Genomic DNA, 288,358 nt, shown 5'->3' on the forward strand with positions numbered 1-288,358 from the left:
CTGACTCGATGGCCGTGAGTCTGAGTGAACTCCGGGAGTTGGTGATGGACAGGGAGGCCTGGCGTGCTGTGATTCATGGGGTCGCAAAGAGTTGGACACGACTGAGCGACTGAACTGAACTGAAAGGCAAAGGAGAAAAGGAAAGATATACCCATCTAAATGCAGAGTTCCAAAGAAGCAAGGAGAGATAAGAAAGCCTTCTTCAGTGATCAATGCAAAGAAATAGAGAAAAACAATAGAATGGGAAAGACTAGAGATCTCTTCAAGAAAATTAGAGATACCAAGGGAACATTTCATGCAAAGATGGGCACAATAAAGGAGAGAAATGATATGGACCTAACAGAAGCAGAGGATATTAAGAAGAGGAGGTGGCAAGAATACACAGAAGAACTATACAAAAAAGATCTTAATGGCCCAGATAACCATGATGGTGTGATCACTCATCTAGAGCCAGACACCCTGGAGTGTGAAGTCAACTGGGCCTTAGGGAGCATCACTATGAACAAAGGTAGTGGAGGTGATGGAATTCCAGCTGAGTTATTTAAAATCCTAAAAGATGATGCTGTTAAAGTACTGCATTCAATATGCCAGTGAATTGGGAAAACTCAGCAATGGCCACAGGACTAGAAAATGTCAGTTTTCCTTCCAATCCCAAAGAAAGGCAATGCCAAAGCATGTTCAAACTACTGCACAATTGCACTCATCTCACATGCAAGCAAAGTAATGCTCAAAATTCTCCAAGCCAGGCTTCAACAGTACGTGAACCGTGAAATTCCAGATGTTCAAGCTGGTTTTAGGAAAGGCAGAGGAACCAGAGATAAAGTTGCCAACATCTGTTGGATCATCAAAAAAGCAAAAGAGTTCCAGAAAACATCTATTTTTGCTTTATTGACTAGGCCAAAGCCTTTGACTATACGGATCACAACAAATGGTGGAAAATTCTTCAAGAGATGGAAATACCAGACCACCTGACCTACCTCCTAAGAAATCTGTATGCAGGTCAAGAAGCAACAGTTAGAACCATACATGGAACAACGGACTGGTTCCAAATTGGGCAAGGAGTATGTCAAGGCATATATTGGTATCCTGTTTATTTAACTTATATGCAGAGTTCATCATGCAAAATGCCGGGCTGGATGAAGCACAAGCCAGAATCAAGATTGCCAGCGGAAATATCAATAACCTCAGATATGCAGATGAACAACATCCTTATGGCAGAAAGTAAAGAGGAACTAAAGAGCCTCTTGATGAAAGTGAAAGAGCTGGCTTAAAACTCAATAGTCAAAAAACTAAAATCATGGCATCCAGTCCCATCATAGCAAACAGATGGGGAAACAATGGAAACAGTGAGAGACTTTATTTTCTTGGGCTCCAAAATTCCTGCAGATGGTGACTGCAGCCATGAAATTAAAAGACATTTGCTCCTTGGAAGAAATCTAAGACCAACCTAAACAGCATATTAAAAAGCAGAGACATCACTTTGCCAACAAAGGTCAATCTAGTGAAAGGTATCGCTTTTCCAGTAGTCATGTATGGATGTGAGAGTTGGACCATGAAGAAAGCTGAGCACTGAAGAACTGATGCTTTTGAATTGTGTTGGAGAAGACTCTTGAGAGTCCCTTGGACTGCAAGGAGATCCAACCAATCAATCCTAAAGGAAATCAGTCCTGAATATTCATTGGAAGGACTGATGCTGAAGCTGAAACTCCAATACTTCCACCTGATGCAAAGAACTGACTCATTTGAAAAGACCCTGATGCTGGGAAAGATTGAAGCTGAGAGGAGAAGGGGACGACAGAGCATAAGATGGTTGGAGGGCATCACCGACTTGATGGACATGAGTTTGAGCAAGCTCTAGGAGTTGGTGATGGACTGGGAAGCCTGGTGTGCTTGCAGTCCGTGAGGTTGCAAAGAGTCAGACACAACTGAACAACTGAACTGAACTTAACATGATAAATTCATTCTCTGAGATTTCAAGTCTCTTTCTGTTTTCTCTGATCAGCAGGTCATCTTCTTCTTTCTGATATCATACTCTTTGGGGCTTTTTTTCTTTTTTTCAACTTAGGAAGAATGAAGCAATGAGTTCCCATGCTTCCATCACTCAGATTCAACAATTATCAACACAAGCCCGTCTTGGATTTTCCTTTTGTGTGTGTGTGGTAAAAACTATATAACATTACATTTACATCTTAGTCATTTTTAAGTGTAAAGTTCAGTAGTATTCATATTGTTGTACAAGTCTCTGCAACTTTTTGACCTATTAATTCTGAAACACTTGTCCTATTGATTCTGAAATACTAATAATGTTGGATTATGTTCAAGGCAAATTCCAGACTTTATATCAGTTCATCAATTAACATTTCAGACGGTATCATAAAAGAATACAAGACTCCCCTGCCACAGACACTTTTTTTTATATAGCCACAAAACTCTTATCACACTTAAATCAAGGTTTCCACAGGAAACCAATGGCACACTCAAATAAGATAACTTTAGGTATGTTTATTTAAAGGTTGTGGGTACAGAGAAACCACAAGGTATATAGTGCACTAACCTAGGGTAAGTGACTATGTTGGCACCACCTCCAGACTCATAAGAACATGGGGAGGGAATGGTTACCAGAACCCAGCAGGAGAAAGAATCTATAGGGTGGAGTACTCCGAAAAAAGCAATGACCTTTGGTGAGGAGACACAACAGTAATCCTCCCTTCAGGGAGAAAGACAAGGGAGTGATACCTTGACATTTCTCCCCTCCCTCTCTCTGTTCTCTTGCAGGATTTCTCACTGGCCAAGTCCACCTAATAGATAGAGCATGGGAGCCTACTGATATGTTACGTGTGTGTGTGTGTGAGTGTGTTCCAGAGGCCAGCCTTCTGGAGAAGAGAGGAAGGTAGAGAGTGACTCTGAAGAAACAAATGGAAGATATCCAGAAAAAAATAACTCTTAATTTCACTTAATACCCAGTCAGTGATCAAAAACTGCTGAGTGTTTCACAAAAGTGTATTATTTTACAGTCTTTTTCTTTGGACCCCAAAACTATACACATTGTATTTGGGTTAGAATGTGTGATGGATAATTTTATGTGCCAGTTTGACTAAGGTCATCAGGTGCCCAGATATTTGACCAAACACTAATCTGGGTATTCCTGTGGCAGTGTTTTTGGATGAGTTTAATATTTAAATAGACTGAGAGCTTCCCTGGTGACTCAGTGGTTAAGAATCTACCTGCCAATGCAGGAGACCCGCGTTTGATCTCTGGTCTGGGAAGATGCCACATGCTGTGGAATAACTTGGACCATGCACCACAGCTCTGAGCCTGTGCTCTAGAGCCTGTGTGCCCCAGCCAAAACCACTGAGGCCCGCACACTCTAGTGCCCCTGCTCCACAACAAGAGAAGCCACCGCAATGAGAAGCCCGTGCAGCATAACTGAGGAGTAGCTTCTGCTTGCTGCAACAAGGGGCTGCAATGAAGACTGAGCGCAGCCAAAAATAAAATTATTTAAAAAATAAATAGACTGAGCACACTGTTCTCCTTAATATCCATAGGCCTCTTTCAAACTGTTGAAGGCCTGAATAGAACAAAAACACAACTTCTGCGGAATAAGAGGGATTATGGCTTTCCAGCTAGGACTTGTGTTTTTTTCTACCTTAAAATGAAATATTGTTTCTTCCTGAATCTTGAGCCTCCTACTTTTGAATTGGAATGACATCAGCCAATTCTTTCTAGCAACTCTCTTTCCCTTCTCTTCTTTTTTCTCTCTCACTCTTTCTCCAATTTGTTCTATTTCTCTGGAGAACCCTAATACTGTATTCTACTTACATCTATTTTATTCTGTGTATTACTGATAGATTTATTGAGATATCTGATGCAATAAGATATACATATATCTGGTCTTTGTCCTTGGTATCTGACACAGAGCTTCTAAAATCCTTGAAATTTCCTGAGTGATAGAGGTGTTAGGAGCATCTTTTGTTATTCGTAAGAATCTCCATTTAATTGTGTCAGTTCAGTTCAGTTCAGTCGCAGTCGAGTCCAACTCTTAGCGACCCCGTGGACTTCAGCACACCAGGCCTCCCTGTCCATCACCAACTCACGGAGTTCACTCAAACCCATGTCCATTGAGTCAGTGAAGCCATCCAACCATCTCATCCTCTGTCGTCCCCTTCTCCTCTCACCTTCAATCTTTCCCAGCATCAGGGTCTTTTCACATGAGTCAGTTCTTTGCATCAGGTGGCCAAAGAATTGGAGTTTCAGCTTCAGCATCAGTCCTTCCAATGACTATTCAAGACGGATTCCCTTTAGGATTGACTGGTTGGATCTCTTTGCAGTCCAAGGGACTCTTAAGAGTCTCTTCTCCAACACCACAGTTCAAAAGCATCAATTCTTCAGCACTCAGCTTTCTTTATAGTCCAACTCTCATATCCATACACGACTACTGGAAAAACCATAGCTTTGACTAGATGAACATTTGTTGGCAAAGCAACATCTCTACTTTTTAATATGCTGTCTAGGTTGGTCATAACTTTCTTCCAAGGAGTAAGCACCTTTTTATTTCATGGCTGCAGTCATCATCTGTAGTGATTTTGGAGCCCCCAAAAATAAAGTCTGCCACTGTTTCCACTGTTTCTCTATCTACTTGCCATGAAGTGATGGGACCAGATGCCATGATCTTTGTTTTCTGAATGTTGAGTTTCAAGCCAACTTTTTCACTCTCCTCTCTCACTTTCATCAAGAGGCTCTTTAGTTCTTCTTCACTTTCTGCCATAAGGGTGGTACATCTGCATATCTGAGGTTATTCATATTTCTCCCTGCAATCTTGATTCCAGCTTGTGCTTCAGCCCAGCATTTCTCATAATGTGCTCTGCATATAAATTAAATAAGCAGGGTGACAATATACAGCCTTGACATACTCCTTTTCCTATTTGTAACCAGTGTGTTGTTTCATGTCCAGTTCCAACTGTTGCTTCCCGACTTGCATACAGATTTTTCAATAGGCAGGTCAGGTGGTCTGGTATTCCCATCTCTTGAAGAATTTTCCACAGTTTGTTTGTGATCAACACAGTCAAAGGCTTTGGCATAGTCAGTAAAGCAGAAGTAAGATGTTTTTCTGGAACTCTCTTGCTTTTTCGATGATCCAACAGATGTTGGCTATTTGATCTCTGGTTCCTCTGCCTTTTGTAAATCCAGCTTGAAAATCTGAAAGTTCACAGTTCACGTACTGTTGAAGCCTGGCTTGGGGAATTTTGAACATTACTAGCATGTGAGATGAGTGCAATTGTGCATTTACTAGCGTGTGAGATGAGTGCAATTGTGTGGTAGTTTGAGCATTCTTTGGCATTGCTTTTCTTTGGGATTGGAAAATTGAATTGTATGGGTTTATGGTAATGAGGTGACTCCTGGTGGGTCTCTAGATTGCATTAGGATGGGAGCAGGTTGCCAGAAGAACCAACTAGGAGATTACAGGTTTGGAACTTTCATCCCTATCCGTAGATTTCTGTGGAGAAGAGGAGCTGGAGATTGAGGTCAGTTACCAGTAGCAGATGATTTAATCAGTTGTATCTACATAATAAAACCTCCATAAAAACCCTAGATGACACTGTTTGGAGAGTTTCTGAGTTGATAGACACTTTACCTGCCAAGTACACCCCAACTTGACAGGGACAGAAGGGCCTCTGCTGGGCCTCTTCTGGATCTTGCCCTAAGTACCTCTATCTGGACGTTCATTTTGTAGTGTTTATGTAAGCTGGTCATAGTAAGTACAGAATCTACTTGAGTTCTGTGAGCCATTCTAGCAAATTAGTGAAACTGGAAAGGGAACAGTGGTAACCTAGTGAACTTACAGCCGGTTGGTCTGAAGTCAAGTAGTGACCTCTGACTTGAAACTGTCATCTGAGTTGGGTGTAATCTTACAGGCTTGAGCAGGATTAACTTGTGGGGTCAATCAAACCCCAGGTAGGTAGTGTCAGAACTGAAATGAACTACAGGCACCCAACTGATGTTCAGAGAGTTGGAGAATTGGTTTGTGTGGGGGAAAAAAACTCATATTTGGTGTCAGAGTGTTGTGAATAAAGTCAGTTCAAGATATAATTCACATTTCATACAATCCATCCATTTAAAGTATAAAATTTAAGTAGATTTTAGGGGAGTAGTGGGAGGAAATGGAAGATTGGGATTGACATATGTACACTACTGATGCTATGTATAAAACAGACAAGTAATGAGAATGGGAAGGAAATACAAAAAAAGAGGGGATATATGGATACATGTAGCTGATTCACTTTGCTGTACAGTAGAAATTAACATAACCTTGTAAAGCAACTATGCTCCAATAAAAATTAATTAGAAAATAAACACACACACAAATTTATATAGATTTTAGTACTTTCACAGAGTTGTACAGCTATCACAATTAATTATAGAACATTTTAACTGCCTCCCAAAGAAACGTTACACCTATAAGGAATCATTCTCCATTCTCCCTTTGTCTCAGCCCCTGGGGAGCACTAATCTACTTTCTGTCTCTGTGGCTTTGTCTATTTCACACTTCATATAAATTGTGGCCTATTGTGTCTGGTTTCTCTCACTTAGGATGTTTTCAAGATCCATTGTAGCATGTATCAGTACTTTATTTTTATTGTCAGGTAATATTCTATTATATGGATATACAACATTTTATCCATCCATTAGTTGATTGGCATTTGGGCTGCCTCCACTTTTTGGCTATTATGAAGAATGCTGCTATAAACATTTCATGGGCAAATTTTTGTGTGGACATATATCTTCATTTCTTCCGGGTATATACCAAAGAATGGAATTTCTGGGTCACATGGTGACTCTATATATAAACATGTTGTGGACCTGCCAAACTGTTTTCCAAAAAATGGCAGGACCATTTTACATTCATATTAGTGATATAAGGGGATTCTAATTTCTTCACATCTTCATCAACACTTATTAATATCTGTCCTTTAGATTCTAGTCATTCTAATGGATGTGAAGTGATATTTCTCGGTGGTTTTGATTTGCATTTCTCTCATGGCTAATGATGTTGAACACATTATTCGTATGTGTATTGGCCATTTGCATATCTGCTTTGGAGAAACATCTATTCAAATTGTTTGCCTATTTTAAAATTAGGTTATTTCTCTTTTTACTATTGACATATAAGAATTGTTTATATATATTTGAGACATAAGCCTATTATGAAATAAAAGATTTGCAAAAATTTTCTCCCATTCTTTGGTTTGTTTTTAAACTTTCTTGATGGTGGTGTCTTTTGAAATACAAACATTGTTAATTTTGATGATGTCCAATTCACCTTTTGTTGCTTGTGCTTTTATTCTATTTTCAATCTTTTAAAAATTCCTTGCCATTTATTTCTTGAAGGAACCAGGTCATTATGTCCTGTGGTATTTGTCGTATCCTCAGTTTTGCTAATTGCAACCCTGAATGTATATGTGCTGTTGCTTCAGTCAGGTCCAACTGTTTGCAACCCCATGGGCTGTAGTCTGCCAGGCTCCTCTGTCCATGGGTTTATCCTGGCAAGAATACTGGAATGGGTTGCCTTTTCCTTCTCCAGGTGATCTTCCCCACCCAGGGATCAAACCCATGTCTCCTGCAGGTCCTTCATTGGCAGCTGTATTCTTTACCATTGAGCCACCTGGGAAGCAGATTGCAACCCTAGGATATAACTTAACATGTTTCCCCAAGCCCCTATATTTTTATAGGGTCATAATTAGATCCAGAGGCTTGATCAGATTTGGGTTTAAAGTTCTGATACAAATATTTCATAGGTGGTACTGCACACATTGTAAACATCTCATCTTTATATCATATGAGGAGGAATATAGTGTCTGAGTTTTTTTGATATTAAGATTAATCAGTGGGTTCTGTTCTTATTGGCCTGACCCAACCATTTAAAATTCCCCAACAGTCTCTTATTTAATGTTTTATCAGCTATAATGTTTGGGTCAGTACTGTCCAATAGAAATTTCTATGATGATGGAAATGTTCTATCTATAAACTGTCCTATGCCTCTAATCACATGTGGTTATTGAATACTTGAAAAATGTCTAATACTACTGAAAAGTGATTTTAAACTTTAATTAATTAAAATGTAAATGGTTACATATGGCAAGTGGTTAATGGCTAGTGCAGGTCTAGATTCACTGTTTCACCAGAGTCTGTACTACCTCTGCAGCTGTTAGCTGGAATTCTTCTAAAAGAAGAACTTTCCCTCATCAAGTATGACTACCTTTAAATACAGCTCATTCAGAAAAGACATAACATGGGGTTGTTTTTAAAGGGGGCACTGAGCCTACGCTTCAGGCCATGTTGATTGGGATAGTCTAGCCTTTCAGCCATTTCCAGCTAAAGAAACATGAAGAGCAAATATATTCTATTCTAGGAGGATTGTTACTGTAGTCTCTGTGTCACTTTCAGGATTCTGTAATATAAACTACTGGTGCTTCATACTTCTTCCCCACAGCTCATCTCTGATTTTAGTGGCAGCCCTGGTGGACAGTTATGCTCACAGATGGCTTCCCATCTGAAGCACCTACCATATCTTTTTTTTACCGTATCAACTTTTTGCAGCACAGAGTGTGGGCGTGTTAATGTCCCTAGGGTCAGCCTTCAACCAAGGGTAGCTAAATACTCAACCTCAGAGGGCTAGTTCTGAAGTGCATACTAAACAATTCTCCTGACAATGGTAGGCAGGATTGAGCTTTGATGCTCACAGAGCTACTAATGCCCTCTTTACTGACTTTCTATCCGCTGGTCCACTCTCTCTACTCCTTCTTTCCAGCTTCTTAGGATCTCTTCTCTAATAAACTGCCTGCTTCCAAGTTGTATCTCAAGCTCTGCTTTAGGGAAATGTAAATTAGGGATTTCATAATTATGATCTCAAAATACTGTAGTCCATGGCATCCATTCACTCAGAAATATTTACTCAGTGATTGTAATGGATCAGGTAGTGTTTTAGATACTGAAAATATGATAGTGAACAGGAGATTAAGTCTGATGGAGTACGTGGATAAATAGGCAACAACTGAGTAATGTATAAAGCATTATAACAGGGTAGACATGAGTGCTACTAGCTGTGAAGTGTGGTCAGGTTAGGATCCCTGAATCACATTTGCTAGGTATTAAGAGAGTGAAGGACAGAGGGCTTCCCAGGTGGCACAGTGGTAAAGAATTCGCCTGCCAATGAAGGAGTCTCAGGAGGTGCAGTTTCGATCCCTGGGTTGGGAAAATCCCCTGGAGGAGGAAATGGTAACCCAGTCCAGTATTCTTACCTGGGAAATCCACTGGACTGAGGGGATACAGTCCATGGGGTCGCACAGAGTCGGACACGACTTAGCAACTGAGCATGCACGCGCAAATGACTGAGGACAAGCCAAAGCATCTCCACCTTGGACTTTGTGTCCAACTCCCAGGCTTCGTTTGGGACTGAGGCAAGCCCAAGTGGCATGGCACAGTCCTCCCTTCCCCCCAGGCCACACCCCTTTAGCCTTCGTAGAGTCTTCAGTAGACGGAACACCATGTCACTCTTATTGCATGAATCCAGTGGTGCTTAATTAAAGCATAAGCCTGAAAAAGAGGAACCAGTCCCCACCCTCCCCCAAATCTCCAAAGAGAACATATTCTACCTGCAAAACTAAAACTTCATTTCTTGTGTGGGTGCTCAGTCGTGTCTGACTCTCTGCGACCCCATGGACTGTAGTCTGCCAGGCTCCTCTGTCCATAGGATTTTCCAGGCAAGAATACTGGAGTGGGTTGCCATTTCCTCCTCCAGAGGATTTTCCCAAACTAGGGATCAAACCTGCGTCTCCTTCATCTTTGGCATTGGCAGATGGATTCTTTACCACTCTGCCACCTGGGAAGCCCCCTTTATTCCTCATGACACAAAAACTGCTTGTTTGTACTGTGGCCTTAGAACCTTGACCTTGCCGCAACTGCTGTCCTCCTTAGTACTTTTTAATAGGGGAAACTCGAGCTTGATAAAAGTTAGAATGTGAAACCAATATGACCTTCCTTTCTTTTTTCTCTTCTTTTCCTTCTCTATCCCTAAGTCTGGCATGCTGCGATTCATGGGGTCGCAAAGAGTCAGACACGACTGAGCGACTGATCTGATCTGATCTGATCCCTAAGTCTTTCTGCTTCAAAGACTTTATAAAGCTGTTTATCTAGTGAGAAAACTGTACCGAGGCTTTCTTACCTAAAATTAATGACTTGGGGGCTATGCTGCCACATTGGTCCTGGTCCCCGATAAGTACTTCCTTTGCTAGAATCTTTCCACCAGGGAGGCACTTGGGTTTTGAACCCTAGTCAATGGCTAGACCATTGGTGCTCCCAGAGTTCCAATGAGCCTTTCCACAAAGTTTTAACTGGGTTAAACATGAAGTAAACTCCACCCAGTTTCACCACCTCATATGAAATGAACATCTTAGGACCTCACTGATACTCCTGTGGCTAGAACTCTGTGCTCCCAATGCAGGGGCCAGGTGCCATCCCTGGTCAGGGAACTAGATCCTACAGGACGCCAACTAAGAGTTTGCATGCCACAACTAAAGACCTGGTACAGCCAAATAAATATTAAAAAAAAAAAAAAAAGAAATGAATAGCTTGTCTTCACCTGATGCTGAGAACTGATACTGTTTAGAACTTATATGTACTGTCCTGAATTTTTCCTGTTGTAGTACTAATTTTTCCCATTTGCTAATGACAGAAAACACAACTCAAATTAGCTTAAGCAAAAACTAAAAAAACAAAACCAACACTTCTCCCCCCAGCACATTATTAGTTCATGTAACTGCAAAGTCCAAGGCTCAAGTAATGCATAAGGATTCTCCTTCCATCTTTTGCTTTCTTCTCCGCTGTGACTGAGTTCACTCTTAGGAAGGCCTTCTTTGAGTGGAGGCCACTGGTATAACACATGCAATTTTTAGTTCTGATTGGGCCCAACCATCTTGGCTTGACTCATTTGGTTATCCCAAAACCAGACACAGAAGCCAGGGGAATGGGCTGGTTGGCTTGGCCAGGCCTAAACCAAGGCTTATCCTTGAAACTGGGGTGGGGAATCAGCTGTATAGAAGTATGGCAATTGATGCCAGTGTGTGTGTGTGCACGCACATGCATACGTGTGCATGCTGAGGACAGCGTGGAGAGCTTGGATGCTGATCAACCAAAAATATTCCCCTCTCAGTTCTTCTGTTGAGCTCCATACATTTCCCTGAGATTGGACTCCTGTGGGACATGAATATTTGCCCACTCTGGCCACACTGGGCTTGTCTGTGATACTAGCTCTTCTCCAGAGGTAGGGACCACCATTCTCACTTGAAGTATTCCCCAGACTCTGTCTAGCCTGTTTACAGCTTGTCCTCTTCCTGCTCTAAATGTTCCCAGCAAGCTGCACAGTGCATGTAATGTCCTTTCAGACACTTTGGCAACTAGCGAGTCATGTACACAAAGAACCATTCAAAGGAGAATGTGGTTAGTTCTCTGAGAGAGTAGTGAAAAGATGTTTGGAGAGCAGAGATAAAGGCATATAACATCTGGCTGGCAGCATGAGAGCAGACAAACGATTCAGTGACTATCAAGCACCCAGGACAAGCTTAAGGCTAGGATGAATAATGATAATAAGAGTGATAATATTAACAGCAGCTAATATAGTACTTAACCATATGCCAGGCTCTGTTCTAAGAATTGTATGTGAATTAACGAATCCTCACGATACTCTCTCAAGTAGGTACCAATTTATTTATTACCCAATTTTAGAGTTGAGATCAAGTAACTTGCCCAAGGTCACATAGTAAGGAGGTGGCAGCATATGATGAGGTTCCTATCATGGGTGGAGGGTCTTAAAGGCTAAGATACAGTGTTAGTCTTGACTAATGTTTCCTTGAGAGGCTGTTTCATGTTTGCTAACAAACTCAAACTTCCTGAGAACAGCAGTTTAGACTACACTTGGACTACACTTTGGGAGAGGCTACATATGTACATTTTTGAATAGACTCTCTTTACAGGAATGAGCATTGTTATACAAATGAATGAAGTCTTCCACAGCGCTTAGAACAAGAAGATAAAGACAGGAAGTTATGGATCTGACTAACTGAGTGAGGCTTTTATCTCTGACTCAGTGTGTGACTGTACAGATGACCTAACACCATGCTGATAATTGGCCAGCTGTAAAAGAGAGGGAGGGCTTCCCAGGTTGCACAATGGTGAAGAATCCGTCTCCCAATGCAAGAGACCCAAGAGACATGGGGATGACCCTGGGGTCAGGAAGATCCCCTGGAGTAGGAACTGGCATCCCACTCCGGTATTCCGGAAAATACCATGGATTGAGGAATCTGTCCGGCTACAATCACAACTGAGCACACACACACGTGCATGAACACAAATATACATATTAAAGTCTTGCAACAGTTAAGAGAAAGCTACTAAAATTAAGGTATTTTTTTCTTAGTTTCACTGTAACATTAGTAATCAGCAAATATGCATTAGGAGCCAAATATACTAGACACTAAGGGATTACAACAGAATAATGAAACAGGATTTCTACCAGTCCCTATTTTATAGACTTGATGAGCAAGATCAGTTTGGTAAACATTCAGATTACTTAGCAGAATGTCAAAATGGCCAAGTACATCAGAACTCATCTGGTTCAAAACATACAAATGGAAAATCAGATTCAAAAGGGGAAAGAAATAGATTCAGGAAGAGTCTTATTACCGCAGAAACACTTGTCCTCAAAGAAAAGGCTTGGGCTCCGGGTTTGAGTTTGGGTTGAAGAGGTTACCATCTGTGTGACCTACGACCACTCGCTTAGTTTCTCTGAACCAAATTCCTTTTCTCTAAAATGGGGATAGTAACAACTTATTTCCAAGAGCTGTTGTGAAGATTAAGTAAAATCGTGTGTGTAAATCTCTAACCCAGGGCCTGGCTTAGGACCACAAGCAACTATTATTATTGTGACCTCTGCAGGAGAAAGCTCTTTTCTGGCTCTTTTTCTATAAGAAAACCCATCCAGTGAGACCCCATTCACAAGGTCGCAGCAGAACAGAAAGTGCTTTCAACTGCTCGGAGATGGGCGCTGCAAGAACCCGGACCAAGCCATCCCGGGAGGCAGAGCACAGCCCCCTCGGCCAAGCCTAACTTCCATTTCCTTCCCTTCCTTTTTGGGAGAGCTAGGCTCCCCCCACGCGCTCGGTTATCTTATTTTCCTGAGCCTCGCCGGGTCGCTGGCCTCTCTGCGTCCTTCTGATCATGTGGGCCCCGCGGCAGCCGTGCGGTCACGGCCGGCGGCTGGGTCCCTCCATGCCGCATTCTTCCTCTTGGCTCCCGCGGGCCGGAGCTGCGTTCTGAAGCCCGGGTTCCCGCGGGGATTGACGCGCTGGGGGAGGAGCGGTTTCTTGCTGCGCGTCTCTCAGGAGCATTACGGCTGGGCTCGTTCCCGGCTCCGGCCGCCAGCCCCAGCCTCCCGGGTCCGGAGCCGGGACTGGAGGAGGCGGCGAGGGAGGGAGCGCGAGCGAGGAGGCACGCGCCCGCCCGCCCGTCCGCGCCCAGACCGCTGCCGCCGCCTTAGCAGCCATGGCTGAGCGCCGCGCCTTCGCCCAGAAGATCAGCAGGTAAATCTGGGGCGTGTGGCGCGCCGCGGCAGCCGGAGGAAGAGCCGGAGAGTCCTCCCGGGCCCGGCCTAGGAGGCGGGTGGGTGTGGCGACCAGGGCGCCGGGATCCCGCGGCCTGGTCGGCTGCTGGGTGGAGGGGCCGAGGGGACTCGCCGGGGCTGCCGAGGCCTCGCGCGGCGCTCCTGCCTCGGCCCTCAGGCCTCGCCTACCCCGGGGGCGCAGAGAGCCCCGCGCGCCCGCCTCCGCCGGCTCCTCGGCCGCCCGGGCCTGGAGTTTGGCGGCGGCTTATTGAAAGGCAGGCGGGGTAAGCTCGGCGGCTGGCCTCTCCGCGCTTCCCGAATTCTTTGTGTCCCCACCCCCGGGCTGGCCGGGGCCCTTTCCCTCTCCCCGCCCACCCTCGGTTCTCCCCAGGAGGGTGCGGGGGGTCCGCCCTCGTCTCCACCCCAACAAAAGGTTCGGCGCGCCGCGGACTCCTGGTGGAGGAGGGAGGCCGCCGCTCCTTCACGCCCCTTCACCCTTCCCAGAAATCTGACACGAATCCTATTTGCACCCAGGGGTCTTGTTCAGAGTGGGCGCGTGCACCCAGAATGGAAAATGTACGGCCAGAATAAAAAGTTGAGAACCTGTGCTTTGCACCTTCCGTGTGCAGCTGCAGGATCTGCCAAATTGTACGCTGGAGCTTGATCCTAGTAGCGTGTGAATGTAAATTACCCTGTATTTCTCGTAGCTCCGGAGAAAGATGGATGATAGGCAGTGTTCTTTATACGCCGGCCCTTTGACTCGTTTTAAGAGTCTAGACGTAAAAAGTAAACGATCAAGGCTGAGTTTTCTTTTACCTACTTGTGGTGAGAATGTTGCCGCCTTTCTCCCCTCTAAAACTAAAAACTGAATTACGGTGGAGGATTCTAATATTTGTAGACTTTGTGAAATATACGAATGTATACGACACTAGACATTCTGTTAATCATGAATTCACAAGAAAAGAAACATTCGAAAATATTACTTTTTCGACAATTCTATTTCCTTGACTCTGGATCTTTTTAGTTTACTGTTATTTCTGAAAGATTTTTTTGCCTGCCAAGCAAGTCTTTTCTTAACTATCTGAACTTCCATAGTGTTACTCTATTTTGGTTATGTTTTTCATTTAAAACTAACATCTCTTTAAGCTTTGTGCTTATTTGTTTTTTCTTTCGAACTTTAAAACATATTTTATTTCCTCAGGAGGCAAAATAGCAAATGCTTAAGAGCATAGAGGCTCAGTCTATGACATGGGCTGAAATCCTGATTGTTACTTTCTAAGTTGACGCCTTGGCCAAATTGATTAAGTTCTCTTAAGCTTTAGTTCTAAGCTGGTCTGGATAATGGGTAAAAACAAATTAAAAAAAGTGTACCCAGCTCGTAGACTTGTTGTAAACATTGTGGCATAATTGGTGTAAAGGTTTTAGTATGGTGTATGGCTCCTGCTAGCTATCACTGAACTCTTAAGTAGTATAATCTAGGGAGCTGTGATAGACTTAATAGGAATTTATTACTTAATAGGAAATTATTACTTTTGTTCTTTTTTTGTAAAATAATTTGATCTTGTTTCTGAAGGTGGTGCCCTTTAAAAATAGATGTATTACTTGACATGCATGCTAAGTATTAATTTCTCTTAAATAGGGCCAAAAGCTTATCTCTGAGAACACTGTGCTGATCAAGAAAGTGCACATTAGGGAGTTAGGTATGAAATGTATACAATGTTTGTTCTCCAGTCATGGAATTTGTCCTCAGATAGACATGACAAAACACAAGAAAAAAAGATAACCAGTTTTGCAAAACAACAAAAAATTCAAATTAACATTGCCTTGTAAAGTTATAAAAGTACATGAGGCAGTAGAAGTGAAGATATATGAATTGATTGGAGAGATATTTAGACATAGGGGTGCAGTGACTGAATGTGGAAGGTGAGGAAGACTGAAGAGTCTGGGAGGACATCCAAGTTTCTGATTTGAGCAAATGGGTTAGAGGCAATTGTTGAGGTAAGGGAGTGCAGGAGGAGGAAGGGGCCTGAGAGTGGGAAGTGTGGTGTACTGGAGATGTTAATTCAGTTTTGGACTTGTTAGTTTCCAAGTGCTGTGGAGCACTCAAAGAGAAATGTCTATGAGGCTGTTGGTACAGGTTTAAGATGCCGAAGAGAGATTGAGTTGGAGGTCTAGATTTGGGAGTAATCAGCAAGTAGACTGTAGTTAAAGCAGAGGAGTAGGTGAGATAGTTCAGGAGGAATGCTCGGACTTAATTTGGAGGGAAGACCGAGGACAAAACAGCTTATCTGGTCGTTGTGAATGAAAGATACTTTCCTCCTAGGAAAATACGGCTGAATAAATTCCTGTTCTGCTTCTTAATTTCCTACCATGGGAAGTATAGTACAGTTTGAAAACAAACTGCCTGGTTTGACATCCTAGCACTGCCCCTCATAGAGTGAACTTGGGCAAGTTATTTCCCCACAGTTTTACTTCATTTTCCCTATCTATAAAATGGAATTAAAGGTATATGGACTCACCGTATAGGATGGTTGTCAAGAGTTGAATAAATTCATACCTGTGATGTGCTTATAAGTGCTTTTTTGATAATGAGTGCTCAGTAAGTATCACTTTTTAAAAATTATTATGGGGTTTATAAAATGGCTTAGGACCATTTCTTGGAAGTAATATTCCTTTTTATGATGTACCTGTATGAACTTTGTTGCACTGTGAAAAGCCTGTTGCTATCTGAAAACTTACTTTTCTTTTTCAAAGGTTTATGGTTTTTTAAAAACCTTTAAAAAGAATTATACTGGTCTCTTTTCTGGCTCAGTTATTTCCTAGCCCTTTGCTTTTAGTGCCGTTGTTTTTTTGAGGCTGTGATTTGATGATTTCTTGAAGCTCTTTATTCTGTATCACTGATTGCACTACTAACCTCAGCTCATCATAGAAAAGCAGACTTCATGTCAAGTACTGCCTCTTGTCTGTTCTCCCCCCTTTTGGAGAACAAGACATATGCTTTGTTAACCTTTGTAATCACTCCCTCAAATATAATGAGCTTCCCAGGTGGCTCAGTTGGAAAAAAATCCACTTGCCAGTACAAGAGATGTGGATTCAATCCCTGGTCCAGGAAGATTTCATGGAGAAAGCAATGGCAACTCAACTCCAGTACTCTTGCCTGGAGAACCCCTGGACAGAGGAGCCCGGTGGGCTACAGCTGATAGGGTTGCAAAGAGTCGGACATGACTTAGTGACTGAACAACAGCAATGTATAATGGGTGCAATTTATGGAATGTTGTTTGTAGATAAATGATTTAGCATTTTGTTTGGATTATTTTGTCCTGTCACTTGATATTCAGCTGTAATGATGAACATTTGTGTATACTTAAAACACTTTTTACATCATTCTCATCTTCATAACCCAGAAGGCAGAAGAACATAGAACAGAAGGTAGGCTCTAGGTCACATCCCTCAGGTTGCAATTCTGCTTATACAAATGATAGCTGTGTAATTCTGGGCAGTTGATCTAACTAACCTCTTTGTCTTGGTTTGCTTATCAGTAAAGTGGAGCTAGAAACCTCTATAGGGTTAATTTGAGGATTAATTGAGATAATACATGTAAAACACAAACCTGTGTCTGAAACATAGCATTCAAAAAATGTTAGCTGCTGCTATTATTCCTTACTTACCGTTCCTATAATCTAGATGCAGAACTGAGGCCTACTAAGAGAATGAGATTATTTGTCTTATTTGAGGCTCAAATCCGAGTCCTCTGATTTCAGATGTTAAACCCTTACTATTTGTATTTTCTTTCTGCAAGATATTTTCTGTGGTAGTTCTAGATTTTCTAACAGTGCTGCTATTAGTATCCCCAGAGTTACCCTCGCTTTCGTAATCTTTGTTAATTTGGTATCATTTTGCTGCCCAAGAATCAGAATTTAATGAAAGACTTCATCAGATCTTTATTTCTGAGGAAAATCTTACATGAGTGGGATTTTCTGGATATAGGCTTATTTATAACCTCAGTTGTTTTTAGTCTTGAATCTGTTCATAACCCTGGCTGGATAGGCCCAGTCTTTTAATTTACTTTGTTCAATTCATTTTCTCATTCCTGATCAAAGTAAATCATTTCCACATAGTATCAACTGTTTCAGTGCTGCCTGTGTCATCACTTTAGACACATATACCACCTCCCTGACCTTCTGTTGTGCTCATCTCCCTAACTGTTAATGCTGAATATCTAACCTATTTCTTGCTCCTGAGCTGCAGAGTAGTGTTAGGAGGAGACTAGAGTAGTCCAGAGTTGATCTTGTATTAATTAATGTCTTCTCATTTGAAATGAGGTTTATTCCAAATAATTTCTCTCATTTACTATCTCTGTTTACCTACTCCATCTTTTACTGAAAACTTTGGGACCATATCACATGGTGCTGTGCTGTGCTCAGTCGCTTCAGTTGTGTTTAACTCTTTGTGACCCCATGGACTGTAGCCCGCTAGGCTCCTCTGTCCATGGAATTCTCTAGGCAAGAATACTGGAGTGGGTTGCCATGCCCTCCTTCAGGGGAACTTCCTGACCTAGGAATTGAACCTGTGTCTTTTATATCTCCTACATTGGCAGGCAGATTATTTACCATTAGCATATGGGAAGCCTCCATACCACATGAGTCCTTCATTTTAACCTTGACATATGACTGTCCCAGTATGTCATTCAGCCGTCCTTCTCTTGAACCCGAAAGATGTCTTGTCCCTAAAACTTACCTGTTTTATTGTATTTTGGACCATGTATCTTGCCACCTACTCCCAACCTTGATCTCACAATTTTCCCTTTCCTTTGTAGCATCTTCAGTCTCTTCTTTTTCATGGATGTTTCCCTTAAGCCGTAAGGCTTATCATGCCTTTCTCATCATAAAACAAAGAACTGTCGAGTCTTCTGGCATTTCTAGCTGCCAACCAGTCATTCCTTTTTCTTTTATAGTCACCTTTCTCACATGTGTGTGGTATAGTCACGACTACTTCCTACTTGCTCTCCTCGTCAATCTTGTAGCCATATGGCAGTGCTTACCATGCTACCTTATGTGTACTTGAATTGTAGACCTCTTGAGAATTAGGAATGGTTGACTTTTTTCTTTTCTTCATCACTGATTTCATGTGCTACAGTTTTTTATTTTATTTTTTAAATTTCTCATGCTTGTTTTCCTTTTTCCGTTCCCCCTCTTTTATACTGCTTTCAGAGCTCTTTGAGGACTGGTCTCGGTCTTTTTGGGATTCCCAGGTGGCACAGTGGTAAAGAATCTGCCTGGCAGTGCAGGAGACGCCAGTTTGATCCCAGGGTTGGGAAGATCCCCTGGAGTAGGAATTGGCAACCTATTCCAGTATTTTTGCCTGGAAAATCCCATGGATAGAGGAGCCTGGTGGCTCCATGGTGTCTGTACTCCTGTACAGTCCATGGGGTTGCAAAAGCGTTGGACACAACTTAGCAACTACACATCAATAATCCCTCCTTATCCTCAACTCACCCACATTGATGGATCTTCAAAAGTATAAGTGAGGAACTCCTTTCTTACTTCACCATCTAATCTTTTTTTTTTTTTTTTTTACCATCTAATCTTTATAATTCCATGGACAGAGGAACCTGGCAAGCCACAGTCCAGGGGTTTGCAAAGAGTCGGACACAACTGAGCACACACACACTAGGTCTTTTTATCTCCAGTGCTTAGCACATAATCTTGAGTAAACTGGACATCTAAAAAGTGTATGAAGGAATACCACCCTGCCACCTGAATCGTTTTTCATAACCTCACTTACAGATAACCACAATAAGTTTGTAGCTTATCTAGTCCCTCCCTCCTCTAATTCAAATGTGTTTCAAATGAATTCTCCCTAAAACACAGCTTTTATCATGGCATGCTGCTGTTGCTGCTAAGTCGCTTCAGTCGTGTCCGCTTCAGTGCGACCCCATAGACGGCAGCCCACCAGGCTCCCCCGTCCCTGGGATTCTCCAGGCAAGAGCACTGGAGTGGGTTGCCATTTCCTTCTCCTATGCATGAAAGTGAAAAGTGAAAGTGAAGTTGCTCAGTCGTATCCGACTCTTTGCAACCCCATGGACTGCAGCCTACCAAGGCTCCTCAGTCCATGGGATTTTCCAGGCAAGAGTACTGGAGTGGGGTGCCATTGCCTTCTCCTTATCATGGCATACTTATGTTCAAAAATGTATACATAGTGACTTCTTATGGGGTTAAATCCAGCCCCCTGCTTGCATTTTAAAAGTCATCTATAATCTGGTCTTTCTCTTGTGCTTATTCTTGAGTTTACATTTTGGACTAGTCAATCTGGTGTTTTCACTTGACCCCCACAATGCTCTGCTCATTTCCATCTCTGTAACAGTTCTGTTGTTTTTGATATATGCTGCCTTTTCTCTTTTAAATCTTACCCTTTGGTTCAGAGTACTCCAAGCTGCTGTCCTGACATTTGAGATAACCATTTCCTTGCTTTTCTGTATTTTTACTACTTATGAATGCATCCATAAGTAATTTAATTTAGAAAATTTTTGAATTCATTTAAATAGAATCATATTGTATGTTTGTATGCTGTTCTATCTTCTTTTGCTCAAAATTGTAACTGTGAGATTCAGCCATGATGTTACAAGCAGTTGAAGTTCATTCATTTTCATTGCTTAATATTTTTCATTGTATAAACATAACCACAATTTTCCATTCTACAATAGATGGACATTTGGATTGTTTCCAATTTTTATTTTGGGGGAGCAAATAATTTTTATTTTTTTACAAATACACCAAAGAATCATGCAATGCTGCTGGCATTGGATGCAATCCCTGGCCACAAGCCTGCACATTCCTTTGCAATTGGTCCTGTGATGGCAGAACCTTTCATCTCGCCTTTATTGTTTACTGTGACCCCTGCATTATCTTCAAAATAAAGAAACACACCATCTTCTCTCCGGTATGACTTTCGTTGTCGAATTACCACTGTTAGATGTTCCTTCTTTCTGAGCTCTGGTTTGCCTTTTTTGACTGTGGCCATCACCATGTCACCCACACCAGCAGCAGAAAGTCTATTCAATTGAACCTTGATCCCCTTCACAGAGATGATATACAGATTTTTGGCTCCTGTGTTGTCAGCACAGTTGATCACGGCTCCAACCGGAAGACCCAAGGAAATCCGGTATTTCGCACCAGAGGACCACTATGGCCTCGCTTCGATATCTTGAAGGCCGGAAAGGGACAAAAAGGACTGTTTCCAATTTTTGGCTATTAGAAACAATGCTGCTATGAGCATTCCTACACATATACTCTGGTACATGTGTTCATGAGTTTTTCTAGGGTATACTCAGGTGTGGAGTTGCTGGGTCTTGATTGCTTGTTGTAGCAATTTTATTTATTGTCAAATTTGTTAGGCAGTGCCAAACTTTTCTAAGATAGATGTACAGATTTACACTCCCACAGTGTTGCTTTACATAGTTACCATCACTTGGTTTTGCTAACTTTCTCATTTTTGCTAGTCTGATGGATGCATGGTGCTATCTTATTATAAAAGTTTTAACGCATATTTATTTGATTACTAATGAGATTGAGCCCTGTTTTTGTATGTTTATTGACCATTTGAATTTACTCTTTTGTAAATTACCTAATTAAATAGTTTGCCATTTTCTTTCTTTGTTTCTTCCCTTTGGATTCTTTTTCTTATTGATTTTTGTGAGTACCTTACATATATTCTGTAGATTAGTTATTTATTGATTTTATATTTTGCAAATATCTTCATACACTATGGTTTGTTTTTAATCCTTTTTCTGGAATCTTTTGAAAACTAAGCTTAATGCAGTATAGCAGTTTTGTAAAAAAAATTATAGTACTTTTGGGGTCTTATTTAAGAAATATTTTATTACCCTGAGGTCATTTGTATATCATATATTTATCATAAACTTTGTAATTACCGCCTTTGTATTTAGGTTTATATTCCACCTGGACTTGATATGTGTATGGAGTGAAATTTTATTTTTTTCAGAATGGATTCTCCTTTCGCTATTGATCTGTCCTGCCATCTCTATAAATATGTTTGTGTCCTTATTTGTGGGTCTTTTTTATGGGTTCTGTTTTGTTCCATTGATCTGGTTATACATCTTTTCATTAATTATAAACAGTTTTCATTATAATAAGCTTTGGAATTTGGTAGGATAACTCTTTCCACCTTAAAAAAAAAGTGTCCTAGCTGATCTTAGCTTTTTGAATTTCTGTGCATATTTTAGAATCTACCAAAAACAAACAAAAGCTCCCAAAAGTTTGGTGACCTAAATGGGAAGGAAATCCAGGGAAGAAGGGTTATATGTGTATATGTGGCTGATTCACTTTGCTATACAACAGAAATTAAGATATATTGTAAAGCAACTATACTGTATACCATCTACAAAATGGCAACCCACTTTGTATTTTCTTTTTTAAAAATTTTTTACCAAAATTTAATAATAATCCTTGATTCTTTGAAATGGGCACAGGCTTTTCAACTCTGAATGGTCCTCAGGTCCTCCAAAACACAAAATAAAACACCCACCCCAAATGAGAAACTGCCCAGTCCTTTTAGAATTTGATTGGGATTGCTTTGAATCTATGCATCAATTTGGGGGAGAAATGATATTCTTATATTATTGAGTTTCCAATTCATGATTGTGGTGTATGTCTCCATTTATTTAGGTCTTTATATCACACGATGAGGGCTTCCCTAGTGACTCAGATGGTAAAGTGTCTGCCTGCAATGCAGGAGACCAGGGTTCTATCCCTGGGTTGGGAAGATCCCCTGGAGAAGGAAATAGCAGCCCACTCCAGTATTCTTGCCTGGAAAATCCCATGGACTGCGGAGCCTGGTAGGCTACCGTCCATGGGGTTGCAAAGAGTCGGACACGACTGAGTGACTTGACTTTCACTTTTCATCACACAATGAAATTTTATAGTTTTCTCTGCAAGGTTTTGCATATCTTTTGTTAGATTTATTTTTAGGTATATATCAGTGATACATCTTGCTGGGCTTCCCAGGTGACTCAGTGGTAAAGAATCCGCCTACCAGTGCAGAAGACAGACATGGGTTCAATCCCTGGGTAGAGAAGATACCCTGGAGAAAGAAATGGCAACCCACTCCAATATTCTTGCCTAGAAAATCCCATGGACAGAGGAGCCTGGGGGGCTATAGTCCATGGGGTCACAAAAGAGTCAGACATGACTTAGTGACTAATAAATAATAATATATCTTGCTAAACTCTTGTTAAATCTAAAAATGTGTATTCCTTTTTATTTTTCTTTTATGAGACAGGGTGCTCAGGGCTGGTGCACTGGGATGATCCTGAGGGATGGGATGGGGAGGGAGGGGACAGGGAACACTTGTCCACCCATGGCTGATTCATGTGAATGTAAGGCAGAAACCACCACAATACTGTAAAGTAATTAGCCTCCAATTAAAATTTAAAAAAAAGAAAAAATATAGACCTAGGTACAGTGACGGGTAGCCTTGCCCTCCAGATTTGTTATATCAAATTAATTTTGCACAAAGAATTGGTTTTAAGGGGCAAAATGTACTGACAATTTGTAGTTTTACTTAGTTATAGACATTGGTTGCTATTTTACACTGATAATGTCTGCTCCAGTTTTTTACTTTTAGTCTATATCTTTTGTTTTGCTTCTTATTTATACTTTTTCTTTACAAGTAAAAAAATGAAAGCATATCTTGAAGAAAATAATAAAATAATAATTAATTGATTAAAATAATTATACTCTTTACCCAGGAAAAAAATTTTTTAATCGAAATTTAATAATAATCCTTGATTCTTTAAAATGGGCACAGGCTCTTCAACTCTGGATGGTCCTCAGGCTGTTATACAACAGCATCGTGGGACTGATTCAACCAGAACTGTTATATTATCTCAGGAAAACACAGGGTCAGTCTTTTTCAGGAGGCTTAATATTCCAACTTTGTACTTGATAAACCTCTGTTACAGGACGGACTAAAGCTGAACGGGAAGATTAGGCTGCAGTCAACCTACTTATTGCCCTGTGGCCTTGTTTATTCTATGTACATAGCTGTATCATATGAAAATCAAGGATTTTGTTGTATCTTTTTGAAACTTGTAGCTGGTTTATTTTTTTGTGTTGATCTGCAGATTATTACCTTGCATTACTGTATAGATTTTTAATATCATTTCTATTCAACATTGTGTTAGTACTGAGTGTCATCATTTTGCCGACAAAGATCCATATAGTCAAAGCTATGGTTTTTCCAGTTGTCACGTACAGATGTGAGAGTTGGACCATAAAGAAAGCTGAGCACTGAAGAACTGATGCTTTTGAATTGTGGTGCTAGAGAAGACTCTTGAGAGTCTCCTGTACTTCAAGGAGATCAAACTAGTCAATTGTAAAGGGAATCAGTCCTGAATATTCATTGGAAGGACTGATGCTGAAGCTGAAGCTCCAATACTTTGTCCACCTGATGCTAAGAACTGACTCATTGGAAAAGACCCTGATGTTGAAGGCAATAGGAAAAGGAGGCAGCAGAGGATAAGATGGTTAGATAACATCACCAACTCAATGGAATGAATCTGAACAAACTCTGGGAGATGGTGAAGAACAGGGGAACCTGATATGCTGCAGTCTGTGGGGTTGCAAAGAGTTGGACACAACTTAGCGACTGAACAACAACATCCTCAGTTTGTTTATAATCTCAAAGTGTTTTCACTTGGTATTAAGCCTTATGGTTACTGTAGGTTTTTGTAGATCTTTTGGTTTGTGTTCCCTAGAAAACAGATACTGAGACAAAGATAAAGAGTTAAGACTTTTTCTGGGAGGCATAATCCTAGAGCATTACAAGAGAAAAGGGAAGTGAAGCAGAGATAGATGGGAAACAATGTAAGGTAATACCTTATCTCGTTGGCCACTGCTTCACAAAGAGCTAGGAAGAGATTGTTCGGCACGTGTGCTTGCTAGGCCATACAGGATATCACTGGACAGCAGAACAGTTCCTCAGATCTGCAGATGGGATTCTGAAAGAAGAGGAAATTTATCTACCTGCTTTTCTCCTGAGTCTTCTAACTCAGAGTTACTTCCCTTTCCTTTCTGGGTTGCATCTTTTGGACCCCTTTGTCAACCACTCGAGATGTCCCCCTACTTTTTCAGTGGCCTTTTATAGAAGAGACTTCTTGGTTTCAAGTGACAGAACCTCAAATCAGTTTGCACATACAAAAAGTTGCTGACTAATGTAACTGAGTACATTCGGTCCAGTGGTTAATTCAGTCCAGTGATGTTAATATAAGCTTCTTATCTTCTTGTCTTGGCTAGATTTTCCACAGAGTTGTAATAAAAGGGTTACAGTGGGAATTGACAGTCCCAGGCTAGAATCCTGCAAGTTTAGTTGTGGCAGAAAAGGTTTAGGAACTCAGTTATTGGTCTGGCTTGGATCACATTACTATAATCCTTCCTTGAACCAATTATTAATTTAGGGATGCAGGGGACTCTGACCAGTCCCTGGGTAGTATGTCCTCTGTGGCTTGGGGGAGAGATATGATGGTGTCAGCAACACTCAACCTCAAAGAATGAGTTCCTTATCAAAAAGGAGTTTATAACCAAAAGAAGGAGGATCAGAGAGCTGGTCCCCAAAACAACTGATATTCTTTGAAATTAGTCATTTGAAGTTGGCAATGGCACCCCACTCCAGTACTCTGCGAGCCTGGAAAATCCCATGGATGGAGGAGCCTGGTGGGCTGCAGTCCATGTGGTTGCTAAGAGTCGGACACGACTGAGCGACTTCACTTTCACTTTTCACTTTCATGCATTGGAGAAGGAAATGGCAACCCACTCCAGTGCTCTTGCCTGGAGAATCCCAGGGACGAGGGAGCCTAGTGGGCTGCTGTCTATGGGGTTGCACAGAGTCGGACACGACTGAAGCGACTTAGCAGCAGCAGCAGCAGCATCACTATAATCATTTAAATATATAGCTGTATAGTCAGCTCGACTACCTGCTAAAATTTAAATGTAGCTGGTGAAGTACAAAAAGAAAACCAGGGTAACCTGATGCCAGCTGTGGATCCCGTCTCTTAACTTTAAGTTTAGCTCTCACCTTAATGCCAACTCTGGGCTTTCCTGGTGGCTCAGCTGGTAGAGAATCTGCCTGCAATACTGAAGACCTGGGTTTGATCCCTGGGTTGGGAAGATCCTCTGGAGAAGGGAACAGCTACCCACTTCAGTATTCTGGCCTTGAGAATTCCATGGATTAGTCCATGGGGTCGCAAAGAGTCAGACACGACTGAGTGACTTTCACTTAATGGCACCTCCCAAGGAGGTCTGCTTGGTTCTTGTTTTCTGGCTTTCCCATGCTTCTTTCTGTACCTGCACTCCTGCCTCATCCTTAGGTGTTCCATATTTGTCCTGTGACACCAGAAAACTGCACTCCTCTGCGCATATCAGCCTATTATTGATTTTCAGAAACTTTGCTAAAGATACAGAGATGGTGGTAAGGGGCCTCAGGGTCCAAAGCTTTCTTAGTGACTTCATCCCAACTCTTCTCTTTTTCCCATCATCAACATTCTTTTTCTCACTGTAAGCAGTTTCTTCCTCTTATCTACACAGAGTAGTTCCAATCATATCCAAACTCTTAAAAACATTTTTTTTACATTTATTTTAATTTTTATAGTTATTATTTTTATATTTTATTAATTTATTTTTGGCTGCACTGGGTCTTCGTTGCTGCACATGGGCTTTCTCTAGTTGCAGTGAGTGGGGCCCACTCTATAGTTGTGGTTCACGGGCTTCTCACTGCGGTAGCTTCTCTTGTGGTGGTGGAGTACAGATTCTGGAGCGCAGGCACAGTGGTCCTGGCGCACAGGCTTAGCTGTTCCATGGCATGTGGAATCCTCCTGGATCAAATCTGTGTCCCCTGCATTGGCAGGCAGATTCTTAACCACTGAACCACCAGGGAAGTCCTCTTTTTTTTTTTCTTTAAACAAAACAGGACAACTTTATTGAGCTATGCTTTACATACCATATACTTAGTTCATTTTAAGTGTATCATTCAGTGATTTTTAGTAAATTTACAAAGTTGTGAAACCATCACTCAGGATCCTGTTTTAGACCTTTTTCATGCCCACCTAGGATCCCTTGTGCCAGTTTACAGTCACTCCCTAGTCCCACCCCAAGCTGCGGCAACCCAATATACTTCTAAGTCTGTCACTTTCTCTCTAAATTTGCCTTTTCTGAAAGTATCACATAAGTGGAATCATATATTACATGGCCTTTTGTGTCTGGCTTCTTTCACTTAGTATAGCTTTTCAAAGCTTGTCATGTACTGGTACTGACATTGTGGTTTTGATTTGCATTTCCTTAATGATTAGTGATATTTTTCCTGTGCTTATTAACCATTTACATATCTTATTGGTGAAATATCTATTAAAATCTTTTGCTCAATTTTGAAGGGATTATTTATCTTGTTTTTGAGTTGTAAGAGTTCTTTATACATTTTAGATACAGGCCCTTTATTAGATACATGATTTGCAAATATTTTCTCCTGTCTGGTTTGTTTTTTCATTTTCTTAGTGGTGAATTTTGAAGCACAAAGACTTTAAATTTTGATGAAGTTTAATTCAGTAATTTTCTTTTTGTGGATTATGATGTTGGTGTTGTTATCTAAGACTGCATAATTCATGCTTAGGGTTTCCTTCTCTGTTTTCTTCTAGAAGTTTTAGCTTTTACTTTTGGTTTATGATCCATTTTGCATTAATTTTTGTGCATAGTGTGAGATGAGGGTCTAAATTCATCTTTTGCATGTGAATGTCCAGTTGTTGCAGTAGTCTTTGTTGGAAAGACCATCTTGTTAAGGTATGAATTGACTTCATACTTTGTCAGAAATCATGGATCTGTATATCTGTCCTTGCAATATCAAACTGTTCTGATTACTGTTATTTTACAGTAAAATTTGATAGCCGGAAGTGTAAGTCTTTCAACTTTTTTTTTCTTTTTTAAAATTGTTTTCTACATTTCTGCAAGCATTTTAGAATCAGTATCAACATGAATTTTGGCAATTCTGCAACTATTCTTTTAGGATTTTGATAAGGATTACATCGAATCTATAGATTATCTTGGAGAGAGTTGGCATCAGCAATATTAAGTCTTCAGATCCATGAAAACAGGCTGTGTCTTCATTTATTTAGAGCTTTATTGATTTCTCTTAGTAAAATTTTTCAGTGTGTAAGTCTTACACTTTTGTTAAATCTATTTTTAAGTATTTTATTGTTTTTGATGTTACCATGAATGGAATTAAAGAATTATTTTTGGTGAGTTTGTTGCTAGTATGTAGAAATGCAATTGAATTTTGAATGTTAAATTTGTATCTTCTGACCTTGCTGGACTCATTTATTTATTTATTTATTTATTTTAAATTTTATTTTATTTTTAAACTTTACATAATTTTATTAGTTTTGCCATATATCAAAATGAATCCTCCACAGGTATACATGTATTCCCCATCCTGAACCCTCCCTCCTCCCTCCCCATACCATCCCTCTGGGTCGTCCCAGTGCACTAGCCCCAAGCATCCAGTTGGACTCATTTATTAATTCTTGAAATGTTTGGTGGATTCCTTAAACTTTTCTGCTTATAGGATGTATTGTCTGTGAGTAAAGAGTTTATTTCTTCCTTTCCAATCTTAGTGCCTTTAATTTCTTCCCTTTCCTTCCCTCCTTCTCTCTCTCCCTCTTTCCCTTCCCTTCTCCCTTTCTTCCTTCTTTCCTTCCTTCCTCCTTTTCTCCTTTCCTGAATTACACTGCCTGGATCCTTCGGTATAGTGTTGAATAGAAATGGTGAGAATGCACATCCTTGCTTTCATTCCAGTCTTAGGAGGAAAGCTGTCACTATTAAGTTTAACTATTTAAGTTAACTATAAAAGTTTAAGTTAAACATTTAACTATTACCTACCTACAGATAATGTTATGTAACAGATAATGTTATAGATAATGTTCATGACCCAGATAACCATGATGGTGTGGTCACTCTCCTAGAGTCAGACATCCTGGAGTGTGAAGTCAAGTGGGCCTTAGGAAGCATCACTACAAACAAAGCTACTAGAGGTGATAGAATTCTATTTGAGCTATTTCAAATCCTGAAAGATGACTCTGTGAAAGTGTTGCTGTCAATATGTCAGCAAATTTGGAAAACTCAGCAGTGGCCACAGGGCAGGAAAAGGTTAGTTTTCATTCCAATCCCAAAGAAAGGCAATGACAAAGAATGCTCAAACTACTGCAGAATTGCACTCATCCCACATGCTAGCAAAGTAATGCTCAAAATTCTCCAAGCCAGGCTTCAGCAGTACGTGAACTGTGAACTTCCAGATGTCCAAGCTGGATTTAGAAAAGGCAGAGGAACCAGAGATCAAATTGCCAGCATTCGTTGGATCATTGAAAAAGCAATAGAGTTTTAGAAAAACATCTACTTTTGCTTTATTGACTCCAGCAAAGCCTTTGACTGTGTGGATCACAACAAACTGTGGAAAATTCTGAAAGAGATGGGAATACCAGACCACCTGACCTCATCCTGAGAAATCTGTATGCAGGTGAAGAAGCAACAGTTAGAACTGGACATGGAACAACAGACTGGTTCCAAATAGGAAAAGGAGTATGTCAAGGCTGTATATTGTCACCCTGCTTATTTTACTTACATGCAGAATACATCATGTGAAATGCCATGCTGGATGAAGCACAAGCTGGAATCAGGATTCACGGGAGAAATATCAATAACTTCAGATATGCAGAGGAACACCACCCTTATGGCAGAAAGTGAAGAAGAACTAAAGAGCCTTTTGATGAAAGTGAAAGAGGAGAGTGAAAAAGTTGGCTTAAAACTCAACATTCAGAAAGCTAAGATCATGGTATCTGGTCCCATCACTGCATGGCAAATAGATGGAGAAACAGTAGAAACAGTGAGAGACTTTATTTTCTTGGCCTCTAAAGTCACTGCACATGGTGACTGCAGCCATGAAATTAAAAGATGCTTGCTCCTTAGAAGAAAAGCTATGACCAACCTAGCCAGCATATTAAAAAGCAGAGGCATTACTTTGCCAACAAAGGTCCATCTAGTCAAAGCTGTGGTTTTTCTAGTATTCATGTATGGATGTGAGATTTGGACTATAAAGAAAGCTGAGCACCGGAGAATTGATGCTTTTGAACTGTGGTGTTGGAGAAGACTCTTGAGAGTCCCTTGCACAGCAAGGAGATCCAACCAGTCAATCCTAAAGGAAATCAACACTGACTGTTCATTGGAAGGACTGATGCTGAAGCTGAAGCTCCAGTACTTTGGCCACTTGATGTGAAGAACTGACTCATTATAAAAGAGCCTGATGCTGGGAAAGATTGAAGACAGGAGGAGAAGGGGACGACAGAGGATGAGATGGTTGGATGGCAACACCGACTCGATGGACATGAGCTTGAGTAAACTCCAGGAGTTGGTGATGGACAGGGAGGCCTGGCGTGTTGTATTCCATGGGGTTGTAAAGAGTTGGACACGACTAAACGACTGAACTGAACTGAACTGAGGCAGGTAGTGTAGGAAACTGAAGCAGGGGACAAAGATTTGAGAAGTCTTTAAGATGAACAGAGTTTAGCAACTAATTGTATACAGTTTACACCAGAATATAATTTGTATGTTATCTTATCTTGGTATACAGTGTTAGAATTTATGGGTAAGGAGATTCTGGCTTTATTTTCCTGAACTAGTGGAATTAAGGTATATTTATCTCCTTTTGGGAGGATTGACTTTTTACAGTACGGATTTTCCCCCTTCAGTTTTCTTTTTAGTTGCCAATTTAAGTTCAGTGATAATTTTTACAAATACTAAGACTTTAAATTTTTTTCTATGTTTAATATGTTCCATGAAGTAGGGAGCATTGTTACCACCATGTTTTAGGTGAGGAAATTGAGATAATAGTGAAATGCTGTAGATCAGAATGATGGAGACCTCCAAGTCTTTTTAATACAGTGCTTTCTGAATCTTAACTTAAATATTATCCCCAGATAGTGTCAGATGGGAACATGAGTCATCTTACATCCTTTTTTTTTTTTTTTTCATTCTTCCCCTAAAGGAACTCTGACTTAAATGTGAAGTGTATTATAGAGAAGGATTATTTCTGTTCTTTGGTTTCACAAATCAACCTGTATGTGTTTTTGTTTTCTTGGACTTTTAGTTGTTACTGGTCCTCTCTGGACCTAGATTCATAAAAAATTTAATGCAGGATAACTTAGGAATGACAGTGCCTCAGGTGGGAGTTTTATTTAACCATTCATGAAAGATAGGAAACAGATCGTACCAGTGGTAGTAATTATTATAGTGTTCCTATTAATATGTTAATGTGTATCAGACATTTTCGCTGGGTATCTTTAACTGACCTCATAGGCTAGATTTTGGAGAATAGAGAAATCATTAATATGAAATATTTGTTGTCATTCAGTCTCTAAGTTGTGTCTGACTCTTTTGTGACCCCAAGGATTGTAGCCTGCCAGGCTCCTCTGTCCATGGGACTGTCCCAGGCAAGAACACTGGAGTGGGCTGCCATTTTCTTCTCCAAGGGATCTTCTTGACCCCAGCATAGAACTTATGTCTCCTGCATTGGCAGGTGGATTCTTTACCACTGATCCACCAGAGAAGCCCAGTATGAACTATAATTAGAATTATTTACCTTTGGAAACTCTTCCATGGAAAGAGGCCTTCAGAGTTTTATGGATCTGAATTCAAACCCAGCATCTACCCTATAAGCTTGGGAAGGTTGCTCTATTTTTGAAATTTATCTAAAAATGTCTATTTTTTCTTGCTGTAGATTAGTATGTAGTACTGCAGGAAATTTGGAAATACAAAAGGCCCAAAAGAGAAAGTAAAAATCGCCTGTAATTCTTGATTTAGACCAAAATCTCTCAATGAAGCTTACATTCTAATGATGAACTTTGCAGACCAGAAATAGCTTAAATGTCTACCAGTAGAGAGTGGTTAAATATGTTGCAGCTTATCCATTTCATGGAGTCAATGTTAGATAAGAGGAGAACAGTGGTTAAGAGTAAGTGCTCTAAGTTCAGATCTTAGGGCTATTCCTTATTGATTAATATGACCTGAACTTCTTGAAATTTCAGTGTCCTCTTATAGTGCCCACTTCATAGAGTTTTTCTGAAGGTTAAATGAGGTATAAGAAATTTAACACTGTAAACAACATCTGGCACATTGTAAGTGCTTGGTAAACATTGATAGAATATTATTATTAATTTTATGTGCTGATATGGAAAGATTCTCAAGATATATTAAGTGTATAATGTAAGATACCAAGAAAAGGTTATGTATGATGTTGTATGTATTAAAAAGTAAGAATTTCTTATATACACACATCTTTTTCTTGAAGGATCCCTAAGAAAACATTAAGTGGGGAATGGGATTGGGGATTGGAAAGGGTAGAGAAATAGACCTTTTGTTTTTACTTCTTTGTAAAGTTTGAGATTTATTTAATTATTTTTGGCCGCACCACGTGGCATGTGGGATCTTCCTGGACCAGGGAAGATCAAACCCATGCTCCTTGTATTGGGAGCACGAAGTCTTAACCACTAGACCACCAGGGGAAGTGCAAGCTTGAGTTTTTAATACCATGTATGTGTGTGCATGCTGTGTCACTCCAGTTGTGTCCAGACTCTCCGACCCCCATGCACTGCCAGGCTTCTCCTCCAGGGGATCTTCCCCAGCCTGGGATCCAACCTGCATCTCTTACATCTCATCTCTTAAGTCTCTTGCCGTGGCAGGTGGGTTCTTTACCACTAGTGCCACCTGGGATGCCCCAGTACCATGTGAATTTTCCTTTTTTAAAAAAAGATATCTTCTTTTATCAATTTGTTTTGCCTTTTCTCCATAGTGGGAAATCTTATTTTCCCTACTTCTCATAGTAACTGTATTTATGTAATGGTAAAGAGTTTTAAGTGTAGTTCTGGAACCAGCCCTTTGCAGATTTGCTAAAGACATATTAGAGACTACTTTGAGATAAGTAAACATGTTGTCTTATTAACACATTGTTAAAAAGAAGAGATTCACATAGAATAGGAGAGCATTATGATTCAGTAGTAGTTTTTAAACTTACCACTTAACAAATGGAATCATAATGATGTTACTAGGCTCTTAAAGAAAAAGTTACATACATTTAGAACACCTCTGTTGATTCAGACTTTTTTCCTCCCCAGCAAGCACTTACCTGATTATTTGGCAGTAATAGATAAAAAGATATACTTCTTGTCTCCTTTAAATCAATTAGAAACCAACAATACTTATAGGTTAGTTTACTTCGATAAGCATTTGGAAAGTTCATATACTGGGTAGTCTCTAAGTTCATCCTTTTTTCTTACCTCCTTTCTTTCTCTCCACTCTTATACTTGTCTCTCCATTCTACTTTCTCCCCCTGCCATTGTCTCATTATCTTAGACACTGAAGATGTAAAGATTAATAAGATGTAATTCCTGCTCTCAAGAAGTTCATATCAGTTGTTCCATTCTAGCATTCTTATTGAACTACTGGGAAGAGGAATTATGAATTTTTCGCTCAGTTCAATCGCTCAGTCGTGTCTGTCTCTTTGTGACCCCCTGGACTGCAGCACACCAGGCTTCCCTGTCCATCACCACCTCCCAGAGCTTGCTCAAACTCGCGTCCATCAAGCCGGTGATGCCATCCAGCCATTTCATCCTCTGTCGTCCCCTTCTCCTCCTGTCTTCAATCTTTCCCAGCATCAGGGTCTTTTCAAATGAGTCAGTTCTTCACATCAAGTGGTGAAAGTATTGGAGCTTCAGTTTCAGCATCAGTCCTTCCAATGAATATTCAGGACTGATTTCCTTTAGGATGGACTGGTTTGATTTTCTTGCTGTCCAAGGGACTCTCAAAAGTCTTCTCCAACACCACAGTTCAAAAGCTTTGTTGCTTAGCTTTCTTTATGGTTCAACTCTCATATTCATACATGACTACTGGAAAAACCATAGCCTTGACTAGATAGACATTTGTTGGCAAAGTGATGTCTCTGCTTTTTAAATGCTGTCTAGGTTGGTCATAGCTATTCTTCCAAGGAGCAAGTGTCTTTTAATTTCATGGCTGCAGTCACCATCTGCAGTGATTTTGGAGCCCAAGAAAATAAAGTCTTTCACTGTTTCCATTGTTTCCCTATCTATTTGCCATGAAGTGCTAGAACTGGATGCCATGATCTTAGTTTTTTGAATGTTGAGTTTTAAGCCAGATTTTTAACCCTCCTCTTTCACTTTCATCAAGAGGCTCTTTAGTTCCTCTTCACTTTCTGCCATAAGGGTGGTGTCATCTGCATATCTGAGGTTATTGATATTTTTCTTGACAGTCTTGATTCCTTCTTGTGCTTCATCCAGCCCGGCATTTTGCATGATGTATTCTGCATGTAAGTTAAATAAGTAGGATGACAAAATACAGCCTTGACATAATCCTTTCCCAATTTGGAACCAGTGCATTGTTCCATGTCCAGTTCTAACTGTTGTTTCTTGACCTGGGTATAGACTTCTCAGGAGGCAGGTAAGGTGGTCTGGTATTCCCATCTCTTGAAGAATTTTTCACAGTTTGTTGGTGTAGTTAATAAAGCAGAAGTAGGTTTGTTTGGAACTCTCTTGCTTTTTTTGATGATCTAGCGGATGTTGGCAATTTGATCTCTGGTTCCTCTGCTTTTCTAAATACGGCTTAGACATCTGGAAGTTCACGGTTCACGTATTGCTGAAGCCTGGCTTGAAGAATTTTGAGCATTACTTTGCTCTCGTGTGAGATGAGTGCAATTCTGCAGTAGTTTGAACATTCTTTGGCATTGCCTTTCTTTGGGATCGGAATGAAAAGTGACGTTTTCCAGTTCTGTGGCCACTGTTGAATTTTCCGAATTTCTCTATAGTCTCATATTTTTCACTTCAGCTTTTTAAACTTTATTAAGCAACCAGAGTGTTCTAGGCACTCTTCTAGAGGGTGCTAAGCTAGGTAAAACTAATTGCTTAGTTCCTTGTAAGGAGACAGGTAAGTAGATTTCAGAACAGTTTGATACATACTATTTATCTGCTCAGTTATCACGATGAGGTAGCTTTTGATAGGAAAGTGCCGCCAGACAGTTAAAAACAGTACACATTTTCTTTAATGGCAGAAATTAACCTCTTTTGAGACATTTATATAGGAAAAGAGACATACTCCTGTCAGAATTAAAGTTTCCTTGGCTTCAGTCATTCTTCAAGGAGGTTGCAAAGGTACCTCTGAAAAGTGAATGTGCCAGGTCTGAGAAGCCAAATCTTTCATATTTCACCAGACTATTTTTTCCCCCACCATACTTTTACGTTTGTGGGTTGCATTACTACCATTTTAGAAAAACCTACATTGCAATTTATGTGCTTCTTTCAAAGATAATGTTTACAAACATTGGGTTTTCCCATTGCTGAAATCAAACTCTGTCTGCAAGGCCAGGTTCTCATTCCACCATGGAAAACAGTCTGACTAGTCCGCCACCTATCTGAACGAGCCTCCTGGAAACTCCGTTACTTTGAATGAATGAGGATAAACACAGTGCTTTGAAAGCACAGAGGATGAGTGTCTGACCTGAGTAAAAGAGGCAGATTAACCAGTCAGGAATGTACAGAGGATGTGATACACTTCTTGAAGAGTATTTGCCATACCTGTATTCCATATTTAGTTTTCTAGTTTTCTCTGTTAAGGCAGAGCAGTAATAACTGAAGAGTTTTAAGCCCTTAAGGTAAATTATAGACCTCATTTGCCTTTCTAAAATATAAGGACATTTTCTTCCATTATTATAATACTGTTCCCACATTAAAAAGACACTAATTCTTAATTATGTAATACCTTGTCCATGTTCAAATTTCTCATTATCCTTAGAAATATCTTGTTCAAACCAGGATCCAGTTAAGAACTATTCATTGTTTTTGGTTATATTTAAGTCTTTCTTTCTCTTTTTGAATAGACTTTAATTTTTAGCCTTATGTCTTTTTTGTGCTAAAGCTTAGCCCACTGTGTTTATTTATTCATCACATTGACTTGTTAAAGAGACACGACTTTTCTTTTGTTTTTTGTCTGATTGCCTTTTTTGGTATTGTTAATACTGTTCTCTGTATTTTTTGTGATCTAGATATTAGATATACAGGTTTGTTTTTGCTTGTTTTTAAACTTTTAATTTTATATTGGTGTATTTCTTTGGAAGGACTGACGCTAAAGCTGAAACTCCAGTACTTTGGCCACCTCATGCAAAGAGTTGACTCATTGGAAAAGACTCTGATGCTGGGAGGGATTGGGGGCAGGAGGAAAAAGGGACGACAGAGGATGATATGGCTGGATGGCATCACTGACTCGACGGACGTGAGTCTGAGTGAACTCCGGCAGATGGTGATGGACAGGGAGGCCTGGCGTGGTGCGATTCATGGGGTCGCAAAGAGTCGGACAGGACTGAGCGACTGAACTGAACTGAACTGAACTGATAGTTGACTAACAGTGTTATGTTAGTCATTTTAAATATAGCAGTGTATATGTCAATTCCAAACTCCCTAACTATCCCTTCCTACCGCATCCTCCCCTGATAACCGTACACACACACACACACACACACACACACACACACACACACACACAAATGAACTTATTACAAAGCAGAAATAGACTCACAGATTTAAAAAGTAAACTTATGGTTATATTGGACAAATTTGGCACAAATACTTGGAAAGTGATACAGTGTTGCATTTGTTTATTTATTTTTGCCTCTTTTTGTCTTTAATAGGAACTATACACAATGGTCCAACTATGATTCAGCCTGTTGGTTATCAGTCTTGGACTTGTATAGTCACAGCATTGGAGTATCATCTGTTCTTACCTTTTTTCTTTTGGGGCTTTTTAGCTAGCCCTTTTGCCTTGTCTTTGATATGTTCCCTTACCTGGTATATTCCATGGTATATTCCCTTACACTTCTTCCCTGAGTTCTGTCTTCAATGTAAACAGTACCAGTTCCAAGAGATAATTATTCTTATTTGACCTATTACATTGCAGACTTTTTTTTTTTTTGTAAACTTTATAGGAGTAGCTCAACTAACTTCTTTTGTTTTAGTCTAAACTCTCCTTTGGTTTCCCAGGTGGCTCAGTGGTAAAGAATCCGCCTGCCATCTTCACCTGGGCATTTCCTCTGGACCCATGAAGAATGAGTAGAGATGAGAGAGGCCCAGATTAGGCTTGAGACATTTGGAAATCATGGTTGATGGGGCATCTGAAAGTGGGATGAGGTTAGATGAAATGCTACATGCAACATAATTTTCCCTCAGAATGTGAACGCTTTGTCATTTCTAATGTCTCATGATGAATGGTCTTAGTGAGTGCATTTTTTTTTTTTTTTGTAGAAACTGTAATGTGTGTTGACATAGTAAGGGAGTTTGTGGAGCTGGTGAGAGTTGGTAAGGAGATAAATAGGTCAAATATTGGATCATGTTCTTCAGGGAGGGGAAGAAGATATTCTGCTATTATAATTTAAGAGCGTAAGTAACTGTGGGATTTTTGACCTCTTTCCACTTTGCTGTTGATGTTAATAGCTTATTAGAAGTAAAAAGACTTCTTTGTATTGCTTTACTAGATGAGCTACGTTAGAAATAGGAAAAATTATCACAAAAGTAATCTATGATAAAGGCTTTTAACTGATACCAGGAACTATATTTATTACATTACTTGTCACGCATACTTTGGACCATGGTGTAGTTAAGAGAGGCTTTTCTGTTTGGGAAAATTTCCTCAATTACCGTTGAGGAAATCTTTTCATGTAGAGGGTCTTAATATAAATACATCCTTTGCTGGGTTGCAGATATTTTATTACCATTATAGCTCAGTTTGGAAATGGTTCTTATTTTAAAAATTTTTGCTGGTTTTCTCTTTGGGGGAAATCATGTCTTGTACAAATAAGACAAATATTTGTAATGTGGAGATTAATGTCTCTGTGGAGATTGCATGTCTCTGTTATTAAGCAAAAGATTGTCTCTTTTGGAAGTAATATTTTAAGTTTTGTTTCATTTTTTACCATTTTTGTGAAATCAGAGTATGTCTTTCAGTTAATTGATGGTGTAATGGTTAATTAACGACGCTTTTCTTTCTTAGCTGTACCTGAAGTAACAGCAAGCCTTAACAATTAATAAGATCTTGACCTTGATGAAATACAGCAGTTTACAATTCAGATTACTCATGGTTTAGCCACAGAAACACTGAAAAACAGAAACACTGAAGTTGTGTTGAGGTTGGTAGACTGAGTTAAGTAGCACTGAGGAAGGTAGAGATATAATATTTGTTCTCTGCCTCTCTCTCTCTCTTTAAAGGCATTTTCATATTTTCGTTTCAGTCTTGACAACCCATCAGGAGATTGTAAGGCCTTTAAACTAAACCTGATGAGCATTCACAGTGGATAGGTGTCATTAAAAGACCTAAGGGGAGCCATAAACTGAAGTAAATGTTCCTGTCCTCTCACATCCGGTGCTTTACAGACTTTGCCCTTTGCCCTCTCCTCGATCAGTATTCTCCTTCAAAGGTTACCTTTTCTCTTTAGCTTTCATCTCTAACCTCTAATGGTTTCTTCATGCTCTTTTCTTCCTCCCTTGTCTGTTGTCAGTCTTTTTTATTCATTTGCTTTTCAAAAAAAAACCAAAAACTAAGACTTTTTGGGGAGAAGTTTTAGATTTAAAGAAAAGTGGAAAGTGAAGAGATCACCCATGTTTATACCCCAACCAAGTATCCCCTATTATTAACATCTTGGATTAATGTGAAACCTTTGTTATAATAGATAAGCCAATACTAATACATTATTATTAGTTAAAGTCCAAAAATTACATTGGGTTTACTCTTTGTGTTGTTCATTCTTTAGGTTTTGACAAATGTACAGAATATGTGTCTATTATAATAGTGTCATAGAGAATAGTTTCATTGCCCTAAAAACCTCCTGGGCATTACTTATTCCTCTCTCCCTTTTCCTTCCTCCTACAGCCCCTGGCAACCGCTGTTTTTGGTTTTTTTCTCTTCTCCATACTTTTGTTTTTTCCAGAATGTCATGTAGGTGGAATCATACAGTACCTTGTCTCTTTCGCTTAGCAATATTCTCTTAAGGTTCTTCCATGTCTCATCTCTTTGGCTTGCTAGCACATTTTTTTTTTTAGTTGCTGAATAGTATTCCATTGTGTGAATGTACTACAGTTTGTTTACCCTTTTACCTGTTGAATAAGCTTCCAACTTTTGGCAATTAAAAATAACAAATTAACTTTTTATGAAACACAAATATGATCTAAAGTACTTCAAGTAAAGAAAAAGTTGAGCTAATTCAGTACCTTGAGCCTTAAAAAATAACTCTTTTACCTTTGTATCAAAAATTTCTAATTGAGTAGTCAGCTCCTAACAGTGCTCAAGAGGTATGTGTAGAGTGGTTGAATATGAAAAAGGTAAGGAAGTATGGAAGAGAAGAGGCTAAAGACTATATCATATAATATTCAGATAATTTTTGGAAAATGAGATTGTCTAGAAATTCAGCTGGAAATTTGAATGGGCACTAAGATGTTTAGGGCTCTGAATTCAACCGTTAATTTGAGAACACTCCAGAACAAAAGTATCATCAAGCTGGCCCAGAGGTGAATAAACATTTCTCTGTTTTAAGTGCCACATGCCAAATATTTTAGGGAAAATAGCAGTAAATGAAACCATTGCCTCTGTTTATATAGGGCATACATGAATGTGGAAAAAATAACTAGGAAGGAGAAAAATGCGAGTTAGGTTATGATGAATGCTCTGAGTTTTAAAGAAGGATATTATTTTAGCTGTGGTGAGTCAAGAAGCTTTTATGGAAGTCTTGCCATTTGAGTTTTACCTTTAAAATAGTTGAGTTGAATTTGCGGATACAGGAGAGAAACAGCATTCTAGGAAGCAATTTATGTTCATTGAGAAGAATTTGAGATAGAATATAAAAGCTGAAGAGGTGATTAGGGTCGAAGTATAGAAAGCCATTAATACCAGAGTATGCAGACAGTTTTTATTAGTTAAGTAAAAATAGGGAATAATTTTATGGGCCATGAATATTGTTTATAAAGTATTTTAGAATTAATTTTATATCCTTAAAATTTATATACTTTATAATATATACTTCTTATAGCTTTCAGCTCTGTCATAAACCCAAAATATTTCCCTGAAATGTCATATACAAAAAGAAGCCTTATGTAAGTTGACTGTCAGTTTTGTACCCTGCATCAGCATTATAAAGACGTTCTACTATAATTATAAGTAGTATTTACTAAATTAGCTTATAAATTTATAACCTTACTGATATGCTGAGATTTTGTTGTTCTTTAAATGAACTTTTAATATACTTAGCTTTCTACCATTTTAAATTAAGCTGATTTCTTTTTGCAAACAATGTATTTGCTTTTTTTGTTGCAGAACTGTGGCTGCTGAAGTCAGGAAGCAGATCTCCGGACAGTATAGTGGCTCTCCCCAGCTGCTCAAAAACCTCAACATTGTTGGCAATATATCTCATCATACCACAGTAAGTAATGTGTTTAAGATATGGTATGTTACAGTTACATTCTGACTAGGCCATGAAAAACAGTGGAAAGATAAGAGCCAGGCCTTTGACTGTGTGGATCACAACAAACTGGAAAATGATGGCAATACCAGACCACCTGACCTGCATCCTGAGAAATCTGTATGCAGGTCAAGAAGCAACAGTTAGAACTGGACATGAAACAACAGACTGGTTCCAAATTGGGAAAGGAGTATGTCAAGGCTGTATATTGTCACCCTGCTTATTTAACTTATATGCAAAGTACATCATGCAAAATGCCACGCTGGATGAAGCACAAGCTGGACTCAAGATTGCCAGGAGAAATATCAATAACCTCAGATATGCAGATGACACCACCCTTATGGCAGAAAGTGAAGAGGAACTAAAGAGCTTCTTGATGAAAGTGAAAGAGCAGAGTGAAAAAGCTGGCTTAAAACTCAGCATTCAAAAAATGAAGATCATGGCATCTGGTCCCATCACTGCATGGCAAATAGATGGAGAAACAATGGAAACAGTGGCAGACTTTATTTTCTTGGGCTCCAAAGTCATGGCAGGTGGTGACTGTCACCATGAAATTAAAAGATGCTTGTTCCTTGGAAGAAAAGCTATGACCAACCTAGACTGCATATTAAAAAGCAGAGCCATTGCTTTGCCAACAAAGGTCCATCTAGTCAAAAGCTATGGTTTTTCCAGTATTCATGTATGGATATGAGAGTTGGACTATAAAGAAAGCTGAGTGCTGAAGAATTGATGCTTTTGAGCTGTGGTGTTGGAGAAGACTCTTGAGAGTCCCTTGGACTGCAAGATAAAACCAGTCCATCCTAAAGGAAATCAGTCCTGAATATTCATTGAAAGTACTGATGTTGAAGCTCCAATACTTTGGCCACCTGATGTGAAGAACTGACTCATTTGAAAAGACCCTGATGCTCTGAAAGATTGAAGGCAGGAGGATAAGGGGACAACAGAGGATGAGATGGTTGGATGGCATCACTGACTCAATGGACATGAGTTTGAGCAAGCTCCGGGAGTTGATGATGGACAGAGAAGCCTGGCGTGCTGCAGTCCATGGGGTTGCAAAGAGTTGGACACAACTGAACGACTGAACTGAAGTGCCAGGAAATTGGGTTCCATCATTAGTATCACTAACAACCTTATTGGTTGCTACCTCACTTTTTCCTGAAACTTGAAATATCACACAACAGGGGAGTGTTGGGAGGTGTTACAGAAGTGTTGATTTCCTAATCAACTCCAAAACTTTATATTCAGGATTTAATCAACTCTGGAATTGTATAAATAGAATTTCTCAGACCCAAGGCGGATTCATACATGAAAATTCAGGAATGTTTTCTAGGAATAATAGGTACTGAAGTAGTGAAAGTAAGTCATTTGGTTGTGTCTGACTCTTTGTGAGCCCATGGACTGTAGCCTGCCAGGCTTCTCTATCCATAGGGTTCTTCAGGCAAGGATACTGGAGCGGGTTGCCATTCCCTTCTCCAGGGGATCTTCCCGAGCCAGGGATCAAACGTGTGTCTCCCACATTGCGGGCAGATTCTTTACTCTCTGAGCCACCAGGGAAGCCCCAATAGATACTGAAGTAAGTGTTATATAATTGTGTAGATTCATAGTATTATCTATCTCCTTCAATAGAAAGGAATATATAGTTTTGAATTATTGCTTTTAAGCCAGGAGCTGTGTCAGAGATATAAATATATATATATTTTTTTTTTTTAATTCAAGAGGCTGGCATGAGGATAATCAATTTTAATTAAAAAAAAAACCCTGATACTTAGTTGTAGTAGGAATATGAATTAAAAACATGCTCCATTTGTCAAAAACTGAAAAAGTAGTTAAGAGTGAGTTGGGTAGAGTTATATTAACACTTTCTTTTTATCTGTGAAATAGTACCAATTATTGAACAAACATGGTATGCCAGAGCATAGTAGTTTAAATGGCTTGTGGTGACATGTTTATAATGTTTGTTATTAAATTTTAAGATATGAAGTTTACTTTTAACAACAGTAACATACTGATGGGAGCAAGTTTATAATATGTATATTTCTGGATGATTTCAGTGTGCACAGAGATGGTCCTTCTAATACCCTATTGAGTGTCTTGAACTCCTCTTTTCAACTGATTTCCTGTGTTGTGTGTTACACCTTCACTGTTCATTTCCATAGTTACCCCTGGATTTGGTCTTTATGAATGACTAAGCCTTATGTACTCTCAGTTCCACAATTCTTATTCTCTGACCACCGCTGCTTCTCTCTCTTGCGCTCTTATTCTGGTGCTCTGACTTCAACTGATCCTGCTAATGCTTTTAGGTCCTTCACTCCTTGATGTTCTTTTTTTCTTCTCCTTACCAAACTTAAATTATTTGTTGAAATTTATAATTACTCTTTTGCATATACCATTGATTTCCTTAACTTCTCATGTCATTGGCACTACCTCAGTGCTGTTTAAACCCAACCTTATGCTTACTTCATGTCAGCACTCATGCAGCTGGGCGTGGCTGGAGAAAAATACACAGGTCTCACTGACTGGTCTCACTTTACATATCTGACCACTAATGCATGAAGACTTCTACATTGCTTAAACTAAAAATATTTTATTTTCCTAGTCTGTTCATTCTCCTGCTGTTTTAGTTGACTCATTTCATGCCTCCTACTCTTCCCTTAAAATCCTAATTGCTCTTCTCTATTTTCAGTCTTAGGATGACCTGGCTTCCTGTTTCACTGAGAAAATTGAAGCAGTCAGGGGCATCCACATACTCCTACCACCACGTGTGTCCACCTTTTACCTTCTGTACCTGTATTGTCTGTCTGTTCACCAGTTACTCTAGATAAACCACTAGGGAGCTAGATCCCAACTCCTCTGTTACTAAAATGCAGTACTTTAGTAATTCTCCCTGCTCTTTTATGGCATTACTTTTACTGTTTACTGGATCATTACATTCCCATCAGTCTACAAACATGCAGATGTGCTGCTGTTTCTCCCATTTAAAAGAATTCTTTTTTTGCCCCACTTTTCCATCAGTCTCCCGTTTTCAGTATTTCTTTGCTCTTCTTTGCAACAGAATTCCTTCAAAGCGTTGTCAGAGCTTGCTGACTTCAATTTCTTTTCTTATATTCTTTCTGAGAAAGCTCTTTTCAAGTTATGGGAATCTTCAAACATACACAGAAGTAGAAGACAAGTGAAAACATTGACTTTTTTTTATTTAGCCACAATGCTGTTATCACACAACAAAACAGACAGTCTGTAATTCTTTGGTGTCATCTATTATCCAGTGCATGTTAAATTTTCTCAATTATTTCACTTGTCTTTTTGTAGTTGATTTATTCAAATCAGGATCAAACGAAATCCACAGATGGAATTTGGTCTTAGATCACTTGCATTTAAAAAAAGAGGGTAGTTTCTCCTTCCTCTTTTTTTTTTAATTGAAATAGGGCTGATTTATAATACTAAATAAGTTTCATGTGTATAACACAGTGTTTCACTATCTTTAATGGTTGTACTATTTATAGCTATTATAAAAATTGACTCTGTTCCCTTTGCTGTATAATATATTCTTACAGCTTATTTATTTTATAATAGTAATTTATTTATTTTGGGCTGTGCTGGGTCTTTGTTGCTGTGTGGGTGTTTCTCTAGTTTCTTGAGCAGGGGCTGCTCTCTAGTTACAGTGCAGGGCTTCTTGTTGCAGAACACGGGCTCTCAGCTGTGTGGGCTTCAATAGCTGGGGCACGTGAGCTCAGTGGTTGTACCTCCTGTGCTCTAGAGCAGTGGCTCAGTTGTGGTGGTGCACAGGCTTAGTTGCTTTGCAGCATGTGGGATCTTCCAGATCAGGGATTGAACACATGTCTTCTGCATGTCTTCTGCATTACCACTGGGCCACCAGGGAAGCCTTATAATAGTGATTTTACTTCTTAATCTCCTACCTCTTTCTTGGTTCTGTTTCCCCACTGGTAATACTGGTTTATTCTTTATATCTGTGAGTCTGTTTTTTTTTTTTGCTATTGTTGTTATATTCTTTAGTCTGTTTTATTTTATAGATTCTGCATATCAGTGATATTGTAAAATATTTGTCTTTTTCTGTCTGATGTATTTCACTAATCATAATATCCTCCAACATATGGTTGGAAGAATATTAGATCACCATATGAGCAGCATATGGTGATCTAATATTCTGCAAGGGTGCCAAGAGCATCCAATGGCGAAACGATAGTCTGTTTAATAAATGGTGCTGAGAAAGCTAAATAGACACATGCAGAGCAATGAAATTGGTCCCATATCTTACACCACTCACAAAAATTAACTTGAAATGGATCAAAGTCTTAAACAAAAGAGGTAATAGTATAAAACTCCTAGAAGAAAATGTAGAGAAAAAGCTCCTTGATTTTGGTCTTAGAAAAGATTTTTTTTTGGATATAATACCTAAAGCAGAAACATCAAGAGCAAAAGTCAACAAATTGTTGACTTTAAATGTCAAATTGTCAAATTTAAATGCTTTTGCACAGCTAAAGAAATAATTAACAAAAGGCATCCTATGAGAATTCCAGGAAAATATCTACTTGTGTTTCATTGATTATGCTAAAGCCTTTGACTGTGTGGATCACAACAAACTGTGGCAAATGCTTTAAGAGATGGGAATACCAGACCACCTTACCTGCCTCCTGTGAAATCTGTATGCAGGTCAAGAAGCAATAGTTAGTACTGGACATGTCAAGCCTCTATATTGTCACCCTGCTTATTGAACATATATGCAGAGTACATTGTGTGAAATGCCATGCTGGATGAAGCGCAAGCTGGAATCAAGATTGCCAGGACAAATATCAATAACCTCAGATATGCAGATGACACTACCTTAGTGAAGAGGAACTAAAGACCTTCTTGATGAAGGTGAAAAAGGAGAGAGAAAAAGCTGGCTTAAAACTCAACATTCAGAAGACAAAGATCATGGCATTCAGTCCCATCACTGCGTGGCAAATAGATGGGGAAACAATGGAAACAGTGAAAGACTTTATTTTCTTGGGCTCCAAAATCACAGCAGATGGTGATTGCAGTCATGAAATTGAAAGATGCTTGCTCCTTGGAAGAAAAGCTATGAGCAACCTAGACAGCATATTAAAAAGCAGAGACATTACTTTGCCAACAAAGGTCTGTCTAGTCAAAGTTACGGTTTTTCCAGTGGTCATGTATGGATGAGAGAGTTGGACCATAAGGAAGGCTGAGCGCCAAAGAATTGATGCTTTTGAACTGTGGTGTTGGAGAAGACTCTTGAGAGTCCCTTGAACAGCAAGGAGATCAAACCAGTCAATCCTAAAGGAAATCAACACTGACTATTCATTGAAAGGAAGCTCCAATACTTTGGCCACATGATGTGAAGAGCTGACTCATTAGAAAAGACCCTGATGCTGAGAGAGATTGAAGACAGGAGAAGGGGACCACAGAGGACAAGATGACATCACTGACTCAATGGACATGAGTTTGAGCAGGATCTGGGAAATAGTGAAAGACAGGGAAGTCTGGCGTGCTGCAGTCCATGGGGTCTCAAGGTGTCGGGCATATCTGAGTGACTGAATAACAACAACAGTGGGAACAAAATTTTGCAAAATATATTTCAGATAAGAGGGGTAATATCCAAAATATATAAAGAGCTCATGCAACTTAACAGCAAAAAGGCAATCCAATTAAAAATGGGCAGAAGAACTAAATGGACATTTTTTTCCAAAGAAGTCATCCAGATGACCAACAGATACATGAAAAGGTGCTCAACATCACTAATCGTCAAGGAAATGGAAATTAAAACCACGATGAGAGTATTTCCTCATACCTGTTAGAATGGTTATCATCAAGAAATGCACATGACTGAAGCGGCTTAGCAGCAGCATCAAAAATGATAAGGTTGATCAACCTTGATGTTGTTTATCATCAAGTGATAGTAAATGCTGGCAAGGATATGGAGAAAAGGGAACCTTTGAGCACTGTTGGTGGGAATGTAAAGTGGTATAGCCACTGGGGAAAACAGTATAGAGGTTCCTCAAAAAGCCATATGATCTAGCAGTTCCACTTCTGGGTATTTATCTGAAGAAATGAAAACACTAATTCAAGAAGGTACACCCCAGTGTTCCTGGCAACATTACTGACAGTAGCCAATATATAGAAGCAACCTGAATGCCCATTAACAGGTGAATGGATAAAGATGTAGTGTATCTATACAGTAGAATACTACTCCCTCCCCCAACTCTTAAGTTTGTTTTTGTGCCATTGACTTGTTGACGAAATTGGATTAGTTGTCTTACAGTTTCCTGCCTTTTGGATTTTATGTATACTTCCTTGTAGACTTGTTTTTCTATTTCCTGTATATCCTGTAACTGATTAGATTCTGATTCAACTTTTTTGAAATTTCTTCCTTGTATACTTGTTTTTCCTATCTTCTATATTTTCTGTGTATGATTAGATGGTTTCAATTTTTTTAATGGCTTTAAATTGAGATTTATTTCACATAACCATACAGTTCACCCATTTAATTTATGGTTCAGTGGATTTAGTATATTCACAGATATGTGCAACCATCATAACGGTCAATTTAAAACATTTTCATTACCTCAAAAATAAATCTTTGGCTATCTCCCTTTAATTAACCCCCCTTCCCTGTAGCCCGAAATAACCACTAATCAAATACAAGAATTTTGATGGTATACCTGAAGAGTTTGAAAGAGACCTTAACACTAAACACATCAGTCACAATTGCAGTACAGTGACTGTTGAAGGAAGACAGTGTCTCACATCGCCTGTGAGAGATTCTAGTGCTTCACGGTTGCTTCTTGTTGTCACCCTTTAACCCTGCTTACTGTCTAGTCACTTTCTATTATAAAATCATTTTTCAGTCTTCTGCCTTGGATCTGTAAATACAGGATCTTTCTTTGGAGTCTTGTAAAATAATATGTAGTTGTAAGCATCTTATCACTACATCTGAAAACTCGCCCAGGCAGTTGCCTCTGATGGGAGGCAGGGAGAGTGGAGACAGTGGTAGCAAACATATACTTACTTCCTTGTTCCAAGTCTAGCTAACAGTACACCTAGAAAACCAGTGACTTTCATTGTGACTTTGGTAAACAAGATCATTTATCTTCTCTGTCATTTAGTGTTGAGAGTCTCTTCAATAAGTAGTGCTAGGAAAATTGGACAGCTACATGCAAAAGAATGAAATCAGAATACTTCCTAACACCATACACAAAGATAAACTCAGAATGGATCAAAGACCTAAATATAAACCTCTGCCTACTTCTATATTCTGAAGATATTCGATTTTCTTCTAGCAGCTTTGTAGTTTTAGCATTTATGTCTGTATCTATGATCCATCTCAGTTTTTGTACATGTTGTGATATAAGAATTGAGGTTCATTCCCCAACCCCCCACCCCCATATAGTTATCCAGCTTTTCCAACAACAGTAATTGAAAAAGATTTCCCTTTCCTTGATGAATTGCTTCTTTGCTTCTAGAAAGAATGTCATGATAGTATATTTATGTACTTGATGAAATAGTGAGATAGAATGCTTATGAGAGAAAACCATGAATTTTAGACTTTGAAGACTCAGTTTGAAATTTTGCTCCATCATTTTGTGGCTGTTATTTCCAGAAGTTAACTTCTTTGACCACAATTGCCTTTATTTGTAGAACTGAAATAGTAATTATCTCTAACTTAACAAGATTTAGGGGCGGTATAAATGAGAAAACACATAAAGATAATGACAATAATTGTTACTATCTTTTGAGTGTTTATGATATTATAGTTATTCAGTATTTTACTTCATATCTTTAAAATGTTGTTTTAACAACTCTGTTTAGTTGTTCAGTCCAGAGAAGTTTAGATTAAAGCACCTTCTTTGTAGTAATGTGAACTTGCATGGTAGCAAGTCGCGGTATTTTTTACCCAATTGAATATCTTGAAAAATAACATATTCTTATTTTCATTGATCTACAGCTGCACAATTTTTATGTTAATATATGAAAATATAAGATCCTTTATAGTTTTGCTTAAATAATTTTTCTTTCTTGAATTAGACAAGAAGTAGAATACCTTATCAAAAACTATTATTTCAGCTTGGCTAAGGAATGCCACAAATACTCTGTTATCGCTAATAATACTTTTAATATGGTCTGTGTTAATTTCTTTGGGTGCTGTAACAAATTACTGCAAGCTAGGTGGCTTAAAACAACAGAAATGTACTCTCTCACAGTTCTGGAGTCCAGAAGTTTCGAATCAGTATCAATGGGTAGAAATCAGAGTATTGGCAAGGTCACATTTTCTTCAGAGGCTCCTTTTAGTATTTTTTTATTGCTTCTTCCAGATTCTGATGGCTGCTTGTGGCTATATCACTTCTATCATGAAATCGAGACTCTTCAAATCTCTCTTTTCTGTTTCTTCATATGGTTTTCCCTTTGGTGTGGGCCATATCTCCCTCTGACTTCATATAAGGATATATATGATTGCCTTTTGGACCCACTCAGATAATCCAGGATAATGTCCCTATTTTAAGATCCTTAATGGTATCTTCAAACAGTGTTTTATTTTGTATTTTATTTATCTGTTTATTTTGACATTTAAGGTTCATGGATTGGGCTGTGGCGATCTTTGTAGGGCCATTTTTCAGCCTACCGCAGTATGTTGCATGTTTTTACCAGAGTGATCAGCAGTAACAATAAAGACACCATTAAGAAACTTAGAAATGAAAATTCCAAATTATAAAAAAGAATTCCTTCAATGAGCATTTTGTCATTGTTAAGTATTATAAACCTGTTAATTATCTTACTGTTTTTATGTGGGAGTTAAGGGCAAAATCGAAGCAAGAAGATCAAAAGAGAGTTTGACCCAAGCACAAAGAACTATAGGAAGGCCAACACCTGTGATTTCTTTAGTGCATCTGGCTGAATATCTGTTGACATTTTAGAGATAACTGGAGAAAAATATATTTTTTAAAATAATAAATCTCCTTTATTTAAAGTTTTAAAATTCTTGTATCCACCTGTTCCTTTCTACCCACCTCTGTCACCTACCCCTCTTTATAAAGGTGCCGCTTACTGAAGCAGTGGACCCAGTGGATTTGGAAGATTACCTCCTTACTCATCCTTTAGCTGTGGATTCTGGACCTTTAAGGGATTTGGTTGAATTCCCTCCAGATGATATTGAAGTGGTTTATAGTCCTAGGGACTGTAGAACTCTTGTTTCAGCTGTACCTGAAGAAAGGTAAGGAGACATCTACCTATTTCTGATTTTAGTGTAACTATAAAACAACTGCCTTCCATTATTTTATTTGGATTCTGCTTCTTGTGGTGGTATTCAACAAGAATGCAGCAGCAAAATTCATAAACATCAGTGCTTTCCTGTCTAAATTATAAATATATTTTCTTTTTTAAAACAGTGAAATGGATCCACATGTTAGAGATTGTATTAGAAGTTATACAGAAGACTGGGCAATTGTGATCAGAAAGTAAGTTGTATATTCATCCTGATATTTAAAAATACTGAGCAGGATCTATAAATGGATTAAGGTAGGTTACTCCTAATTATGAGAACTGAAAATTCATTTGAAAAATAGCTGAAAAAGTAATAGAAGAACCTTTGCATATACATATTTCCTCCTTAGAAGTGCCACACTTAGCTTTCTCTTATTTTCCTTATAAAATAATACTTGATGGACATGAGTTTGAGTAAGCTCCAGAAGTTGGTGATGTACAGGGAAGCCTGGAGTTCTGCAGTCCATGGGGTCGCAAAGAGTTGGACACGACTGAGCAACTGAACTGAACTGAACTGGGGATAGTACTTCTATTATCACAGATCATTAATAATTACTAATAATATGTAATAATAATGACTTGTAGTATTCTTTTGGGAAATCATAGGTAAATATTGATGAATAATTTATATTTTTCAAATGGATCCAATTTATTGATTGATTAAGTTAAATTTAATAGCTGATGTTCTAGATCAAGCTGTTTGAAAGGTCTCGGCCATTTATTAACCTGCTGAATATTTATAGGTCCTTGACCTGTATATCCAGTCAAGTAAGTATTTGTAAAAATAAGGTATTGCCACAAAATTTGTTCCTAGTGGATGGTGTTTGAAATATCAAGTCAGATTAAGAAATAAAATAAAATTACTTTTCCTTTGCTAACTTGCATAGTGAAGAGGGTCTTTGTGCTGAATGTTCTTGGCCTCATTCTATTTTTCTAAAGGAAGAATAATTACTGCAATAGTGCAAAATTCTGTTAAGACATTACAGTTTTGAGAAATGAAGTTTTCTGTGCTAAATTGTACTAGCAACAGTGATGTGTTCATTGCTTATTGTGTTGCCCTTCTGTCTTATTTCACTGCGTTTAATATTGTGCTAAGCATCACTCTTGGGGATACTGCTGACATGCTTTTTAGTTTTAGTGTGACCTAATAAAAGCACAGTCTGCTACCCTTTATAAAGAAGAGCTGTTTTTATGAACTTAGAATTTTGATAAGTATTTCAATAGCCAGATTTTACAGATTACTGAAGAATACTGTTTCTCTGTCAGATAACTCAAAAGTCTTTACATCTGCTTGTATGTTGGAAGCTTATAATCAGAAATGTTAACAAAAAGAGATTAGTTGCAAAATAACCTCATGGAATCTGGAATCTGCTACTTAACTGTAATCATGGGGTTGCTCACCCTGATTTAAGCCAAGAGGGTATGGTAGTTAACATTATATACTGGGCATTTTATTGGGTACTTAATGCTCATTTAAGATTCCAACAGATAAGGTAACTTAGGCTTAGAGTAGTTAAGTAATTTCTTTGAGATCCCATAGCCAAAAAATGGGATCGCTAGGATTAGAACCTAGGGGCATCAGATTCTAATGCATATATTTTTTTCTGTTATAATGGCACCCCACTCCAGTACTCTTGCCTGGAAAATCCCATGGATGGAGGAGCCTGGTGGGCTGCAGTCCATGGAGTCGCTAAGAGTCGGGCACGACTGAGCGACTTCACTTTCACTTTTTCACTTTCATGCATTGGAGAAGGAAATGGCAACCCACTCCAGTGTTCTTGCCTGGAGAATCCCAGGGGCCTGAGAACCTGGTGGGCTGATGTCTATGGGGTCACACAGAGTCGGACACGACTGAAGTGACTTAGCAGCAGCAGCAGCAGCAGATATTATTTTTAGTGGTAAATGGAAGATGAAAGGGATACTTTTGGCAGTCTAAAAGTTTTAAAGTATCCCTGAAATAGAAAAGATAGGTGTCATTGGAAACAATAGAAAACCACAGGACAAAATAATCCAAGGAGAAGATACATGCCCAAGGTTCAATAGAACGTTAGGTTCAGTGAATACAGGCAGTAGAAGGGGGAGCTGGGGTAAATGTTGGACATTTGGTTATTTTAAAACCTCCTATGCCTTTATGCATAGACCTGGGAGTAGAAGTATCCCTATTTTAAGAGCACAGATAGTGGGGGCTTGAGAACCTAGTGCTTCCCTGGTGGCTCAAATGGTAAACAATCTATGATTATGCTATGATATGAACATCATATAGCTGCTGTTTCAGTACCTTTAGCAACAAGACACAATGTGACTAATTTGTATCAGGTGTGTTTATTTACTGTGTCATCAATTGACTGATACACCATAATATCCTCTGGTAATTATAATTGTTTATACTTCAATTAAAATTTCTCCCACTGTGACTGTATGAGGTATGGTACGGTAAATGCTCTTGATTGTAGTGTCTCTGATAATCTTGGATATTGGGTTGTTTGGAAAAAAGCTTGTATTAATTTAAGAGTTCTTAGCCTAACATACATATTATATAACAATATATGTTAAGTATATATATATTTATATACACACACACACACACACCCACAATGGTGTAGATCTTGCTGTTTTTCATTTTAGAAGTCTGAAGCTTTAGGTTGCTTGAGATCTTTTATACATAATGAGATATAGCAAAAATTTTTTTTGGCTGTTTGAACTTTATGGTTCAATGCTTTCTCTATATTTTGCCTTTTAAAAATTTACACTGTTATGAATGCAGTTTATATTTTCTACTCTTTCATTTTATTTTTAACCTGGCGTCCCATCATTTCCTTGTACTGACCAGTTTTCTTAATTGAAAGTACAACTTAAAATACAGTATATCCACAGGATTGTCATGAAAAGAAGGACATTATGATTTACCTCTGGAAACTCATAATCTGCTGTCTAGTTGGATTAAAGGAATTTTGGATGGATGTTTTCTTAAACCTTTGGTTAAATGTTTAATGAGACTCCCCTGGTGGCTCAGACGTTAAGGAGTCTGCCTGTAATGTGGGAGACCCCGGTTCAGTCCTTGGGTCAGGTAGATCCCCTGGAGAAGGAAATGGCAACCCTCTCCAGTATTCTTGCCTGAAAAATTCAATGGATGGAAGAGCCTGGCAGGCTACAGTCCATAGGGTTGCAAAGAGTCGGACATGATTGAGTGACTTCACTTCTTCTTCTTCTTAAATGTTTAATATACTCAAAACTGCCAGAATATATTCTTACTATGTAAAGAAATGGTATGGAGAAGAGTTAGCTTATTATATAATGATGATGAAAATGAAAAATTTTCAGAAAATTGATATTTATTTAACTATTTTATTTTGAATAGATATCATAAACTGGGAACAGGATTTAATCCTAATACATTAGATAAACAGAAAGAAAGGCAAAAAGGTTTGCCGAAGCAGGTGTTTGAATCCGATGAAGCTCCAGATGGCAACAACTACCAGGATGAACAAGTAATACTTTTATTTTTAAATGACTATAAGGCGTTCTTTTGAAATAGTTTATTTTTTATTCATTGGTTAATAAATTTAATGTTTTGCATGGCAGGATGATCTTAAAAGACGTTCAATGTCAATAGACGATACTCCAAGGGGTAGCTGGGCCTGCAGTATTTTTGACTTGAAAAATTCACTTCCTGATGCTTTGCTTCCCAACTTACTTGATCGAACTCCAAATGAAGAAATAGACCGTCAGAATGATGACCAAAGGAAATCAAATCGTCACAAGGAACTCTTTGCCTTGCATCCATCACCAGATGAGGTATAGATATTTGGATAAAGAACCAAAAGATTATAGAGATAGATGTTTTGGGAGTATGAACTGTATATATTAATAGTTTTATGATAAATGTAGGGAATAAAACAATGGAAATATAGCTATGCTTTTTGTAAATGAAATATAATTGAGCACACTTATAATCTAATGCCTTTTGTTTGAGGATAAATAGGCCATTCTTTTCTTTGCATACTTGTGAAGACTTAAAGTAGTAGGTTAATAAGATAAGTTCTTAAACAATAAATTGTCAAGGGTTGAAACATGGTAAGCATGTTCACTTGGGTGCTGCTTGTCAATTTGCAGGAAGAGCCAATAGAACGACTTAGTGTTCCTGATGTGCCCAAAGAACATTTTGGTCAAAGACTTCTTGTAAAATGTTTATCACTCAAGTGAGTATTTATTTTGTTTACTATATAACTTTTCTTTTCTGGAGTAATGTTTTGAGTGCCAGTATAAAAAAATCCTAGTGGATTTTATACTTGTGTTTGTGTCCCTTAGAAAAGTATTGTTCTATACATAATGTTAAATGCTTCCAAGCATTTAACCTTACCTGTGAAGCTGAACTTCCGAGCACTTTTGGCTCACAGGTGAAGATGACTCTTTGCCTCAGTTATATAATTATCTTAAAACTTGAAAAAAAAATTCACTGAAATCTGTAATATTTATCAGACACTGTTCTTGGCTTGAGGAATATCAATAGTATCTTTTTCCTTAGAGTTGATTTTATATTTGTTTCATGGTGTGTATTAAGTCGCTTCAGTAGTGTCCGATTCTTTGTGATGCTGTGAACGGTATCCCTTGGGCTCCTCTGTCCATGGGATTCTCCAGGCAGGAATACTGGAGTGAGTTGCCATCCTTTTCTCCAGGGGATCTTTCCCACTCAGGGATCAAATCCACGTCTCTTGTGTTACCTGCGTTGGCAGGCTGGTTCTTCACCACTAGTGACACCAGGGGGTGGACTTTTTTTTGAAGCTTTTGAAGTATGTGCTAATAGTTGATTTAGACTGTGGAAGATATTCATGGAAAAGTGTGTTCAAGGAAGATGGGTAGTATAGATGGTATAACCCAGGTAGATAGAAGTACAAGGTATAGAGGGAATTTATTTTTGGAATGAGAATTTCATTCGAACTGTGTATTTTATGTATATATTTATTTATTTATTTTTTAAATTTTATTTTATTTTATTATTTTTTTAAATTTTATTTTATTTTTAAACTTTACAATATTGTATGTATATATTTAAAACTCATCCTTCTTCTTCCTAAAGGTTTGAGATTGAAATTGAACCCATTTTTGCAAGTTTGGCTTTATATGATGTGAAAGAAAAGAAAAAGGTAAGGTTATATAATTTGAATGTAGTCTTTTGTCACAGTCCGAGGTTCTGGAACCTGTTTCTAATTTGTTTTATAAGAATGATTTTTTGAGACTATTATTAAACATGGATTTTTTTTTTAAAAAGAAAATAGAACTGTGAGACATTATTTTCCTACTGTAAAATAGTTTAGTTGACTTATTTTTGTTTCATTGAAAGAGTTCCAAAAAGAAGTAGCAGGAGCAACTTACTTTTAGTGTAAGAAATAGAAAAAAAAAACAAGAAAAGCATCTTAGGCAAATGATGTATAAAGAGTTAGATTGATGGTGACAGTGAAGTTTTGTTGATGTAATTTTTAAATTCTCACTAGCTGTTATTAAAAGATCATTTATTTATATTTTAAATATTCTTATCTAAAATATTGCTCTTGGTTTTGCTGTTATATCTTTGTTACACTTAGGAGTTTTTCAGAGGACTTATCATACATCATTTTTAGTATTCTAAGCCTACCATGTAGTAGAAAGTTGAAATGCCTTTAATGACTTCTGCTGTCAGCATATTGTGGATTTCTGTAGTGGGACTCTACTCCAGCATCTTGTATTTCCTAAATCACATCTTCTGAAATGTTATTTAAGTTTTCAAAGACTCAACTTGGGGTAATTCATCTTAATAATAGTTTCTTTATATACTTTATCAGAAGTTAAATTTCTTACTAAAAGAGTATGGGATATGGTTCTTTAGAATATGTTTTTGCATTAATTTTTTTTCTTTGATTTAGATATGTAAAGATCTTTATATATCTTGACTGATAGTGAAATGTATGGTACATTGTATGTTAGTATAATTGTTTAATATTTGTAATATTTTAAGACTGAATATTTATGATTTTTGTGAGTGTTTATAAAATGCACAGTTTTTAAATTTAACATATGAATATGTGTTTTAGATTTCAGAAAACTTCTATTTTGACCTTAATTCTGAGCAGATGAAAGGATTATTACGTCCACATGTACCACCTGCTGCCATTACCACCCTGGCAAGATCAGCTATTTTTTCTATCACTTATCCTTCCCAAGATGTTTTTCTTGTAATAAAGGTGAGAATAATGTTAAATGTATTTGTTTATTTGTGTTATGTCTGTGTACTTGTCTGCCTGTCAATATCACAAGCTTTTTAAGGTCAAAGATTTTATCTTTGCCTATTTTTTCATGTTAATATTTTTTAACATAATATTGGATGTATACTATAGCTGCTACCTAAATTTTTCTTGAGTGGGAAGCTGTATTAGAATTCTCTAAATAAGCAGATCAATAGGAGGAAGATACATATACACATCGAGGATTGCTATGTTGTAGTCTTGAGAATCCATCTTTGAGAAACCTTAGTCTTTGTTCTTGAGGTCTTCAACTAACTGAATAAGGCCCACCCACATTATGAAGGGTAATCTGCTTTATTCAGTCTACTGATTTACAAGTTAATCACCTCTAAACAAATACCTGCACAGCAACATCTTGACTGGTGTTTGATAACTTAGCTGCATTGGCATATTAAGTTAACCATCTATGGTTATTTGGATATGGAGCTATACTGTGGTTTTATCATGCAGTTCCTAAATTATATAAATACTAAAATCTAAATCATTGAAATCATGGAGCATTATGATTTGACTATCAATCGGTTAGGAATAAGGATTACAGATACTAAAATTTGAATATTACTAAGCTGTCTAGCTTAGGATAACTTAATAATTATTTACCTTAACTTGACCTTGACTTGAGAGTTGCCTAAAATATAGTCTTTAATCATTTTACCTTAAAATTATCATAAAAAGGTAATGAATTTTATAATAAGGTTGTAAAGTAGATTGTCATGAAATGAATTTTATTTACCCACAGGAATAATGTCCTAATTTGTGGATAGATTCCTATGAATTCAGGTTAAAATAAATCTTAGTTACAATGAACAATTCTCCAAGCAAAGATTTATTTATTTATTTTTTTTTTTCAAGCAAAGATTTAGCAGCAGTGGTCTTCAGAAAGTCACTTATAAGTAAAGTTCTAGATATTAAAATAATTGACAGATGTCTATACACCATTATTTTACATGGGAAAATAGTAAGTTTTCATAAAATAGAACATATTTGAGGGCATGAACTAGAAAGATAGTGATGATGATTAGAATACTGTCTGCTTAAAAATGAGATGGTTCATACCATATGGTCCCAATTGTGTAAAATAAATACACATATACCTAAACACACATAAAAATTTGTATATAAACAGAAAAAGACTTTTGTGTAATTTCAAAAATAGGAACAAGTTAAGATATATACAAATTTTAAAGAAATTATATTTAAAAGTTTTCTTTTATCATAGTCCAGCAATATAATTTTGTTTTTTGAAAGAAAAATTACCTTGGTCTATGTATTAGTTAATTATTCCTCTACAAGAACAAAAAGACAAAAATCTGAGTGGCATCCAGCAGTAAGCATTTTTTGAGTTCATGCATCTAAGTTGTCTGGTGGTCAGCTGGTCTAGGTTGTACTCTGTTGGGTGCTTGTGCTCCTTCCAGGAGTCTGTAGGTTGGTCAGTTGATTTACATACTTCATTCAGTTAAATCACCAGCATCACAGAGAAGCCCAGTGATACCGCTGAGCCACCAGGGAAGCCCAGTGATTAGTGAAGGGCTTCTCAGGTGGCTCAGTGATAAAGAATCCATCTGCCAATGCAGGTGATGTCAGTTCGATCCCTGGGTCAGGAAGATTCCCCTGGAGAAGGAATTGGTAACCCATTCTAGTATTCTTGCCTGGGAAATCCCAGGGACAGAAGAACCTGGTAGGCTACATACAGTCCATGCAGTCACAGAATAGTCAAGCATGACTTATCAACTAAACAACAACAGCAAACTGATTAGTGATGTTGAGCGTGTTCATTGTATGTTTCTTAGATATTTGTTTGGCTTCTTTGGAGAAATGTCTGTTCAAATCCTTTGCTCATTTAATAATCAGGTTATTTGCTATTCTCTTGTTGAGTTGTAGGATTTATCTGTTTTGAATATTAATTCTTTATCAGTTATATGATTTACAAATATTTTCTCTCTCATTCTGTGAGTTGCCTTTTCACCCTGTTGATTGTGTCCTATCATATAAAAAAGTTTTAAATTTTGATGTAATGCAGTTTAATGATTTTTACTTTTGTTGCCTTTGCTTTTATTGTGTAAAATCCAAGAATCTATTACTAAATCTAATCACATGAAGCTTTTCCTTTATTTTTCTTCTAGGAGTTTTATAGTTTTAGGGTTTTTTTGGGGGGGGTCTTTGATCTGTTTTGAGTTAATTTTTGTATATAATGTGAGGGTTCAACTTTATTCTTTTGCATTTAGGAATTCAGGGTTTTTTTAAACACCATTTGTTGGAAAAAGTGTTCTTTCCCCATTGAATAGTCTTGGCATTCTTGTAGAAAATTATTTAGCTCTTTACAGTTTTCAGATTACAAGTCTTTCAGCTTTTTGGTTTATACCTCAGTACTTTATTCTTTTTGATATTATAAATGGAATTATTTTATTAATTTCCTTTTTGAATTGCTTGTTAGGGTATAGAAATACAACTAATTTTTGTTCATTTTGTATCATGTAACTTTGCTGAATTTATTTATTTATTTATTAGTTGTAAAAACTAAGATCATGGCATCCGGTCCCATCACTTCATGGCAAATAGATGGGGAAACAGTGGAAACAGTGGCTGACTTTATTTTTCTGGGCTCCAAAATCACTGCAGATGGTGATTGCAGCCATGAAATTAAAAGACGCTTACTCCTTGGAAGGAAAGTTATGATCAACCTAGGCAGCATATTAAAAAGTAGAGACGTTACTTTGTCAACAAAGGTCTGTCTAGTCAAGGCTATGGCTTTTCCTGTAGTCATGTATGGATGTGAGAGTTGGACATCCTTAGCTGAGCGTGGAAGAATTGATGCTTTTGAACTGAGGTGTTGGAGAAGATTCTTGAGAGTCCCTTGGACTGCAAGAATATCCAACCAGTCCATCCTAAAGGAGATCAGTCCTGGGTGTTTATTGGAAGGACTGATGTTAAAGCTGAAACTCCAATACTTTGGCCACCTGATGCAAAGAGCTGACTTACTGGAAAAGACCCTGATGCTGGGAAAGATTGAGGGCAGGGGAGAAGGGGATGACAGAGGATGAGATGGTTGGTTGGCATCACCGACTCAATGGACATGGGTTTGGGTAGACTCTGGGAGTTGGTGATGGACAGGGAGGCCTGGCGTGCTGCGATCCATGGGGTCGCAAAGAGTTGGACACGACTGAACTGAACTGAACTGAATCATTTTTTTGTGGAATATTAGGATTTTCTGTGTAAAAGATCATGTTGTCTGTAAATAGAGATAATGTAAATTCTTCCTTTTTTAATTTGAATGTTTTTGTTTCTTTTTTGGGTTTCCTTTTTCTTGTCACATTGCTCTGGCTCAGACTTACAGTATTTTGTTCAGTAGAATTGGCAAAAGTTAACATTCTTATCCTGTTCCTGATTCTAAAGGAAAAGCTTTCAGTTTTTCAACGTTGAATAAGATGTTAGATGTGGACTTTTCATAGATGGGCTCATATTGGGGTAGTTTTCTTCTTTTCCAAGTTTGTTGAATTTTTTTTTTTTTTATCATGAAAGTGTGTTGAATTGTCCAGTTCTTTTTTCTGCAATAATTAACATGGTCATGTGGTTTTGTTCTGTTATTTTGTTAATGTGATGTATTAAGTTGATTGATTTTTATGTGTTGAACCATCCTTGCATTCCAGGCTGATTGCTTTTATTTTTAAGCTTAATTAATCTTTCCTTTTTTTGCCTTTGACAGCTAGAAAAAGTGCTGCAGCAAGGAGACATTGGAGAGTGTGCAGAACCGTATATGATTTTCAAAGAAGCAGATGCCACCAAGGTAGAATTTCTTGCCTCTTATTCCCCCCACTTTCATAGTCATTAGCAGTCACTCTCCATTCCCCACAGATCACCAAACCCAACCCTAAATAGTCTCTAATCTCCAAAATTATAATCTGAGAGGATGCCATACTGAGCATATTAAATTTTACTACTAAAATTTTCTTTTCTTTTTCTGATGGCATGCTCTTTCTTCTTTATTACCTTTGTCATCTAGTTTGAGTCATGTGCTATGCTATTCTTTGACATCTCCCCAACCCCCAAACTAGTTGACTCTTAAATTTTTTTCTTGGAGAGAAAGTAATTCAGTTTAATTCGTAAATAATGAAAATTTTCTGTATTTACAAAATAGTGATTTTTTTTTTTTTTTTGGCTATGCTTTGCAGCTTTTGGGATTCCCAGCCAAGAATGGGATCCATGCCCCCTGCAGTGGATTTATGGAATTCAAACCACTGGATCGTGATTTTTTTTTTTTTTTTTTACCAGACAGTGATTTTGATGAAACTTTTTCTAGCAAAGCAGGTGTATTTTGGATATCAGTCTAGTGGCAGATAATTAAGGAATGTTGTAAAAATAGAAAATATACTCTCCCCTTTGCCATCAGATAACAAATTTATAGAATTTGGATAAACTTATAAAGCAAAAATAGTTGGTGAATAATTGGTACCAAATTCTAGGTTCTCTGAGTTAGCTATAAGAATAAAAGGTGATTTTTGGATCTTTAAACACATGATTTAATGTCAAACAGGCAGGAGAAGTGTGCTTGAGGAGTATTGAACAAATCACCAAAATTTAGAAAATTGTTGCTTTCTGTTTTTCTGAGATTTATAACAAGAATTGAGCCTTTTTTGCTATTACGGGTACATCTGAGCACACGATGTTCTCTGATTCCTAGATCCTAGATATCTGGTTGAAAGTAGGGTTAAAGTATTCTGTCTTTCCCCAGGTTGTCATTTTACAAATTAAATTTTCTCTGTTATATGAAACTCATAGGTGTGTCATTGTGGCTTGTTTCACTCTTCCCTAACGTATTTACATAATTTCAATATGGGTCCTTAATTTTCTGTAAGTACTCCTAAAGCAAGGACCTATTTTGGAGGTATAATAGATATAGCAAAAAACATTGTTATCATTTCGGTATCCCTTCATCTTTTCTCAGTCCTGAGTCCCATGGTAGGACACTGCCATTAGAGTATGACCTCACTGACGTCCTATATGGAAAGAGCACATGAGAGATTTTGGTGTAGATTTTCACCCTTGAACTATGGATTGACTATTGCAGGCCACATTGGTGTTTGTTTCAGGGATGGCCTAAAAGTTGAGCCAGCTTCAGGTTGTCTTCCAGATAAGCATGTACTGTTTGCATTATTAGTCTTTTTCAAGGGTTTAGTCCCCTTGTACTTTTTTTGATTGCTTCTTTTATCACAATTCTGGACATATTATTGTTGGTCTGTTTGTGCACTACCTACTTCTACATCATAGTTGTCATAAGTTAGTGATTATTTCAAAGTGGCCCAAATGCTTCCATCTTTTTTTTATAGAATAAAAAAATTTAATAAGTCATAACCTAGAATATTTTGTGATTGACAGTTGATGACTGAAACATGGCTATATTTCTTTCATAAAATAGTACATGCAGTACATTAACATGCTTGACACTTGCTCTCCTTTCTTTTATCCCAAAATAAGATCATCACAAACAAATTTTACAGACTTTTAGATGCATTTGTAGAGCTGGTTAAGGTTCTTTAGTAGTTAATATAATGTTAACTGGGGCTTCCCCAGTGACTCAGCAGTAAAGAATTGGTCTGCAATGTAGGAATTGGCAGGAAACGCAAGTTCAATCCCTGGGTGGGGAGGATCCCCTGGAGGAGGGTATGGCAACCCACTCCAGTATTCTTGCCTGGAGAATCCCATGGAAGAGGAGCCTGGCAGGCTACAGTCCATAGGGTCACTAATAGACATGACTGAAGCAAATTAGCATGTACGCACACACTGTTAATTGATTGCTGAAAGGTATGGATTGTTTTTCCATTTTGCTGAGAATTGAAGATTGTTAACCTTTATATTTTCCGTTATGATATAGCCTTTAATTCATTTCTTTTGAGCATAATCATATAATGTATAAAGTTTTGTTTTACAGAATAAGGAAAAATTGGAGAAGCTGAAAAGTCAAGCTGATCAGTTTTGTCAAAGACTTGGGAAGTATCGCATGCCTTTTGCTTGGACTGCAATCCATTTAATGAATATTGTTAGCAGTGCTGGAAGTTTGGAAAGAGATTCTACAGAGGTAGAAATAAGCACTGGAGGTAAGAGTGTTTTATGTAAAATAGTTCTATAGTTTTTGCTTACATAGGCTTGTTTTTTTGGTCAACTTTGCAATGTAATGAGGCATTGAAAGGGTTTTCTTTTTCTCCTTAACATGTTTATTGAGATGTAATTCACATATAATTTACCCATCTAAGGTTTCTAATTCAGTGTTTTCTGTTATATTCATAAGGTTCTGCAACTGTCACCACAATCTAATTTTGAAACACTTTCATACTCACTGGTGGTCACTGTTCATCCTCCTCAAGTCCCCACACTCAGTGCTAACCGACCTGTAATCTGTTCAGTCTGTATGGATTTGCCTGTGCCAGACGTTTCATATTGATACAATTATACAATATGTAATCTTTTGACTACCTTCTTGCATTTAGCATAATGTTGGAAAGGTTCATCCATGTTGTAAATGTGTCAAAATTTTATTTCTTTTTATTGCTGAATAATAGTCCCTTGAATGGATATACTACATTTTATTATCCATTCATCAGTTTATGGACATTTGGATTGTTTCAACTTTTTGTTTATTATAAATAATGCTGCAAGGAAAATTCATGTACACGCTTTTGTGTGGACATATGCTTTCATTTCTCTTGGACATATAGCTAGAAATGAAATTTATGGTAATACAATTCTTTGTTTAACCTTTTGAAGAACTGCCAGACTGTTTTCCAATGTGACCACACCATTTAAAAATTACACTAGCAGTGTATGAAGGTTCCAGTTTCTCTACATCTTTGCCAGTACTTTTATTATCCGTCCTTTGAATATAGCCATCCAGGTGAAGTGGTATCTCATTGTGGTTTGGAATTGCCTTTCCCTGATAGCTAATGATGTTGAGTTTCATTTTGTTTGCATTTATTGTTTGTACATCTTCTCTGGAGAAATATATAATTATATCCTTTTCCCATTTTTTAATGACTTTTTTCTTACTATTGATGCTCATTTTTTAACTAGCTTTTTTTGTATTCTTGTCATTAAGTTATAATTAATAGTTATAATTTATAAATGACTATATAATAATCATTTATATATTCTAGATTTGTTGTTGTTCAATCATTAAGTCGTGTACAACTCTTTGTTACCCTGTGGACTGCAGCACGCCAGGCTTCCCTGTCCTTCACCATCTCCTGTGAGATTGCCCAAACTCATGTCCATTGAGTCAGTGATGCCATCCAGCCATCTCATCCTCTGTCGCCCCTTTCTCCTCCTGCCCTCAATCTTTCCCAGCATCAGTCTTTTCCAATGAGTTTATCTCTTCGCATCAGGTAGCGAAAGTATTGGAGCTTCAGCTTCAGCATCAGTCCTTCCAGTGAATATTCAGGGTTTATTTCTTTTAGGATTGATGGTTTGGTCTTGTTGTCCAAGAGACTTTCAAGAGTCTTCTTCAGTGCCACAGTTAAAAATTATCAATTCTTCAGTGCTCAGCCTTCTTTATGGTCCTACTCTCACATCCATACATGACAGCTGGAAAACCAAAACTTTGACTGTATAAACCTTTGTCAGCAAATTGATGTCTCTGCTTTTTAATATACTGTCTAGGTTTATCATAGCTTTTCTTCCAAGGGATAAATGTATTTTAATTTCATGGCTGTAGTCATCATGTGCAGTGATTTTAGAACCCAAGAAGATAAAATCTGTCACTGTTTCCACTTTTCCCCCATCTATTTGCCATAACGTGATGGGTCTGGATGCCATAATCTTCATTTTTTGAATGTTGAGTTTTAAGCCAGCTTTTTCACTCTCCTCTTTGACCCTCATCAAGAGGCTCTTTAGTTCCTCTTCAATTTCTGCCATTAGAGTGGTATCATCTGCATATCAGGGACTATTGATACTTCTCCTGGAAATCTTGATTCCAACTTGTGATTCACCCAGCTCAGCGTTTTGCATGATGTGCTCTGCATATAATTTAAATAAGCAGGGTGACCATATACAGCTTTGATGTACTTCTTTCCCAGTTTTTTTACTAGTGCGTTGTTCCATGTCCAGTTCTAACTGTTGCTTCTTGTCCTACATATTCTGGATACAAATCCCTTATCTAATAAAGGATTTGAAGATTATTTTCTTCCATCCTGTGATTGTCCTTTTACTTACTTGATGGCATTGCTTGAAGCACTGAAGTTTTATATTTTGATGTTCAATTTCTTTGATTTTTTTTCTTTTGTTGCTTGTACTTTTGCTATTATACCTAAGATAGCATTACCTAATTCAAGACTGAAAAGCAGCTACTTGTGTGTTTTTGTCTAAGAGTTTTATAATTACAACCCTTACATTTGGGTATAGTTCATTTTGAGTTAATGTTTGTACATGATAAGAATTACTTATAAGGGTTAGCTTCATCTTTTCCAAGTAGATATCTAGTTGTTCGTACACCATTTGTTGAAGAAATCATTCTTGCACTATTAAATGGTCTTGGCATAATTGTTGAAAATCAATTGACAGTAGATATGTGGGTTTATTTCTGGACTGTCATTTCTATTTCATTGATAGATATGTCTAAGCTTATGCAATTTTTATACTGTCTTTATAATTTTAGCTTTGCAGTAAGTTTTGAAATTGGGAATGTGGGTCCTCCAGTTCTTTTGACTATTTTGAGCTCTTGTATTTTCATAAGAAGTTTAGAATCTGCTATTAATTTCTGCATAAAAGCAGCTGGAATTTTGATAGAAATTACACTGATTTGGTAGATCAATTTGGGGAGAGTTTCCCTTCTAGCAATAATAAGTCTTCCAATCCATGAAATGTTTTTCCATTTATTTAGATCTTATTAAGTTTTTTTAATGGTGTTTTGTAGTTTTCAGTGTACAAGTCTTGCCCTTCTGTTGTTAAATGTATGTTCATGTGTTTTTTTGTTATTTGATGCCATTTTAAATGGAATTGTTTTCTTAATTTCATTTTTATAATGTTCATTTCTAGAGGTTGAAATACAACTGGCTTTTTAATATTGATCTTGTACTTTGAAACCTTTTTGAATCTTTTAACTATTTTTTTTTCTTCTCTGGATTCTACATACAAGATCATGTCATCTGCAAATAAAAATTGGTTTACTTTTTCCTTTTCCATTTCAATGTCTTTATTTTTCTTTTCTAAATTATCTTGACAAGAACCTAGTGTATACGTTTTAAAAAAGTGGTTTACTGTTTCCTTTTCCATTTCAATGTCTTTATTTATTTTTCTTTTCTAGCTATCTCAATAAGAACCTAGTGTATAAGTCCTCACCTTATTCCTGACTTAGAGGGAATGCATTCAGTCTTTCACTATCAAGTATGATGTTTGCTGTAGATTTTCTATAGATGTGATACAGTATTTTGAGGAAGCTTCTTTCTAGTCCTAACTTTTTGAGTGTTTTTATCAGGGAAGAATATTGGATTTTATATTAATAAAATGATTTCTCTGCTTTTATTGAGATGACTTGTCTGGGTTTTGTCCTGTAGTCTTTTTGTATGGTGTATTGCATCAATTGATTGGTTTTGGATGTTAAACTAATCTTAAATTTCTGGGAGAAGTCCCACTTGGTCATGATATGTTAATAATTTTTATAGATGTTTATTTAGAACCTGTTTCCTAGTATTTTGTATAGTGATTTTGCTTCTATTAATATGTTCCTGAGGGATATTGGTGTATAGTTTTTCTTCCTTGTAATCTGTGATTTTGGTATCAGGATAATACTGGTGACATAGAAATGAATTGTGAATTCTTATTTCTGTTTTTGGAAGAGTTTGTAAACAGCTGGTATTAGTTTTTCATTGAAAGTTTGAAAGTTTTCAGTAGTGAAGCCATTTTGGCTTGGTCATTTCTTTGTGGTAAGTATTTTCTTTACTAATTAGATCTATTATTTTAGATCTATTCATATTTTCTCTCCCTTCTTGAGTCAGTTTCAGTAATGTATATCTTTCTAGAAAAATACTCATTTCATTCAAATTATCTTATTGTTGTCTAATCTGCTGACCTACAGGTATTTGTAGTTTTTCAATATAATCCTTTTTCTAAGATTTGTAGTGCTGTTCCCTCTTTCATTCCTGATTTAAGTAATTTGAGTCCTTTTTATGTATTTGTTCTCCATCACTTCAGTTAAAGTTTTAAAAATGTTGTCTTTTTGAAGAGTCCATGTTTGGTTTCAATGATTTTTTTTTACCTGTTGTTTTCCTAGTTTATATTTCATTTATTCCCATTCAACTGTTGTCTTTTTTGATACCCTTTCTAATGTTTGCTTTGGATTTAGCTTTCTCTTCTTTTTCTGGTTTCCTAAGATGTAAATTGGAGAAAGCAATGGCACCCCACTCCAGTACTCTTGCCTGGAAAATCCCATGGGCGAAGAGCCTGGTAGGCTACAGTCCATGGGGTCGCTAAGAGTCAGACACGACTGAGCGAATTCACTTTCACTTTTCACTTTCATGCATTGGAGAAGGAAATGGCAACCCACTCCAGCGTTCTTGCCTGGAGAATCCCAGGGATGGGGGAGCCTGGTGGGCTGCCATCTGTGGGGTTGCACAGAGTCGGACACGACTGAAGTGACTTAGCAGTAGCAAGATGTAAATTAAGTTACTGATTAGAGACCTTTCTTTTTTAATATAAACATTTGCAACTATAAATTTCCATATGAGAGCTTCCTTAGTGATATATTAAATGTTTGGGGATTTTATGTTTTCATTTTCCTATATCTTAAGTGTTTTTTTTTAATTTCCCTTGTTATTTTGTCTTTGATTAATCAGTTATTCAGAAGTGCACTGTTTAATTTCCACATGCTTATGAATTTCCAAAATTTTCTTTTGTGATTGATTTATAGGTTAATTTCTGTTACTCTTGGAAAACATATCTTAGATGATTTAAGTCACTTGGAATTTATTGTGTTTTGTTCTGTGGCTTAGTGTATAGTCTTGTCTTGGAGAATTTCCTGTGTGTGCTTGAGAAGAATCTATATTATGCTTTTGCTTAGTGTAGTATAGACTGTAGATGACTTTTAGATCTAGTTTGTGTATAGCTTTGTTTGTTTTCTATTTCCTTGTTGATCTTCAGCATAGTTGCTCTATTGGTTTTGAATAGTAAGTTTATCTTACTAAGACTTTGAATACAAATTAGCTTAAATTCTGTTTCAAACTCAAGTGCTGAGACTGTGGGACCATTGTAAGGTGACTAAAATTTGCATTATGTGAACATTTTCTAGTAAATATATAGTGCCTCTCTGTGTGCTTTTCATAGCTCATCTTTGGTTATTTGCATAATCTTTACGTGGTAGTGATTTATTTTACACTGGAGAAGTTTTAAGAGAGAACCCAAAGATTTAGGTGAAATGTTTCCTTACAGATCTTCCAGAAGTTAAATTCTTCTACTGTAATCAGTATGCTGCAGGGACAGTTTTTACCTTTAGTGGATATTTTCCTGTGTTTGTAAAGCTGATACATTTTAAATATCATGGAAATGAATATCTTGCTTTTTTCCCTTGGTAGAACGAAAGGGGTCTTGGTCCGAGAGGAGGAATTCTAGTATTGTTGGGAGAAGATCACTTGAAAGGACAACAAGTGGAGATGATGCTTGTAACTTGACCAGCTTTCGACCTGCTACTCTCACAGTAACAAATTTTTTTAAGCAGGTATTGTTCTGTCATGGAGGAATTCTAGTGGGCTACTTGTACATAAATTTTTCTTGACTCCAGAAAAATCATAATTGTCCATGTAGTACATGTACATATAATAATTGATTGTGCTTTCAAGAAGTTAAAAAAGCATTAAGAATAAAAATTATAAGAAAAAACAATTAATATTATATGTGTTGTTTTATCATATTTATTTAAATGTTGATATTGACTAGTAATGCTTCATAATCAGTCATCTGTATCTGTATCCTATTTCTTAATTTTAATATTTTAACTTTTCTTAAGCGTTGATGGTTTATGAATTTTCTTGGTCAGTTAAACTTAGTGGGGTTATGTCTGTCCTCACCACCCAAGTTTTTTTTAACCTGAAATACCACATCCATAGTATATGGAATAGAAGTTTCAGGCTCTAGTAGTTTATTTTTGTGCTAAAATTTTTTTTATAGGTGAGTTTATAAGTCTAAACAGTTCTTGATCAAAGATGTTTTGTTCTTTGCAAGTATATTTTCTGTACTTCAACTTGTGAATCAGATCAGTAGTTTTCAAATGCTGGTCATGATCCATTAATGGTAATATAAATTTAGTAAATAACACTCAACTTAAAAAAATAAAAAATAAGTTGAATAAAAAATTAATAGTGCATTGCACTTCATGAAGTTAAGTATTGCTTCAGTAGGCTTTTTTTCCCTCTAAGTTTTGCGTGTGTGCATACCTGTCTGTATGTCCTTACGTGATGTATGTGCTACTGGATTTTGATGTAAAATGAATTTTATACTCTGAATTAAGATCAGAAAATTTTGGAAGTCTGTCTAAAGTAACCAAACAACCAGAACTATAATAAGAATGGGAGAAAAATTTGTATTTGTGTGATGATGAACTGTCGAAGGGTACCATGCATATATTTTGGAGCAGATTAAAGGAAAAGGCTAAGTATTGTCTCAAAATTTCTCCTTCTGAGGTGTTACTGTAAATAGGAAGAGAAAATCCTAGCTTAGTGACACCTTGTAACTTGAGAGGGCAAGGTGTTTAGGGCAGCACAACCTGTGATTTGACAGGTAGTCACCTACTTGACAGAGAAGGCAGTGGCACCCCACTCCAGTACTCTTGCCTTTAAAATCCCATGGACGGAGGAGCCTGGAAGGCTGCAGTCCATGGGGTCGCTAAGAGTCAGGCACGACTGAGCGACTTCACTTTCACTTTTCACTTTCATGCAGTGGAGAAGGAAATGGCAACCCACTCCAGTGTTCTTGCCTGGAGAATCCCAGGGAGGGGGGACCCTGGTGGGCTGCCTTCTATGGGGTCGCACAGAGTCAGACACGACTGAAGCGACTTAGCAGCAGCAGCACCTACTTGAAGACCTTCTCACAGTTATGTATCAGTAGCCTTCACAGGCAGCTGTTCTGAGACACTCAAATGGAAAACAAAGCCGGTGAGAAGTGTCTGAAGTGGTAAGGGTCTTCTTATTGTGGTAATAGTGCAAGAAAGAATCTAGAAAATGCCATAGTGTTACTTGGATGAGGTAATAGGCCAAACTTGGCTGTGGAAAGAGGGCAGTAGATGTACATTTCTCTTTTTCCTTCTTCAATTGGTGTTCCACTTCTGCCACTATTTCCTCAGTTCCTTTTTGGTTTAATTCAGCCTACTTTATTATTGAACTACTGTTATAATCTCAAATCAGCAAGTCATCCAATCACCCACCCACTTATTTCAACAGATGCTTTTTGAGCATTCACCATGTACTGAGCATCAATCCACCCACCTACCTACTTATCCAATACATATTTTTTGAGCATTCATCATCTACACAACCCTATTGAGGACTAGTAACTGGAAACTGGAACAAAGTAATTATAAAAACTTATAAAATAATGGTTTCTGGATATATGGAGAAATGGAAAGCACTTACACTTAACTTTTATGCAGTTCTATAATTTTTAACTTAACATGTATGACTTTTATAAGCATTTTTATAAATAGCTTGAATATTGTGTATCAGGCAAGTGCAAATTAAGTAAAAAAGCAGACATTACAAGTTTAATAAAGTAGAATTCAAGGTATAAGTTTCTCCTAAATAAGATACAGAAGGCAACTTTTTTTCTCATTTTGTTTTTTTAATTGATGAATGATTACTGTCCATGATTTGATATAGTTATCAGGAGTGTTTATGTACAGATTTGAAATGTGTCAGGCCAACATGATTAGAAATGCATAAAGATTTAAAAATAAAAATTAAATCCATACATTATAAGGATATTTGTTCTATTGTTGACAGGTATAGAAGTTATATGTTGCTTCAGGAGCACATAGCAGTGAACATGCAGTATGGAGGAATGAGTGTCAGCTAGGCTTATTCATGTGTTTGGAGATTGATAAGAGTCAGTTGATCTAGACTGACTTCTGCTGCGAAAACTGAAATGATTCAGACTTTTTATATGTTGCGCACTCTTAACATCTAGCAGGCCAGCTGGGTTGTGTTCTTATGGCAGTGACAAGTTCCAGAGAGGAAGCAAGCTTACTTTTGCAAGCATTTTTCAAGTCTCTATAAAATGTTTGTTTACTGGTTAGAACAAGTCACATGGCCGACCCTAGAGAAGGGAATTATGTCCCATGCAGCAAAAGGCATGGAAACGGAGTAAAAAGAATGGAAGCCATTAATATAATTGGTTTAACAAGTTAAGTAGACAGAAATAACTGAGTCTTGAGATAATCTGAATGTATTCTAAATAAGGGCCATTTAAATTTAAAGCTCTGTATTAATTTCTATACTCAAAAGGAGAGAATATACTGTTTCAGTGACTGATAGAACATTTACAATAGTTCAGTCATATATTCGGTCACTGAAAAAATCTTCATGAAGTCAAATTCTCTAACTATAACTCAGTAAAGCTAAAAACCATTTATACAAGTATTAACAAAAATCTCTAACCGCTTGAAAAGTAAAAATCACTATTTAAAATAATGGGATAAAAGAAGATCTGTTCTGTATCCTGCTTAGAATACAATAGTGAACTACTGGGATCTGGCTCAAGGTGAACTCACAGTAATAAAGGAGCCTTAAATATATTTATTACCAAATAAGATAAAAAGATACTATATGAACTATGGATTAAAAAAAATAAGATGTCAAATGCAGAAGGTTTGGATTAATAAAATCTAAAGACTGTTAAATAAAAGAAAAAAGTCAATCACTGCCTATTTTAACTGTAAGAAAAAAATTACAATAAATTGGAAATTCTTTGTTAATTAGACCTGGTCTTGTTTTTTGTGTGTGTCTTCCCATTGATTGAGGTCCTTTTGGAGTTTTCTTTTTAGTCATATTATCAGGATAGTTATGGTTTTTTTAAGGGTAGTTTTTTGTTGTTCTTTTTTTCTTTTCATTTTCAAATTTAGCCAATGCTCTGTATTTTGCTTTTATATTTTGGCAATATAAAGTTGCAAAGACAAATGAAAATGCAAGTGGAACAAATTTAAAAACTGTCATTTAGATATATATGTGTATATGTATACATATGTATGTCTTTTCTGTCTACATTCATTTCTTCATCTGCTTCTAACTTGCATTGATTTTTCTATATTTTAGAATGCCCTGTAGTACCTTATAAACATAGATAATGAGCTGTAAATAAATCTATAAAGCTAAAACATAGATAGCAATATTATAGCTTAATATAATTTAAAAGCATAGAAAGAAGAAAATAATTTAGCATATTTATTTTTAATCATAATTGTGTTAATTTAACTTTTCATTCAGACTAAGTTGAAGGAAGAGGGGCAGGATTAATTAACAGGCAATAGAAATTTATTTTCAGTGTACTATATTTTTTTGATCAAATACTTTTTCTTCTATTTTTAATATTAGGAAGGAGATCGCTTAAGTGATGAAGATCTGTACAAGTTCCTTGCTGATATGAGAAGGCCATCTTCTGTTTTACGGCGACTAAGACCTATTACAGGTATTTAAACATTTTTGTGTAGACATGATGACAGCTATTATCATCATTAAAAATTGTATTTTTTGTAATAATGTGTTAATTTTTCTCATATCTGACCCGTATGTCTTTCTGTGCTTAATCCCTGTCAGTCTTCTTCATTTTACTGTTCTGCTCTCATGTAGTCTAACAGTTTGGATACAGGATTCAGTACCTTTGATAGTTTGAGTACTGAAAGGAGAATAATGAATAATATGTGGCTTAAAATTATTTTCTAGAGGGAAAAAAAATAACATGTAATGATAGATACTCACAAATAGGTTTCTATTGTGATCAGAGCAAACTATTCCAGAGTAAAACTATTTTGAAGTCTACCAAGTTTGAGCAAACTCTGGGAGATGGTGAAGGACAGGGAAGCCTGGCGTTCTGTGGTCCATGGGGTCGCAAAGAGTCAGACATGACTGAGCGAGTGAACAGCAACCAAGTTTCGTTTAAACTGGCACTTCTCCTGTGGCCCAGTGGTAATGCAGGAGACACAGGAGATGCGGGTTTGATCCCTGCGTTGGGAAGACCCCCTGGAGGTTGGCATGGCAACCCACTCCAGTATTCTTGCTTGGAGAATCCCATGGACAGAGCTGGAGGGCTATAGTCCCTAGGGTCTCTTAAGAGTTGGACATGAGTGAGCATGAGCGCAAAAGTTTAAGCTAAATCATTTAATCTTTGAAATGTTGGCTTGTTTCCCTGTAAGATTCCTGTGTTCTTTTTCTTCTCCTTTGCCTCTTCCTTTCCATTCATTCATTCAGTAAGCATTTATTATTTTATCTTTTTATGTCTGCATTAGTAGTTTGAGATTTGATATGATGAAATAATTCAGAGTTCTGAGGTGATAGCAGTTTTGATTTCTTTCCAGGCTTCTTGAAGAAATAGGATTTAAGTCCTTCCAAAAATACTCGTGTGAGGTTGTTATTTATTATATTTTTTATTTTATTTAAAATTTTTTATTGGAGTATAATTGCTTTACAGTGTTGTGTTAGCTTCTCCTGTACAACAGTGTGAATCAGCTGTGTGTGTGTCTGTCCCCGCCCTTTTGAGCCTCCTTCCCCCTGACCGCCACCATCACAGAGCACCGGGCTGAGTTCTCGGTGTTAGTAGCAGGTTCCCACTGTGTATTTACACAAGGGAGTATATGTCAGTTCAGTTCTCTCAGTTCGTTTCACCCTCTCCTTCCCTACCGCCTCTTCCACGTCACATGTCTGTTCTCTATGACTGCATGTCTGTTCCTGCCCTGCAAACAGGCTCATCCATTATCATCTTTCTAGATTCCATACACATGCATTAATACAGGATACTTGTTTTTCTTCTTCCGAATTACTTCACTTTGTATGACATGTTTACATTGTTTTTATAATGTATTTTTTGTATGCAGCTCAGCTGAAGATAGACATTTCTCCTGCACCTGAAAATCCCCTTTACTGCCTGACCCCAGAGCTGCTTCAAGTGAAGCCTTACCCTGACAGTAGAGTTAGACCTACTAGAGAAATTTTGGAGTTTCCTGCAAGGGATGTCTATGTTCCAAACACTACTTACAGGTAACGCATTTTAATTTTGGAGAATTCCTGAAGTAAGGTACTGTATATTCTAATATTAATATAGAATGAAAGTCTTGCAAAATCCTTTGCAGCTTTGCTACTTATTTCATTTCTTACTTCATGATTTTGCTAATAGCTGTAATGCATTTAGCTCTTACTGTGTAATAGGTATGTTAATTACCTTACATACTATATCTTATTTAATCCTTATAACTTGAGGTAGGTATTACCTTCATTTTAGAAGTGAGTAAACTGAGGGATAGAGAGTTCATACCTAACTGTGTTGGAGCTAACATGTGAATTGTGGGTTGCTAGGTTAAAACATTTGAACTTGTAGTTACTGTATTTCCTCAGACGTTCTTATTAGCAGAATCTAACATTACACATGAATTAAATGTATGTACCTGTACTATGTTCTAATAATAATCAACAGTATTTGGTGTGATTCTATATTATAAGATCCCCTGGAGAAGGAAATCCACTCCAGTACTCTTGCCTGGAAAATTCCATGGACTGAGGAGCCTAGTAGGCTACAGTCCATGGGGTTGCAAAGAGTCAGACACAACTGAATAACTTCACTTTCACTTTCACTTTCTGTATTACTCAGAATACTCGACATAAGATTGTTGGATAGGATTCTAGACTGAACGCTGCATAACTCCAGGGGTACCATTTATATGTTCTCTGTATGAATGAGGCTCCCTTTGTTTGTGAATGCTGGGACCAGGACTTGACATGTCTGTTGGGATATCCAGCAGGGCACCTCCGACACAAGTTTCTGCCTCAGCTTCCTCACTTTAGTATATTTCATCACCATTTACCCAATTGCTGAGACAAAGTGTTTGGAATCAAAATGATTTCTCTTTTTTTGTATTCCTCACATTTACTCCTCCAAGAAGTTTTGTAGGCTCTGCTTCAAAATGAATCCCAAATCTAATGCTCCTTACCTCCTCCACGTTTGAAATTCTACTTGTCACCATCCAGATCAGCACTGTCAAACAGAAATATAATGGGAGCCACATTTGTAATTTTCAGTTTTATAGTTTCTACATTAAAACAATAAACAAGTGAAATTAATTGTAATCATAGGTTATTTAATCCAGTATATCTAAGATAGTATCATTATACCATATAGTAAATGTCAAAAATTCTTTTGCTTTTTTTCACTCCTTTATCTTCAAAATCTGGTGTGTATTTTACACTAAAAGCATGTTTCAGTTCAGATGCACTGCATTTCAAATGGTTGATAATCAATAGAACTAGATACTAGAATACTGGATGGCTGCTGATCTAGAATTTTGTGTACATTTTTAAATTTGATCTTCTTACTTCTACCCATGCTTCAGTCAGTTCTCAACATTGTAGTCAGAGAGATTTTTAAAAGATATAAATCAGATCATTTGGTCCTGTGTCTTAAAGTCCTCTAATGTCTTCTATTTTAAGCAGAAAAATAATGAAGACTGTAAGACTATATGATCTAGCTCTTGCCTTTCTCTAACTTCATATCCTACTAATCTCTGCCTTGCTCATTTTAGCCTCAATGGCCTTTTTGTTCATCCTTGAATAAACAAAATTCTGCCCAAGATTTTTTTATTTTTTTCTTCTCTTGGCCTGTTGTGTTTTTCTCCAAATCGTCACATGACTTGATTCCTTATTCAGTCATATATCTATCTACTTAAAGGTCATTTTCATCACCCTACCTAAAAGATCCATTGCTTCTCTCCTCCAGCTTTTACCCTTCCTTATATTTATCATTATCTGGCATTACAATATGTATTGAGTTGTTATATGAATGTAATTACTGTAAAGGGCAAGGGCTTGTCTGTTTTGTTTACCACTTTATCTCCAGCATATAGAATAGTGTGCTAGCATGTGGAGAGTACACAGTAATACTTATTAAATGTGTTAAGAAACATGACACTATATAGTGTTATGAATGGGATTTAGAGTCGCACAGGTATGGGTACGATATCTGACTCCACTGTTTACTGTTTAGTAGCTTAGAACAAATGACTTAGTTTATTGGCACTCAGTTTTATTATCAAATGTGGGGATGATAATACCTGTCTTCTTTTGTGAGGGTATAGAGCACAAACTATTGCAGGTGATTGGCATTTAATGCGAGTAGAACTCCTGGAATATAAGGTAAATGAAATATATACTACTTTTAAAAGAAACATGTGTAAAAGAAAAAAAAAAAACAGGTTTAAAAAAAAAAAGAAACAGGTGATACAAATATTCTCCTGTAAGTTTTCAGTTCAGTTCAGTTCAGTTGCTCAGTCGTGTCTGACTCTTTGTGACCCCATGGACTGCAGCACACCAGGTCTCCCTGTCCATCGCCAACTCCTGGAGTTTACTCAAATTCATGTCCGTTGAGTCAGTGATGCCATCCAACCATCTCATCCTCTGTCGTTCCCTTCTCCTCCTGCCTTCAGTCTTTCCCAGCATCAGGGTCTTTTCAAATGAGTCAGTTATTTGCATCAGGTGGCCAAAGTATTGGAGTTTCAGCTTTAGCATCAGTCCTTCCAGTGAATATTCAGGACTGATCTTCTTTAGGATGGACTGGTTGGAAATCCTTGCAGTCCAAGGGACTCTCAAAAGTCTTCTCCAACACCACAGTTCAAAAGCATCAATTCTTTGGCACTTAGCCTTCTTTATAGTCCAACCCTCACATCCATACATGACTACTGGAAAAACCATAGCTTTGACTAAACAGACCTTTGTTGGCAAAGTAATGTCTCTGCTTTTTAATATGCTGTCTAGATTTGTCATAACTTTTCTTCCAAGGAACAAGCGTCTTTTAATTTCATGGCTGCAGTCACCATCTGCAGTGATTTTGAAGCCCCCCAAAATAAAGTCTGTCACTGTTTTCACTGTTTCCCCATCTATTTGCCATGAAGTGATGGGACCAGATGCCATGATCTTAGATTTCTGAATGTTGAGTTTTAAGTCAACTTTTTCACTCTCCTCTTTCACTTTCAACAAGAGGCTCTTTAGTAGTTCTTCACTGTCTGCCATAATGGTGGTGTCGTCTGCATAGCTGAGGTTATTGATATTTCTCCCGGCAATCGTGATTCCAGCTTGTGCTTCATCCAGCCTATAAATTTTATATATATTTCATTATATATATATAGATATATGTGTATATATATATGACTACTTAAAAGAACATGGAATAAAGAAGTGAGCCATGGTTGGTATTGAACAACTTAGATGTTATCAACCCTATCTCTTATCTAGTATATGACTCTCATGCAGAACATTCCTAACTTGTGTGTATCTATCTTTCTTCTACTTGGATTATTTCAGAGACAGGGGAAATGAAAACTGGGGACTTTGAAGGATCTTTTCTTTCATTTTTCTATTTATCTTTTAAAATTTATTTACATATATAGATTTTAAACAAATGATATGAGTGTACTTAGAGTTCACTTTGTGCCATAAGGCTTAAAGTTAAAAACAGAGGTCCTTCATCTTGTTCTAACCATCCTTTCCCTACCTTGATGTCTAATCTTTATTGTCAGTCACTATAGTCAGTAGTGACTTTATGGTCTGTCCATTTTTGCTCCTTCTTTTGTTGCTTTACTCCTTGTTTTTAAATAACATGTTCATGCAGCTATTTCTTGATTCTCTTTCAATGTAAAATACCTACTGATTGCTATAGAAGGTGAAGATTTAACTCTGATATCCTCTTCCTTAAAAAAATACATACACTTGCATAAACCTTGAAAAAAAATACTTGTCATCTCTGTAAAGCTTCTTGCAATACAGTAAAACGCATCAGATTATTTCCTCTTTTGTACCTTCCTTAGTCTCTTTGCAACTAAATTATATGTTAGTATGGCAGGGGAAGTTTTCAAGGCTCACTTGGCTTACTGTAGAGTTGTTGTCTTGGAGCCTGTTGGCACCATTTTCCTAGAAATTCTGTTTGCATTTGTTTTGCAATGGAGTTCTTATTTCCGATGTATTTTTTGTTCTTGGTTTACTCATTATACTGAGAGCCTTCAGTATCTCCCTGGATTAAGGTGTTGGAAAGTACTGGCACATATTAAATGCTCGATAAAAGTTAGTCATTAGTGTTAGGCTTAGTTGCTTATTTAAAGATAAACAGAGCCTTAAATCTTTTAGGTTGTAGGTTATTGCTTTGTCAAATAAACATAATCATGTTGTTAGACATATGATTGTCCTTGGGATTACACATATGAATTTAGAAAAACAGTTTTTATGTTTGAGATGGAATCCTTGATTTTATATTTTCTAAAATGTCATTGAAACCCCATTTTGTAAAGGCTTACTGCTGCTGCTAAGTCACTTCAGTCGTGTCCGACTCTGTGTGATCCCACAGACGGCAGCCACCAGGCTCCCCCATCTCTGGGATTCTCCAGGCAAGAACACTGGAGTGCGTTGCCATTTCCTTCTCCAATGCATGAAAGTGAAAAGTGAAAGTGAAGTCGCTCAGTCATGTCCAACTCTTAGCGACCCCATGGACTGTAGCCTACCAGGCTCCTCCGCCCATGGGATTTTCCAGGCTTACTAGGGAGATTGTTAATCTTATTTTCATGACCTTGAACTGCACATTTCACACCAGTTGAGTAATTTTGCCCTGTTTGATTTGCCATGAAAACACTTTGGACTTTGATAAAAGGGCCAACATTTGGTTACTTTCTTTTCCATTTTCAGAACTATGTTGGATGATCACTTAGTAGTAAATGCATAAGTACAGTGCTTGTGGTTCTTATGGGAAAAAAAAGACATTTGATTATTCTAACAGAATGTGGAATATGTAACAATATATTTGTAACAGGCTTTATAAGGAAGTAATTAGATACACAATAAATACTGATTCATGAATGCATTTTTAATTAATGAATAAGTTAATCAATTACTGTGAGTTATGCTATTAGGAAGAAAAAGTACAAGCATGAAAACATGCTGATACTAGATTGACAATGTGTAAATAGATTATACTACAGTAAGTAACCCTGACACAAGAAATGTATATACTTGCTCTCGGTAAAATTTATACTAGTTCAGTGTAATCTCTTGATATAGACATTTTGTAGTAATTCACTAAAAGCAAGTAAATAAGCTATCTTTGGTGCTCTTGGGATTTTTGCTGCTGTTTTTCACTATTTTAGTTTTATAATTTGCCAGATTTATTTTTCTGTCTTTAATTGCTACGTGCCAGTTGAAGGGGTCCAGATAGTGATGCTGCAAGGTTTCAGAGAAAAGCCTCCATTTACTAGGATATTTGTGAAAGAAGTGAGATTATTTTTGCTTTGTTGTGGTTCAGTTGCTTAGTCATGTCTGATTCTTTGTGACTCCACGGACTGCAGCACGCCAGGCTTCCCTGTCCTTCAGTATCTCCTACAGTTTGCTCAAATTCATGTCTGTTGAGTTGGTGATGCTGTCTAACCACCTCATTCTCTGCTGTCCTCTTCTCCTTTTGCCTTCAATCTTTCCCAGCAGCGGGGTCTTTTCCAAATGAGTTATCTCCTTGCATTAGGTGGCCAAAGTATTGGAACTTCATCTTCAGCATCAGTCCTTCCAATGAAGTGTTGATTTCCTTTAGGATTGACTGGTTTGATCTCCTTGCAGTCTCCAGCACTGAATTCAGAAGCGTCACAGGAGGCAGTGACCAAAACCATCCCAAAGGAAAAGAAATGCAAGAATGCAAAGACAACAAAAAAGGTTGTCTGAGGAGGCTTTACAAATAGCTGAGGAATGAAGAGAAGTGAAAGGCCAGGGAGAAAGAGAGAGATATTAGAATCTTATTAGGATTTTATCTTAAATCTAAGAATCGTGCCTTAAAATTGCACATGAATTATGTTTTCTACTTCATAAATCCACTTCATATAAAAATAGTTAGTTCCTCCCTAAAACAAAAAAGTGATATTCCTGGGAGATGTGTCATGTTAATCCCATGGGCTTGCATTTGTCATTTAGCTGTGCCCTCATAAGAATGTGTACCCCAATTAGAGGTGCATAAGCCTACAAAGTAAGATTCAGATCTCTTCCAGGTGTTCAGGGTTTCTAAAACCTGACCCCAAAATACTTGTTTATCCATTTCCTGCCCAACACAAACCCTCGGCTCTAATCAAAATTATTTATTTCAAAACCCCACTGTATACTTTCCTAATGCCATTTCATTTTTCTAGAATGCCTCCCTAAACCTTTCTGCTTGGTAAGGTCCTGTATATACTTCAAGTAGCACAGGAAGACTGTACCACTTATATTATGACTTGAGAGCCATGTAGTTAATTTTTCTTAAACTAGGTTATCATATGATGATAGATCTTCCTTTAGAACTGGGGTTCTTAGTACCCTTTGGGAGTCTTGTGAATCCTCTGGAAGTATGGTAGTGCCATTTAAGGTATATAAAGAAATGAGGAGAATGTGAAAAAGTAAAAGGGAAGACCAGCAGAGGCAGTAAGGTTTTGATGGATTTGTTGTTTGTAAGTTGAGTTTGAAGAGGCTATAAGATATGAAAAGGAGAAATGGCAGGTGGCAGTGGAAGAAGGGGAACTGGAGAGAGAGATACGTAGATTTGGGAAATTTATTCATGGAAAATAAATGAATCCATGAGAGTAGATAGAATTTCTGAGGTCCGAATAGATGTTTGAATATTTTACATGGGTCCACAGTGCTAAATACTAGGAAGAAATAGGGCATTAAAGATGGACTCAGGGACTTGCCTGTCAGTCCAGTGGTTAAGACTGCATTTCTACTGCAGAGGAAGTGCAGAATCTGCATGCTGCGCTGGCTCAGCCAGAAACAAAAGCAAACATGGAGAGTAGTAGTACTGTGGAAGCAAACTAGCTGAAGGTCAAGTTTGAGAAGAGAATATTGTTATTAGTAAATAGTAAAGAAATCAAAGGGAATGTGGACTCAGAGGTCACTGGATTCAACAGTTGTGTTAGTGGTGCAATTAGAACCCTTTCGGCAAATTAGTGAGGACTGAGGACATAATTTTGTGAAGCATAAAGAAAAAAATCCTTTCTCTAACAGAATTCTCTCTCAATCGGAGCTTTATATGCAGGAAAAAACTCAGTATGCCTGAAAGAAACAAAATGCAGCACATTATGTGAGAATTTTTAAAAATTGGAAAACTGCGAAAAAATTGTTATATTAAATAACATTATTTTACATTTGAAAGCTTCCTACTTTTTGGGGGAAAAAAAGGCCATTTTGGCACTTTTGCTTTCAAAGGTCAATTTTGACAGCTTGAATGTGGTTCTGAAAATGAAAACTATTTCCTGCCTTTATTTCTTTGTATGTTTTGGAACAAAATATTTGTGTAGGATCCACATAAATCATAAATATTTGAATGTGTCATATACTAAAAATATATATTGAACAATTTAAAATACCTAATGGTGAATACTTATTGAGTAATGTGAGTCACTACATTACTTGGACACAACAACTCTGGAAAATTTTTAGAGATGGGAATATCAGATCACCTTACCTGCTCCTGAGAAACCTGTATGTAAGTCAAGAAGCAACTTGTTCAGAATGGGAAAGGAGTACGTCAAGGCTGTATATTGTCACACTGCTTATTTAACTTATATGCAGAGTACGTCATGCAAAATGCCAGCCTGGATGAAGCACAAGCTGGACTGAAGATTGCTGGGAGCAAATATCAATAGCGTCAGATATGCAGATGATACCACCCTTATGGCAGAAAGTGAAGAGGAACTGAAGAGCCTCTTGATGAAGGTGAAAGAGGAGAGTGAAAAGCTGGATTAAAACTCAACATTCAGAAAATGAAGATCATGGCAGCCAGTCTCATCACTTTATGGCAAATAGATGGGGAAACAATGGAAACAGTGAAAGACTATTTTCTTGGGCTCCAGAATCACAGCAGATGGTGATTGCAGCCATGAAATCAAAAGACCCTTGCTCCTTGGAAGAAAAGCTATGACTGACCTAGATGGCATATTAAAAAGCAGGGACATTACTTTGTCAACAACGGTCTGTCCTGTCAAAGTTATGGTTTTTCCCGTAGTTATGTATGCATGTGAGAGTTGGACCATAAAGAAGACTGAATGCCGAAGAATTGATGATTTTGAACTGTGGTGTTGGTGAAGACTCTCTTTTAAGAGTCCCTTGGACAGCAAGGAGATCAAACCAGTCCATCCTATAGGAAATGTGAATATTCATTGGAAGGACTAATGCTGATCCTGAAGCTTCAATCCTAATGCCACCTAATGGGAAGAGCCCACTCATTAGAAAAGACCCCGATGATGGGAAAGATTGAAGGCAGGAGGAAAAGGGGATGACAAGAGGATGAGATAGTTGGATGGCATCGCTGACTCAATGGACATGACATTGAGCAAGCTCTGGGCGATGGTGAAGGACAGGAAACCCTGGCGTGCTGCAGTCGATGGGGTTGCAAAGAGCTGGACATGACTGGGTGACTGAGTGACAATGATGACAGAACTTCGGCACTATCCTTTTTTTCTTTTTTTAAAAAAATTAGTCTTTAAAAATTGAATTTAATTCAAGATTTTATTTCTCTTTGATGGTTTCTTTAGAAACTTAAAAAAAATAAATACTGACAAAAGATATTACGGTCAGAATATCCTCTAATTATCCTTAAGTATTTAGGATTTATTTAAATTAGAAATAGTACAATCATACTCCTATTAGATGTCAATAAAAAACTACAAGAATGTAAATGTTTGTAATTTAGAGGACTGAGTCTTTAATGAATTTGGAAATGTTAACATTCCTCAGACTGTTTGTTTAATCATTCAGTAACTTTTTATGATTCTTAATTCTCTTTGAAAACCTCCAAATTAGTATTAGACTTACACTGTGTCCAAGGGAAATAAATTATTAAACTTTAATTTGATGTCACAAACACATTCTTCCTTACTGTATTTTGACAAGATCACCTTGAAATTATTTGTTTTTCACAACATTAGGAGTTATAATATGTATAGAGTCCAGACAATATGCAATGTGGGAGACCCTGGTTTGATTTCTGAGTTGGGAAGATCTGCTGGAGAAGGGATACCCACTCCAGTATTCTTGGGCTTCCCCGGTGGCTCAGCTGGTAAAGAACCCACCTGCAGTGAGGGAGGCCTGGGTTCCATCCCTGGGTTGGGAAGATCCTTTGGAGAAGGGAACAGCTACCCTCTGTAGAATTCTGGCCTGGAGAATTCCATGGACTGTGTAGTCCATAAGGTCGCAAAGAGTGGGACATGACTGAGCGACTTTCACTTTCAGGAGTTAAAATATGTATAGAGTCCAGACAAGTCAACAAATAAGGTACAATGATACTTGATATTTAAAGTCAGTATGACTTAGCAGTTATGATCTACTATATTTAACAGTGTGAGCCTATTTCAATACAGTATTTCATCCTGCTTCATTTGGCCTCATAAATAAAGCATACCAAACATTTACTCCAAATTATTTTGTTGCAAAATTAGTATCAATTTTAAAATCCATGTTACTGATTTTCACATGTAAAATCAACTTATTTAATTTTAGTTTTGAAATTAATATTACATCATTTAAGAATTGTACAATTATTAATTGTTTATATTTATTCAAGTGTAGAATTTTAGCAAGAAAAGTATTTTTTTAACTGAAGAAGTTGTGCAGTTAGCTAACAAGATGACTTTAAACATAAAAATTTTTTTTATTTTATTTAGGGCGGTGTTTTGAAATTTCATCCAGTGGTTAAACTTTAGAATCAAATTCTAAAATTTGATTCACACATCACAAAATATATGAATAAATGATTGTCATAAAATTTTGATTGAGAACGGTAAATGGTGTTCTTTGAAGTGATGTGATGATATGTTTAATATTAAGTTGGTAGTGGCTTTAATATAAAGAATTTATTTCTAAGCCTTCTATTAGGGGTTTAATACTGGATTTCTAAGCCATTATAATATGGGATGAGTTTAATGTTTAATTTATTGGCTTTTACATTTGCCTCAGTTCATTCAGAATTTTCTGAATCTGATGGATGTATCAGCATTTTGGTTGCTTTGATGGAGTACAGCCTTCCATCTTGAGACTTCCAGCATATTCCTTCTTTCCTCTCTGGCTTAGCTTTTGCTTTTGGCTTGTTGTATTTACCATTTAGGTTGTTTTCCCCACATACATCATGGTACCACCAGCCTCCTAAAAAGGATAGATACACAGTTTAATAGATACAGACTCATATATAGTTGCTATTATATTTACCCGGTGAGTGCATCTTCAGTTATATGCATAGTTTCCAATTTTAAATGATTTATATGTCTCATACATCTGATCAAAAATAAAATATCTGAGAAAGGTTAGAGGTAAAATGCATAATTGAACTAGAATCAAATTACCACATATGTTAGGAGACATTTACATACAGAGAAAATGTTTATTTTGGATTCGTATTTTAAAGAGTTGACATTGAAAGATATTAGCTATTACTCTGGAAAGGTATTTTGAAGATACTAAAATAAAGTTTTGATATTAGGAAGAGGATACCTGAATTACTTTCTGGACAGTTGAAATGTCCTTTTGCTTTGTGATCCCAAGTAGAAAACATCAAGTCTTTGTGTTCCGGAAATGCCTTGGGGCCATTGCCAGAAATCTCAGCTAGATGTAGTGTATAGTTGGTTTCGTGATCTCCCAAGTGAAAAGAGTATTCAGTATAATACTTGTCTTTCCAGTCTTCTAGCTCGATTCGTAAGATATAGTTAGATTGCATTACTATGGAGTATATCTTTTCTAAACCCAACCAAAATTCTCCTGAAAAAAAAAAGTTGTAGAAATCTGTGAATTGTTAACTGTAGATGAGGCAGTGACCATTTATTTAGAGAGTTTTTGTTTTTATTTTTTTGCTGTAAGTAGCTTAATTGTTTTCATCTTGAATCCTTTGATTATTTTAGAGTTTCTTAAAATATTTGTTTTAAAAACAGTTTTATTGAAGATAGTTATATTACAACAACTGTGAAAATATGAATGGGCTGCCTAGAGTCTGATTATCCATTATAAACTGGATAGTATCAGGCATATTTCACAGGTGAAACCTATTAGACTATTACAAGTATTTATAGGGCTGGTCATTGGTAAAATGTTATCTAACTTTTGGGTGCTTATGTATACTGGCTTTATAATCAGCTGGGTTTTTTTTAATACCCATATACTATGAAGAGATTTGTTAAGTATTTCTAGAGACTTGGATAATAATGTTATTTTCCTCTCATATAGTCTTGGCCTTTGATATTTTCTTGGTATATATGTTTTCCTTGTAGAAAAAGAAGGAAATAAATTTTTAAAATAAAAACCATTATTCTTAATAACTTTTTGCTATAGTTTAAAACATTTTATTTGGAATGAAAAACATAACATAAATACAAACAGTTCTCTTTAATCACCACAATTAATCTCTCTTTAATTATCCCTTTTATTAAAGCATTTAAGGGAAAAAAGTCAGAATTTCTTTACTGCTGTTGAATCAGTATATTTCATTTTAAGAATTGCAAACTACAAATGGCTTACGTCCTTGAAGAAATAAATGAGTATTCTGGACTGTCACTCTTAGGAAAAGACTTGATCCTACAAAGCATATCACTGATTATACCTTTTAGTTTGGGATTTAATTGGTAGTTTGAATCTAAAACTGTTTAAGTAGTCAAATAGTCCTGAATATTTAAAAACTTGCCATAATAATGGATGTTACCCATTTTATGAATGAGTACATGGCATAACTCATGGATTTTTATAATGTGCTTTTTGGATTTTAAACCTCTATCTTATTTTTATTTAGCTTATTTTATTTTTTACCTTATTTATTTTGTGATCAAAATATAATAATTTGCATTGAATTACCTAAATTTATTTTGAACCACACATTGTATAATATACATTTATAATATTTAAATAATTGAAATCTAAACATTTTGTTTAGATCTGACAGTTGACAGCTTCTTTGTACCTTCCAACTTCCAAATAGTTGATATCTAAAATGTTAATAAGAAAGCAGAATGACCACTGATAGGATGGTTTTCTTTGTAGCTCCTTCATAGCATTTACTACTTATTTGAAACATATAGTACTTTTAAATCAAAATTATCTTTTAAAATCATAATTATGATAATCAGAAGCCATCCAGTTAAATTGTGCTAAGTATATACATAGAACAGACATGTAATTATGGAAAGTATAATTCAAAAAAAGACAATGGTAATAAGTTCAGTACTTACAAATGTGTAACTATTTGCTAATAATTTCTAAGAATGCTGGGACTGTACCTCATTCATTGGATTTCTAATGCCAAATCCACAGTGGGCTTTATTAATAGATTTTTAATAAATATGCTTTAGTTAACAAGTGAATTAATGTATGAAGTCATCTTACCATCAAGTCTCCCAAAACCATACTTGTAGTTTTCCCACGTTTCATTGAAGTTTTGTGATCCATCTATTCGATGTTGAATTAATGTCCATGAACTACCTGAATATAATGAACAAAAATTGTATTTTCAGTAGACTGATGCTGATAGTTGTAACAAAATACTGTTTTTTTGTTTGGTTTTTATTGGTGGATGTATAAGGTAGTTATTAACATTGTTGTGGTAGTATTTTATTATTTATTGTGGGCCCAAGAAGTTAAATGAAGGGCAACCAATTAATTTGTCTTAATAAACTTATTGACAGCAGTCATTTTAGATTGTTTTTTAGAAAAAAAGATGGAGAACATTGAATGAACGCATAAGTAAATATATAAATAAGACAAACGTATGTACTAGATCTAGTACAAATATATGTGCTAGATACAGATATACAGATATATATCTAGATCTAGATATATATAACTACTTGTGTTATATATATTTTATTTTATGTGTATTCAGGACAAAAATAAGAGAATTAGCCTGGTAGGCTGCAGTCCATGGGGTCGCTAAGAGTCAGATACGACTGAGTGACTTCACTTTCGCGCATTGGAGAGGGAAATGGCAACCCACTCCAGTATTCTTGCCTGGAGAATCCCAGGGACAGAGGAGCCTAGTGGGCTGCCGTCTGTGGGGTCGCACAGAGTTGGATACCACTGAAGCGACTTAGCAGCAGCAGCAGCAGCAGTCTTACTAATAGGTAGTGAGTAACCTTAGCTTACTTACTATTGTCTGTTTCTCTTAGGCTGGTTTTACCTGATTTAACATCACAGTAGACATTAAAAACTTGAGAGTTGCTAGGTCTAATGGAGTAGATGCCACTTGTATGTTTGCCTTGGTTATAAATGATGGTACAATCAGCAGGAATGTCTAGAATCAACAAAATGTTATTACATAAGATACATTAGTAAAGAATGGTATCTTTAGAGCTTGAGATTTTAGTTGAAATTCTATGGAATTGTGACTTTCGTCTTTAGCCTTTTTTAGTAATGTGTTATTGAAAAACTATTTTATGCTAAAACATTTTTATTAGATGGCATGTTATATGAAGAATATCAAATAGTTATTACCAAACTGATTTTTTTTTTTGAGAAAGTGACAAAATGAGAATTTTAAGTGCTCTTTCCCCTAGACCTAGGAAAAACATAAATAAAATTCCACATATGAGATATTAGTATAGTGCTTGGTGCGTACTAGGTTGTCAACAGATTAATGTGGAAAGAGTGAACATATATAGAAGAAACTAACAAAGACCTTTTTTTCCCTGTATTAATTACATTAAAAATAAATGTGTTTTGAAAATATATCATTTTGTTGAAGCTTGGTTGAGAATGGAGACTTTGTCTCCCCATCTTTTTGCTTTTTGTATGGAAAGTAGAAATCTTGAAGAGAATGCCATAATCTTTCCATGCATATTCAACAATTGTTAACATTTTACCTTATTGCTTTATAAACAAATATGTACAAATATGAATTTTATTGTGCTATTTGAAAGCCATTTGCAAACATCATGACCCTTAATCCCTTAGATACTTTTGCATGCATCTCTTAAATGCTCTTAAACATGAGATTATTCTCTTACATAACTGTAATACCATTTTCCATCTAAGAAAAGTAATGATTATTACCTAATAGCAAGTCTATATTCATATTTCTCTGATTGTCTTAAGAATGTTTTATTGGGTTTAAAAAAATCACTAAGATCCAGTTTAGGTTGACACATATTTGTTGAATGTATCTCTTTATTCTTTTTTAGTCTAGAACAGGCTCTGAGAATAGGGATTTTTGATGGAAATGTCAAAGATAGAAGAAAAATTTGATAATAATAGCTTCAAGACAGAAACGCAGCAAATTATCTTACCATCATGTTCTACATTTTTTGTTTCATTCGAGTGAAAAGAGGGAGTAGTTCTTGGTGCTCTTGGTTTAGAAGAAAGAGAAATTTCTGTGGATTCTTTAATACCAGTTCTTCTTAACTGATAAAAGAATACAAATCTACTTTTAAAAATTTGAATATTTAATTAGGGGAAATCTGAGTTCATAATATATTATTGTTTTCAATGGTAAGAGGGATAAATAATGCTATACATATTACACAGACTTCCTGTTCTCAAAATATTTAATTAGGCACATTATTTAATGAGTTCAAAAAATAAAGATACCAAGGCAAAAAACAGAAATTGATCAAAAGACAGCAAGACCAAAGGCAGAGACTTTGCTTAAAGTATTTTAATATGTTCTGTTTATTTATATGAATGTAATATATATTCTGTTCAGTGACAGAGGCAGATTTCAAATTTCATAATTCTCAGTTGTAGGTCTTAAGATATAATAATAGTAATTTGAACAAGGTTGCTTTCTTGATAGTTTTTGACATGTAAATGTATTTGTAGAGGTAGCAGATTGGCAGGTTTATTTGTTTGCTTTTCATATATTTAATATTTCATTGTCTGTTTTGCTGGGTTTGCAATTTATTGACTGATAGTTTGTGTTATTGATGACTTGAAAAAAGCAGAGTATATAATATCTTGTGTTAATAGTGTTAGTTTTTTGATATCAGCATAAATGGCATTTCTTAGGATACAATTCACTAGGCTCTCTTGTAAAGTTCACTTATTGTATGTTTGTCTTTTCTACTAAGTGACTGTGGTCTTAGAGTAACTTAACTTTAGAGTTTGGTTTGTAAATTTAAATTTGAGTAAGTTGTGTCAGATGATCTAAGGCTTCTCCCGACTTAGAAATTTATTGTTTTAAATTCTTCATACATTTTATTACTAGACAAGATGTATACCATTTTATAATAGTGACATTTTACTTTTGTAAGTAGGTTCATTTACTCATAGTAAAATATGTAGGAAAAAAGAGAAAAATAACATACAGTAAGACAGAAATTATGGGAATTAAAACTAGTTGGAAAAAAACCCCTTTTTGGACAATTAGCAAAAATAGCCTACTAAATAATGATTGATAAATTAGCAAAAGTAAGTTACTAAAATTATGAGTCATAAAATTACTAAAACATAATGTGTTTGTTTAGTGGAAATTATAATATTTGTTTTATAGTCCTTGGCATCTATTTTTTTAACCAGTTTCTTCAAGTCTGTATTATTTTTGAAATTCCTGAATGGCTGTTTAATAGTATTAATACTAATTAATATTTTTGAACTATGGTAGTATATATTGGAATGCTTAGATTTTGGCATGGCTTTATTCCAAACAGGTATCTTCCTTCCTCACCTAGCCAGTTATTTATATTGTAGATTAAATTATACTGTTGGGTATTAAACTTTAATTATTAGGCATGTAGCTTCTAATAATTATAATAATATTAATCTCAGCAAGTTTTTATTGACTTGTTTGTACTAAATGTGACATTACCTTTATTAACTCAGCATGTATTTATTAAGTGTTTACTATGTATCAGTGTTCTACATTTTGGGGTCTACAGCAATTTAAAAAAATGAGAAACTTCTGTACATGTGGATCTTACATTCTAGTGCAGGGACAGACAGAATAAATAACCAAATATATATATATATATATATTATATTAAATAAAGGTAAGTGTTAAGAGAAAAAAGAGAGTAATGAATGAGGTAGCAAGTTTCAAGCATGGGTGTAGGGGATTGAAATGTCTGATTAAATTATCTGGAAAAGATTCTTTGAGAATTTTGTATTTGAGAAAGACCTAAAGGGAATAAGAGTGGGCCATGCCAATACCAAGATGAAGAGCATTCCAGACAGAGAGCAGCATAGGCAAAGGCCCTGAGATAGCAACTTGTTTGATGTGTTTGAGAAGCAGTAAAAAGGCTAGTATGACTGTAGAAGAGGAAATGGAGTCAGTGAGATGATTAAGAATCATCCCAGTCTTTTTGGGCCACTGTGAGTGAGATGTGAAGCCATTGTGGGGTTTCAAAGAGAGACATAGTGTAATTTAAATTTTAAATGAATCTCTTTGGCTGCTATATTGAGAATGTACTTTGCATGAATTCTTTCTTTTTTCTCACAGCCATCCTATAAGGCAGGTTCTCTTATTGTCTACCTAGAGGAAACAGAGAGAGGGGTTAAATAATTTATTCAAGGTCACACAAAAGTTTTAGAACCAGGATTCAAACCCAGGTAGTTTACTAGCTTCAGAGCCTGCAAACTTAACAGTCATGCTGATGTGATCCTTTTATTCATTATCCAGCTATAATTATTGTAAATAATTTTAGGGTCCATATTTTCATAAACCTTATTTTTATGTAAAAGATTGGACATACTATTAAGATATTGACTTACCTGATTTTCTATTTCTTTTATTTGACTTTGCTGTTGGTTTAATTGTCTGTATTGTTCTTCCACAATCTGAAGAAGGTCTTTAATGCTATTATCTTGCTGCTCTACCAAAGTCTGGATATAGATTGTAGGTTGGTTAGAGATTTCTTTCTTTCCTGTTACACTAGACTTTTTTTTTTTTTTTAACTTTCCATAATTGTATTAGTTTTGCCAAATATCAAAATGAATCCGCCACAGGTATACATGTGTTCCCCATCCTGAACCCTCCTCCCTCCTCCCTCCCCATACCATCCCTCTGGGTCGTCCCAGTGCACTAGCCCCAAGCATCCAGTATCGTGCATCGAACCTGGACTGGCATCTCGTTTCATACATGATATTTTACATGTTTCATTGCCATTCTCCCAAATCTTCCCACCCTCTCCCTCTCCCATAGAGTCCATAATACTGTTCTATACATCAGTGTCTCTTTTGCTGTCTCGTACACAGGGTTATTGTTACCATCTTTCTAAATTCCATATATATGCGTTATTATACTGTATTGGTGTTTTTCCTTCTGGCTTACTTCACTCTGTATAATAGGCTCCAGTTTCATCCACCTCATTAGAACTGATTCAAATGTATTCTTTTTAATGGCTGAGTAATACTCCATTGTGTATATGTACCATAGCTTTCTTATCCATTCATCTGCTGATGGACAATCTAGGTTGCTTCCATGTCCTGGCTATTATAAACAGTGCTGTGATGAACATTGGGGTACACGTGTCTCTTTCCCTTCTGGTTTCCTCAGTGTGTATGCCCAGCAGTGGGATTACTGGATCATAAGGCAGTTCTAAACACCATACACAAAAATAAACTCAAAATGGATTAAAGATCTCAACGTAAGACCAGAAACTATAAAACTCCTAGAGGAGAACGTAGGCAAAACACTGTCCGACATACATCACAGCAGGATCCTCTATGACCCACCTCCCAGAATATTGGAAATAAAAGCAAAGATAAACAAATGGGACCTAATTAACCTTAAAAGCTTCTGCACATCAAAGGAAACTATTAGCAAGGTGAAAAGACAGCCTTCAGAATGGGAGAAAATAATAGCAAATGAAGCAACTGACAAACAACTAATCTCAAAAATATACAAGCAACTCCTACAGCTCAACTCCAGAAAAATAAATGACCCAATCAAAAAAATGGGCCAAAGAACTAAAAAGACATTTCTCCAAAGAAGACATACAGATGGCTAACAAACACATGAAAAGATGCTCAACATCACTCATTATCAGAGAAATGCAAATCAAAACCACTATGAGGTGCCATTTCACGTCAGTCAAAATGGCTGCGATCCAAAAGTCTACAAGCAATAAATGCTGGAGAGGGTGTGGAGAAAAGGGAACCCTCTTACACTAGACTTTTTAATATCCTATAGGACTGTCACAGTCTAATTTTTTAAACTAATAGTATATTAGAAAAATGAATATCGGCAAACCTTTTCCCCTTGCATGCTTCTTTCACATAGTACATACTTCTGTTTTTGTTTTTTATTTAAACTGTACCATCTCTAAAATCTGATTTCCTGAACTTTAAACTACTTCAATTACATGGGGAAAAAAAAACCCCAGCATTTTAGTGTTTTCTATTTACTGTATTACTTTTATACATTTTAAAGATAAAATAGTTACACAAGTTATATTCCTTTAGCTTTTTACTCGCCTTCAGTAATTCACAATATTGTAATAGTTTAGTCTTCTAAATTTCATTGCTTAACTGACTTGTAATCTTCATCTGAAATGCAAAGTTCAGTTATTTTCATAAATAATGTTAGGGAAACAAAATCCAGCTTGAAATTATAATAGGAAAATTTATTTCCTGGAGGCTTTTTTTTTTTTTAATGAGAAAAATATAGTGTTTCAGCAGTTCAACTAAGTATTTCAAGTAGCATGTCTTAAAATATTTTTTTGAAAAGATCCACATTGAAAGCTTAATCATGCTCTTTAGTTTCTACTTACTTTAAGTGAAGTTACTTCCAGGTATTCCTGAATTTGAGGTTGATTTTTAATTAAATCGGTTAATTGGTCCTCCAGGTATCTCACTTTCTGTTGCAGTAGAATTTTCTCTTCAAGGAGACTTTCAAGTTTTGAGTCGAGTTCAAGTGACATGTTCTTTACTTCTTCGTTTTTGACTTGCAGTTTGGATGTCGCTCTTCTAAGTTCCTTTTCTTCTTCTTTGATTTCATTGGTTTGCAGTGATAAGTCATAAAAGGACTGATCAAATATGTTGAGTTTTTGAAATATGTCATTAATTTGGCCCTTAGTCTTATGAACAAAGTCTTTAAGACCATGTCCTAACTGAAGTAGGCCATTGGCTAAAATTTTTACATCATCTAACATAGCAAATCTTGATTTTGGCTCTGGAGATATAGAGTCAAGTGATGTATAGTCTTGGTCAGTTCTGGAAGAAATAACTAGAGGAGCAATAATAAGAAAGAGCTTGATAGTGTACATTTTTATCCTAATTATTCACTTTCAAGCGATTTGGAATTTGTTTTTTTCCTGGGAGCATACCAAGACTTCTGAACTCTCTATATAACACTATTTGCCACAGACACAGTAAGGTTGGCAGGTCAATATAGTTAATCATTAAGCTGTGTAAACTTGTATGAATGTAACCTTCCAGACTGAGTTAGATCAATGCTAAATGAAATCAAAGAAATGAGCAACAACCTTAATTGATTATTTAAAATGGTTATTGTATTTAACTTTGCTGTATTGTAAACTGCATTTTTAGTGTTAGGAGATCTACCTATTTTTAAAAGCTCATTTTAATTTGTCATGATTTTTAAAGAGATTTACAAATAAATATCAAACTCTTTTGACAGATAAATTCATCATTAAAGCTGAGGAAAAATTAATGAATCAAGTATGCATTTCCTAAATTGTATTTTAGTTTTTTTTTTAAACAGTGATGATCCCCAAAAATGTGTTCTCTGAAGCCTTCCTCCACATCTGCAGGCGATGTTAATGCTGTATTCCTATGCTACTCTATATGAGCTAATGTGTGATTATTTATTCCTTATTATTTGTCACTATAATTATTTGTTTGTATATTTTTTTGCTTCAGATGGTCTATCTAAACTGTGTTTGTATATAATCACAAAATCCCATATCTTAAAAGGTATTTCATCCTTTTTCTCTGTTATATTCTATGTCTCTGTGTTCTAGCCTCTTTCCCCTGTACCCACTGGAAGACCAGTAGATTATGTGGTTTCAGTGTCAAGAACTATTTGCCCATTATAAATTTTTCTGTAGTTTGTGAACTTGGGAACAATATTCATGATCTAAATTTAACAAAACCTTTCTTTTGATCATTTAGCATTAAGGGCTTTTGGATAGAATGATTACAGTAGATGTAGTAACCCATAGTGGTTAAGAGTTTCATTCTGGAGAGAGACTAGCTGAATTGGAATCCTGACTCTGCTGGTCTTTAGTTCTGTGAAATTACTTAGCTTTTCTGTACTCCTTTTTTCTTGTCTATCAATTGAAGATAATATCCACTTTATAGAGTTTAAAAATTAATATTTTAAAGCACTTAGAACAATACCTAGTGTTTAGTAAATACAGCATGGTATTCAGATCAGATCAGATCAGTCACTCAGTTGTGTCCGACTCTTTGCGACCCCATGAATCTCAGCACGCCAGGCCTCCCTGTCCATCACCAACTCCCAGAGTTCACTCAGACTCACGTCCATTGAGTCAGTGACGCCATCCAGCCATCTTATCCTCTGTCATCCCCTTCTCCTCCTGCCCCCAATCCCTCCCAGCATCAGAGTCTTTTCCAATGAGTCAACTCTTCACATGTGGTGGCCAAAGTACTGGAGTTTCAGCTTTAGCATCATTCCTTCCAAAGAAATCCCAGGGCTGATCCCCTTCAGAATGGACTGGTTGGATCTCCTTACAGTCCAAGGGACTCTCAAGAGTCTTCTCCAACACCACACTTCAAAAGCATCAATTCTTCGGCGCTCAGCCTTCTTCACAGCATGGTATTATGTACTAGCTATTGTTTTGTAATTAGAAAGTCAGTGCATTTATGTAGTAGTACAGTAATATTTTATTGATAAATATTATCTAATCTTATGTTAAGATGACATAAGTTTGGAAATTTTTCTAGAATCTGGTTTTTCTTACTTTGGTCTCTTGAACCTTGGTAAATACAAGGAATTATTTCTTTTGTTTAGCTTGGGTATACTTTTTCTAAGTGTCCAATATAGAATATAAGTATTTCTGTTTGTAAGAGAAATAAAGAATGCAAGTAAATAAAGTATACAAATACTTCCAGTAGTGAAGAAGAAAAGCAAAACAGTTTTCCTTCGTCTTCATCTTCATTTTACCTTTACCACTGGTGCATGTTATGAAATTATAGAAGCGTATGTTGAACTAGTGAAAAAATTTGAATTTTCTCCCCCCTTTAAAAGGGATATGTTAGTGTTGTGATCATTGGTCATGAAGAGGGTGTTTCAAAACTTGTCTTAATTGAACTGTCTCCTTTCCTTGCTTGAAACTATTGACCCTGATATTTCATTCACTTTCTAGTTGAGGGGCAATTGAGACGGCCAACTTCTTGTTTCTCTTGTACTCTAAGCTGTTTATTGGTAAGATTTGTATCTGTTTTTAATTTATATTCCATAGAGCACGTCAGTAAATTCCTTACATGTTGGAGAAACTAAATTTTTATTGAATGAATAAGATAATGATAAGTCTTAACATGGGAGTTTTTCAAACACAAAATTTGCATGTAATAGATACTCCTTTTTAGTATTGGAGGTTCTTTACAACGAAAAGAATTTGAAAAGTAGTCCCTTCCAGTGCATGAAAGTAACTGGATAATAATACCAAAGAAAGGCTATGTATAGGAATTTCTTTTTCTTTTAGTTAATGTGCTGGAATATTAATACTTTCTGTTGAAGTTGTAGTTGTAACGCTTCACATATAATGCTAAAAGAGATTAGAGGCAGTGGTTACATATTCTTGGTTTATGATATTGTCTTTGGGTAGAAATATCTGGGTAATTTTTTTCTTATAGTAGTTCGACATGTTATGAAATATAATTAAAATAAATAAATTCTCTAATTACAAGCTGTGGAAGAGTGTCAACATGGGAAATGTAATGTGTTTAAACAGAACCCTGACCAGATATAACCAGTAATGTTATAAAACCTTAAAATTTTTATGCTAAAGAAAATAAGAAACTAAGCAAAATTAAGACCCAATTTAAGGATTCCCAGTTTCTACGAACTAATACTCAAAACTTCTTAGCTGCATGGAATTTTAGGACATTTAGGACCTTTGTTTAAAAAGTGAAGCAGAGTCTTTTATCCTCTCCCAGGTTGTGCAATCTTATGGAGATTTGGCTTCCAAATAAAACACAAGGCATTTTGGATCTTGTATCCCTGTTAATTTGAATATAGTATGTTCCTACTAATTTTTTCCTTTTTAACTGTGGTCATTTGTTTTTGAATTAATATATTTGGTAGAAAGACTAAAAGTAACTGAGAAAAATATTTATAAATAGAAATATTTATATGAACTAATGAAAAAGTAATATATTAGTTTCCTTTTCTTCTAGAATAGTACTGGCCAATGGAAGTACAGTGTGAGTTATTTATGTAAAAAACTGAAAAAAGATGAGTGAAATTAATTTTAACGTATGTTTTATTTATCTGATATATCAAAAATTACCATTTTAATATACCAGTATGAAATTGTTAATTAGGTGTTTTATATTCTTTTTTCATACTGTCTTCCAAATCTGGTCTGTATTTTATACTTTCAGGATATGTCAGTTAGAACAGGTCCACGTAAAGTACTCTGTAGTCTCCAGGCAAGAATATTGGAGTGGGTAGCCAGTCCTTTCTCTAGGGGATCTTCCTGATCCCAGAATCAAACCCGGTCTGCTGTAACACAGGCAGAATTCTTTACTATCTGAGTCACCAGGGAAGCCCTGTATTCTCACTAGACTGTATTATTGGACAACAAAGGTCCAGAAGGTGAGTGACCTTCGAAGGAATCATTTTATTTATCTTAGCTTTTTTTCCTATGTCCATTAACTGGCATTAATAAATGTTTAATTTTTATACTGAAAGTACTTAATGTGGAAACCCAGATATTTGAAAATCTTTAAAATATAAAAATCCTCACTCTTCACTACAAACATTTTGGGGTCTATCATACCAGTTCCCTTGGATGACTGGCTAAATGTAATTTTTATTTAACACAAATGAGAGTATGTTATGTATAGCTCATGTTTTTTATATATGTACATTGATTTAAGACTTTAACATTTTAAAATTTATTTTTATATGAGTGCCTGTGTATTTACCATATCCTTTTAAGTGGCCGCACAGTGTTTTATTACATAGATGCACCTTAACTTAATCATCTCCCTATCAATGATACTTTAAGTTGGTTGTAATTTTCTGATTATAAACAATATGCATAGAAAATATATTTATATTTGTATATAAATATTTTCATATGATAAGTTCATAGATGTTAACTTTCAAAGTAGATTTCTCTTTGCAGATTATCCTAAAAGGATTGTGCCAGTTTACATCCCTACCAAAAAGATATGAGAGTTTCTTTTTTCTCATTAATTTTTACCAGTATTTTGAATGAGCAAGACAAAAAATATTGATAAACCTGGTAGGCAAATATATCTAGTTGATTTTGCTGTCTCTCTGTCTTGCTCTCTTTGTGAATTATCTGGGTATTATCTAAATCTCCCTCTCCCCATCAAACTCCCTGTCCCATGTTTGTTTGTCTTTCTGACCAATTTTAGGAATTATTTACATGTGATGGATATTAACTCTTTGTCATCTATGTAACATCAGTGTTCTTCCAGTTTGTCCTGTCTTCCACTTGTGTTTTTGGTATCCTCTGCTCTGTAGAGGCTTTAAAATTTGTCTTTTATGAATTTTTGTGGCTCATGCTCAGAAATGTCTTCCTTACCTATAAAATAAGATCTCTTTAATGCTTTCCTGTTAGTTTTATTTTTATTATTTAAAACTTGGGTTTAATTTAGAATTCATTTTGAAAAAGTGGTGAAATATGAAATCAGCCTTAAAAAAGGCTAGTCAGGTATCTCAACAACTCAACACTCTTTATTGATCTACCTTCTCTATGTTAACTTAAAATTCCTCTGAAGGAGTATTACAAATGCAGGGTAAAGACTTACTAGATTTATGTGGAACTTTATTAGTGGAGTTAGTTGTCAAAAGAACCTGGTCTAAATGCGTGCGTTTCACCTTCAGAGGCAAATTGAATTTAAAATTGTATTACTTATATTAGAAATTAAGCATAGCTTAACATTTAGTTAATTCCCATTTCACTTGAAAATCCAAACTCCAGAAGAGTTAAGTAAATATTTATGTGAGTTCTGTACTATTCATTCATTCAGTCAATGATTTATTCATAGGAGAAGCTATCCTAAGCATCAGAAATAGAGCAACTAACTAGATAGATAAGGTCCTTGCACTCATGGAGTTTGACCTTAAGTAAAGGAGATATATAAACAAGAAATAATATGTAAACAAGATAAGTTAGGATTATTTTAAGCAGATTATTTGAGTTGTGAATGGAATAACAAAGTGATGTCATGTTTGAGAGAGAAAGTGAGCCTTTCTAAAACTTAAAAGATGGAAAGGGACTGGTTATGTCCACATCCACAAATCTAAAACAGTAGTAATCCAATGCAGAAGTTGAGGGGTGGGAGGAAAGTATGATGTGTTTTGCTGTGCTGTGCATTTTGCCTGTCTATTTTAAACTTGCAATTTTCTCATTGAAATTTGTGGGCAGATTCTTTAGTTTTTAAGTCCCCTTGTGGGCCCCCAAAGACATTCAGTGTTCGTAACATTTATCGTTCTGCATTATAATTATTTGCCCGTTTGACTCTCCTTCCAGACGTGAGTTCTATGAAGTCAAGAACTCCCTTATTTTCAGTATCTAGTATACTGAAAATATACTCAGTAAATGTATACTCAGTAAATGTTTGTCACAGTGAGGAATTATAAGCATATTAAAGGCCAGTCTGTTGTCAAGGGCTTTGGATCCTATTTTCTCCCACCATTTCAGGAATCTTACATTCTTGTTTAGTGTGTGCAAACTCTGTCTCACCTACATTCTTTCCATTAGGATTTAATCACACTTCAACCTTTCCAGTCTTAAAAAGCTTCCCAAATCCCCATGTTTTGTCTCCAAATATCTTTCTCCCTTTCTCAACTCTACTCTTCAGAATTTTACTGGCTTCATTTTTTTAATGCCTACTACTCTTGAATCTTACTTTTGTCTGTTTTCAGCCTAAAATTATCAGTAACTTGTGCTCAGTTGCTCAGCTGTGTTCAGTTCTTTGTGACCTCATGCACTGTAGCCCTCTAGGCTCCTCTGTCCATGGAATTTTCCAGGCAACAATATTGGGGTGGATTGCTATTTCCTTCTCCAGGGAATCTTCCCAACCCAGGGATTGAACCCATGTCTCTTGTGTCTGCTGCATTGCAGGTGAATTCTTTACCACTAGCACCATCTGGATTTGATTAATTTTCCTGTAGTGCTAAAAGGGTAAGAACTTTAAGAGCATACCTATGGTGCTTTACACTTCTACCAGTTATTTCAGAGAAAAGGTTAAGAGTTGGTCTATGAAAGCCTTATTTGCAATAGCCAAGATATGGAAGCAACCTAAGTGTCCATCAACAGATGAATGGATAGAGAAGCTGTGGTGTGTTTATGTGATGTTGCTGAATTCAGTTGACATTTTTCATTTCTTTCCTCATGTGGTCCCTGAATAGCAATTGATGCTTAACTCTTTAATTCTACTTGTAATTTCTTCCTTTTATTTCCATGTCACTGTACTCTCAAGGTTTTCCTTCTGCTGCTTTGTAGGTGACTGACCAGTCTTCTTTGTAGGCTCATCCTCTTCTGGATGACCACAAGATCTTGGAGTTCCTTAAGACTCCTTTGTTTGAATAACACACAATGAGTAATTAAATGATGTTTTAGTTCTCTCATAGTTAATGTCCTTGGCAGTGATTCTCAGCATAGGAAAAATGGTATAGATGCAAGATAGAAAAGAAGAAATAAAAGCCTTGTACTCTTGAATGTGAATTGTCACTATGAATTTAGGTATATTTCATGTTAAAAGCATTCTCCCCTAACTCTTTCAAAAGAAGAAACAATGAGTAACCCACAATTAGTGGCCTGGAAAAACATTTTCCACTTTATAAACCACAGCTCCTTGGAGAAATAGCTGATTCCAGGTTTGGAAAGAAAGTGTATAAGAAGAGCCTGGAATTAGCAAGAAGCTGTGGAAGACTAGTATGACTGAATCAAAGGGATTATGAGGCAGTTTGAATTGACCTTTTCACTTGTCAAGGATGATACAATTTGAACACCAATAAAGATAGTAACTGCAAAATATTTAAACCTGTTAATATGTTTGGTCCATTAATTTATAAGTGATACTTTAAAAAAATTGATCTCTTTTAGAGGAATGTAATGTACCAACTGATTATTTTGAAAACTGGCAGATAATGGAAAAGAATGAAGCATTTATTCTTGCTTCTCAGTAGATAAGGAAAAGTGCTTTTCATAGAGATATTTCAGCTTATAAATATAGAAACAGTGATAGAATATTACCTTTTGGCAACCCCTAATGAGTTAATGGATTTAGGCATGGATCATCATTATCTACTAATTGCACAGAGAGAGAAACAACAACCAAACATTTTCCTCCTGATGGAAGGATACGGTATCATTTGTGAAGTGGTCTTGTCCCTGAAATTTGACCAAAGGTCTAGATTTAACTTTCAGTTGATAGAAAACACAGAGGAACATGTTAAATGTTACTATAGGGTGCAGTCAATAAAATCTAGCCTCTGGAAAAATGTACACAAAAATAATTCAGTTTCTTTAACAAATGCCATAGCAGTGGTAGAAGATGAAAAGACTTCATCATGATCAACTAAGTACCTGTCTCTTTCTCCCATAGCTACTGCGCACTTCTCTCACAACGCAGCATTGTTTTGAAATGTTCTTGTTTATAGGTGTTTCCCTGCCATTAGATGTGTGATGACACCTTTTACCTCTTTTTAATCTTGTCATTTTTAACTTTTGACATTTTACGTATAGTGTATCTGGATGTGGGTCTCTTTGAGTTCATCTTTGGAACTCTCTGAATGTCCTAGAACTAGATGTCTGTTCCTTTCCTCAGATTAGAGACATTTTCTGCCATTATTTCTTCACAATTTTCGGTAAGTGGGGTAATGCCACTATACATCCTGCTTTGGAACCTGCCTTTTTTTCATTCAACATGCTGGGTATCTCTTTCTGCATTAATAAATACTGCTGTACATTTTCATTTTGAGATTCTGATAGGTATTTGTCTTATTAGTATGTCTTAATTAGCCCAGTACTGATGAACATATTTCTTTATTATTGTTTATAGCTATTTCCTAATATAAACAATGTCATGAATTTCTTTGAACACACCCATTTGTACATATGTGTGGTTCTTTCCTTAGACTAGAGATGGGGTTGTTAGGTCAAAGAGTATATTCATTTAAAATTTCTGTATTACCCTACCACCTTCTGGAAAATTTAGACCTATTTTCATTGCCCCAGTGTTTAATTAGGAGGGTTTTATTATATTTGAAGTCCTGTACATCCACTGTCAGCAAGCACTAGCCTTCAGGTAAAGAAAAAATAATCTTTTTTTCTTTTTTTAAAAATTCATTTTTAATTGGAGGATAATCATTTTACAATATCGTGTTGGTTTCTGCTGTATAACAGCATGAATCAGCCATAATCTATTTTTTCTTACTTCTTTTGAAGCCCTCTATTTTGATGCTTTTTCTTGAATTATTTCTCATCTCTGTATTGGGAGCAGCAACTGCTACCAGCAGCTGTGTAAGATGCAACTGGGCTTACGTCAGTTGATTGTAGAGTAATATGTGATTTTCTCATAGTAGCTATCTAACACTGTTATGCCTACCATATTGCCATATGTGTTTTTTGAACAATAATGTAGAATATTATACCTCTTAAAACCTTGATCACATTTATACAAAAAGCCTTATTTATAAATGTCATCCTATAAGATAATATTAGAACTGTCTTTTAATTTCTTAATAATGTTTCTATCCTCACTTGTTTATTTCTCAGAAGCCTCTTTTAGAGGAAATAACTTGCATTTTGAAGTATGACTGAACTGTATTCTGATTTCAGCTTTACCACTTAGTTGTATGTGAAAAATCTCTTAACTTTTTTGGGCCTCAATTCATCTGTAAAGTGGGGGTATATTTGATTGCTCTCTGTTTGAATGATTACTCTAAGGATCAAATCTAACATTGTATGTAAAAATAGCATAGTGTCTATAGAGCAAATGCTAGTAATTTAGTATTTGTTCATTTGTTTCTTTTGTAGTGTGTAGTAGTGATACATAGTATTTTCAGATATGTTCACTATCATGTATACTATTGCCTTCACAGAAACCTTCTCTACATATACCCTCAGAGTCTTAATTTTGCCAACCGTCAAGGTTCTGCCAGAAATATAACAGTGAAAGTCCAGTTTATGTATGGGGAGGATCCTAGCAATGCCATGCCGGTAAGAAATGTTCTTTACAATTTCTATTCTTCATATGTGGTTCAAACAGACTTTTTTTTGGGGGGGGGGTGTGGTATCACTTGGTTGGCAGGTCTAAATTGGAAATTAATGTGATCTTGTAAACTGTATTTCTGACTTCATTACTTCCTGAACAGGTAGTAATGAGTTTACTTGAAGTCTTGTTTATTGAGGACTTGGTATATGCTAGGCACTTCCAGAGATACAAAGATGAATAAGATTTATAATCTAGAGGATATAAGAACAACACATAAGATTCAAAAATAGTGAACTTCAGAAGAGGGCCAGATCAGAATCACCTAGAGTGCTCTAACAGAGCACAGAGAGCTCCTCTCTTTGCTTGCATCTGAGATTCTGATTCCCCTCCTTCAGAATAAAAGGGCAGGTAAGGGAGGTGGAAAGTGGTAGGCAGTAAATGGGGGCTGAAAATGCTCTCCTGGTAATTCTAATTTGTATGTTTATTCTCACCTTGGTTGAGAACCTCTGGCAATAGTTCTCAACTTTGGTTGCATTTTACACTCACACAGGAAGCTTTTGAAAGTGCTAGTGCCCAGCTGAATCTCATTCCAATTACAGTATAAACTCTGGGGAGGGGTACCAGGCAGATACCATTATTTTTTAAATTCCCCCAGGGGATTACAGCTTCCCTGGTAGCTCAGACAGTAAAGAATCTGGCTGCAATCCTGGAGACCTGGGTTTAATCCCTAGGTCGGGAAGATCCGCTGGAGAAGGAAAGGCAGTCCACTCCAGTATTCTTGCCTGGAGAATTCCGTGCACTGAGGAGCCTGGCTGGCTACAGTCAATGGGGTCTCAAAGAGTCGGACACCACTGAGGGACTAACGCTTTCAAGGGATTAAATTTTTCAGCCAATATTGAGAACCTAAGGTATGTGCTAATTATTAGAAAATTGATAGTATGTAGGGATTCAAAGGCCTAGATGTTCAGAGGAAAGAGAGGATGCCTCAGAAGTGGTTAAAATGTTACAGCAGTGGGTCTAGACCATGGGGAAAGGAAGGCAGTTCATATTGGAGAATGTTCTTCAGCAGAGGTAGAATGGTGAGTTGCCAGTGAGCTAGAACAATGCAAGATAAGTCAGAAATAGTAGACTGAGGCCAGACTGTGGAGGGTCTTGACTGCCCATACGGTCACTGAGGACTTGTGGGACACTAATAAATGCAGGCTCCATGAACGTAGATTTTTAACTTACGGAGTAGGAACGTACCTGTCACCTGTAGATGTTCACCCTCTGAGAGAACCTTTGTGGATTGAAAATGAGCTAACAGGTGCATTTTTTACAGTTTTATTTTGGCCTTCTATGTGAGTCATTTGAATCAAGTTCTTTTGATTTTCTTCTTACTAAGAAAACTATTTTCATTTCCACTATAGCCTCAATTTCATCAGGATTTATAGATCTTGATAACAGCAAGCACAAATTATTCATCTTTGTATTCTTCTATGGCAGCTTTTTCAGGTCTTTGCATATAATGCATGCTGAGCAAATATTTCAATAAATGTAGAATTTACTCTTGGGGTTTGGAATGAGCATTTCATGCTTTTAACTAGCTCTTCATTTCTGCTGAAGGACTGAATGTACCATCATTGTTGATGAAAAGATACTGGACTGTGAAAATAGATACTTTATTATCCTATATGTGAATGGTCATATGAATTTGAGCTTATGACAAACGTGGTGTATGTAAAATAATTTGTTTTTCTTTTTTGCTTAACAAACTCTTCCTTGTCTTAGCATATATATGGCCTCCTCTGCAGCGCCCCAGCTGCGTCCAGCCATATTGACAGTTAGACCACTCTTTCTCTTGGCACTGCCATAGTGTCTTCTGACTTCTTTTACAGGCTGCTTCCTTTATGATTATGTGTTTATTTCTTTACCTTGTCCACTAGACTGTGAGCTCCTTGAGGGCAGGGACCATATCTTACTCATATCTGTATCTTGATGCCTGTCATAGTGCTTGACATAGTTGATGCTCAGTTCATGTTGATGAATGATTACAAATACATGTTAAATGGTCAAAGGAACACTTTCCAGTTTATTTCATGCATGTTATGAAAATAAATTACTTTGTGAAAAACAAAAGCTTCTCAGAGGGGGAAAAATGTACTGCATTCCATTCACTTGTGTATTATTAATGTTATGAAAATATAATGCTTTTATGTTTATGTGAGTGGGTGGTTTGAAAGAATATATAACCAGACATTTGCTTATTTTTGTATTTGCTTATTTTTTTAAACTGACTATTAAAACGGGTCTTAAGATAAATTTTGATCAAATAACATTGATATGATAAAATCATAAATTTCATAATTCTGGCACTGGAGCAACATTTTTATTAAAACATAGTAAGATATTCTTAGAAAACTTTTGAAATTAGACATATCTAGGAGAGTCATAATTATTGTACTTTTACATACTCTTAAAAGGACCTGCAAAAAGAAACATAGATATCTGTTATTATGTTCTTTTTATTTAAGGATGGTGCCAGTTAACCCCTTCCCATGAGGAGTAAACTTTGAGTCGTTTTTACCACTTGTGTGATAGAAGTGTGATGACCTGTCCACATACCTATTCATGCGTGTGTAGAATGACTGGCCAGACTTAAAGGTTTAATTTGTGACTAGATAACATTGTAAGCGTGCCACATTGGAATCATAGCTGTGACCTTGACATCAATAAGACATTTATCTAATCAGCTGCCCTAATTAACCATAGCATGGTTGGGTAGAATTCACGAGACGGATATATAAGACTGAATTATTTTACCTCTAAAATGTTGCTAAAACTTTTAGAAACATCCAGTCTCTAAAAGTGGTACTTTTTTTTTTTATGTGGTGAATTAAAAAAAGCATAAGTAAGAATAGAAGACTGGAGCTCCTCTTTCATTGTAGAGTAGCTTACAGTAAGGATACAGAGGTTGACCAAAATTAGAATATTTTAATATAAATACTTTATATTTGACATTTAGAATGACTGTTGTTTTAGTAGAGAAGCCACCAATTTGTATAGTAGATATATGTCACCATTCTAGGATTGTACTCTTATATAAATTCCAAATTATGTACTACAGCTAGATTTTAAAATGAATTCTTTACCTTCTTCAAGAAAAAGAAATGTACCTTATTGCCCAATAGATATAATGGATAGAAACTTTCTGAATGTTTGAATGTCAGATGGGTGTGTAGTTGAAAAGAAATTTACATTTAAGCAATTGAACTTATAGGCACATGTTCTTCATTGGGCTGATTTTGCCCATTGTTCTCAGTTATTAAATCAGACCAATTCTTACATAGATATGAAACATCCAGCATTTATTACAACAAAGTTTCAACATGCTGTTATTTGTTACAGGTAATCTTTGGTAAATCTAGCTGTTCAGAATTTTCAAAGGAAGCCTATACAGCCGTAGTATATCATAACAGGTACTGAATTCAAATATTTCTTTCAAAGTTACTCACTTCTCAGTGGCATTGTTAGCTCTCACATTAGTGTGTTTACTGAATGCTTTGCTGCACTGAATGTGCAAATTCAAGACAGCCAACATCAGAGTTTTAAATTTCAACCTGTAGATATACATTCTCTCCACAGACATCTCGAAGTTAAGACTTTATATACAAAACATCTTTTCTGTCAAATTCTCTGATCCTTTCATTTTTATTATATTGTTATTGATTACCATTGTGGCCTCTGGTCTTTCGGTCTCTCGCTGTTGTTTTCACCTACACTTTGTAGTTTTACTTAACTCTTTACTAAACTTGCATCCAAGTGCAACATCCAGTAAGTTGGTGCAGCATCCAATAAATCTTTGCCTTAGTGTCTTTCCATTTTAGTTCTTTGGAAAATTGATTGTTAACTCTGGATAACGTAATTTCTGCTTTCTTTCTCCTCCTCCTTTCTGTTCCTCCTCCTCTACCTTCCCCTCCTCCTCTTCTACCATCCCTACCTCTTCCCCTCCCTCCCCTCCCCCTGCTCCTACGCTAACCCCTCCTTTTTTTTTCTATTATTGGATGCTATTGGAGAAAAATCAAAATTGTGCCCATTGAGGCTGTCATGGACTGATGGTGTTTTATCACATGATGAGGCTACAGTGTTTTACCTTCTCTTGGCCCCACTCCTCTTTGGTAAATTTGGTTGGCATCACTTTTTTACCCTCTCTCCCATTTGGCAGTGGCTATTTTAAGCTTTTCTTCCCTTGCTTTAGCTCCTACCTCTTTCTGTCTGCTACTCGTAGTGTTCCTACTTTACGAAGTCGATTGAGACCATCTGACTTGGTGTCTGTGAACTGCTACGCTTTTCATCTCAGATTATCTCTGTGTGGATCTGCATTCCTCTGTTGTGAGGTTGGTAATGGTCCACTCCCTCCCTCAGCGTGGATCTTTTCATCTCTGCTCTCAAAGAGTCTTACCAGCCTCTTCAGAGTGTGACTCCATCAGTTATTCCTTTTCTTAACATCATCGGTCTTCTGCTTCATTGGCTCCATCTCTTATTGCCACAAAATTTGTTTCTTCTATACTTCCAAAAACAAAAGTCTTTATTCACTGCTGTTATGTAGCATGGCTTTTCCTTCCCTTCCCTAAAACTTTCTTCTTTCTTACCTTTATTTTATGGCCCTCTCTCGGTTTACTTTTTTTCTATAATAATTATTCTAATTTTTCTTTTTCTTTAAAACATACGCCTTCCACACAAAGCACTAAAGTTTTGCCTTTAACCTTCTTTTTCTATAATGTTCTCTCCCTAAATAATCTTGTATGTATTCCAGAATTATACTCAGTGAAACCACTACTGCTTTTACCTTTGTGTGGCTTGTCCTCACTCTTTATTTTCCGTCCTAACCTTCTTTCTGAGCTATAGATGTGCATTTTCAGATCTTTTAGGTGTATTCATTTGAATGCCTACTTCCTTCTTAATTTCCATGTGTTTATTCTTGACTCTCTTCCTAAACCAGTCTCTCCCTGTTTTTATTAAGGGTACCACCATTTTTCCAGTTGCTCTGACTCAGAATATAAAACATTCTTAACTTCCTTCTTAATGTCTCTAATCCAATCATCTTTTATGTCTTAATGTTTATATTTCTGCTCCATTACAAACATATCCTGTGCTGTCCTGTTTCTGGGCCTTTCTTGGATCTTTTTTTCTTTTATAATACTAATTCCCTCTATTTATTGAACTACTCATAGTTTAAGGCCCATATCATGTGTCTCTTCCTAAATGACAGTTCCTTGATCCAAAACTTGAAATAATCTGTTTAGCTCTTCTCTTGGAGCACTTAACCTTATATGCTCTATACCAGGGGTCAGCAAACTTCTCTAAAAAGGGTCAGATGGTATATATTTTAGGACTTGTGCACTGTCTGCTCTTTTGCAGCTGCTCAGCCCTGTTGTTCTGCAAAAGTAGCCATGCACAGTCAGTTGCAAGTAAACGGGCATTGCTGTCTGCCAATAAAATTTTTTAATGGACCCTGAAATTTAAATTTCATTTAATATTTTAAGTTAAATATTATTTGTTTGAATTTTTTAACTACTTAAAAATATAAGAATCATTTTTTAGTTTGTAGGCTGTACAAAACCAAGTAATGAACTGGATTTGGCCTGTGGCCATAGTTTGCCAACCCCTGCTTTATAGCATAGCTGTTGATATATGTTCTTATACTTCTGCTAAATATATACTTTTGAGGGTTTTTTAAAAATATTCATCTTTAAAACCACCATAAAAATTACACAGTGCTTATTAGCCTAATGGTGGGTAAATAAAAATACTTATTGATGAATAACTCTTAGATGTTTAATTTTCCATAAGAACCTTCACATAATGATTTCAGGAAAGAAATGAACTGAAACACTAAATACCAGGAAACATGGAGAAAGAAGGTTGTAATTTCAGTTTGTGGCTAAGTCTTTATTTTGTTGCTCTCAGCATTAGTAGAATTAAAATGATAGAGTCTAACACTACTAGTAAATACAACTTTCTCATAATTCAGTGGTGATTAGTAAGTAATACGATCTATAGCATCTTATATTCACTGAAGTCATCAAATTATCAAATGGCAAGCATTAACTATCTTTCTTATGGGTATTAAAACCTTTATGCCCCTTACCTGTTAAGCATTTTTGAAGCTTATTTGAGATGGAAGAATATTTGACATATTTCGCATCAGAGGAAAATCCCTAGTTGGTGGGATGGCTTTCACTTTAAAGATAGTTGGAGCCATACAGTGTGGATGTCTTTTCATTGTAATAACTCTGAGAGCTACTAACCAAATACAGAAGGCTGGGATGCTAAGGTTCTGTCTTAGCTCTATATCATAAATAGCAGTCATGGTGCTGTTTATGATATACCATAGAAATGCATATGCTTATACCACAGAAATGCCCATACGGGCCACTCTCAATACATCTCAGTTGTATTGAGATGCAACTACTACTGGTTTGATCAGATATGACATTTGTTGTATTCCTATAGTAGCTGTGTGCACTTTCAAGCAGTGGGACACATGCAATTGTGGGTGTTCTCTGATTTCTTTTTCTGTTCTTTTTTCTCTTTTCCTTTTTTTTTTAAGCTGTCAGTCAGTAAATAGTCCATGTTTTTGGTAACATTATTTCTTTAGCAATGGGATAATAAATACAAGGAAATTCTATAGAGAGCCCATCTTGATACCAGATTGTCTAAACATATCTTTTTTCTTTTTTTTTAAATAGAAGGATAAACAAATTAGTCTTAATATAAAGCTGTACTCCTATAAAAGAAAAATGTTTTTCTATGGTATGGTTATGAGATATACTATAAAAAACTTATTTTTCTATGTAATACATATCTAGATTGGTTATAAAATAGAAAGCCTTGCCCTAGTTTCCTCTTCTATACAATTTCCAATCTAATGAAGATCTCAGCATTAAGGTGGTGATTATTAGTGAATTTTCAAATAGTAGGATTACTCAACCCATTAATGAAAATGGGATAGACATTTCAGAAACAGTGACAGCTCCCTCATCTGGAAGTGTAGGAGTTAGTTACTTAGAGTTTGGAAATAAAAATACTTTGGACTAGAAGAAAAATTAAGCACGAATCATGAAATTAATTTAAAAATTACTCAGGTATACAAATGCAGTAATTATTTGTTTTGAACACATTATTGATTATTGATCTGTTTTGTTCTGTTTTTTGTATGAAGGTCTCCTGATTTTCATGAAGAAATCAAGGTTAAACTCCCTGCTACTTTAACTGACCATCATCACTTGCTTTTTACTTTTTATCATGTTAGTTGTCAACAAAAACAAAATACTCCTCTTGAAACTCCTGTTGGATACACAGTAAGTATATTTTTGTTAAATATTTACCTCTTTGATCATAAAAATAATTACAATATTTAAGATATACTTTGTGTCCATTATTATTTGAGGATTCCTTATCTGATTCTCCACATTGGTTAGGAAGGGTCATCGTAAGAAGAAAATGCTTGTTAATATGGTTAACTAATGTCATTAATTAACTAACATGTTTAAACACTTAGGTGTTGGTCCTAATTATTGTATATTTATCCAACATTACTGTGTAAATATAATAGTTTTAAGGGTTCTTCAGAAGAAAATGGTTTGAATGTAACATAACTAAAAGAGACCTCTGTAATTAAAACCCCTTTCAATTGCCTTAGTTAAAGCAATTAAAACCCTTGAGTATTTCTTGAAAATCATTGCTTTTGAATTATAAACCTAAGATGAATACATCATACTGTGCTAATCACAGTTTTGTCAGAAAGGCATGCCTTCACCCAAAAGAGAAAAACTAACATTTGATTCATATTTTTTGTTTTCAGTTTATGACATGAATTTTGCTAAATGTTAGAAAATAAGTTTGTCATACTCTTTAGTTTTATTTTCAACATTTATGTCTAATCAAATCTTTCTTTCCCTGTTTACATTGGCACATTACCCCAGTTTAAAATTGATTCCTCTTATGGCCTTTTTCTACTGCCAACTTTCCTTTGCCTAATAAGGTACTGCTATAGATTTAAATATTGCATAGTTAGTAATAATGGCTTGGAGATCCTTCTCAAGCCATGGGGAAACTTCTTTAGATGAATTATAAAGGCCTAATTATTATTATTACCTAACTAAATCCCTTGGTATTTAGTGATGTGAGACAAATTTGGCTTATAGCAAGTTCTTGAAACAGATTTTTGAAGTAATATTAATAACAAACATTTAAATTAATGTTATTTCTTTTTTATTTAAAAGTGGATACCAATGCTTCAGAATGGACGATTGAAGACTGGGCAGTTTTGCCTACCAGTCTCACTGGAAAAACCACCACAGGCTTATTCCGTACTGTCTCCTGAGGTCAGTATCTCTCACGTTGAAATTCTCCAGATTCAATGAAATGAGTTTCTCATTACAAAGGTAGTTTTCTCAAACTTCTGTCTCTAAGTATGTATATAGTGAAGTACTATTATTTCTCCTATAATTAAAATTACTCTATAGAATACTTTGAAGCATTATATGTTGTTGTTTTTTTTTTTTCTAATCTCATACACCTTTGAAAGGCAGTGTAGTATGGTTTCCAAGATTTCACTGCTCACTTGTATGATATCAGGTAAGTTTCTTACTCTGCTAAATTGTTGAAGTCCTAGCGCCCAGTGTGACAGCTTTTGGAGATGGGGGCCTTTGGGAGGTAATTAGGTTAGATGAGGTCATGAGGGTGGGGCCTCATGCCTGGTTAGTACTCTGTAAGAAGAGACACTAGAGAGCTTACTCTCTCTCAGCTGTGTGAGGAGACAGTGAGAGGTGGTCATCTGCAAGCTAGGAAGGGGTTCTTACCAGAAACTGACCGTGGTAGCACCTTGATCTTGGACTTCTAGTGTTCAGGCTGTGAGGAAATAAATTTCTGTTACTTAAGTCAACCAGTATATGGTATTTTGTTATGGCAACCTGACTTAAGACTCTGTCTGCCTGAATTCTCTCATCTGTAAATTGAGGAAAATAAGTAATGCCTACAGAAAGAATTGTGTTGATGACTGAATGATTAGTAGTACATAGAACTTAGAATAATGCCAGGCACATGAAGTATACTAAAGAAGTGTCTGCTACTATTATGGTATTCCTGTTGCCACACTACTTGTTAGAATATTTTATGAGAGTAGTTCTTACTTTAGCGTGCATCAAAATCACCTGGAGTATTTGTAGTATTACCAGTGGTTCAACCTTAGCCCTAGAGTTTCTGATTCGTAAGGTCTGGGCTGGGGTTTGATTATTTACATTTCTTACAAGTGTCCAAATGATATTTATGCTGCAGATTGTTTTTAAAGAAGTATGTGTTCACCGTTTACTTGGGTGTCCTATTTTTTAAAGATGAAAATGAGTATTTTGCATTGTAAGAGCTAGTGCCATTTCTTGCATTGAGTAGTTACTATATACTCCACCAGCTTTTTTTAAAAAAAAGTTTCAAAGACTTCATTATTTACCTCAGTAAAGATACCACATTTCTTACCTACATTAATTACCAACACTAATTTTAGTGTTGAATTGTAATAGAAAACTGACTTTATTTGGTTTTATTTTCTTCATATAATAAAAATAAGAAACCATGGGAAAGAAAGCCTATCTGCCTATTTTGTTGTTGTTGAGACATTCTGGTTTTTTTTCATTTGTTTCAAGGATGTTTGTAATTGTTTGTGTAGCCTTTTTTTCCCTGATGGCTGCTTTAAACTCCTGTCAGATCTGTCTAGTATCTGTGTCATCTGACTATTGATGTCTGTTGATTGTCTTTTCTCATTTAAGTAGAAATTGTCCTGGTTCTTGATATGGTGTGTGATTTTTTGTTATATCCGAAACATTTTGGGTATTATGCTGCGACTCTAGAGCTTATGTTAGTCTGTGTTTTAGCAGTAGTGAGAAGTCCTGTTGCCGGGGGAGGTAAAGACTCACACTCCCCACTGTGCATGGGGCTTCCCAGGCGGTGCTAGTGGTAAAGAACCCACTTGCCAATACGGGAGACATAAAAGATGTGGGTTCGATCCTTGGGTCAGGAAGATCCCCTGGAAGCGGGCATGGCAACCCACTCTAGTATTCTTGCTTGGAGAATCCCATGGACAAAGGAGACTGTTGGGTTGTAGTCCATAGCGTTGCAAAGAGTCAGACATGGAGGTGGAATGGGGCTGTGGTTTGTTTTCTTGGCTTTGGCCAGATTAGGGCAATTGTTGGGTTTGGCTAGAGGGAGCAGACTTTTTGTCTTTTCCTTTTAGCATTTCTGGGTTACCAGCTTCTCTAGCAAACTAGTCCAGGATACGTGAGAGAAAAATAAAACTCAGGAAACACTGCCTTATAGTTCCTTTGATCCTGAGGTCCCTAGCACATCTACCTCCTTCTCTCCCCTTTCAGTCTCTATGTTTCTTTTTTCAAGTATCATGTTCCAGCTTTTTAGCTGTACTTATCAGGAAGAATAGAGAGAACTGATGTACTGTCTTTTAAAAATAATTTTTTGTGATCTGATTTTAACACTCCAAGCAATTTATGTCAGAAAAAAAAATGTTTCCTAATCCTTAAAACAACAGACTTCCTTTGCTTATGAATATTTTAAAGCCAAATTAAAACATAGGAGTTTTTAATATAAAGAAAATAGGCTATTATAAACCAATAAGATATTATAGTTGTGAATTTATTGCCATTAAAAGAGATTCACAATGTGATAGGTGAAAAGCAGGTTTCAAAATAATATGTTTGGTACCACCTATGTGAGGGTATATATAAAGATATATATGTGTAGGGAAGATTTGGAATGATATAAAGGGATATGTTTCTAGGAAGCTAGAATTTTGAAGGCATATTTTCTGCTTTTTGCTCCTTGAGCCTTTTACTTCTTTTGTAGGAAACACTGATTTTGTAATAAGAACAAAATATAAGTTTTACATTTGTTTGTAGTGCATAAAATATATTTCCATAGTATTTTTTCTTATTGAGATATCGTAATTTTTGTTTCATAATTCGTAGTTGTTTCAGCATTCATAATCAACTTAAGCATCTGTGATCATTGTATTCAATGTCTTATAGGTTCCCCTACCTGGCATGAAATGGGTAGATAATCACAAAGGTGTTTTTAATGTTGAAGTTGTTGCTGTTTCATCTATCCATACACAAGTAAGTGGTTTTTTAATAATTTTTACGATCACATTTCACTTAAATGAATTGAACTTAAATCAATTTTTTCTGTTATGACATTTGAAACTATGTATCAGTTTAAAATGTATAGGTTTAGAAGTAACTTTTTAAAGGAATCAACAAAATATCATTTAATGTCAGCAGAAGCAAATATTTTCCTTTTCAGAATGTTATTGACTTCATTTTGAACAATTAAAGTGATTTTTTTCCCCCTAAGTTTCTAGAACATAGCAGGATAATTAGAGTTGAAAAACGATTTTCCAGCTCATTTTATTTCTCATAGACTTAGATACTTCAAATGGAAAAGGTCCTTGGGGGTCTCCATATTTTTCTCTATATCTCTGAAATGTGCGAAGGTCTTCTGAAAGCCTTTGTATTTACTCATTCTGTAACTGGAACGCTTTTCCTCTGACATTCATTTGACTTCTCTTCATAAAGAGAAGCCTTTGCATGTAACTCTTAAACATAGCAGCTCCATCACTCTGGATCGTCTTACACTGCACTCATTACTGCTTGTTATTTTCACTTGCATGCTCTTGTACTTTTGCTTCGTCTCACTCTCTCTCTCTCTCCATGTGCATATATATTCATTCATATCCTTTGTTTATGTTCTTTCTCCCATTATATTGTAAGCTCCATGTGGTCAGGGATGTTGTTACCTGTGAAAGAGTGAGCCTTCCTTTCAAGGACTTTACAGTGAAATAGAAGGAAATGCAAAAATAATCATAATACAAGAAAGCTAGTATTATATTAGATATATGAACTAAATTTTTTCAAGTACAGAGAGTTGTCAGTTTTGCTGGGAACTGAGTTACTGCATTGGTGAGTAGATATTTATCATATATAGAAGAGAAGGTAGACAGTGCAGTTGATTGAAAGCAAGTGCAGGACTTCCCTGGTGGCACAGTGGATAAGAATCTTCCTGCCAGCGCAGGGGACACAGTCTTCCCTGGCAGGAAGATTCCACATGCCAACTAAGCTGGTGTGCCACAACTACTGAAGCCCGTGCACCTAGAGCCTGGGTGTGCAGCAAGAGAAGCCACTGCAATGAGAAGCTGGTGCACCCGAACAAAGAGCAGCCCCCTCTCGCCAAAACTAGAGAAAGTGTATACACAGCAGTGAAGACCCAGTGCAGCCAAAAATAAACAGATAAAGCAAGGGCAGGTAATCTGTTGTGAATGCAATTTTAAGTGCACGGAAAATCATGATACATGAACATAGAAGACCAGGCTGATAAAATATTATGAACAACCTTAAATGCCACAGAATTTAGGATGGTGATTTCTAACTTAAAAGTAAACACGAGAGAAGTAAATTTAGGAGCATACCAAGGAGGTGAAATTTTAATTTTGAGTTTGAAGTGCCTGTGCACTTCAGATAAAGATGTCTTGTAGGCACTTGTGATGAATGAATTTAGGATTGGGAAGTAACAGAATAAATGTGATAGCTGAAACTGTGCTAGTGAATATGATTTTCCAGGGACAAAATATAGAGTGAGAAGAGGTGGATGTTTAAAATAGAATATGTGGGTTCTCCAACTTGAAAGGGTATGCGGAGGTTTCCAAGGCTACCTTCAACTTTTGTGATTTTCTAGCAGAACTCACAGGACTCAGTGGAGAGTATATTCACAGCTATGATTTATTTTAGTGAAAGACATAAAGCAAAATCAGATAAGGGGAAAGAGGTTCAGTCTGGAGGAAATAGGACACAGGCTTTCAAGAGTTTTCTCCTAGTGGAGTCACACAGGGCAAATGGGAACAGCATATGTGAAATGTCTACCAGGGTAGCTCAGTTCCCAGAGTTTTTACCATAGGCTTGTCTCATAGACACCCACTGCCTAACACATACCAAGATGCGAGATTCATAGAACGAAAGCAAGTATTAAGCATAAACTATATTGCTTGCACAGTTTCGGTGTAGTGAGCATTCGCCTGTCAGTGGAAACCCTCCTAATATCCAACTTCCTGATAGCAGCCGAGGGCCAACCTATTGCAATCAGGCCTTTGAAATGATAGCAGTCTTAAGCTTGCTATGTTAACTCTTCTCTGCACAGTAAGATAGAGAAAAGTAAGAAGACAGAGTGTCTCTATATTATATTTTAAAACAACAGCAAAAAAGGTAGTATATATGTTTTATTTAGCTTTCCACAGGTAGATCCCAGTAAAATAATGCTCCAGTGGAGTTTTTACTTTTCTGTTACTAGATATGTCATATGTTTTTGTGTTTCCTGTAGAACTTACTCTTCTGATAATGAAAAGGTTGGCATTATAGTATACTGTTGAAACACTTTCCTTCTCGTAATAAAATTATTTTTAGTATCATATGATATCTTCTTAAGTGTACAAACACATTCTTTTTCATTTTTGCTTTGAATCCTATAATCATTGTTAGTTTTCTCTTTTTTTAGTGTTGGTAATGTATCTTTTACTTCCAACTTTGTTTTTAGGGAGGCAGATACATGTGTTCTCTTTAATGTAACAAAGAAGGATTTCGGGCAAGATATTTCATATAGATGATTTTGAATCTGTAGAAGTAGAGGAAGAATAGACTGGGAGGGTATAATGTGTAGCATCCTGACAGTCTCAGATATGACTGAAACTCAAAAGTTTATAAATTTTGCAGCTATGTAATATAATTTCATCATGTATTATAATCTTTTTTAAAAGGCTCAATTGAAGACATTAAGTGTTTTTATGATGTTTTGTAACTTCATTTGTATCTCTTTAAAATTGACCAAAATTTATATACAGAGTTCAATAGAATTATTTTTATTCATTTAAAACATATCAAATTAAAACAGTATTGGAAGAAACACAAGCTAGAATCAAGATTGCTGGGAGAAATATCAATAACCTCAGATATGCAGATGACACCACCCTTATGGCAGAAAGTGAAGAGGAACTAAAAGCCTCTTGATGAAGGTGAAGGTGGAGAGTGAAAAAGTTGGCTTAAAGCTCGACATTCACAAAACGAAGACCATGGCATCTGATCCCATCAGTTCACGGGAAATAGATGGGGAAACAGTGGAAACAGCGTCAGACTTTATTTTTCTGGGCTCCAAAATCACTGCAGATGGTGACTGCAGCCATGAAATTAAAAGACACCTACTCCTTGGAAGGAAAGTTATGACCAACCTAGATAGCATATTGAAAAGCAGAGACATTACTTTGCCAACAAAGGTCCGTCTAGTCAAGGCTTTGGTTTTACCTGTGGTCATGTATGGATGTGAGAGTTGGACTGTGAAGAAGGCTGAACGCCGAAGAATTGATGCTTTTGAACTGTGGTGTTGGAGAAGACTCTTGAGAGTCCCTTGGACTGCAAGGAGATCCAACCGGTCCATTCTGAAGGAGATCAGCCCTGGGATTTCTTTGGAAGGAATGATGCTAAAGCTGAAACTCCAGTCCTTTGGCCACCTCACGTGAAGAGTTGACTCATTGGAAAAGACTCTGATGCTGGGAGGGATTGGGGGCAGGAGGAGAAGGGGACGACAGAGGATGAGATGGCTGGATGGCATCACTGACTCGATGGACTGGAGTCTGGGTGAACTCCAGGAGTTGGTGATGGACAGGGAGGCCTGATGTGCTGTAATTCATGGGGTCGCAGGGTCGGACACGACTGAGCGACTGAACTGAACTGAAGATGATAAATGTAAAGCTGTTTAGCATTAGTGCCTTTTCTTAAAGTTTGTTTTCATTGTTAACTAACTAAAAGTCTCCCTGGAGTTTTAGTAGACTTTTTCTCACATCTCATTGGTCAAAATGATAGCATGTGGTCATCAAATAGATACGAATAAAGCTCGAAGAGCAGGCACATTTCTGCTTTAAATAAAGATTGTGGTTCTGTCAGCGCATAAAGAAGTTAGAGAATAGCAGTTAGGCTTTAGTCAGGAGATGAAAACTGCCAATAATGGAATGGAGAAAATCTGTAAATAAATGTTAACTAGGTTAAAGGTGACTCACTCCATAAATGGGTTAAAAGAGAATCTGTAACAGAGAGCAGTTACAGAGTGATAAGGGAGGAAGGAACTTGGAAACCTAGAGGAAGATTTGAAGGGTGAGAGTCAGACCCCTGAAGAGGGACACCGCTGCCACAGTCACACTGCGCCTGCTGTGCTGTGTTGTGGAGGAGACTGGATAGAGGGACCTGCTGTGAAACTGGAGAGCCACCCCTGCTGCCCACGACCCTCGCCTCTGAGCCATAGCTTCGCGTCCACTCGCCGCCATCAGGAAAGCAAACAGGGAGAAGAAGACTCCCTTCCAACTCCTCAAGCCTGGCAAGACTCTTTCCCATACCCTCTGTTGTCAGAGCCTAACACAAGCCAGCTGACAAAGGACAAATGTAGTTTGAAGAGTCTAGGTCCAGGATTGCAAAATGTGGAAAAGATGGGCGGAGGGGTTGGATGGAGCTAAGAGGTAATAAATTAATAATTGACACAGGTAGGTTACTAACACACCTGCCATAATAATTGAGCTCTATAACAATAAGACAGACTCAACAACTGGAAAAAAATCCTGATATCAATAGATTTTTTTGTGTGTGTAATCAATAGTATTTGAAGCAGCTACATTATAATAACAGATGAGAATAGAATACTGTGTAATTGGAAACAATGTATATACTAATGTGTACTCTTTTGTGTTATCAATTAGTATGAGATACCAGAGGTCCATAGTTAGGAGTATTTACAAAGCTAAGTTTGTTTAGTGCCTCTGTTCCTTCTTTGTTTTAGGATCCTTATCTCGATAAGTTTTTTGCTCTGGTAAATGCTCTGGATGAACACATGTTCCCAGTCCGAATTGGAGACATGCGAATCATGGAAAACAATTTAGAAAATGAATTGAAGAGCAGTATTTCAGCGTTGAATTCATCTCAGTTGGAACCAGTGGTCCGATTTCTTCATCTCCTGCTTGATAAACTGATACTTTTAGTTGTTAGACCTCCTGTCATTGCTGGCCAAATAGGTAATTTACTTATGTTTAGGGAATCATAAGATTTATCATTTGACATTTCTAACTTTTACAGAAATAATACATGATTCCTATTTGCTATCTCTGTAAGGACTGTGTTTCATTTGGGTGGGGGCTGGGGGGGAGGTTGTTACTTGTTTCTAATGCTGGAAAATAATAAGTTTCTTTGTTTCTTTAAAGTGTGCCATACACCTCTATTCAAATTATGAACACAAATATTTATTCACTCACCAAATATTTATTAGGCACTTAATATGTACTATACACTGATGGGCACTGACCAAGGCATGGTTCTTGATTTTATGGATCTCATAGACTAGTTAAGAAAACATGCAACAGATAAATCATTTATGTTTGTGTACAGGATTTGTAATCTATATTTTCACTCATTTGCAATCCTCTATATACTATAGCTGATATTTTCTTCAGTAACTCAAAATCTCTATCTTCTTTTTCTTGTGACTTGTTCTGGAAGGAAAAAGAATTATTCTTGTTTCCTGCCTTTTTCCCAAGATTTATTCTTTTACTTTTGCTAACAGTATCCACCCAAATCCTGCAAAGTAGTTGAGCTTGTAAGAAATTTCAGGTAACTTGTTATAGAAATTTTGAGTTAAGAGGTGGCACAAAGGAGAGGAGTATTCAGCTCCTTGAGATGTTTTTATGATGACTTGTGAGTAGAGGTAAATTTTAGGTTGAGCATTTAAAAATGAGTAAGAGTCTGACCGGTAAATAATTAGCCCCAGGAGACTAATTATATGTATAGTGTACAGGGGCTTCCCTTGTGGCTCAGCTGGTAAAAGAACCGCCTGCATTGTGGAAGACCTGGGTTCGATCTCTGGGTTGGGAAAATTCCCCTGGAGAAGGGAAAAGCTACCCTTTCCAGTATTCGGGCCTGAAAAATCCCCATGGATAGAGGAGCCTGGCGGGCTACAGTACATGGGGTCACAAAGAGTTGGGCACGACTGAGTGACTAAGCACAGCATACTTTATTTATATTGGTATGTGAAATCTTTACAACTCTAGATATAAGTATACATTTCATGATTTCATGAATAAAATCGTGAGCATATGCTTAAAAATTTGCCCAAGGATTCACACCTAAGCAACTGACTCCAAGTCCCACTCTTTCTTACTATTCTGAAGAAATGTTCACTGGTGAAATTAGCAAGAATAATTTTGGTCAAAGAGTCATATGCTTTGAGAATCTGTATAGAGGTACACAAGGGTTCAATTAGTGAAGCACGCTTATAAGTAAAAAATGAAGGTGAATAGATCATTTTTACTTAGGAGACAAGCACTGCTTCCTTTGGAAAGGAACTAAAAATTGTTTCAGATTCTAATACATTTATAGTAAGAACTTCAGGACTTTCATGCTTTATAAATTTCTAGTATGACATAAAAACAAGATTTGCTGAGAAGGGACTAAAGTGGACCTAGTTTTGAGAAGGATGGTTTGTAGCAGCTACAGTGTTGTGCTGTGCTTAGTCGCTTAGTCGTGTCTGACTCTTTGCGACCCCATGGACTGCAGCCCTCCAGGCTCCTCTGTCCATGAGGATTCTCCAGGCAAGAATACTGGAATGAGTTGCCATACCCTCCTCCAAAATAGCTACGATAAGGAAAAGAAAAAGGAGTCAACCAGGAATACAGATAGGATTTCTAAAGCCTGCTTAGGTTTCTCTGTCTCTCTAGTCTCTGTCTCTCTAGTTTCTCTGTTTCTCCAGTCTCTCTTCTAGTACAGTATATGTAGATTAATCTTCCTAAATGACCACTCTGTCTGATTATTCCACTTTTAGGAAGACTTAATTGGCCTCATTATCTGTTCATAAATTCCTGTCTTGATGAAATAAATCATAAAATGTGAGGCTCTCTTGTTCAGAATAGCTGTTTAGGTTATCCATTTATTCACTGTGCTATCAGAATTTTCCAGTTTTTGCAAATTTCTTGTTATATACTGACTTGCATGGCTGAGTAGGTATTACTTAGCTTTGCATTTAATGTGCAGTGGTCTTACCTTATCCTGGTTTTCTACCCTTTTGTCCTTCCAATCCTTTTATAGATACTGTTTTCAGTTAAGTATCTTATGAGCTCTATTCATGTTAATATTTTCATAATCAACTTTTATTGTTAATTTTTATTTTTTAGGCAAAAGTAGTGTGCTTATTTTTAAGCAAAAGTAATGTGCTTAATATTTAGTTTCTCAGCGTCATCTTTAAAATGAGAAGTTACTTCTCAAAGGTTCTAACAAGATAGATTTTTTTCTTATCATGTACTTTGTATTGTTTTACAAAATGGTGGGTACCTGTTTGATGATTTTTTTTTTTTTGAGTAAGCAAAACCAGGTAATTTTCCTGTAAAATTAGTAAAATTATATTTTTCTCATTTTGTTGAGAGAAATATTTTTGTCCCAGTTAATATAATATCATAAATAGATACCATAAAATTAATGTCAAATATCATCTTAAACACTTAATGTGTGTAGTCATTATACTTAATGTATACAGTGGAGGTAAAGCTTTGATGTTTTATAACTTACAGTCTAAAAATGTTAGTGCAAAAAATATTTTCTTCCTTCTTAAAAGTTAATCTAGGTCAAGCATCATTTGAAGCTATGGCATCAATTATAAATCGGCTTCACAAAAACTTGGAAGGAAATCATGACCAGCATGGCAGAAACTGCCTTCTTGCATCATATATCTATTATGTTTTTCGGTTGCCAAATACTTACCCTAATTCCCCATCACCAGGTATTTTATTCTTTTTTACTATGAAACTATCTTGCATAGATTATGTGTTTATTGTTTATAAGCAGGACTGAAATAATCTTGAAGTGCATAGTGTGATGCGTTTATTCAACAACAAACATTTGTTGAATGCCTGCTGAGTGCCATGGACTATGCTAGCTACCGGAGTTAAAGGGATAAATAGGTTACATTTTAAAGCATCATTATTTGTACAGCTTCCTTTAATTTGAATTAGAGAGATCTTAGTTGAATTAATTTTTGGAAATGAACCTTGAAAATAACTTCTGTTTCTGGAAGCATTTCTCATTTCCTGTTAAGATAAATAGAATGTTATATTTGTCATTCAGAGTGTTATTGGACATTAAAGAAGAAATATGGTGGCCCAGTAGTTTCCTGAAAACCTTGTGAAACCTGCAGTGATATAAAGGATAATCCTCTAGAAAAGTTCTAGTCTCTTCATGGTCAATAAAATAATATAGCCTTTCTGGATACCAGAGCCCAAAGTCGTCACTTACTTGTGTTTTATATGATATTGGTGGTAGTGGTGGTAGGGGGATATCTGAGTGTTTGAATCACCCTTTAGTCATTTAGTTAGTTGGTTAATGATTATGTTGTACATACTTTTCAACCTGTTCACATATTTGTCTGTAAGAGTCATCACTCATCACTAGTGAAAATGGTAAGTGCCCTTTTTCAGCTATTTTCAGTGTTAACATAAATAATGATGACAAGAAATTCTGACATTCACTCGGAAAACTAGGTATAATAATTAAGTTATAGTGCATTTTATTAATTGTAAAAAGAGAACTGATTGACTTTCGTAATCTTGTTCATTGTTTCCTATCTTAATTTCTAAATTTGTCTCTGAGTATATAAGTGATTATGGACTATATGTAATGCTGCTCCGTTTACTGTTTCATTTAGTACACTATTAGAATTTCACAGATTTTGCAAAATGTCTTTTTCACATGCTGACCTGAAGACTATAAATTACTTAGTTGACAAGTGTATGTCATTTGCCGATATGACACTTAGAAAGATTTCATTAAATAAGAAATGAAGTTACATTTGTTGGGTACTTTATATTTATAGATCCTGGTTGAATGATGGTATCAGGCTTGATTTCAGACAGAAAAGGGGTTCTTTGCTTTTTTTGTATAACTTGGGCTCTTAGGAGAATTATCTTTATTTATGTATGTATGTTATAAAGATGCTATTTTGTTATAGTTAAAATTATCACTGATGAAGATAGAGATATAGCCATAGCTTCATTGAAGAGATACTGATGGTAAATTGGGTCTCCCTCTTCGTGACTTTGTATCAAGGGGCAGAGCAGGAGGGGGTGGGAAAAAAGGAAAAGATGTTAGCTGGAGCACTTTGGGTCCTAGATACCCTCATATATAAGTGAAATGATGTTTGTATATGTTTCTTATTACTGTTGTTTTTTATTCTATATGTAATACAAAATGTAGAAACATTGAAGAGATAATGGTTGTATTTATAATTCACAGGGTTTTGTCAGCTGCTGTAAAAAATTTATCTTTGTATAGCTCTCATGAGGTCTGGAGTGTTTTCTTGTTTCTACTATTTTCATTTAGAAATAAAAGCAATTTATTATCTTTATGGAATTTTATAAAGTGGAAGAGACTTTTTCAGGTCCTTTCCCGATTAACTGTTTAATTATGTGCTATTTTATATACAACTCTAGGTCCTGGGGGTTTGGGAGGATCAGTGCATTATGCCACAATGGCTAGATCTGCTGTGAGACCTGCAAGCCTTAATTTAAATCGTTCTCGGAGCCTTAGTAATAGTAATCCAGATATATCTGGAACTCCCACGTCCCCAGATGATGAAGTACGGTCAATCATCAGCAGTAAGGTAAACTGAAGATATACATCTATAGATTTGGTTTTCAGTTCATGAACAAATGAGAAATATCCAGTTGTTTTACTTTATTCTTAAAATGTATCTGAGTTAGTAGTAAGAATTTTAAAATATATTTGAATTAGTAATAAATGTTATGTTTCTCTTCTATCAGTGAACACATAAGTGATGTTTCTATTAATGTGCTTGCTATTACAAACTCGTTTGTGCACTATGCTTAAGAAAATCTGCCAAATTCAAAATTTGTCCGGAATGACTAGTCACATACAACTCATTGTCTGTCTGATCATCATGTGAAAATGGTTATATTGGTGTTCTACAGGGCTAAGAGACTGTGACTACTGTCCAGTGGGACCATATTACTGACTTGAAATATGAGTCTCACTTCTCTAAAAATATAAAAAATAATGATTAACAATTAATTGGTAATAGAGCTATATTTCACATGGAAAACTCTATGTAAGGTGCTCCGGGATTAGAAAAATGTGATTTAGTTAATCATGGTTAATGATTATTCCAAACAACAAGGGAGAGGTCGGCCAGTATAAGGTCCAGCCATATTTTATTTAAGCATCCATCCTTATTACCTCCCCCTCACATATACTTAAGGAACAAGTAGTCATTGCCTTACTATAATTAAAGTACAAAAATAACTCAGTTTGAAAATTAAAGTGGAAAAAAGAGCTGTAAGATTGAGGCCAAGTAATCATATTATGTTGTGTTTTGACCAAACCATCTTAAGTAGATTTTTTGCTATTGGAAAGGAGGAAGACACCATTGTTAATAGAATCATAGCCAATTTTTCTTTGGCATTTAGTCTCTTGATTGGGATATGAGAAAGAATTAGTAAATGTTCTGCAGTCTTGTGTTTAACTCTTAGTCTGAGCTATAATAGACATTTTAAAAAAAGGATCTGAGCTTGTTTGTTATGTGAAATACTTGGATATTGACCAAACACATCAGAATTACTAAAATCTATTCATACAGTTATAGAAATTTGCATTCAGAAATTTCCAGTAAACTTTATTACTGCTCATTTTAAAGTGTCTTTTAAGTAACTTTACTTTCTCACAGACCAAAAATATATTTTTAAAGTAATTTCTGGTCTGTGAGAAAGTGAAAAGAATATTTTGTAGCTTTTTAATTTAAAAAATAAATGTGAATTTCAATAATTTAAAGATCCAAATAGATGTTACTCTAATTAAACAAACTTCCACTTTTTGTGTTGTACAGATGTATTTACATGAATCCTGCGGAGTAATAATTCCTAATTGCTAAAGAGAAAGCTTTTCTCCCCCTACATATCTTTCCATGTCTAGGAAAAGGTTTTTTATCTTTGTCTTCATTCTTGATCTTTTCTCACTGTAATAGAAGTAACACTTAGCATAATTTACTGTAAGTACAGTTCTTCAGTAGAATGAATTCCGTTTGTGAATTATAAGAGATTTTCCTGTTAAAGCGCTATGCTGTGCTATGCTATGCTAAGTCGCTTCAGTCGTGTCCGACTCTGTGCGACCCCATAGACGGCAGCCCACCAGGCTCCCCTGTCCCTGGGAGCATTCTCCAAGCAAGAATACTGGAGTGGGTTGCCGTTTCCTTCTCCAATGCATGAAAGAGAAAAGTGAAAGTGAAGTCACTCAGTCGTGTCCAACTCTTAGCGACCCCATGGACTGCAGCCTACCAGGCTCCTCTGTCCACGGATTTTCCAGGCAAGAGTACTGGAGTGGGGTGCCATTGCCTTAGCGCTATAGATGCCATTTTCCTCAAGGTTCTACTTGTGAAACACCTTTTAATTTCTATAAGATTTAGCATAATTCTAGTGTTTTCCTTTAATATGATGTGTTAGATTATAACATCACGATTTAGAACAAAGATGTACATATATTGGAATGATTATTTGCCTTTTTTCAAGTGGTTCATAAAATGGGACATAATAATGATGTAAACTTGCTTCTGATATTGTGATATATGGAAACTTCTGAGAAAGCCATTATAAGATGAGACTTTTGTCTTATGACAGTATAGTGTTGTCCTAATCAAATTTTATTTAAATGTTTTTTCTGTGTTCTTTTTTTATTGCAAAATTTTTGATAGCTACCTTCATTTTGGCCTACCCTTTAGTCATAATCCCTAATAATAATGGTGTATAACTTTTATCTCATTGGAAAATTATAAGGAATCTGAAGTTTATTTATACCTACTCTTCATTTATTCTGATTCTGTTGACTTGGAAATTCAAGAAATTCTTTAATGACTTTTGTCTTTCGTGCTGCCTTAGCCATGGTCGTACCCTTGGTCTTGTCATGACGAATAACTTTAATCCTCATAATCTCAATTTCATGCATCTTATTCTCTAATCATTAGCTCATATTTTTCTGTCTAGTACCCCAACTCCAACAATTACTCTGCACCTCCAGTCACTTGATGGTAAGATATTTTTACTGTACCTCACCCTGTTAATGTTCTTTCATCCGGTTTAGCCAGCCCTAAATTCCATGAGCAGTCATTATAATTATTACCTTTATAAACAGGCCTCAGTTCCCTTATCTTTCTCTCACTTCATTTTACTTGCTTAATCCAAACCTCAAACTGTAGTTGAATTTCGTTGACTGCCTATGCTGCTAAACATGATTTGAGAAATACCATGACTGGTCTTATTTGAAATTAAAGGCTCCCTTGAGGTTAAGAGAACCCTTAATGCTGTCAAGCAATTGTAGTATATTTCTTTATTCCATTTTTCTTTCCCATTGTCCCAGAAAAACGTTATGTGCTTTGTACCTCAGATCCTCTAACAGCTCCCCACCAGTCCTCACTTTATCTCCTACTTCATTAACAAAATTGAGGTCATTAGAGGAAAACTTTTTTAACCTTTGACCATCACATCTCCGTAACCACCACCATCTACTACTACCTACTACTAATATGTCTGTCATAGATGACCTGCCCATTTCTTTAAGCCCATTCCCTCTGTTTGTATACAACCTTCCATCCCCTTTCACCTACTCAGGATCCTCACTCCAACAGTGTTTATCCTCTCCTACATCTTCAGTTTCTCCCCATCTACTAAATCATCCCATCCACGTACAGGCATGCTATTATTTCTCCAGTTAAAATTTTTTTTTCTCTAGTATTTCTTCTAGTAGCTTCTTTACCATTTCTCTTCTACCTTTTATAGAATTACTTAAAAGAATTTTCTATACTTGCTGTCTTCAATTCATTTATTCTTGTTCTTTAACTCTCATTTGTTTGTTGTTGTTTAGTTGTTGAGTCATATCCAACCCTGCTCCGACCCCATGTACAGCAACCCACCAGGCTCCTCTCTCCATGCGACTTCCCAGGCAAGAATACTGGAGTGGGTTGCTATTTCCTTCCCTCAGGGGATCTTCCCCACACAGAGATAGAACTCATGTCAAGTGCAATGGCAGGTGGGTTCCTTACTACTGAGTCTCCAGGGAAGCCCTTAACTCTCATTACCCTACTTCAAACATATTTCTTTGATCTTCCACGCATCAGTTCAGTTCAGTCACTCAGTCATGTCCGACTCTTTGCGACCCCATGAATTGCAGCATACCAGGCCTCCCTGTCCATCACCAACTCCCGGAGTTCACTCAAACTCATGTCCATCGAGTTGGTGATGCCATCCAGCCATCTCATCCTTTGTTGTCCCCTTCTCCTCTTGCCCCCAATCCCTCCCAGCATCAGGGTCTTTTCAAATAAGTCAACACTTCACATCAGGTAGCCAAAGTATTGAAGTTTCAGCTTCAGCATCAGTCCTTCCAATGAACACCCAGGACCGATCTCCCTTAGGATGGACTGGTTGGATCTCCTTGCAGTCCAAGCGACTCTCAAGAGTCTTCTCCAACACCACAGTTCAAAAGCATCAATTCTTCGGTGCTCAGCTTTCTTCACAGTCCAACTCTCACATCCATACATGACCCCTGGAAAAGCCCTTTGAATGCTCTCAGGGCTCTCCAGGCACTCCATATTCTTAAATCTGATGGTTGAGCCTCAACACTTGACCTACTTTACCTTATGTGCATGTGTGCTCAGTTGCTCACATGTGTCTGACTCTGCGATCCCATGGTTGTAGCCTTCTAGGCTCTTCTGTCCATGGGATTTTCCAGGAGTGGAGTGGAGTGGATTGCCATTTTCTTCTGCAGGGGATTGAACCCGCATCTCCTGCATTGGCTGTGCTGTGTGTTGAGTCCTTCAGTTGTTTCTGACTTTTTGTGACCCCATGGACTGTAGCCTATCAGGCTGTTCTGTCCATGGGGATTCTCCAGGCAAGAATACTGGAGTGGGTTGCTGTGCCCTCCTCCAGGGATATTCCCGACCCAGGTCTTCTGCATTGCATGTGGTTTCTTGACCATCTGAGCCACCAGAGAAACCCATGAGTACTGGAGTGGTAGTCTATCCCTTCTCCAGAGGATCTTCCCAGCCCAGGAATTGAATTGGGGTCTCCTGCATTGCCGGCAGATTCTTTACTAGCTGAGCTACTAGGGAAGCCACTGAGCCACTATCTTACGGCAGCTTTGACACAGTAATTCTCCTTGTTGATTTATTCTATTTAATTGGTTTGTAGGGCACTACACTCTCTTGATTTCCCTCTGTACTTATTATACCTGCTTAATCTCCTTTGTAGATTTTTTTTTTTTCCTGATCTCTTAATTTGGAAGTGCCCCAGGTTTCTAGTCCTCTTGTCTTATTTTCCTTTCTCTCTTCACTCCCTGACTTGGTGATCTTATGAAGTCCAGTTGTTCTAAGTATCATTATATTGTGATAGTTAACAAAAATTACATTTCAGATCTCTCTCTAGAATTCTAAATCTCTCTCTGGAATTCTAAACTCAGCTGCATTTTTAAAACCCTTTTGTTCAGATTTGCATATGTTAAAAGTAGAGCCACTTCCTACCACCTCTAATACTACCATTTGGTCTGAATTACCATCATCTTAAAGATGGTTTCTGTGCTTTCAGCCTATACTCACTTCACACAGTAGCAGCCAGAATGCTGCTTTAAAAGCTTAAATCACAAACAAACAAAACATAAGTTGGATTATGTCATTTCTCTGAGCAAGATCCTATGACTAACTCCCCTACTTCCCTAAGTCTTTACACCGAGGACTGCCTTCTCCACGGGGTCTTCTCTGACCAGCTTATTTAAGTGTCTAAATGTGTCTTTCTCCTCAGCCTTGTGTCACGGATTTCTCATCCCTTACTCTGTTTCTTTGACTGATAACATTGTCTACTTTTAATGTAGCAAATATAAATTAGTTACCTATTATGTTTATTTTCAGTGTTTATCTCCTTTGATTATAGAGTATAAGCTCATGAAGGCAGAGATATTTCTTCACTGATGTATCTAAAGTAGGTATAATGTCCAGCATATGGAAGGTGCTCAAAAGATCTTTATCCAATGAAAGAATGTTAGTAACCATTGAGTATCTCTACCAAGAGTAAACAACTTAAAAAAAATAAGTTATGCTTTTGTTTGCCTCCTTGCTAGCAAGATTAATTAAATGCTTAAACATTTTAAGAAATTTAGTTTTATGAATGTTTCAGTTAGACTTCATTTCCTAATACAAAATGTGAAGCTACTAAAATTAAAAAATACTATAAACAGGCTTTTGTTACTCTAGTGTCTATAAAACCATACTTTTGAGACTTTTCATAATTGTTTGACACAACTGATCTTTCTTTATCCTAGCAATGTTCTTTTAACAATCAGTTATGTTAATACTAATATATGGTTACATCAGGTTTGAACTTCATTGCTTTTAGTCAGTCAAATTCCAGAGCAATTTTACATTGATAATTAGTTTCTTTCTAATGTATTGTCTCCTACTTTTTCATTTAGTTTTCAAACATTGAGAACTTACTGTGTGCATAGCTTACTAAACCCACTACGCTGACGGTTTGTGGGTATAAAGCCAAATCTTTGTATTAAAACATGAGTATTGATGGCAAGTGAAATTGACTTGTTCAGGGAAGGAGCCTGTCTGCGTCTAAGGGACAAAACAATAAGATTACAGAGATTTGGCAAAAACAGAGCAAAAACACTTTCATGCACATGCACACACATTTGGTTAATCTCTTCTGCTACTGGAGATCCATAAATATAGTTACTATATTTGTAAATATCAGTGATGAATTTGTTTAACTGAAGGCTGTTCTATATAATTCTTAACTTTATGACATTTAAATTATGGAAATAATTTGCTTTACAAATAAATTGGCTACCAGTTTTCTTTAAATAGTTAGCTTTGACTGGATGTGATTATAACTGTTCAGAGTCTCAGTATTGTGAATATAATATATAATTAATGGTACAAACAGGGTTATTGTTTATTCTCACATTACGTATTCGTACATGTCTTAAAGGAAATTGTTAAGCAAGAGGTTAAAAAGTTAACTTGTGTACAACAAAGTTACTGGTTTTCTTTTTGTAGAAATTTGTGGTAGGGAGAGCACAGTTGTTTTTGTTATTAAAATAATATTAAAAACTTTGTTATTAAATAATATTAAAAATAATATTTTGTTATTTTTGTAGCATAGGTAGTGACATAATTTGAGAGACTGAAAGTTTTTGTTTTAATTTATCTGAAAAGCATACTGTGTGCTGATTTGCTTTTATTTGAAATAATATAATGAAGTTCTGAGAAGTCTCTATAGGGGTATTTTATTTTAAACAAACTTACTGATTAAATAATTCTATAGTATTTGAGTATTGCCCAATTTACTTTGCTAGGAAGCGTTAAAAACATTAGGGCAAGTTTTTATTAAAACTATTTTTTAAGAATTTTCTATATTTGAGGCATTACATTCAGTGATTTACTTCCATTATTTAATTTGATCTTTACAGTCTGAAGGAGACACATCATTATTCCTATTTTGTAGCTAAGAAACTGAAAAAGAGATTAGGTAATTTACCTTAGATTTTGCAATTAGTAAGCAGCAGAACCTGCATTTCAACTTTAACTCATCTTACACATTCAGTGTCAAAAATGAGGGGAAATAGGTAGTTACTGTATCATCATGTGAACTTCTCTGTATTTTTGGAAAAAAAATAGAGAAAAAAGGAGGGGAAATATTCTCCCTCTAAACATAAGCCTTTGAGAGCTAGTAGTTTGTCTTCCCTCCTCCCCGCTCCCCTCCCTTCCTCCCCTCTCTCTTTCCCTCCCTCTTCCTTCACTCTCCTCTTTCCTGCAATATCAGTGCATAGGCCTCACCTTCAGAGATTCTTATTTGACTGCTTAGAGGTAGGGCCCTGCACATGTGTTGTGGTGGTTGTCCTTAACCTTCCCAAGTGATACTAGTGTCTACATAGACTTGATTACCATTGTTTACTCTTTGTTTTCTTTTACCTGTCCTCTTTGGTGCTTTCTGTCTGGGCTCATACTCAGCCCTAATATTTTTACTTGGCTTCTCTTGTGTTGTCTCCAGCAGTCCTCTAAAAAATCTCTTATAACTTGTTCAGTTCCATTGGCAGATTTCCAGGGCCCAGCCCAGATTACTGAATCAGGATTGCTCGAGGGAGGGCCCAGAATCTGAATTTTACAATTCAAATAGATTGATCAGGTTTAAGAAACTGAATTAAAGCCCCAGTTCCCTTTTTGTTGTTCACTTAGTCATGTCCGACTCTGTGACCCCATGGACTGCAGCACTCCAGGCTTCTCCGTCCTTCACCATTTCCCAGAGTTTGCTCAAACTCATGTCCATTGAGTCGATGATGCCATCCAGTTCCCTTTACCTAGGGTCATAATAACCTCTTTCAGAGAAGATAGACATAATTCACTTGTGAAAGTGAAAGTGAAGTCCCTTAGTCGTGACTCTTTGCGACCTCACGGACTGACTGACTAGCCTACCAGGCTCCTCTATCCATGGGATTTTCCAGGCAAGAATACTGGAGTGGGTTGCCATTTCCTTCTCCAGGGGATCTTCCCGACCCAGGGATTGAACCCAGGTCTCTTGCATTGTAGGCAGACGCTTTACCGTCTGAGCCACCAGGGAAGTCACTTGTAGTCATACATATTAAAATTAACTTCAAATTGATGATAGTGATGATGAAGATGCAGATCTTACAGACAGCCCCAGCATAAGGTTTTTTCTTACAGTTTTTGTATAAAATACTAACTATGATTATGTTTACTTTCAACAAGCACAATAAGACTGAAGACAACTCCAAATCTACTATCATTTTTAGGAAGGAGCATATATTGGGCATCTTTTTTTCTTCCTTAATTTTTGCCTAATTTTTCTTATTGGTCCCTAAAAGAGAGTGAAAGAGGAGGCAAGTTCAAATATAATTATGGAGTATTGCTGCACAGACATTTTCAGTTGATGACAGATGGAGTAAAATTTAAAGTCTTTTAAACAAGAATGGAATGTTCTTCTTCTTTGATTTCTTTTAAACCTCAGTTAGGTTTAGAGGAAATTGTTTGCTGCTAGCTTGTATCATCTTTAAAGAGAGTTTGGGGGGGATGGTTGCTGTGGGAACTTTGTTGATAGTTAAAGTTGATCCTTTTATATAAAGAGAAATTACCATTAAATACTATGCTTAATTTTCATTGTGATTTTTAAAAAATTACCATGTAATAAGATGATTTTGATTAACTAATATTCTATAGATGCCTAAAAATTTTGGTTGCTTTAACAGTACTAATTAAAAACATGTTTGCATTGGAAAGTCTGGATTTCTTTAAGAATATAGCATGCCACATGTAATATTTCTTTCCTTTCCAACTGCTTTCTATTATATGCTTAGGGTTTAGATCGCTCCAATTCCTGGGTTAACACTGGTGGTCCAAAAGCTGCCCCATGGGGATCCAACCCCAGTCCAAGTGCAGAATCAACACAGGTGGTGTTTATGTTAGAGGTTTCTTTTTTGGCTGCTGATGTTTCCCTTTAGAACGTTACTTCTTAGTATATACTATGATTTCAGTGGCTTGCTTTTTAATCATTAAAAAGTGTGTTTTTTGTTTACTTAGCACATTTTCCAACTGCTATGCATGAATACCACCAATTGCACCAGTAATACTCTCCTTTCCTGTTTCCTGTCTCCTCCTTCCTTCGTTGTACACCCCATTGATGTTTCAGTGCCTGCTGCTTATGTAATTGATGGCTTTGATAACAGTTTCTACCCTCGGGGTACCACATCTTCAGGAAGAATTAAAATAAAAAAAATTTTGTGTGGAAAAAACCTGACAGTTTTTCATTTGCTTTTGGTTTAAAGTGTAGCTATTGTATCATTCTCCTTTAGCATTTATTATCTTGTCATTTTCTTCATAATCACTGACTAGAAATGTTGTTAATAAGCTGAAAGTAAATACGAACAGTATATGATCCCCATGCTGTAAGATTAAGTACCAGAAACAAAAATCTGTTTTAATCTGTGCTGTGTTGCAAAGTATGAAGTTTGTTGTAACTTCTTTGTACTAGGTTTTGCTTACTTTAGTCTAGTTGCTTGATAGCTAATACTGCATGATTCCTCAAAATATACTTCTCACCTGTGTGCTGGCTTTAGAGGAAGATGCTCTCTCTCATTCTTGAGGGAAAAATTTAATTGCAAATTCATTATTATAAATGATTTATATTTAATATAGTATATGGCAGATCTGAATCATAATTTTTGATGATAGTGAAACATAAAAGAAGCCATTCTAAACTTTTAATTTTTTAAATTAAATATAAAATTCTTGATTTCTCTTTTTGGTCTGAGACCAGTGAGAAGTATGTTTTTACTTTTTGCATTTTCTTACTAGATACATGCATGTGTATATATCACAGAGATAAAAGTTTCATTCTTTGCAGCACTCTCAATTTATATAATCATTAAAATATTTACCTTTTAAGGATAAAATATATAGAAGCCATTTTGATACTTCTAATACATTGTCATTAAACCAACTTAAATGGTGAAAATGGGATGAGCAATAAAATAGATGGTTGTTGAAACCACAGTAAAGCTCTATTTAAAAAATTATAGGTAATCCTTGAGGTGCAAAGTCATTCACAGCAGACTTTAATGTTATCTCGTCATTCATTCATCTTCACTCCATAGGCTATGGATCGAAGTTGTAATCGTATGTCTTCGCACACAGAGACGTCAAGTTTCTTACAAACATTAACGGGACGCTTACCAACTAAAAAGGTAGATTCATATGAAGACAATTCATATAGGGGGAAAATAATTCCAACATAACCAGAACAAGATGTTAAAATAATTGGATTGCTTTTAAAGATACATTTGAGCAAGCATTGCTTGTCTGATGCCTTTTTGGGCATGCCTTTCCATTGCAGGCCCTTTTACATTATTATAATGCTTATATCTTTGTGGATGAATATTTTTAGTTTAGTGACTTAAATTTGATCATCAAATTTTAGTACCAAAAAGTTGTATCAACTCTTAATTCTGTTTCTGTAACTTGCTTCTGTTTTGTGTTTTAAATCTCCAGGGAAAGGAAGATGAGTTAGAAAAATTATCACTCTTAGTAAGATATGTTGATTTGCTTCCCTTATGCACAGTTTTGTTAGTCCTTTTTCATAATATACACTATTTTGCAAATGCTTTGTATGCATATCCATTATAAGGCAGGAAATTTCTGCTGTTTTAATAAAATGACTTTAAATACCTGAGACCTTGAAAATTGATGGCTGATATCAAAGTTTAAATTTTTAAAGGTATTTCCTAAATTGTACCAGCAAAGTTCATGAATGTATTTGCATATGTTGAAATATATATGTAAGACAAAAGCCAGATTTTATTGTAGCTGTGAGCTTTCGGTCTAGTTTCTGTTTGCAGGTACAATTTAGGAGGCTCTTTCCCACCTGTCCTTTTAAAATTACATTTTACTGCAAGATAACATGTAATTTTTTCAGCTGTTCAACATGCCACTGTCTTACATGTATAAATAGCCGTTTCGTTAATGGGTGTCCTCACTGCATCGTTGAATGGTTCACATGCCTTATTTTGCTTATCCTCATTATATCTTCATTTGTATTTGCATTATTATTTGATTTGTGTTATCAGCAGACCTGGCATTGATAATAACTTTGGATTTACTTCTGGATAGCTTTTTCATGAGGAGCTGGCTTTGCAGTGGGTTGTTTGCAGTGGCAGCGTTCGGGAATCAGCTTTGCAACAAGCCTGGTTCTTTTTTGAGTTAATGGTGAGCAAACTAAACACATTTTGTAATACTGTTTTCCTTATTGAATAATTTTGTGTTGGCTCATTATTACTGCCCTAGAAATCTTTCTCTGTTGTCCATGTTACGGTTTTACATGTGCCTCCAAAGAAAAATTATGTTTGCTATATCTCTAAATAACACTGTGGATAATCAGCACTATTTAGATGGAGTTATAAAGTTAATTTTAAGTCTGTTTTTAGGAATAGTTGGAGAAGCTAGCTATCTTTTTTGGAGAAGGAAATGGCAATCCACTCCAGTGTTCTTGCCTGGAGAATCCCAGGGACGGGGGAGCCTGTTGGGCTGCTGTCTATGGGGTCACACAGAGTCGGCCACGACTGAAGCGACTTAGCAGCAGCAGCAGCAGCTATCTTTTTAACCTGTGATACATTCAGTCTTAGTCCAAACATACTAGTGTATAATGGCAATACCAGATAAAAAGAGCTTTATAGATACCTACTACTTTTATGGCTAGAAAGCTCTTAAAATGGTGAAAGCTCTTAAAAGGGAAACGGTGGTTACAGACAAAAAACAACAATAATTTTTTCTTAATTCAGTAAATGATATTAAAAACAAATAAATGAATTAATATTTTTGTAAATATTTATACACACAACATAAACACATATATACATAAAAGCAATGTACATACACACACCATGTGGTCAGACCTATGGCCTAGGGATTATCGAGGCACAGAGAGACTAAGATCTTGTTTAAGTGTACATAGCTTGTAGACAGCAGACCTCTGATTCAGACTCAGGTATTCTAGCACTCAGGCCCTTCCTCTCTATCTATAGAAAGGTGAAAAAGTTTCACTTGTTCTTTTTACATAATTTTCTTTCAAAAATTATGTAAAATAATAAGAAACAAGAGCAAAACAACAAAAAAAGATAGAAAAGAAACAATGGAGGTTCTAGAGTATGCCACTCACAGTCATTCTCAGTATTGAATTAAAACTAAATGAGGTATTATTTCACACCAGTCAGAATGGCCATTATTAAAAAGTCTACAAGTGATAAATGCTGGAGAGAGTGTGGAGAAAAGGAAACCCTCCTACACTGTGGGTGGGAATGTAATTTGGTGTGGCTACTATGAAAAACAGTATGAAGTTTCCTTAAAAAACTAAAACTAGAGTTGCCCTGTGATCTAGCAACCTCACTCCTGGACATGTTATCTGGAGAAAACTCTTATTTGAAAAGATACATGCACCCAAATGTTCATAGCAGCGCTATTTATAGTAGCCAAGACATGGAAGCAACTAAAGTGTCCGTGTCGACAGATGAATGGATAAAAAAGAGAATTTTCAAAAAAAAAAAAAAAGAGAGAATTTTCTAGGCAAAGAGTACTGGAGTGGGTTGCCATTTCCTTCTCCAATAGATACACAATAGAATACTATTGTATTCTAGTATAAGTATAAAAAAGAACTAAATAAAAGAATTAAATAATGCCATTTGCAGCAATATAGATGCACCTAGAGATTACCATACTAAATAAAGTAAGTCAGAAAGTTAAATATCATATGATATCACTTATTTGTGGAATCTAAAATATGCTACAAATCAACTTATTTACAAAACTGAAACAGACTCAGAGGTAGAAAAGAAACTTAGAGTTATCAAAAAGGAAAGGGGATGGGAGAGGGATAAATTAGGAGTTTCTGATTAGCAGATACAAACTGCTATATATAAAGTAGATGAATAACACAGTCCCACTGTATAGCACAGGGAGCTATATTCAGTATCCTGAAGTAAACCATAATGGAAAAAAATATGAAAAAGAATGTATACAAAACTAAATCATTTGGCTGTAACGAGAAACTAACACAACATTATAAATCAACTATACTTCAGAAAAAGTTTTTTTTTTTCCCTTAAAAAGACATTTCTTCTTGAGATTTGCTTTTCAGCAAAAAAATAAATCAGGGACCATATGTTAGTGATAGGTAACACATTTTTTCCCCCTGAGACTAAACATCAAATTGTAATTCATGTGCTTTTAATATAAGATCAATAGCCTTATATGTATGTTCGGATTTCTTGAAACACAAAATAGTCAAAATGGTACAGTTTGACTTGTTTCTACTCTTTACCAACTGTAAAATCTTGTCATTAATTTCCCTGAATTTAAAATTCTTTACTGTACACACTGTGATAAGAATTTATGTCTAAAAGTGTTTTGTAAATTGAAATTACTTTGATTTTTATCTAGCATTTTAATCTTAATATGTATTCATCATGCCACGGGATGCTAAGTGCTAAAGATACTACATGCAGTCAAGATTTCTGATCACTCAAAGCTACCAGTTGCAGGGGACATGGAATGGCACAGTTGCTGAGTCTTAGAAAGATTTGACTTAAAGTAATTTCAAAGGATGAAAATTTTTTTCTGTTGACATACCCAGAATTTTTTTCCCATTGATAGCCAGAATAGTTTTATGAAGGTGTTACAGAGATTGAGTTGTATGTTGTTTGATACTTCTTTACAACATACAAAATATTGTAGGGAACTTTTTCATTATCTTTGAGGAGTTAAGAGTATTTTAGCCTTCTATTAAATCATGTGGTATATTGACAGAAATGACCCTAAAGTTTAGGGTTCTGTAACTGCTAGTTACACCCATAAGAACTGCTCTATGGCACAGGGAGCTCAGCTTGGTGCTCTGTGATGACCTAGATCGGTGGGATGGAGTGAGGTGAGGGGAGGTCCAAGACAGAGGGGATATATGTATACGTATAGCTGATCAACTTCCTTGTACAGCAGACTAACACAACATTGTAAAACAATTATATTTCAATTTTTTAAAAAAGGAAATTGAACTAATGGCTTATTTCTTTTTTCAGGTAAAGAGCATGGTGCATCATTTATACTTTAATGATAAACTCGATGCGCCAAGGAAGACTCGTTTTCCAGAACGTTTCATGGATGACATTGCTGCTCTTGTTAGCACAATTGCTAGTGATATAGTTTCACGGTTTCAGAAGGTAATGATAACTTACTTTTAAAAACTAAGTCAGTCTTTCAGGCACACATTAAACTACCATACTTTTGTTTTTCTTTTTTCATTTTGTTTCCCAGGACACAGAAATGGTTGAGAGACTCAACACAAGCCTTGCATTTTTTCTCAATGATCTCTTGTCTGTTATGGACAGAGGATTTGTCTTTAGCCTTATAAAGACCTGCTATAAACAGGTAAAGTATAATTAGTAATGAAATAATTTAAATTCTGTGTTTGCTCTTTAAGGGCTAGAGCTAAGAAACTTTCATGAACACATTTATATAGTGATATTTTTTTAAAGTGTTATATTTATTAGTAAGGCAAAAATAAATCACATTTATCAGTTCATAGAACTATGGCAAGCTGCTATCAGTAGAGCCATCTTTTCCTTGAGTTTTCCTGGCCCACTCATGACTCTTTAATTCCCATTTAGAAGTATACCATCAAGTCAGTAGTCTATATGTAAAACAGCCCCAGGTTGCCATGCCAGAGTAGCATTTTTACTGAATGAACAGCTAACCCAACCTTTTCTAGCTTATGTGATTTTTAAAGCAGTTGCATTTTGCTGTGTATTCCTCATGATGAAGCCCTAGACATTGTAGAGTTTAGAATCGTGGGCAGATGTTTACCCAAGTCTAAAATACCACCATCTTGCCTTTTCTAAACTAAAAGTATCCTGGAACTTGTCTACAAACAGCTGGTTTTGTGTTAAAATTTTCAGCTGATTAATGAAACCTGGCTTTTAGAAGACATTAGTTATTTGTCCTGGTAGACCATTTGGGTAGTAAGTTATATAATCATCCTAGAATTGCCTTTTAAGGCCGCTTTAAAAATATACAGGTCTCTTGTGTCCCATCCCAGCATTACTGAGGAGTTTGAATCTGGTGGTAGGGTGGGGAGTGTGGGAAACAGTGCTTGTAAAGTACTTCCCTGCTGGTCCACAGATTAATTTAGGGGAACTACTGGTTTAAAATGCTATTTGGCAGTCTACTTAGAATTTTGAAAATCTGTTCAATTGGATGCCATTATTGTGTGTATCTTTCTTTTTTGGCTGAGCCATGCATCATGTGGGATCTTTCCTGACTGGGGATTGAATCCGTGCCCTGTATATTGGGAGCCTGGAGTCTTAACCTCTGGACCACCAGGGAAATCCCTGTTCTGTTTTTTAATAGAGAAGTTGAAACTGCATGGGCACTGATCTGTTGGCAAGTATTTGCCACACAATGTATTATTCGTAATGTTTCCCTTGAAATTTCATGTATTATTGCTCTCAAAACCTGTCCTGTCTTTATTCTTTATTAACCTCCTACATTTGCCACACATTAAGCTGGACTCTAGGGATGCTAAAACTCTTAAAATAAGTCAGTTTATAACTGTCTCAAATAAGTAATGGTGTAGTTGGGAAAACAGATAGTTATAAATATAGCTTAGCACAAAGTGCTGAAAAAAGAATGGATAATTTTTTATAAAGTTACTTTGGTAGTATAATTTTTCTTCAGAAAGAATATCCTTGAGAGGTGGAAATATTAATGCTGTATTGGAAATATAAGAATGTGGCCTTAAGAATGCACCTTGTCAGTGGATTTATACAGTAAATCTTGTAGTTCTCAGTTTTTTATTTTAGCAGTAACTCTGGAAAAAGCTGACAATGTTACTTAAACCACAAAACCCAAAGCTGTCCATTGAGTACTGTTTTCTAATTCTTTAATTCATCATTCTGGTGTTGGTATTAGAGAAATGATATGTTCAATTGGTATTTTTTTTTAATTTCTGCAATGCTTACAAGGTATCTTCAAAGCTTTATTCATTACCAAGTCCAAGTGTCCTGGTGTCCTTGAGGCTTGATTTTTTGCGAATCATCTGCAGCCATGAGCACTATGTTACCTTAAACTTACCCTGCAGCCTGCTCACTCCACCTGCATCACCATCACCTTCTGTTTCTTCTGCAACGTCTCAGGTATGCAAAATGTATGAAAAAAAATTTTTTAAGCCTGCATTTGTGGAAAAAGTATTTTAAATGCTGGGAAAAGTGAAAAGTAACACTAGTGAATAATAACTGTGTGATAGGCTCCATACTCAGGGCTTTGTAAGTAGTAAATGATTAAGTGCTTTATAAATATTAATCATTTACTACTCTTCATTGCAACCCTAAGAGGTACATTCTATTACTACTATTATTATTTTTTTACAGGTGAACTGAAACACGGAAAGATCAGTAACTTACCCAGGGTCACTTAGTAAAAACTGGCAGCGCTAGGCTTTGATCCATGGCACATGTTGGCTTTATTCTAGGTCTAAGTTCTAACCATTTTGTTGTACCCCTCTGACTGATTTGCGCACAAGGGAGTGAATTCACCTACATAATAAACTCACTTGATGTTTTCACAAGTTGGGTTTTCTTGATGCAGACACAGACTGAGTTTGGCGGGGGCAAGATGTTTATTAGCTGTCAGTACCTATGGAAGGAAAGGGAATGAAGTATACTTAGCAGAGAAAGAAGTAAAACAGCAATGCAGTCCTGGCAAAGCCCTTCCTGCCTCTCTTGTATCCAGAGAACCCAAAGGAAACTAGGTGTTGTTCATGGGTTTTCACAGGGTGCCTAATAATTGCTCTAAAGATGACAAAAGATTATCATAGCAATTATTATGTGTCCTGTCATATAGATTGAAATGAAGGGATTTTGTGGTTTTAGTATCAGAGGAGTCTAGATGTTCCCTCCTAGGGAAATGTTTTGCTATATAATTCCTAAGACAAACAAACTACTTCCTTAAGCTCTTGTTTTTTTGAAAAAATTTGGCTGTGCTGGGTCTTAGTCGCGGCATATGAACTCTTACTTGTGACATGTGAGATCCAGTTCCCTGACCAGGGATTGAATCCAGGCCTCCTGCATTGGGAGCACAGAGTCTTAGCCACTGGACCACCAGGGAAGTCCCTTCCTTATATTCTTAATGTCTAAAGTCAAAGGTGATCTGAACTCTTTTTAAGTTTGCCTTTGAGACTTTTAATTCCTGAAAGTAATTTACTACACTAGATCAATCTCAGATGTTTGATAAAGAAAATTTTGAACTTTACTTAGAAAGATTGAAAAACACGGAGATCACCCACAACTTCTCATTTTTTACCTTTGCAAAAATTCTTAAGGATCAGCCTATTTCCACATATTTTTACCTGGCTAAGATGCGTTTCTTCTAATAACTAATGAGGCTAGTCTTTTGTTCTCTTCCCCCATCCTCTGTCAAAGATGTGGCTGTACAATCAAGGACAAATTAATCATAGGTAAAGTTCCTTAAACCTTTAATGAAACACATTTGTTTATACTTGACTCCCTGCTGAACATTTTCTCCAGCCAAGAAATTAATAGAATTTCTTCCAATGTCCCGTCATCCCCTACTTTCTCATCTAGCTGCATAATTTTCAGATTCTAGTAGATGACAGAGACATCACTCTTTGGGAGGTAGGGACCTGAATAGTTTTATATACTTTCTAAGAAGGTGATTTCTCCATAGAGAAATCTGAAATCTGTTGTAAGAAACCTCACATTGTTGGTCTTGAATATGGATTAAAGGGTGATAAGGTTGAGGACATTCTTGCCTTGAACTGTATCTTGGGGGATGCTGTTTTTCAGTATTAGAAAACTTGTAAAAACTCTGAATGAACCAAAAAATGATAGTAATTTTCTAGAGAGAGTATTTTCCCTGAAAAAAACAGCTTCATTAGTATTTGAAATTTCTCTGGAAACCAATAGCATTTGACTATGAATATTTCTCTTGTACTCAACAGTGAGTACATAATGCATCATATAGATTTAGTTCTTTTTTCCATTCAGAATATGATAGTGAAATAGTTAGTGGCTAAAAGTATAAAGGAAAAATCAGATGAAAAAATTTAATATGAAAAAAAGGAAATTGAAAGGTAATTTAAAATGTTATTTCATCATAGTTTCCTATACCAAAAGTAAGAGCAGGTGCTTTCTCCAGTGTTAATAATAGTAATGTAAAAATTAACTTAAAATGTTTGTCTCGCTCTCACTCTCTTTGATGCTCACATCTCGTTTGTTGTAATGCTCTGTCTATAGAATGTTTTGTTGCATAGCTATTATAGTTTTGTTCTACCTCACTCCCAAACAGAGTTCTGGATTTTCCACCAATGTCCAAGACCAGAAGATTGCAAATATGTTTGAATTGTCTGTGCCTTTCCGCCAACAGCATTATTTGGCAGGACTTGTGTTAACAGAGCTGGCTGTCATTTTGGACCCTGATGCTGAAGGGTGAGTAGACCAGTTTTGCTGTGTACAGTATCAGTTTGATTTTGGACAGTGGAACAGAAGTATCCCACTTAACTTTCTGGGACTCCAAAGAATATTCTTTACCATTCTTCTTCTACTTCTCTGTTCACTAAGTTCCATACTCATGTTTTTTCTGTATTTCATCAGTTTTAAGAAAGACATTTTTGTCATCTCTGAATTTGATGTTTGTCTTGAAGTTAGCATGTATCATATTCTATCATGGTTTAGTTGGTAGTATTTTTCTCCTTCTTAGTAGTACCTGAAATATTTGTGCATGTTAGTAGATGGACTTTCAGATTTGTTGATATGCAATAAGCACAATTCAGTTAAGGAAAATAGACTAATCTGTTTGATTCTTTGGGAGTAAAATTTGTCATTTGCTATCATATTAATAATATATAGCATGTACTTCAAAATTTGCTCTATAAACAAGTAAACTTGTTTTAAAAACTTCCACACTTTTAAAGAATTATTGAAAATTGATATAGTAAGAAGAGTTCATTGTCTGATGATTTGAATTTGCAGAAACAGCTTTTCTATAAATGTATTGTGATCTAAGATCCTTGTAGGGTATTTCTATCTTAATAGCTGTTTTCTTTTATTTTTTTTCTGAATTTCTTTTTTTTTAATTTAAATTTATTTATTTTAATTGGAGGCTAATTACTTTACAATATTGTATTGGTTTTGGCATACACATGTTCCCCATCCTGAACGCCCCTCCCGCTGCCCTCCCCGTAGCATCTCTCTGGGTCATCCCAGTGCACCAGCCCCAAGCATCCTGTATTCTGCATTGAACCTGGACTGGCGATTCATTTCTTATATGATATTATACATGTTTCAATGCTATTCTCCCAAATCATCCTACCCTCACCCTCTCCCACAGAGTCCAAAAAACTGTTCTATACATCTGTGTCTCTTTTGCTGTCTTGCATGCAGGGTTATCGTTACCATCTTTCTAAATTCCATATATATGCGTTGGTATACTGTATTGGTGTTTTTCTTTCTCGTTTACTTCACTCTGTGTAATAGGCTCCAGTTTCATCCACCTCATTAGAACTGATTCAAATGTATTCTTTTTAATGGCTGAGTAATACTCCATTGTGTATATGTACCACTGCTTTCTTATCCATTCATCTGCTGATGGACATCTAGGTTGCTTCCATGTCCTGGCTATTATAAACAGTGCTGCGATGAACACTGGGGTACACGTGTCTCTTTCCCTTCTGGTTTCCTCAGTGTGTATGCCCAGCAGTGGGATTGCTGGGTCATAAGGCAGTTCTATTTCCAGTTTTTTAAGGAATCTCCACACTGTTCTCCATAGTGGCTGTACTAGTTTGCATTCCCACCAACAGTGTAAGAGGGTTCCCTTTTCTCCACACCCTCTCCAGCATTTATTACTTGTAGACTTTTGGATCGCAGCCATTCTGACTGGTGTGAAATGGTACCTCATAGTGGTTTTGATTTGCATTTCTCTGATAATGAGTGATGTTGAGCATCTTTTCATGTGTTTGTTAGCCATCTGTGTGTCGTCTTTGGAGAAATGTCTATTTAGTTCTTTGGCCCATTTTTTTGTTGGGTCATTTATTTTTCTGGAATTGAGCTGTAGGAGTTGCTTGTATATTTTTGAGATTAGTTGTTTGTCATTTGCTATTGTTCATTTGCTATTATTTTCTTCCATTCTGAAGGCTGTCTTTTCACCTTGCTTATAGTTTCCTTTGTTGTGCAGAAGCATTTAATTTTAATTAAGTCCCACGTGTTTATTTTTGCTTTTATTTCCAATATTCTTGGAGGTGGGTCATAGAGGATCCTGCTGTGATGTATGTCAGAGAGTGTTTTGCCTATGTTCTCCTCTAGGAGTTTTATAGTTTCTGGTCTTACGTTGAGATCTTTAATCCATTTTGAGTTTATTTTTGTGTATGGTGTTAGAAAGTGTTCTAGTTTCATTCTTTTACAAGTGGTTGACCAGTTTTCCCAGCACCACTTGTTAAAGAGATTGTCTTTAATCCATTGTATATTCTTGCCTCCTTTGTCAAAGATAAAGTGTCCATAGGTGCGTGGATTTATCTCTGGGCTTTCTATTTTGTTCCATTGATCTATATTTCTGTCTTTGTGCCAGTACCATACTGTCTTGATGACTGTGGCTTAGTAGTAGATTCTGAAGTCAGGCAGGTTGATTCCTCCAGTTCCATCTTTCTTTCTCAAGATCGCTTTGGCTATTCGAGGTTTTTTGTATTTCCATACAAATTGTGAAATTATTTGTTCTAGCTCTGTGAAAAATACCGTTGGTAGCTTGATAGGGATTGCATTGAATCTATAGATTGCTTTGGGTAGTATACTCATTTTCACTATATTGATTCTTCCGATCCATGAACATGGTATATTTCTTCATCTATTAGTGTCGTCTTTGATTTCTTTCACCAGTGTTTTATAGTTTTCTATATATAGGTCTTTAGTTTCTTTAGGTAGATACATTCCTAAGTATTTTATTCTTTTCATTGCAATGGTGAATGGAATTGTTTCCTTAATTTCTCTTTCTGTTTTCTCATTATTAGTGTATAGCTGTTTTCAAAAGTTTTTATGACCGTAACTCATTTGGGTAATAATTGCTCTTTTTTTTCAACTTTCCTCATAGTAGGATCATTAAGGAGTTTGTAATGCAGTTTAACCTGAAGTAAGAGGTCCAGAGAACAAAAGGAGGTATTTTGAGCAGGTTTTATAAGAATCCTCTGATGTACTTATTGAGCAAATGAAATGAGGTTTGTGACGTTCTTAGCAATAGGTACATAGTTAATGCTTAATAAATTGTGAAAGGGTAAATCTTATGCAAATGAAAGTCATGAGTTTTTTCATAACAGCATCTTCTCATGTTAGGGATATATTAAGAAGCAGGTTTTCACGCTGTACTTTGCAGAACTGTAGGGTTCTGAAAAGGTTCTTAGTGTGTTTCCATGTAGGATGGGGTTGTGGTGCAGACATTGGAGTAGGGGAGGGCAGGCTTAGTGGGTGAGACTCTGGGTCTCGCACCCCTGCTTGCCACCAGTTTTTTGTTTTGCCATTGTTAAATGAATATAATGTCATTTTGGGGGAAAAAGGATCCATTGTTTGAAAAAAATCCCTCTGAAAGCAACTTCTAAACATACTGCCTTTCCTAAGTAACTTAAATCTCAATCATTTGAATTTATATTTCCAGTATTTTTACTTGATGTATCAGAATAATTTTGGTTACCAGAAATAGAAAACTTTTCTTCTTGCCTGTTTTATTAAAAGAAGGATAGTTATCATTTCATATTTGGAAGAAAGAGGCAAGGTTTTAGCACAGTATAACCAGCAGCTCAGTGATGTTATCAGGGTTCTGTTTCTTTTATATCTTATTTCTGCTAGGAGCCTCAGCTTTTTCCTGAGGCTAGTGTGCCTTTCATGACTGTAAGATAGTTGCTCTGCCAGTTCGGATTAAATTCTTACTTGTTCGTGTCCAGGAGAGCAGAGAGGGGAAAAAAACCCTTTTCCCAAGCAGGCAATGCACATCTTTCTTTGGACTGGTCTGGCTCACTTGCCTGTCCTGCACTATTAGACACCAGAGCAATGCCAGGTTTCCAGGTGAGTTAGATCACTTTAACTCACATGTGGTGCTTAGACAGGTTTTAGTTCATGGGTGGTTTGTTACAAAGCAGAAGATAAGGAGCTCATGCCTAAATAATAATCAGCTGGCACTAAAAAATATTTAGTTCATGTGATTTTTTTTTTGGTAGACCTTCTCAATTAAGGAAACAGTTGATTAACATTAATCTCTTCTCATCTTAGTAATGAAACAGCTTGTTGACTGGCTTCTGTAAGTGGCAGGGCTAGTCTGATTGGATTGACTTCAGGAACTAGGGGAATAGAGTTAGCTTCTTCTGAGTCTCAGGGACATGAAAGTATACCTGAACATTTTTGCATTCTATTAGGGAGGAAGACAGGTGAAGGAGATGTTGGTAGGTGTTCAGTGGTGTCTGATAAAGAATAGAGAATTCTGACAGTCAACCTTTTTTAAAATTTTATTTATTTTTTAATTGAAGGATAATTGCTGTACAGAATTTTGTTGTTTTCTATCAAACCTCAACATGAATCAGCCATAGGTATACATATATCCCCTTTGAACCTCCCTCCCATCTCCCTCCCCATTGCACCCCTCTAGTTTGATACAGAGCCCCTGTTTGAGTTTCCTGAGCCATACAGCAAATTCCTGTTGGCTATCTCTTTTGCATATGGTAATGTAAGTTTCCATGTTACTCTCTCCATACATCTCACCCTCTCCTCTCTCCCCATGCCCATAAGTCTATTCTCTATGTCTGCTCTGAGATGTTGTGTAGGTATTCAGTGGTGTCTGATAAAGAATAGAGAATTCTACAGTCAACCATTTTTGTGATGAGGTTTCCTTCTCAAAGTCAAGGATCAGTTCTGTTAAAATAGATACATTTCTGTGGAACAGTGTAGGGCTCATGAAAGACTTCTTTAAAAAAAAATTGTATGCTGTATTCAGAGTTCTTTTTTTAAAATTTTATTTTCAATTGGAGGGTAATTGCTTTAAAACATTGTGTTGGTTTCTGCCATACATCAGCGTGAATGAACCATAGATATACATATGTCCCCTGCCTCTTGATTTCTTTACTGCTCTTTTGCCTCTTCAAGCTGGTCTTCAAGGTGGCTCTTTAGATACTTTCTGACCCTGTAAAGTCTGAAAGCAATGATAATCGTGTTCACCACTACTTTTTCTTTGTTTATTGAGTTTTAAAAGGTAACTGGAATAGCTTTAAATGGTAATACACAGGATTATAAGCTGTTACTGCCGTTTGTTCTCTTGTCTTCTCACTCTTTCCTACACCCAGTCCATTAGCAAGTGCTTTAGGACCACCTCTAAAATATATTCCAAGTCCAGCTACTTCCCTTCTTCTTTACAGCTACTCCCCTAATCATGCTTCCGCTCTTCCCTCCCTAAAATCCCTTTTCTACACAGCAACCTAAGTGGTCTTTTAGAAATGAAAATTAAATTATATTACTTCCCTGGTTAAAACTCTTCAATATATTTAAAAGCACACACTTCTTACTTTAAAAATAGTTAAAAATGTATACTTTTAAAATAACATTTAAAATAAAATCCAGACTTAGTAATGAACCTCAAAACCCTGTATATGTAACTCTTGTTTACACGGTCACTTCCCTTCTTCCGCATATACTAAAGTCTAGCCATCCTAGACTTGTTTCTGTTTCCCTTATGGGCCTACCCAGTCCCACCGTAGGGTCTTTGCACTTAGATTTTCCTCTGCCTGAAGCAATGCTGAAATTTCCCTGAGATTTCCACACAGAGGCATTTCTTCCTTGTGATTCTTCAGGTCTCCAGTCAAACAGTGTCTTCTCAATGAGACGTCATTGGGCCACCCAGTCTGAATTATAGCTGTGTTACCCTTGCCACAATTATTCTTAACCATATAAGCCTGTTTTATTTTCTACAAAGCATTTCCCTGAAATTTGCTCGTTTGTTCATTATCTGTCTCCTCCCATTAGAATATGAGCTCATGAGAGCAGCACTTTTCTTTCTTGTTCACTGCTGTATTCCCACTGCCTTAGAATTGTGTCTGGTACAGAGTGGACACTTGGTAAGTATATGTTAATTCAGTGAATGAATGATTGACTATTTGAGACTCACATCTCATCTCTATATTTTACATTTTTTTCACATTTGCATAGATAAAAACAGCATACATTGTCTGAGATAGACCCTTAAGAGGAATGCTTTTACTCCTTTTGCTTGCTAAGTAATCATAAATAATTCCTGGAGTAGCAGTAATATGTTCTAATATTGACCAAAGATTTGCTCTCTAGAAATTTTCATTGTAGTTAGAAAGTTACAACTTTGAAACAATATACTATGGTTAAATGCAAATTTTGTAGTACAGAACCTAGTTCTGAAGAAGATTAGCACCTTTGTTATAAGCATTTGTAACACTGAATTATTATTTTTGTGTCTGTGTTTCTCTCTTGCTAAAGCAAGCTCTTTAAGAATAGGGACAAGGATAGGATAAGATAGGATGTCTTATCTCCAGCATCCAGCATAAGATCTGACAGGTCTTGGGCGTGCATGTGTCCAGAGCATTCGTGTGTTTGTGTTCATGTGTTTGTGTGTGTGTGTGTGTGTAAAGGCTGTGTGTGTCTAAGTATTGTAGACATATGAAAAGGCTTAATGAAGATGAGTGGATAGAGTTTAGATAGGTTGAAGTCTGGGGCCTGTAGCTGCTGAGAGATGCTAAATATTAATATACCCAGGTTTGGGAATCATCACTGGTGATACAAGTTGAAAAAGAGAACATAAAAGGCAAATGACCAGAATCTGAAACTTGGGAAGAATGATAGAGAATATGAAGAGTGGTGGGAGCTATTTAGAGGAAATACGGAGAAGAAAATATAAAAAGTGACAAAGTGTCAAGTAGAGAGCTAGAAAATGAAATCTGAGATATGTCCATTAGATGGAGTTCTCAACAGTATTTAAAAATATACTTTCTGAATAAAAATCTGGGAGGAAGAAGAATCTCCAGCTAGATTTCATATATAGCTATGTAAAATGGTAGATAAGATCAAAAGCCCCAGAGAAAGAATACCTGGTTTTAAATCTGCTATGTGATTTTAAGGAGAAAAGCTAATATTTACTGAAGGATGCAGTGTGCAAAGCATTGTGGTAAGCATGTTACATAAATGATGTAACTTAATTCTCACGGCCACTTTATGAGGTAGGTTATTTATACATAGGGAAACAGAGGTTCAATATCTTTGAAAATTTAGCTATTAAGTGATGAAACTGTTACATTTCCACGTTGTAAGCATTCAAAAAACTTGTAGTTTGAGAGAAAGAGAGTAGATATTAGGAAGTAAATGGAAGAAAATGCTTGATACAGACTGTACATTCAGGAAATTTATTACTAGATAAATCATATAAGAGGAATACTATATACAAGCCAGAGTAAACTAGTTTCAAGTGAAGGTGTATTTACAAGGGAAGAACTTAGTGAAGGGGTTCATTGAAGCTATTGAAGAAAGGGGAGATTCACTGAGCATAAGGGGAACTACTTTCTGAAAGAAGGTACAACTTTCTCTGAGATAAAATGAAAGTTGATTTGATAGCTGTAAAGATGGAGATGCATTGACAAATCTGGCCAGAGCATATTTAGAATGGCTTTTCTTTCCTTGAAGAAGAAAGTTAGAGGTAAGGTCTTCTGTTGAGGTTGATGGTGAGAGGCTTAAGGAGAAAGAATGAGATCTGAAGCACCTGCCAGGTGCAGCATTAAGGGCAGTTGAAGTTGGAGACATTTTACATTAGAATGGTTTGCATCATCAAGCAGCTTCAGTCTAAGAAGAGAAGCCAAAAGAGTGTGGAGAGTGATCCTTGCTATTGTAGTAGCCCAGTTGAAACTTGGGCTTAGATGCGTAGAAAGTAGTAAGGGCCCAAATGAGCGTGGAGGGTCAGTTTAAACAGAGATATGAAAGACAACCCTTGTTGTGGACTACATAATCCATAGGTAGAGGATTTTTCCTCTTTGCAAAAGGAAAGAAAAGTTTATTTTAGATAAATGTGAAAAGATTTCACTTGATGAAATAAAATTTACAGCTACTTAAAACTCTTTTGCTTTAAAATATAACTAACTGATCTAAAGTTATTAATATTAAGTGCATTAATTTCTAAGGAATTAGTGAAAATATATTCAGATTTACTTCTAAGTGAATTTATATAGTATTTCCTTTTCCCTCCTTTCTTATTTTAATACAGTGAGACATTCACTGGTTTTATTTTATTTATTTTTTGAACATTTGTTAATTTTAAAATGAAAAATGTTTTATAGGAATACATGCAAATATGTGGCAAAGTTAAGAAGTTGAACAAATTGATTCAGTACCGTGACTTACTATTTGCTCTAAAGATGTTAACTAATCTCTGTGACCTTACTGCAACTCCTTCTTCATCTTCTTTTTAAATAGACTGTTTGGATTGCATAAGAAAGTCATCAATATGGTACACAATTTATTATCCAGTCACGACTCAGATCCACGGTACTCTGACCCCCAGACAAAGGCTCGAGTGGCTATGTTGTATCTACCTCTGATTGGTATTGTCATGGAAACTGTTCCTCAGCTATATGACTTTACAGGTACTTAGTATATTGAAGACAAACTCTAAAGGCAAATCTCAGTGTTTAAAAGTATTAGAAGAATCTGCAAATGATCTTACTGTAGGAAAAGAAATATAAGAAAACTCACAATGATGTAGGTACACTGTAAATACTTAACAGATTTTGAAAAAAAACTTTTGACTTTGTGAGAAAATTCACTGCAAGGATTCTGTAAGTATTTCTTATGATGCATTAAAAAAAATGGTTTTACAGCATTTCTATACCTACCTGTTGGGCTTCGCAGGTGACCCAGTGGTAAAGAATCTGCCTGCCAATTCAGGAGACCAGGAGACATGGGTTCAGTCCCTGGGTTGGAAGGATCCCTTGGAGGAGGAAATGGCAACCCACTCCAATATTCTGGCCTGGAAAATTCCATGGACAGAAGGGCCTGGCAGGTTACAATCCATGGTGTTGGGAAGAGTTGGACAGGACTGAGCATGCACGCACATGTCTACCTATTAGGAAAGAGAATTGTGTGTGTGTGTGTGAGTGTATACTGTTTATCTGGAAAAAAAATATGAGAAAACTTGTCAGATATCTACCACTCTCAATCTCAGTTTTATTCATATACATAAAATTGAAATTAATATTCACCTGAATAGTGAGAATGATATCGCTAATAGCTGGTTAATAAGTGTAAGTTATGTTGCTTTTTAAAAACTGTAACCCACAAAATTTTATTCTTGCTTTCCAATTTTAGAATTTATTTAAATTCCTTCATTTCTTTTAAAGAAAATAGTGTAGGTTGCATTCGAACTAGCAGTTAGCCTGATAAAGTACTTCCAGTTCAATTAAAAAAATTTTACTGGTATCTAATATGTACATCAGTAGATGCTACTGCTACAAAGATAACCAACTCCTTGCCTTTGATAGACTTATAATTGAGTAGTTTTCCTAGTATTTGATCATTAAAGTGGGTTTCCTTATCTGAAGGCAGAAATTTATATTATTTTTACTGTATATCTTTTACTAGCAAGTGCTGCAGTCCATGGGGTTGCAAAGAGTCAGACATGACTGAGCGTCTGAACTGAACTGAATGTTCCTTACAAAACTCTAAATAATACTATAGGAATGAGTTAGTGTTTAAAATATTTAAACTATTATTTAAAAGAGGCAAAATATAATAATACACAGTATATGTTAATAGGTTTTCCTTTGAAGAGTAAAGGAGAATAGAAAGGGAATTGCATGCCCAATAGCTGTTACTTAGAAGTTTATTTATTTATGGGTTATTTTTTCCAGAAACTCACAATCAACGAGGAAGACCAATCTGTATAGCTACTGATGATTATGAGAGTGAGAGTGGAAGCATGATAAGCCAGACAGTTGCCATGGCAATTGCAGGAACATCAGTTCCTCAACTAACAAGGCCCGGCAGTTTCCTCCTCACGTCAACGGTAAAAACAACCCTCCTACAGAAGTTTTATCTGGAAAGACAGATATTTACAAGGATATACTCTTCAATAACAGATTATTATATTAACTGATGCAAAAGTACTTTGAGTTTTATTTTGTGAAAATATTTTTTTTTTCTGAAAATATTTTCTATATTATACTAAGTTTGAAAAACTCTTAACTACCTCAATCTTTTTGGTATAAAAACTCTATTTTACCATTCAGAATTTTGAAAGTTGCCTTATTTTCAATTTATAGCCTCTATTCTTCATTTTTAAAATCTATTTTATTCTTTATCAGTCCTAAGAGATTTTTTTAGCTGTTGAGAATATTTTTAATCTGTGAAGGTTCATACTTTTTCATATTTAAATAAATTGATAATCATTTTGCTCTGTATTTTCCCCTCTTAAAGAGGGAAGAACATGGTGGCAGGGAGGAGACAAATTGCTAGTAGAGCAAGATCAACTTCTAAAAGTTTTAAATGACTTTCTTTCAAAAAGCTGCAGTCATATTTATGGAAGCTAGCCTCCTTGACAACTTCTAAAAAGGTTTTATTCAGATAATTTACATATCAAAAGATTCATCCATTTTAAGTGTATAATGTCATGGTTTTTAGTATCTGTACAGAGTTAGGCATCTATCACCACAATCGGATTTTAGAACATTTCCATCGTTCCAAAAAGAACCCTGAGGCCCATTAGCCTTCGTTCTCTGTTGCTGCACAGCCGTAGTCCTAGGCAGCAACTCACTTTCTTTCTGCCTGCAGAGATTTGCCTGTTTTGGACATTTCATCTAGATGGAATTATGCACTGTGATCTTTATGGCTGGCTTTTTTCACTAAGCAGTAATGTTTTGGGGTTCATTCATGATGTGGCATGTATCAGTACTTTTTTTAAATTGCCAAATAATATTCCTTTATATTGATAGACCAGCTTTTTTTTATCCATTTATCATTTGATGAATAGTTGACTCATTTCCAGTTTTTGGCTGTTAGGAACAATGCTGCTAGGTACACTTGTGTCCGTGTCTTTATGTCCACACATGTTTTCATTTCTCTTAGGTAGATACCTCGGAATGGATTTGCTGGATCATGTGTATTAATATCTTTAATATTTTGAGAAAACTTTTAAGCTCTTTCAGAGTAGCTGTTCCATTTTAAATTCTCACCAGCAATTAATAAAGGTTTCTATTTCTCTAAATCCTCACCAACACTTTTTATTATCCCTTTTTTATTATATATTCTTCACACCTTAGTATGTATGATGTGGTGTCTCATTGTGGTTTTACTTTGTGTTTACCTAATGTCTACTGATATTGAGAGTTATCATTTCATTTGTGTATAATACACATCTTTTCATGTATCTTACATAGAGAAACATCCATTCAAATCCTTTAATGTTTTAAGATTGAGTTATTCATCTTCTTGTTGAGTTGTTATTGAAAGAGTTTTTGTATATTCTGGACATAAATTCTTTATCAGATATGTGATTTTCAGATATTTTCTTCTGTGGATTATCTTTTCATTTTCTTGATAGTGTCACTTGAATCGGCAAAAGTTTTAATTTTGATGAATTCCAATTTATCAGTTTTTTCTTTTACTTGCATTTGCTATTGTATATATGTATATAAAGTGCATGTACAGTTAAAATATAATAGGAAAAACAGCAGCGTACCTGCCACTCAGCTTCAGAAGTAGAACTTTTCAGTTTTCTTGAAAGTTCCCAGTTTGCCCTCAGTTCAATCCCTTTCTCCCCTCAAAATGACGACTATTCTCAATTTTATTGGCCTTGCTTTTTGTTTTTTAAAACCTCACTTATGTGAAATATACTGTACATGAAACATAAATGTAGATGTTTACAAAAGATTTTAAAGTAATACTTTTTTAACCATCATTCAGGACAAAATATAGAACACTGACTCCTCATTTTCTGTTGGATTGTCTGCCTTTGTTTATAATTTATAGTAGTTCATGTCAGGATTAAGTCCATTGCCAATTATAAGTGGTTCAAAGGTTTCTTTCTTTTTGTAACTTGCTTTTTCCACACACTTAATTGTGAATTTGGTGAATAGAGTGTCTTATTTTAACATAAGATTGTATTGAATCTATGGATCAGTTTTTGGAAAAATTAATATTTTTACACCAGTAAATCCCCAAATCCTTGAATATGTTAGATCTCCCCACTATTTGGACCTTCTTTGATGTGTTTATATACATAAACTTTTATAGCTTTTTACCAAGGAGGCCCAGAACATCTTTTGTAGGTATATTGTACGTCCTTGATATTTTAAAAGTATTTTAGTAATATTATAAAGTTATGCAGTATGATAATATATAATACACATATAAGTATATATATAACATCATTTTCTCATAGTCTCATAAATGTCATCTTTTTCATAAATTGTTTTCTAATTTCTGATTATCTTTTTTTTTTGGCCATGCCCCATGGCTTGTGTGATCTCAGTTCTCTGATCAGAAATTGAATCTGGGCCATGGCAGTGAGAGCACCAAATCCTAACCACTAAACTATCAGAGAACTCCCTAATTGTTGATTGCTTTTGTGTGGACATAGAATTGATTTTGAACAATAATGTTTATTTCCAGAAGAATTGCTAAATTGATAACATAGGTGTAATTTTTTTTCCTATGTATACAATCATATCATCTATGAATAATGGCCGTTCATTTCTTCCTTTCAGTGTTTTTTCATAGCTTGTTTATGGGCTAGAATCTTGAGTGCAGTGTTAAATAGAAGTAGTGATAGTTGGCATCATAAAAGGGGAAGATTGCAACATTTTATTCTTAAATATAGGTGCAAAAGGTTTTGGTTTTGGGGGTTGGTTTTTTTTTTTTTTTAATACCCTCTATTATATTATGGAAGTCCCCTTCTTGTTCTTAGTTTGCTAAGTTTACCTTTTGTGATTATGAATAGTTGTTGAGTTTTATCATGCTTTTTTGCACCATTGAGACTGTCATGTTATTTTGCTTTTTTATCTTGTATTTTTAAATCTTTCAATTGATTTTCTAGTGTTAAACCTACCTTAAATTCCTGAATTAAAGTTAATTTTTTTGTGATTGTGTATTAATGGATTTGATTTGCTATATTTTAAGATTGTGTATCTGTGTTAGTAAGATCATAATGTTCTGTTCAGATTTTGGAATCAGGTAGTTTAGCCGATGAAAATGAGCTAGGGGATTTCCCATTTTATCTGTTCCCTGCAAATACTTGTTTAAAATTGAAATTATTTCTTCCTAGAATATTTGGAGAACCTGTGAGTGAAGCCATCTGTATCTGCAGTAATCTTTTTTGAAAGTGTTAAAATTATCTATGTATTTAATGATTGTAGGACTGTTCAAGTTTTCTATTTCTTTTTACACTGGTTTTTGTAAATTTTATTCTAGTAGAAATTTACTCAAATTTCTTGGCATACAAAATTGTTTCAAGTATCTTCCATGATTTTTAAAAAGTCTATAACATTTATAGTAGATGTAAACATTTTCATTTCTGTGACTGGCTTTTCCTATCTTTTGTCTTAAGTCAGTCTCAATAGAAATTTGTATATTCCTTTAGTTTGTATAAAGAACACATTTGGGGTCAATGCTGAGCCTCACTTTTGAATGTTTATTATTTACTTTTACTTTCTTTTGGTTTATACTGATGTTCTTTTTTCTAACTTCTTTAGATAGATGCTTAAATATTTACTTGCTAATTTTCACCCTTCCTTCTTTGATACTTATTTTAATTGTAAATATTTTCCATTAATTATTCTTCTAACTACATACTACGATTTATAGGTAACATTTTCATTATTTAATTCATGTAGTTGTATTTTGTCTTATATTTTTAAAGTCTGGTCTGTTCATTTTTGTCTTTCACTAGAATTTTTAAATTTATTTACATTTATGTAAAATCATGGCATCTGGTCCCATCACTTCATGGGAAATAGATGGGGAAACAGTGGAAACAGTGTCAGACTTTATCTTTTTGGGCTCCAAAATCACTGCAGATGGTGACTGCAGCCATGAAATTAAAAGATGCTTACTCCTTGGAAGAAAAGTTATGACCAACCTAGATAGCATATTGAAAAGCAGAGACATAACTTTGCCAACAAAGGTCTATTTAGTCAAGGATATGGTTTTTCCAGTGGTCATGTATGGATGTGAGAATTGGACTGTGAAGAAAGCTGAGAGCTGAAGAATTGATGCTTTTGAACTGTGGTGTTGGAGAAGACTCTTGAGAGTCCCTTGGACTGCAAGGAAATCCAACCAGTCCATCCTAAAGGAGATCAGTCCTGGTTGTTCTTTGGAAGGACTGATGCTGAAGCTGAAACTCCAGTACTTTGGCCACCTCATGTGAAGAGTTGACTCATTGGAAAAGACTCTGATGCTGGAAGGGATTGGGGGCAGGAGGGGAAGGGGACGACAGAGGATGAGATGGCTGGATGGCATCACGAACTCGATGGACGTGAGTTTGAGTGAACTCCGGGAGATGGTGATGGACAGGGAGGCCTGGCGTCTTTTTAAATTTACTTATTTTTTATTGAAGGGTAATTGCTTTATAGAATTTTGCTGTTTTCTGTCAAACCTCAACATGAATCAGCCATAGGTATACATATAACCCCTCCCTTTTGATTGTCTTCTTTAGATATCATAGTTTTTAATATAGGACCTACTTTTTAATAATAGAACCTTTTAGTTTTTCCCTTCATGTTTCCTGTTAACTTTTATTTACAGTCTTCTGTAAGCCCTGTAAATAATTTTCTGTTGCTAGGAAAGGTTAAGTTTCAGAACCTTAAGTATAAGATTATGTATGAGTTACACAAATATTGCCTAAATCAAATGGCTCTTTCAAAATATTTGATTTTAAAGTAATTACTTTCACATTGCTTTTAGAAGAAAACAACTGACAACTGAAAAAAAGAAGTGGTCTTTGATCATTCTGTCTCATTTTACTGCCTTCTATTTTCAGAGTGGCAGGCAACACACTACCTTTTCAGCAGAATCAAGTCGGAGTCTTTTGATCTGTCTGCTTTGGGTTCTCAAGAATGCAGATGAGACAGTTCTACAAAAGTGGTTTACAGATCTCTCAGTCCTGCAGCTAAACCGGCTATTAGATCTGCTTTATCTTTGTGTATCTTGCTTTGAGTACAAAGTAAGTGATCATTGTGCCATTGCAAAGAAGAGCAAGAGGGAACATAATGTGGAAAAGAAGAAAATTTCCTTACTGTGTCTTCTTTTCTAATGTTTAAATTTTAGGGAAAGAAAGTATTTGAAAGAATGAATAGTTTGACCTTTAAGAAATCAAAAGACATGAGAGCAAAGCTTGAGGAAGCTATTCTTGGAAGCATAGGTGCTAGGCAAGAAATGGTGCGCCGAAGCCGAGGACAGCTGGGTACGTACACAATGTCTTCTCCTTCTGGTGAGAATGTTTTCAGTTTCCTTGAACACTATTACAGTGATCATTTTTGCAAGTCTTCAGTGACAATTCTGCACTTTTAAAACAGTGTTTTAATGTAGCTGTGAATTAACTTGAATAGCCATGTCTTTGCAAGTTAGAATTCCTATTTAGAGTGAACATATTTCCAGTTTGCTCTGGATAATCTCAGTTTGTTCTTCTAACCTTTGTGTGATTATTAATAGTTTCCCTTATTTTAAAAAACAGGTGTTTTTAAGAGCAGTTTTAGCTTCATAGAAAAATTGAGCTGAAAATACAGATATTTCCTATTTATTCTCTGTCTTCACACTTGGATGACACCCCTCATTATTAGGTTTTCATATAAGAGTTGCCATTGCTTATCACAATTGATCAACCTACACGGATGCCTTATTATCATACAGAATCTATAGCTTACATTGTGGTTCTCTCTTGGCTGTACATCCTTTGTAACACGACTTTGTACTCTTAAAAGTTTCCTACTTTTGCAGTGAATTAATATATCCCATAGATAAGGCAAAGATATTGCCTATCTCAAGTGTCAGGAAGAGAAAATAATTTAGTTGCATATGAAGTCTGTTTCTAATCCCTGGTCTGCTACCCATTAGCCATATAATCTTGGCCAACCATTTAATCTTCCCACTTTCTCTTTCCTCATCCACTTGTGGTGGTTTGAGATTTTAAAAAGTAGTGTAACTAATTGATCTTATCATCTTTGTGGTGACTGTGTGTGTGTGTGTGTGTGTGTAAACATTTCGTAAATTGTGAAGTAGTATTATTGCTGAAAACACCTTAAGGTCAAGGACATGGCTTAGTCATCTGTGTACATGACATATGCTAACAGCTCAATATATGTTGTTGACTTAAAATGTGATTGTATGTTTACATGAATATTTTATATGTGTTGTTTTTTGATTGGCCATTTAACTTAATGATCTTTTATTTAGGTAAACTTAAGTATATGCTATGTGTATATGGAATTTAATAATGAATAAGACAATTTTTGCCTTTGAAATTAATAGTGTTGTTTTTTCACTTTAGTTGTATAGAGTTTCAGTTCAGTTCAGTTGCTCAGTTGTGTCTGACTCTTTGTGACCCCATGGACTGCAGCACGCCTGGCTTATATCGTGTACCTATTGATTTTCTTTTAACTCATTTAATATGGACAACAACTCTATAAAGTATGAAAATTAACTTTCTAGGTCATTTAATTATATCAAACCTAACAAACAATTATCCTCATCTTTAAAATAAAACTCTCAGAGGTAAATAACTTGCCTAAGGTCATAAACTAAGTGACAGAACCAGGATCTTTTGACTTCTAATTTAGTGTTCTTTATATTATACCATAGCTCTTTCTAGGACTTACTGTTGAAAGGAATGGAGCTTTTAACAATATGTTTGTTACATTTTTAAACGTGTAGTCTTTGGACAGCTACCACTGTTTAAATGTAAGAAATGAAGTTCTGTATGTGGAAGCTAAAAAAAGTAAAACCACAAGTAAACCCCGCTTTCCCCAAACTCATAGGTACAGGGAAGAGTTAGGTGCAGGGTAGGGGTGGACAAAATGAGTGAAGGGAGTCAAAAGGTACAAACTCACAGTTTTCAAATTCTTTAAGTACTAGAGATGTAGCTTATAGCATGTTAACAAATGTATACTTGAAAGTTGCAAAGCGAGTACATCATAAGAGTTCTTTTCATAAGAGAAAAACATTTGAGGCTACTCATGGTCATGGATGTTAACCAGACTTGTTGTGATGATCATTTTGTAATATATGCGTGTATTGCATCATTATTTTATACACTGGAAACCAATATAATATTGTATGTCAATTGTGTCTCACTTTAAAAAAATAATTGAAGTTCTCATCTTCTTAAAATAATTCTGTTTGCAATTCTTATTTATATTTGGACACTTAATAAGCTAGATCACCTAATGATAGATGTTCTTAACTAAGGAGATGAGAGAAAGTTTCCTGAAAAAAAAAATAAAGTTAATGATAATAATGAAGATAGATCACAGATACTTATTTTGTTAACTGTCTTAAGATAGACAAATCTTTTTGCTTTCTTTCACAAAATTCCTTAAAGACAGAGGTTTCAAAATTGAAGAAGTAAAGAGGGACAGAAAGAGAAGGAAAAGGAGGGAAAGCAGAAGGAATATCCGTACTAATCCTTTATTGTGTGTCAAATTATATTTGTTTTTCAGTATTTTTAAAATTTCTGTTTGAACTCTGCATTTTTACTTTCATTTTACTTTCCATCCTCCCAGCCAAAGTCTCTTGTTTTTCAAAGAAGAGTAGTAGTCTTCTAGTTGAAAGCTTGAAGTCATGACTTGATTCCGTTGTTTAAATATATGTATTTCTCCACAATTCTCAATGACTTCTCCACTGCTGCCCCTTAAAGGAGCCCATATCATTCACTCTGCCTTCTGTTTCTCTTGGGGGAGAGCCCCTCTGTTCTCCTCTCCTGCCTTCTGTGGACCAAAAGAAGTAATTACTTTCAGAACCTTCCTTAATTTGTAGCTTTTATTCTTGTGGTCATAAGTGCTGTGGAGAGAAATAAAGTAAATTAAGAGGAAAGGAAGTGGTGGAAAGTTGAGGAAGGCCTTTCAGCAGAGGTGATGAATAACTGGCCAGTGAAAATTTATGTGAAAAACAATCAGGTAAAAAGAGCAATCACTGTTGTGTACATCCTAAATCAAGAGCATATGTATTGAAACTACACATACGCACACACGATAATGGTAGTATAAACAAAGGTGGAGAAAATAAAATCATATCATGCATAGTCTTATAAACCATGGTTAAGATTTTCAGAAAGTCAGAATTTCAAAGTTTGCTTATTTAAAAAAGTGTTTGGGTTTTTTATATTACATTTAGCAAATATATCCTGTAATTGTTGTGAAAATTTTTAATAAAAAGCACCATTGTCAGGTTTTTCCACTTATACGGAGGATAAAATGGCTGTGTTAATAAAATTATTAACATTATGTAGTATTTCTTTTTAAAATTTTATTTATTTATTTATGGCTGTTCTGGGCACTTCGATGCTGCATGGGCTTTTGTCTACTTGTGGTGAGCGGGGGATACTCTCCAGTTGCGGTTTGTGAGCGTCTCATTTCACTGGCTTTTCTTGCGTGGAGTGCAGGCTCTGGGGCGAGTAGCCCTCAGTAGTGCAGCACGTGGGCTCAGTAGCTGCGGCTCCTGGGCTCTAGGGCGCAGGCTCAGTGGTTGTGGCGGGCTTAGTTGCTCTGCAGCATGTGGGATCTTCCTTGATCAGGAACCAAACCCATGTCTCCTGCACTGATAGGTGGATTCTTTACCACTGAGCCACCAGGGAAGCCCTGTAGTGTTTCTTATATGGTTGCAAATATACATGAATGCGGTCTAACTGAAATAACATTTTTAAAGAAAGTTTTGAAATTTGTTTGACAGAGAGAAGCCCATCTGGAAGTGCCTTTGGAAGTCAAGAAAATCTGAGGTGGAGAAAGGATATGACTCACTGGCGTCAAAACACTGAGAAGCTTGACAAGTAATAAACCTTCTATTTTATCTTTTTGATGGGCTTGTTGAATTTCAAGTGCAAGAGGAAAATGATTACTTTTAGTGTTATTTTATATAATTAGGCATTCAAATTTTAGAAGTCAGAACAGTTATATTTAATTTTTCCATTTTGGATTAAAAACAATTTTGGGGAAGAATTTTTCATATGGCATAGTAAAGCTAAAGGTTACATATTTCAATGTCACCTTATTTTCCCTAACAATCCCCCCTGGAAAATGGGTTGAGCAACTGTTTTTGAAATGTCACTATTTTAGGTGTCACACTGAAACTAAATATTTCAAGGATTATAAAAAATTAGAAAATCTTTGCTCTCTTAGAGCTTAAAATATAGTTAAAGACAAAACACTACAAGTCTTCTGTTTCCAGTATAGAGACAAACTAGGTACACTAACTGGCCACTCTATTGCCAAAAACAACCTAAAATGCACTTTCGTGAGTCCAGGATTCTAAAGGACTGCATCTTCATAAGGGGAACTGGAAATAAACCCTTCTCACTGCTCAGGTAACCACAGGTAAAATTGCTTGGCTTGAAAATTGCTTGGCATTGTGTCAGGGGGCTGCAATCTTTTCCTGATAATTTCTAATTTCAAATTGGCCCTCAGGTAACTTGATAGGCCCCTAAAACTTTGAGAATATAGTGACCAACTCATTTGGGTTTGCCTAGTACTCTTAATTTTAGCAGTGAATGTCCCAGGGACCCCCACCCCAGTCCTGTCCTAAATTGGTCACCCTGAGAACCATCTTCCATCCAAACTTTAGAGGATTCTCACAGAGAAGCTTTCAGAAATATTAGCTCTCCTACATGCTCAGTAGCTCAGTCATGTCTGACTCTTTACAACCCTGTGGACTGCATCCTGTGAGGCTCCTCTGTCTATGGGATTTCCTAGGCAAGTAGGAATTCCCTAGGCAAGAATACAAGGTTGCTGTTTCCTTCTCCAGGGGATCTTCCTGACCCAGGGATCGAACTCACATCTCCTGCTTGGCAGGCAGATTCTTTACCAGAGAAACCAGCTGTCCCACAGTAAAATCATAAAACACAGGAAGCAAGGCCCTATGGGAGCCAGCAGAGACAGAAGCAGCAGGATCAGTACCACATAGATAAGTTGAGGATTGTCAGAAACTGTCTTAGTCTCTTCAGGCTGCTATGACAAAATAACACGCACTGGGTCACTTTTAAATAACAGAAATTTATTTCTTACAGTTCTGAAGGCTGGGGAGTTCAAGATCATTACACCAACAGATTCAGTATCTGGTGAAGGCCCTTTTCTGGGTTTATAGGCTTCTTGCTGTTTTCCCTTATGGTTTAAGGACAAGGAAATTCCTAGGGGCTTCTTTTATAGAGGCATTAATCTCATTCATGAGGGCTCTGCCTTGATTTTCCAATCACCTTCCAAAAGCTGCACCTCCTAACACCATTACCTTAGGCATTAGATTTTCATTGTATGAATTTGGCAGGAAAGACACATACTTGGACCAGAGCAGATGCTGTATATAACTGTGTTAAAAATTTTTAAAGTTTGAATGTCTGCTTTTCTGTCTTTTTGTCCAAGTCCATTTCTTTAATTATTTTTCCATATGTATTGTGTTTTTTAAAAATCACAAAGCACTGAAATACTATGTTGTTAGTATATTGCTTTACTTCTGCACTTGTGTTATGTGTTCTCTCTGCTTATCTTACTTTGTTTTAAGGAAGCCGTTTTCTTTTTCTTGTTGGTATTTTCCTGATTCTTTTGGTTTAAACATCTTGTTTTTCATGTGTCTCCACAAAATCTCACTGGAATTTTAAGTTTGAACATTATATTTCTTTTCCAATTTAATTCTAATGTTGTATTTTCTCCTTAAATTTATAAAATGTAAATTCATAAACTGTTCTCTTTAGTGGTAGTAATAAAGATTCAGACTTTAATTAATAGCTAACTTTGAAAAGTTAGTATTTAATGTGTCCTTGTATTATTGCTTTGATTTATATATATATTTTTTGGTCTATTTGGATATAGTTTCCATATATGCATTGTGATTGAAATGTCAACTTTACTCATAAATCGTATATAGTCATTAAATTTTAATTAAATAATACTTTTGTAAATATTAGTATTCAAGTAAACCAGTTTATTACATCGTTTTATTTCTAATGAGTAATTCCATCCAGAATCTCACTGAAGAGTTACTCATTTTCCGTATTAAAACTTTTGTATCAGAAATTTGGGAAAATTAGACAAAACTTTATTTTTAAGAAAGTTCTGTTATCCTAAATAAATATGTTGAAAATCCTTGCAATGGTAACATGAGTACTAAACATTTCGGGTACTGCCTTACATGGAAGCAGCCCTAAATACAAGCCTATATAGCACCACCTAGTGTCTGTGCCGTGTAGAACACAACAATGTTTTCCTGTGTTTGCTGTAACTCGCTCTGAAAGCTAAGTGTTTATGCTTTTAGTGGCACTGTAGTACCGTAACGGGGTGAGAAAGTCTGTATTGGCATGTTTGACAAATGTAGATTAAAACAAAACATTTTTAAACATGCAGAATATTTTTCCTTAGTCACTTAATAACTTTGTACTCGGGCAACTATTGGAAAACTCTCCCCCTGAAAAAGAAAAATGATTCCAAGGTTTTTTTTAATTTCTGTGCATCTTTAAGTATTTTGTGAATTTCAGATCTATTGGATTTTCTAAAAGATAAAATATAATTTTTTCTAATCTTTTGTTTTAGGTCAAGAGCAGAGATTGAACACGAAGCACTGATTGATGGCAATCTGGCTACTGAAGCAAATCTAATCATTTTGGATACATTAGAGATTGTTGTTCAGGTAAAAACACTAATTAGAGGAATTTAAACTAGTATAGATTTGGTAAGTTAGGGTTGGGGAAAAGTATTTATTGAACCATATAATTATATTTGCATATCAGTAGATCCTAAAAGTTATGTTCTTGCTCCTCTTTTTTTCTCATTTAAATTCTAGATTCCCCTTTTCTTATCAAAATCCCTTGCAGCTTCTTTTCCTTAAGGAGCTTGTAGATCTTACATTATCTTTTTCCTATTACAATTTTTATGTGTAATTTTTACGTATTCTGTCTCTAACCAGATCACAGTTAACATCTCTGCTTTACAATTGCAGACAGTCTCTGTAACAGAATCCAAAGAGAGCATCCTTGGTGGGGTGCTAAAAGTGCTTCTGCACAGCATGGCCTGTAACCAAAGTGCAGTGTATCTGCAGCACTGTTTTGCCACCCAGAGAGCCCTGGTTTCCAAGGTGGGTTATTTTTGTGCCTGCTGTCTTGTCAGACCTTTCTTTACTAACATTGTTTACGATCACTTGATGCATTCATTGATTCTATCTTAAATATATTTATAGATAAAATTTTAGTAATAACCTAAGACTTGATTCTTCTTCGCCTTTCCTCTACTGTTTATTTCTTTCTTATTTGGACTACCTTTAACCTGTTTTCTGGATTGAAAAAAAAACAAAGAGTGGTTCTGATGTGGAGAAGGGCCTGAAATTAATAGCCTGTTTTAAATATTGGGCTTTTTGTGTGTTCATCCTATCTATTTCTTATTGATGTGAATTATCAAGAATTAGTGTGTCAGTTGTTCAGTCCATTGAAATTAGCTTATCCTAGGTAAATGGAAAGAAAAGTACTTGTTTTGTTTGTTTAACTACTTCAAATATTTATTTCCTATGTTTGTTTTCCTCTGAAAATCTACATTCTTAATCTTGAAGGTATCTATTTCATCTTAGTCATCTTATAAGATGAAACTTAGCCAGTGAAGATAACATATACCATTTTGTAATAGTAAGAACATTTCACGCTGTGCAGCAAAAAACTAACAATATTGTAAAGCAACTATATTTCAATAAAAATTAATAAAAAATTTTATCATTGACTTATTGTGTGTTACTATAGTACGTGTTTTATTCACATTATCTAATCTAAGGTAGTCTTACAGTCCCACATAGGTAGTATTATTAGGCCCATTTTATGGAGAGAAAACCTGTCCAAGGTCACAGTACTAACATAGTCCATATTCGAACCCAGTCTGTCTAGGTCTCTGGTCCATTTTATTAACCAGCAGCAAATATTCTCTCTTAAACATGCTTTCAGTTCCTGGGCTAAACTAACAAATCTCTTCATCAGGTTATATTAACATATATGTGAAGCTCCTGCTACCTAAATTCAGTGGTGGTATTGTTTCTTTACAGTTCCCTGAGCTCTTGTTTGAAGAAGAAACAGAGCAGTGTGCTGACCTCTGCCTCCGGCTTCTACGGCACTGTAGCAGCAGCATCAGTACCATACGGTCACATGCTAGTGCCTCCCTTTACCTGCTTATGAGACAGAACTTTGAGATTGGCAATGTAAGTGTTTCATTGTAGGATTGTATCTTTGGATTCATAATGAACTATAACTTCTGTAGGTATCTATTAAGTGGGTTTAGGGAGATGATAGCATTTTGAGTCTAATCTTAAGACTATTTCTTTTTCTCAATCTGGGGATAACATAAAAATCCAAATCTCCAGTTTTATTTTGTATACTAAGAATAACATATAATAGTACAGATTTAAACTACAAGTGTATGTTGAGCGACTATAAATTGTAATTATTATCATTAAGTGAAGTGAAAGTAATAAGAAAAATTAAGTTTAAACATCTTTGCTCAGTATTTCATGATTATATGCCAGTCTTAGAAGAATTCCATGTCTTCATTTATGGTTTTTTATTTGATTATAGATTTATGTGTTGTATTTTTCCTAGCTTTCTGAGTCTAATGTTTAGTTCCTTTATTCTTACACATGTAATTATTTAAGGTCTAGAATATTGCATTGTGCTCTTTTGATGTCTCATTGGTTCTAATACCTAGTATTTTTAGTATTCTTGGTTTCTATTCAATACATATTTTGTAATTTCAGTTTGTATTTTCATTTTAACCTGAAGTTTTAAAATTTTGATGATGATGATGTTTAGTTGCTCAGTAATGTCCTACTCTTTGCGACCCCATGGACCAGGCTTCCCTGTCCTTCACCACCTCCCGGAGCTTGCTCAAACTGGTGTTCATTGAGTCGATGATGCCATCAAACCACCTCTTCCTCTGTCATCCCGTTCTCCTCCTGCCTTCAATTTCTCCCACCATCAGGGTCTTCTCTAATGAGTCAGCTCTTCGCATCAGGTGGCCAGAGTATTGGAGCTTCAGCTTCAGCATCAGTCCTTCCAATGAATATTCAGGATTGATTTCCTTTGAGATTTACTGGTTTGATTTCCTTACAGAGTTTAAAAGTTTTGATGATAATTTTTGGTTTTTGTTTGTTTTCTGGCTATCCTGTGGCTTGCAGGATCTTAGTTCCCAACCAAGCTTGAACCCAGGCCCTCAGTAGTGAAAGCGTGGAGTCCTAACCATTGGACTGCCAGGGAATTCCCAGTAATTTTTAGTTTTACTGCAGAGTGATCATAGTACAATTAATATGTCTCCATTTTGGTACTGTGGATGTGTGTGTTTGTGTATTCAAACATAAAATGTTTTTATAAATGTGTTACACAAGCATTTAAAAAGAAGGGGTACTTTATTTTCGTCTCTTTGGTTGACTAAAGGAGATGATTTAAAGCCTACATATTGTCTATTTCTCCTTTTGGTCTTATTGGTAAAGTGATATTCGTAACTGTTTGGTATATTGATAACTACTATTCGTAACAATTGTATCTTACTATGAATTATTCCCTTTAGAATTGAAAAAGACTCTGAGATGGCTTAATTTAAAATTTTTATATTTTTGACCTGACTTCTGCCTTGTGTAGTATTGACCTCTACTTTCCTTCTAATTTGAATGTGGCTCAGGTTATCTTTGCCTGTCCTTTCTTTTTCACTTTTTTGAATCACTTTATTTTAAATGTGTGTCTCATCTACAACATAGAGTTGGGTTTTGCTTTGTAATTCAGTTTCTAAGTTGAATTAAACCTTTCATACTTGTTATTATATCAGCTATATCCTGCATTTGTGTTGTATTATTCTGTTATGCTTCCCCACTCCTCTCCTTAAAAAATTTGTTGGTTATTTTCATCTTGTACATAGTAAGTTCGCCTTAAAGTTTATACTGCTTTAGTGGTTACCTTTATAATTATGTAGTACCTTCAGTCCTCTATTTCTTTAATCATACATTCTTAGTGGAGGCAGTATTGTCACCAGCCTAGTGGGTACTGGTTCTTATCTACCACAGTGGCTTCCCTTGAGTCCTTATATTTCTGTTTTTTTTTCCTTCCTAAAGTTAATGGCTTCATAAATTTTTTATAATTCAAAGTAAAATATTTTAATTAGAATTTTCATCTGTTTCATGACCACATTTTCCTATTAAGTATTCTTTATCTGGTATTTCACTGATCTTCTTTACCTTTTTGTTACTCAGCATAGAATGAAGCAGTTTATATTGGCCTAGGTATTTGTAGGACAGTCTATTTCTGTCCAGCCCTATGAAATTTTTTGGTTGTTTTTTCCTCAAGACAGATAGTTTTATCACTTCAAAGTGAGTTTCTTATTTAAATTTAAAAGAAGTGTTTTTCCCATTATTTCTTATATCTGCACCCTAGGATTCCTCACTATTTGCTATCCCCTCCTTACCTTCCATTGAAGCTGCTTCCTATTTAGCTTGTCTTGGCAGCCATTATGCATTTTTATACTGTGTAGATTATATCAGTCTCCTCATTTTGCTGAAATAGAGTTTATGAACTTTTTTTTCTATTCGTCTTTTATTTTTATATGAAATGCAGAAGAATAGGAACTTGCTATCTCACACTGTCCTATTTTTACTGGAAGCCAAGTCTTCTCTCCTAATTCAGAACAAAGAATCTAGTTACTTTATAGATCTTATTTAGTTTTGGAAATGAGTCCCTAAAATTTGACTACACTTGGAGTTTTCCTCCGTTATTTTAGGAAAGCTTTATATTAATACAGGAGGATTAAAAATGGATAATTTATCATGTTAATGTCATGTGCTGCTGCTGCTAAGTCACTTCAGTCGTGTCCGATTCTGTGTGACCCCGTAGATGGCAGCCCACCAGGCTCCCCCGTCCCTGGGATTCTCCAGGCAAGAACACTGGAGTGGGCTGCCATTTCCTTCTCCAATGCATGAAAGTGAAAAGTGAAAGTGAAAGTTGCTCAGTCGTATCCATTCCTAGCGACCCCATGGACTGTAGTCCACCAGGCTCCTCCATCCATGGGATTTTCCAGGCAAGAGTACTGGAGTGGGGTGCCGTTGCCTTCTCCGGTCAATGTCATGTAGTACCTCTAAAAAGGAATAGGTGATTTATACCTGACACGATTTTATACAGATTGTATATTCAAGAGATGTATTGAATTGTGTTCTAGGTACTGTGGTAGGCATCAGGCAAACATAGATAAAAGGAAACTTATTTTAAAATAGCTTGGCATCTACTAGGGTAGGAGATGAACAGGTAATGTTCAGCTAGTAATAGTAAGAACCTACTTTAGATGGTTTTGTGAGGATTATATAACTTAATATTAGGTAACACACTTATTATATCAGTAACTGGCTCTGAGCAAATGTTCAGTATGTATTTGCTGTTGATACACTGAGAGGTAAGCACAGGGGACTATATAAGCACAGAGAAAAAGAGCTCTCAAGGAGGGTTTCAGAAAGAGGAGATGCTTGAACTAAGGATGAAGAATTGCCCATGCAGATAGAGAAGTAGTGGGTAGACTTTTTAGGTAACAAAAACGGCACGTATGTAATTTGAAAGGCATTGAGACGAGAGAAGGAAACAGGCAAACAGAGAAGGAAACTTTTTTAGCGCTTCTTAATTATTATGGCTCAAAGAGAGAGTAATAAAAGATAAAATTGTAATTGAAATGTTTAGACTAAGCTGTCATAGGACAGATACCTGTTTATCACTGTACTCAGTTCCAACCATGTAGTTTGGCAGGTTTATTTGGTCAAATACATGAATTTTATCTGCTGTGATAAAATAAAAGCTGTGAGCAGCCATTAAAGTATTTTAAGAAGAAGGCTGAAATGTACATTCAGATTTACATTTTACAAAAATTTCCCTGATGCTACTTAGGGGGTAAGGAAAAAGAAAGATTGCTTAGGAAGTTATTGGAGTAATCCAGGTAAGAAATGATAAGGGCATAAAGTAAAGCAATGGCATTGAGAATGGAGAAAGAACAGATTGACACAGATTAGATGATGTAGATTGAGTTTATAGTATGAGTAATGAATGGGCAGAATGGCTATGGAATGACTCCTGGTTTGGGGCCTGTGTGACTGACTGCAATAGTAGCACCATTTATTTAATCAATAGGACAGACTTCATTTTCTTGGGCTCCAAATCACTGTGGGTGGTGAGTGCAGCCTCAAAATTAAAAGATACTTGCTCCTTGGAAGAAAAGTAATGTCAAACCTAGACAGCCTATTAAAAAGCAGAGCCATTTCTTTGCCTGGAAAGGTCCATATAGTCAAAGCTATGGTTTTTCCAGTAGTCATGTACAGATGTGAGAGGTGGACAATAAAGAAGGCTGAATGCTGAGGAATTGATGTCTTCGAGCTGTGGTGCTGGAGAAATTGAACCTGAAGCTCCAATAGTTTGGCCACCTGATGGGAAGAGCCAACTCATTGAAAGAGATCCTGATTCTGGGAAAGATTTTAGGCAGGGGGAGAAAGGGATGACAGAGGATGAGATGGTTGGAGGGCATCACTCCCTAACTCAATTGACATGAGTTTGAGCAAGCTCCAGGAGATAATGAAGGACAGGAAAGCCTGTCATGCTGCAGTTCTTGGGGTTGCAAAGAGGTGGACACCACTTAGGGACTGAACAACAACAAAGGTTGTCACTGATAACCTCTTAAAAGTGGTTTCATACTGGGGAATGGTGAAATGGAAATGAATTTACACTAAAAAAGGAAGAATGTAAACTCTTACAGTCATCATTCCAAAGAATATACCTTTACGTTACTTTGTACAGGATATGACTTAAGTTATACTTTTATCATAACAGTGGACATAATTAAATCAGGTAGAGTGTAGTGACCACATCTGACACTTAAGAATTTTGTGATGTTGGTCAAGTTCTTTAACGTCATCTGTAAAAATGGTGTTATTGTTAATAACATATACCTCATAGAAGGTCGGAGAAGGCGATGGCACCCCACTCCAGTACTCTTGCCTGGAAAATCCAATGGACGGAGGAGCCTGGTGGGCTGCAGTCCATGGGGTCGCTGAGAGTCGGACACGACTGAGCCACTTCACTTTCACTTTTCACTTTCATGCATTGGAGAAGGAAATGGCAACCCACTCCAGTGTTCTTGCCTAGAGAATCCCAGGGACGGGGGAGCCTGGTGGGCTGCCATCTACGGGGTTGCACAGAGTCGGACACAACTGAAGCGACTTAGCAGTAGCAGCAGCAGCAACATAGAAGGTCAATGTAAAGTCTAGGCACAACTTCTAATTCAAGTCTAACCCACAATTTTTTTTTCAACCTTGTTTTGTAGGCTGTTATCACAGGAAGATTCTAAGCTTAATGTCCATTTAAAAACAGGATTTCAGTATTACACATTTCATTCAGTTCAGTTCAGTTCAGTTGCTCAGTCATGTCCAACTCTTTGTGACCCCATGAATCACAGCATGCCAGGCCTCCCTGTCCATCACCAACTCCCGGAGTTCACTCAGACTCACATCCATCGAGTCAGTGATGCTATCCCGCCATCTCATCCTCTGTCATCCCCTTCTCCTCCTGCCCCCAATCCCTTCCAGCATCAGAGTCTTTTCCAGTGAGTCAACTCTTGGCATGAGGTGGCCAAAGTACTGGAGTTTCAGCTTTAGCATCATTCCTTCCAAAGAAATCCCAGGGCTGATCTCCTTCAGAATGGACTGGTTGGATGTCCCCGCAGTCCAAGGGACTCTCAAGAGTCTTCTCCAACACCACAGTTCAAAAGCATCAGTTCTTCAGTGCTCAGCCTTCTTCACAGTCCAACTCTCACATCCATACATGACCACAGAAAAAACCATAGCCTTGACTAGATGGACCTTTGTTGGCAAAGTAATGTCTCTGCTTTTCAATATGCTATCTAGGTTGGTCATAACTTTCCTTCCAAGGAGTAAGTGTCTTTTAATTTCATGGCTGCAGTCACCATCTGCAGTGATTTTGGAGCCCCCCCAAAATAAAGTCTGACACTGTTTCCACTGTTTCCCCATCTATTTCCCATGAAGTGATGGGACCAGATGCCATGATCTTCGTTTTGTGAATGTTGAGCTTTAAGCCAACTTTCTCACTCTCCACTTTCACTTTCATCAAGAGGCTCTTTAGTTCTTCTTCACTTTCTGCCATAAGGGTGGTGTCATCTGCATATCTGAGGTTATTGAATTTCTCCTGGCAATCTTGATTCCAGCTTGGGTTTCTTCTAGTCCAGCATTTCTCATGATGTACTCTGCATATAAGTTAAATAAGCAGGGTGACAATATACAGCCTTGACGTATTCCTTTTCCTATTTGGAACCAGTCTGTTGTTCCATGTCCAGTTCTAACTGTTGCTTCCTGACCTGCATACAAATTTCTCAAGAGGCAGGTCATTTCATTACTTTTTCAAAAATATTTTTCCTAGAATGATGTTTTATACTAACTTTTTCTTTATAGGAAGTTAAAAAAAATAGACACTTCCCCTTTAAGCTTTCCTTTATTAAATATTTGCCTGGCAATTTCTCTGTTACAGAATTTCGCCAGGGTTAAAATGCAGGTAACCATGTCACTGTCTTCCTTGGTGGGCACATCTCAGAATTTTAATGAAGAATTCTTAAGACGTTCTTTAAAGACTATACTGACATATGCTGAAGAAGATTTGGAATTGAGGGAAACAACATTTCCTGATCAGGTCAGAAATGCTACTTTTTACAGCATGAACTGAAATAGGAATTGTAAATAGGCATTTCCCAAATTGTTAAATCAAACTTTAGTTTTTCCTGGCAGAACCTATATTTTTCTTTAGATCCATATGTGTCATAGATAGGACTGAATCTCTGTTTTAATAAGCCACCCTTCCTTCTCATAATGGTTAATATTTTTGGTGTTTAATTCTGTGAATTTGTACCAGAAAGAACACTAGACTTAGTCAGTATGGATAAACAAAAAACTTTATGATGAAAGTGTTCCCACTGATTTGTGAAACAGTAGTTTGCCTCAAAAACTAAGTTTATAGAAACTACCTTTTGAGAAAATCTGAAAATCAGAAAGAATTTTGTTTTGTATTCTTTATATCCGTATATGTTTTTTATTTCTACTAGTAGTTCTACTTGTTTCTGGGTGAGAGAAGTGAAAAAATAGTTTGCTGATGAATTTGTGTAAAATTTACTCCTTGCCCATCTTACTTCAGCATACCCACACTCTAAAAAACTTCATCAAAATTGTTTGTTTTGAAAGCTTTAGATTTCAAATCTGAAATATCTTCCAAACTAATTTAATGGTTGTGAATAAATGACAGCTGAAGAATGTTTTTCATGTAATTCTCTGCTACAGGTTCAAGATTTGGTTTTTAATCTCCATATGATCCTTTCTGATACTGTTAAAATGAAGGAACACCAGGAGGATCCTGAAATGTTAATTGATCTAATGTACAGGTAGCATTTGTTTAATTCACTTATACCTTGTATTGTTTTTAGCTGCTTAGCTGTGTCCACCTCTTTTTTGACCCCATGGACTCCAGCAGGCTCCTCTGTCCATGGGATTTTCCAGGCAAGAATACTGGAGTGGGCTGCCATTTCCGTTTCCAAGTTAAATTCCTGACCCAGGGATCAAACCCACATCTCCTGCAATAGCAGATGGACTTTTTACCACTGAGCCACCTGGGAAGCCCTATGTCTTGTATAATGGGGCTTAAGTTAATATGATACACAGAAAACATGAGTTTACAAGAATACAAAAATTATTTGTCATTTTCTAACGGTAATTAAAACCCCTCCAGTATATTCTTGCCTGGGGAATCCCATGGACAGAGGAGCCTGGCAGGCTATGGTCCATGGGATGCAAAGAGTCAGACATGACTGAAGCGACTTAGCAAGGCATGGTAATGGTAATTAAAAAATCAAAATGTGCTTTATCAGATCCCCTATGACACTTCTTTTAAGAATTATGAATAATTGTTCAGTGTATTTGTTGATTATCAAAAACAAGATTTTTAAAATAATGACATAGTTAAGACCTTGGCATCCTGGGCCCTAGAGTTCCTACGAAGGCTGAAGACCCACGTTTTAAATGTAAAAATTAGTTCTTTAAGAAGAAAACATAGTGTATTAATACTTTATTACAACATTAATTTTACTAATGTTAGACATGGTTTTTGCCTATCAGATCAGATCAGTCACTCAGTCATGTCTGACTCTTTGCGACCCCATGAATCGCAGCACGCCAGGCCTCCCTGTCCATCACCAACACCCGGAGTTCACTCAGACTCACATCCATCAAGTCAGTGATGCCATCCAGCCATCTCATCCTCTGTCGTCCCCTTCTCCTCCTGCCCCCAATCCCTCCCAGCACCAGAGTCTTTTCCAATGAGTCAACTCTTGGCATGAGGTGGCCAAAGTACTGGAGTTTCAGCTTTAGCACCATTCCTTCCAAAGACATCCCAGGGCTGATCTCCTTCAGAATGGACTGGTTGGATCTCCTTGCAGTCCAAGGGACTCTCAAGAGTCTTCTCCAACACCACAGTTCAAAAGCATCAATTCTTTGACGCTCAGCCTTCTTCACAGTCCAACTCTCACATCCATACATGACCACAGGAAAAACCATAGCCTTGACTAGATGAACCTTTGTTGGCAAAGTAATGTCTCTGCTTTTGAATATGCTATCTAGGTTTCTTTCATAACTTTCCTTTTATTGGGTATTTTTAGAATTTTGTAATTCCTATTGTATCTTCAAAGATATAAGTAAAGCTTGACTTTTTCTTTGCCATTTGACCTTCATTTTTTACAGTTTTGGAGTTTCTTAAAGACAAGAATAAAATATTTCCTTTAAAATTAAGATGATACAAGGAAAGAATCTTTTATAAATTTTTTCCTTGAATATAAAACTTATTTAGAGCCCCATAATAAACATGTAAATTCCTAAATGTTCCATTACTGATTGTTTCCTTAAAGGGCAGATTTTCATATAAAATATCTTTTTTTTTTAAGCTTCCCCTACCCCTGCAAAAAAAACCTGATACTCACCATTCCATGGGCCCACAATTATTTCTCTAAGCACACTCAAAAGCATGTTCATACCACCCAAAAACTTGTCTTGATAGGTTGTGTTCAGTAATAGAAGCCTACACACTAAACAAGCAATTAGAACTCCCTTCCAGATTAGGAAGCAAATGCTAATTGAGAATTTCTGTTGTAACTAGAATTGCCAAGGGCTACCAGACCTCTCCAGATCTGCGGCTGACCTGGTTGCAGAACATGGCTGGCAAACACTCGGAGCGCAGCAATCACGCTGAAGCTGCCCAGTGCCTCGTTCACTCAGCAGCGCTTGTCGCTGAATATCTGAGCATGTTGGAGGACCGGAAGTATCTTCCCGTGGGATGTGTAACATTTCAGGTAGGAATCTGCCTTAATCAAGGTATGTCCTTTTTTGGATTTAACTTTTCTCACTGCTGTTTATATTCATTTAGCTTATAATGAAAGCACAGACTGAAAGTGATGCTTCACAAGAAGAATTAATATTTCACTATCACTTTCATTAATATGTTTTTAAAGAGTATTTCTTGTTAATTCTCTTCCATGTTTTCTTACCTGTACATTATCAGTGCTGTGTAAAGTATATTTATTCTCTTTGCCTTCATAGCATGGTCCATAGCATGCTATGGACTTCATAGCATCTATGAAATACATTCAAAATATTGAAAATCAGGATAGTGGACACTCTTCATTGGCTTTTAATTAAAATACCAGGTAAACCAGCATTCTCCATAATTTATGCTTATATAAAATATGCTAAGATATGACTCAGAGATGATAGTTTATGCTCTAGTAGGGCTACATACCTCTGACCCACTGGCTGAATTCTTTGTCTACCAAGAGTCAATTATGCTTTTCTTTTCTTGAAAGCCTCTTAATTCCAGTTATGGGAAGTTATAAAAATTATTTAAATATTATGTTCTCTGACAAATCAACATACAAAAAGAAAGTGAGTTATTGTTTCCATGAAAATTATTAATAAGCTGAATATTTTGCAAAGAGATCAAGACAAATAGAAAAAGATTGAGGGAAAATCTCCAAGAAATCTAGGATAATTTGATAATCTCTTAAGTTCAAGTTTTTACTCTAAAGAAACCAAAATTGAAAATCTTAAATGGAGGTTACACTGTGGGTATTTAGTCAAAAGAGATTACATGGAACTCTGATCTTGAGACCCATGCACAAAGAAAAGGCCTTAGATCTACTTCAAGAAATTGACAAATGTGTGACTATCTAGGTTCAAATAAAATATTTAAGGTATGTATGTATCATTTCCTTTTCAGAAGTAATGACAGATCCCAATCTCGTTGGATAAGAGGGCTTTTTATTATACCTGAGTGTTTTCATTAATTTGATGTATTTTAGGCAACCCTTGGCAATGGCACCCAACTCTGGTACTCTTGCCTGGAAAATCCCATGGACGGAGGAGCCTGGTAGGCTGCAGTCCATGGAGTCACTGGGAGTGAGACACGACTGAGCGACTTCACTTTTCACTTTCATGCATTGGAGAAGGAAATGGCAACCCACTCCAGTGTTCTTGCCAGGAGACTCCCAGGGACGGGGGAGCCTGTTGGGCTGCCGTCTATGGGGTCGCACAGAGTCGGACACGACTGAAGCGACTTAGAAGGCAACCCTTGGGAGAAGGCAATGGCAACCCACTCCAGTACTCTTGCCTGGAAAATCCCATGGACGGAGGAGCCTGGTAGGCTGCAGTCCATGTGGTCGCTGAGAGTCGGACACGACTGAGCCACTTCACTTTCACTTTTCACTTTCATGCATTGGAGAAGGAAATGGCCACCCACTCCAGTGTTCTTGCCTGGAGAATCCCAGGGACGGCGGGGCCTGGTGGGCTGCCATCTATGGGGTCGCACAGAGTCAGACATGACTAAAGCGACTTAGGAGCAGCCGCAGCAGCAGCAGGCAACCCTTGAGACCATTTTTGTATCTCAGTTTCCCTGATAGGGAGTTTTAACAACATCAATTAAATTAAAAATAAACACTGTTTAAGTCACTTTAGGTGTTCTATGTCATATTACAATTTTCCTTAGCCCATGATTTTTAAAAATTTTCTTACAACTTTTTATTAATGGAAAAGTTAGATAGCAGTGGTGTTACATTTTATTGTCATCTTCACAATACAAGAAGTTTTTGGAGATTTGTCTGTTAGCTTTGCATTGACTACCCCCCCTTTTTTTAATAAGCCTATAGCTGTATTTCATCTTCAATTACTTCATATATATCATTCATGTTAATAAATTAATTCCATTTAACAAACCTAAACATTTTTTTCCTCCTAGAATATTTCCTCTAATGTTTTAGAAGAATCTGCAGTCTCAGATGACGTGGTATCTCCAGATGAAGAAGGTATCTGCTCTGGAAAGTACTTTACTGAGTCAGGACTTGTGGGATTACTGGAACAAGCAGCTGCTTCTTTCTCTATGGTAGATGACTCTTGTTCATTTCTTCCCACAATTATGTACTTCTTAGTTATTAGTGACATGTATATTTATGCTTTCTGCTTATGACTGTGCTTTTCATTTATGATAATTTTCTCTAAATATATTAAGAACTCTCTAGTAATGGATTTTCTTTTCACATTCATCATTGCTTATTCCTTTTTTAATAGTCTGTCACTTCCTCCAGTGTTTTTCATCTGCTTGTTTGGGAACCAGCACTTAGTCTATAAGAGTTTTGTTTTTTTTTTAAAGAAAACTTTTACCACCAAACATTTTCTAAAACCTTAAAAAAGCCTCTGGTGCTCAGGAAAGTTATGGCCTCTCACCAGTTTGGTGGCATAATGAGCTCTATTGGGTAGACATTGAAGTGGTATCAGGAACTTTATGAACTACTTCCTAGATCCCTCATCTGACTTCCCTACCATGGTAGAAGTCCAGTCCTTGTCCCTCCCCATCTGTATATGAAGAATTGAAGCAGTCATGTGGATCAGAGATGCGATATTTATTGGTGAAGGAAAAAAAATAGCTTGCTGAATCCTTGCTTACTTTCTTGAGCCATGTTAATAGCATCACCTCCTTTCTGTGAGTTTTCTGATGAGTGTTCAGTGTCCCAGCACCAAGGTTTGCAAGACAGTGAGGTCCATGTTAGGGTAAAAGGGAAGCCTGATGTAAAGTACTGTTTCCTGATGTAGTTAAGTAATAGTCATTACTTCCCCATTGTACTGTTATTGGGAATCGGTTGTTGCTTCTCCTGGCCTTAACCCTACCCAGCAATATGTTGGTTATGGGTATCGATTTAGAAGGCGTCTAGCCCCTTTCTCTGCCATCTTATTAGTTAAGCACTTAATAGTTAAAGCACTTTAGGCACAAATTACTCAACCTAGCGGGGCCTTACTTTTCTTATCCATTAAATGCATCTAATAATAGTATGTACTTCAAGGACTGCTGTCAGGATTAAATGAACTAACCTATGTAAAGTGCTAATCACAGTGCCTGGCTCCAAGTAAGTTTTAGTACGTTTGCTGTTACCATCCTCTCATCATTATAGGCACTTAGAAGTAACTCATATAAAAATGATTCTGAGACTCAAAGAACATTAGGTGTTTGTCCTCTTTAAAATTTCTTGTTTTTGAAGACCTTGATTGTCCTGATTCCATTCCCAGATCTCTATTCCTTGAGCTTCAGTTTAAGGGATCTGAACTAGTAGGGAAAAATTTTTTACTAGTAATGGAATATTCTCTGTATATGTGTGTAATTTTAATAATTCACAGCAGTGAATTTAGATTGGGTTACAGTGGCTTATGTTACAGAAGCCTTTATTTTGCAAAAGCATTTAATTATGAATTTCATTCTTTTTCAGTTTATCTATTTAATATTAATTAAAATAATTACTGGGATATTTTAGTTAAACTGAATATATTTTACTATGCAGCTACATGATTGCTTAAATATACTCCTGTGAGCTGACTAGAAAATATAAGAACCATATGTTTATTTTCTTGGGAAAATGCTGATTTGTGAAGCAATGGGAACTTAGTGACTCTTGGAAAATATCTCTTTTCCTTCACCATAGCCACCAATCCATTACAAGAAAAGGGGATAGCAGTATAAACATGTTTTGTCACTCACTCTGATTATAATCAGAGCAACACTTGGCCAACCACTAGTAAACCAAAATGCCTACTTGAATAAAATCTGGTGGCTCAGAATCTTCTTACGTTTTGTTAAAGATCAGTGATTTTTCCATAGGAGAGTTCCCTTAAGATTTTCTGTGCCAATTTAATATTTGGGGAAAGTTAATAATATTAGTGTCCTAGAAAGCAATAGGTTTATGTGATATTTGTGTATCTGTGACTTGTAGTAATTGGGTTTCTATGTCTCCGCTCTGAATTTGTTTCTGCAAAAGTTTATATGCACATATAAGGACACACACATACACACATTTATTTTAGTTAAGTAATTACTGAGTAGTAAAAGCAGAATGTCCAGTTCAAATTATATAAAAGTATAAGTATACATATATGTACATGTGTGTATTTTAAATACAAAAACACAGATACACACATATGTTTTCACGCAACAGAAGAGATAATATATTGTGCAAAATTATTTTATTAGGTCTTAATCAAATTAAAAATCAGTAGCATTTGTTTTTATGTCCTATTGGAAAATACTAGTATTGCCTTGGAAATATTGTGAGTTCATAAACTGCAATTCACTCTCTTGTCGATGTAAAAGAAAGCAATCTCTTATTATTTTTATAGGCTGGCATGTATGAAGCAGTTAATGAAGTTTACAAAGTACTTATTCCTATTCACGAAGCTAATCGGGATGCAAAGAAACTATCCACGATTCATGGTAAACTTCAGGAAGCCTTCAGCAAAATTGTTCATCAGGTAACAATTGTACTTTCTAACTTCAGTGTAAGTGGAAAAAACTGTCTACAAGCTTTAGTGTTACTTTGTACTAATGTCAAACTAGATCCCATGAAATGACCATTTTAATCAAGTTACAAATGAACAGTGTCAAAATGATGGTTCATGGCCAAAGCAAGACTCATTAACAACAATTAATTTAACCTAAAGTAGATTATGATCATCATAACCTTCCCACATAGCTTCTCTTTTTTCTTCACTTTTTTGAATTATTACTAGTTGCTAATTTTTTTTTTAGTTGTGAGTTACTTTCTGTTTCACAGTGTGGGTAATAGTTATGAATTTGATTTTTTAAGTTGATTTCTGTTCATTTTTTGCCAAAATGTTGTTATATTTAACTTTTTATTAAATGATATGAAAGCTTAATAAATTCCTAATATTTTTAATGATTTCAACTGAACTTTTAAACTTTTTTCCAGATATTTTTATTCAGTCATCCTCTGACATATTTCTAATGTAAAAGTAATATTTAGTGAAAATAATAAATGGTTGTATTTATTTATTTATTCGATTATAATAGTATGATGTCAGTACTTATTTTTACTTCATGGGATCCACATATTATCCTTCAAATTAAAATAAGCTTGGTTTAAAATGAAGTAGACTACTGGCAGTTGATTTCCCTGAAGCTAAGTCGTTGGCTCCATTGAAGTACTCTGAAACGTTATGCCAAGGGTCCTCCTCCTCCATCTTCTGCTTCCTTTCCTGTGCTACCTGTGCTGTTGTCTGCTATTGCCATCACCTAAGAATTGAAGTATAGTATTGTTTTTCCACTTTCGCGTGCAGTATTAGTCCCACTTTATTGTCTTACCAGCTTGACTTCCTCTTTCTTGCCATGGACTAAGCTGTTCTAGATGAATTGATATAATCTGAAAAACTTAGTCTTAAATAGGGCTGCTATCCTGTTAAGCCAGGATTTTATTGTCATTTAATAAAATATTGGAGTTGCGAAAGATCATTAGAATTCTGGATCATAGCAGGTGGGTCTTTTTATAATCAGTTATACTGTTACATCTCATCGCAGCTTCCCATATGTTACACAAATTGCAAATTACACAGGTCAGGCCTGGAACATCTAGAGCCAGCAGCTTCCAAGAAACTTTCATCCATTTGTATCAAAGACATTTGGGCAAAATTTCAGTTGCTATTCGGGCTTACCCTGGGTACTTCAGTGAAGTGCAGCTCCCGTTAGTTAGTGATCTAATTTAGACACAAATGAAACAAGCACTTAGCTTTCTTTCCCCTAAATTTGTACTTTTTACTTATTAAAGTTTTAAATGGTGAAATTTTAGCTTCTAGGTTTTGAACAAGCAATTTATAAAATTATCATAGGTCTTAAGCAAAGGAATATGGTGTTTAAAATACCCACTAGTGTTTTCTGTATGGAGAAGAATTTATGGTATATGGTTTCTTACACTACTGAACTTCCTTTGGCTTTTTTTTGTTCTTTTTAAACAGTTTTTTTTTATGACTTGCCCTTTTTCACTTTTTTATTATACAGAGTACTGGCTGGGAGGTAGGTAATGTTTTAGTTAGTTAAAGACACTAATAGATTGATTTGATCAGATTTCTTATGCCAATGCTTTGCCCACATGTGCTAGCTGTGGGCATTCTGTTGCTGTCTGCTGTCAACTGAATTCATTAACCAAAGAAATTTTGTTAAGATACTGTAAGTTATGTTAAGAAATTTGTTATTAAGAGGTTGTAGGCAGTGCATGGAAATCCATATGTTACACTAATGATATTCTTTGGTAAATGAGCCACTTTGTCATCACTTCAGTTTGTTTTTATCCTTTGAAGCATTTTCTTTCATCAACATTTACACACAAGATTTCCTTTGTTTAACCATATTGTTTCACCTCATTCTACAGAGGTCGATTTATGTGTTATTGCTCAGAGGTGTAAATATAAAATATTTCATCTGATCTAAGATGCTATCAATTGTAACATATCCCATTATTTCACATTCCTTTAAGAAAGATTAGAAAAACAAACAATCCCTGTGTATTAAACTCCAACATCCCATCAGTTGAAAAATGAATGCCAACTACAGAGATACTAAAATATGGGCAAAAAAATGTGCATCTTGGAATTGATACGAGTATGTTAACCTGATCTTGAGTCACTTCACCTTGAGTATAAGTACTACTGAGGAATGAAATTCACTTTTGTCATTTTGATTTTGTTGGGGGGAGGGAAAACAGATTGAGAGAACTTGAAGTTTAATTTGACCTCATTTTCTGACAATGTTTGATAATTGTGTTCAATGAAGACTGTGTGTGCTTCCTTTTAGGGAGTAAGTATAATAGTTAGGCTCATGAAGTTATATATAAATCAAATCATACCTGAAAAATGCCAGAAAGAATTGATTACCTTTTTTAAAAACCTTTCTGGAAAGGAAAGAATTCTATAAAATAAAAAATTCTACAAAATAATTCATTTTGATGAGGTAAAGCAAGGTATTAATAAGACAATTTATTTAAAGCTGAGTATTAATATTTGTTAATTTTTCTGCTTTGCCTTTCACTTTGTAGTCAGGTTTATGTTGATTAAACAGTTTAGGCTTTCTCTGTTTGCTTTTGCAGTTCTTGTTTTGAGACCCAGCTAGAAAACCTTCAGAATGAGTGTTACTATTGCATTCTCTTCCATTTCTGAATTAGTTGCCACCTTTTGTTTTTTGTCAGATGAAACCAGTACTTTTAATCTACCTTAGTTCCCCAGATTAAATGTGTATGACTTTTTTTATACCCAGTATAGAACGTCTCATTTTTGTGTCTCAATTAAGGCTTATATAGAGACTTTCCATGGTTATCTCTGAGTCATAAAGTTACTTATGGATTTCCTAACACAAAATGGAAGTAGGTGAAAAGTAAGCATGAAAGAAGAGACATTGAACCTCTGAGCAGTTTATTACTAGTCTGCTTGATGCTAAATCGACCCCTGAAAGGTATAATTTTCACTGGTTATGATTAATATTCTGTCATCATGTTTATTGCATGGTAAAAGTCACATGGACTTTATTTTCTTATTTATATTCTTGTCACTACCCTTCACTGGACCTTTAGCTTTGTAGCTTCTAAAATTGTTGCACGTTTGTTTTTTGCTTTTCCCTTGTAAAACTTAAGTGGATGCTTGCATTTTAAAAGTATGTTTGCTACCATTTGCTGCTTATTTGTTTTGAAATTTCCCTAATTAAAATGCTTTCTGTTTTCTCTTCTCTCTTGCCCCTGGTTGCTGACCCTACTCCCTACTTTTACTATTGTCTATTGTGGTAAGTTCCTATCTTGTGAATATTTTTCTTTTTGACTCTGGGAAAACTTCAGTAATTTCATTTTTTCTAAAAGCTATGGTTCCTAGCTAATTTCCTAGTATTCTTAAGGAACTCTCACTGGATTGAGATCCAGTAAGGATATCTGATACACTATAGAAAGGGTCTTTGAATTGATAGCTCCCTCCTTGATCTGAGCTTATATATTAGCACTGTATTTCATTTTTCACTGTGCTCCTTGATTTGGTACAAATCATTTGAGTTGGCAAAGCTTTTTAGGGCTGTGTGTGTGAGATTGTGTATGTGTGTGTAAAAGATAACTCTAAAACCTGGTAGCAAATTTGGTAAAATATTTACCATATAAAATAGCAAGTCATGAACCTTTCTTAAATCATGGTAACTATTACTTGTTCTGCAAATTTCAATATCTGAATGACTGTTTACTATTTATTTTCTCTTTCCCAAGTACATTTATTTTTCTTGAAATAATAGGAAAAAAAGTATGTTTAAAAATGTCTTACTTATAATTGCATTTTAAAATTATTTTTGGAGAAAAGAAATATTGAATTTCTATATGGAAAATTATAGCCATTTTATATTTTGTGTGCACATATTTTATTTTAAGATACATTTATCCATTTATCAAATAGTGAACAGTTTGTATTCAGAAGTAGATTAATGCAAGTTTATTATGTTCAGAATAATCATTCCCCAACTATTGATAACATAGTCACATAACACTGTCTCCGTTTTTTTCTTCAAAAAATTACAACATATTTCACCATCCAAGAGGAAACATCACCACTCTAGTAGGTATATATTATAGTCTCCAGCAAGGCTGGAGAAGATGGGCTTAGCTTGTTTAAGCTGAAGTCTCTCTACTAAGTCACTAAAGAAAAATGAGGTATTCTAACTTTTGAGATTCAAGCATGCAAGATAACTATATGTTAACTCTTTTCATTATACTGGATGGACATGAAGATGAGCCAATATTTTGTTTTTTATATGCTGAGAAATATTAGCCATAGTTCTGGTGAAGTGTCTCCCGTTGAATTTTTATATGCCCTAATCCATGCTCTGGAGAAGGGCATGGCGACCCACTGCAGTATTCTTGCCTGGAGAATTCCATGGACAGAGGAGCCTGGTGGGCTACAGTTCATGGGGTTGCAAAGAGTCAGACACGACTAAGCAACTAAACACAATCCATGCACGCTGAGGCTGCATGAGATAAATAAACTCATCCAAGTGAGTAAAGGGTAGAATGGGAAACAGCAGGTTTTAATAGGTGATGGGGGGCAGGAAGCTGAAAGAGTATGAAAAAAAAAAGCAAAAACTTTTACAATAAGTAGTTAAGTGTGAAAATGTGACACTCTAAAGAAGAAACTAGACCTGTGTAGGGATAAAACATCCATGAGTATTTATCTCAGGAAAGGCAAAGAGGTGAAGTCAGATATGACAAAGTAAGGAAAATGTGATGAGAAGAACTCTGTGAAGAGGTACTTTCTGATAGTTGATGACTCCCTAATATTTGGTATAGACCCATGACTGAGCACCTGATGATGTGGTACTACTGGCTGGGTTCTGCCCTATATGTTATTTCTGATGAGAAAAAGATATGGACAGCAAACATTTATTTATTAGATTATATTGGACATGATTATTTTTTCCTGGACTGGAACATACAAAGGTTAAAATTGAACATCTGATAAGAAATGTGGTAGGATATATCTTAGAAGAATATATTTGGTAAGTTTATGAAAATCATTAACCTGATTTTCATACTGGAGTGTGCAGAAAGGAGATGCAAACATGTAATAACAATTTCAGTAGAGACAGTGTTGTACTATAGAGGAAGACAAAACTTAGGGAGGAAGGGACCCAGGAAATCTCAGTTACTCAGGGAAATTCTCGAAAACTCTCAAGGAAGACATCAGAGAAGTGAAAAATGGTTCAGGGATCATACTTATGTCCTCATATTTGTATATGAGTGTATGGAATACAGGGATTAAATAGTGTAATTAAGAGCTTGGACTCAGGTGTCAAATATACTAGGATTTAATGCTGAGTTCCACTGTTGGCTAGCAGTGTGACCTTGGGCAAATTACTTTTCCTCATTTATAAAAAGAGGGTGAAAATAATGATATCTGAGAGGTGTGATAAGAATTGGCATAACCCATGTAAAGTGGATAACCATATCTAGTACATGTGAAGTGAAAGTGAAAGTCACTCAGTTGTGTCCAACTCTTTGTGACCCCATGGACTATACAGTTCATGGAATTCTCCAGGCCTGAATACTAGAGTGGGAAGCCGTTCCCTTCTCCAGGGGATCTTCTCAACCCAGGGATCGAACCCAGTATCCTGCATTGCAGGCGGATTCTTTACCAGCTGACCAGGGAAACCCTGCTGCTAAGTCACTTCAGTCGTGTCCAACTCTGTGAGACCCCATAGACGGCAGCCCACCCGGCTCCCCCATCCCTGGGATTCTCAATACTTTAAAAATGTTGGTGATTATTATTTTTATTGTTATTATTATTATCATCATCATTACTATCACTATAATTACTTGAAATCTTAACACAGTTTAGCTGTGACGTCTAAGAGGTGTTAGGTTCCCAGGTCAAGCTCTATGACTAAATAAACTGATAAAAGTGTATGTTCTTTAAGGGGAATAGATCTAATAGAAGAGAAGGAGATGACCCCTGGGAAACACTGGTCTGCCTATCTGAAAAATCAGTTAACGAGAGAAATGTATTAGAGAACTGTGGGTGAAGATGAAAGAAGTTTTGGAAGTGACGTCAGTGTGGAGATATACAATAGCCCAACTGAATGTTTCCTGCTAAATAAAGATAACAAAACTAGAAAAAACTTATTTGTCATAAGAGATTTCAACCACTAGAGACATGGATAGATGAGTAAATGGATTTCCTTGCTTGGGATGTAGTTTCATTATACACAGGATGGTGGAATCAGTAAGTACTGCTGAGGAAGAATAATTGGAGTGTGGGAATGGTGGGAAGTTCAGAAAGAATTCATGACATTAAAAGAAGATACTGCTAGAAAAATATAGACTAGATAGTAGGAAAATGTATTATTTTTTAAATTCAGAGGAAAAATGGTTATCATCCTGTGGTCCAAACCTCTGAAGAGGAAGTAAGATAAAGTGATATCTTTCTTGAAGATAAAGCTATATGAGTAAACTTTCATGAACATGATAGAGTCAATGGTTTTACATTAGGGAACTCTTTGTAAGTTGAAAATAAATCTCCTTACTCTACTGCACACACTCATTTTCAGTTCTAGTAACTCCTCTCTGATCTTATCTCCTCTGATCTTCTCCCTGCTGCACATTCTGCCTTACCACTCTAGCCACTTTCCTGTTCTTCAAACACAGGAGGGGGGCTCCTGTCCTTTGCACTGGCTCTTTCCTCTGCCTGGAATGCACCTCCCCTGGAGAGTCACATGAATAACTCTTACACCTCCTTCACGTCTTTGTTCACATGTCACCTGTTGGTGAGACCTGCCTGACCACTCTGTTTTGTTCACAGATATATCACCAGTGTCTAAACAGTTTGTAGACACATAGTAAACCTTCAATAAATATGTGAATGGATGCATGGTTACCTCATATACGTTGTTTAATGACTCTTACCTTCATTTTTATTCTTCTTCTGTCCCTCCCACCCCGCTCCTCCACTCCACCCTTCTTCCCTCCCCTCCCCCTAGAATGTGCTTTCCTTCCCTCCCGCATCCGCTCAGCCATTCTTTTAGGTTGCAGAATCCTTTCTGTGTGTCACCTCTTTTGTGACCTGGCTCCAACAGGATTTCTCTTTCCTTTCTCAAGACACTTTTTATTAGAGCTTATAACCTTTTGTATTGTAATTATTTGAATACATATTTTACTCTCTTGAGGAGCCAAGTCTTACTTATTTTTATTGTCCTATTCCTGAGGATGAGTCTGAGTAAACTCCGGGAGGTGGTGATGGACAGGGAGGCCTGGCGTGCTGCAGTCCATGGGGTTGCAAGGAGTCGGACACAACTGAGCAACTGAACTGAACTGAGGATGAGCAGTGGCTAACACATTACAAGCACTCAATATTCTTTTTTCCTTGAACTGAATGTCAGTATGAGAAAGTGAATAAAAAGAGTTTAAAATGGCTGCTCAGGAACTAGTTCAGTTTTAAGCTGCATATATTGAATTTAAGTCCACATCCCAAGAGGCAGTGAGCCCACTGATCTCTACACTGATCAGATCAGTGTATGTTGTGTCTGTTTCTGGGATACCACACTTTAAAAGGTGCCATCAAAAGACTAATAAAGTGAAGATAGCATAGTGTGAATCATCATATGAAGATGATTGAGGACTGGAAAGTTTAAGGGAAACAAGTTCTAATAGCAGTTTTCAAATAATTAAAAGGTCATAATACTGAAGATTTGGAATAGAAATCTTAAACTAGAAAGCCCTGAGAGGAGTACAGCCAGGATAACAATATTTTAATATTTGTGCTTCCAAAGAGTAAATAAATATATTCATGTATGGTATTTTTTTTGGAAAAAACAATCACAAATTGTTAGTTTTCTCATGCCTTTTTTATTTTCCAGGCAGTGGGGCCTTCATTTCTTGATTATATTAAATATTGCTCCATTGGCTTGTTGATGGTTTTAATCAGAATTTTGATTGAATATATTTAACCTATCTAGAGAAATTTCGTTTGCTATAGAAGTCAGTTAATTTTGTCTGTTAAAGTTTGAAATAATTGAAACAATTTTTTAAAATTAGAAACCTCCTTTAACTCTAGACACATTTTTCTTTAAAACTATATTTCTTCTGGACAAAATCTGGAGATATTTTTAGTCAATTGTATGCTTTTTTGTTTTGTTTTTATTATCAGAAGGCTGGTAAATTGAGGATCAGAATTTTCCATTTTGCTTTATTATCTGTTTCATTTGTAACTTATTTTACGTACCCCTTTGCCTTTGCAGTTCAGCTCAGTTCAGTTCAGTCGCTCAGTCGTGTCTGACTTTTTGCGACCCCATGAATCGCAGCACACCAGGCCTCCCTGTCCATCACCAACTCCCAGACTTCACTCAGACTCACGTCCATCGAGTCAGTGATGCCATCCAGCCATCTCATCCTCTGTCGTCCCCTTTTCCTCCTGCCCCCAATCCCTCCCAGCATCAGAATCTTTTCCAATGAGTCAGCTCTTCGCATGAGGTGGCCAAAGTACTGGAGTTTCAGCTTTAGCATCATTCCTTCCAAAGAACACCCAGGGCTGATCTCCTTTATAATGGACTGATTGGATCTCCTTGCAGTCCAAGGGACTCTCAAGAGTCTTCTCCAACACCACAGTTCAAAAGCATCAATTCTTCAGTGCTCAGCTTTCTTCACAGTCCAACTCTCACATCCATACATGACTACTGGAAAAACCATAGACTAGACGGACCTTTGTTGGCAAAGTAATGTCTCTGCTTTTCAATATGCTATCTAGGTTGGTCATAACTTTCCTTCCAAGGAGTAAGCCTTTGCAGTAAGAAGTAAATAAAGGAAAAATAAGTATGAAACTTACTAGGCTTAAAGAGAATTGAGGTATATAAACAGTCATGTGTGGCTGTGTATAAAGGCACTACCACAAAATCCTTTGAAACATCTTTGTATCTAAAATGTAAGAATAGCACAAAAGGCTTCCAAGTATTTTATCTTTATCAAGAGAATTTGTTTTCAAATCTTCTGTGTAAGAGTTAAGGTGACCTTAGCATACTTTGTACTTGGGATGAATGTGTGTGGTTAATGTATGCAGTGGGTGGTTTGGGTACTTTAGAAAAACCAACTCTTCTCAAATTTTTTTCTTCTTTCATTTATGTATTTTTTACTTCCTAATTCCATTTCTAGTTACTCTTACACATAACAGTATTTTTTATTAGCAGAGGGATACTAACTGTAAATCTTTTGCTTCAGTGCTTCAGGATGATCTTGACATTTACTGATCATCCACTCTGTGCCAGATGCTACACTTGGCTTCTAACTTTTATGATCTCATTTAAAATACGAAAAGAGATAGTAATGTAAAGGCTAATAATGGTAACTAAATATGTTAGTGTTGTTTTTAAATTTAACTTTATGCTCTACTTTAGGATAACTAAAACACAGTTTATTTTATACCAAGCAACTTTTCTTGCAATAGAGAAAATAAGTTAATTTATCTCAATTGTATGGACTTAGAAAAACATAGACTTATATGGGATGTCACTTGGTACAGTCCCTGAAAAATATATGCCATATGTAATTCGGTAAAAGCCCTAATTGCACAATGTTATTTGTTAGAAATAATGAAGAAAAGATTATTTTGTTTTTACTTTCATTTGAGAAATAATAAAATATTGTGGTTTTGAATTAAAACTTTTGTTTTGAGAATTTTATACTCGTAGCAATCTAAGCAGAATGTGCATGACAAAAAGTCTCTGTATTAAAGTTTCTCTGTTTTCCTACACCTAGGATGGTAAGCGGATGTTTGGCACCTATTTTCGGGTCGGTTTTTATGGAACTAAGTTTGGGGATTTGGATGAACAAGAATTTGTTTACAAGGAACCTGCAATAACCAAACTCGCAGAGATATCTCACAGATTGGAGGTGAATACTGTGGTGGTTCAAAATTTCATCCTTAATTTGTATTTTCTATGATGAATAGACTTTTCAGATCCAGATCTAATCCTTTAATAAGCCAGATCCTGCCAAATAATCTACTCCTTTTGGGTATGAGGCTTTTTATAGGTACAATAATATTCTCTTGAATTTTTAAAATCTTTGATAGCAACAGTAAAATATTATTATTAACTTGATTTTTTGAGGGTCTATTTTCACACATATTTTAGAAACCCTGTATCTTTTAGAATTACCATGATTTGTGGAGAAATGTAAATAGTATTATCCACATTTTGTAGAAAAGGTTATAAGGAATTAATAATCATGGAACTAGAACCCCAAGATATTTCTGACCCAAGTGCATTACCTTTTTGGGTTAACTGATTCCCAGTGAAGTAATCTTTAGAACTTAAAAGCTTGAAATTATACTTTAAAAACACTTCTTAGAATCCTTTAACCTTTATACAGATACTTAATTTTCAAAATAAACGATTAACTTTAATATTGATGAAACTAACCTGTCTTTTCTGCTATAGTTGTTCTTTCCAATCTTTCTGTGTCCTTGTTACTCCAAGTGTGGTTCATGGACAGAATCTGCATTGACATTACCTGGGAGATTGTTAAATGCAGAATCTCAGACCCCACTTCAGACCTTTTGAATTAAAATCTGTATTTTAACAAATCCTCAGGTGATTTGTATAGACAGAAGAGTGTAGGCTGGTTTTTATTCACAGATGATGTTAATTTCTTCAGCGTTCTGTTCTTATTGGTGACTTCACAGGGCTCAACTTCCACAAACTGGTTTTAGTTGTGACTTCTTGTTTTTTCAAAAGCCTATTAAGTCTTGGGAAATTTTGAGACAGTATTTTTCAAACTTACTGAGTCATAAAAGTTATCTTTGAGGTAGGAGTGTCTGTTCTGCTTTGAGGATTGAGACTTAATTTTTCCTTTTGAAGAGCTCCATCTTTTGCCCATGCTGCCACTCAGGGTCATATGGAAAAGTCACTACATTCTTGACCCAGGGTTACCTTTTCAAAATCTGAACTTACACAGAACTTCAACAAGTTAATGTTTTTATTTGGAAATTCTGGAACATTACATTAATCATTCAGAAAAATGAATGCTTGTTCATTGACTCATGCCTGTAAGAAGTCAGGTTACATCAGACTCTGAAAGTGAAGTCGCTCAGTCATGTCCAACTCTTTGCAACCCCATGGACTGTAGCCTATCAGGCTCCTCAGTTAATGAAATTTTCTAGGCAAGAGTACTGGAGTGGGTTGCCGTTTCCTTCTTCACGGGATCTTCCCGACCCAGGGATCGAACCCAGGTCTCCCGAATTGCGGGCAGACACTACCGTCTGAGCCACCAGAGACGTCCAATATCCTATACACATCAAATATAATGAATTTTTTTGGTCTCTTCTTTCTGTTCCCTTTTTGGTTTTCTTGAGGATCTCTTGTGGAATCCTATATTTTCATTGGTGAAAATTATTTTTATTTTGTGTTATTTAAAGTGAGTAAATGGGAATAATATCAAATAAATATGGAGTGAGAGCCTGTTAATTTGATAGACTAAATATAAATTCTGTTAATGTAAATATTATTTTGTAATCATTGACACCATCTTATAAGAACTTACTAAATGGCTTCATTTGTTCAGGAGTCTCCCTCAGAGGCCTTCTCTGTTTTCTACTACTGTTAACTTCATGTGAAAGATTTCTTTTTCTTTATTTTAGGGATTTTATGGAGAAAGATTTGGAGAGGATGTAGTTGAAGTAATCAAAGATTCTAATCCTGTGGACAAGTGTAAATTAGATCCTAACAAGGTATGATTGACAGACTGTGATGCCCCATAGCTGCATCTTTGAGACTCTGATTTTGTTGGAGGAAGACTAAACAATAATTTAACAGTGAATAAATGAAGAACTTTTTCATTTCTCAGGCCTATATTCAGATTACCTACGTGGAACCATACTTTGACACATATGAGATGAAGGACAGAATCACATATTTTGACAAAAATTATAATCTTCGTCGTTTCATGTACTGTACACCCTTCACTTTAGATGGTCGTGCCCATGGGGAGCTTCATGAACAATTCAAACGGAAGACCATTCTGACTACTTCTCATGCCTTTCCTTACATTAAGACAAGGGTCAATGTCACTCACAAAGAGGAGGTAAGACTCCAAAGAGGGAAAAAGAATTAGTGGAACAAATACATTGAAGCCATGTGAGAACAATGTGGACATAGCATTGTGTATGGTAACATACTAGAATTTGACCCATTTTTAAGTCATTAACTTTCAGCTTCTTTTCTAAGTCCCTCATTCACCCTCAGCTTATGCTTTAAAAGTTTTTTTTTTTTTTCATTGAATGATCCAAAGTTTCAGGATATATTATTAGATAATACTTCATAGTTGCCACTTTTTTCTTATTTTAATTGATTGTGCATAAAGCTCACTAAATATTTTTCAATCAATCCACTGGCCTAAATAGATGTTATTTCACCCAGATCATCTTAACACCAATTGAAGTTGCTATTGAAGACATGCAGAAAAAAACTCAGGAGTTGGCATTTGCAACACATCAAGATCCAGCAGACCCAAAAATGCTTCAGATGGTTCTCCAGGGGTCTGTAGGCACAACAGTGAATCAGGTGGGAGTGTTTGCTAATACTGTGTGATTTTAGTTATAAATGGAATTTGGAATGATTACAGTATTATATTTTCCAGAAATCACAAATGTGTTACATCAAGTGAAAATATGTTAGAAGTAGTTGCACAGACACTGAAAATATAAGAGGTTAAACTGAAATAAAGATTTTAAGGCCTTTACCTCCTAAAAGTATATGTGATTTAGAGTTTTTACTTCCAAATGATATACTTACGCACAAAAGATTACCTTTAATTCCAAATATCCTCCTAATATTATGAATGCTTTGGGGAAACTGTTTTCGCAAAGTAAAGTGTCTAATAATCAGTGGACTGACAGCTGATTGTCCATAGCCTGATAACTGTTATATCTAAGATAAAGAATATAAAAAATACAAGGCAAAAGGCATTAATGAATACAATAGTTAGTGCTTTGTCTCCTACTCATTTTCTTTGAAATAAGAAATAATAAGTTAATTGCTGTGGGCAAAAGTATAGATTTGGCATCGGGAAAAACTATAAACATATTGTCAGAATTGGTCTCTGAAAAGTTTTAATATAGACATAGTCATATATGTATTAAGCTTAAATGCACACATCTCGGTGCTAAGAAAAATGGATTTGGTAAATTCTATTTCTGTGAATATTTAAAAAACAAAAACATACTTTATGTTTTATTTTCTTATTTTACAGGGGCCTTTGGAAGTTGCCCAGGTTTTCCTATCGGAAATACCCAGTGACCCAAAGCTCTTCAGACATCATAATAAACTGCGACTTTGCTTCAAAGATTTTACTAAAAGGTATTCAAAGTTTTCTACATAAAGATACTCAAATTGAGAATGTCTAATCCACAGTTTGATATGAGTCATAAGGGATTATTGAAAGGAGAAACTATAGGAAAATGGTTCACAATGAGACGTAGTCTGAGTATAACTTACTACTCCATATGTATTTTATATATATATATATATATATCCGTGCCCCCCAATTCTCTATGTAATGCCCTGTTTTAAATTTTGAAAATGAGAGAAACCTCGATTCAGGAAATCTTTAACTTGAAACTATTATTAGTTTGACATTTAACTAGTTAACTTTGAAAGCTGTTATTTATTTTGAACATTCAGTGTGAGAGTTTCTGTCTCTCTTCCCTCAGAAAACATACAAGCAGCAAACTTGGAAGCAAAAAATTTGTCTTCAGATCTTATCCTTATATGTCTCTTTTCCACGTCACTTAATCTTTATGATCCTCTGTTTTTAATGTATGAAGTAAGGATATAATATCTACCTCACACAGGGAGATTGTGCGAATTAGATGAAATAATACTTGGATGAATTGGGGCCTCCCAAAACACCCCCAGATGGGATGATTTGCTAGGAGGACTCAGTGGACAGCATATAGTCATATACATGGCTATGGTTTGTTAACAATGAAAGAGTTGAAAGTAAAATTAGCAAAGGGAAAGGGCACGGGGTGAAGTCTGGAGGAAACCAGGTATAGGCTTCCCTGGGTCCTCTCCAAGGGTGGTCACTTAGACGTGCTGATTGTTCAGCAAAGAATCGTGGCAGCATGGGGGAAATCATGTCCACCCGGGAAGCTAGTAGAGACTCAGATGCCAACCAGGCTTTTTGTTGAGGGCTAGTCCAAAATCACTGCAGATGGTGATTGCAGCCATGAAATTAAAAGATGCTTATTCCTTGGAAGGAAAGTTATGACCAACCTAGATAGCATATTCAAAAGCAGAGACATTATTTTGCCAACAAAGGTCTGTCTAGTCAAGGCTATGGTTTTTCCAGTGGTCATGTATGGATGTGAGAGTTGGACTGTGAAGAAAGCTGAGCGCCGAAGAATTGATGCTTTTGAAGTGTGGTGTTGGAGAAGACTCTTGAGAGTCCCTTGGACTGCAAGGAGGTCCAACCAGTCCATCCTAAAGGAGATCAGTCCTGGGTGTTCATTGGAAGGACTGATGCTGAAGCTGAAACTCCAATAGTTTGGCCACTTCATGCGAAGATTTGACTCATTGGAAAAGACCCTGATGCTGAGAGGGATTGGGGGCAGGAGGAGAAGGGGATGACAGAGGATGAGATGGCTGTATGGCATCACCGACTCAATAGACATGAGTTTGGGTAAACTCCGGGAGTTGGTGATGGACAGGGAGGCCTGGTGTGCTGCGATTCATGGGGTCACAAAGAGTCGGACACGACTGAGCGACTGAACTGAACTGAGTCAATAGGTATCTTCTCCCTGACAGTTAGCAAAATTCCAGACTCCCAAAAGGAAAGCTGGTATTTAACAGAAACTATAGTGTTTATATAAAATGTTCAGGCACAGTGAGCCACTGTTTCTGCATATGATAGGAACCCTTCCCAAATCCAGATTCCCAGACTGTAACCCAGGGCCAACCTTGCAAACAGGCCTTTTTAGGATAGCAACCTCAGGCCTGCCGTTACCTCTTTTGCTTCACAAATAACATTTGGCACATAATGAATAGGTGTTCAGTAACTGCAAAATTTTGAAACAATAGGGGAAAAGAATCAACAACTTGATACTGATTCCTGCTTCACTCACACTATCAGCACAAAAGAGGGAATGGTCATTTTACATGGTGATGTCAGGGAATATTTCACACAGGAATTAACATCATAAACAAAAGTACAGAGTACAAAGTATTAAATGTTGCTGTTGTGTCTAACTCTTTGCAACCCCGTGGACTTTAGCCTGAAGGGCTCTTGTGTCCATGCAATTCTCCAGGCAAGAATACTGGAGTGGATTTGCCATGCCCTTCTCCTAACATCATATATGGACCTTTAAAATTAGAGATACCAAGGAAGCATTTCATGCAAAGATGGGCACAATAAAGGACTGAAACAGTATGGACCTAACAGAAGCAGAAATATTAAGAAGAGGTGGCAAGAATGCACAGAAGAACAATACAAAAAAAGATCTCAATGAATGGGATAACCACAATGGTGTGTTCACTCACCTAGAACCAGACATCTTGGAGTGTGAAGTCAAGTTGGATCATAGAAAAAGCAAGAGATTCCAGAAAAACATCTACTTCTGCTTCATTGACTACATTGAAGCCTTTGACTTTGAGGATCACAAACTGTGGAAAATTCTTAAAGAGATGGGAATACTAGACTGCCTTACCTGCCTCCTAAGAAACCTGTATGCAGGTCAAGACAACAGAACTGAGCATGGAACAATGGGCTGGTTCCAAATTGGGAAAGGAGTATGTCAAGGCTGTATATTGTCACCATTCTTATTTAACTTTTATGCAGAGTACATCATGTGAAATGCTGGGCTGGATGAATCACAGTCTGGAATCAAGATTGCTGAGAGAAATATCAATAACCTCAGATATGCCAATGACACCACTCTTATGGCAGAAAGTGAAGAGGAACTAAAGAGCCTCTTGATGACAGTAAAAGAGGAGAGTGAAAAAGCTGGCTTAAAACTCAACATTCAAAACACAAAGATCATGGCATCTGGTCCCATCGCTTCATGGCAAATAGGTGGGGAAACAGTGAAAATAGTGACAGACTTCATTTTCTTGGGCTCCACAATCACTGTGGATGATGACTGCAGCCATGAAATTAAAAGACGCTTGCTCCTTGGAAGAGTATGACCAACCTAGACAGCATATTAAAAAGCAGAGACATTACTTTGCCAACAAATGTCCATATAGTCAAAGCTATGGTTTTTCCAGTAGTCATGTATGGATGTGAGAATTGGACCATAAAGAAGGCTGAGTGCCAAAAAATTGATGCCTTTGAATGGTGGTATTGGGGAAGACTCTGGAGAGTCCCTTAGACTGCAAGGAGATAAACCAGTCCATCCTAAAGGACATCAACCCTAATTATTCATTGGAAGGACTGATGCTGAAGCTTCCATACTTTGACCACTTGATGCAAAGAATCAACTCATTGGAAAAGACCCTGATGTTGGGAAAGATAGAAGGCAGGAGGAGATAGGGGTGGCAGAGGATGAAACGGTTGGATGGCATCACCAACTCAATGGACATGAGTTTGAGCAAGCTCCGGGAGATGGTGAAGGAGAAGGAAGCTTGGCGTGCTGCAGTCCATGGGGTCACAAAGAGTCAGACACAACTGAGCAACTGAACAACAAAAACAATGGACCTTGAAAGACGAATATTAGTTTTTCAGTCAGTAAAGAGGGGAGGGATATACTAAAAACAAATAACCAGCATGAGCAAAGTTTAGATCTGTTCTGAGAAAGATGAATAGTGAAGCTGGAACTGTAGTCTCTGAAGACAAGTAGTCAAACACTGGTGGAAATAGACTAAGTACCATTAAGTAGATGACTTGTTAACTAGCGAAGCAGCATCAGAACCATAGTCAGAAGCCAGTCTTGGACTTCCTATTCTGGTTTCTCTTATATTATGAACTGTGGTTTCTCTTATCAAATCATTCACTGAAAGGGTTTATTTGGGTAGCAGTAATTTCACATTACAGCACTTTGTCATCAGGAAAATAGGAATGCTAACTTGTTCAAGTCTCTCAAGACAGTATTTTATTCTCACTGCAATAGCTGTCATTAATTGTTATCAGTTACTCCTGCATGAACATGGTAAACATCTTTTTAAAAACTTCAGATAGCTTTATTGGAAGTCTGGGATTTTATAATCTGATTATTGAGCTAGATGACCTTATCAGTTTGGTTATAGAAAACATGGCTCCTAATGTATGTTGAAGATGAACGACCAGAGTAAAGAAAGCAAGCTTCTTTTTGTAGAATTGACTGACTTCTGTTGTGACTGACATATACACACTATTATATATAAAATATCTTCCCTTGTAGCTTAGTCGGTAAAGAGTCTGCCTGCAGTGCAGGAGATCTGGGTTCAATCCCTGGGTCGGGAAGATCCCCTGGAGAAGGAAATGGCAACCCACTCCAGTATTCTTGCCTGGAGAATCCCATGGACAGAGGAGCTGGCAGGCTACAGTCCATGGGGTCGCAGGAGTCAGATACAAGTTAGTGGCTAAACTACCACCACCACCAAGGACCTAATGTATAGCACAGAAACTACTCAGTACTCTGTAATGACTTATATGGGAGGAGAATCTAAAAGAGTGGATATATGCATATGTACAACTGATTCACTTTGCTGTACACCTGAAACTAACACAGCATTGTAAATCAAGCATACTCTGACAAAAACTTTTTAAACATTGATTTTATTATTTGGGACGTTTCAAATACGAACCAAAAAAACCCTACTGTGATTGTGAGCTGGATGATCTTGGAACAATACATACTTCTTTAGGTCATAGATACTAATAATGCTTATTTTCTTTCTATTTTTTGGGGAATTTTTACTATTACTACAGTTCTAAAACAGATCTCCTCTTTTTTGTGTTTATTTATGATAAGGTAATGAATTCCTATAGTTTGCAGGTCTCCTTAAGGGTTACTATAAAGAAGGTTTTCTCTTTTAAATTACAAAAAGGCAGAAAGCCAGACTACATGTTTTAAACCTTACAAGTCAGCGAATACTGTATTTTTGATTTTTGTGTGTATATATTTTATGTTAATATGCATATTTGTTCTACCACAACTGTTATATATATAAATTCTTATTTTTTCAATTAAGGTTAAAACTATTATTCTAATAGTTGTATTATCTCATCAAAGATCTGAATTTAAGTTGAATTTAAGTGTGGTATAGTAATGAAGTGTATTTTTTTTCTTTTGCCAAATTAAAGTATTAAGCTCAAGATTACAGAGCCAAAGTACATGAGCATTTTTATCGGCTCCTAATATGTAATCTGTTCCAAAAAGTTCTAAGTAGGAACAATGCCAAAAATGCAAATGTACTACTAGTTGCAGTACACCTTACTTTATGTAATGCTATTTAAATATGGTGTCTCTTGTTAATCAGTTTAAATGGTACTTCAGCTTGCATTCTTTTATTCCTAAAAACAATAAACATTTTTTTTTTGTATTTACTCTTTACATACTCTTAGGTATATAAGCTCTAGAAATATCTCTTGTACATCCAGAAGTAAAGAAATAGTTGAATAGTATTCTTTATAACTAAAAAACGACAACAAAACACAAAACCAGGAGACAACCAAGATATCCATCAACAGAAGAGTAAATAAATCATGGCATATCCATAGGTTCAATTTCAACCAGATAATACCACATCTTTTTCCAAAGTGCGTAAGCCAGATTTAAATTCTCACCAGTAGTGTTTGGGAGAGTTCCTATTGCAATGTAAAGTGGAAGTGAAAGTGAAGTCGCTCAGTCGTGTCTGACTCTTTGCAATCCCCTGGAGTGTACCAGGCTCCTCCATCCATGGGATTTTCCAGGCAAGAGAACTGGAATGAGTTTCCTTCTCCAGGGGATCTTCCCGACCCAGGGATCGAACCCAGGTCTCCTGCATTGTAGGCAGACGCTTTTGATATTATCTGACAACCTAATTTTTACCAATCTAGTGGGTATGAAATAATATGTAATTATAGTTTAAATTGGGAGAAGGCAGTGGCACCGCACTCCAGTACTCTTGCCTGGAAAATCCCATGGATGGCGGAGCCTGGTAGGCTGCAGTCCATGGGGTCGCTAAGAGTCGGACACGACTGAGCGACTTCACTTTCACTTTTCACTTTCATGCATTGGAGAAGGAAATGGCAGCCCACTCCAGTGTTCTTGCCTGGAGAATCCCAGGGACGGGGGAGCCTGGTGGGCTGCCGTCCATGGGGTCACACAGAGTCGGACACGACTGAAGTGACTTGGCAGCAGCAGCAGCAGCAGCATAGTTTAAATTTCCTTTTCCTGGATTACCAGCGAGGTTGAACATCTTGTCATGTGTTTATTAGCTATTTCTCTTTCCTCTCTGTAATGTTCAAACTTCTTTTATTTGCCATTTTCCTACTGAATTCTTTTCCTTACTGATTTCTAAGGGTATTTACATACTGGAAAAGTAATCCTTTATCATTTGTATCACAGACATCTTTTCTGAACTTGGGGCTTAGCACTTTTTTTTTTTAATAAACAGAAGTTGTTAAATTTAGTATTGCAAAATAATTCCATCTTTCTTGTTACGACTCTTGCTTTTTGTGTCTTAAGAAATTTTTTACCCAAGGTCAGAGTATGTTGACTTCCTAAACATCTATATAATCAGATCAGATCAGATCAGATCAGTCGCTCAGTCGTGTCCGACTCTTTGCGACCCCATGAATCTCAGCACACCAGGCCTCCCTGTCCATCACCAATTCCCAGACTTCACTCAGACTCACGTCCATCGAGTCAGTGATGCCATCCAGCCATCTCATTCTCTGTTGTCCCCTTCTCCTCTTGCCCCCAATCCCTCCCAGCATCAGAGTCTTTTCCAATGAGTCAACTCTTGGCATGAGGTGGCCAAAGTACTGGAGTTTCAGCTTTAGCATCATTCTTTCCAAAGAAATCCCAGGGCTGATCTCCTTTATAATGGACTGATTGGATCTCCTTGCAGTCCAAGGGACTCTCAAGAGTCTTCTCCAACACCACAGTTCAAAAGCATCAATTCTTCGGCGCTCAGCCTTCTTCACAGTCCAACTCTCACATACATGACCACAGGAAAAACCATAGCCTTGACTAGACGAACCTTTGTTGGCAAAGTAATGTCTCTGCTTTTGAATATGCTATCTAGGTTGGTCATAACTTTCCTTGGGCTCTCAAATTAAGTATAGCCCAAACAAAAGGGGAAGAAGGCAAAAAAGGCCTTTTTACTTTTAAAAACAATTCTTTCAATTGATTTTTGCATATGCTTCAAGGTGGGGGCCAGTTTGATTTTTGTCCATACTGATAACTGAATATGATGTGAGATAGCAATCAGATTTCTGTTCCCATATGGTTGTGCAGTTGACCTGGCACCACTTATTTCAAAGATTACCCTTTCTCCACTGCTTTGCAGTGTTAATACATCAAGTGCTCACTTTGTGTGCATCAGTTTCTAGGATTTTTTTCTTCCATTGTTTTATTTATCTCTTTGACTAATATGCTGTCTTAATTACTACAGCTTTATAATAACCTTTTATATATGATAGACCAATTCCTCTCACATTTTGTTCAAGGAAAGAGAATTAACTCTTCCAGTCTATGAATACAGTACATTTCTCCATTTACTTATATCCTCTAAATGTTTTTCTAAAATTTTTCTGTAGAAACTTTATATTTTCACTTATTCTTTGGTATTTGATATTTTTATACTTTTGTTAATGGTATTTTAAAAATTACATTTTGGGGGACTTCCGTGGAAGCCCAGTAGTAAAGAATCTGCCTTGCAGAGCAGGGGCCATGGGTTTGATCCCTGGTCTGGGAAAATTCCAGTTGCTGCTGGGCAACCTAGCCCATGTGCCACAATTAAGACCCAACACAGCCAAATAAATATTTTTAAAAAATAAATTTATTTTCTATTTGCTGGCATACAGAAATACAATTTATTTTTACATGCTTTACATGAGAATATTGCCAAATTCACTTGTTAATTCTAATAATTTATATGTAGAACCTTTTTCTTACTGTACTGTTTAGGATCTCTAATAAACTATGCTGAATAGGAATAATGATAGAGGGCATCATTTTCTTATTTCTGATCTAAAAGAAATTTTTTCATCGTTGAGTATAATGTTTTCTTCATGTATTTTGTAGATATTTTTAATTAAGTGAAATAAGTTCCCACCAGTTTTTAGTTATGCTACAAGTTTGTCATGACAGTATTTTAAAATTTTATAAAGTGGATTGTGTGTAGGGAGTAGGGATGTAATATAGTGTTAGGACAGTTTCTTATTATTTTGTTTGGGAGTTTTGCAACTGTTTTCGTGGATGAGATTGAATTACAAGTTGTTTCTTATAGCCTCCATTAAGTTTTGATATCCCAGCCTTGAAAAGTGAGTTTGAAACTCTTCTCAGGAATAGGTCTTTATTCCTCCTATAGTCTAGAATAGTTTTTTATATATTCAGAATTGTCGTGCTACAATGGGATTATCTATCCTTAGACTGTTAAGTAGAATTTGCCTGTTTGTGTTTTCTCTGTGGGTAGATTTGTGATTTGACTGATTTGATGTATTTAATGGTTTTTGGATTATTCATATTTTTACTTGAGTGTTTTGGTAAATCTAGAAAAGCAGAATTTCAGATTTATTTACATTAAATTATACCTAATATCCTCTGTGCCTGTATAAACTTCTGCTGTATTTGACGTCTCATTTTTCATTTCTAGAAGAGGATACCTGGCCTTCTTTCATTTATTCTTGCCAGAGTTTAGTCTATTTTTTTAGATTTTTCAAACAACCAACTTCTGCATTTTTTTAAATATAGAATTATCATACTTTAAAATTTTGTTTTCTTCCTTACACTTAGAGTTTATTCTTTTCAAATTGCTGGTTAGCTCTTCAGTTTTAGCCTTCTCAGTATAAGCATTTAAGGCTATATATACATTTTCCTCTAAGTATCACTTTAGCTGCATTCTACAAGCATTGATATGTATACTTTTTTAAACATACTTTTTCCATTTATCTGTTGGAGTCCAGATAGTTTTTTTTTTAATATCTGAATTGAATAAGCAATCTCAATCTATTCAATTTTTGTTTGTTTCATTAATAAGTCACGGCCTACTCTTTTGTGACCCCATGGAGTATATAGCATGCCTGGCTCCTGTGTACCTTGGATTTCCCAGTCAAGAATATTATAGTGGTTGCCATTTCCTTCTCCAGGAAATCTTCCCAACCTAGGTGTTGAACTTACATCTCCTGCATTGGCAGGCAGATTCTTTACCACTGAGCCACCAGGGAAGTCCATCTATTAATTTAAGAAACTTCTATTTGAATACAGGCAAACTACTGTGCCAGATGCCATTGAGTAAATAAGTATGGTTATATACCTTAAAGAACTTTCTAGTGGTGATATGTGTGTGGGGGGGGAAGGGGGTGTCAGATTTAATATTAAAAAATACATAATTTTCAACTGTGAAAATTGGAAGTGGAAGGTAGATTTTAAAGAAATCTGTTGAGCCCTGCTTCCCTACCCTAAACCTAATTGCAGGAGAGGATGTTTCACATAAAACAGAAAAACTGAATGCCCTCATCATAGTGGAGATGTATGTGTGTGTGTGTGTGTGTGTGTGTATATATATGTATATATGTGTATATATATATATATATATATAGCAGTAAGCCTTCAAACTATGTCAAAAGAAATCTTTTGCTGACACACTGTTTTCCCTAGGTGTGAAGATGCCTTAAGGAAAAATAAGAGCTTAATTGGGCCAGATCAAAAGGAGTATCAAAGGGAACTGGAGAGAAATTATCATCGCCTTAAAGAGGCCCTACAGCCTCTGATAAACCGAAAGATCCCTCAGTTATACAAGGCAGTATTACCTGTTACCTGCCACAGGTATGCATGTTTTTTTCTATTATTTTGTATCTTCAGAAAAATGAAATCCACTTGAATTATTTAATAGTGAATTTATTTACCTTATATTAAATGGCTTAAAATATTATGTCTTCTGAAACCTAACAAGTCCAACTTTTGTAAGCCTTCTATCAGCTATACCTGAATCAGCCTACCAGATAAAAAGTCTGTGAGAAAGAGAATAATAAAGTCAAGTTCTCATACTAACCAGGACACCACACATAAGTTTCATCTCCTAAAACTGTTTCTTCTAATGTCCTGTCAAAGTTTCTGGTATTTCTGTTGAGAGAATTTGCTAGAATATACTGAAGCCAGGTATTCATTTCCATTATCCCTGACAGTAAATAGTATATAATATGTCCTTCTAGATTTGGATCAAAACAGCTAACTGCACTGAGTATCAAGAAAGCTTCACTATTTCCTTTATTTTCTCAGTGCGACAAAATTAGAAGTGGAAATAACTTGGAATTTTCTACAACTGATCCTAATTTGAGTAGATAATTTAATCTAATTTTAGACTTCTCTGTAAAATAATACTTGCCTTGAAGAGGTTGTTGTGGAAATTAAATGGCATGTAAAGTTCCAAGGACAGCTCTTAATATTTTTACTTTTAACCCCTGAATTCTGGACAGGGCATGATAACTGCTAAAAGTAAACTGCATTCTTTGCGTTTTTAAATTAGAATGTACATACATCTCTTGAATAATTATGGCACCAATATTTTACCACCCCCTTTTTAAAAAATTATAACAGTGAAGCTCTTATACTTACTTGATCAAATATTTGGAAGGCATTTGAAATTGCTTATATAAATAGCATGTATACCATTGATACATAAGAAAATTAAGCTGGCTATTTGATTATCTGGTAATATTCCCTGTTCTTCAGTGATAGAATATTTGTGTACTTCTAAACCTCTGGAAGTGTATAACAAATGCATGCTGTATGTCATGTCCCCTGCAGGGAACATGTAGACAGACCATGTACAGGAACAGGAGACCAAACGGCCTGTTTTAGAAAATTCCATGGATGGAGGAGCCTTGTGGGCTACAGTCCATGGAGTCACAGAGTCAGACAGGACTGAGCGACTTGACTTTATTGTTACAATGATGCAAGACAGCCTAGGTGGTTTCCTCTTGAAACTCTTGTTGGGAAGCAACACTAGTCCCCTCCACTTTTGGCTTCCTTTGGAATGTCTGACTACTTCTTGCCTCTACCTACCTTCACCAGTCTTATATTCATTGGTCAAAGGTCCTGGGATAGAGTGCTGGGTCCCTGAAATAGTGAGGTGTCCTAATGCTAGTCTCACTTCCATCAAATTTCTCAAACTCCTTTTAGTGGAAAGACTATTGTTTCTGTCTGAAGGAAGCTTCCCTTACACCAGTATCCTGAATTGTGCCTTCTTCTATCATGGTTATTCCTCCAAGCTTTAGTTTTTAAGTATTTGCAGGCAGTTTTTTGGAGTTTAGAAAATACTTTTTCTTGATAAACTATCTTCCAAGACTGCTATTTTCACAAAATAAAAACACCAAAACCAAGTTTTGAGAGTCAATGCTGAATACAGTCTCTTTGTATCTGTCCTCTCCTTTCCTAGAAATTGTAAATCTTAAGACATTAACGTTAATGTTAGGAAAGATAAGCAAAACTACCTTCTAAATTTACTTAAAAATTTTTTTAAATTTAAAATTATTTTCAAATATTTAAATTTAAAAATTATTTTAAAAATAATTTTCTAAATTTATCCAAAAGTCTACAAGCAATAAATGCTGGAGAGGGTGTGGAGAAAAGGGAACCCTCTTACACTGTTGGTGGGAATGCAAACTAGTATAGCCACTATGGAGAACAGTGTGGAGATTCCTTAAAAAACTGGAAATAGAACTACCTTATGATCCAGCAATCCCACCGCTGGGCATACACACTGAGGAAACCAGAATTGAAAGAGACACGTGTACCCCAATGTTCATTGCAGCACTGTTTATAATAGCCAGGACATGGAAGCAACCTGGATGTCCATCAGCAGATGAATGGATAAGAAAGCAGTGGTACATATACACAATGGAGTATTACTCAGCCATTAAAAAGAATGCATTTGAGTCAGTTCCAATGAGGTGGATGAAACTGGAGCCTATTATACAGAGTGAAGTAAGCCAGAAAGAAAAACACCAATACAGTATACTAATGCATATATATGGAATTTAGAAAGATGGTAACAATAACCCTGTATATGAGACAGCAAAAGAGACACTGATGTATAGAGCAGTCTTTTGGACTCTGTGGGAGAGGGAGAGGGTGGGATTATTTGGGAGAATGGCATTGAAACATGTATAATATCATATATGAAATGAGTCGCCAGTCCAGGTTTGAAGCACGATACAGGATGCTTGGGGCTGGTGCACTGGGACGACCCAGAGGGATGGTATGGGGAGGGAGGTGGGAGGAGGGTTCAGCATGGGGAACACATGTATACCTGTGGCAGATTCATGTTGATATATGGCAAAACTAATACAATATTGTAAAGTTAAAAAATAAAAATTAAATTAAAAAAAAATAATAAAGATGTTCCCATGACAAAAAAATTATTTTAAAAAATAATTTCTAAATTTAGAATTTAAAAAATAATTTTCTAAATTTAAACTCTTCTAAAATTTATTGCAAATTTTAATAGAAAATCCTATTTATAGTAATATATAATGGTTCATTTTATGAAATAATGTAAAAGTCTTAGTTTTAATTTCTGTTATTATAAATATCATAAATAATCCACATAAACAAAAGCTTCCTTGGGGTCCTCAATTTTAAGAGTGTATAAAGGACCTAAATGCCCAAAACTTGAGAACCACTGATTTAAGGCTTAGAGTTTACTATTTTAAGTAAAATACCTGTGTTTTGCCTTTTAACCTCAAGTAAATCTCCTGAAATCTCTCCCATTGCCCCTTAGTACCTGTTTAATCAAATATCTAGTACATTTATTGGACAAATGAATAAATGATCAATGGACTTGGACAGTGTCACTTCAAATCTATCGAAAAGTCTACAAGTTAGAATATATGGAGCAATAGTGTGTAGGATGAGCATGTAAGTTGAAAATGAAGAGCTTTGCTTGCAAAAGTTTTAAAGTTAATAAGCTTTTGGTGGCAAAACTTTGAGATATCTGGCCGAAAACATGTAAACATTTTAGACAATTATATAAAAATTGTTTACTCATATTCTTTCATTTTCTCTCCAGAGATTCCTTCAGTCGAATGAGTCTGCGCAAAATGGATCTCTAATTTAAATGCACTTGTTTTATTCATTTGAAAAAAGCCATGTATTCAATCAACACTGAGTGTGAAAAGAATTTAAGAGCTATTGAAAAAGACTTGGGACTTAATTCTGGAAATTATAGCATTAATTTACTCATGGAAGAATGCAGTGGCCAAAATAATATCAAATGGCAATTGGTGAAGTTTGAGAATCATGGCTGTGGTTTCTAATGTTCTGGTAATATGCTGTCCTTTTTTAAAAAGACATTTTAATGACTCAAAGGTACACTTACATTTACCATTATTTATACCATAGCTAACGTTAAATTTATTTACTTTAAGTTTGTATTTTTTAATTTATATTACCATTTATAGATTTGTTTGGAACCATTTTAAATGTAGTAATGCTTATTTTAAAGGTACTATTAAATATGTGAACGTTTACACTAATTAAAAGACTTAAAAATTTTTTTATTGATAAAAGCAGAGAATGAGTTAGAGTTGATTCAAGAAATAGTTGCAAAAATAGCAAAATGAAAATCATAATTGACAGTCACTTTATGGGCCCACATAATAGCTCCAGATTAAATAAATAGGTGGAAATAAGTTGATAACTGGCTTAAGTCTTCAGACTGGTTTCTAAGGTATTTTCCAGACACCCCAAAATGGTATTTAGAACTGCAGAAGTAACTACCTGATAACTTCTCTCTATAAATGATTATATACTAGGATAGCTAATACCCAGTTTGATCTCTGACTCAACCTTATAATAATGATAGTATGAGCTGACTCTTAGCAACTAAAATGAACGACTCCTGTTTCAAATTAAATAAGCCCATCATCTCATCAGTTTTTACTCTTATGCAACTAAAATGAATGATTCCTGTTTCAAATTACATCAGTCATTTCATCGGTTTTTAGTGATCTAAACTGATGTTAGAAATCTGCTTTAAACTTATTTACATCACCATAAAAATAAGAGTTAGTGTTTGATTTTAATCTATCAGGTGAATAAGAAGTTATATTTTTTGATACTTGTATAGATTTTACAAAGTACATGTATAAAAGGTAAAATTACCTGTCAATTAAAGTTGAGAGCTAATTAAATTGCAACTTTTATGATATGAAAAACTAATTCAGGTTTTTTTCAACATATATTTGGCAAGCTTTTCTAAGGAAGAGTGTATTAAGGATTTCTGAAAATGTCTGAACATTTTTTCTTTGTGCAGTTTTAGGAAAGATCACTTGTAATCTGTCCCTTTGATCTACTGACCACTTATATGAATCACTGAAGAACTGGTCAAACATGGTACTTTCATTCTTCTAAGAGCGTAGATATGATGGCTAATATTCCCTGCTCCAGCCTATCTTTTTAACCCGGCAATATTATCTAAAATTCCTCTTACCTACATCAATTCAAAGACAATCTCAGAAAGGTTTTTCAGGTGAGTTACAGGTGAACCAAAATGGGTCAACTAGGGAGTCAGAAAAGCATAACCTCAAAAATATATGAGAACAGAGGATCCAGATGGACAATAAGGAAAGGCAGAGTCAAGGACAGAAACTCTTTAAAGCAAGCAAAAAAAGGTAACTTATTTACATAGTCTCCTCTTAAGGGTGGGGGGTGGGGGAAGAATATTAAGTAATTCCTAGGTCATTTCTCATAAGGTTACACATATATGAGAATTTGGATTGCCACCCATCTCAGTCACTATCAAGAACTTTTTAAAGATTTGTATGACTTAATGATCATGCAATCATCATTTGAGAGGAAGAAGCTTCCTCTCAAAACATTGGTATAACTGAACACTTCCTAACTTAGCTTACTGTGTTCTTCAGTTTTCTTAAAAGATAAAATTTTTGTGTCAGCAATCTATACTAGTTCTTAACCATAGCTGTCTCTTGAGTGTTACAGAAGCCCAAGTTCTGTCCTAGAACTACTCCATCAGAGCTCATAAAGTAATGTTAAGGATGTTTTATTTTTAAAGGTCTATTAGTGACTCCTACTCCTTCAACGCTTATGGGCGGTGTTCTGAGCTCTTAGTTTTAAAAGGTCCCATTGATTCTGAATGTAGAAAGAGGTATGAACTGTGACTTTTTATATCGCACCATCTTGTAAAAGAATTTGTAAGACATTAACTGTATAGATTATTAGGTGACTGGTACTCTTATTTGTTGAAGTGGGTGGGGTATAGCAGTGTTATTCCAAGAATTATATATTCTTTGGATTTTTAATATTCTTAATATCAGGAATGTCCTTTAACAAGTCATAATTATTTACCAATTTAATATTTAAAGTAAAAATTTAACCCAGTTTTTCTGTGCCTAAAGCCTTACGTTCTCCAGTTTTGGATTCCTTAAAGTTATACATCTACTTTAAAGGAAAACTAGGTATGACAGTTAAGATGGACCAATAAGCGCAATTTCTATTTGAAAATTTCTTCACCTCCAACTGTCAGAAAGTATTATTAAAGGTAATTATGCATGTTTATTCTCTTCTATGTATATATGTTTATAGTATGTTTGTGTGTATATATACATACACACATTCTTTTTTTAAAGAGAATCCAGCTATATATATGGTAAAAAATATGCAAGTAAAAAATTCTTCAAGCATTTGTATACATTGTTGTTAAGCAGTTTACATTTTATTGTCCTGGTTTTTAAAAAAGTTAAATTTAAGGTCTCACCTCTAAGTTTGATGTACTATATACAGATCGTGCAGAGTATGACTATGAAGGAATACAAATTAGTCCATGCCCCAAAAGATTTACTAGGATTCAGAATTATTTTCGTAAATACACATAAAATTCTGAAGATAGAAGAGGACTGACTACAGGTTTTCTGAGATATTTTTCAAAGTGATTCAAGGCACAAAATGTACAGTTGTGAATACATACATATTCCAGAGTTTGTGCCTGTAATATAGCCCATCTAAGGTTTGGTTTATGATTTACAAAACTGTATGTACTGAAATGAGATGCTGCTTCTTAGCTGAAAAACCACAAGACCTATAAACATCGTGTAGATAATTACTCCAAAATATGGAGATACAAATACAAGCACTTTATTTTAAAAAGCAAACACAAAAGATAGATGTAAATTCAAAAGTGTTTAAATGCTTCCATTTTGAATAATTCAATTAAGAACCTATACAAGTTTGTTCCCAGAAGCTAATGTATCACTAGTCTCTACTAAGGAAAATGCATTCTAAAAATTAATATGGTTTTCAATAATTCAAATTTCACTATTTATATAAAAACCTAGAGACCAATAATATCCAATAGCTTCAAAAGATAAGCTACTTTGATGTAATCAATTTACCAATGTTTATCCATGTCTGTTTAATATATACACAAGGAAAATACAATCACTCTATAATTTCTTATAAAATAGCAAGTAAGGAGTAGATGTAGGAGATGTAGAAGGGGAAAGAGAATTCAAAAAGTCCTTCTCTTCAGTAACTTTCACTTCAGAATCATCAAAAAGCAACCATTTCCCCTCATACTCCTTTAAGCTTTGCACTACATATGAAATTTTGTTCTCAAAACCACTAATGTTAATGCCTGTTTGGTCACTGGATTCCTTGTTACTATCAGATTCATCGGTCCCATTAGTATTGTTAGTCTCAGAATTTCTATTTTCAGGAAGTGCTGTACTGGCAACTTTATCAGGGTTAGACGCTTTGTTGTATAACTCGTAATCTGCCTTGCTCTTTTGTCCTCCAAGAAGTCCAATAGCTTCTACATTTTTTTTGTTCAAAACTTTACTTGGCTGGTTATTTCCACTGACTCTAATAGACACTTCTTCATTGTCATAATTTTCAACCACACCCCTTACTTCCTCCTCATTCAATGGTTCTGGCTTACCTATTTCACACGTTTGGTCGATCACAAAATTTTCCTTATCTAGTTCTAAACTGTTAAGGTCAGTGACTTTAACAGAAGCAGTATAGTGCCCACTACTAATTGTAATGCCACTGTGCATCACAACTGCAAATAATCCATAGCTGTCGTTGGTTGGCTTTGTGCTCCATTCTTCTAGTGACAATTTAAGAGGTGTCAGTAAAGGAGTGTTGATCTTGGAAAGTCCACCACCATAACAGTCAAACCTTTGGAAGGAAAAAAAAAAGGTTTTCTGGGATTCCACTTTATATATTCAGTTTTACACCCAATGTGAAACCAAGTAAAAAGGCTGAATAAACCCTTAATATTTACTGGTCATATGAATAAAAACAAAATGAAAACACCACCCAAATTTTGTATGACATTTACACAAACACTGAAATCACTACTAATAGGTGCTACTGTGTAGGATATATGGCACTTCCCCCTTTTATTTTCCTAATTTTGTACAGTAAGAAAATGACATTTAAAAAAACCACTGATCTTCAAATCTCTTTTCCTGTAAATCTAATAAATTATTTTAGTGTGAATTCTGTCTCTACAACCAAGATTTGGGGAAAAGAAAAAGCTATAACTGTAGAAAAGAAGAAGTCCACTGAAAGAAAGGACTATGTCATCTTCTGGCAAAATAAAATGTGTGGAGAGCTCCTGGGAAGTTCTCATGGTAATTTCAAACAATTCATTAATATAGAAAGGAATAAAAGCTACAATGACATTATATCTACATGTCAGAAAAGTCTATCTAAAATTAACTGGAATTTTGATATTTATTATTTTTAAATCTTTCAAATACTTAAATGTTCAACTATAGAAAAATCTCTTCATACTTGTTTTATTTCCTGGCTTACTTAAAACTAAAATAATTTTGCTTGTTTCTCTCCCCTCAAAAAAAAAAAAAATGCTGATGTGTAAATTTGTTCCTTGCTTTAATCAAATCCATTAAAAAGGAATGAAAATGAACAAATCATATGTAGCTGGATGCTGACAGCAGGAAGAGATGAAAGAGGTTTTAAGGACAATCCCTATGAGTGGTGAAGCTGAGTAAGGTCTGTATTCCAATGATGTTTGTTTTTTGTCATCAGAATTGTGTCTGAGCAGCAACCCTCTGATTGGTTATACAACCTCTGTGTACTTGTAAAATCCATATAAGAGGTTTCCCAAGGTGGCACTACTGGTAAAGAACCTGCCTGCCAATGTAGGAGATGTGGGTTTGATCCCTGGTTTGGGAAGATCCCTTGGAGGGCATGGCAACCCACTACAGTATTCTTGCCTGGAAAATCCCATAAACAGAGGAGTCTGGCAGGCTGCAGTCCATGGGGTTGCAAAGAGTCGAACATGACTAAAGCAACTTAGCACACACACACATGTATAAGACATATTTTATGTTATTTATTGAATAAAATGATTTTGATAGTCTAAGAAATATTAGCAAGAGTTAAAATGATCTTTTTTTTCCTTTATAGTAAATATCATAGTATTTTGAATAAAACTTTAGAATACTCACTCCAAGCCACTAGCAGCAAAGCACTTCAAATGAATAGTTATAACTTCAGGCATTTTGTCAAACAAAAGACTTCGTTCCGCTTCAGTATAATGATGGCAGTTTTCACAGAAATATTTATCTTCTCCTACAATCCTTTCCACTGAAGCAAATTGTGAAATTGCCCATCTCAGGGTCTTCATTTCTGTTTTTGGCTCTGGAGAAACTACACAAAAGAATCCTGTCACTCACAAGTGAAAAATCTCTGAAAAGCTAAGCTACAACTTTTTATATTCAAAATTAGCATGCATTTTTAATTGACTAATCCTTCCTAAATAATAACTAAAGAGATTTCTTTTTAGTTTCAGAAACTAGTAACTTTCTTCAACAGAGCACATACCTCTAAATATTTCATATCTGGTAAAAAAAAATATTGAGAAAAAGAGACAGCAAAATCAAGATAGGCCTACTCTGACTCCATGTGAGAGATTTTAGTTTATATTGAAGTCGATTTACAGTATCTAAACAGGTAAACCAGTCTCAATCATTTCCCATGACATTACTCTTCTTTTTGTGGTTTACACAAGATAGAACATTAGGTTCAAATATGTTGTCAACAAAAATATCCTCAACAGCTCAGATATTTGAGTAGCCAAAATTAACTTATTAAAGCATTTCATTTTCTCATTATAACATACTCTATACATCAAAATAAAGATGCCACAATTTTCAAATATAGTTAACTATTAACAAATGAAGTTATACGAGAATGATTTTATTACACTAAAGACAGTTTCTTTTTCTCAATAATTATATAAGCTACTTATGAGACTGTTTTGTTGAGGAAAACTGAAATTATTCCATGATCCGTGCAAGACTCAGATTTCGCTTACTTTCAGAATTCTCCTCTACTTTGGAAAGCTCATCTTCTTGCACTGGTACACTGATGTCTTGAAAATCTTCTCTTCTTTCTGTTAAACTTTCACATTCTAAGCAACGAGTCCGTAATACCAGCTGACCTTGAAATAATTTCTCCACTAGCTCAAAACCAATTTGCTCTGCACCTAAAACAAAAAAAGGAAAATACAAATCTATACAGATGAGTTTTTCAGGACAGCACAAATAACCATTATTCCATTTAAAGTAGACCATGAATAAAAGGCTGATTTTCACATTTCAACTTGCTTATTAGCATTAAGAGGTGACAATCATGTAATATAAACTCACTGTAAAGAAAATCTTGAATATATGAATTACTGTTACCTCAATGAAGAGTTTCAACACAATTGTGTCTTAAAACTCCCTTCCCAAAGATATCCCAAAGTGTGTCAGTTCTACAAATTTTCCCTGAGATCTGTGTGAACCTATGTAGAAATCCAGTTCAAGTATAACTACTTAGTAAATGCAATTTCTTTCTTGAGTTTACGTCAAATACTGCATATAGAAAGGGATAAAATATTCCCTTGTCATTAAGATGTATTAAACTCCCCTAATTTATAAACATAAATTACTATTACCTTAAGACACACACACAAACTACATACAAGTGCAGTGCTTAAAAAACTAGTTCACATTGTGTTAAACTTCTCTTAAAACTTATACCAGATGTATATGCATCTAAGAAAATTCCAATTCTGCAGCTGTTAATCTTCCTATCAATGTTCAAGAATAAATTATACTGACCTTTGTTTATGGGCTTAACTTCATTAACATGAATGGGCATATCATTATTTCCTGGAGACTCAAGTTCACAATCATTAGTTGTATTATCATTTTCATACTTCCCCAAGTCCTCTTCAAGATCATATTCATTTTCTTTACAGTGTCCTTTGGATCCTTGGTTTGTTGCTATTTTACCCATACTACAGAACTTGGAAAGAATGCTGGGTTGCTTAGCTGCAGACTTTAACCAATTTATTTTAACTTTTGATTTCCTTTGGGAGGGTCTTGTACTCTCATTTTCAGAAATGTGCTTGGGGATTATTTTATGAGAAATCTCTAATGTATCACCTGCAGCTTTTCTTTTTGATCTGGTTTGTCTCTGGTTTTCTTCCGAAGACTGGTGTTCCTTGGAGATTTTAACTTTTTTTTTCATGTTACCAAATTCAGCATCACTTTTTCTTTTCCCATTTCCTTTTGAGAGTTTTTCTTTATAGTCTTCAGAATGCCTCATATTGTCCATCTCCATGCTGTTATTATCACTCATTTCCTCTTTCTGATATTCTTCTACCTTAGTAGATAAGTCTTCTACATTTTTTACTTCTTCTTTTTTTAGGAGTTGGCATGTTTCTTGAATGTTTCCCAAAATACACTGTAATACTTCCTGTGCATCATGCTGTAGATATCCTTCATACATAGGGTTGAGTTCCCTATAAACAAAAATTTTCATTTCATCTATTCTAGTTTTGAAGATATAATACCAAAACAAAAAACCACCTTGCCATTACAGAACTATTGAAGTCCAGAAACATTTATTCAGCTACTAATCTGAAACTCCCTACCTAAACTTTTAACTGAAAAACAAATTTAGTCTCGTTTTCATCATCACAGATACTTTGATCTCCTAAATATTGTTAATAATAGCTAATATGTACCCAATGTTTACTATGGATAGATAGATATTATGGCCTTGCAGCACAGCTTGTGGGATCTTAATTCCCTGACTAGTGATCAAATCTGTGCCCCCAGCAGTGGAAGTGCAGTCTTAACCATTGGACTGCTGGGACAGTCTCAAACTTTTCATTTTGGAGGATGTGGTGCATGGGCAAGCTGCACTGCTTGTGGGATCTTCATTCCCTGACCAGGAATTAAACCCAGGTCCTTGGGAATGAAAGCATGGAGTCTTAACCACTGGACCACCAGGGAATTCCTTCTAAATGCTTTTTATATTAAATATGTAATCCTCACAATAACCTTATGAGGTAACTATTATATCACCACTATTTACAGATAACTTCTCTAGGTCAGTCACAGATATGCAAAAATCAAGGCTTCAACATACTCCTGGCCACCAGGCTACACTGCCTCTTAACAAATGTGTGGCAATATGTTACATCTAGGTCTATTCCTAAACGATGAAATAATTTTTAAAGACTTAAAACCCTGTAATATTTTGGATAAACCCTTTTTATATATAGGACAAAGTTTCATTACAATACTACAAAGAAATCTAATTCAGTTAATAGTTTTCTTCTGAGTACAAACAACAAAACCAGAAGGCTTGGGATTTGTTGTTCTTGTGTATAACATATTTTGGATACAGACCAAAGGATTTCTATCTGAAATCCTTGGGACCAAGTATATTTGGTAATTCAGAAATTTTCAGATTAAAAAAACCTGGCATGTAAGTAAAATACATATCACTGACAAAATAGGGACAGTATTCCCTAATTATACACATTACTACTTCTACAGAAATGTATGAATATTCACATTACAGGTAAATATGAATATAAACTCATACAAATTCAGATTTAATGAATTTAGTACCAATCTTAGGAAAAATTTCCAGTCTTCTGAGCCTCTGGGATATCAGGACTATAGACCTGTAGTTTCTGCTTTCCTTGCCATTTATTCCCCCCATTGTTCACATAGCACTCTCCTCCAAAGAGAGTAGTAAGTAGCTAAATTGGAAACCTAAAATCATATAATAGGCTATACCTGAGTGTGTTAAGTAGTCGCCTTGGCTGAGTAGCAAGTTCATCAGTGTACTTTTCTGGATTTAATAGAAAACTAGCCTGAAGCTGTTCAACTGAAATGATCAAGGACTGTAAGCTGCATATTAGTTCATAACTTGCCAAAGAATCTTCTTTGCAGTTTCCCTGTCAAGAAACACACAAATATTTTTATTTATGAACAAATTAAGTAACTTACCCCTTTTTCTCACTAGACAATACTAGCTTTTCTAACTCTAATTTCATAAGACTAATTTTATGGAAGTATACAAAATAAACTTCAAAAAAAATTTAAGCATATTTTTGGTTGCTTTCTATTATGTGAGTGATAATGGTTTTTTAATTATGTAAGTCAAAGGTTTCTCCAGATTTACATAAGTAGTAAAAATGAGTCAATCTGAAAATACAATAGGGTAAAAGGGCACAATATATTGTATGGTGGTATGTGTGAAAGTGTTTACTGATAATAAATCAAGAGGACTGGAGGAAAAAATATAAAAGTGGACATAATTAAGCAAACTGCCTACCCCATAAGAATGAAAAATAATTGCCAATAAGACATTTAATTTTCACATGTAAATTTAAGAGAAATAATCTTGGTCATTCTCCCAAATCCTCTGTGTATTTATTACTTTTTCATTTCTAAGCAAGTGAGTTTTGTTAATTTTATATTTTACCTTATCTTTTTGATTGGCTTCATCTTTTAGGGCTTCTTTCTTCCTTGAAATAATATTAAATAAGTGCTTCACTCCAGATTTAAAACCAGGACAAAAATATAATACCTATAAAATTAGACTGTTTTGAGTATTTACAAAAACAATATACCTAAAAAAATCATTAAAATGCTATCATGCTTTTTGAAGAGCATGTTCAAATAAGTATTACTTAAAATTCTGAGATTAAGATGTGTGTCAACAATTGTTCTCTTTCATCATAGTAGCCTGTTATCTTTCCTCTGTAGCAAAGCACTGAGCCTAAAGTGTATAACATGAAACATAGTTTCAAGGAGTAAAACATGTATCAGTTCAGTTCAGTTGCTCAATCCTGTCAGACTCTTAGCGACCTTCATGGACTGCAGCATCCCAGGCTTCCCTGTCCATCACCAATTCAAACTCACGTCCATTGAGTCGTGCTGCTATCCAGCCATCTCATCCTCTGTCATCCCCTTCTCATATCACATAGAACCAACTGGACAGAAAACTAAAGGTCTGGTATCTTCAATTTACCCAACATCTACTCAACTTTGCTATCCCAATGTTAATATATCATTTTTTCTTACCTCAAAGGAAATTTATAACGTACAATTTAGAATCGTGATTATTTTACCCCATTATGTTTCATTTACAATCAATGGCAAAGACAGTATGGACAACTGAAATCCTCCAATAACCTAGATTCTCAGAAAACACTGTTACATTAGTCTTTGCATACTAAAATTTTATGATATAGCACAACTGTCAACTTACCTGAAGTATACTATTAAGATAACAAGTATTGCCGAGATTATTCAGTCCCACAAATGGTAGCAAGTTTTCTCTCTTCTCACAGTTTATAGGCGAGGACTGTGCCGCAGGAACAACTTGATCACTATTAAGTACAGAGAAGAGAAATGGATAACGAAGTAAAATCTTAAAGTAGAAATACTACTTCCCTAGACTTAGTCTTTTCCGCAAAGTTGTAGATAAGTACATGGATTTTATTCAGATGGCATTTTAACAGAATTAATCTTTACAGGTGTAAAAACTGCTGAACATCCAGAATAAAAGTATTACAAGCACTTTAACAATATTACAGCCAACAAGCTTCAAACAATTCCACTAAAGGTCTGCTAATCCCACTTTACAAAGTAGAAAACTACAGAACTGGTACTGTGATTTGTTCAGCCAACATGACATTTTAATCAAGTAGTTTAACTCTGAACAGAATCCTGGGAATATGACAATATTTGGGAGAGGCTGCACTAAGTCAGATTTTGTTAATAAAAGATTAAGAGGAAACCAAGTCTATGAAGATACTTACTTATATAGCTGTCCCTCACTTAAAAATGAATTGTTCAAGTTTATAATTCTTTAACCTCATTTTAACAAAGTCTTCACAGCATTTTTATTTTACAGCTGCTGGCTTTTATTCTTAATACCTTAAGGTGTTTATAGGCATGAAGCTGGTAAACAAGAGGTTTATACATAATCTCCTAAACTGATTATTGGTAAATACCGATACTAGGAAATTACACAGGGGACCAAATCTACATTAGTCATATAGCAGAGTGAGTGTGTGTTGAATTTAGAGCAAAGCATAGACTCCAACTACAACATTATTGGTGAAACAAAGAATATCATTCTGTTCTGATTTCTTTTCAATCACTGAAGGATTTATTTCATCAAAAACGTATCTTATAGGTTTGAGAATTCATGTACTAGGTAGGACTACAAAGTGCCTCTCAGGTAACTGTCAGGTCTTCCGAACCAAAAGCCCACCACAAATTTCTTTACCCTTACATAAAACATATTGCACTATAATCAGGTTTAAATTGAAAAATAATTTTAGTCAACAAATACTTTTGTAAGTTAGTCTAACTGGACAAACACAATTTCAGTGAGTTATAATATTAACTGTGATGTGATCTCTGTGGGGAACCAGCAGTTTTATCCAGTTTCTACTATACACTGCTAGACTTGTCTCACTAATGTGTGTTTTTTTATGTCCCATGGCACCCCACTCCAGTACTCTTGCCTGGAAAATCCCATGGATGGAGGAGCCCGGTAGGCTGCAGTCCATGAGGTCGCTAGTAGTAGGAAGAGACTGAGCGACTTCACTTTCACTTTTCACTCTCATGCACTGGAGAAGGAAATGGCAACCCACTCCAGGGTTCTTTCCTGGAGAATCCCAGGGATGGGGGAGCCTGGTGGGCTGCCATCTCTGGGGTTGCAGAGAGTCACGACTGAAGTGACGTAGCAGCAGCAGCATGGACTATCAGGTCAGAATGATTGTAGAAATCAAACCAAGTTCCCTGCTTTTTCATTGATACAGAACTTTTAAAAGTATAGAAAAGCTAAAAATAACATACATACATTTCAGACCCTTTATATTCAGAAGTCTTTTCTTCATTTTCTTGAGAATCTGTGAAATCCAAGGCTCTCTTGGTTTCCTTTTTCTGAAAAAACTTCAAGGAAAGTCTGTTTTTTTTTGATGGACTACCTCTTGAAAGCCCATTACTTTCACTAGGTATGACACCAGGCATTTTCTCCTCAAATCCCAAGCAGTTGACAGGAATTAACTTATACAGGGATCTTGTAATCACCAATCATATCTGTTAATCAGAGAAAAGGTTATTCGTTTTCAGTTATCAACTGTAGGCAATAAACTCATTTCTGAAAACAAATTTACCAAGGAATGGTACTAATTAGAACTTTGTATTGGAAAATCTAATGCCCACCAATAAGAGGCAGTTAATGTTTACTGCTTAAATGAACAAGCTGCCATTTGTCCTTAACTCTTAACAAAAAAAAGTCCTGATACTGAACTTTTATTAGCCTGCCATTAGATTTAAGGGGAGCATCACAAAATACCCCACTTTAGTAAGATATGTGTGGTAAAGTATTATCATTAAAGGGTAAAAACTTATCATCTGTTAGTTCATCCAGAAAACACTGAGCAACAGTACAAGGTGGGAAAAAGGATGAATGGAAAATCAAAGGAATGCTGGAAGTGACTTGAGTTCTTCTTCCAAAGTCTCTTCTAGTTATATGGAATAATCTACTTAAAAATCAACATACAAGAAAAGGCCTATACCTAGTGTTTACACCTAAAAACTTGTGTAATAAACTATTCGAAGTTGAGATAATCGTGTAAAACTGCTGTATTTTGTGTATATCAAATTCTTTTGCACTAGAAACCAAAATATACTGACTTTCCAAACTTTTTCTAACTATAGAATTAAAATACTGCTTGAAGTAGGAAAAAAGAAAAGCTTCCCTTGTGCAAACTTTCTTCCCTGTTTTATAATAAAACTTGGATTTAAAAAAAAAAAAAAAAAGGCTGTATTTGTGGTAGTCATTTTACACTTCAGTCCTGTTTTTCATTAGGAAGATATTAGGAATAATTATCTACTACCAGAAAATCAGTTAAGCGTCCAAAAGCTCAGCAATGACTTTCAAATATAGGTAAAGGATGAACTAAACTCACACCCTTAAGCATTTCACTCAGCTGCCTCTGAAGTGGGAATTCACAACACTAAACTCAGCAGTGAAACATGCCCTTTTTTGAGACATCTCAGGAAAACCTAGAAAGCAAACCAATTTCCACACTCCAACGTATGAAATGCTATCACTAATGGTAAACTAGACTGCACTACAGTGTCAGGGATCCCTAAGCATAACTTGATTCTTGTAAAAGGTTGTTCTTAGGAGCCAATTCTAATAAACGATGGAAACTGGATTCTCTGAGAGAGTAATCGGACTTAACAACAACAAAAACGACCCAGCAGCTGAAATAACTATCAATCCTAATCCATAAACCAATCTTCAGGGCTCCTCAAAGCAATGATTAAACATTAGCCCTACCTAGACTATGTATCAGTTTACCAGGTGCCATATCTTAAGCTATACCACTTCTTGCTCCTGGCTGTCCTATCACTGGGAGGCTGTTACGTCAAAAACGTTTCTCTAAATCAGGTTTCGCAGAAAACACAATATATCGAACGTTAAATGTTATTGGCCAAATGACAGTGTGAGCACGAAGTCCCATCAGTTTCAGGTTCTTTCCTCTAATATGGCACAACTCAATTCTTTTCACGAAAAATGTAAAACTAGGGATAACATCCTCGACAAAGGTTTAAGACACGTGGCGTTCTAAAAACTTGTAGAACATCTAAAAGTTAAACTGCGCGGTAAAATTTAGCAATCACCGACACAGAACAACGTGAGTGCAAACATTTCTTGTCCCTACCCCGCACACTGTAGGAACGGAAAAGAAACTGAGGAGATGACGGACGGTGTCGCTGTCCGAGCCCGTCAGAGGCGGCGGGCACCAGGCGGGAGGCGTCTGAGACCAAAACCATAACGCCCGGCCCCTCGCCCGCGGAGTTGGCCTATTTACGCCCAGCCCGCACCTGCCCGAGTCCCTAGCGGCGGCTGGAAGGGGCACGGCCCGCTGAGTGGAGGGCTCGGCTGGCAGCTGGGCGGGGACGCGGCAACCCCAGGAGCCGGGGGTCCTCCCCACGGCCCCCTTGGGCGCCGGCCGAACTTGACGCGGCGCCCGGGAACCGGCCCCTCCTCCGCGGGCCCTCCTTACCTGGTCATGGCCCAGAGCGAGGTCCGCGGCGGTGACGCCGGCGAGTCCAACCCGCTAAGTGCGGGTGCGACAGGTGAGCCCCTTCCCCGGGCCCCCGACCCTCAGAAAAGCTGACCCGATCGCCCTCCCCGGGGGAAGTGACCATTCGCGCTCAAGAGCGGGAACCCGGGCTGCAGCTCGGTCCTGCCTGGCGCGGGCACCAACTACATCCCCGGAGCGGCGCCCTCCCGCGCCCGCCCCCGCCCCGGGACGGCAAGGAGCGCCAGAAGCGGCTCCGCTAGCCGGGCGCCCGAACCGCTAGGGTCTTCCTCACTCCACGACCGACGGGAACTTGGCGCGTTTTCCTCTGTCTCAGGACCCCCGTGTTTTAGCCTCCGCCCGCGCCAGCGCCGCGATTGGAGGCGGCGTCCTACGAAAGTGCCGGTTCTGGTCTCCACGCTGCAGAGACGCGAAAGGCCAGAGCCGCCTCGCGACCGCCACTCGCCCCTCTGGCACGCCCCGACTCCGGAACCAGCTGGAACGGTAGTTGCCCCAAGATCGTAACGGGTTCTGCAGTTTCAAACAGCGCAGGCAGCGTCACGGGCAGCTCGCGCGGGTCCTCGCTGAGGGCGCGCGCTGGGAGCTAGAGGCCTGGCCGGCGGGCTCGAGCCTCACACACACACACACACCCCCTCCCCCCGCCCTTTTTTTTAACCATTCGTGCGCGAGAGCTCGGGGAAAAGCGTACGGGTCGGGAGACGGGACAGAGAGAAGATGGGACGGGCTCCTTGCTCTGGAAGGAGCCGCCAGGTACTCAAATCCACCAATCCGTGATGACAGTCCCCAACCCTGCCCACCCGCCTCCCAAGAGGAGCCAATCAGAAGTACCTAGGCAAAAAGCGGACTAGGTGGGCGGGGAAAAACAGTTCAGCCAATACCAAAAAGAAGAGAGGAGGACTCCAGCCAATCATTTTTGGACATACAGAGTGTTCCTCAGGCGCTGTTCCCTTCCTTGGACTCTCATTGGCTCTCTAGTGCGCGCTTTCGCTGCCGACTGTTAAATTTCGCTCTGAGTTTTGTGAATCCTCGAAGGTGGGACGCCTGCGAGGGTGTGGTTTCCGGAGCTAGGCCCACAATAAATCCCGCCCCCGTTTCCTGCGTACACTGCAGGGCGGAGTTACCCGGAGATTAGTTTCTGAAAATGGCCGACTTCCTTGCTTAGTCCATTGCGCTTTGGATTTCTGTATCGAATCGCAGCCCCGGATCCTAGGCCACCCAGTAAAAACAAACGCCGCAGTAAATAATAGTAGATTCTCTCTCAACTGAATGCTACAAAGTTGAGACTCCCTTTTCATCTGCGCCTCATTTCCTCTTGCTTACCCGTTCCCCTTCCTGACTGGACAAGAAAACGAAAGAGCGTTCTTAAGGCTCAGCTCTGGCTGACGGAGCTGCAAGGGGATCCTGCGCTAGTCCTTACGCGCTCAAAAACGGCAAGGCAGGCTTTACCGGGTTTCTGCTGCTGTCGTACGCCTACCTCGGTGAGGTACCTCACAAAACAAGTGTTGTGAAGAATAAGTACAATCCAAATTCATTTAACCAAGCGTGTTTTTAGGTGCCAATTATGGGCAGGCATTCTTGACGTGACTTACAAGGAAAGGAAATAAGGAGTGTGCTCTCTTGGGTAATAATATCACAGTCTTGACATTTGAGTAGAGAGCTAAATGAAAGCGCAGCCAGCCTTGGAAGAACCTGAGGGTGAATGGTCCAGGCAGGGAGAAGAGCAAGTTTAAAAAGTCTTCAGGGTTCATGTGCTTGGTGTTTTGGGAGGAAGCAACGAGGCCAGGGTGCTTAGAGCACAGTTAGCCTAGTTTTAATGACTGTGGGAAATGAGATTAGTGATATGGTCAGGACTCTTATTAAGTAGGGTAAGGAGATGGGAGCCGTTTGATGTTTTTGAGCTGGGGCATGGATAATCTAAAATGGCTGCTTGTGGTAGTAGACTGTTAACTTTCTAAAGTGCAAGCTGGAAGATCACCCAGGGAATAAATTAGATTCTCACCTTCTAATAAATTAGAAGGTGGTAGCAGTGGAAATGTTGAGAATGAGTAGGATTTAGAATATATTTTGAAGTAAAGCCAATGGGATCTGCTGTTAGGTAAGAAAAAGACAACGTGTTTTTTTTGTTTGTTTGTTTGTTTTAAACCAAAGTGATAGGATAGTGGTTGTCCTGGCTAAAATGGAAAGCATTGAGGTAATAATGGGTTTGGTGGGAGGGGTGGTTGTTCTTAGACATAAAGATTGAGATGTCTCTTTCACATACAAATAGGGATACTGAGCCAACAGATTTCAAGTTTGGGGGTCCATAGAGCATTGTGATTAGGAGATAAAAATTTGAGAGTCACCAAATGGTGTTTAAATCCACAAGACTTTAAAGAATCATCTAGAATGGTGGTAGTGGTTGTTCAGTTGCTAAGTTGTGTCCGACTCTGTGATACTAGCCTTGTTTGTAGTAATGCTTCCTAAAACCCATTTGACTTCAGACTCCAGTGTATCAGGCTCTAGGTGAATGACCACACCATCGTGATTATCTGGGTCATTAAGACCTTTTTTGTATAGTTCTGTGTATTCTTACCACCTCTTCTCAATCTTTTCTTCTGCTTCAGACTCTAGGAGGATGAATACCAATTATAGTTTTCTGTTCTAATTTTCCTAATTCTAGTTTCCAGTTACATTTAAGATCCTAGTGTCAGCAGCCGCTACTCTTCCTACACAATTGACAGTATCAGTCGTCAACATTCAGTTGCATAGAATAGGATCCTTCCCCTGGTATAAGCAGGAAAAGCATTGAATACTTGGGTGTCATCTGTGTGTGCTCAGTCATGTCTGACTCTTTGTGACCCCTTGGACTGTAGCCCTCCAGGCTCCTCTGTCCATGGAATTCTCCAGGCAAGAATACTGGAGTGGGTTGTCATTTCCTCCTCCAGGGGATCTTCCCGACTCAGGGATTGAACTCATATCTCCTGGGTCTCTTGCATTTGCAGGCAGATTCTTAACCACTGAGCCACCAGGGAAGGCCCTTGAATACTAGGGAGTGTTGATTAAAGACACTCTAAAATAATTTTTCAGGAATAGTACCAAAGTCTTCGCAGAACCAGGCCGCCAAAGTGTAGTGACTCTTCTATGATTTCAAGAAAGGATGATTTCTAAACCACACTGGCAGTAATCATGTATGGATGTGAGAGTTGGGCTACAAAGAAAGCTGAGCACTGAAGAAATGATGCTTTTGAACTGTGGTGTTGGAGAAGACTCTTGAGAGTCTCTCAGACTGCAAGGACATCCAACCAGTCAATCCTAAAGGAAATCAGTTTTGAATACTCATTGGAAGGAATGATGCTGAAGCTAAAACTCCAGTACTTTGACCACCTGATGCAAAGAACTGACTCATTGGAAAAGACCCTGATGCTGGGAAAGATTGAGGGCAGGAGGAGAAGGGGACGACAGAAGGTGAGATGGTTGGATGGCATCACCGACTCAATGGACATGAGTTTGGGTAAACTCTGGGAGTTGGTGATGGACAGGGAGGCCTGGTGTGCTGTGGTTCATGGGGTCGCAAAGAGTCGGACACGAATGAGCGACTGAACTGAACTGAACTGGCCCTGTGTTGTGTGGGAAATTACAAGCATCAGAAATCTGCTTGTGTTGCCAACTCAAGACCACACTGTACCCAATACCAACAGAATACATCCTAAGTCTTGCCTCTTAAGGCCCACAAAACTAGTGGTTGAATACCGAGACTTCTGCTAATGCTGCTTCAGAAATGCCAAACACCTCCACAACTGTGCTTGTCAGTAGCAATGACAGACATCCATATCAGGCTTGGAGTATTTCTGGCAATAAAATTCATGCAAAAATTAAAGTGTTTCTGATCCTTTTGCTTTCAGTCAGTTCTTTGTGGGAGAAGTTAAAGCCACTCTTCTTTCCTAGGTATAGTTTTCAAGCCCAAAGATTCTTTTATTTCACTGTTTCTGTGTGCTATGCTGTACATCACTCTCAATGACAAGTTAACTAGGAGGCATCTGAAACAATGGGATTCAACAGGTTGACAGCATTCTTAATCCAATATTTGTCAACTTTGTATAACCGAGTGGCAAGCAGAGTTCATTCCAAGGCTTTTGTTCACAGGCACTGTTTCTGTGTGCTTTGATGGGGAGGTGTATAACAAGTTGCTGGGTTTTTTTTTTTTTAGGCCTTTAATGCTCCAATTCCACTCTTAATCTACTTAGGTAATAGATAGAGTTTCCCTCTTAGCAAAGCAATGTACCTTTCTTTCCATCTGTACTTGCAAAATTGGTTAGCTCAGGTCTGAGTTCATTGCTCACAGAACTTTGCTAAAAGTGGCAAAAAAAAAAAGCCAGTAAATACCAAGTTCATAAATTTTTCCAATTTTCCATCATGCCACAAATAATCTTGCAGCTGGGCAACAAGGGTCACCAGTTTCCCATCTTGTGATATCTGAGTCTTTACTGCCCAAATTCTTCAACTAAGCCAAGACTATGTATCTTTAAGGTTACATGCAACATAAATTTATAGGGATCAAATAGATTAACCTATGAGAAGCAGAATATTTCAAGTGTCCTTAGCCAACATGAATATTTATCTCTTTATCACATAAACAGTGATGAACAGTGCAAGGGAGGCAGTTTAGATTCATATGGTGATTCCATGACCATCGGGGACCTAATTTCCTCCATTCTCAGTGAGTGGCTTCTACCTATGGTCCAGTATAGCTGTTTTAAGTTCCAGCCATAATGTCTATATCCTAAAAAGCAGAAATGGGCTTTCTCTCAAAATATGCTACTATGATGGCTCCTAGGAACATGGGGAAATCGATAATCCCCACTGAATGAAATGCCAGAAGTGCTAAGGCAGGCCGATTGGACAAGAAGGGATTAAAAGACTCTGGCAAGCGGGTGTGCTAAAATGTGCTATACTACAGTGCAGCCAGAAGTTTATGATAATTATGTTCTGAAGGGTGGCCCAAAGGACACAGTATTCACCAAGACTATAATGCAGACTGGCGCAAAGGGCATAAGCACACTAAAAAGTTCAATGGTGACTCTCTGCAAGTCATGGTTGAAGGTAGCAGAGGTTTCTCAAAACTTGGCTCACTGATAGCAGTGGGGATGACAAGACCCCCAAATTGAGGCTCAGCAGCAGTACTCAACTTCCAGGAGCCAGGGGGTTACAATTATTATAATGTGGACATGACGCACACAGTTATGGAGCCAGTTAATAAAACATGGTGTTCTTAGAGGCAAAATAGATAAGACAGCTAACAAAGGTCCTATTAGCTTGTATCAGCAGAAAAATCAAGGGTAGAATGACCAGGAGATTAAGGTCTGTAACCCAGTAAAGTTACGATTCCTTAATCAGTTTCCATAGCTAAGCCAGTTTATAGGTCTAGAACCCACTGACTGAAGAGGACCTTGGGTGGAAGGACACTGATGTGCTTTAACAAGTATAAACAGTAGTGATTTCACCAGTCCAGCCCTGAAGTATATTTGGTCATTTACTTGGGTAATTATACCTTGAGGAAATAGGAATACCCAGACATTTCAAGGACTGTGAGACACAGGGTCTGAACTGACATTGATATCCAGAGACCAGAAGCATCATATGGCCCTCAGACTGAGGACATAGAGAGGCCAGTTAATAAATGGGGTCATGTCAAGGTCCAACGTAGAATTGGCCCATTGGATGTGTGGCCCCACCCAGTGGTCATTTTTCCTAGTCCCCACATATGTAAGGGGATTGACCTATTTGGCAATTGGTACAAACACCTGTGGAGTAAAAGCTATCCTAGTTCAGAAGTTCAAAAGGAAGCTTCTGATAACACCTCCCCTCTCCAACCAAACATGGTATGGGAAATCAATATTGTCTCTGAGTAGGGAGGTGGCAGAAATTAGTGAATTTTAAAATTAGTGAATTTAAAATTTAGAGGTACTGATTCCCATCATATCTCTGTTTGACCTACCATGTGGCCCTGAAAGAAACAGATGGACCCTGAACAATAACAGTAGACTACTAGAAGCTCAAACATTTGGTAGCCCTGATGGCAGCTGCTATGCCCAGATGTGGCATATTTGCTAGGGTAGATTAATACAGCCTCAGGTATTTGGTACACATCATTGATTTAGTGAATGCATTCTTTTCTGTTCCAATCAAAAGCAAAGATCAGAAACAGCTGGCATTCCCATGAAATAGACAAAAGTTCACATTTACAGAGTGGCCCAAGGCTACGTTAACATTCCTACTCTCTATCATAAAATATCCTTGGAGCAATCTGGACTTTCTGAACATCCTGCTGAACATCACATTAATCTATTATATCAATAACATCCTGCCGATTGGGCAAATTGAGCAAAATATAACTATCAGTAGGATAAAAGGACTAAGAGTGTATATGTGCAGTGGAAGTGCAGAGGAGTGTGTTAAATCCTTTCCTTCCTATTGGGAAGTCAGTAGATGATGACTAAAAAGGCATTAAGAAGTAGAAATACAAACATGTCATCTAAACAGGTGGAATGAGCTAAAAATTGGAAGGGACTGTTTTGAGGGAATGTCTTGTTGAACCCATTTAACCCTTTAAATCACGTACTACTTTGAAAACAAATTAAAAAAAAAAAGAAACTGGTAAATGAACTGTTTTCTGATTTCATTCCTGGAGAAAGAGCAGACAGGCTCAACAGGAATGTGTTATTTGGCACTGACACAACAGTTCTTCCAGCCCCCACCTGGGTACAGGGTAAAGAAAGACTCAGTATGAGAACCCCTTGACCTTCATTCAGCATCTTTAGTAATCACAAATAGCAAGCCACCTCACCACAGCTGGTAAGACCACCGTCCAGTAATTAAATTAAAAAAAATCATTTCCACAAATTAAAGTCTATTTAAAAGGTAAAATCCAGTTGGCTTCAAGATTTTAAATTCTTTTTCACAATCTGAAGACCCAGGGTCAAGTGGGAGGCCCTCCCATGCCTATGAAGAAAGGAATGCCTTGCTCCACTTCCTTAATGTTTGGTAATAATACACGACACAAAAGGATACCCCACATCCAAGGGCAAAGGAGAAGCCCCAGCAAGACAGTAGGAGGGGTGAAATCACATTTAGAATCAAACACCATACCTGCCAGAGACACTCAGAGGGCCCAAACCAACCTTGTGCACACCAGGAACCAGAGACCCCACAGACTGAGCAGGAACTGTGAGTGTCTCCTGCATAGGTACAGGTCAGCAGTGGCCTGCTGCAGGGGTAGGGGCTCTGGGTGCAGCAGACCTGGGTATGGCATAAGTGCTCTTGGAGGAGGTTGCCATTAACCCCACCATAGTGCCTCCAAAACTTACACAGTACTGGGGAAACAGACTCTTGAAGGGCACAATCAAAACCTTGTGCTCACCAGGACCCAGGAGAAAAGATCAGTGACCCCAAAAGACACTGACCCAGACTTGCCTGTGAGTGTCCAGGAGTCTCTGGCAGATGCATGGGTCCATGGTGGCCTGCTGCAGGATTGGGGGCACTCAGTGGAGAAGTGCATGCATGGGACCTTTTGAAGGAGGTTGCCATTATCTTCGTTACCTCCACCATAGTTTGGCCTCAGGTCAAACAACAGGGACTGAACACAGCTCCACCCATCAACAGAAAATTGGACTAAAAATTTACTGAGCATGGTCCCGCCATCAGAACAAGACCCAGTTTCCCTTCAGCCAGCCTCTCCCATCAGGAAGCTTCCATAAGCTTCTTATCCTTATCCATCAGAGGGCCAACAGAATGAAAACCACAATCACAGAAAACTAATCAAACTGATCACATGGACCACAGCCTTGTCTAACTCAATGAAACTATAAGCCATTTCATGTAGGGCCACCCAAGATAGACGGGCCATGATGGAGAGTTCTGACAAAATGTGGTCCACTAGAGAAGGGAATGGCAAACCACTTCAGTATTCTTGCCTTGAGAACCCCATGAACAGTATGAAAAGGCAAAAAGATAGGACACTGAAAGATGAACTCCCCAGGTCAGTAGGTGCCCAATATGCTTCTGGAGATTAGTGGAGAAATAACTCCAGAAAGAATGAAGAGATGGAGCCAAAGCAAAAACAACACCCAGTTGTGGATGTGAATGGTGATGGAAGTAGAGTCCGATGCTATAAAGGATAATATTGCATAGGAACCTGGAATGTCAGGTCCATGAATCAAGACAAATTGGAAGTGGTCAAACAGGAGATTGAAAGAATGAACATTGACAGTTTAGGAATCAATGAACTAAAATGGACTGAAATGGGTGGATTTAACTCAGATGACCATTATAGCTACTACTGTGGCAAGAATCCCCTAGAAGAAATGGAGTAGCCATCATAGTCAACAAGAGTCCAAAATGCAGTACTTGGGTGCAATCTCAAAAATGACAGAATGGTCTCTGTTCGTTTCCAAGGCAAACCATTCAATATCACGGTAATCCAAGTCTATGCCCTGACAAGTAATGCTGAAGAAACTGAAGTTGAACAGTTTTATGAAGACTCACAAGACCTTCTAGAATTAACACCCCAAAAAGATGTCCTTTTCATTACAGGAATGCAAAAGTAGGAAGTCAAGAGATACCTGGAGTAACAAGCAAATTTGGCCTTGGAATACAAAATGAAGCAGGTCAAAGGCTAACAGAATTTGCCAAGAGAATGCACTGGTCACAGCAAACACCCTTTTCTGATAACACAAGAGAAGACTCTACACATGGACATCACCAGATGGTCAATACTGAAATCAGATTGATTACATTCTTTGCAGCCAAAGATGGAGAAGCTCTCTACAGTCAGCAAAAACAGGACTGGGAGCTGACTGTGGTTCAGATCATGAACTCCTTATTGCCAAATTCAGACTTAAATTGAAAAAGGTAGGGAAAACCACTGAACCATTCAGGTATGATCTAAATCAAATCTTTTATGATTATACAGTGGAAGTGAGAGATACATTCAAGGGATTAGATCTGATAGACAGAGTGCCTGAAGAACCATGGATGGAGGTTCGTGACATTGAACAGGAGACAGGGATCAAGACCATCCCCAAGAAAAAGAAATGCAGAAAGGCAAAATGGTTGTCTGAGGAGGCCTTTCAAATAGCTGTGAAAAGAAGAGAGGTGAAAGGCGAAGGAGTAAAGGAAAGATATGCCCATTTGAATGCAGAGCTCCGAAGAATAGCAAGGAGAGATAAGAAAGCTTTCCTCAGTGATTAGTGTAAAGAAATAGAGGAAAACAATAGAATGGGAAAGACTAGAGATCTCTTCAAGAAAATTAGAGATACCACGGGAACATTTCATGCAAAGGTGGGCACAATAAAGGACAGAAATGGTATGAACCTAACAGAAGCAGAAGATATTAAGAAGAGGTGGCAAGAATACACAGAAGAACTATGCAAAAAAGATCTTCATGACCCAGATAATCACGATGGTGTGATCACTCACCTAGAGCCAGACATCCTGGAATGTGAAGTCAGGTGGGCTTAGAAAACATCACTACAAACATAGCTAGTGGAGGTGGTGATGGAATCCCAGTTGAGCTATTTCAAATCCTAAAAGATGATGCTGTGAAAGTGCTGCCCTCAGTATGCCAGCAAATTTGGAAAACTCAGCAGTGGCCACAGGACTGGAAAAGGTCAGTTTTCATTCCAGTCCCAAAGAAAGGCAATGCCAAAGAATGCTCAAACTACCACACAATTGCACTCATGTCACACGCTAACAAAGTAATTTTCCAAGCCAGGAAAATTTTCCAAGCCAGGTCAACAGTATGTGGACTGTGAACTTCCAGATGTTCAAACTAGTTTTAGAAAAGGCAGAGGAAAAGGAGATCAAATTGCCAACATCTGCTGAATCACAGAAAAAGCAAGAGAGTTCCAGAAAAACATCTATTTTTGCTTTATTGACTATGCCAAAGCCTTTGACTGTGTAGATCACAACAAACTGTGGAAAATTCTTAATGAGATGGGAATATCAGACCACTGGATCTGCCTCCTGAGAAATCTTTTTGCAGGTCAGGAAGCAACAGTTAGAAATGGACATGAAACAACAGACTGGTTCCAAATCGGGAAAGGAGTATGTCAAGGCTGTATATTGTCACCCTGCTCATTTAACTTATATGCAGAGTACATCATGAGAACTGCTGGGCCGAATGAAGCACAAGCCAGGAAAAATATCAATAACCTCAGATATACAGATGACACCACCCTTATGGCAGAAAGTGAAGAAGAACTAAAGAGCATCTTGATGAAAGTGAAGGAGGAGAGTGAGAAAGTTGGCTTAAAACTCCACATTCAGAAAACTAAGATCATGGCACCCGGTCCCATCACTTCATAGCAAATAGATGGGAAAACAATGGAAACAGTGACAGACTTATTTTGGAGGCTCCAAAATCACTGCAGATGGTGACTGCAGCCATGAAATTAAAAGACGCTTGCTCCTTGGAAGAAAAGTTATGACCAACCTAGACAGCATATTAAAAAGCAGACATTCCTTTGCCAACAAAGGTCCATCTAGTTAAAGCTATGTTTTTTCCAGTAGTCATGTTATATATGGATGTGAGAGTTGGGCTATAAAGAAAGCTGAGCGCTAAAGAATTGATGCTTTTGAACTGTAGTGTTGGAGAAGACTCTTGAGAGTCCCTCATACTGCAAGGACATCCACCCAGTCAATCCTAAAGGAAATCAGTCCTGAATATTCATTGGAAGGACTGATGCTGAAGCTGAAACTCCAGTACTTTGGCCACCTGATGCGAAGAACTGACTCATTGGAAAAGACTCTGATGCTGGGAAAGATTGAAGGTGAAAGTAAAAGGGGACAACAGATAATGAGATGGTTGGATGGCATTACCGACTCAGTGGACATGAGTTTGAGTAAGCTCTGGGAGTTGGTGATGGACAGGGAAGCCTGGCGTGCTGCAGTCCATGGGGTCGCAAAGAGTAGGACATGACTGAGCGGCTGAACTGTCTAACTGAACTGAAGTAGATGAATGTCCGGTAAGTGGGTGGGTGCTGAGGGGGTGACAGGAAGACTCATGAACCTATTTATATTCCAGGGGAAGCGAGTCTTGTCTGTCTCATGCCACTAAGATTCTCTTATCCTGTGTATGTTTATCCTATCCTGAAAAGAGACCTACATTTAAACTTCAACAACAATATTTTTCCTTCTCTGAATAAGATTTACTTGAATAAAGTACCAAGTATTTGAAAGGAAAATAAATTGTTTTCTTTTGAGTATCATTATGGATTCATGATTTTTTACAGTCTTTTAAAAAATTAAGTGTAATCCTGATTTCCTTTTTGAAGCAAAACCTGTCACATTTTTAACCTGTGTGGACTCTTTAAACTGGCCTCCATGTCCTCGCAATGTTTTGAAAAGCACCCTTGCCTCCTGGAAAATTCCAGTTTCATCTTTAAAAATATTTTCTAACTAACTTGAATATACCATGTAATATGTTGTTTTACCACAATATTATTAAAAGTTTATAAGCTTTAATTTTTTTTAAAAAGTCTTATTTAAGCATGTCCTAATTTCCTATTCACCTTACATTATTTTACCATTCCATTTTGGGTTTTGAAAAGATCCCATGTAATACTCGTGGCCACTTCTCCTCAAAGAGGCTGCATGGGGCTTCCCGGTTAGGCGTCTACAGCAGCATTTCAAGAGGTCAGGTATGTATGTTACAAGTATGTAACAAACCTCTTCCAGTTTTATACTGCATTATACTTTCTTTCACCAAATCAAATCCCAAGGCCAAGACCAAAGTCAACGTGGGAGGGGTCTTCACAAGGACATGGATATGGGTGGGGAAACTTGGTCTTCAGGGCCATTAATGATACAGTCTATCCTAGTCTTGTGTGAATATTATCTTGAAGTATAAATCCTACCACTCATGGATGTATCAGACAGATGAACTAATATTGATACAGAATTTTATATTAGATTTGGTCTAAAAAAATTTCAAAGTGTTAGTTGCTCGGTGGCGTCTGGCTCTTTGTGACCCCCTGGACTGTAGCCTGCCAGGCTCCTCTGTCCATGGAATTCCTAGGCAAGAATACTGAAGTGGGTAGCCATTCCCTTCTCTAGGGGATCTTCCCAATCCAGGGATTGATCCTGAGTCTCCTGCATTACAGGCAGATTCTTTGCTATCTGAGCTACCAGGGAAGCCCCGATAACTCCTTAACTATAGATATTTTTTATACACAAATATATATTTCCTAGTGTCATTTTAAATCTTTCATCTAAGGCAGTTCAGTGTTACCTTTAAAAAGTCTTTGAATATGTATATATATATGTGTGTGTGTGTGTATACAGATGTGTGTATATATATATATTTCTTCTACAGCCCCAAAAGCCAGTTAAGAATTTTAAAAGCAATTTAATATTAAAATATAATAAAATTAATATTGTAATGAAAAATTATCACAAATATCACAATTTAAAACAATTTAAAGAAATTCTTTCTGTGGATTTGTATTTTGTATTTTTCATCTAGGACTTATAAGAACTAATTTAATATTGTTAAAATGACCATGCTGCCCACAGTAATCTGCAGCTTCAGTACAATCCCTATGGTAATGCCCAATGGCATGTTTCACAAAAGTAGATTAAATAATTCTAAAATGTGTATGAAAACACAAAAGATCTGAATAACCAAAACATTCTTGAGAAAGAAGAACAAAGTTGGAGGTATCACACACCTTCATTTCAAACTATATTACGAAGCTTCAGTACTCAAAAACAGTATGGTCCAGGCACAAAAACAGACACATGGATCAATGGAACAGAACAGAGAGCCTGGAAATGAACCCACAATTATATGGTCAACTAATCTATGACAATGAGGCAAAAATATACAAAAAGAAAAAGACAGCTTCTTAAAGAAATGGTGTTGGGGAAACAGGACAGATACATGCTAAAGAATCAAACTGGACTACTTTACCACACCATATACAAAAATAAACTGGAAATGGATTAAAGACCTGAATATAAGATCTGAAACCATCAAACTCTTAGAAGAAAACATAGGCAGTTTGATCTTTGAAATGGGTCTTAGTAGTTTTATTTTTTGATATGTTTTCTCAGACAGGAGAGAAACAAAAACAAATGGGACTACATCAAACTAGAAAAGCTTTTGCACAGTGAAGGAAACTATCAACAAAACAAAAAGGCAGCTTACTGAATGGGAGAAGATATTTGCAAGTGATACATCTGAAAAGAGGTAAATATCCAAAATATACAAAGAACTCATATAACTCAACTTCACGAACACAATCTTATTAAAGAATGGAAATGCATCCATGCTAAATCACTTCAGTTGTGTCAGATTTTTGTGACCCTATGGACTGTAACCTGCCATGTTTCTCTGTCCATGAGGATTCTCCAGGCAAGAATATTGGAGTTGGTTGCCATGCCCTCCTCCAGGGGATCTTCCTAACCCAAGGATCAAAGTCTCTTAAGTCTCCTGCACTGGCAGGCAGGTTCTTTACCACTAGCTCCACCTGGGAAGCCCTGAATAGACATTTTCCAAAGAAGACATACAGATGGTCAACATGAGAAGATGCTCAACATCACCAATCATCAGGGAAATGCAAGTCAAAACCAGAATGAGATGTCAAGTCACACTTGTCAGAATGGCTATTATCTAATAGACAACAAACAAGTATTGTTGAAGATGTGAAAACAGAACCCTCATGCACTGTTGATGGGAATGTAAACTGGTGCAGCCACTCTGGAAATCAGTATGGAATTCCCCCCCCCGCCCAAAAAAAAAAAACAGAACTATCATACAATCTAGTAAATCTACTTCTGGGTATTTTCCCAAAAGAAAAAAAAAATTCCACTAACTTGAAAAGATATATACATCCCTATATTCATTGCAGCATTATTCACAATAGCCAAGATATGAAAGCAACTTAAATGTCCATTGACAGATGATATATCCTTATCTATCTATATGCATGTATATCTATTTTATATCATGTTGCTTGTTATTGTTTGGTCACTAAGTTGACTCCATGGATTGCAGCACAACAGGTCTCCCTGTCCTTCACTATCTCCCAGAGTTTGCTCAAATTCATGTCCATAGAGTCGATGATATCTGACCATCTCATCCTGTACCACCCTCTTCTCCATTTGCCTTCAATGTTTCCCAGCATCATAGTCTTTTCCAATGAGTTGGCTCTTTGCATCAGGTAGCCAGAGTATTGAAGTTTCAATTTCAACATCAGTCCTTTCAATGAGTATTCAGGGTTGATTTCCTTTAGGATTGACTGATTTGATCTCCTTGTAGTCCAAGGGACTCTCAAGAGTCTTCTCCAGCACCCAATTCAGAAACATCAATTCTTCGGCACTTAGCCTTTTTTAGGTGCAACTCTCTCATCCATACATGACTACTGGGAAAACTATAGCTTTGACCATACAGACCTTAGTCAGCAAAGTGATTTCTCTGCTTTTTAATAGGCTGTCTAGGTTGGTCATAGCTTTTCTTCTGAGGAGCAAGCATCTTTTAATTTCATGGCTGCAGTCACCATCAGCAGTGATTTTGGAGCCAAGGAAAATAAAATCTGCCACTGCTTCCTCTTTTTCCGCATCTATTTGCCATAAAGTGATGGGACCAGATGCCATGATCTTTGTTATTTAAATGTTGAGTTTTAAGCCAGCTTTTTCACTCTCCTCTTTCACTGTCATCAAGAGGCTCTTAAGTTCCTCTTCACTTGCTGCCATTAGAGTGGTATCATCTGAAAATCTGAGGTTGTTGATGTTTCTCCAAGCAATCTTGATTCCAGACTGTGATTCATCAAGTCCAGCATTTTGCATGATGTACTCTGCATAGAAGTTAAATAAGCAGGGTGACAATATACAGCCTTGTTGTACTCCTTTCTTAATTTTGAACCAGTCCATTGTTCCATGTAGGGTACTAACTATTGCTTCTTGACCCACATACAGGTTTCTCAGGAGACATGTAAGGTGGTCTGGTATTCCCACCTCTTTAAGAATTTTCCATACATTTGTTGTGATCCACACAAAGGCTTTAGCATAGTCAATGAAGCAGAAATAGATGTTTTTCTGGAATTCCCTTGCTTTCCCTGTGATCCAACAAAAGTTGACAATTTGATCTCTGATTCCTCTGCCTTTTCTAAATCTAGCTTATACAACTGGAAGTTCTGGGTTCACATACTATTGAAGCCTAGCTTGGGGGATTTTGAGCATTACTGTACTACCATATGAAATGAGCTCAATGATATGGTAGTTTGAGCATGTTTTGGCATTGCCCTTCTTTGGGATTGGAATGAAAACTGACCTTTTCCAGGCCTGTGGCCACTGCTGAGGTTTCCAAATTTGCTGACATATCGAGTGCAGCACTTTAACAGCATCATCTTTTAGGATTTTAAATAGCTCAGCAGGAATTCCATCACCTTCACTAGCTTTGTTCACAGTAATGCTTCCTAAGGCCCACTTGACTTTCCACTCCAGGATGTCAGGTTCTAGGTAAGTGATACCTTCATGGTTATCCAGGTATTCCCAATTTTTTATTTTGTAGGATCTACGGTTTCCCTTTAGATGTGAACCATGAAGTCACTTAAAAAAAAAAAAAGTTCATTAAAAATTTTACCAATAAATTTTCTTTATTATTTCACTTAAGTAAGAACATTTCCACAGTAAGAAATATCAGTGCTCCTAGATTCATTATGTCATATATTTCATTACCTTTGAACTTAAACATTTAATATGAAAGTTCTAAAACTTAAAATTAAAATTTACATCAAAACAAAACCCCCCAAACTCTGTTTTCCTCTCTACCAAAAAAGATAAAGGAGTAGCTTTACTTCTTATTATCAGCCCAGAAACCAAGGTCTTTGGAATAAAGATGCAAAAAAGTGAAAGTGTTAGTAACTCAGTCATGTTCAACTCTTTGTGACCCTATGGACTTTAGCCTGCCAGGCTCCTCTGTCCATGGGATTTCCCAGGCGAAAATACTAGACTGGGTTGCATTTTCTTCTCCAAGGGAATCTTCCCAGTTCAGGGATTGAACCCGTGTTTCCTGCATTGAGGGCAGATTCTTTACCATCTGAGCCACCAGGCCCATAAAGATGCAAAGTGACACATTTTTTCCTCACTTTAGAGTGAGGTATGGAGAAACTGTGTGTTTGTTACCAGATGTGTAGCTATGTGTGTGTACCTGTGGGTACACAAGCATTTTTTTAAAGTTAATTTATTTATTTTAATTAGAGTATATTTACTTTACAACATTGTGATGGTTTTTGCCATACATCAACATGAATCGCCATAGCTATACATGTTTTCCACCACCCCCATCCTGAATCCCTCGCACTCCCTCCCCACCCAATCTCTTTAAGTTGTTCCAGAGCATAGGCTTTGGGTGCCCTGCTTCATGCATCAAACTCCCACTAGTCATCTATTTTACATAAGGTAATGTATATTTTTCGATGCTTTTCTCTCAAATCATACCACTCTCACCTTCTTCCACTGGGTCCAAAAATCTGTTCTTTATGTCTGAGTCTCCTTTGCTGCCCTGACAAGCATTTTATAATTATTTAATCACAACAATTTTTTGTCTGGTTGCTGCCATTGTTTTGGAACTTAAAAGTTCACTCTTTTGCTCCTGTGGGATTATGCTGAAATACAAAATTAGTAGTTAAAACAACTTAATTCGTACCACTTGAGGATTATTGGTTTTTTACAATTTAATCACAATACCAATAAAAGTTATATCTTTAGATTTGTGCACAAAACACAAAATATGCTTATGCATATTCATTCTTGCAAACAGACATTTTAAAAATAATTTGTTTTTACACCTTTTAACCAAAGAAGATTTAAGTTTTCAGTTAAGGGTTTTTATTTGGCTGCTTGTGAGAAACCTTTTCTAAACAATCATTTTTGAGATCTTGCAACACCTTAAAAACCTCTTAAACACTCAATTAGCTTGCAGAAAATTTGCATGAATAACATGGCTTTTAAGTCATGCTCTTTCAATTCCTTGTTTTTAAAAGCAAACAACTTATTAACTTATATTAAAAGTTCCTCATAAATAAAAATTTTAAAGAATCTCTCCTTATTTTGAATTATAAAATCTGTGATAATTTCTTCCATCTCTTTGTCGCTCCCTTGTCTTTTTGTCAGTAGGGTATAAGAAGCAGGTTGGGCTAACTTGCCCAGTTTTGCTGAAGAACTTTGACCTGGCCATTTTAGTCTTGAAGTCTCCCCAGCTGAGATTTCTGACTTCACTGTTTTCCCATACATTAAAAAGTCCAGCCAAATGGGCTTTAGTGGAGTGTCCAACTCCCCTGAGTTTCAAGTATATCCCAAAGATAGCAACATCTTGTCTCAAATTACCTACAGTATACCATTTCCAACATTCATAAATCAAGAACATTTATGTGTACATTTAATATGTTATGAGCATGTCCTTGGAACTGCCCTTTGTCTCAGTTCTCATAAGAAAAAAACATACCCTTGGACCATTCAGCCTTGGTTTACCCCGGGTATTTCGTTGATTCACACAGAGGAGCAGCACACTAAAACTGAGTCTGTGATCTCTTGGCAAAAAGGCATGATCCCAGACCAGAGTTAGTTCTCAGGCTGCTCTCCATGAAAGGATCCCAAGAATGATTTCAGAGGCTTTTGCTGCCAACATGGGATTATGCACCCAGCTATCCATCTATTAAGCAAAGTAACTCCAATCAAGGGACCATAAATTATTGAACTGTACCAGATTTCACACATTTGTTAAGATCTGCTCTGGGTAGTAATTTAGTTTGGCCAACACTTCAACCATTGCTGGGGAGGGAATGGAAAAGATTAGAATTGAGAAATCTGTGTAATCAAGATTGTCTCTTACTCCTAGAGGCAAGACGGTCATATTTGTACAGTGAAAAAGTCACATAAAAGGAATTGTTATGACATTTTTCCACTTCAGTCTTTTAAGTAAGTATGAGATAATCTGAAGCTTACAAGAGTCACAAGCCTTATCATCAAGCAGCTACATTTATTAGAAATCCCTCATGTTCCTTGCACAAGCGTTTAAAAGGCCTAAAGTAGGCCTAGCACAAGTTTAGCTAACACAAATTTAGCTACAGTTTGTTTGAAAGAAAAAGATTCCACACAAATACAAAATATATGTCGTAGAGCAAGAAAAGTTTTGGGGAGTTTTCAAAAAAAAAAAAAAAACTCCCCATAATAGACTTGCTATAGTACATTCTGTTACTATCTTAGATTTCTTTCTTACACATTGAGCCAACTTTCCAAATATCTTTTATTCACTAAGTACTATTTGAGAGATTGGAAGAATATACAAGGCTTATATGTAAGTTGTGAGGCACAATAATAGAATGAGTACCCGTGGAACCACCAACCAACCTAAAACGTGAGCATCACTGAGATCTCCCACTGGACCCCTTTTGTCCGTCATGCTTCTGCCTCCCTCCTCTAGGTAATTACTATTTTAGGCAGATTTTTTTTTCATTCTTCTCTTATCTTTATAATTCTGTCAAGTATATGTGTGTGTGTGTGTGTGTGTGTGTGTGTTGGGATAAACTACTCCGTTACATTTGATTTTAAAGTTTATGTACATTTCCTGATTTGGTTTTTGAACTATTAGTAGACTTACTTTTGAGGAATTCAACTATGCTATTGCATATAACTGTAATGGATTTATTTTTCACTGTTGTGCAGTATTTTGTTGTGTGACCATGCCGTGATTTATTTTTCCATTTTCTTGTCAATGAACGTTTGAATTATTTCCATGTTTTTTTCCCTTATTATCACATTTAGCTATATACAATCTCTGATAGACCTGTGCATTTCTTTGTGGTGTATGTAGACCAGGTTATGGCAAATTGTTTTTGTTTTGTGTACTTTGTCTTTGTTTGTTTGTTTGTTTTTAGGCTGTACTGTGTGGCTTATGGAATCTTAGCTCCCAGATCAGGGATTGAACCCAGGCCCTGGGCAGTGAGAGCATGGAGTCCTAACCATTAGATCACCAAGGAGTTCCCTTTTCCAAAGTGTTTATACCAATTTACACAAACACAAGCAAAATATAAGAATTCCTGGCTCTTTGCATCCTCACCAACACTTGATATTGTCAAATTTCTTTATTTAATTTCCCCCAAACTAGAAGATATAAAACAACAACTTCCTGTGGTTTTAATTTGTATTTTCCTAATGACTAATGATTCTGAGCATCTTTTCGTGTGCTACTGTATATTTTCTTTACTGACATTTCTGTTCATGCCTTGTACCTATTTTTTTTTTTTAACTGGGCTGTTTTCCCCCCTATTGTTGTGTTATAAGACTTCTTTTTATATTTTGGATACAATTCTTCATTAAATATGTTTTGCAAATATTTGCTCAATCTTGTGGCTTCCTTTTTTATTTCCTTAACAGTGTTTTTTGAAAAACAAAAATTTTGAATATTGATGAATTCCGATTTACCATTTTTTTTTCCTGTATGGGTTATACTTTCAGTGTTGTATCTGAAACATCTTTGTTTAACCTAAGGTCAAAATGATTTTCACCCTATATTTTCTTCTAGAAATTTTATAATTTTAGCTCTTATATTTAGTTCTTTTCTGTTTTAAGTTAATTTCCGTATGTAGTATAAGATAAGGGTCAAGGTTTTTCAATTTTGCATCTATAGGTATTCTAGCACCATGTTTTCAAAGCCCAACTTTTCTCTTTTGAATTACCCTGGTATCTTGATTAAAAATCAATTAATCATATAGAATCATCCCTTGGTATTTACAGGGAATTTGTTCCAGGAACCCAGTGGATATCTAAATCCTCAGATGCTCAAGTCCCTTATATAAAATCATGTAGTATTTCATATAATCTAACACACATCCTTCCATACACTTTAAATCTAGTATAAATAAATCTATATATTTTTAATCTCTAGATTACTTATATATACCTAGTACAATGTAAATACTATGTAAGCAGTTGCTGGTACACAACAAATTCAAGTTTTTTATGTTTTGAAACTTTCTAGTAATTAAAAAAAAATATTTTCCTTCCAAGTTGGTTGGATTGACAGATGCAGAACCTGCAGATCAGAAGGCTGACTGTAGGGGTAGGTCTGTATCTGGGCTCTACTAAGCCATATGTGTATCCTTACGCCAATACCACACTATCTTGACTATTGTAGCTTTATATTAAATACTGAGATCACATAGAGTCAATCCTCTGACTTTGTTTCTCTTCAAAATTATTTTAACTATTCTAGAGTTGGACATGAGTTTGAGCATGCTCTGGAAGATGGTAAAGGCCAGGGAAGCTGGTGTTCTGAAGTCCATAGGGTTGCAGAGTCGGACACGACTGAGCGACTGAACAACAAAGAGTTGTTTTGCATTTCCATGTAAATTTGGAATCAACTGATCAATGTATAAAAACACAAAAGTATCTATAAGACTTACCCTTTCACTCTTTTTATTTTTATTTTTTAATAAAATAGGTCTAAGTCCTTAAGGATGGACCTAGAGGGCACTATGCTAAGTCAGATAAAGACAAATACTGTATGGTTTCACTTGTATGTGGACTCTAAGAAACAAAACAAATGAAAAAACATAGCAAAACAGAAACAGAGTTACAGGTACAGAGAACAGATAGGTGGTTGCCAGAAGGGAGGTAAGTAGGAGAAGGAAAGAAAGAAGTGAAGAGGATTAATAGGTACAAACCTCCAGTTGCAAAATAAATGAGTCATGGATATGCAGTGTATAGTGTGGGGAGTATCATCAATAACTGTGTAATATCTTTGTATGGTAACTAGATTTATGGTGACATTTTGAAGCGCATAGAAATATTGAATCACAATGCTGTGTAACAGGAACTAACATAGTGTTGTAGGTTCAATTATACTTCAAAAACAAGCAAGCAAACAAATGCATAGGAAAAGAGATCAGATTTGTGGTTACCAGAGCAGAGGGTAGGGAGAGGAGGAGTTGGATAAAAGTGTCCAGGAGGTACAAACTTCCAGTTACAAGATAAATAAGTTCTACGAATGTAATGTACAACATTGATAAATATAATTAACCCTGCTCTATGTTATATAAGAACTTCCCTAGTGGCTCAGATGGTAAAGAATTTGCCTGCAATGCAGGTGACCTGGCTTCAATCCCTGGGTTGGGAAGATTCCCTGGAGAAAGGAATGGTTACTCACTCCAGTATTCTTGCCTGGGAAGTCCTATGGACAGAAGAACCTGGTGGGCTACAGTCCATGGCAAGAGTCGTTCACGACTTAGCAACTAAAGAACAACAATAATGTTATATGTGAAAGTTGTTAAGAGAATAAATCCAAGGAGTTAACACAAGAAAATTTTTTCTATTTTAAAATTTTGTACCTATATGAGATTATGACACTCACTAGACTTATTATGATGTCCATGGGGTTTTCCAGGAAAGAATTAGTCCATTCTGTCTAATGATTTTTGAGAGGAGGGGGGATTTGCAATTTTTAAGACCATCAGAATAAATGGAGATTCTGGCCATAAAGATGTGAGAGCTGGTCAATCACTAAACTTCTCAGGGGAGATTTTCTTTTTTTAAACTTCTCTGCGAGCCAAGGCCAAAACCTGTTTTCTTTGTTCCCTACCTTGGTGCGAACGATTTCTTCCCCTTAAAAGTGTGAAAGGCTTAGTCACTCGGTTGTATCTGACTCTTTGTGACTCCATGGACTGTAGCCCTCCAGGCTCCTTGTCCATGGAATTCTCCAGGCAAGAATACTGGAGTGGGTAACCATTCCCTTCTCCAGGGGATCTTGCCGACCTAGGGGTTGAACCTGGTTATCCTGTATTGCAGGCAGATTCTTTATCGTCTGAGCCACTGGGGAAGCCCTAGCTTCCTCAGCCCAGCCTTTCCTGTGTCTTAGCTTTACCTAGCATGGTCTTTCTGCTATAGCCCTGCCCTGGGTAGGCCCAAGGCTTTATTCTCAGCCCGCTCCATACAGTGGTGCTCCTGTCCTTGGTCCTTGGGCAGTATGACTATAGGATAACTGAAGCCATCATCATTCACACTCGCCATTTATTTCATCACCTTTCCTAACCCCATGCTCTTCTCCCTAGCCTTAAACTCCCATTTTGGCATTTTCCTAGTGGCCCAGTGGTTAAGAATTTGCCTTGCAATGCAGGGAATATGAGTTTGATGCCTGGTCTGAGAACAAAGATCCCATATGCAGCTGGGCAACCAAGCCTATGAGCCACAGCTACTGACTCGGCTCTAGAGCCAGTGAGTCGCAATGACTAAACCCACACGTTGCAGCTACAGAAGCCAACATGCCCTAGAGCCGACGCTCAGCAATAAGAGAAGCCACCACAAAGCCTGCACACTGCAATGAGGAGTAGCCCCCACTCGCCCCAACTAAAGAAAGCCTGTATGCAGCACCAAAGAGCCCACATGCTGCACGAAGACGCAGCACAGCCAAAAAAAAAAAAAAACCACTAAACACCACCCCCCACCCCCCCAACCATTTCACCCCTGGTTTCATCAGATTTCCCTTTCCTTCCTATTTTGAATCTTATCATGTAAAAGAGTGAGACAGTGTGTGTACTAGTATGTTGAGTATTTTGGGGGGATATCCAGCAGAAGAATTTCAGGATCTCTGGTCTTCCATATTGTCAAAACAATCACAAATATCTCTGGAATCTGTCCCTTTCTCTCTGTCTCCATGACTAGTTCAGTCTGTACTGTCTGCTTGCCCACCTTTCTGCGAAGTTTCTCTTATTCAGTCTCCTTCCCACTCTGATCCAGCTTCTCCATTGCCATTCGAGTTGCCTTTCCAACACCTGTATCTGTGCACAGTAATGTCATCACTCCTGTGTATGGCATGCAAGGTCCTCCATTACGTGGGTTTTTTCCTATTTCTCCAATCAAATATCCCACCAATTCCCAGTTTTCACCCTATACTCCGAAAATAGCAATCAATTTGCAGTTTCCCAATGGGCTATGCTTTTTCTCAAATCTATCTGATTTATTTATTTTTGGCTGTGCTGTGTCTTTGTTGCTGCAAATGGGCTTTCTGTAGTTGCAGTGAGCATGGGCCACGCTATAGTTGCAGTGCACGGGCTTCTCATTTCAGTGGCTTCTCTAGTTTTGGAGCTCAGGCTCTAGGGCATGCAGACTTCAATAGTTGTGGTTCCCAGGCTCTAGAGCAGGGGCTCAATAGTTATGGCTCACGGGCTTAGTTGCTACGAGGCATGTGGGCTCTTCGAGGATCAGAGATCGAACCTGTGTCTCCATCACTGGCAGGTGGATTCTTTACCAATGAGTCACCAGGTTGAAAAGCAGAGGCCTTACTCTGCCGACAAAGGTCCGTATAGTCAAGGGTATGGTCTTCCCAGTGGTCACATAAGGTTGTGAGAGCTGGGCTGTAAAGGCAGAATGCCAAGAACTGATGCTTTCAAAGTGTGGTGCTGGAGAAGATCCTTAAAGTCCCCTGGACAGCAAAGAGATCAAACCAGTCAATCTTAAGAGAGATCAACCTTGAATATTCACTGGAAGGACTGATGCTGAAGCTGAAGCTCTAGTAATTGGTCATCTGATGAGAACAGATGACTCATTGGAAAAGTCCCTGATGCTGGGAAAGATTGAGGGCAGAAGGAGAAGAGGGTGGCAGAGGATGAGATGGCTGGACAGCATCACCGATGCAATGAACAAGAACTTGGGCAAACTCTGGGAGGTGGTGAGGGACAGGGAGGCCTGACATGCTGCAGTCCATGGGGCTGCAGAGTTGAACATGACTGGGCAACTGAACAACAATAGGGAAACCTCTTACAAATCTATCTTTTTTCCATGTCAATTCCTCTGTTCTGTTATTCTTCTTTGGCTTCTTCCCCCCCTCCCCCCAACCCCCTCTTCCCCTGTAAACCTTTAAAACTCCTTCTTAACTTTAACACCCAGCTCAATCTTCTTGATAAACCCTTTTTGGTCTTTTCCCTCCCCCGAGCACAATCCAGCCTCAATTGGTGGCTATGTTGCAGGTCTTGTGCTGGCCCAGGGGTTACAAAACAAATAAGCACATTTCACCATCAAAGAACTCATATTCCAGTACAGGGACTCACTGAGGAATGTGATTAATCATGCCCTTGCATGATTACTATACTTAATAATACTTAATACTATTATAGTGCTTTATACTAGATGTGGATTTCTTTGTATACATGGGTATCTGATGTTTTTATTTCCATTCCAAATTACCAAATTTTATTCTGGTGGGGAAAGAAATGCTTATAAATCTGTCTCACCTACTAGTCTATGGGCTCTTTTAGAAAATGAATTCTATATGATATGTCTGTGTGCAAAGAGTAGGCACTTAATAAGTGAATGGACAAATGAATGAATTCCTACCTGTTCTGACATTCTGTAGTTCAAAGGTTACGTCTATAGACTCTCACTCAGAACTAACTGCTTTCTCATCTTTTTTCTGATTTTCCTTCATCCTTGCCTTTTAGCACTTAACATTTGATCATATGTATATTTATATTGGGGTTTCCCTGGTAGCTCAGCAGTAAAGAATCTGCCTGCCAATTCAGGAGACACAGGTTTGATCCCTGGGTTGGGAAGTTCCCCTCTACAAGGAAATGGCAACCCAGTATTCTAGCCTGGAATATCCCATGGACAAGGAGACTGGAAGGCTAAGGTCCATGGGGTCACAAAAGAGTTGGACATGATATAATGACTAAACAACAACAAATTTTTACATTGTTGCTCTCTATTGAGATAATTTTTTATTATCCTCCATGTCTAGTACCTTCCTTAAAGTGCTCAATGAAAGTGAAATTGAAGTTTTATGTTATAGATCATAAAGACAGGCCCGTTGAGCTAGTCTTAGAAATAATTACTTAAATCACTCAGAGTTAAAATAACTTAAAATTTAAAACTTAAGTAGTTAAAAGACAGAGTTTTCCAGTTAAAAGGGGGCCTGTGCACGAGTAGTTGGATGGTTAACTAGCTAACTAAATAAAAGTTAAAGAGAACTTTTTAAGTTTGACCTTTTTAACTAACTGAAGTTTCATCCAACTGAAGGAACAAGTCATGTCACGAACCAGATAGAGACATTAAGACTATCTGAGAGTGCCTTTAAGTTTCTCAGCAGTAGGTGGCACTCACATCGCAGTGTTGAATGGTCTTTAACCTGCTGGTTTCCCAAGATACTGACTTGATGATGAAAAAAGTTCCTTGCATTCATTATGTAAGCTGAGGGCCCAGTATATAATTGTTATAATAAACATTGTATTAAAAATAAGTATTATTAATATTTTACCCAGCTTCTGTTGGTTGGTCCTCTAGACACTCCAGGAAGTTTCTTTGCCTGAGTGGTTTAACAACAACAAAAAATCTGCTTAGAAGAGACAGAGGTATTAAAAGTGGCAGCTGAGCATGATGTGAAGTTATTTAATGAATGTTTGAAAGTTTGGAATTAGATCTACAGTTATATACAGTGGGGGTATTAATACTACTCCACACTATTTTTAAAGATAATGTTTGTTGAGTGTGTACTATGTACCAGGTACTAGGCTTCACTGTTTGTATGGATTATGTAATTTAATCATCACAACAATCCTGTGAGGTAGGGGCTTTGCCAGTTTAAAAACCTTTTCTTCCTGACCCTGGTCCAAGATAGTGGAGTAGGTAGATCCTGAGTTCCCCTCTTCTCACAGGCACACCAGAGCAGCTAGTGATCAGAAAGACCAGAATCTATAGAAAAGATCTATAAAAATCTTCTAGTAAAAATATGAAGAAGGAACTGGAATGAGATGGGTGGGGGTGGGACAGAGCTGCAGTAGTCAAGACCCATATCGCTGGATAGGCAACTCACAAATGGGAGAACAATTACAACTGCAGAAGTTCTCCCAAGGAGTGAGGGGTCTGAGTATCACGTCGGGCTCCCCAGCCTGGGGTCCTGCACCAGGAAGATGAGTCCCCAGAATGTTTGGCTTTGAAGGCCAGCAGGGCTTACTTTCAGAAGACTTAGAGGACTAGTGGAGATAGAGACTATACTCCTAAAGAGTGCACACAAAATTTCACACTTCTGGGGCTCATGCTAAGATGCTAAGTCACTTCAGTCGTGTCCGACTCTGTGCGATCCCGTAGATGGCAGCCCACCAGGCTCCCCCGTCCCTGGGATTCTCCAGGCAAGAACACAAGAGTGGGTTGCCATTTCCTTCTCCAATGCATGAAAGTGAAAAGTGAAAGTGAAGTTGCTCAGTCATGTCCGACTCTTGGCGACCCATGGACTGCAGCCTACCAGGCTCCTCCATCCATGGGATTTTCCAGGCAAGAGTACTGGAGTGGGTTGCCATCTGGGGCTCAAGGCAGTAGTAATTCTTCAGGGAAAGAAGACTGGGTCAGACCAACCTGCTGATCTTAAAGAGTTTACTGGAGGTGCTGGAGACAACTGGAGCTCACCCTGGGGACACAGCCTAGTGCAAAATGAAAAGACTGCCTACTGAATGGCAGCTTCTCTGGTAGCTCAGCTGGTAAAGAAAACCTGCAATGCAGGAGACCTGGGTTCGATCCCTGGGTTGGGAAGATCCCCTGGAGAAAGGAATGGCTACCCACTCCAGTATTCTGGCCTGGAGAATTCCATGGACAGAGGAGCTTGGCAGGCTACAGTCCATGGGGTTGCAAAGAGTCAGACATGACTGAGCAACTTCCACTTTCACTGAATGGGAGAAAATATTTGGAAACAATGTGACTGACAGGGCTTAGTTTCCAAAATATACCGCAGCTCATATAGCTCAATATCAGAAAACAAACAACTCAGTCAAAAAGTGGGCAGAAAACTTAATAGACTTTTTTTTTAAAGAAGACATGGGCTTGCCATGTTGCTTGGGTAAAGGATCCACCTGCCAATGCAGGAGATGCAGGTTTGGTCCCTGGGTTGGGAAGATCCTCTGGAGAAGGAAATGGCAACCCATTCCAGTATGCTTGCCTGGAAAACTCCCTGGACAGAGGAGCCTGGCGGGCTACAGTCCATGAGACTGCAAGAGTCGGACATGACTAAGTGACACACACACACACACACACACACACACACACGACATTCAGGTAGCCCACAGGCACTTGAAAAAAGGCTCAACATCTCTAATTATTAGAGAAATACAAATCAAAACTACAGTGAGGTATCACCTCACACTGATCAGAATCGCCATCATCAAAAAGTCTACAAACAACAAATGCTGGAGAGGGTATGGAGAAAAGAGAACCCTTCTACACTGTTGGTGGGAAGGTAAATTGCTGCAGCCACTACGGAATACAGTGTTCTAGTTTCTTTAAAAAACTAAAAGTAGGATTGATTACCATATGATCCAGCAATCCCACTCCTGGGATTATATTTGGAAAAGATGAAAACCTTAATTTGAAGAGATACATGCACCCCAATGTTCATAGCAGCACTATTTATAATAGCTTAGACATGGATGCAACCTGAATGTCCATTGACAGATGGATAGACAGAATATGGAGAGACATGAAAAATTACTTAGCTATAAAAAGATAGAATATGATATATATACAATGAAATATTACTCAGCCATAAAAAAGAATGAAATGTTGCCATTTGCAACAACACGGATGGACCTATGGATTATCATAGTGAAGTAAAGACAAAGACAAATATCATTTGATATCACTTATATGTGAAATCTAAAAAAAGATACAAATGAACTTAATTACAAAACAGAGATAGACTCACAGACATAGAAAACAAATTTATGGGGACCTGATGCGAAAAACGGATCATTTGAAAAGACCCTGATGCTGTGAAATACGGTGGGCAGGAGGAGAAGGGGACGACAGAGGATGAGATGGTTGGATGGCATCACTGACTCAATGGACATAACTTTGAGTAAACTCCGGGAGTTGATGATGGACAGGGAGGCCTGGTGTGCTGCAATCCATGGGGTTGCAAAGAATCAGACATGACTGAGCGACTGAACTGAACTGAAAGGGGAAAGGCAGAAAGAGATAAATTAAGAGTTTTGGATTAACATATAAACACTACTATACAGAAAATAGATAAACATCAAGGACCTACTGTATAGCACAAGGAACTATATTCTATATCTTATAATAATCTATAATGGAAAAGAATATGAAAAAGAATATATATTCAGTTATATATATGTATATACCTGAGTCACTTTACTGTGTGCTTGAAACTAAGACAACACTATAATTAAACTTCAATTTTTAAGAAAGTGGAATACTACTTAGCCACAGAGAATAATTAAATTTTTCCATTTGTGACAACATGAAAGGACTTGAAGGGTATTATGCTTAGTGAAATAAATCAGACAGAAAAGACAAATACTGTATGTGATCCCTTAGGTATGGACTCTAAAAAATGAAACAAATGAATACAACAAAACAGAAATGGACTCACAGATGCAGAGAACAAATTAGTGGTTACCAGTTGAAAGAGGGAATGGGACATGAGTAAGATAGGGGTAGGAGATTAGGAGGTACAAATTACTATATATATATATATATATATATATATATATATATATATAAAATAAATACTCAAGGTGAAGAGTGTTGTTAGGATATGTGTGTACAATGAAGTGAACTAAAGCCAGTTAAGTTTTCTGCAGTGTTTCCACTGTTCTGGTAACAACAAAATACACATTCATGTATGAGCTATGAAACATGAATAGGGTGATTTCAGATATGAGTTAAACGCTCTTAAATGTGCATTTAAAACTGCCATTACGTAATATAAAGACGAATGGTAGAATTCATGCTAATAATTTGAATTTTAAATTTTTCTTTACTTTGAAACAACACGAAATAGCAAATTAAAAGTACTATGGCAAGTTGAGAGAGAGAGGAGACTTTGGAAAAAAGGAAAAAAGCATTACATTTTTAGGACTTTTAACAGTGTATTATTCCTGCTTTTTGAACAAGGGGTCTTGCATTTTTATTTTGCACTGGGCCTTGCAAATTATGCAGCTGGCATTGTTCATAGCTTTGACTCAGGAGCGCTAAATGTAACTTTTCTATAAGTCAGTTGGAGTACTGACTCAGCCTCTATTCTGCCTAGTGTAAAAACTTGATTGCTCCCATACAGGAAAATTCAGTCCAGTTCAGTAATTTCTTTGTCATGTTATGTTCAAATCACGGTTAATTCTGAGTCCTACTCATCCCAAATGGCTTCCTTTGTCCTGTGTGGTATCTAAGCATCGAGGAGAGCTTTCTGGTTTACTGTCACCCCTGGCCAGCACCTGCTGTTAATGTTGGTCTTGTCTCATCTTTTTTTATTTGCATCTGTATTTGCACTGCATTTGATGAAATAATGACAAGTAATTGAGGCTCTTTTCTAAGTTCTTGACTGATTTCATTCATTTAATCTGCATAAAAATCCTATGAGGTAGGAAATATTATTACATTCATTTTGCAGGTGAGAAAACCAAGGCACAGAAGAGGTAGGCAAATTCTCCAAGGTCACACATCTTGGAAGCTGCAGATAGACTGGCTCTAGTACCTGCTGTCTTAATTATACACTAGACTACATCTCTCAGCCTGGTGTTCCCCCAAAGGTCCTACTTGGTCATGATAAATGTTTTTGGTTTTTCCACTTGTTTTTTCTTAAAATAGTATTAAATTTGGCTAGATTTTTTTAAGTTTAATTTTTTTAATTCATAAGAGAGATTGGCTTATGATTTTATTTTCTTCCTTATTTGGATATCAAAGTTATGTGTGTGCATGTGTTAGTCACTCAGTCATGTCCAATTCTTTGTGACCCCATAGGCTGTGGCCCACCAGGTTCCTCTGTCCATGGAATTCTCCAGAAAAGAATATTGGAATTGGTTGCCATTTCCTTCTCCAGGAGCTCTTTCCAACCCAGGGATGGAACCCAGGTATCCTGCATTGCAGGCAGATTTTTTACCATCTGGATCATCAGGGAAGCCCAATCAAAGTTATACTAGTCTCATAAAATAAATTGGGTGGCTTTCCCTGTTTTTCTATTCTCTGAAAATGTGTGAAACCTTATTTGTTCTGTGAAATTTTGGAAGAGTTTATACATGAAACTGTCTGAGCTGGTGACTTTTTGTATGGGGATAGGACTTCCCAGATGGCACTAGTGGTAAAGAACCCACCTGCTAATTCAGGAGATGTAAGAGATGCAGGTTCCATCCCTGGGTGGGGTATATCCCTGGAGAAGGAAATGGCAACCCGCTCCAGTATTCTTGAATGGAAAACTTCGTGAACAGAGGAGCCTGGTGGGCTACACAGTCCATTGGGTCGCAAAAAGTCAGGCTCGACTGAGGACACACACCCACACACACACACACACACAGACTTTTATCTAACTAGGTTTTCTCAAGAGGACTTTCTCAACTAGACTTGAGTCTCATGCAAGAACACTAACTGACATCTGCCCCCTACTGTCCAAGGTGCAGAGTGCAGGTGGCAGAGGTAATGGCTATTAAGTTGCAGCTGGGGCTGTTCATAAGTTTCAGCTGGGGCTTAGACACTTTTCCTGGTTGTATGGGCACCTAACAGAAGCAGACGGTATTAAGAAGAGGTGGCAAGAATACACAGAAGAACTGTACAAAAATGATCTTCACAACCAAGATAATCACGATGGTGTGATCACTCACCTAGAGTCAGACATCCTGGAATGTGAAGTCAAGTGGGCTTTAGGAAGAATCACTATGCACAAAGCTAGTGGAGGTGATGGAATTTCAGTTGAGCTATTTCAAATCCTAAAAGAAGATGCTGTGAAAGTGCTGCACTCAATATGTCAGCAAATTTGGAAAACACAGCAGTGGCCACAGAACTGGAAAATGTCAGTTTTCATTCCAGTTCCTAAGAAAGGCAATGCCAAAGAATGCTCAAACTATGGCACACCTGCACTCATCTCACACGCTAGCAAAGCAATGCTCAAAATTCTCCAAGCCAGGCTTCAACAATACGTGAACCATGAACTTCCAGATGTTCAAGCTGGTTTTAGAAAAGGCAGGGGAATCAGAGATCAAACTGCCAACATCCACTGGATCATTGAAAAAGCAAGAGAGTTCCAGAAAAACATTTACTTCTGCCTTATTGACTATGCCAAAGTCTTTGACTGTGTGGATCACAATAAACTGTGGAAAATTCTTCAAAAGATGGGTATACCAGCCCACCTGTCCTGCATCCAGAGAAATCTGTGTAAAGGTCAGGAAGCAACAGTTAAAACTGGACATGGAGCAACAGATTGGTTCCAAATAGGAAAAGGAGTATGTCAAGACTGTATATTGTCACCCTGCTTATTTAATGTACTTATTTAATGTACTTATTAATGCTTATTTAATGTACTTATATGCAGAGTACATCATGAGAAACGCTGGACTGGAAGAAGCACAAGCTGGAATCAAGATTGCTGGGAGAAATATCAATAACCTCAGATATGCAGATGACATCACCCTTATGGCAGAAAGTGAAGAACTCAAGAGCCTCTTGATGAAAGTGAAAGAGAAGAGTAAAAAAAGTTGGCTTAAAGCTCAACCTTCAGAAAACTAAGATCATGGCATCTGGTCCCACCACTTCATGGCAAATAGATGGGGAAACAGTGGAAACAGTGGTTAACATTATTTTGGGGGGGCTTCCAAAATCACTGCAGATGATGACTGCAACCATGAAATTAAAAGATGCTTACTCCTTGGAAGGAAAGTTATGACCAATCTAGAGAGCATATTCAAAAGCAGAGACATTACTTTGCCAACAAAGGTCCGTCTAGTCAAGGCTATGGTTTTTCCAGTAGTCGTGTATGGATGTGAGAGTTGGACTGTGAAGAAAGCTGAGTGCCAAAGAATTGATGTTTTTGAACTGTGATGTTGGAGAAGACTCTTGAGAGTCCCTCAGACTGCAAGGAGATCCAGCCAGTCCATCCTAAAGGAGATTAGTCCTGGGTGTTCATTGGAAGGACTGATGTTGAAGCTGAAACCCCAATGCTTTGGCCATCTGATGCGAAGAGCTGACTCATTTGAAAAGACCCTGATGCTGGGAAAAATTGAGGGCGGGAGGAGAAGGGGATGACAGAGGATGAGATGGTTGGATGGCATCAATGACTCAATAGACATGAGTCTGGGTAAACTCCGGGAGTTGGTGATGGACAAGGGAGGCTTGGTGTGCTGTGATTCATGGGGTAGCAAAGAGTCAGACACGACTGAGCAACTGAACTGAATGGGACACAGACCACTTCAGAACTGGCAATGTGGTCTACAAACCTGGCTCTCTGGTCTTCCTGGATAATCAAGGAGATACCTAATATTTTAGTTGTTCTTTTCTGCTTCAATTAGCTTGTGTAGATTCTCTTGTCTGCCACTAGGAATAACCTTTACACATAATATTAATAATTTACACATAGTTTACACATAATTTACACATAATATTAATACATGATCACTTTTTGTATATTCATACTCTGTTTATTTAGTACTAATTTTTTTAGTCCACTGAGTGATCATGTCTGATAGGAGTATATTAAAATATAACATGCAAAATACTCAAAGAGAAAATAAAAGTTGGAGGATTGACACTACCAGACCTTGAGATATATTATAAGGCTACAATAATCAGGTCAGTTGTGGTAATGGCAAAAGATAAAAGAAAAACAAACAAATAGATCAATGGAACAGAATAAAGCCCCAGAGATAGAGCTGGAGATATAGAACCCCATAAATATGTCAACTGCTCTTTGACAAAGAAGTAAAGGGGAAACAATGGAGCAAATGAACATCCACATAAAACAAAAGACTCTAGACTCAGACCTATACTCTTTATAAGAATTAACTCAAGATGGATCACAGACCTAAATGTAAAGTGCAAAACTGTGAAACTCTTAAAAGATAACATAGGAGAAAACATAGATGATCTGGGGCTTGATGATGACATTTTTCATGCAACATTAGAGGTGCAATCCATGAAAGAAAGATAGGCTGGACTTCATTAAAATTAAAATTTTCTCCTTTGTGAAAGACACTGCCAAAAAAATGAAAAGACAAGCCACAGGCTCGGAGAAATTCTTTGTAAAATATACTTTGAGAAACGACTGTTAACCAAAATATACAAAGAATTTTTAAAATTCAGCAACAAGAACACAAACAACTTGGCTTGAAAATGGGCCAAAGACCTTAACAAAGAAATAAAATTTATATTTTACTGAAGAAAATATAAGGATTGCAAGTAAATATATGAAAAGATGGTCCGTATCATATGTCATCAGGGAAGTGCAGATTAAAATAGGAAAGGGATATCATTGCATATCTATTACAGTGGCCCAAATCCAGAGCACTGACCACACCAAAATGCTGACAAGGATGTGGAGTAACAGGAACTCTCATTCATTGCCGGCAGGAGTGAGAAATGGTACAGCCAATTTGGAAGACAGTTTGGTAGTTTTTTTATAAGCATACTCCTACCATAAAATCCAGCAGTCATATTCCTTACCAAAGTTTTCATCCAAAGGAATTAAAAACTTTTGTTATTTAGTCATTGTTATTGTTATTATTGAGTCAGACACAAGTGACTGACAAGAGTGTCTGACTCTGTGACCCCATACATAGACTGCAGCCAGGCTCCTCTGTCCTCCACTGTCTCCTCGAGTGTGTTGAAATTCATGTCCACTGAGTCAGTGATGCTATCTAACCATCTCATCCTCTACTGCCCTCTTCTCCTTTTGCCTTCAATCTTTCCCACCGTCAGGGTCTTTTCCAATGAGTTGGCTCTTTGCATCAGTTGGCCAAAGTATTGGAGCTTCAGCTTCAGCAACAGACTTCCCTATGAATATTCAGGGTTGATTTCCTTTTGGATTGACTGGTTTGATCTCCTTGCAGTCCAAGGGCTCTCAAGAGTCTTCTCAGCACCACAATTAGGAAGCATCAATTCTGTGGCACTCAGCCTTCTTTATGGTCCAACTTTCAAATCCGTACATGACTACTGGAAAAACCATAGCTTTGACTATATGGATCTTTGTTGGCAAAGTGATGTCTCTGCTTTTTAGTATGCTGTCTAGATTTGCCATAACTTTCCTTCCAAGAACAAGTGTCTTTTATTAATAATTTCATGGCTGTAGTCACTGTCCATAGTGATCTTGGAGCCCAAGAAGAGAAAATCTGTCACTACTTCTACTTTTTCCCTTTATTCTTGCCGTGAGGTGATGGGACTAGATGCCATGATCTTAGTTTTTTAAAAAAATTATTTATTTTTAATTGAAGGATAATTGCTTTACAATATTCTGTCAGTTTCTGCCAGATACCAGAATCAGCCATAGGTACACACACATCCTCTCCCTCTTGAACCTGCCTCCTGCTTCTCACCTAATCCCACCCCTCTAGGTCATCACAGAGTACCGGATTTAAGCTTCCTGCATCATACAGTAAATTTCCATTGACTATCTAATTTTACATATGGTAATATATATGTTTTAATGAAACTCTCTCAATTTGTTCCCCCTTCTCCTCCCCATCCCATGTACACAAGTCTGTTCTCTATATCTGTGTCTCCGTTGCTGCCCTGGAGATGGGTTCATCAGTAACATCTTTCTAGATTCCATATGTATGCATTAATATATGATATTTGTCTTTTTCTTACTGACTTACTTCACTCTGTATAATAGGCTCTACGTTCATACACCTCATCAGAACTGACTCAAATGTGTTCCTTTTTATGGCTGAATAATATTCCATTGTGTATATGTACCACAACTTCTTTACCCATTCATCTGTTGATAGGCCTCTAGGTTCCTCCCATGTCCTAGCTATTGTAAATAGTGCTGCGGTAAAAACTCATATGGTAGCTTTATTCCAAGTTTTTTAAGGAATCTCCATACAGTTCTCCACAGTGACTGCATCAATTTGCACTCCCACCAACAGTGCAAGAAGGTTCCCTTTTCTCCACACCCTCTTCAGAATTTATTGTTTGTGGAATTTTTGATGATGGCTGTTCTGACTGGTGTGACGTGATCCCTCATTGTAGTTTTGATTTGCATTTCTCTAATACTGAGTGATCTTAAGTATTTTTTCATGTATTTATTAGCCATCTGTATATCTTCTTTGGAGAAATGTCTGTTTTGGTCTTCTGCCCACTTTTTAGTTGGGTTGTTTGCTTTTCTGGTATTGAGTTGAATGAGCTGCTTGTATATTTTGGAGATTAATCCTTTATCAGTTATTTTGTTTGCTATTATTTTCTCCCATTCTGAGGGTTGTCTTTTCACCTTGCTTATAGTTTCCTTTGCTGTGCAAAAGCTTTTAAGTTAACAAGCCCCATTTTATTTTTATTTCTATTACTCTGGGAGGTGGATCATAGAGTATCTTGCTGTGATTTATGTCTAAGAGTGTTCTGCCTATGTTTTCTTCTAAGATTTTTATAGTTTCTTGTCTTATATTTAGGTCTTTAATCCATTTTGAGTTTACTTTTGTGTATGCTGTTAGGAAGTGTTATAATTTAATTATTTTATGCAAAGCTGTCCAGTTTTCCCAGCACCACTTACTAAAGAGACTATCTATTCTCTCTTGTATGTTCTTGCCTCCTTTGTCAAAGATGAGGTGCCCAAAGTTTAGTTTTTTTAATGCTGAGTTTCAAGTCGGCTTTTTCACTCTCCTCTCTCACACTTATCAACAGACTCTGTAGTTCCTCTTCACTTTCTGCCATTAGAGAGGTATCATCTGCATATCTGAGGTTGTTGATATTTCTCCCAGAAATCTTGATTCCAGCTTGTGATTCATCCAGGCTGGCATTTTGCACGATGTACTCTGCATAGAAGTTGAACAAGCAGGGTGACAATATGCAGCCTTGACGTACTTCTATTCCAGTTTTGAACCAGTCAGTTTTTTCATGTCCTGTTCTAACTGTTGCTGCTTGACGTACATACAAGTTTCTCAGGAGGCAGGTAAGGTGGTCTGGTTCTCCCGTCTCTTCAGGAATTGTTAGGTTCATGGATCAAGGTAAATCAGATATGGTCAAGCAGGAGATGGCAGGATTGAACATTGCCATCTTAGAAATCAGTGAACTAAAATGGATGGGAATGGGCAACTTTAAGTCAGTTAAAACTTAAGACCACACAAAAACCTGCATGTGGGTATTATAGCAACTTTATTCGTGATTACCAAAACCTGGGACCAATCAAGATGTTTTTCAGTAGGTGAATGAATAAACTGTAGTATAACCAGATAATGGAAAGGTTTTCATCTTTAAAAAGAAATAAGCTATCGAGTCATGAAAAGACATCAAGGCTATGTATGGATGTGTGGGGGTAGAAGGGTAAAAGGAAAATCTGTGTACCTTCCATTCAAGTTTTCTGTAAATGCTCTAAAAAATGAAGTCTGTTTAAATATAGTATTGCCTTTCTTTCTGACTACTTATTACTTTTAGTCCCCAGTTCTATTTTACCTAATAAATAATTTTGTAATTTTGCTGGATGGGCTTTTTAAAATTACTCTTTGCATTAGTTAGAATTAGATTCAGCTGCAAAGAACTGAGAACCAAAATAACAGGAATCTAAGTGAGAGAAGATTTTTCTCTTCTACATGGAGGTCCTGAGATAAGCAGCCTGGGGCTGACACTGTGGCTGTTTCTCAGGTTCTTTGGGACCAAAGTGTTCTATCCTTGCTACCCAACCATCCACACAGCGTGCCTGTCATCCTCAAAATCCTAGACCATGGAACTAGAAGACTTCCCAGCATAGTTTGATAAGGAGCCCTCATTCTGGTGGTAGGATCATCCCTCTGCAGGATACCTTTTTGTGGGTTTAAGATAGTGTTTGGGGGTTTTCCTAGTGGTTCAGTGGATAAGACTCCATGCTTCCACTGCAGAGGGTGTGGGTTTGGTTCCTGGTCAGGGAACTAAGATCCCACATACCAAGCAGCATGGCCAAAAAACTAAAAGATAGTATCTGGGCTTTTCATCATCTCAACTGTAACTTTCCAACTTTCTGCTCTAATGTTCCAACTCAACAACCCTCCAACTCCACTGAAGCCTTCCATCACATTGATTGATCATCCATTGTAGCTGACATTGTCAGTCTGCACCTCACTGCCCCCACTCGCCATGAGCATACAACTGAACCATTATCCCTTCCATTTTCCATCTTCTCTTGATCCCAACTCTCTCTCCCCCTGCCCCAACTTCTATCCCATTTCTTTACTCATTTTTGCATCAAAATTCCTGAAAAAGTAGTCAGTTCTCACTGTCTCCAATTCTCTTTCCCCTCATTCTCCTTTCAACTCACTCCATTCAGGATTTGTCCCAGGTCACCACTGTAAACTTTTCCACTTTGCCAAACCCAGTAGTAGATTCACAGTCCTGTCTTCCAGGAGATCAGGTTCCTTTGGAGTCAGAAGAGGTGTCGCTATTCCTGTGGAACCAGCAAGTACTTGGCCTGCCTGACTTCCACACACCAATCAGTGTCCTTCCTGCCAGGACTGTTTGGTTTCATTGACATAAAGTATTGCCAGTTGATTATTTTATAGGTTACACAGCAGGGTCTGTGTTTCTGATGGCCCACAGGCCTGTGTGTATGCAGACTGTCATTAGTATACTGACATGTCATTCTCCCTCCAGAAAACATGCACACCGACACGGTGAGTTCAGCAACAAGCACTTATGGGAAGCCCAGCTCAGCGGAGGCTCCCGCTCCAGCTCAGGTGATAGAATCGAGGCTGAGCTACTTTGCGGGATGGGGCAGGGGGAGTAAAGATGATTCATCATCCTCCATCCATCTGACAAACAGAACAAAAATCTAAGAGGCCTTGACACATTTAGATTCTTTGCATTTGGAATCTGAAATAATCTGAAAATGAAAACTGGGAGCTTTTCTTTGCAGGAGCTATCCTTTTTTTTTTTTTTGGTCATACAGTATGTGGGATTCTAGTTTCCTGACAAAGGGCGGAGCTTGAGCCCTCTGTGGTGGAAGCCAAAGTCTCAACCACTGGACCGCAAGTTAAGTCCTGGCTCTATCCATCAAAAGCTTTTATCAAGTAAAACAGTAGTTCTCCAACTGGGCCCACTTTAGTCCCACTCTCTGTCTCAGTCACTTCCACCCTAGGAGCTCAATTAGTGCTTGGAGCAGTTTGACCTCTTTCTTTGAACAGTTAATAGATTCAAGCTACCCAATATTTTACCCCAGGGCTCTCAAATTTGGCTCCAATAGCTGAGGCTATTCAAATTGTTCTCAATTTTCACTATAGTATTTTCAAAGGTGCAGAATAGTTGATTATTAGGACACTTAGGGCACCCCTTATAATGGAGGTCCGTTCATTAGCACTGAGATGTTATTGCAGGCAGCTGTATGAACACAAGTGGTCTCACCACCAAGTTGGTCCTGGAAGCAGGTACAGCCCATTCCTATCTCGTGCCTGGGTGAATTTCGTGTATGAGGTTTGCCCCCACTCCTGATTTTTATAAACCTGGACTGTTACTAATAGGTAACCCCGAGTTCCTTGTTTCTACCTTCGCTTCCTGTGCCATGACTATTAAAGGGTCCTGATACGATTCAGGCTTTGTAGGAACTGTTTTTCCAACTATGAACACAACAGAAAATAATCCAGTTTTCCATTTGACTCAAATTTTAATAATCAAGTAAAATATATTAAAAAATACATTATGAAGAGACCAGTCATCAAAAACAGCTTTCTCGAGAACAGCATTTTTCAATCTTCAAAAAGAATTTTTTTGTGATTTCCCTCCTAAGGGAATTTTTTGGAGAGTTTTCCAAATCACTCTTCTCCCCATAAAATTTTAATATCACAGATATACTGTATATCTGTTTATTTACTGTGGCCTCTTGGAGGGCCATGAAACATTGTAATATCTAAGAACTTGTCACCCTTATTTGAGAACACGTGCTCCAGGAGAATTGGCTAAGAAATTAGGAAACTAGGGAAAAGATTATTCAACATGACATCATTTTTTTTCATCCATAGCTCCCATTTCTTTTATTAAAAAATTATTTATTTTTTTTAGAAAAGCTTTTCTTTAAAGTATACTTTATTTACAATATTAGTTCCAGGTGTACAATATGATTAAATATTTTTATAAATTATACTCCATTTAAAGTTATTACAAAATAATGGCCACATTTACATGTGCTGTTCATATATCCTGATTGAAAGTGGAAAGTGTTTAGTCGCTTAGTCGTGTCCAACTCTTTGTGACCCTTGGGACTATAGCCTGCAGGCTCCTCTGTCCATGGAATTCTCCAGGCAAGAATACTGGATTGGGTTGCCATTTCCTTCTCGAGGGTATCTTCCCAACCCAGAGATTGAACCCAGGTCTCCTGCATTATAGGCAGATTCTTCACTATCTGAGCCACCTATCCACCTATTCCATATATTCTTATTGCTTTTTTGTTTTTTCTTTTTTTCTATTTGGAATAAAATTGCTTTACAATGTTGTGTTAAGCATAGCTCCCATTTCTTTACCTGGTGTCTGGAATGCAGTTGGTTCTGTGGTGCCCTTCTTCAACCAAAGTCTCAACAACACATGCCCCTCCAGGTGATGGGCCAGGGACTGGTGTGGACCTGAGCCCCCTTGTTTAGTAGGGGCCAGAGCTAGTGTCAGAGCAGTAATAACATCTTTTTTTTTGCCTTGGGTCTATGTTTACTTATCCCCACCTTGTGATCCTGCTAGCTATCTTTGTTTGTCAGACTTACTTGACACACTAACAGTTTAAAATGTGGGGATTTATTGGGTGTTGGGATTAAGTTCAATATGACCGAGAATGTTCCATGTATGAATTGAGGCTATAGAGTCTCTTCAGGAAAAAAATCTGAACTGGCATAGATTCCAAGGCAGTTTCCTTTAGGGTACCTTTCAATCAATCTAGTACTCCTAACCCCAAAGTGGAGCTAACCCAGCAGAAGAGCCCTTGTGCTCAGCCTAGAGAGGATCCAGTCCAGAGGTGAGGGGGATGCTGGAGGGACTTGGGAGAGATGTAACCAAGACAAAATAAAGCAGGTCAATTGCCTCATGTGTTTGAACTTCTTAAGAGGAGATTTATACTTCAGTACCAGAGTTTGAAGATTAAAAGGTGATGGTTACCTAAAAAACGAAACAAACAAAACCAAGGCAATTAACTTGAGAGAAAACCAAATGTTGTATAATAAAGTTAATTATAATACATAGTTCTAATAAAGTTAACATTGAGTATTGATGTTAGGCTGCGGTATCTTTTGATCCCCAGTATTTCCAGTTCCTAATCTCTTCCTCCAGGGGTACTTGAATACTATTTAGCATTTGCTGACGTTTTTCATACAGATATTGTGAAAACTGACCATTTATTCCCACTACCACTCAATGAGTCACCATGATCTTTGAATGAATGCCATCATAGATGAGGGAGAATCTTCTATCAGGGACTTTCTCTCCAAAAGGGGACTCTTCCTCATATCAAAATTATATCCACTCCAGAACTGGGCATCAACCCATGAAGAAGGAGAGCTATGCCCAGTGCTGAGACATGTAAGGTGTCCCTGACAGAGATTAAGCTTGGATATGAATAATCCTGTGACTTCCAGATTTGGAAGGAAGATCAACTTCAGTAAAAATATCACTGGACAGGGGTGAGGTGGAGAGTTGGGTCTCATCAGGATGATTTTTGACTGGGGCTTTAGGATCCTGAAAGAATCATCTCAGTATTCTCTTACCATGTTTTTAGTTTCCCAAGTTGCTGCTATAACAATTTATTAAAAACCTAGTGTGTGTGTGTGCTTAGCTGCCATGTCTGACCCTGTGCAACCCTGTGGACTGGGGTCTGCCAGACTCCTCTGTCCATGGGTTTTTCCTAGCAAGAATACTGGAGTGGGTTGCCATTTCCTACTCCAGGGGATCTTCCCAACCCAAGGATGAAACCCTCATCCTTGCCCTGGTAGGTGGATTCCTTACCCCTGTGCCACTGGGGAAGGCCCTAGTGGCTTAAAAAAAACAACCCAAATTATGTTATAGAGGTCAAAAACCTGAGATCAGTTTCTCTAGCTAAAGTCAAGGCCTTGTCAGGGCTGCACTCCTTCTGGAAGCTGTAGGGGAGAATCCTGGTTTTTCTAGCTTTCAGAGGCTGCCCACATTCCTTGGCTTATGGCCCCCTTTCATCTTTGAAGCCAATAAATGCATCACTCTGACCACTACTTCTGCTGTTAGATCTTCTCTGACTCTGACACTCCTGCTTCCTTCTTATAAGGACCCATGTGACAGCACTGGCACCATCTTTCGGGAAAATGTCCCCAACTTATCCTGAATTTAATCACTTCTGTGAGTTCCTTTTGCCTTATGATGTCTGGTGGATTAAGACATGGACATCTTGGGGGCATCATTATTCTGCCTGCCACACTAAGGATTGTAGGTAGTGGATCTGATGGGGGCGATGTTGAAAATGGTGGCATCAAATGGAGGGGCTGTGACCACAACCCTCTGACTCTGCTGCTGCTACTGCTAAGTCGCTTCAGTCGTGTCCGACTCTGTGCGACCCCATAGACGGCAGCCCACCAGGCTCCCCTGTCCCTGGGATTCTCCAGGCAAGAACACTGGAGTGGATTGCCATTTCCTTCTCCAATGCATGAAAGTGAAAAGTGAAAGTGAAGTCACTCAGTTGTGTCCGACTCTTAGCAACCCCATGAACTGCAGCCCACCAGGCTCCTCCGTCCATGGGATTTTCCAGGCAAGAGTACTGGAGTGGGGTGCCATTGCCTTCTCCCCTCTAACTCTAGATCTAGAAAAAAATAGAACAACCTTGACTCACAGCTTTCTTCACACTCCGCCTCCCAAATAACTCTGGCTCAGGTGGTTGGATGCCATTATGACCTATGTCTTCACCTGACCCAGGGAGGTGTTCTTGGATTTGGATTTTACCATCTTTGCAGATCTGAATAAACTCCTGGAGCTGTGCCTCAGGCTGTCAGCATGCTATAGAGAGTCCTGGAGAGTGGCCTGTAGAAGAGAGTCATTTAATTTGGCGGCCACCCTGTGACACCCCTACCCCCAAGCTTGCATTTACTACGGGCTATTTAGAGTTAAAACTCTCATTCTCCTACTGGTGGACTTGAAATCAGGGCACCCTGTGCTATCCAGGGTAGACCCTCCTCATCTCTGGGAAAGCCTCAGTGTCCTGGGGACACTTGACCCCACTTTGAGGAGGCTAAAAAGCGCTAGGGGAAGAGGGCCACGAAACCTTCCTCGTTCGCCTTCCACGCAGAGTCCCACCTCCTCTCCTTGCTAGGCTTTTGTTTTTGTGTCCTCATTTTGTCCTTGGAATCATTCCTCCAGTCCTGTCGCCTCACTGGGGAGGCGATAGAGCACAATGGGGCTCCGTGTTGCTAGGAGAAACTTTGTATTTGAAATCACTAAGGCCCCTGGGTGCTGGGAGGGCTCAAAGTCACTGCAGCTGTCACCTCTGCCACAGGATGTACTGTAGTCCTGGTAGAGAATTTCTTTCTGATATCTCATGAGGTAGGGAAGAGACTTAACCTTTGAATGAAGTTTGAATGTTGCATAATGTACTGGGTGGTTTTATTTCTGAGTTTATTTCTGTGTTCTATGGGCTTTGAGAATGACGAAAAAAAAAACAAACTCCGAGTTTTCACGAGGTATGGGAAGAATTCTTCCACATTTAAAGAGATGGTAGAAAACAAAGTGAAATTGCATTCTGATTACATGCCACAAGCCAGCTCAAATGACCTCCCCTTCCAAGTAGCATCCTCCATTGGAGGCCACTTGATCACTTGAATGGGGAACAGGGAGTAGATTTGGAACTGGAAGAATTTCCTCCTTGGGAAACAATTGGCCACTGTGGGGGGACAGACCATCTGGGGCCAGTACAGAAGCAGCTTTTTTCCCAAGAGGAATGCTAAGCACATAGATACCCTGACCCTCGCTGTTCCAGCTCTTGTTAGGATCCTCTGTTCCAGACCCTGTAATAGGACCTGCAGGTCAGCCCTGTTCTGTGGCTGCTGAGTGGAGCCTGGGTTCCTATGACAGCTTTTCAGACTGGGGCTCGGCACAGTTCCCTTTACCCATATCAGCCTGGGTCACTGCAAGGGAGCAGGAAGATTTCTGTGTATGTGACTATTGGACAACCGGCAGAAGGGAGCAGAACCAGGGAAGCCATCTCTCCTTTAGTGAGCACTACTGACTCAGATGGTAAAGGATCTACCTGCAGTGCGGGAGACTTGGGTTTGATCCATAGGTCAGGAAGATCCCCTGGAGAAGGAAAGGGCAACCCACTGCAGTATTCTTGCCTGAAGACTTTCATGGACAGAGGAGCCTGGCGGGCTACAGTCCATAGGGTCACAAAGAGTCAGACACAACTGAGCAATTAACACACTCTCCACTGTGTGCCAGGCACTCTGCTGGAACTTGACACACTCATGCACCTTCACCAAATGCTCTCAACAGCTCCATGAGATGGGTGTTGTGATCCCCGTTTTGTAAGGAGACTAAAGTTCTATGCTGTCAGAGATCCAGCAGGAAACAGATGGTATACTTAGGGGAGTTAATCAAAGAGAGTTTAAGGAATGGACTATTTACAGAGGTGTGAACAGAGTTAAAGGAACACAAGTGAGGATGAAACCATGAGGGATTAGCAACAGCTGGAAGTCATTATCACCCCTAGGTCTGAAGGGAAGGAGGAGGGAGAGACTGACCCAGACAGGAGACAGCTGGAGCCAGGAGAGTCAGATGGTCAAAACACTGCCTTACAACAAGGCAGGGAGGTGGGGGTAGGGGTATTGAATATACTGCTCTCTCTTCTCCCACTGCTGTCACCCACTGGGCTCCCACCACTGCTTTCCACAAAACCACTGGAAACATCTAGATGAGGGCAGGAACAGCTAGATGATGCAGCCTGTAGAAGTCAGCTGAGTGAGGGGCAGAGGGGCTAGTCCACATTCTGAGAGATTAAGCAATTCGGCCCAAAGTCTTGTGCTGAAATTTAAACCTTGGTCTTCCTAAATCCAGAGTACACACTGCTATCCTCCCATTGTCAACATTATCAAGAAGAACAGCTGGAAACTGGAAGAGAAGACAGATGAGGAAATTAAATTTCAACTCGTAGACCAACCCTACTTAAAGTTTAATCTAAAGCACATTGGACTTTTGTCACCAAAATGCTCGATAAATGTTTTATTCCACACACCCCCAGTTGGAACTCCAAAATGTATTTAACTTACTGAAGGTTCTGAGAAGTAATTAAACCTAGTGCTTACTCAACTTAACTGACCATGATAACTTTTTGTTCTCACACACTGTATTCTTGGAAACACACTTGGGATATACTGTCATGAGAAGTGCAGGGGGTCCATAAAGAGTAATATATTAAGTTGGCCAAAAGGTTCATTCGGGTATTTTCGTGACATTTCATGGAAAAACTTGAATGAATCTTTTGGCTAACCCAATAGCTGTATTGTGGAGGGTGCCTTTGAAGAAGGCAGTGTGGGAAACAGACCAAATAGGAGTCTCCTCTAATAATCCCAGTAAGAGATGAGAAGGACTTGAGTCTAGAAAGTTACAAGAAAAAGGAGAGGGAGAGCAGGGTGTTTTGTTTTTTGTTTTTTGTTTTTTTTTGGTGATTGGGATGAGTAGTGATGTCATCCACCTGGAGGAGAAATTAGCCAGGGACTGCCACATATTCAGGCTAGGTTGGAATACACTGAGCACATGGTGATAAATAGACATGTTTTAGTTGAAATTGAGGATGTGAGATTGGGAGAATCTATTCTCCAACTATTTGGAGAATAGTTGCTGCTCGAAGTACACATTTGAAAACTAGCATATAGTTGACTCTCAAAGCCCAGAGAATGGTTGGCATCCCCCAGGCTGAGATGTAGAGCAGAGGGCCTGTCTAGCTTGCCTTCAGGGTGTGATGGAGCCTGAAATATTAAGTAATTGAAATGACTTAAAATACCATGTATCCATGAACATAGCCTTTTTTTTTTCCAAAAGAAGAGTGTGTCCCATAGTTTTCAACAATATTTTCAGAGGTTTTCTTGAGAAAGAGAAGCTTAAGAACCTTTAAGAAGAAAGGAGAATGAAGAGTAGCGACTGAAGGAGAGTCACCAAAGAAATCTGACCCCTTTCAGCCGGAGTAGTGGGAACACTGCAGGATGCAGGGGCCTCAGGACTCAGAATGGTAGGAAAGATGAGCAATTTCTGATGAGCAGAGAGGTCCAATATGATTGGGATAATCATACATTATCTACAGATAATCCTTTGGGTTTAGCAATTAGGAACATTCTGGCGGTCTTGACAAGAGCAGTGTCAGTAGGTTGCTGCGGGGGTGAAATATAGAGGGTGGAATAGTCAGGGACTTGGAAGGAAGCAGGGGCTGTGAGAAGAGGCAAACTCCTTTGAGACACTTGTGGTCAAGGCAGGACTAAGACTGTCTGCTTTGATTTGGAAGTGAGAGCAATAAAATCAGTTTGGTAAGTAGGGCCCACCCATGAAGACACTGCTTTAAAAGGAAAACTGGAACCCACAAACTGAAAGACAATGTCTCTTTATGAATAACAAATACAACACATGGAATAAACACACACACACACAAGCAGCAACTGGAAGTGGTCAAAGAGGGTCACAGTAAGGATAAATGTTGAAGGTCACAGTTGAGAGGACTTGCTTTGGATTTGAGCAGCTGGGTGGATGTTGTGACTTTGATAGTATTGGGGTAGAGTTGGTTAGAGTTCAAAAGCACAAGTTGCATTCTGGATCTTTTTAAAAATTTGACTAAGTTTATTTTTTTTTCTACTTTATTGAGATATAATTGACATATAACATTGTATAAGATCAAAGTGTACAATGTGATAATTTGATATGTGTATATACTGCAAAATTATTATCGCAATAAGATTAGTTAACACAGTTACCTTTCTGTGTGTGTGTGTTAAAATCTGCTGTCTTGGAAACTTTCATTTTTTTTTAATTGGAGGATAATTGCTTTACTATGTTAAGGTGGTCTCTGCCATATGTCAGTACGAATCAGTGCAGCTTTCAAATATTGTTAACTATGGTCACCATGCTGTATGTTACATCTCCAAAGTTACTCTTCTTATTACTGAACACTTGTACCTTTGACCACTTTCACCTCATTTCCTCCCCTGCCAACCTCGACAGCCACCAATTTATTCTCTGTTTCTATGATTTTTTAAAGATTTTTTTTTTAAAGATTCCGCACATAAGTGAGAACATATGTTAGTTGTCTTTTTCTCTCTGACATTTCACTTAGCATAATGCCTTCAAGTTTCATCCTTGTAGTTAATGGCAGGATCTCCTTCTTTCCATGGCTGAATGATATTCCAGTATGTATGTGTGTGTGTGTGTGCACGTGCATGTATGTGCATGTGTGCATGTGTGCGTGTGCACGTGTGTGCATGTGTGTGTATTGCGTGCATGTGTGTTTTCACGTGCGTGTGCATGTGCGCGTATGTGTGCGCATGTATGTGCGTGTGTGTGCATGCGTGTGTGCTCGCGCGTGTGTGCACGTGTGTGTGTGCATTGTGTGCATGTGTGTGTATGTGCGTGTGTGTGCATTGTGTGCATGTGTGTGTATGTGCGTGTGTGTGCGTGACATTTTCTTTATCCATTCATCTGCTGATGAACACTTCGGTTGTTTCCAGGTCATTGTAATAATGCTGTGGTGAACATGGGGGTGCAGATATCACTTTGAAGTTGGTGATTTTATTTCCTCTGAATATATACTCAGAAGTGGGATAACTGGATCATAGGCAGTTCTATCTTAACTTTTTGGGGAACCTCTGTACTATTTTGGTACATAGTGGCTGTACCAATCTACATTCCCACCAACAATGTACAAAGTGAAGTGAAAGTCTCTCAGTCATGCCCAACTCTCTGCGACCCCATGGACTATACAGTCCTTTGGATTCTCCAGACCAGAATACTGGAGTGGGTAGCTGTTCCCTTCGCCAGGGGATCTTCCCGACTTAGGGATTGAACCCAGGTCTCCCACATTGCAGGTAGATTCTTTACCAGCTGAGCCACACAAAGATTCCCTTGGTTTTCCACATCCTCAACTGCAACAGTCTCTTGTCTTTTTGATGACATCCATTCTAACAGGTGTGAGGTGATAGCTCACTGTGGTTTTGATCTGCATTTCCCTAATGATTATTGCTGTTGGGCATGTTTTCTTATACCAGTTGGCCATTTGTATGTCTTCTTTGGAAAAATGTTTATTCAGGTCCATCCCTTGTCCATTTTTAATTGAATTATTACATTTTAGCATTGAGTATATGGGTTCCTCACATATTCTGGGTATTGACCCCTTATCAGATACAATGTATTTAGCAAATATTTTCTCCCATTACATTGGTTGCCTTTTTATTTTGTTGATCATTTCTCTTGCTGTGCAGATTCTTAGTTTGTCATAGTCCCATGTATTTATTTTTGGTTTTGTTGCTTGTGTGGATATCTCAAATTATATTAGTTTCAGGGGTCAATTAGGTGTCCAAGTGGGAAGTCAAGATGGACACAGGACCTGAATCTCAAGGAGAAGGTTGGGATAACTCTTAACAATGTAAGAGTTATCATCTTTGGATGGTATTGGAGCTATGGGCCTGCATGAGATCACCTTGAAAATGAGTATTAGGTAGAGAAGATGCCCAAGGACTGAGCTCTTGGCACTCCTACATGTAGAGGTTCAGAAGGAGGAGAAGGAGACTTTCACCTGGCCAAACCCAGTTCAAAATGATCTTGTACCCCTAGGCAGAGCACTCTGGGAGAAGTTGATTTCTAGTTACAGTACTGATAAACTATGTGTTCATAATGACTCTAATAGGCTTGGGGTAGCAGTCATCTTAGCAGTATTGCCTGTTCTGCATTTATTGGCAGTCCCAGTTTGTATATGATGAAGTTAAAGCTCAGAGAAATGAAATGAAGATCAAAGATCATAGGAGCTTATTTAAATTTCAAGGACCAGGCCCATGAAATGCATGTTGCCGTGCAGGTGGTGCTAAGCATAATTTCAAGTGCACCATTTCCATAAGCTATAGGGTGAGTGGTGCCCCCTGGAGTTGTGCATTACACAATATGCACAGCCATGTACAACAGCCAGTACCCTTTCTCACTATGTCTTGCTGTCTTGGCATCTTCCTTACAAAGTTCTGCTACCTTTAACATAAGCAGCTAAGTTCCTTCCAAAGTTGGCTGGTAAGAGGTTTAGTGCAGTGATTACAGGATTGTGCTTTGGAGTAAAACTGAAATTTGTTCCAGTCATAGCTGAGCATCTTACTTGTTGTAGCTTCTTGAAGCTTTGGGTTCTTTGACTGTGAAATGAAGGAAATAAGAGCAGCTGCCTCAGAGGGTTGTAAAAGCATTATAAGAAAGAAGTCAAGAAAGTAGAGCAGGCTTTACTTGATACCTTTTGCCTGGTATTAACTCATTTTTGTTTGTAACTGCAACTTCCTCAGCCTAGACCTTGGTTCTTAGGGGAGATTGAAGGCTTTAATGGAAAAGATGGGAATCAGATTGGGTTCAAATCCACAAATTAATGAAAAGGGCACCATAGATCAGGAATAATTGTGTTAGATATGAAGCTTGGCATGTGAAGAAAACAATTTGGGTGGCTTTGTTTGGGTCTGCTACTCTTCCTGTTCAGAAAAATTTTTGTTGTATTTCAAGTTTTTGGAAAGTCATTTGTCATTAATTTGATTTTGTTTCTATTTAGTCTGTGCACAAGAGGAATTCCAGGATTGTGTGAAGAAGGAAATTTGGGAAAATGTCTGAGGTGTAGGATACTGGCCCTGTCATTCCACTGTGAGGCAGGGCATTAGGAAGCTACAGGCAGGGAAACCCAAGGGGTTTAAATCTATTTACAACCTTGTTACAGTATATCCTGTTTTCTCCCTGCTGTGCTGGGCTGAGTATCTAACAGAAAACTCTCCCACATATCTGAAAATAATATGAGACTCTGATTCTGACTATAGTATCTGTGAGAAATTGACACAGTATGTTTTTATTTTATTTTTGTCAAAGGTACATAATGTTTTCCAGGTTTTTCTGCTTTTCTATGTTCTTTAAAGAAATGAGAGGAAAAAAGCTGGTTGTGAAAAGCCGAGGGGGAGAGTGCTGGCCTAGAGCCCAGGATTTTCCTTTTGGCCTCAGAAAGACTCATGAAGATGGTTTGAGTTTTAAATCATGTTCAAGGGGGAAAAATTGTGTTCTGGAATCTGACATCATGGTCCTCTGTGGCCCTCCACCCTCACCTAAAACAACTGCAATAAGTTGATGTTGGAAAAAGTTGCTTTTGAATGTTTATTAAAATCACTTATTTTAAAATACCTCAATTCAGTGGAAGAATCCAGCAGGGTCATCCCACTTCTGCCACCTCTGTGCATAGCTCCTCCCACAGGAATGAGACCAATGCATGACTTCCTTGGCCACCTTCAAGAATAGACAAGGTAAATCCTTTCAAGAGCGGGAATGATCAATCCTTTTTTTTTTTTAATTTTGGAAAAAATTATACTATATACAACAGTAGAGAGACTAGCATAATGAGACCCCCATGTAACCATCACCCAGCTTAATAATTATCAATTGATAATCCATTTAGTTTTCTCTATACTCTCTACTCCCTGCAGGCTAGAGTATTTTGGAGCAAATGTCAGCTATTGAATCATTTTTCTGTAAATAGGTATGCTCATTTAAAATATAAGAACTATTAAAAAATATCACTAGAAGATTTTCTACATTTAAAAAAAGTATAAGTCTTTTTTATCATTACATATCCAGCCTGTGGTCTAACTTCCTGATTGTCTCATAACTGTTAACTATTTTTAGTTAGAATCAGGATCCAAATGAAATCCATGTATTGAACAGTTGATATATTTAAACCGATTTTAAACCTAAAGATCACCCTCCTTCCTTTTTCTTCTTTTCCTTGTAATTTATTCATTGAAAAATCTGGGTCAGTGCCTTGTAGAGTTTTCTGTATAGTCTGTATTTCCTTGATTTCATCTTTCTCTGACCCCTGTATATCCTATAAATTCGTGGTTAGAGCTAGAGACTTACTCAGATTCCAGTTTGAATTTGTTGGCAAGAATACTTCCTGGATGATGTATATTTCCATCAGGAGATACATAAAGTCTTGTTGTTTCTCTTTTTGTGATATTAGCAACTATTGGTGATCATTTTATGGATCTATTAGGAAATGTAAATTGGCAATAATCAAATTAGGTCATTCCTTTACAAAATATTTAGCTGAAATTTACTCTATAAAGAGAAACTTCTTCTAATCCACTACTTGGCTGAAATAACAGATTGTATAGCAAAGTGGCTAAGTGCTTGATGCTTTTTCTTTGTTTACCAGTTTTCAAAATAGTGAGTTGCTCCCCAGGGTCCTCCAAACATGACCAGTGCATTTTTCTTCTTTTTTCTTTTTTTTGACCAATGAGGACTTAAACATACCATAGTAAATTCTTGGATTTTTAATATGCTTGATGGTTTCAATATATTACCGTGATTATTCTTATTAGTGTTCAATTGTACCATCTTTGACTAGCGGGATTCTCTTTAAGTTAGCTCCCAAGACCTTCTGACATGTTAGTTGTTTTAAGTTTCCTTGCTTTCTCGCAAGGCAACACAATACAAGCTCATCTTGTAATTTTCCACCCCAGATTTGGAATCATCTATTTCTCCAAGGGGGCTTCCCTGGTGGTTCAGACAGTAAAGAATCTGCCTACAATGCAGGAAACCTGGGTTTGGTCCCTAGGTCAGGAAGATCCCCAGGAGAAGGAAATGGCAACCCACTTCAGAATCCTTGCCTAGAGAATTCCATGGACAGAGGAGCCTGGCGGGCTACAGTCCATAGCGTCACAAAGAGTCGGACACAACTGAGCAACTAACACTTCTATTTCTCCAAGTCACTCTAGCTCTTTTTGGTGGAAAATAGGGTTTAAAGATCACAATCTGTACTACATGTTTTATTCTACTTGGTTGGTTATTTGTTTCTAGGCCTTTTCCATGGACAGAGCTAGAAACTACCATTTTGTTTTAAAGCTATATCATGATTCATACTGATACTTCCATTTCAAATTCAAGATTTCAGGATTTTTACTTAACCTCATCAGTCTCATATCTGTATTTCCTTTCCCTAGTGTCCATTGTTTTCTCTCATGCTGATTAACACTGTTATTAAAGATGTTCGGGGAAAGAGATTCCAAAATCTTTCCACAGCAGAACACAATGCTACTTTCTTCCCTACATGAATCATTGATTTGGACGATGGAAAGGGTAACTGAAATTTTAAAAATGAAAATTGAAATGATTGTGTTTGGGTGCTCTCCTATAGGTTTTGTTTTAGAGAAGCTAAAGTCTTAGGAACTTTAAGCCTTTCGTCTTCTGATTGTCTTAAAGGACTGATTGGAAAACCAGCCTTCATTTTTCCAGCCAGTTCCCAGAAATTGTTAAATCAATCTCGGGGGACCCACTGGCTTCCAGAGAAGCAAGAGTGCAGATGGACTCAATGTTTGTAGTAGTTTGAAGTTTAAGCACAGATCACCATGCTCTTTACCTCCAGAGCCACTCATGGAATTGTTACGTAGGTAGAATAGGGAAAAGGAGTCCAAAATGGTGGTGGCTAAAAGACAAGGAAGGGAAAAGCCCGTGGAAATAGAACAAAGGAAGGTCCGAGGACCCGAGTGAGGACCTCAGGTAAAACAAACAACACTCCAGACTGGCCCAATTTACATAGGACAGGCCCAGGGAGAGAAAAACATATAAAAAGAGGAGCCAAAGCTAGCTCTCTCTCTCTCTCTCCTGCGCACTGGGGTGATCTTCTCCTGGTGTCTTTGGATTGATGTGCCCTCACGCCACGGAGATGAATTTTCCTGCTATTTTCTAAATAAATTGAACTGTAACACTGATTTGTCTAAGAGCTATAACATGGTCCTTTTGAGACCTGACAGCTATAACACGGTCTATTCAAGACCCAAGAGCTGTGACATGCTGAGGGGGCTCTAACGTCCGTCATTCCAAATCTTTGTTGTGACGAGACAAAGAACCGAGGAACATACACTCGTGTGACAGAATTATGAGTTTCTCAGACCACTTCTGGATATTCAAAGCTATCAATGTGATGTTTGGGGAGGAGAACCGACACTAAGACCCTGAGTGGGATACTTATTTAGGAGAACAGATTAGAAAAGTTAAGGGGAAGTGTGTTCACAGTCTTAACTGTGAACATAACCGCAGCATAACTACTGTTTGTTGTTCTCGTGGGGCTTATCATCTCACTGACTTAGGAGAAATAGATGTCTATTTTACACAAACTTACCTGGATGCCACTCCTCATGGGGGAGAAGCTAAGAAAGAGAAATTTCCCAAGGTCTTATCTTATTCTCAGTAGCTTCCAGTGAGGAGGCTAATGGGTCTTCCACCTCACTGAGTTATAGAATTACAGAATGACAGAGATGGAAAGTCCCTGAGTCATCTAATCAAGTTTTCAACTTCCTCGAAGATAAAGACCTAGAGCCTTTGTTTAAAAGGAAACAAATGAACAAGCAAGAGTGTAAGCAAGCAAACAAAAAAATGAACAAACAAATTCATTTAATCAGAAGTTCAAACATAGGATTTAGTAATTTCAATGTTTAACCACTACTCCCAGGGATTCTCATCTTTGGGGAAATATTAAAAACAGTATAATCCCACACCTTCATTTTTCAGATAGTGAGATTGAAATATACATAGGAAATGATTTGTCAAAGTCACCCCACGGGAGAAGAATAGTTAATATTCCTGAAGTATAGTTACTACCCATGAACGCATCCAAATATGTATGTGTGTGTGTGTGCTTAGTCATTCAGTAGTTTCTGACTCTTTGTGACCCATTGGACTGTAGCCTGCCAGGTTCCTCTGTCCATGGGATATTTCAGGTAAGCATACTGGAGTGGGTTGCCATTTCCTTCTACAGGGATGCTTCCCAACCCAGGGACTGAACCGTGTCTTCTGTGTCTCCTGCACTGGCAGGTAGATTCTTTAACTGCTGAATCCTCGGGGAAGCCCTTGACATATGTATATCTACATGTATTTTTTTTAATGTGTTGGTTATGTCATTGCCCAGTGGACTGATAGGCAAAGAAGATTGTATAAATATTTTTTTTGTGTGTGGCTAAGTTCATGTTAAGAAAGAACATTTAAATTCATTGTACTTTTTGTTTAGCTTTATAATCCATAAAAGTCTTTATCACAGCAAAATGTGTTTTCAGAACTTAGCTTTCTTGGGAAATGTAGACTTTGAAATGCAAACATATCTACTTGCACAAAGAGCTTCAGTGAGTTAGAGGCCTGTTTAAAGAAAAACCAACATCCAAACTTGAAAGCCAGATGAAAGCATAATACGAGGATTATTTCCCATATCTTGAACACTGGCCAGAGTTTATTCATGTACACTCACATTAGATCAGCATGTCACGAGGAACATTGTCCTGGAGATGTTAGTAGGTATGCTGCCAGCGAAGATTTTTCCTCATCGAAGTTTGGGATATGCTGCATTAAGCTACCCTGTCTTGGAAATACAGAAAGCACATTAGCCTGCTGCCTTAGGGCTCCAAGGCAGAGTAAGAAATATTAATAGAGTACCTAGCCTGTGGCACAGCAGGGAATTCATTCTGTGGAAGCAGGCTGACTTGTGAGGGCTGATGCCTTTCTCCCATCCTAGGGACTTAGAGGGCAGCAACCCAGGGTCCTGGTTCCTCATTCCAGGCTTTGACCCCCAACTTCAGCCACACTCCCATGGACAACAAGGGAGACACCAAGGAGATCTGTCCTCGTGCTTGCTTTGGCAGAACAAATACTGAAATTGGAATTATACATAAAAGAGTAGCATGACTCCTGCACAAGGATGGCACAAATTCGTGAAGCATTCCATATTTTTATGAATTTATTTACAAAGCAGAAATAATGTCACAGACGTACAAAACAAACCTACAGTAACCGGGGGGAAAGGCAGTGGGGGAGAGATAAACTGGGAGATTGGGACTGACATATACCCACTACTATACATATAAAATAGATAACAAATAAGGACCTATTGTATAGCTCAGGGAACTCTATTCATTGTTCTATAATAACTGTACGGGAAAGGAATCTGAAAAAGAATAGATATATGTGTGTGTGTAACTGATTCACCTTGCTGTATACCTGAAACTAATACAGCATTGTATATACTTCAATACAACTTTTTAAAAATAAAAATTAACAAACTGAAAGTAAAAAAGTGGATATATGTAAATGCATAGCTGATCTGGGGCTTCCCTGATGGTTCAGTGGTAAAGAATCCTCATGCCAATGAAGGGGAATTGGGTTCGATCCTTAGGTCAGGAAGATCTCCTGGAGGAAGAAATGGCAACCCACTCCAATATTCTTGTGTGGGAAATTCCATGGGCAGAGGAGCCTGGTGGGGCTCTCCGGGACTGCAAAGAGTTGAAGAAGGCTTAGCTACTGAACAACAACAACATAACTGATTTACTTTGCTGTACACCTAAAACTAACACAGCATTATAAATCACCTATACTCGAATAAAAATGTTTTTAAAAGAAAAGAAAAAAAGAGCTCTATCCTCTCACTTGTAACTTTATTTTATGATCATTACTTTTCGATGGCTGTATCAAGATAGTCTATTCCTGAAATCTAGTTTTCCCCAATTTTCAGGAAAATATATTACCTCAATGGATGAATTTAACATTTAAAAAATTTCAATTTTTTCCATAATTTCCTCTTAAATCTTTAGGCCTGCTACTCCTTTTACAGTTTCAAGTCAAGTAAAATAATGCACTGTCTTATACAATGGCATCTTAGGTTACTTTCAGTTGAATAGATCGTAGTAGTTCACAGCCATGCAAAGAGCTCTGAGGTACTTAGCCCTACCAGGACCTACGGCTTGAATATGCTGCTGCCTGCCTTTATTGAGGGCTGACACCAAAAGTGGTCACTCAGACTGTGATCATGCAGCTCTTGCACCAGCTTTCATGAAGACATTATTCAATAGGTCACCCCATATCTGTCCTATGACAAACCACAATGTAAAATTAGCTGACAGTTTGGTGTCAGGAACTACTATGTCTTCTGAAGGACTGAAAAGTGTCTGGCAAATGTAGATATTTACTAGCTTTTATGGATGAATAAATGAGTAGGAGTACATCAGGTTCAGGGTGAGAGAAGACAGAGCATGGCTTGTTTCTTAAAATCAGATACTATATGACACACTGCATGTTCTGTTTTGCTTTGGTTGCTGGGAAGCTTAGCTCTAAATTAATGCTTAATGCAATAACTATATTAACCCAGGTTCCAGTCTCAGTCATTGGCCCTCTTCCCAGATACTTTTTTTTCATCATTCTGTTGTACATGCATTTTTGTTAGCAGCAGTTTTAGACTGTTGTAAAATATATAATAAAGTGATATAAGAGGTCTGAAGTAGGATACACTGTAGTTCAAGTTGGCTGATTGTTGGACAATCACTTATGTTCTCTATGTCCTAGTTTCCTCATCCATTATGGGGGATGTTGAGAGGATTAGATAAACAATGCTTAGGAACTGCTCAGCAGAGTGCCTGTGACATCAGATAAGTGTTAAAGGTACATAACAACAGTAATAAAAATTAGAACAATACTAATTATAAATACTTAAATAAACACTTTGCATCTTCTGATAAAACCATTTTATCACTTTAGTTTATTATCTTGGAATTGTTCCTAATATTAAAAGTGAATATTTAAATAATGCTTATAGTGTGCTAGGCATTTTTGGAGTGCTTTGCATGTTAACTTATGCAAACATATGTTTTTAATGTTCATGATGGAAATGTTTTGATCTTGCAACAACCCACTGAGGTGGGACTATCATTTTCCTTATTTTTCAGGTGAGACAACTGAAGCACAGAGAAGTCAACTTATTTGCTCAGAATCATAAAGACAGTGAGGAGGAAAGCTGAGATTCACCCTCAAGCACCGCAACACTAGAGTGTACTCTGCTTCTACCCACTATTTATTAAGCACTCACTACATTCCAGGCTCTGTGACAAAGACATTACCTGCAGCATTTTATTTAATCCTTCCAACAGCCACATGAGGTAGGCCCACTGGAAGTTGCCATTTGAAAAAATAAATAACCCATGGCTCTAATACAAAGATCAAATCTGAAACCACTTGGAAATGAATAGAATGGTTAAGATTTATATACTATTTCTTCTCTGACCTTGGGAACCCCTCCTTAATGGAATTCATGGTTGAGGAATCCAAGATTTTATGTGAAAAGAGACTGAAATAATGAACAAGGCCACCAAAACCCTTATACATATTCATCTTTACTAAAATTAAACCAGTAGAGACTGTACACTCAATAGACCAGCTGTGGCATTTCCCATGCTCAATTACTAACAACTCAGATGCCTGTTGTGCCTCACAACCCGGCTGTAGGAAAAACATTGCAACAGCAACAAGACTTGCAATGATTTAAACTTCAGGTTCACACAATGTAAAAATTTTGGCAATGTGGAATAATATACAAATGCATATGTTTGGCCTAGAATTTCTCTGAAAGGCAAACTCAATACCTGAAGGTGACAAAATTTCAAGGAAGAAAACTAGAAATGGTTCACTCTGCTCTGGGATCACTTTTCAAGTCTAGCATCTGTGATATGAATCCAGTTGGTCCTAACTGTTCAAGATAAACTATTTTGTTCATATCCACCAACCACAAAAAAGAGGAGTCAACTTCTTTAACTACAGTCCACTTGAAATGTTTTTAAGACAGCCTTAGAGTTTTGAGCTACCACTCAAAGACAGGACATCCCTGGTAGCTCAGTCAGTAAAGGATCCACCTGCAGAGACCTCAGTCAGTAAAGCAGATCCAGGTTCTGTCCCTGGGTTGGGAAGATCTCCTGGAGAAGGAAATGGCAACTGACTGCATTATTTTTGCCTGGAAAATTCCATGAACAGAGGAGCCTGGCAGGCCACAGTCTATGGGGTCACAAGAGTTGGACATGACTTAGCAACTAAACCACCACCAATCAAAGACATGAATAATTGAGGCCTTAATGAAACAGCTCAGTTGCTGGTAAAGCCAGGTATTTCAATGTGTCATTACTGTTGCCATTTGGCTTCTACAGGATGCAGGCTCTGAAACAGAATGTAGTGTGTGCATGTGTATTGAGAGCTGGTCCTCTGGTATCTTCCAAAGCAATCACAGCAATCAAATGACTGTGTTTTAAAGTCACTTTGGAATAGTTTTTATATGCTTATACCTTTCACTGTACACAATTAACTTTAAGTACATTTTTTGGTTTTATTTTCTTTAAATTTAGCAAAATGGATATTTGCTTACATATACAAAATGTTTGGAAGGATAAATCATAAAAATTTTGGAAAGACAAACCACAGAAAGGGAGTTACCTGTGGGGAAAGGATGAAATAGCATGGGGTGGGGCAGGGAAGATGGAGGCAATACTTTTATAGATTTGACTTTAGAAACGTGTTCATGTTTTGTATAAATATAAAAATTAAATTAAGTAGAAAACAATTCCTAAAACTCAAATGAATATACATTTTGAAGGCTGCTTCTAACACTTCAGAATTGGGAAGCCCTCAGCAAGTTACTTAATAAGCCTCAACTGACTCATCTCTAAAACTGAAATAATTAAGACTATTGGGTTAAAATGAAGATTAAATTTAGCACATTAAACATACTGAACATGGTACCCATGAAACAAGTGTCCAAAGTATATTGGTTATTATTTGTAACCCTAAAACTTGGAATAGAATAATGTAGAATCAAGTATCTGTTTATATGAAGGTTCTCCCTGAGATCCTTCTTAATACTGAGATCATCCAAGATATTTAAACATTTCACTTACAAAAATACAGCTTTTCAGAAATGAGTCTACTACAACCCTGAGAATGGGGAGTAGTGGTCTTTACCACATCAGCACAGAGCATTCACTGAGAGCTGGAACTCTCAGTCAGTCAGTTCAGTCGCTCAGTCATGTCCGACACTTTTGGACCCCATGAATCACAGCATGCCAGGCCTCCCTGTCCATCACCAACTCCCGGAGTTCACCCAGACTCACGTCCATCGAGTCAGTGATGCCATCCAGCCATCTCATCCTCTGTCATCCCCTTCTCCTCCTGCCCCCAGTCCCTCCCAGCATCAGAGTCTTTTCCAATGAGTCAACTCTTTGCATGAGGTGGCCAAAGTACTGGAGTTTCAGCTTCAGCATCATTCCTTCCAAAGAAATACCAGGGCTGATCTCCTTCAGAATGGACTGGTTGGATCTCCTTGCAGTCCAAGGGACTCTCAAGAGTGGCAGTGCTAATTTCACCTCACTCCAGTGTTCCCTGTACACAAAGGAATTCCTTGCCTCCTTGAGCAGAAAGAAGCTTCTAGAACTCCACAGGCAGAAGAGTAGGACTTTCATTGGTACGGAAACTGAGACCTGCTGGGCCATGGCCCTTTGAGAGAGGAATGCCTCTTCTAGCCAGTGTTTCTTCTAACGTGTTCCTTCTCCACTACACACATACCTGAGCATCAGTCCTTTGTGAATCTGAGTGTGTCAGTGCGTGGCCGGCCGAAATGTTCCTGAGAGCTATTCTATCTTAGGGTGTCTAGCAATAGTTAACTAGCCATCAAAGTGAATTTGAGCCATGTAAAAATGTCCCACTAAATCCAAACTAAATGAGTTTAGACCCAACTCATACTTTCTTTACCTGGATCCTAAAATTATTCTCAGACACCCCAAAACTCCCAGCACAGTGGAGAGTAGTATGAAGGTGTGGGAGAGGGGTTGCCGTGTAAAGAGACAATAGCCTTAACCAATTGCAGTTAAATTATTGTGCTTTTGCAAATTTGTAACAAAGGTATGAACATATACATGAAGTGTTAGGAATTTTGCAAGGAGGGACCTTGTAGTGGGACCTTGTAGGGCAAGCTTTGTCAGCGTCGTGGTAAATCTGCCTCTGCTTATCAGGAAAGCTCAGTTTTCAAGCAGGATTTTCTGGGAAATCTTTTTGAAGAACACAGTCTCATTTCTCAATTTATTAGCCTGTGGGTTGAGGTATTTCCTGTCCAGTTTTCTAAAAATGGAGAGACTTGCATTTAAAAGCTGAAAACTATGGGTGGTGGCTCACAGGAGGAAGGGGGGTGGCAGCCCCAGCTGTGTCCAGAATATCTCTGAGGCTGCAACAGCTGAGGCAGGGGGCAGATCTGAGTAGGGAGGCAGCACCTTAGGGAGTAGATGCACCCCCAACCAGGTAGGGGGCCACTAATGACCGGAGCATTACAAGGTCAAGGATGGCAGAAGGGAAGTTCCTGCAAACCTCTCTTTTCCACCGCCCACCTCCTTCCTGCCCCCACTCCCACTCCTCCATCACGGAGCTATAATTACACTGGACAAGTTGAGCTGGAGAATTTTGGATGTGTTCCCATTATGGCTGTATTGATATCCTCTCTGTTATCATGCCTCAGGCCCCCAGCCAGGAGAAGCACCTGGTTAATTCTATTTTTCACTAAATCCTTAGTATCCTCTGGGAGTGTCAGGACTCATCATTCCAAAGACGGCAGGAATGAAGAGTATGATTGCAAATAACTCATCTCAGACTTGGGCCCAGACTTTGCTTTGCATTTTTTATAAATGGCTAAAAGGTTAGCCTAGGTTGGAGCGGTTAAAGTCACAGCATTTTAAATTTCACCTCAGGTTAAAGGTAGCAGCTTTCAAAACTCTTGATTTCAGAATATCAGGAAGTGACTAAATGAATTAATTGGAAATTATTATGAGAATTAATGAAGCTTTCAGAACTGCCCTGTGAGTTCTGTAACAAACTCCTTTTTGTTCGAATTTCAAAAACAGTCACCCAGAACATGGCTGGAAGTTCCTTAGATGCATATCTCTGTAATGAACAGGAGGTTTGAAAACATGCCCTGCTTCTACAGCAGAGTTCATTGCTTTTCAAGATGGAAAGTATTTTAGCTTACAAAAAAACCCTCACTACCATTTCCCTCTTTAATTTCTGTCTCTCCAACAGAAACACACTTGAAAGAGTCAGTTGGGTGGACTTTCAATGGCTTTCTGTGGTTGCAGCTCTATTATGGGACAGAAAGGACATTCAAAAAAAAAATTTTCATCTGCATTTTCATAAGGAAGGAATGTAATGTGGTCTACACATAAGTGAGACTTTGTGAGGTATATGTACTGTTGCAAGAACAGATCACTTAATAATACATTTAGGCAGTTGTTTGTACAAGAGTTATTTTCTCTACTAGATTGTAAACTTCACATGGGCAAGGCTAAATTTTTTTTAGTTTTCCTCTATGTCCTTAGACTCTAGCGCAAAGTGGATGCCAAAAATATACATTGAATAAGCACTACCAATGTCCCAAAGATTGGTTTAAAACCATAAGTAGCGCTCACATTTTTAAAAAGGCAATGACTTTTAAGGAAGAGATACACTAGTTTTTGATAATGTTTCATTTCATAATAATTTCAAACTTACAGGAAAGTTTCAACAGTTATATGAATACCCTCTGGGTACTCTTTAACTAAATTCTCCCATTTTAACATTAGCCACACTTAATTTTAAATATAAATGTGAGAGTAAGTTGCAAACATGCTGTCCCTTTATCTTTAAATAATTCAATGGGCAATTCCTAAAAACAAGGACATTCTTTTACATAACTACCATACAGTTGTCAAAATCAGGAGGTTAACAGTGAGACAAAAATTTTCTAATCTTTAGACATTATTCAATATTTGCTCATTACCTTAATAATATCCTATACAGTAGTAGAAAAATAATAATTTTTAAGGAACCAATCAAGGATTTCATATTGCATTTTCCTATCTTTAATCTCTTTCAGTCTGGAACAGTTACTGTCTTTCTTACTTTTCATGACCTTGACATTTTTGAAGAATATAGGCCAATTATTTTGTAGGCTGTCTTTCAATTCAGGTTTATCTGATGTTTCCTCATAATTAAATTCAGATTTTGCATTTTTGACAGCATCACCAGATAAGTGATGTTGTGTCTCTTGCAGTGCATCATATCAAGAGACACAGATGTCAGCTCATTCCATTATTGGTGATGCTAACATTGATCACTTAATATAGAAGATGGTGTCAGCCAGGTTTCTCCACTATAAAATTAGTATTTTCCTCTTTGCAATTCCCTCTTTGTAATTAATAAGTGTTCTGTGTTCTGTGGGGAGATCCTTTGGGGCCATGTAAATATCTCCAAAGTTTCACTTGCCAGTTTTAGCATCCATTGATAATTCTTGCTTGAATTAGTTATAAATATCATACATGCCAAACAGTGATTGTCTAACTCCATCATTCATTCTGCATTGTTAGTTGGCATTCTCCTATTAGAAAACTGTTCTCTTTCTCCTCTATTTATCTATTGATGCATTTACTTATACTAGCATGGGCTTGAATTATTGCTTTAGTTGGGGTTATGATATGCTAATATTATTATGTATTTGGTATGCATATCCTCTCAGATTAGGCTCCCATGTTCTTTTGATGTGTTCCATTATTTCTGAGATATTTGTAAGATAACAAGATGTTCCAGGCCCACCTGAACCTTCTCTGCCCAGTTCTGGAATCAGTCATTCTCACGAGAGACCTGATTCCTTTAAGTGAAGAATGGTCCCAGATTTACTTTTTAAAGAAAGAAAAAGCAAAATAGAGAACACACAACTATTCAATAAATGTAATAAATATTTAAAACGTACTATGATCTATGCCATTGCCAGTTAAAAGATACATGAAGTTAAACTCATTAAAACAGTGTAATATGGAGTTAGTTAATTGATGGTGTTTTTTGAATATTAGAAATAATCTACTTAGTTCCTTCCTCTCACAATTAAGACAAAGCTCTCCATACATTAAAGCCTTAATCATGAAAGAAAGCTGAATCATTAGAAGAAAATTTAGAAAAGTAGCTTTAGAATAAAGCAGTAGTGTAAGATTTCCTAAATAAGCACAAAGGACATTACAAGTTCATAATTGTTACATCTTTTTGGTAGATGCTTTCTTTTATTATTAATCCTCTTACCACTATTAAATTCTTCCTCTCAAAGTCTGCCTTTTATGATATAGATATTTATAAAGCAGCTTGTTTTTGGTTAGCATATTTGCAGTATGTTTTTTATGTTCAGTTATTTTCCATCACTTTGTTGAGACATCACTCCTGCAAGCAACATACAGCTGGATTTTTGTTTTTAAAATCCAACCTGAAATTTTGTCTTTTAATAAAATTCATTTACAAATACTGTATTGTTTTTCCTGATATACTTGAACTTATTTCTGGCATTTCATTTGATCTTTCTGTTAACCACACTTTTTCTTTTCTTCTTTTCTTGACTTCTTAAATTGGTTATTTGTGTCTTTCTAGGAATCTGGTTAATTCATCTACTTTGTTTAATTCATAGCATAAATTTATTAATAAATTTTATTGTAATCCTTTTAATTTCTGTGGGGTCTACACTTTCATTCCTGATTTTAGCAACATATGTCTTCTCTTTTTCTTGGTCAATAGAGCCAAAAGTTTATCAATTTTATTGATTCTAACAAATAACTGACTTTTGGTTTCATTCATTTTCCCAACTGTCTGTCAGTTTTAAATTTTATTAATTTATTCTCTGATCTGTATAATTTTCTTCTTTCTACTTACTTTGGGGTTGCTTTGATTTGATTATTGATTTTTAGACCTTTTACGCTTTGTAATAAACATTAAAGATATAACTCTCCCTCCAAGTCTGGTTTGCGTGTGTGCTCGGTCACTTCAGTCATGTCTGACTCTTTGTGACCCAATGGACTATAGCCCACCAGGCTCCTCTGACCATAGGATTCTCCAGGCAAGAATACTAGAGTGGGTTGCCATCTCTTTTCCATGGGATCTTCTGCACCCATGGATCAAACTCATATCTCCTGAACTACAGGCGGATTCTTTATAGCTGAGCCACCAGAGGAGCCCCAAGTCCTGTTTTAGCAGCATCCAAATGAAAATGGATTATGATTTTAGGTTTTTAAAAGTATTTCCTTGTGATTTCTTCTTTGATTCAGGGTCATTTGGAAATGTCTTATTTAATAATATTTTGGAGTTTTTAGATTTTTTTTTGTTAATTTCTAATAGAATTTTATTGTGGTCGGAAAGCATACTTCATATGATTTAGATTCTTTTAAATTTATTGATTCTTTTAAATGTATTTATTTATTGATTAAAATTAGAGATACCAAAGGAACATTTCATGCAAAGATGGGCACAATAAAGCACAGAAATGATATGGACCTAACAGAAGCAGAAGATATTAAGAAGAGGTGGCAAGAATACACAAAAGAACTATACAAAAAAAATCTTCATGACCCAGATAACCATGATGGTGTGATCACTCATCTAGAGCCAGACATCCTGGAATGAAAAGTCAAGTGGGCCTTAGGAAGCATCACTGCAAACAAAGCTAGTGGAGGTGATGGAATTCCAGTTGAGCTATTTCAAATTCTAAGAGATGAGGCTGTGAAAGTGCTGCACTCAATATGCCAGCAAATTTGGAAAACTCAGCAGTGGCCACAGGACTGGAAAAGGTCAGTTTTCATTCCAATCCCAAAGAAAGGCAATGCCAAAGAATGCTCGAACTACCGCACAATTGCACTCATCTCACACACTAGCAAAGTAATGATCAAAATACTCCAAGCCAGGCTTCAACAGTATATGAACCGTGAACTTCAAGATGTTCAAGCTGGATTTAGAAAAGGCAGAGGAACCAGAGATCAAATTGCCAACATCTTTTGGATCATTGAAAAAGCGAGAGAGTTCCAGAAAAACATCTACTTCTGGTTCATTGACTATGCCAAAGCCCTTGACTGTGTGGATCACAACAAACTGGGAAATTCTGAAAGAGATAGGAATACCAGACCACCTGACCTGCATCCTGAGAAATCCATATAAAGACTGAGAAGCAACAGTTAGAATTGGACATAGAACAACAGTCTGGTTCCAAATCGGGAAAGGAGTATGTCAAGGCTGTATATTGTCACCCTGCTTATTTAACTTACATGCAGAATATATCATGTGACAAGCCAGGCTGGATGAAGCACAAGCTGAAATCAAGATTGCCGGGGGAAATATCAATAAGCTCAGATATGCAGATGATACCACCTTTATGGCATAAAGCAAAGAAGAACTAAAGAGCCTCTTGATGAAAGTGAAAGAGGAAAGTGAAAAAGTTGGCTTAAAGCTCAACATTCAGAAAACTAAGATCATGGCATCTGGTCCCTTTACTTCATGGCAAATAGATGGGGAAACAATGGAAACAGTGACAGACTTTATTTTGGGGGGCTCCAAAATCACTGCAGATGGTGACTGAAGCCATGAAATTAATAGACACTTGCTCCTTGAAAGAAAAGTTATGACCAACTTAGACAGCATTTTAAAAAGCAGAGCCATTACCTTGCCAACAAAGGTCCATGTAGTCAAAGCTATGGTCTTTCCAGTAGTCATGTATGGATGTGAGAGTTGGACTATAAAGAAAGCTGAGTAGGGAAGAGTTGATGCTTTTGACCTGTGGTGTTGGAGAAGACTCTTGGGAATCCCTTGGACTGCAAGGAGATCCAACCAGTCCATCCTAAAAGAAATCAGTCCTGAATATTCATTGGAAGGACTGATGCTGAAGCTGAGACTCCAATATTTGGCCACCTGATGCAAAGAACTGACTCACTGGAAAAGACTCTGATGCTGGGAAAGACTGAAGGCAGGAGGAGAAGGGGATGACAGAGCATGAAATGGTTGGATGGCATCACCACGTCGATGGACATGAATTTCAGTAGGCTCCGGGAGTTGGTGATGGACAGGGAAGCCTGGTGTGCTGCAGTCCGTGGGGTTGCAAAGAGTAGGACATGACTGAGTGACTGAACTGAACTGAACTGTAACTTATGGAAACTGTTGAAATGGCCTGACATATAATTGTCTATGGTAAACAATGTTCCACGTGCACTTGGGAAGAATGTATATCCTGCAGGTTGTCTGGCAGTCTTCCCTGTATATATTAGCTCCAATTTGTAGGCAGTGTTATTCAAATTTTTTATATTCTCATGATTTTCTGTGTAATTGTTACATTAATGACAGAGGAGATTAAAATCTCCAACTAAAAGTTTTTGTATTGTGTATTTCTCTTCTTAGTTCTTTCACCTTTGTCTTATGTACTTTGCGATTTACTTGTTAAGCACATGAACATTTACAATTATAAATATAATATGTTGTATATCAAAACAAATTATATTTTTAATTTTACCTGTATCTAATTATATCTAATCTGAAGTTTATTTTCTTGGATATTAATATAGCTATTTATGGTTATTTTGTGTAGTATATAGTTTTCCATCCTTTACTTTCACTGTATTTGTATCTTTGAACTTATAGTGTGTCTTGTATATGATTGGGATTTCTTTTAAAAAATTCATTCTAATTGTCTCTGCTTTTTGATGGAAGTGTTTAGTTGTTCACATTTTCTGTATTATTAATGTGGTTGGATTTATTTTTGCCATTTTTCTTTGCATTTGTCTCATTTTTTTTGTCATTTCTCTTTCCTGCCTTCTTTTGTGTTAAGCAAATATTTTTTATTTTTTTGATTTTTAAAAAAGTTGTGTGTGTAATTACAAAATGCATCTTCAACTTATCACAATCTATTATGTTAATTCTGACTTCTGACAAAAAAAAATGCAACTTTGCTCCAGTAAAACGTCATGTCTTGGGACTTCCCTGGTGGTTCAGTGGTTAAGAATCTGACTGCCATTGCAGGAGACATGGGTTTGATTCTTAGTCTGGGAAGATCCCACATTCCTTGGAGCAACTAAGCTGTGTACTGCAACTACTGGAGCCCTAGCATTGCAGAGCCCATGCCCCACAACGAGAGAAGCCACTATAATGAGAAGCCTGTGCACTTCAGTGAAGAGTAGCCCCCCTTGCCCCAACTAGAGAAAGCCCACAAAAGCAATGAAGACACAGAGTAGCCAAAAAACCAAACTAATAACAAAAAAATCTTCACATCTTCCGCCTTCCTATATGCTTTGATTGTCACATATATCTATGTAAGCTCAACAATACAGGGTTATAAATATTGCTTTAAACAAGCATACAGTGGATTTGTGTTACAGTCTGATGTCATTCCCTTTCAGCACAGAGAACTTTCTCTTGTATTTCTTTTGGGCAGGTCTTCTAGCAATGAATCATTTCAGCTTTTTTTTAATGAGGAAGTGTCTTCAATTCACCTTCATTTTTGAAGGATAGTCTTGCTGGATATAGAAGCTTTAAAGATAGCTTTCCTGGAAGTTGAATTCATCACTGTCAGTTTTTTTTTGCACTTGAATATTTCATTCCACTGCATTCTGATCTCTGTTGTTTCTCTTAAGAAGTCAGATTGCATTTTTATTTCCTCATTATGTAACGAGTCATTTTTGCCTTTGTCTTTCCTCTATTTAACTATAGAATGTCTTGATGTGGTCTTTTTTGTAGTTATTCTGTTTAGGGTTGATAGAGCTTCTTGGATCTGTAGACTAATACTTTTTAACAGATTTGGGAAGTCTCTGGCTATTATTTCTTCAAATAATTTGCTACTCCTTCTCTTTCTTCTTACCTTCTTGGACTCTAATTACACATATGTGAGAATAATTTACATTGTCCCACAGGTTTCTGGGGCTTTCCTTGTGGCTCAGCTGGTAAAGAATCTGCCTGCAATGTGGGAGGCCTGGGTTCGATCCCTGGGTTGGGAAGATACCCTGGAGGAAGGAATGGAAACCCACTTCAGTATTCCTGCCTGGAGAATCCCCATGGGCAGAGGAGCCTGGCTGGCTACAGTCCACAGGATCACAAAGAGTTGGACATGACTGAGCAACTAAGCATAGCAAATCCAGCACACATTTCTTGCCTATAAAAATAGGTTGTAGTGGTCAAGAAAAGTATGGTGGTGGTGGTTTAATCACTAAATCGTGTCCAACTCTTGTGACCCCGTGGACTGTAGCCTGCCAGACTCCTCTGTCCATAGGATTCTCCAGGCAAGAATACTAGAGTGGGTTGCCGTTTCCTTCTCCAGGGGATCTTTCTGACCCAGGGATAGAACCCAGGTCTCCTGCATTGCAGGCAGATTCTTTACCAACTGAGCTACAAGGGAAGCCCTAAGTAAAGTATGCTGCTGCTGCTGCTAAGTCGCTTCAGTCGTGTCTGACTCTTCATGACCCCATGGGCTGCAGCCCACCAGGCTCCTCATCCATGGGATTTTCCAGGCAAGAGTACTGGAGTAGGGTGCCATTGCCTTCTCCAAAGAAAAGTATAGTAAGAGTTAAAAGAGAAGAGTTTTATTTTCTTGAATTTATCTAGTGTTGTGCATTAGAAAAGATCTCTAAGGAAGCAGGAATTTTTACCTATCTTGTTACTGTTAGGGATGAATCAATGTGCAAATATTTAGAGGAAGCTGTCTTTGTGTTTTGAGTTTCTGGGGGAGAGAATGAGAATTGCATTACCTCAAATGTAGGGTGGCTCCCTGTTGGTTTAGATGGTAAAGAATCTGCCTGCAATACAGGAGACCCAGGTTCAATACCTGCGTGGGAAAGATCCCCTGGAGGAGTGCAACCCACTCCAATATTTTTGCTCAGAGAATCCCATGGACAGAGAAGCCTGGCAGATTACTGTCCATGGGGTTGCAGAGTCGGACACGACTGAACGACTAACACTTTCAGATATAAGGGAAATGTGCTTTGATGGGGCCACAAAGAAAGGTGAAGTGGTGTTCTGAGAAATTTAAAGGGGCAGCACCTAGCTAGTGGCTCCTTGAGAGACTAGAATAACTAGAGAGGCTGTGCTGGGAGAGCTTGCATCCTTGGTGTTCATTTGTTGGGTAAAGGTGATTAAGCTTTTTCCATGAATTATATGTAGACTGGACCCGTGAGAATGAGAGCTGGAGTGGGGTCATCACAGATGATGTCCAAGAGGCTAGGAGGAAAGAGGCAATCCAACACAGAGACGAATTTCAAGACTTTCAGGGGCTAGGAAAGGAATTGTGGGTGAATACCACCTTACACCCACAGGAAAACATAAGAAGTATATTTTTTTGGTCTCATTTTGCATAATATTTGATTTTTAATGTTTAAATACCTAAAACTATTACTTTGGAATTTATTATTTTCTTCCAAATTAAATTTATTTAAAAAATATTTTTATTGAAGATGTATTATTGACTTTAAAAGGAGAGATTATAAGATCTTATTTTTCAACCCAAGACTACATAGTCCATGTGGCTAAAAAACAAAACAAAACAAAACAAAAAAAACACAACCCCAAACCAAAAAGGTGAGTTCTCTGACTTGTAGAAGAAAGGAATCTCCTCCAAAGACACTGACAAAACTGTAGGTAAGAAATAAGAATATGGCAAAAACTATCTTTCCTTAAGCTTTATAATTGTCAATTATTACCTTAGTGCCTTTTATTTTTATTTAGTTAAAATTTTCACTGCACTGCATGGCATGGGTATTGTAGTTTCTTGACCAGGGATCGAACCCATGCCCTCCACACTGGCAGTGGGGAGTCTTAACCACTGGACCACCACAAAAGTCCCTACCTTAGTGCCTTTCAGGCAACAGAGCATTCTCTAATAACATATGGTGACCCCCTCAACTGCAGCATCAAATTGGGACTAGTATGCAGAGTATAAAGAAAAATGAATATTTTAGACAGACATATGATGAGCCCTTTAAAATCCAATAATTGCATGTCACAGCTTTTCTTTTTATCTTTTTTTTAATATAAATTTATTTATTTTAATTGGAGGTTAATTACTTTACAATATTGTATTGGTTTTGCCATACATCAACATGAATCCGCCACAGGTATACACGTGTTCCCCATCCCAAACCCACCTCCCTCCTCCCTCCCTGAACCATCCCTCTGGGTCGTCCCAGTGCACCAGCCCCAAGCATCCTGTATCCTGCATCGAACTTGGACTGGCAATTCGTTTCATATATGTTATTATACATGCTTCAATGCCATTCTCCCAAATCATCCCACCCTCTCCCTCTCAAACTAGAAATGAAAAAGCTACTGAAGCACCTTACAAGGTAGGGTACCATATTGCTTTGGCTGGAAAAGTACACACAATAGCAGAGGGACTAATAAAATCTTGTGTATTTGACATTGCTGAATGCCTGCTGGATGAAAAAAATCAGTGAAAGGAACCACAGAACTGCCACCTTTCAACGATTCAGCAACTCAGAATAAAAATTTAGCTGCAGACAAAAGACTGAGTTAATATTGCTTCTGTAGAACTGAACTTTTGCCTTAAAATGAACAAATCTACCAATGTGCCTAGATTTGGAGTTTTGCTTATGTTTGTTCAGGATTAGCACCAACTAATTATCAAAGTCAGACTTTATTTTTCTGGGCTCCAAAATCACTGCAGATGGTGACTGCAGCCATGAAATTAAAAGACGCTTACTCCTTGGAAGGAAAGTTAAGACCAACCTAGATAGCATATTTAAAAGCAGAGACATTACTTTGCCAACAAAAGTTCGTCTGGTCAAGGCTATGGTTTTTCCTGTGGTCATGTATGGATGTGAGAGTTGGACTGTGAAGAAGGCTGAGCGCCAAAGAATTGATGCTTTTGAAGTGTGGTGTTGGAGAAGACTCTTGAGAGTCCCTTGGACTGCATGGAGGTCCAACCAGTCCATTCTGAAGGAGATCAGCCCTGGGTGTTCTTTGGAAGGAATGATGCTAAAGCTGAAACTCCAGTACTTTGGCCACCTCATGTGAAGAATTGACTCATTGGAAAAGACTCTGATGCTGGGAGGGATTGGGGGCAAGAGGAGAAGGGGACGACAGAGGATGAGATGGCTGGATGGCATCACTGACTCGATGGACATGAGTCTGGGTGAACTCTGGGAGTTTGTGATGGACAGGGAGGCCTGGCGTGCTGTGATTCATGGGGTGGCAAAGAGTCGGACACGGCTGAGCAACTGATCTGATCTGATCTGATCTGAATCATCAAAGATCTTTTATGTGAATGTAATCAACACAAGTAGTACCAATATTTTCAGAGTGTTAACATTTTTTAATTGCTTGGTTTATCCTTCACAATTTTGTTGGCATTTGTCCTGGTGGTATAAAAGCAATGGTGGGTAAAATTGCTGGTGTCTTAGCATGAATCAAGGCAATAGTGTCAAATTATACTACTAGTCGTTAGATTCTTCACCACTAAGCACTTGCAGGAAAAAAAAATTTTTTGCTAAAGAACATTTTTAATGAAGCAGTAAAAGTTATTAATTTTATAAAATCTCATCCCTTGAGTACACATGCTTTTAATATTCTGTGTTGAATGGGAAGTACATATAAAACACTTCTGTTGCATACCAAAGTATGATAGCTGTCTTGGGGAAAAGCACTTTCAGTGTTTGAAATGAGGGCTGACCTCACTGCTTTACTCATGGAATATCAGTTGAACACAGCCGGTACAG

At 37.1% G+C, this 288,358-nt stretch overlaps 3 protein-coding genes, 1 non-coding gene and 1 pseudogene across 14 annotated transcripts; 2 read left to right on the plus strand and 3 right to left on the minus strand.

Annotated features, from left to right (window-relative positions):
- The first annotated feature begins 13,476 nt into the window (after positions 1-13,476).
- DOCK7 (dedicator of cytokinesis 7) lies at positions 13,477-221,733 on the plus strand. 10 transcript variants are annotated; one of them, XR_009493804.1, is made up of 53 exons: positions 13,477-13,631; positions 40,120-40,225; positions 49,315-49,490; positions 49,666-49,734; positions 52,899-53,028; positions 53,123-53,335; positions 53,654-53,739; positions 54,618-54,684; positions 55,609-55,758; positions 59,522-59,602; positions 61,745-61,910; positions 67,371-67,513; positions 71,376-71,469; positions 72,872-73,034; positions 101,236-101,353; positions 104,736-104,806; positions 108,553-108,691; positions 109,616-109,717; positions 112,424-112,510; positions 117,261-117,492; positions 120,078-120,242; positions 121,948-122,117; positions 130,886-130,978; positions 132,182-132,271; positions 133,194-133,289; positions 136,148-136,288; positions 136,383-136,496; positions 138,089-138,259; positions 140,430-140,569; positions 148,592-148,761; positions 150,025-150,179; positions 155,148-155,330; positions 155,435-155,570; positions 159,050-159,146; positions 161,893-161,989; positions 162,299-162,433; positions 163,382-163,534; positions 169,887-170,045; positions 170,687-170,787; positions 172,551-172,743; positions 174,681-174,824; positions 177,104-177,235; positions 178,776-178,790; positions 187,042-187,167; positions 188,915-189,004; positions 189,121-189,357; positions 189,693-189,836; positions 190,525-190,631; positions 200,060-200,227; positions 203,472-205,961; positions 207,917-208,438; positions 214,281-220,068; positions 220,944-221,733. XR_009493804.1 is itself a non-coding variant. In XM_005204517.5 (50 exons), the coding sequence occupies exons 1-50, from the start codon at positions 13,594-13,596 to the stop codon at positions 203,512-203,514; spliced, it is 6,396 nt and encodes a 2,131-aa protein (XP_005204574.1). In that variant the 5' UTR covers positions 13,477-13,593; the 3' UTR covers positions 203,515-205,978.
- On the minus strand, positions 20,417-26,175 carry LOC782835 (large ribosomal subunit protein uL14-like; annotated as a pseudogene).
- On the minus strand, positions 82,940-92,285 carry ANGPTL3 (angiopoietin like 3). Its single transcript, NM_001080345.2, is given in 7 exon segments — positions 82,940-83,177; positions 83,523-83,786; positions 85,398-85,493; positions 86,188-86,301; positions 87,293-87,407; positions 89,712-89,822; positions 91,712-92,285. Coding segments are annotated over 7 exon segments (1,380 nt in total). The 5' UTR covers positions 92,207-92,285; the 3' UTR covers positions 82,940-82,992.
- On the minus strand, positions 206,104-218,207 carry USP1 (ubiquitin specific peptidase 1). 2 transcript variants are annotated; one of them, XM_059884406.1, is made up of 9 exons: positions 218,152-218,207; positions 215,618-215,856; positions 214,013-214,133; positions 213,224-213,328; positions 212,533-212,693; positions 210,556-211,241; positions 209,766-209,936; positions 208,897-209,098; positions 206,104-207,598 (listed from the first exon to the last, which is right to left on the minus strand). In XM_059884406.1, exons 2-9 carry the CDS (start codon positions 215,785-215,787, stop codon positions 206,863-206,865), a joined length of 2,352 nt encoding a protein of 783 aa, XP_059740389.1. In that variant the 5' UTR covers positions 215,788-215,856; positions 218,152-218,207; the 3' UTR covers positions 206,104-206,862.
- A 49,911-nt stretch (positions 221,734-271,644) lies between the features above and the next one.
- On the plus strand, positions 271,645-271,749 carry LOC112446075 (U6 spliceosomal RNA). The gene has a single exon (XR_003034153.1). It is a non-coding gene; the product is annotated as a U6 spliceosomal RNA (small nuclear RNA).
- The last annotated feature ends 16,609 nt before the right edge of the window (positions 271,750-288,358 follow it).

The sequence above is a fragment of the Bos taurus genome, chromosome 3 (assembly GCF_002263795.3).
Source record: "Bos taurus isolate L1 Dominette 01449 registration number 42190680 breed Hereford chromosome 3, ARS-UCD2.0, whole genome shotgun sequence".
Lineage (NCBI taxonomy): Eukaryota > Metazoa > Chordata > Mammalia > Artiodactyla > Bovidae > Bos > Bos taurus.

Coding starts and splice junctions, on each gene's coding strand:
- DOCK7 (XM_005204517.5), top strand. CDS start 13,594: ATGGCTGAGCGCCGCGCCTTCGCCCAGAAGATCAGCAG. Junction 101,354..104,735: donor ATCCTAGCAATGCCATGCCG/GTAAGAAATGTT, acceptor TATTTGTTACAG/GTAATCTTTGGTAAATCTAG. Junction 159,147..161,892: donor AACACTGAGAAGCTTGACAA/GTAATAAACCTT, acceptor CTTTTGTTTTAG/GTCAAGAGCAGAGATTGAAC.
- USP1 (XM_059884406.1), bottom strand. CDS start 215,787: ATGCCTGGTGTCATACCTAGTGAAAGTAATGGGCTTTCAAGAGGTAGT. Junction 212,694..213,223: donor AAGCCAATCAAAAAGATAAG/GTAAAATATAAA, acceptor GTTTCTTGACAG/GGAAACTGCAAAGAAGATTC. Junction 211,242..212,532: donor CGACTACTTAACACACTCAG/GTATAGCCTATT, acceptor TTTTGTTTATAG/GGAACTCAACCCTATGTATG.